The sequence below is a fragment of the Diplodia corticola genome, assembly GCF_001883845.1.
Source record: "Diplodia corticola strain CBS 112549 chromosome Unknown scaffold13, whole genome shotgun sequence".
In the NCBI taxonomy this organism is placed as follows: Eukaryota; Fungi; Ascomycota; class Dothideomycetes; order Botryosphaeriales; family Botryosphaeriaceae; genus Diplodia; species Diplodia corticola.
The window spans coordinates 58,282-317,347 of record NW_017971492.1 but is presented as its reverse complement, the minus strand read 5'-3'; the positions used below and the strand labels follow the sequence as shown (position 1 = coordinate 317,347).

Genomic DNA, 259,066 nt, shown 5'->3' with positions numbered 1-259,066 from the left:
GAGGGGTTTTGGTCGCGATCGGATGGGGAGGGGAGGGGAGCGACGGCGAAGGGCGAAGGAGGACGAGGAGGAGAGTTGTATGGGATAGAGTGCGGAAGGCACACATACGCACATGCACACATACACGTTCGTCGTTCCCTCTGGCGCCACGAGCGCGCGACGAGAGGCGTTCAGGAATTCGAGCAAAGCAAAGCCAAGAGCACACGTAATTATCGCTAAGATGACGAGCAGACTCCGTCAAGAAGCAAAAAAGCACAACACATGCAGCGGCGGCGAGCGCCGCGCGCGTCGTCATTGGAGAATTTGAAATAGAGAAGAAAATGTAACGAGTCGTCTACATACTGCCCGCTGCTAGCCGGTGACATCAACATGCACCGAATGCGATGAGGATGTTCGACGGAGAAAGGCCGGGATGTGGGTGGGAGGCGAAAAGGGGAGAGAGTGTGAGAGAGAGAAGAAGCAGAGATGGGCACTACTGTGTAGGGAACAGGTGGGGCGAGCGTCTGGGCTGCCGGTGCGGGTGCGCGGCAAGCTTATCGATCCTTCTACCGTCGGCCGGGCACACAGCACACCCGCCAGTTCTTGGTGGTGGGGGGGAGGGGGAGGGGAAACGGGAGTCGGTCGGGCGGATGGGGCGGGCTGGTTGGCTGGCGGTCGTTGTTGGTAGGGGTGGATCCATGAGCTGATGATGTAATGTTACGGCGTCGTGGTTGGTGTCTTTTTCAGTCAGTTATGGCAACGCGCGGCTGCATGTGTGTGGGTGTCGGGTTCGGTTCAACTCTTTGCCATGCCATCTGTTTGAGGCAGAGAGGAGCACATCGGGTGTGGAATCGGGTGGGGGGAGACTGTGGAGCGGGGCTGCTTGGCTTGCTGCGTGCGCGCGCCCGCGGCGGGACAAGGGGGCCTGATCCGGGACGAGAGAGAAAGCAGCGCAAGGGCAAGAAAAGACACAACCGTTGGCTGCCGGGGACTTCGGGAGGATGCTCCGTACCCGTCGCTCTCCCATGGCTGCAGGACCCTCTCTTTTTCCCACGCATGAGAGGCTGACGCGGCTGGCTGGGCCAGACGGCGCCTTTTCCTTTCCCCTACCCCCGGTCCTTGATTTTTGCTTTTTGCTTTTACCTTTTCGGAAGCTTGTTCCCACATCTGGAACCGCCTGCACGTTTGTTGTAAGTCTTGCCGACCCGAGATTGATAACAGCCCTCATTTGGAACTCCGTATTTTTTTTTTTTTCAAACGCAACCTTCGATTGTTGTGAAAGATGTGTGTTCATTGTTCTTTAAAACTTCTCACCTGTCCATTAACCCTACGGGCTAATTCAAACGCCACTTTTTCTTTCGACCCAGCTGGACGGAGAGGTGTATCGTCAGCGCCAAGCTTCAGCGACTCAAAGTAAAAGATACCAGACACGACATGGAGACAAAAAAAAAAAGAGGGACAAAGCATTGATTGATAGTCACCGATCTGTGCCAGCAAACTTTCATCAATCCCTGGCAAACGACCAGTCATCGCATCTGCTATGACCAAAGATCTCAAAGTAGGGATCTCGTAGCCGAAAAGCCAAAATGCGAAACTTACTCAACACACGTACCAGCAATATCCTATCACGTCTTCCTATCCCTCTTCCGACGAACCGGTAACCTTTTCCCAGCACGCGCGCTCTAAGGGGTACCGGGTGTACCTGCGGGTCCTGAAGTTTCCGAAGATTGACTCGCTCGTCTTATGTACATACTTGCGCACGTTCTTGAGCTACCGTTTGTGTCGGGTACGGATGGTGTGTAATTGCTGTTCACAGTTGATATGCACTTGATGTGGTCAATGAGGGCTTCCGGAAAGGTCGCTATTCGGCACACGCCCGAGGATCAGATAGGCTATATCAAATGAAATATAATATCATAGAGCCCATGTATGGACCAACTTGTGCCAGTAGGCGTCAGAGCTTGCAGTGAGACATCCGTCCCGTTCAGCCATCGCCAGCCTCGGCATCGCTCTCAGAGTCTCCGTTGAACTCCTTCGGCTTGTTGGCCCTGCTCTTGTCCTTCGCCTTTTCCATCTCCGGTCCAGTAGATGCCTTGATGCCCTTGGAGGTGAGGTAGAGGAAGAACGGCTCTCTGTAACCGTCAATGTGTGCGAAAAACTGGTTGAACTGGTTGCTGTCCTCTTCCTCACGGAATATCCTCTCGTAGATCTCCCTCTGCTTGAACTCCTCCATAGCCGCTTCGTACTTGGTGAACTCGACCTTCTCGCGTTGAAACTTGTCCGCGGCCTTTGCGTTGTACGAGTCGAACACCGGCCGCTCAAGCAACAGGCCTAGACCCGGCACTTTCGGGATCGCGACGTCGACGTCGGCAAACGTCTCCGCAATACGCTCGACTGGACAGCCACAGCGGGTAATCAGCGCCGCCATACCAACCATTTTCCTGATCTGATGCATCATGAAACTTTGTCCATGGACCTTGAGACTGATCCACTCGGTTCCATTGATGATGATGGGCTCCTCAGCAGCCTTGAAACTCTTGATCAAACGTTTGGCCGAAGGGTCCTTGAACTTCTTGTTCACGGTATAGTTGTGGTAGTTCTTGGTGCCGACGTAGGCATTGAGAGCATCGCGGAGGCGATCGACGCGTTTCGAGGGCACACGGTAAGCTTTCTTGGCGTCCATGTAGATGCCTTTAATTTGCTTAATGGCTGCTTCTATCGTGCGCTTCTGGCCCAAAGAAAGCTTCGTGGGATCGGTTGGGGGCATGTCGTCCTCGGCAGATGGGTTCGGGATATCGTTTGTCGTCTGAACTGAGTCGTCCCCAGCTGTGGCCGACTCAGGCTTTGTCGCATCACTATCCATTGGCTCCGGCTCGGCTTCTTTGGTGATGCCTGGCTCGTTTATGATGATGGCGGCTTCTTCAGTCTTTTCGCTGGCATCAATATGCATGGGATCGGGTGCATTGTCACCGCCAACACGAACAGGCTGGGCCATGTCTGCAGCATCTTCGGCAGCGACCTCGTTGGTCTTCTCGTTAGGAGCCTCGGGGTCAGTTTCCGACTCCCAGAGTGCCTTCTCGACAAGCTCTCTAACCCAGGGTTGCAACTTTGCCAGAGCAGGCTTGATGTGTTTCTCATCAGTCTCCTTCCACCAGCCCGCAACCTCCTCTTGCCTGGACTCGTACCCTTCGCGATCGCCCACCTCATCTGACAACTCGACAAGCTTCCTTCCGAGGTAGCTGTTGGGGTGGGGTGGGAGCAAAGAGTAGGTGGGAATCAGGTATTCGTACCAGCGCGAGTCAACGGCCTGGTAGGCGCTGAAACTGCCAGTAGTCCGTTCGATGCCCCAAACTCTGATCTGCGGAGAGAGATGGCTGTTGATTTTCTCGACGACGTCCGGGTCCTCGATGATCAGTTTGAGCGAAATGACATTTCCAGCGGCATGCACGCCCTTGTCGGTTCTTGCGCAGCGGACGAGGGCAGACTTCTTGGGGTCGTCGGCGTTGGCTTTCGAGATGGCGCCGGCCTTGACGAATGCGGTGAAAAGGTCTCCTTCGATGGTTCGGTGGTTTGGCATGCTACGGTAGGCTTAGAATGTATGCTTCTCCAACGCAGCAGTCGTACTCACATCTGCATGCCCTTGTAGCCACTGCCCGAGTATCCGATCATGACGACGACCTTGCGCTTGGGACGACGCTCCTCGGCGTCAACCTCCTCCTTGGAGAAGGCCTTGGGGAGGACAGACTGGATGCCCTCGGCTTCTAAACGGCGACGCTTGGCTTTCTCGTCCTCATTGCGAGCGCGCTTGTCTGGTTGGGAGCGACTGGAGATTAATTAGCTGCGACATAGAGCGGCGGATAGCGGGCGCCGTACATATATTCGCCTCGGCCAATATCCTTTCTCTTACCGCGCGAACCATGCTGGAGGTTGCCGCCCTGCTGCCATTTGCGCTTGTTACCGCGGGTGCCTTTGTCGCGCCATTGCTTTCTGTCGCCATTGCCCGACGGAGCATCGGTGGTTTCGCTGGCGGATGCGGGCGTGCTGTCGGCAGGTTTGGGGTCCATTGGAGGCTTTGCAGAGTCGGAAGACTGCGCCGCAGGCTTGGTGGGCTCGGAATCCATATTGGAGGTCGGCAGAGCATGAGGCGGGGTGGACGGGCTTGGGACATAAAAAGTAGTGAGGGCTGCAGCGGACAGTGTTGATTTAGCGCAGATCCCGCCGGCTGAACCGCGGCGCGGGTGGGCAAGCTCTCCACGCCCAGCTTCCACGGCCATTACTTTGTCTGCCTGCACAATAGCAGCTCTTCTGCCCGCTGCCCGCTGCCTGCCGCCTGCCGCCTGCATCGTGCATCCTCCTCCGCCCGATGCTCACTCCCCCGACCTTCCGCTGAACCAGTGGCCATGGAGATCGCCAAAGTGCTCGTCCGCACCGTCACCCGCATCTTCTACGACACCGAGCAGATCATCGTCATTGACGCTCTGGTCAACCATGGCGCGTACGTGCCTGCCTCCCCATGTCTGTCGCGTCGCCGCCACGCTGACAAGCACGCAGCATCTCCGCCGCCGACTTGTCGCTCGTCATGGACGAGGGCAAGAACCATAAGAAGGTCCAGAAGTACGCTGCTAAGCTGAGGGAGGGCGGTCTTGTTTCAGTGTATGCTCCTACGCTTTGTCGCTTGTTGCGTCCCAAAGCTCGCGCTCACAGTGCTGCAGTTACGTCCGTTCCGAGACACGCGAAGGCGCCCAGAAGCCGACGAACAAAGAATACTACTACATCGACTACCGCCGCGCCGTCGACTGCGTCAAGTACCGAATTCACATGCTGGATGAGAAGATCAAGGCCATATCGAAGCCCACCCAGGAGAAGAAAGACTACCTCTGCCCGCGTTGCAATTCGCAATGGACGACCATGGAGGCTTTGGACCACGTCGACATGCGCCGCGGTGGCTTTCTGTGCAAGCGCTGCGACTTTCCCCTAAAGTCGCGCAACACGGAAGAAGACGCCGAACCCGAGGCCGATGACACCCCCGCCAAGTTCAACAAGCAGTTCAAGCCCTTGCTGGACATTTTGCAGCAGATTGACATGACGACTGTGCCCGCTGTCACTGGCGAGGAAGCCGTCGCCAACGCGAAGCCCGTGCCACGCGACGAATACATCAACCCGGCGCAGAAGACTGAGGTCATGGTCGACGAGAAGCTCCGCCCGACCGCTGTCAAGGGTCTCACAACCGGACCGGAGAAGGTGGAGATCACCATCTCCACCGAGGAGGAGAACACGGCCGCAGAGCAGGCAAGAGTCGCGGCCCACAAGGCCAAGATCGCGGCATCGAACGAGCTCCCTGTGTGGGCCACTCATTCGACCGTTGGTGGTGAGGCAAGCGGGGCTAAGGCAAACGGAGATGCTGGAGCCCTGGCTGATTCGGGCAATGGGCTTGAGCCAGCGGAGGAAAAGTCGGGCAACTCGGCCGAGATCGATGCCTACTTCATTGCACTGCAAGAGGAGAAGGACAGACTGCATGAGGAGCAGGGCAGAAAGGCACTGGAGGACGCACGGGATGAAGAGGAAGAGGAGGACGAGGACGACGAGTTTGAGGACGTCATGGGCACACCTACGGCCACCACCAGCGGTGATGGGGCTCCAGAGGCGAAGCGGGTGAAAGTGGATGAATCAGCAGCTCCTACGCCTCCCATATCGTCTGTTCCGGCAGCGTCCTCTGCTCAGCCCTCTGCAGGCGAGGAGTCGGATGCAGACGAGTTTGAAGACGCTCTGTAATTGATATTGTTTGTGTCTGGAGTTTCGGGGTTTGCGCAGGCAAAGATGGGCGTCTCAGCATTTGCAGGCGTTGGATGGATGAGGAACTTGACTTTATGGTGCGGAGATTTGCACTAGAAAAGGGGACGTGGCTGGAGCCTGGCTTGCTCTCAGACCCGAACAGATGCCATAGAAGAATCCAAAGTAATCGAGCTCTGACGTCTGGTCTTGAAATTTAGCGAAGCTGCCCTCGCGCACCCCACACAGGCGGCGGCCGGACCCCACCACCCAAGTCGCCGGTGATCTCCCGACGGGCATGGACAGCTCCATCACCGACTTCGACGCCGCCCATGGCCGCCCGCTGAACCTCCGTCGAACCTCCAACCCCCACTCGCCCTTTCCCCGACAATGGCCGCCAGCACCGGCAACTCGCTTGCCGCCCTGCTGTCCCAGACACACCTCGACGATCACGACGAAATTCTCAAGGCCGCGAACGCCCAGCTCGCCAAGTCGAAAAGCGACGTCGACGCGCAGCACGTCCGTGCCGTTGCCCTGCTCAAGCTCGACCGCTTCGACGATGCCCTGCGCCAGATCGAGCAAGGCGGCGATGCTCTGAAGAAGAGAGTGCCATTGGAGCACGCCTACGCCCTGTACAAGACGGGCAAGCTCGCCGAAGCCGAGCAGGTCGCCGCCGATGCCGCCAGCAACAACGCCGGACGCGGCGCGCAGCACGTCCTCGCCCAGGCGACCTACCGCGGCGAGAACTTTGCGCGCGCAGCTGATGTGTACAAGGAGCTGGCGACGCGGCCGCAGGACGGCGAGGGCTACGAGCACTACAACGACCTGCGCATCAATCGTCTGGCCGTCGACGCGCAATTGCAGTGGCAGCCCAAGCATGGCAAGCTGGCGGAGAAGTGGAGCAGCGGCAAGGTCGGCCGGGAAGACCTGGAGGCATTCGAGACGGCGTACAACGCGGCGTGCAGCAGCATCGCGTGCGGCGAGTTCGGGCAGGGCGAGATGCTGCTGAAGCGCGCGAAGGACCTGTGTCTGGCCTCGGAGGACCTGACCGAGGAGGACAAGAAGGCCGAGATCATGCCCATCATCATCCAGCAGATCTACGTGCTGCACAAGCTACGCAAGTTCGACGAGGCGGCGAAGCTGGCCGAAGAGGTCTCATCACAGGAGTATGGTCAGTGTAGACTTGGTGCGGGACTGTTTTCGCTGATTGATCTGAAAGTATCCCGGACCCCTCGACGAGACACATCGCCCACGTCAACGGCATGGCCAGGGCCGCCGAGGACACCAATCCCTACCTGAGCTCGCGCAGCATGCAGCAGTCGGCGAATCTTCCCGTCAGCGACAAGCCGTTCGCCTTTCAATCCAACATCCTCGACCACAATACCTACGTCATGGACCTCTCGTCCCACAAGCACAAGGGCGTCGCCAGCACCACCCTGCACAAGATTGCCGCCGACCCCGTCGCCTCCACCCACCCGCTCACTGCGAGCCTCTCCGTGGTGAACGCCGCAGCGCACGCCAAGGGCGCGCGTGGTAGGGCAGGCATCAAGCAGCTCCTCCCGCTCATCAACAAGCGTCCTCACGACATCGGCCTCGCCCTCACCATCGTACAAATCTACGTCGACGAGGGCAACTACGGCGCAGCCACACCCCTCCTCGAGAACTTCCTGGTCCGCCTCGAGAACAGCGGCAACTCAGACGTCCTCCCCACGCGCTTCGCGCCCGGCGTCGTCGGCACCCTCGCAGCCCTCTACGCGCACGCCGGCCGCCGCAGCTCCGTCCGCACCGAGCTCACCAAGGCCGCAACCTACTGGCTGCAGGCCAGCAAAAGCAAAAACAGCGACGCGACGACGCCCCCGCCGGCCTCGCTCCTCCGCGCCGCCGGCGCCGCCCTGCTCGAGTCGTCGCAGCCCGCGGACCTCGAGCAGGCCGGCACCATCTTCTCGGCGCTCCTCGCCGCCGACCCGGCCGACCGCGCCGCGGCGGCCGGCCTCGTCGCCTCGTACGCGTCGACGCATCCGGACCGGATCGAGGCCGCGCAGCTCGACGCGCTGACGCCCGTGGCGCGCCTCGTCGCCGACGTCGACGTCGACGCGCTCGAGGGCGCCGGCGTGGCGACGGCGGCGGTCGTCCCGCAGACCACCACTGCTGGCTCGAAGCGGTCGGCGCCGAAGGATGATGGTGGTGCACGGAAGAACAAGAAGGTGCGCAAGAGCAGGCTGCCCAAGGACTTTGACCCGGGCAAGAAGGTGGATGCGGAGAGGTGGCTGCCGATGCGCGACCGCAGCTACTACAAGCCCAAGGGCCGCAAGGGCAAGCTGAGGCAGGCGGGCCTGACGCAGGGCGGCGTGGTGGCGGAGGAGAAGCAGCAAGCTGGTGGGGCAGGACAGCAGCAGCAGCAGACTGGTGGTGGAGGCGGCGGTGCCAATAAGAAAAAGAAGAAGGGGAAGAGGTGAAGGGATGAAGGGGTGTTGGAATGTGAGGGTTGATAGGTGGATGCGTTATTTGATAGGGACGACGTTGTCCACCTACCTACCTAGGTAGCCGGGCGGGCGTATAAGGGATGGATGGAGAAATGATGTTCCAATCGAAAGCGAAACCTCGGCAGGCAAAGGGACGTCGTTGATGGGGGTGGGGGAGAAATAGTGGGAGGAGGTTGGTCAGGGAGATGTGATGTGACTGTGTGAGAAAGAAAGATAAAAACTTCGCTTTTTTCGAGGAAAAAGGGAGCAAAGGGAAAACGAAAATGAAAGACCAATTAGCAGCCGTGAGCGGTTTCCTGCTAGCAGCTCTGCCGGGTGAATGTTCTTGAAACGGCTTTGTTTAGGCAGGAAGAAGGCGGCGGGAGGCAAAGCGCAGTGTACCAATACTGTTGTTGTGTTGAGGGGGCCGAGGGGAAGAGGTGAGTAGCGCAGCAGTCATTAGTTTCTGCATCATACGTTGCGTATACGCTTGACACACTCACAGTTGCACCTGCTGATATTATTAAAAAAAAAAAAAGGTCCAGAATGAAAAGATGGGCTCGGCTAAGACACGAAGCTCTTCATTGTGACTAAAGGTCATGACGATGGATAATCTCTCTACTTGTTCCAACCACCAAGTAGTAATGCTTTCTTTCCCAAGCATCTAAGACACGCGTAGATTTCCCTTAGAGTTAACAGTAGACAAGCCTGTAACAGGTCTTTAGATGGTTGAATACTATTACTACATATGGCAACAGGTGCGTGTCTCTCTAATCATAACCAGCATTTGTCTTACCCGTTCTGCCAACACCCAATGCCAGACCGTCAACGACAGAGCCACGGCCAGTAGTCCATCCCACTTTCGTTATCGATAGGGTAGGGCTGAGGCGGAGAAACGCCCGAACCCACGAGTCGCAACTGACGTCACCAGCCAGGGCCCGACCAAGCTCCCAGGGGCCCAGCTCGCAACAATCCTGGCAGCCGTGCAGAAAAATGTTCTGGGATCGGGCGCGAGCTGAGCAGTCGTCGTCGGGCCCGAGTTGCCTGCCCCAGGCACCCGTCCTCCGTCTTCCCCTTCCCCATCTCTCCAACACCTCTCCGCTCATTTTGTTTCCATGGTCTTTCCCGGTCGCGGCTCGGTCTCGAACCTTTTTTTCTTTTCCCGTCACGAAGACGCCAAGATCCGCCCGCACGCCCGCCCGTGATCCCGTCGTTCGTCAATCATCAATCGCCCTGCACACCCGCGCGTCGCCCGCATCGTAGATCTTCCCACCCACCCACCCACCCAATCGACCGGATCGCCCATCATGGCCATCTGCTACCGCCTCTTCATAACAATCGTCAACATCTTCTTCCCCCCGCTCGCCGTCATCTTCCTGACCGGCTTCGGCATGGACACCTTGATAAACGCGTAAGTTTTTCTTTTTCTTTTTCGTCCTCTCCTCCTCCCCCTCCTCCCCTCTCCTCCCCCACCCCAATTCCAACTGCGCATTCCTCCCTCCCCCTCCCCGACCGCAAATACCGCCCCCACCCAGCCAGCCACATCCTCCACGCCATCGAAACGAAACCTCCCCCAATCAATCAACCACTCATCCCGCAGCCAACCAAAACCGCAAAACCTAAGGCTAAAAAAAAAAAACCCCCCCACAGCATCCTCTTCCTCGCCGCCATCCTCCCCTCCCACGTCCACGCCTTCTACCTCAGCTGCGTCTACTTTTCCCGGCGCCGGCGCGTGCGCAAGGGCCGGCCCCCCGGCGGGCCCAAGCCCTTCGTCTACTCGGAGAACGTGCTCCACGGCGGCGCGCGCTGGGACGAGGTGCAGGAGCTGAATCGGCAGCAGCAACAAGGAGGAGGATTATCATTGGCGGGTTCTGGGGGTAAGGGAGGGAGTGCGGGGTTCGTCGGCGGTTGTGATGATGTCGAGGCGAGGAGGGGGGTCGGGATGGGGATGGGGAGTGTGGGGAGTATGGGGAGGACCAGAGGGCCGGGTGTAGGGGTTGCTGGTGGTGGGGGGAGCTTGGGGAGCAGGACGGGCGGTGGCGGTGGCGGCGGCGGAGGGGGGTATGCGGGGTTGAGGTATGGGCTGGGCGATGCGGATGCCGCGGGGTGGAATGCGAGTAATGGGATGGTGGTGGGGTCGGGGTACGGGCCGGGGGGACCGACGGATACGTATAGGGGGGATGTGAGGAGGGTGCGGTCGGCGTATTGAAGGAGGAAGAGAGGGAGAGAGGGAGGGAGAGACCATGCGGATGATAGGGGTCGTCGCATTGGTGATGATTCTTTTGGACAGGACGAGGTCATGCTGAGGCGGGTAGGGTCTGTTTCTTTTTTTATTATTAACCAGCGCTGAGTGCGTGTTTTGGTTGTAACCTTCGTACCAGAGAGAGCCAAGCTTAGCGGGGCGTTTTTTGGGAGTTTGTTTCTTCTGGCTTTCTCACTGGAAAAAGGATACATAGTATTTCTTGGCGATAGGTCGCTGAGAATCATATTCACATACTTGTAATCAGTGGAACCGATTACGTTTGGGTCACTCGGTATCATTCTACATCAAAGCTACTTTTCCATCTCGTCGACCCACCCACCAATCTCCTCTCTCTCTCTCTCTCTCTCTCTCTCTCTCCTAATATTTCCATCATCATCATCATCGTCATCATCAAGAACAACCCAGTCTCTTTCACTCCTTCCCCCTCCCCTCCCCCTCCCCCTCCCCCTTTCCATCGCCTCCATCATCATCATCACCACCACCACCACCACCACCATCAAACGCCGCCACCCTCACAAACGGACTCCTCCTCCCAACCTCCTCCCCCTTCCACAACAACACCAACACCGCCGGCGCCACGCTCAACCCCAACCCCACAAACCCCAACAAGCCCCCCCGCCCACGCTCAACCCCAACTCCCCACCAAACAACCTCTGCCCCGCTCGCTCGCGGGGCAAGAACGCGCCGAACAACTTTCCGGCCCAGGCTGGCGGGCGCTGAGCTGAGGTGAGGGGGCCGACGCACGCCGCGAACCGCTCGTACGCTGTCGGCGAGGCGAGGTAGTAGTTGACGACGACGGCGAGGTGCGAGGTAGATGCTGTAGATGCCGAGGAGGCCGACGGCGGCGGCGGGGACGAGGAAGTGGACGACGGTCGGGGACGATAAAGACCAGCCGTACCAGAAGAGGCTGGCGGCGAAGAGGAGGGAGGGAGCCGGGCACGGACGAGTAGAGGCGCGCGAGGGGATGGGGCGGCGGCCGGGGCGGCCGGGGCGGCCGGGGCGGTGGCGGTTGCGGTTGCGGGGCGCGGAGGCGGAACGGAGGTAGAGGGCGTCTTGGAGGGGGTTGAGGATGGTACCGAGGAGGGCGCCGGCGGACTGTGTGTTTGGGGGGGGGGGGGAAGGGGTTGGGTTAGGAAGACTGGCGGAGAAGAGGAAGCGAGGAAGGAAGAGAACTTACTAGTGCGAGTTGGATGAGGCCGGTCGACATGACGCCGAAGCCGTAGTTGGTCTGGAGCGTCTGCACGATGGACGACTGGAAGAGGAAGAGTATGCCCCACGCGAACGAGATCCACAGCGTGAACAAGAAGACGACCCACTCGGTCGCCAGCATCTTCACCGGCCGCGTGAAGGAGATCTTGAGCGACGTCAGGACGTCCGTTTTCTCGAGCTCGGCCTTTGCGTAAGCATTCGGACGGTTGCCGGATTTCCGCAGCCTCCTGGCGCGTCTGGCCAGGATGACGTCGGCGCGGGTCTCGTTGAGGATGAACCAGAAGAGCGGGAGGCAGCCGGCGTCGAAGATCGGTTGGATGTAGCAGATCCAGCGCCAGTACATGTTGGCGGCGATGGCGGAGCCGATGAAGGGCCCCCCAGCGCGATGCCGACGACGGACGTGAGGCCGAAGATGGACATGGGCAGGCTGCGGTCCCGGTCGCCCTTCCAGATGTCCGTGATGGTGCCGCCGACGATGTTGATGGAGACGGAGCTGAAGCCGCCGTCGAAGAAGCGCGTTATGATGAGCGTGGCGAAGTTCTTTGCGACGGCCGAGGGAACCATCCAGATCAAGAACATGATGTAGGAGCCCTGAGTAATGCATGAGAAGAGCCGGTCTTGGGGAGGGATATGGAGTCACGCACAAAGTACCCCGGCATACGGCCGACCTGCTCCGTGAGGGGAACGAATAACAGAGGCATCAACGCAGCGCCACATTCCACGATGTAGTAGCCCAAAAAAGAGTTGGAAAAGTGTCTTGGCTGATGTTGAATCTCGTTTCCATCTGCTCGTTGCCTCCACCATACGCCCCTGCCGACAGACCGGTGAGGATAGAACTTTTGTAATTAGCTTCTCGTATGGTCACCGCTTGGGTGGATAAAGACTTACATGAAGCATGTGGTGATGGTGAGTAACCACTTCCGCCTCTTTGACCAGTTGAAACTGCTCAAGTCAGTACGGGACAGCTGCCCACGGCGGAGGCTGTGATAACCCACGGGTTCTCAGCGTCATCCGGGCCGTCCCAATCCACAATTTCTACATCGGATGCTTTTTGTCGTGATTCTGCAGTGGATGACTGTACACGCTCAAAGTCTTCCTTGTCTCGGACATTGCGCTTCTCCTCGGTAGTCTCCAGATGCAAAGAGCCGCTTCGATTTGACATGGCGAGTGCGTTATGCAATGCGTGCAACAGCCGTCGTACACAGTAGAAGAGGGTATCAAAGGGGATGGCGGGGGAGCAATGGAACGGAAGCAGGTGGTCAAGAAAAATGTTTAGTAGCCCCAAAGATACCCATACCTCCAGGGACGGCAAGCATGAAAAACCTGCAGAGCTGCTGGAGTGATATGCTTCAATGACGTTCATTGATTAGCAAGACCGGAAAACATTGCACCATCTCGCTCGCCGGGACCAGTTGCAGAAATTCTATGTCGAATAATACCTTGAAGCACAAGTGGTTGCTTGCGATCAGCAAGAAGATGCGGTCTGTCTGCATGTTCCATCTCTCATGTATATTACTTTCTTACCTTTTTTCAGCTTGTTGTCTTCGACATGTCGCGCCCGTTGTAAAACCGTCTGGTGAGGCAGTGGAGCGAAAAGGTTGGGTCCAGTGGTCCACAGGCAACTAGTCAGAGATTGACATCAGCATCGTGGAGCGTGGAGCCGGCGCGACGATCAGCGCCACTGCCGCAGCGGTTATCTCGGGCCGGTGTTCTGCAGATGTTAATGCGCAGCGGAGATAAAGCGGACTTTTATATCTGATCCACTTCTGCATATCGGAAAAATCAAGCTTGAGGCGATGCACGTGGCATCAACTGCCGTCTTTTTTTCACCAGATTGGAGAGAATGCGATGATCGTGTTCGGGAGATGCTCCATCTTCCGTCCAAGCTCTCTCTGTTGGGTGTTAGCTGAGCCGCAAAGTTGACGTCGTCGTCCGTTTGAGTCATTCGGGATAACATTCGTACCTGAAATGATGTAGTTGTTGCCTAACAGGACCTCCCGCTTGACAAGCCCTCGAGCAAAGCCCTGGAGTGATCCCCTAACAGATCAGTCTACCCCATGGCATTCTCGCACCACCATCCCCAAGTCAGTGATGTTGAGTTGTCTCCACCTCCACCAACACCCTTCGGTATGTGGAGTTCTGTCCCTCACGTATCGATACGTTATCCATAGTTCAGGCCTCTGAATATGTCGGCGAACCTTTCGTGCGACTTGGAGATGATGTGTTGCTTGAACTTCGACTTCACAATTCGCACCGAGTCCCTCTTGCTGAGTTAACGAAATGGTGGAAACACTCGCCTTCAAAGTCGGCAATGCTCGCTTTTGCTTTCTTCTTCACACATCTTCTTTTAAGCTACCCCGACCAGACATGGGGGAAGCGGTAGATTTCTTAATCGCTTGTCGGCCTTTGGCGTTGGGACTTGGACGGTCTGTCTACAAAGAAGTGTTAGAGCTTCCGGTTCCGCAAATGCGAGCACGCAAGCGAGAACGAGGAACTGCGCTCGAGTCACGTCTAGAAAGAGCGTTTATGGTTTCGGGATTGGGCTATGAAGGGTCACGTCAAACCTCTCAGAGCCCATGGAGCACCCTACTTATTGCAATCCTTTGCGCGAACCGACATTGAATTCATTCATCAAGAGCCACAATGTCCTCAGAACCCGCTTCAGACCAAATCGAACTGCATCTTTCTGTCTGGAGCGAAGTCGACACGGGTTTGCTGCGAACATGGACAAGACGATGGTCGGAAGACATTGCCATATTCTCGTGGGCGGAGGAAAACGGCGGCTAGAGGCAAGACTCGGAAGGGATGGCAGATGGGAACATGGGAACCCCCACAAGCGGCGCCGAGGAGCGGAATGCAAAGTTGGAGGTCGAACATCTGAAGCGGCACCGCAGAGAAGGCTAGGCCGCAGTTGACGTCATGGGGGCGTGATGATGGTTTCGCATTCTCCCGCTCACACATTCTCCCTGGTCGGGACTTGTCTTGCCAGCAACGCTGACCGGAGGAGAAAGACTGTCCCGGGCGGTGCGCGATGGGCGAAAACACAGTTCCGAGCGACGACGGCATTCCGGCGGGTTTTCGACGGGATTGTGTGTGAAGGAATGATCACGTCGTGATCAGGTCATGTTGTTTCGACGCAGCAGGATCGGGTCCGCTTCCGGCCGACACCGGTACCGCTCGCCGGTACCGCCCGCCGCCGCCGCCGGGTCCCATTGCCGGCCGCACGACGGCTCCGTTTCGCCGTCACTACATTCTGTTCCGTCCGGCACTCGTCGTCCCGCCCGTTTTGCGGCTTCCGTCGGGTTCTGCTTTCCTTGTGGGGTGGCGATGGTGTGGTCGGTCGGCACTCCGGGTCTGTCTGTCAGGCCATGGCACCACCAGCACCAGCACCTGCAACCCGGAAGAAGCAGCCGGCAACCCCGCAAAAGCGGTGCCCCATCGACTCACACCACATCTCACGAGACGCTCACGCGAGCGCGCCTACGGTTCGGCCCGCCAGCACATCGTCGTCGGTCGGGCCCCGCCTGCAGAGCCGCACCCGTCGCAACCCGTCGCAACCTGTCGCCTTCCATTCCCGAATCTCCGACGCTCTAATTCGCCGCCCCCTATTTTCCTTCATTCCGCGGCACACGGCCAGAGGCGGAAGGAAAAGGTCAAACCCGCCGTCGCGTTCCGTGTTCCTCCTGCATCGTACCATGTCGGCTCTTGCTCTGCCCCTCGAATGCCGTGTCCATCTCCCGCGGGGGAGAATGCATTCCGGAGGTTTGTGACTGTATCCGTCTGTGGATCCTTGGCTTAGCCTCCCTCGATCTTCGGAGAGGGAACATTCTTCCGCGCCTGTAGCGTTTGTCAGAGGGCAGCGAGGCAGAGGGAAGTGTCTTTTTCTCTGGTTCGGGAAATGTTTTTGATGCGACGTTCGAAGTTGGCCTCTCAGCCCTAGCCGTGATGTTTTGATGAAACCACCGTGGCATGAGCGCGATGCTCCCCGCGCGCCCCGGCATATCCTTTCCTGGCCGTCGTTCTCGGGCAGAAGGGGGGGTCGCCCGAACTGCCGCGGTCGAAATCCCGCGGTCAACCGACTACGTTCGATGTTGTTGGAGCTCGCCGAGGGCGGCTGCCGCTGTCGGTTCGCTTGGTCCGCAGGCCAGGCCGAGGCGCTGCGTCGTGGCCAGGCGAGACAAACTTCGAACGTCTGCTCGGGAGCGGACATTGCTCGCGGCACCGACGTGGCCAGAGGTTGCTGACCGGCTCTCCACATCATGCGTGCTCCTCGGATAAGCACGGGCGTGCCGTGTGGGGTGTGTTGTGGGCACTGCCGTCTTCCCCGGGGCGCGGAGCTGTGAGGTGAGGATGTGGGAGGCCATCTGGCTGTGGGTGTTGTTGCCTGTCCCCGTTCCTTCACCACGAGGCAGGAACGAACGGCCCTCGGTCCACCTCGACGCGCAACAGGCAGCCATGGCGCAGACTGGAGGGCTCGTCATTTTCACAACTTCCTCGTCGCCCAACATCCAAGACCCGGCCCAAGTCCACGACGAGGTCGCAATGCAGAGTTCCAACACTCGTCACCAAGCATTCCACCAAGCGTGTACTCCAATGCTTATCAGTGTGACACCCGCGTCCTTTGTGTATGTCGACTCAGATGCGAGCGCTTACTCCTTCCAGATAGAGCAAGAAGCTCTACCAGAAGATCAGGTTTCCCGCCTTGCATGAGCAGCAAATAAGCAAGTGGGGCATCAAAAAAAAGAATGGATGTCGTGCATGCAGGAACGTTTTTTTCCGCGCAGATCCTGATCAGGAGCCGGCTCCCTTTGGCGATCCTCCCGTCATGACTCGTACTTCCTACGACAGATAGCTGGCCTGCATCTTGTATCAAGACGCCTCCCCGCTGTCACCCCCTGCTCTGAGACACTGTCAAGCTTCGCGCTAGCCACTCGGCTGCAAGGGTGATGGGCTGTGGCGGGATGCCAAATCGGAGGTGTTCTAGCCCGCCGCTCCGTGGATTGTGGACGGCGGACCAACTGTCCCCATCGGGGGTTCGGGACTTTATCATAAGCTCGTCAGCACGAGTGTGACATTTATGGGTAATGGTTGAAACCTCACAAAGTTATACCCAACAGCACCAATCGATCGGTCTGAAGTGCAGAACTTGATTTACAGCTGCTCTTTTTCACAACCACCAGTGCTGATCAATCCAGCCCATCACCTAACAGTAAGCTCTTCCCCCACAACCGCTCCCACAACACTCCTCACATCCACCAACTTTGCCACCACACTTTCACTCAGCACCTCCTCCGCCTCCATCACCCACAACCCGTGCACGTCCGCCTCCACCCACGCATCCACCGTCTCCCTCAACACCCTCCTAATCTCCGAACTCCTGTACCGACCCACCCTCTTCTTCCTCTCCAACCGCCCACCCGCTTCTCCCTTCCCCCTCCCCCTCCTCTTCCACCCCAACACCACCCTCACCGCACCCACGACCCTCCACCCCAGCAAAAACACCTCCCCCCTCCCCGCCCACCCCATCGCCCCGTCCCTCTCCCTCTCCGCCAACGCCTTCAACTCCCTCAAGCCATCCACACACCACCCCTCCAACGCCCTCACCACCTCCTCCCCCACCGCACCGCCCGCCAAACCCAACCCCGCCAGCACGTCCCCCCAAACACCCACCTCCCTCACCGGATCCAAAAACAAATTCTGCTTCTCCCGCGCAAACAGCGCCGCCGTCTCCGTGCGGGCCTCCTCCAACCTCGCGGCAAACCCACCACCACCACCACCACCCCCTCCAATCCGCCCCACCACCCCCTTCCCAGCTGCCGAACCACCACCACCACCACCGCAGAAATCATCGCGCCCGTCCCCCCTCCCGCTCCCACTCCCACTCTCCTTCTCCAACAACCGCCACACCGCCTCCCCGCACAAAAACGACCTCTCCCCCCCTTCCTCCTCTTCCTCCTCCCCCTGCCCCCCCAAACACACCACCCGCCCCAGCCACGCCGCCACCTTCGCACTAGCCGCGAGCGGCACCACGGCCGGGACGCCGTCCGCGCAGTCATCGTCATCATCGTCCTCCTCATCATCGCCATCATCACCATTCGACGCAGACGCAGACGCGTCGGTATTATCGCGCCGCCGCCGCTGCTGCTGCTGCCCTCCGAGCACGACGACCCGCGTCGCGACGCGCGCGGCGGCGTCGCGGATCTCGTCGTCGTCGTCGTTGAGGGCGTCGTAGGCGACGAGGGCGAGGGCGAGACGCTGTCGTTGTTGTTGTTGTTGCGGTTCGTCGTCGTCATCGTCATCTGCTCCTCCTCCTCCTCCTCCTCCCGTTTGCTGGCGTTGGCGTGGTCGTGGTCGCCGCCAAAACCCCCGGAGGGAATCCAAGGCGGCGATGGCGGCGCGGCGGGTGGGGAAGGGTTGGTGTTCGGTGAGGTCGGAGCGGAGGGTGGTGGTGAAGAGGGGGAGGAGGAAGTTCAGGTCGGGGTCGAGGTGGTTTGCCACGTCGATGTCTCCGTCTCCTGCGCGCTGCGCTTCCGTCGCTGTCGCGGTGGGCGTCGGTGACGAGGACGAGGACGAGGACGAGCCCGAGGACGAGCCCGAGGCGGCGTCGATGTACCGACCCAGCAGCCGCAACGCGGCTTCGTGCAGCGAGGGCGAGCCCGCGCCCAAGCGGCCGGTCGACTCGCCGCCCAGCATGAGCGGGGCGAGGTGGTGCATGACAGCAGCACGGGCGGTGCCAGTGCCTCCGTGCGGCAGGAGAACGAGGCCGAGGCCGCGGTCCAGCAGCTCGGCGAAAGCGTGGCGGACGGCGGCGGCGACCTCGACGTCGGAAGACGTCGTAGCTGCGGCGGAGAGGAGGGCGGCGATGCAGGCGTGCGCGGCCGAACCCGCATGAGTTGCGGCGAGGACGGGTGCGGAGAGGGTCGACGTGAGCGACTCGAGCGTGGAGCGGCAGGTGTCCGGGTCCCGGCCGGCGATGTGTTTGAAGAGGTCGGTGACGAGGGCATGGGCGGCCTGGGGTGGCTGCTGCTCGCCGGTGACGCGGGTGCTGAGGAGCAGGAGGTGCTGGGCGGCGGCGAGGGAGATGGCGCCGCGGAGGAGGGCTTCGCCGGCGGACTTGCCGCTATTTTTGTGGCTGTGGTCGGCGGCGAAGCGGTCGAAGAGGAGGAATGCCCCGGAGGCGATGTGGTCGAGCATGTCGCCGCCCTCGCCGAAGGTTTCGCAGATGAGGGGCAGAGGGGCTGAAGAAGCTGTCAGAACGGCTTTGAGGAAATGAAACGCGATATTGGACTTACCTTTTCGGTCACCGTTGACAATGTGGTGTTTTTGTATCGTGGTGACGATATCAAGGTAAGCGGATTTGGTTAGTGGGCAGATGTTCCGCTCGTAGAGGCGCTCGTACTGTTCAAACAGCGCAAATGCCAGCAGGTCCAGATCGTCTACAAAGCCGTCAGCGCGTGGATCCAACCGAGCTCTAATACCAAACACTTACCCCGAAGCCCCTTGCTATCACCGTCACACATATCCTTGACAAGATACTTCGCAGCCGATAGTAAACCATGCAACGCGTTTTGCCTCTGGAACGGCATCTCAATCAACGCAAGCACCCATTCGACCCTCTCCTCAGGGCCCAGCAACGCCGCCAGCGTCCTCGCAGCCATGTCTCTGACGTGCCAGTGCGAGCTCGCCGTCAAACCAAAAACCAGCTGCTGGATCTCGGTCCTCCTCTCCACTGGCGGTCTCGCTCGCTGCAGGATCTGGAAAGCGGGGAACACGCCCTCGAGCGCCGTGTTCGTTAGCTCCGTTGCGCCACCTTGACGCTTAGGCGTGAGCAGCTGCACGATGATGTCGAGCAGGTTCGGATACTTTGCGTATGACAGACGCGTGATCTTGAGGCGGTCGGTGTCCTTCCAGTGCTGCGTGGTGCCGCTGCCGAGGAGGCGGTCGATGAGAGCACGGAAGAGCATCAGGCCGCAGTTACGAATGGCCCATCTGCGGTAATTTGTCAGTCCTGCCGGATGGAATAACATGTCCTGAGTACTTACACCTTGGACTCAAGCCTGCTTGCAGCGAGGGAGAGACCTTCGGCGACATAGGGCTCCGAGACAAACGCGAGCTTGGTGTTCGTAAACACGTCCTTCAAACAGTTCAGAGCGTGAACTTGCGGAAGGTGGCTGCCTTCAATGTTCTTGTCTTGCTCTTCCTGCACGGCCTCTGCTTTTAGGTCGCCAATGACGCGCGCAAAGAGCGTGCTTTCGGGGGCTGCGGATAGAATGCCAGTGATGAGAGACGGCAAGCCCGCTGATCGACGAGTGATCATAGAGCCCTTGTCACGAATGCAGCGAAGAGTTTCCTACAGCACCTTCAGCGTCATGAATATGGGAAGCGCCATAAGGAACATCCCTTACCTCGTACCACACGTCAAGTAGCTTTTTGATCCCGGGATCTGAAGACCGGCTGCAACGAAGGCAGAAAGCGGCAAAAGTCTGGGCGACAGTCGCAAAGGCGCCACGGTGTCGAAGTTCAGCCAGTTGCAGAAAGCAGAGCTTGCCCAAGCCCTCAAATTCTGTAGTTTCAAGAATCGAGCTTCCGCTGGGCAACTGGAACGGCGCTTTGGTGACGATCACACGCAACAAGGTGCTAACAAAAGTCAGTTGCGAAGCCGGCTTATTTTGGTTCTGCGGATCGGCTCACCTTGCTTCTTTCAGACCCCTCCAGGAATAGCTTAGAATATCTTTTGTCGTCAGATCTGGCTCCTCCTCCATATCCTCTGGCACATGGCCTTCGGGAGCATCGACACAGAGAATGTTCCTGACGCAGCTCCAGACTGAGCGCAGGCTGTCAAGGACATGGTTATGTAGTTGCTTCCAATGCTCCAACTCCACCCCTTCCATTGTCGCCATCGAAGCATAGAAGGCAGGCTGGTCGAAGATGTATCTGAGAGCGGAGAGCGTGCCATGCATGGGGTAAGTGTTCACAGCCACAGAAAGATTGCTGCTTGCAACGCCGATAGTCTCATCCAGCAGGGAAATGAGGTGTTCCACGATACCCTGACGGCTCTTCATCCACTCGGAAAGTACGCTGTTAGCAGGAGAGTTGGGGCTCAAGGGCTCCGCTCTCCTCTCAAAGAGCAAGTCATAAGCACGAGCAACACCGTCGGCATGATCGGCTCTGCCACTACGGAGCATGGCCTTCTCCGCTCTGTCTAGGAAAGCAGCAAAGGCATGCTCGACAAGAGCAGTAGAGTCTACTGGCTTGCCAATGAGCACAGGTACCATCTTCGGTCCCTTGGCCGGCTTTTGGGGCAGTTCCGAGGTTTTGTTTGTTCCTAGTTTGAGCAAGAATGCGGCTGCATGTCGCACGTCATCGAATGGATCCATGACGAGGTCAAAGAGCTCGCGCACAAGCAAAGGCGTGAGGACGTTCATCTGGAAAGGAAACCGGACCTCGCCCTGTGCGGTCCTTGACAATGCTTGGTGAGGCACGGATGGATCCAGCCCGGATTTCATGACGACAGTCAAGGCCTTGAGCGCGGAGATGTGCCTCTGGTACGCTGCTATGGGATGAAGCTCGGATGCAATGAATCGCAAGTACCATTGGATGAATTCGACGTGGGCGTGGTACAATTCGAAGGTATCACTCTGTTCTCCAGTCTTTTGTCCCTTGGCCAGGTTCCTACTCATGACGCCGGTAGATCCTCGCAGACGCTCGAATAGCGACATGGTCAGGCTCATGATCTCTCCGCGGAAGTTGGCATCGGTGTCGGCGTGCAGATATGACAGATTGCGCTTCAGAATGGCAAAAGTGCCGAGGGTCAGAGGTCGGGTCACGGCCGCCGAAGTGGTAAGCAATGAGAAAGCAGCCAATCTGGTCTCTGCGCGTTCGTGCGCAAGAAGTCTTCCAAGCAGCCTGTCCGGGATCAGAACCACGCCGCCCCGGATTTCAATCTTCTTTGAAATGCGATGGTCTATTTGTGTTAGTCTTGCTGTGCATCATCGGAGCGAAAGGGAGTAGCGACGCACCAACTTCCTGCACAAAGCCCATGTCCTTTCCGACTTGCAAAGAAGTGAAGAGCAAAGATGCTTCCAAGTCATCGGATGACTTGGAAGCACCATCGGGGCTTGGTTTCAGCCGGATGTGATTATCAAGATGCAGGTGCTCCAGAAAGCGGAGGTAGTCGGTCAGAATGGGCCTGAACAAGTCAGGGAAGACGTGGCTCTTGAAGTTCAGCATGGCATCTGGGTTTCTCCGGATGGTGCTCTCCAGGGGGTCCACCCAGATTGGAGGCGAGTTTGCATCGTCCTGAGCAAAGTGCGCGGCTTGCTGACGGCGACCATGGTCCATGATGGTACAAACTGCATTTCCAGCTGTGGGAGTAGTGTCTTGATGATTGGCCCAACTCATGATGCCGTAAAGGAAAGTCTTGGGGACGCTTCCCGGCCCAGGGAACAGTTGCAGCGACTTCCCCCGGACAGCACTCCACTGCTCAAACGCAGCGATGGTGTAGTCGACGGTGATGACATCCTTCTGGACAAAATGCGAGAGGGCGATGAGCGCAGGCTTGACCTTGGAGGTGTCGTCCTCCTGGAACAGGACGTCGAATAGGCGGATGACGGACTCGTCTTTGACCGAGTGTGCGGTAGTGGTCTGGTCTTTCTGGAGAATGGTGCACAGCAGTAGCAAGACCTGTCTCATGGACTTGGGCTTCGCATTGTCATATCTCTCGAGGAAGATGTCAAAAAGATCAGTCCAGATGTGATTGGTCCAAATCAGCGAGCGGATCCTTTGGTCGGGCGACGCTTGACACTTCTCGAGAAGAGAACACAGCGGATTGCAAGCGCCGGCCCTTTGGGAAGCCGGGATGTAGGGGATCGAGGCGGTCCCAACAAGAGCATTTAGCAGGTCAGAGAGTTTGCTTTTGGCAGGTCAGCATCTCGGGAGGCTGTACAGTGGATGCTTCGCCGGGTGTCCGATTTCTTACTCTATGCTCTCTCCCGAGATGGCTCCATCGGTAGGAATGTAGCTGTGCAAGTCTTTGCTTAGCTTGCGGAGAAAGTCGACGGAGACGGGCGCCTGCAGAGGCGTATCTTCCGCCATATCGGGCAATCCCGGCGGCAGGTTTTTTTTTTCCTTGCCTCCTTCGACTGCTGCCGAGCCTCAGCGCCACGTCCTGTCGGGGCAATTCTGTTGTTCCTGCGGCCGGCGGTGCTCGAGAGTGAAGCCAGCGGCAGAGAGAGCCGAACGCGAAGGTGTGGAGTCGGGCGCAGGGACGCAAAATTGGGAGTCACGGGACTGGTGCGGCAACGGGCGGCGGATCCCTGTCGCCGGGGCTGCTAGGTCGGGCTTGGCGCGGTGATGAAGTAAATTTTGGGGCCCCGACGCCCGGCTGCGACCTTCGACAGCGCGCGACTCCAGACCATCACCTTCTCTCCATCCAGAGGCCCTCTGAGCGACCCCAGCCCGCCCCGCTCCATCTCGCCGCGCCATTGCCCGCCCCGCGCGCCCTCCGCCGCCCCCATCGCTCGTCCGCGTCATACATCACCACCACCGTCGCCGCCGCAATGACCATCTGGGACTCTCTGACCGGCCGCAAGGCCGCATCCACCACCACCGCCTCCGGCTCGCCGCCCGCCGACTCGCAGCCGCCCGCCTTCGACCCGTCGTCCGCCACCGACGTGTCGTCCTTCCTCAACGAGTCGACCGCCTTCGACCCCTCGCAGCTGCACCCGCTGGCCGGCCTGGACAAGGACACGCTCGACTACCTGACGCTCGAGGAGGGCGCCCTGTCAGACCTCCCCGGCGCCCGCTCCGCCCTGCCCTCGCGCGGCTGGTCCGACGACCTGTGCTACGGCACCGGCACCACCTACCTGACGGGCCTGACGCTCGGTGGCGCCTGGGGGCTGGCCGAAGGCCTGAACAAGACCACCCCCCAGATGGCCCCGCGCCTGCGCCTCAACGCCGTCCTCAACTCCGTCACCCGCCGCGGGCCCTTCCTCGGCAACTCGGCCGGCATCGTCGCCATGGTCTACAACATCTTCAACTCCACCATCGGCTACTACCGCGGCAAGCACGACGCCACCAACAGCGTCATCGCCGGCGCCCTGAGCGGCGCCCTCTTCAAGAGCACCCGCGGCCTCAAGCCCATGGCCATCTCCAGCGGCCTGGTCGCCGGCGCTGCCGGCACCTGGGCGGTATGTTCATTTCCACTTTTTTTTTTTTTCGAATCGCCGCTTGCGTCGATTGCTAACGGGGTGCGCCGACAGCTCGTCCGTAAGGTTGTCTTCGAGTAAAGGAAGAGGCGGAATCCTTGATCCTCCGAATCGCTCCCATGGCCATACCACCCAGATCTCCAGTAATATCCATCTCCCTCCGATCCCCACCCATCCGAGGACGACAGTACACGACCGATGGCCGGCCCCGTGAACAAAACATGTGTGTATGCTATGGTGTAAGGACGAGGTGAACGCGACAGCTGCGCGCGCGCGCAAGGAAGCAGGGGCATATCATAAAGTTTCTGGACGGTCACGTAAGCGGGGCTTTTTATTTTCCCTCTCACTGTTCTATTTTTTTAGGGTCTCTGGATGCATTCCCATGGAGTCAAAAACGCCGGTGTCGACAAAAACTCCCCTCTCGAAAGCGGTTGAGCGTGTCATGAATTTACGTGGTTGGATTGACACGGAGTCGCTTTGTCTGTGTACAAATACTGTTCCCCCTTTTCTTGTTAAGTTATCTGGGATGGCTTGTTGTTTGTTTTTTTCACCCTCATGATGAGCAAAGCGGCGCTTCTTGGAGGTAGATATAGAGGTCTTTTGCTTCCAAAAAAGATTTTACCATTACCCAATGTTTTGAGCTCGTTTGTTTCCAGTGATGATTTTGATAATCACCCTTGAGGAACCAACGGTAGCTTGACTGCTGTGAGAACGCGCTCCTCTCTTTCGTCGAGACCTCAAGTTTCGATGAAGCACTTGCTTTCTCAATATTCTCACTGCACACTTTCGGCTGCTTTTGACACCTGCATCTCCATTGTCCTTCCGATTCAGTATAAATTAACTGCTTCCCGTTGTCTACTTGACCGCACCACCTTCTGCGGAAGATAGTGGAAGGTTGAAAAGGTACTAAGAACGTACCAGACCAATTGAGACTCATTACTACTGTTTGTGCGGAGCCAATACCTCTGCCCTCTGTGAAACATCTGCCCGGGATATAACCTCCTCATTTTCGTGTTTTGATGCAAGGCGTCAGTCACAGCTCCTGCTGTTGAGAATTCGTATGCATTAATAATACTCAATCACACGAGGTCTTCCTTCTTCGGGTGATAGATCGGATATGAATAATACAGGCAGATTTCAGTTCCTTGTTTCTAACGTAATCGGTTTGTTTACTTTGCAGTGGCTGTGTTTACGGTAACAAAGCCCGACGTTCACGGTGACATGGCTTTCGAAGGTCCCGCCTGCCAAAGTTCTGCTGGGCAAACAGGTCAGGTGCTACGCGCGCTGCATCTGGCAAGCCTCGTGCATGACTGTCTCCGCATGCAGATCTGACCCTGGGTTTAAATGTTGTACTCATCCCGCGCCTCCATCCCTTTGTTCAGGTGGCTGTTCAGTCCATTTGCCTCAACGGCATCTTCGGAAGAAGCTCTCCACTGGGCCTCCCCTGTGCCTTGGAAATTCTACAGTGCGCTGCAGATTGGAAGTGGTATGTCCAAACCCCTGCAGCATGGAAGGGAATGGTGGGTTTCACCGATTGCTCTGCTTGATGGCGTGCTGCACTGGCGATGAGTGGCGACGGACCACTTTCAGGGTCGTAATTCTGTTTCACTTCTGCAATCGCCGGTCGTCAGCATTCGTCAAAGCTGTGGGATAGAATCCACCAGAAGCGTTGACGGCCCTGTCTGTTTGTTCGTTTCCGCCCTAACTCGACCGGGGAGCCAAAGTGTTGTACGTTGTCAGGCTTCAAGCTTCGAATGGGGCTGTGGCGGATGGAATTATGGAGGTCAATCGGTGCGAATAGCAAAGGATATACACTTCCCACAGACCGCGATCCAGTGCTCCAGCTGCCGAGGTGTTTTTTAACGTTGGATTCGAGTTGTAGAATGTATGGGACTTGAGTGGAAACTCCCCATGAACTCATCATCCCGAACTCCCGGTAACGTGAACGGAGTGACTGAGAATTCAAAAGAGTTCAACCAAAATACAGCAAGTTGACCGATTTTCAACGGGAAGCCATGTGATCATTCACATCCCATGCACATGCACAGCTACCGCCTTAAAAGTACATACCGCAAGCGTGCCACACGCCATCTCACAGTGGCGCAATACACGTGCAGCGGTTCAGGCGGGATCCACGGTCGGTCCCACCGAGAAGTCATTTAAGCAGATCAATTCCTTGGATCTCCAGGAACAGATACATGAGTCGCAGTCTTTGTGATGGCGAGGGTGGTGACTGGTGGCCACAGAAATATATGAACAAGATAGACAGACTGTCGCTCCTCTCGTTTGGTATCCGTGCACACAATAGTTCGTAATCTGGACCTCGACTGCATCAACTTCCGTTCATGATGAGGACCAACATCATCTCATAAAGCAGCAGTCCAAGGACCGAAGCATATCTGAAAACCATTCATTGAAACAGATGAAGCAATTCAGGTGTTGATCTGCTCTCGGCTGAGGCGTGAGGACGATACCTAGAGCAGTTGTGTCGTGGTTCTCCAGCATTGGCCGTGAAAACACCGCCACTCAATCTGCAGTGATGTCAGTGCATGCACCAAATCAAATGTCATCGACAATGAAGAATAAGAGACCGAAGATATGGACGTGCTTCTAGGCATTTGCAAGTTCCAGACGTGTGATCAGCAGAGTGCCCGACATGCCGACCATGCAATCATCCACAGCTAATGCATATGCACAGTTGATGCACCGGGCTTCGCTTTTCAGGAACAGCACGGGATAAGTCCAAGGTCGGCATTACTCATATGCCGTACATTGAGCGATGGACTCTATGATTTGTGGACAGCGTTCCTGGGCACTAGCATCAAAAAACTCGACTGTGAGGCACTTGTCTCTCTCTGTGTGCATGTTCTCTCGAGGAAAGAGTGACTGTGAATAGCCTCCCATTCACAGACGATCAGGATGTTTGAATGACGATGATGACGATGATGATGATGATGTCCATGGATCTTCTCGAGGGCATTTAGCGGTGCACGGCAATGATGACCAACACTGGCCGAAAAGAAAAGGGAGAACGTGAAGACTCAGTGACTGCAGCCCCAACCTTAGGTTGAGGTCACTCCAAGCAAACAAAAGTGAGTAAGGCTAGCTCATCGAAAAATGGGTAAGCATCCTTTGCTCAAAAAACGGACGTCCTGCATCAACCGCTCAAGGCAGCGCATCAACACCTACTCCAGATGCTGCGAGACAGGGGAGACGACAATGAAGAGGGAAGCAAGGAAAGTAAAGCGAAGACGATTGAAAGACTTCCGCCACGCACCGATCGAAGCAACACAGTTCCAGGCTCTTCTACAGTTGCCAGCGCGCCTGATCAACTTTTTGTCGGCATTGATACGGAAACATCGATCCTCTCAAGACGAAGAAAAAAGAGAAGAAGAAAAAAAAAGGCTCATTTATATGCATTCACTCCTACGCATGTGGCCCCCACCTCACGGATCGCACACATGACGAGTATTCTAGAGCGCGAATGACCCCAAGACGCCGTGACATGCGATTCATCTCTCCCTTCCTCCCCTGACCCTGACCCACCTTCTTCTTCTTAGCTACGCGCGCCCACCGCAAGACGTCGCGCGGGTTATACCGATATGAAAGCTCAGCTAGACGTTGGGCCGCCGCTCCGCACAAGAAGCCCAGCCAGCCAGCCAGCTAGCCAGCCAGCCAGCTAGCCAGCCAGCCAGCCCACGCCGACCCAGCCATCACTCCTCCCCCGCACCCCCTTGCAAGCCCGTGAAGAACCCCAGAAAACGCCCATCAATGCATCATCTTGGCAAGCGAAGGAGGCCACCGAAAAGAAACAGGAGAAGAAGACAGTTCCAGCGTTACGAAACCCAGCCACTCATCAGCAAGGAACGAAGAAAAAAAAAACACAAAAAAAATCCCTCGATACTTAGCTCCCATTCCTTGCAAACAAATGCCGCCGCCCCATTGGTAGTGGTGGTGGTAGGAATCCCCACGCCCCCCGCCGTCGCCGTGGCTCGCCCGTTCCCGATATCGTCATCGTCGTCGTCCCGTCGTCGTCGTCGTCGTCGTCGTCGTCGTCGATCGTACACGCGTGCGCGTTTTGCTCGGAGTATGATAAAATAGAGATATATCATCACACCCTCACGAAAGCTGTTTCCGACACGGAGAAGAAAGAAATCGTGTTGTAAGCCTCTTTTCAATGTAGACAACCAAAAAAAAAAAAAAAAGAGGAACGGAAAGGAAAAACGACGCCAAAGAGCAAGCAAATCAGGCATCACATGAACGCCAAACTCCTCGTCCCGGTCGCCTCCCTCCTCCAGAAGACATCGGAGTACTTACTCGCGTCGATCTGCTTGACCTGCGGCAGGGCCAAGCGCACCTTGTTCCGGTACAGGGCCGGCTGCCTCGTCTGCAGCGGGTTGCCCTCAAAGTAGACCGTCTCCAGGTTCTCCTTGTCGCGCAGCTCGCGCTCGATCTCGGCGAAGTCGGCGAGCTGGCAGTAGCTGGCCCAGAACTCCTCGAGCAGCGTCAGCCCGGCCAGGTTCGTCAGGTGCTCGATCGGGTTGCCGGTGATGTCGATGATGCGCAGGTTCTTGTTGTTCTCGACGCCCTCCGTCGACGTGAGGGCGTTGTGCGAGATGTGCAGCTCCTCGAGGTTGGCGAGCTGCTCGAGCCCGGTGATGGAGGTGAGGCGGTTGGATTGGATCGAGAGGATCTTGAGGTTCGATAGCGTGTCGAGACCCTGCCGGAAAGCGGGTCAGACGTGTGTCCAAACCGGAGGGAGTGGTTAGAACGGAGAGAGCAAACCTTGATCTCAGTGATCTTGTTCTTGCCCAGCCACAGCTCCTCAAGGCTCGTGAGCGTCTCCAGGTTCTCAATGGTCTACACGGCGCGCACACCAAGTCAGCCCCAACAACTCAACCCACACAACAACCAACCGCAACGAGGCACGACCGGACCGGAACGCAACCATACCCTTATCCTGTTCGCCCCGAGCTCCAGATTCCTCAACTGCGCCAGCCCCTCCAGATTCTCAATCGCCGAAATCTTATTCTGCACAAAGTACAGATCCTTCAGCTTCTTCATGTGATTCACCCTCTTGATATGCTTGATCTTGTTGAAGCTCAGGTCCAGATTCTCCACCTCCACAAACGCCTCCAAGCCCTTGATGTGCGCAATCAGATTGTCGTACAGGTCCAGCTCCGTCACCGTCCGGCCCAGCTGCTCGGGGAACTGGTCGATCGCCGAGATCTGGTTCTGGCGCAGCGACAGGCGCTCCACGCGCGGGAAGCGCTCCAGCCGCAGCGCCGCTATCGACGTGATGCGGCAGTGGATCAGGTCGATCTGGTCGACGTCCTCCTCGTAGTCCTCCAGCAGGTCTTCATCCGCCTCGATCGTGTCCGGCGGCGGGGCGTCGTCGTCGGAGAGCTCCGGGTCGCTGAAGACGTTGGGGTTGACGACGACGGGAGAGGGCTTCGAGGGTTTGGTGACGCGCAGCTTGCCGTCCCAGCCGCTCTTGCTGCTGCGGGCTGGGCTGCTGGGCTGGTCGTGCGCGTCGTCGCGCTCCGAGTTGTTGTCGATGACCATGGCGTGCGGCGCGTCGTGTGCGGCGTTGGGCGGCGTGTCGTCGGTCATGTTTGTCGGCGGGGGTTTCGTGCAGGTTGCCGTGGGGCTTGTGAGGGGGAGGGGGAGAGGAGGGGGGGGGGACGAGGGGCGAGGTCGGTGAAGAAGTGCAAGCAAGAGCTATGCTGTACCAGGGTACGCGACGGACGGCGGGGTGCAGGGTGTGTGGTGACCGGTGACGTGGGGGAGATCGTTGGGTACGGGATGTGCGACGACAGCACGTATCGCAACGCAAGCAAACAGGCAACACGACACGAAGCAGTAGTGAAGATGCGCCGTGTCAGAAGGGCAGCAGCCGAACAGACCGAGCCAGGCAGAACCGGGACCCAAGGCAAGGCAAGGCAAGGCACGGCAAGGCACGCGTAGGGCTGGCCGGCATCCGCACTGCACGAGGAAAGTGACGAGTAACTTTCCGAGTTCCGTCTCCGCTGTTTGGAGCACAACCACCACCACCACCAACGCCACACCCCACCCCCGGTCGCGCGGGAGATGACGTTGGCCGCGACCGAGCCAGAACAAAGTGCCCGCCAATCCCTTGCCAGCAAAGCGTCAGGAGAGCTTCTTTTCCAGATCCCCACTCTCCGCACATGCGTCAAACGTGCGGCCCGCCCCCTGCACATTAAGCTCTCCCGCATCGCACAAATGCATGCATAGCTTGAGTCTGTTTCAGACCGCGTTCCTGCCCACTCACCACTGCCAGCTCCGCCGTCCCCAAATTTCTGGACGTGGGTGCCTGCATATGCGGTAAAACCTTGTCGTCGGCCAAGGAAAGCCTGTCTTACACCAAACACTCACTCCGCCCGGGCAACGGGGCACGCATGCATTTGTAGAATCAATTCTTTGATTATTCCATTCGCCCGGTATAAAACAATGCAATCATGGTCCAGCCACTGTTCCCCATGCCTACGCTATTGTCCTACAAGCAGCAACACGCGCAACATTTCCGTCTACGTCTAGACACATGCGCCATGCGAGCCTCACGTCCCAACAAGCCGCTGGAGAGCGCACAAGCGCCAGACAAACGGGCGACAGGTGCATGCATACTTTCTTTTCTCGGCTTCTGCGTTTGCGTATGTGTGCGCGTACACGCGTGCTGCGCCCAGTGACATGCATGTGCATTACTACGACTTCATTTGCCTCTTGTCTGCTCACTCTCCCTCCGCTTGCACGCGAAAAGAAAGCTTCTCTTTTGCTGACGTAGAACGAAAACGAAAAAAAAACCAGGGAATGAAGCTTTTTTATAATTTCGGATGGATGTGGTGGTGTCGCAGCACTCAAATAAGCCAACACAGCCTGTGGTATCAAAAGTTCAAGGAAACAACAACTGCAGCAGGGAATAAAAGGAAAAGAAAAAAAAAAAGCAGGGAACGATGGCAAGGCCGAGAAACGGAGGAAAGGAAAACGATCTGGTGTCGAGAAGTATTGTAAGTGTGCAAGAAGAAAAAGAGTGAGCAACAAAGGAAAGTGGTGTTGGTCGGGTGGTGATGGCTATCTCTTTCTCTCGCTTGGAGGAATCGAAAAAGGCGGGTTTCAAGAAAAGATGAAGGTGTGCGGCCTTCCGTAAAAGGCGCCACGATGAAAAGAAGAGTGGGGATCGAAATGTAAGAAAATTGTGAGTCTGCCAAGGTCAATGCTCCGCAATGCTAGCCAAGAAAGAAAAGAGAATCAGTGTATGCAAGGCCCCTTCCAGGACAGCGAAACGCGCGAAAGCGAAAAAGGCAACGCAGAAAGAAAGAAACAGTAACGCCCGTTTTGCTCTGTGCCGTCCTCCAAAACTTTTGTGTCCGGTCTCAAATGGCCATTCTGTATCGACAGGTGTCCGCGGAGCTGGTTGCTGGGCAGGCCGTCAATCGTGTCGGACCGCAGTTTTGAAGGCGTAGAAATCGTTCTCCAGGAACCAAAGCCGTTCTCCAGTCATGCCGATTACAGGGATTAAACAGTACAAGTCTAAGCGCCGATGCGTCCGCATAAGGTGCACCAGAGGGTGTATCGGGAAGGTGGTGGAAAGGATGGACACCAGAGCGACGCTGAGTTTCACTGCTGAGAACTCGTCGAGAGACACTGGCCACGAGGGCTTAGGCAAGCTCTGCGAGAGCGGGCAGGCCCTCCACAGGCACATCTTGAATCCAACGCGCCGCTTTCTTTGCGCGTTGGGCCTTGACCCAGCCCTTGTGTATCTCGCCCGCTTGGGCAAACCTATGCCACTCTCAGTAGCATCTGATGCTAACATTTTTTATACAACTCACAAGGCCACATCCAGCACTAAGCTGACATCGCTGACTTGTTGGCCAGCGAGGTCCTCCAGTACAGGGATGAGATCCAAGAGCTCATTGTCATGTGCATCAGAAAACCAACTGCTAATCGGGACGGCGTGTTGGGGGTGGAAGATGTACGAAGTCGGCGAGTTGTCAATGATGATCGTCTCCTTCAGGTCGCGGCCCACTTGAGAAAGATCCTGCCGCACAAGTCAGTCCGCAGTGACGCTCGAATGACGCATGATACTTGCCTTCACATAGTTGCCCTGGTGGTTATAACAGCTCTCTCGGAACAGACGGTGGTGGACCACGCCGTGGATATCGAGTTGATCAAGGAGCGGATCGCCATACTAGCCTGCATCAGCATGGTGGGGCAAGAGGGGGGGAAATGCACAGACTTACCTTTGATACTGAAGCAGTGAAAACAACGACCTCGTATAGCTCACCGACACGTTTCATAAAGGCATCGACACCGGGGCGCTTGATGACGTAAACGTTGTGGTACTGTCCCTCAATCTCCACTGGAATCGTGAAGTCGGCCTGGTGCAAGATCTGTACCGAGTCAGCATATGCGGCGCAGCGAAAAGGAGAAGCCAGTTTACCTTGAAGCTGCTGTGGACAAGAGTCTCGTCCAGGTCCAGGACCAAGCACTTCTTTCCCTTGAACTCGGGCCTGATGGGTGGCAGGAGCCACTTTTGCGGGGGCTCTGCGGGAGTAACGGCAAGAGAGCTATCCTGGCTCTGAGGGGTGGTTGCAGCAGGAGGAGCAGTCTGAGCCTGGCGATCCACGAGCGGCGGGGGCGGCGGGAGGTCAATCTTAGTCGGAGCTGCATCCTGCTGCACGGGCTCACCGCTCTCCTCGGTCATGGGGACCTCGTTGGCGGCGATTGGTATCGATGGGCCTGCGTCCGTCATCTCGATATCCGCATCCCGCGCCTCTTGTTCAGGAGTCCTGTCGGTAATCGCTTGTTCCTCCGAGGGCGCAACCGGCGTGGGGGCCTGGACATTGACTTGGGGGCCGTTCTCAGCAGCGGCCGAGGTATCCAGCCGGTCAGCCTGGGGAACAGGAGGAAGCGGTTGATCCAGAGTGCTCTTTTCTTGAGACGAGGCCGCGGGAGCGTCCAGAATGGGCTTATCCGCCGACGCGTCTCCTGACAACGGTTGCTTCTCAAAGTCCTTCACAGGCCCTCCTGCCTCCGTAGATTTGCCAGCCTTCTCTTCAATGGGTTCCTTCAAGTCGGCGTTGCTCGACTCTGCGGCGCTCCCGTCCTTCTTTGCCGGGGTGGCCGGCGCAGATTGCTTGCGAACCGAGCGTAGCTTGGTAGCCTTCTTGGGTGCCTCGGGGGACTCCTCCTGTCCGACCACATTGCCCTTCTCCGGCACGCCGCAGCAGTTGAGTATCAGCAAAATCCTCGAAACACCGCTCTTTTTCTTGGGCTGGGCCTGAGGGGCAGAACCAGCCGCGCCAACTGCTTGCGCATTCTCAGGAGCCTTCTCGCTTGCCGCGGCACGCGCCTTATGGGAGCGCTTGCTGCTCGCAGTGCTCCCAGCACGCCTCTTGCCCAAAAAGCTACGCTTCGAGCCCCGTCCTACGCTCTCAGCCCCCTCACTTGCGGTCGCTCCGCTCAGTCCCGATCCGCTTGCCGCAGCCTCCTCGCCGGTCTGCGAATTCGAGTGTGGCACGTCGAGGAAGGAAGGCTTTCTCTTGGGCTCGTTTCCGGCACCAGCGGCTTGTTCCGACGTTGATCCAGCAGCGTTGTTCGACGACGAGGTAGGGGCGGCGCCTGCGGTCGCTGAGACGACGGTTAGCGTGCTGCGACGGGCGGGACGTGCGAGGCCGGGGGCCTTGATGGGCGGAGAGGTGAGAGCGGGAGTCGTACTGTTACCGTTCGAGTGCGGCGCTATCGCCTCGCCATTGTCGTTCGCTGCCGGCTTCTGCACAGCAGTCGACGGATCTGCGGACGACCGCACGGCGTCTTGGCTCATGTGGGGCAACGGACGCCTCTAGGTGAGGAGGCCTCGCGGTATTGTCAGGCGCGTGAGCGGACGAGGACGAGGACGAGGAGGAGCGATGGCGCTCTCCTTGGGGCTGGCGCGTCAAGGCGTGAATGGGCGAGTTGCGAGCTTCCAAAAGCAGCAAGCCGGGCGGAGCGGTGGGCGTTTCGGACGAGGACGGTGGGAGCGGAGGCTTGTCGTCGCGCGCGCTGCGGGTGCTGTCCTGCGCTGCAGCTTCGGCCGGGCGTTTGTGTATGGTCTCGCTTCAGAGCGTCGAGGGGAGCCGGGGGAGGAAGAGTGATGGCAGTCGCTGCGCAGGCTAGATGGGTTGGGAGGCTGGCTGGGATACTCCGTGAGTCGTTCGCTAACCGAAATGAGAGTCGCCGCCAGTCACGGGCGGCTGGGTCTTCGCGCGGGCCTGGGCGGGCAGCGAGCGATGACGAAACGGTGAGCTTTCGTTCGGTCTCGTGGGATGGGCGAGGGCAGCACGGCGGTGGCAGCTAGGAGCGGCAAGGTAGGGGAGGGTGCAGCAGCGTGAGTGCAGGGCAGGGCGAGAGGCTGACTCTTGGGCGTGGGCCACGGGCGGCTTCGGGGCAACTGCCGCTGGAGAGTCTAGGCTGGGAGCGGCCTCTCTGCGGAAGTGAGGTGCGCAGCAATCAGGGCGGGCACACGCAGGCTGGCATCTGGTAAGTTGCGGGCCCGGGGAGCTTGTGGATTGAGCGACGACGAGCTGCCATGCGCGACGCTATTGGATCGCCCCGGCGAATGAGCGCCCCGGCCGCTTTGGCGGCCGCGGTTTGGACACGCGCGAGCCGGCCAGCGTGCAGCCGGCCGCCTTCGGCCTTCGCAGCGCGCGCCGCCAGCACGCCAGCACGCCTGCACGCCTGCACGCCTGCAGCGCCCAGCTGTCCGCCTGGCCGTCCAGCGCGCTCGCCGTTGCGCCGTTGCGTCTGCGCAGGCAGAGTCAGGACGCGCCGTGATCGTCGCGGCGCACTGCAGCTGGGCCAGAGGCTGATCAGCGTTGGCGGCTGTATTTTAAGGCCTGGGCGGCACGAAGCCAATAACGAGCCGGCCGCGCGCCCGCAAGTCACACGGAGCGCCGGCGCCACGCGCCTGCATCTGGGCAATCTGCCGTATTCGAGCAGGGGTCGCGCAGCCCGTCATCAAAACTCCTGAATGCGCGCGCCAGTGGCCAGCAGCCAGCAGCCAGCAGCCGTGACGAGCGCGGCGAGCGAGGCTCGCGTCGATAAGCTACGCAGGCCTGGGGGCCGCCGTGCCACAGTGCGCGCGCCGCATCCGCCTGCACCGCTTCGCAGATAGGCTCGCGACACGCTCTCGGCTATTTGCTTGCCGCGAGATCCAGCATTGGTCCAATCATTCATTTCCAGGTACCCGGCGCTCCTCTCCGCCAGGTACGCGCTACGGACTCGAATCGTCCCAAAGCTGCCAGCGCCATCGTTATACAACGACCCCAGACCCTCAGCCTTTGAAACAGCCATGGGCATGTCCGCGGCGTCCAGCATCCTTCACCAGCTTGGCGTCCTCGGACCGCGGGCCCCTCTGTCCCTGCGCAGGCTGTCCCGAGCGCGAGACGATGCAGCAACGACCGCGGCGTTGGGAACACACCCGCCTCGTTCTGCGCACGGCGGATGGGAGAGCTTAGACGCCTCAATTTACTAGAAATTTGCATGCAATAACCACCCACCCCGCCGGATCCTTCTCATGCAAGCCAATCAGTCAGCAGCCCGAGGCTGGAGTGCCATGCTCCATGACGCCGCTTGTCGCAACGGCTGCTTTAATCCGGAACCCTAACCCACCAGACCGAAGCAGTTGTTTTACCTCGACCGCAACGTCCCCGGCTGCAGCCCATCTGTGCGCCAGCCGCGACTCAGTCGTTTCTAAATCCGTCGCGGTGATGTTCGTTGACCCCGGAATTTAACGCCAAATTGATGTGTCGTCAGTCAACCCCTTTCGTTTCGGTCGTGATGTTCGCCGCCAGCCCAAACGCAACAACTTTGTCATGATAATGGCGACCGGTCAATGCTTACATCATCATCTCAAGTCCTATGGTCTAGCGGCATGACGTTCGCTTCACAGCAATTTCTCTGGTTCCCAGAGCGACTTCTTGGAGCGCGAAAGGTCCTGGGTTCGATCGTAAGTTCTCCAGCTGCCAACATGTACAGCAAGCATCGTGAAGAGAACCCAATCTAACAAAAGAACCAGCCCAGTGGGACTACAACCACACTATGATTTCTTTTTTTGCCCATTGACCATCCATTCCCCTATGTTTCCTTTTTTCCCCTCCCCCACTGCTGCTTTCTGCACCCTCTCGTCGAGCCCGCCATCCGGTCTATTTTTTTTTTCTTTGCTCTCTTTACCTAAACTTCCGCCGCCCGCCGGCCGCAGGCAGCCTGAGGCACCGGGCTTTTGTGGGTACAACGCATTTTACCCACGCTCTCTCGCTTCCATCATGCTGCCCTTCGATTCATCCGAGCCCCCCCCTCCCAGCTCCCTCCCTCCGGCGCCGGGCAACCGCCGCTGCGCGCAGGCAAAAAAAAAAGAAAAAAAAGAGACAAAAGCTGCCTGCATCGCCAGCTCAGCTCGACAACCCATGCACCTGCAGCAAACGACAACCCAGCAATCCGGCCTCAACCCCTATTGGCTCCCCTAACCTCGATATGCGCATCGGCGCTGTACAGGCGATCTTCCGACCACCGATGGCCGAAACGCAGCAACCAGCTGTCTCTTCCCAAAACCCGCAGCGATCTGTTGCCGCAACGGGAAGGTGAGCCGCGCCTTGGGCCCCTCCATGCCAGCGGGCCGGTTTTTTTTTTTGCTGGTGTGTGGGAGGAGGGGTGTTTGTCGTTGTTGTTCGCTGGTTTTCTTTTTTTTCCTTTCCTTTTTCTTTTGCCTACATACATGCTTTGAGACTACTTTGCAGTGTGCAGGTGTGGGTTTTGTTCGGGTGATGTGGGTGTGGTGTGATGAAGTGGGGTTGCGTTGCGCTGAAGAACTGGGGATTGTGTGGATGGGTGGTTTTCGCGGTGAGTGATGAAACGAACTTCTGAGGCGGGCATATGCAGCTGTCGAAGGGCGGTGGATCTGCAGGGCGACGTGGAGGAAGAGGAGCGGTGGCAGGGGTGGGCGGAGGAGGGGACTAGAAGGTGGGTGGAAGCGCGTCTCGCTGGCAATGCTGCTGCTGCTGTTGCTGCTGCTGCTGATGCGGCGCTTTGCGCTTTTTCCCTTTTCTGCAACGGGGATGCAAGGATGGAGGGGAAGGTGAGTTGTTCGACGTGCCTTCGATGTCTGCGGGCGGCGGGGAATACCGTTGCAGATGAAGTGCGTCGGGTTTCGAGACACTGGTGCTGTGAGGTCCTGAAGCTCGCCTGGATGTAGGGGCGCTTGGACTTTGGGTGGAGCTGTAGGCTGTCGTGTTCTGTCAGAGAGTGGCTTTGCCGAAGGGCTGCATGAGGCAGCGGACAAAGGCCAACCACTCAATGTAGAACATCGAGAAACGTTGCTCGCTGGAGGTGGTGCAGATCCTTCGTGTAAGAGCATCGCACCATGGCTGCAAAAGGATCTTGACCGTCCTGAACAGGTCTCACTAGGTCGTGCTGCAGCCAACATCACTTACCATTTTAGGTCATGTCTGCTACGATACCTCAAAAGGGAAAGAGTGCGCTTTTGCTAGACGGTGTCAGATCCGTCATCCAAAGAACAGTACCGCACAGACCCAGATCACCAGTCATGTGAACTGCCATCTTCATACACGTGCATACTTTCCCACGTATGAAACATATCTCCCTCACTCGTGCCCAACTGTCTTCTTAGATCTCTACCAGTCCTTATAAACCCTTCAACGCAGTGGCGGTTTCCAGGGAATCAACCCGGCTCCCAATAGGACAAGTGCCCACTGTGTATTTTATTTTCAACGCTAGGTAAACAATGCACTTCTTTCCATAATTAAACTTCCTAGAACTGCGGCGGCTTCGGCGTCGGCTTTCTGCCAGTTTACATGGGCTAGCGCTTGTGGTGTAAGAGCCTTTAAAAGGAATGCACGGCACTATTTTCATGGCTTATTGATAATGGACAGCGCTGTTTTATGATGATGAAAGGCTGTATCGGTGCTGGCGGAAGGTGCTTTCCTTCGAGATTTGGCACCGGGTCCTCCGTTGTGTGCAATTCAACGGCAACCAGCTTGTGCGTTGGATGAATTATAAAAATTCGATAATCGTTTATGCTACGGAGTCTGCCATTTCGAAAGTGCAATTGAGGCACGTGGTCGACTTGATGGCCAGTGGTCCGGGGTCCCGTGAATAGTCTTGTTCGAATACATCCGGTCTCTGAGGAACCTAACTCTGAACATTGGCAAATCCTGAGCAACAGTAATCTGTACGGAATATTGAGGTCACACAATCATAGCTGACCATATCATTACCTAGTTCTACAGACTTCGTGATTTTTCAGGCTCGCCGAACGAAGAACAGCCGCTGGTATCCTTGGAGTGAATACAAAGGAGCCTTTACGAACCCATCAGCTGCGCCGTATTTGTGAAGCCTAAGCTGTACGGAAGTGGATCCTCTACAATTCCAGTTTGACTTCTCGTCCATACTCTCTGACCATCAGCGTATCCCCATGATAATGAGCTTGGAAACCAGTTATTGTAAGTGAACAACAGCGAATTGGGCCGTGCCAGATGCCAGCTTCAAGTCACGATTAGATACGCCGAGGAGAGTGACAAGTTTCTTGGATCCAGGTTCCCAGCCCAGGTAGATACAAGCTGGGCCATGTATAAATGCTAAAATACCATCCGGCAGGTCCAAAAAGAATGTGACATGTACAGATTTGTAACCCCAGAAACGCAGACTTACTTACTCACGTGGGAAGTTGAAGACACTTTTGGACGTGATACTACCATCACAGCTCGCACATGACTAGAGACGTGCGTTTTTCTCGATATGCCTAGCCAACACACCTCCTCCCGTTTGTTTTGTATATATAGCCTGTCCCCCGTAGCCTCCCGCCCTTCTTTTACTCAAGCGATTCGGTCTGTTACACCAAGAAATCTGATAGTAAAACACACTACCGTAAGCTATACTCTGCGCAGTGTGTGAAGAAGGAAGCTGATATCCCTGACGGGTGATCTCGAATCCGCTCAACAGCCATTTTGTATGAAGTTAAATGACCTGTCACTCGTCAATCAGACGCTGATGGACGCGGAGCAACCAACCATGCGGATCCTCATTACAGTGAGATACCGAGCGCCAGCATTTCCTGAAAGTGATGAGCTATTGAGACTGAGCTTCGCAACCAACCACCCGGAAGTAATCATCTCGAAGTGCCTGTCACCCTAAACGAGCCAAAGTCAAGACTCTGAACCTGCTGTCTTAAATCGACAAACCACTATCGTCCGACTTCCACAAACCATCCCTTTGTCCAAACCCCCTCCCCCCCACTTTTTAAAACCACCTACGCACCACCTCCCACTTCCACAACAGCTGCCGCCGCCGCCGCCATGACCCGGCCTCCCCGCACCAGACCACCTGCCCCACGCGCAGCAACGGTGCCCCTGCATTGCCCTTTGCAGTTCCGCACCCCACGAGACACACACATATGCCACGCTCATTCACTCCCACGACCATCCATGTGACCCCACGGGCTCACCTGCAATTAAACCACGACTCATAATAACCATCCAATCACCGCCCATCACAATAAACGGCCACAACCCTACCGCACTGCCTCCTGAAGGAACAACACACACTTTCGTGGAGGCTTACTTCCTGCCTGGAATGAAAGAGTGAATTACACTCGCTTTTGAAGTGGAAACCTACCCAGTCTATTCCTGCGTTCGGTGTGCCTGTCGGTCGGCAGTGGATACGTCAGTTCCACACACGCACACACGCACACGCTGAAGTTGAACCTCAGCATTCGACAGTGATGTTGTTGAAGTCCAACTCCGCTGAACCGTGTATGAAAAAAGGCACATTGAAAGGGAAGAGTGATGCACTTCATCAACATCACTATCAACATCGATTGTCATTTCGCGGAATGTGTGCAACGTATGACGAAGGAACGAAAGTCGCATCGGAAACCTCGTGTTGAAAGATCCCCCGAGGGCCCCAGTGAATACAGACCCAGACCCAGACCCAAGGCCCAGGCGAACGCCGAAGTCAAGTTGATTGCCGTGGTCTGGGACGAACGAGGAGCGGGTTTATATGCAGGAGAAGCATGCAAGGGCCATGTGCCCGGCAAGAACCGCCACGGCGTAACAACCACCATATCCAAAGGCGCAAAAGTGAGTAATGATAAACTCGAAATGGACACCTCAATTCCAAAAGCGAAGAAATACATAGCCCAGATCGCCAGCCTCCCATTTATACGCCGCTAACAACGTACAGCGCGCTAGCTCAATGCAAAGACTGACCGACGCACCACACTATGCCGTCAAAGCAGAACTGATGCCCAGGATTCCCATTCCCACGAATGCAAATATCATACAAAGGTTGCGGCTATGGGTCAAGGCTATGCTCTCTTGAAACAGTTGTAGCGCTACAGACGTCATGACGCCAGCTACACGAGAACATAAGAGTCAGCTACAAAGATGCAGGGGGAAGGACGATTGTGATGAATGAGACTTACCAGTGACAGCGAACATGCCTCCATACACCGATTCGCCGGGCTCCCCGATGCCGGTGTGGCCCGCGATCCTAAACCACAGAGCAGCTACACCCGCGCCAAGAGGCTGGCTTGCGCCACCGAGGATACTGCTGATCACCATGGCTTTCCATCTGCTGTTGATGGCAAGATAGAGGGGCAAAGCCATGGCGAAACCTTCGGTGATGTTGTGGATGAAGAGAGCCAAGAAAACGGCGAAACCAAGCCGTGGGTTTGCGTGGTTGGTGGCGTAGGTGATGAAACCTTCAGGAAGCTTATGGAGGGCAATGGCGAGGGATGTCTGGAGACCGATGGACATGAAGGCATTGGTTGGAACGTGGTGGTGGTGATGGCTTTGCTCGTGCGAATCATGGTGATGGTCGTCATCGTGGTGGCCAGGGTGATGGTGATGGTCGTCATGATCGTGATGATCGTGAGTTGAGTGTGTCGAACGAGTGCTCCGTGGTTTCGAGAAGCCGTTTGTGCGTCCGTGGGAGGCGGTCGATGACAGGGTCCTATAGTCTGGCCCCTCGTTCTCCTGGGTGTGCGAAAGCAAGGGCTGGCGCTCAGAGTGCAACGTGCTGCTGGTGTGCGGTGCGGTGACGCTCCTGGCCACGCCGGGCTGGCGCGGCCATGTATGGATGGGAGCTCGGGTGCCTCCTCTGGCTTGGACGATCTTGAAACATTCGGAGCCGCAGGGGTCAGTGAAGCCGTGGCAGGGACCGACCTCATCGCAATGGGATTTTGCCCTCAGCACAATTTTCGAAGCTTTGCGGGCTAACTGGGCTGGGAAAGACGGCCTCCGAGCGGAAGGGTAGTCTCTGTGGGGCTGGAAAGAGTCGGTGCTGTTCACCATGTCGCTGTTCGCGGAAGCGTCAAAGCTGACTGCGGCACTGTTGGGCAGCACAGGGTGTTGGTGGGCATTGTGTTCATCTTCGTCATCTTCATGAGCTGGCGAGGCCTTGTCGAAGTCATGGTCATGCTCTGGCGACTCCTCGTCGCCATGAGTATGGTCACAGTCGACGATGTGGGAGGGTATGAAGTGATGGATGACTCGCGAGACCAGTTGGATGCCAATGACGCCGCCGAGGAAGCAGGCGATGAGGATCCATGCTGCAGCCTTGGGTGAGTGGCCGCCCTTCTGCAGCGAGTTCTTGGCAGAGGGAAGCATGCTATACAGCGAGGAAAACAGCTTCGCATGGTCAGCGTGGCATGATGTAGGCTGGGCGGGAAAAGTCTTACCATGACGCCGAAGCTCAGGCTCAGAGAGGCGGAAAGGAAGGTGTTGCTGTCTTGGACCCTGAAGTTCTTCTTCCCGGGGAACATCCTAACGACGATGTCGATGCAGATGACGGAGGCTGCCGGGCTGAATCAGTGCTGAGCGGCGCGGCAAGTTGGGTTGAGTCGGCACTTACCTCCGAGCACGCATGCTTTTCCCCCACAAAACAGCCCAGTTAGCAGTTGGCCGCCGACGCGGATGGGACAGCGGGCACTCACCTATGCCGCTCATGGCGGTCATGATCCAGCCGCGGGTGTCGTTGTCGAGCGCCATGTTTGGCCCGTCGGTTTTTTTCGGCGGGCGTGGTGAGGGTCGGCGACTGCGGGATTGAGGGTTGCGGGTGAAGGCTGGGAGGCTGATGACGGCGACGAGCGGACGAGGCAGCGCTAGCAGAAGAAGGGGAAGGTGCAGGCACGAAGTTTTGAGCACCTTGTTGGCCACCCGCGCTTTGTGCACGCTCTCGAAACCTCAATGGGGGCAAGCACTCCTGACTAAGCTCATCGCCCGTGCCCTCATTGGCCGTGCCTTCTCTGCTGATTGCCCGCTACCTGACCCGCTCGCTCTCGCTCTCCGTCCGTCACTCTCCGCCCGCCGACAGTCGCTTCGCAACACGCAAGACGCTGTCGCCACAACGGCCGCCCAACATGTCGCAAGCCTGCTGCCATATTGACATGACCCCTTCACCAGTTCATCGCGCACCCTGATCGCTACCGCCGACCCACGCAATCGCACGCCAACACCATACCTTTCGAGTCGGCTCGTTGCTACGAGGTGGTTCCTGAACGACGGTCGGATCTGGGTGACAGCTCTGACGTCCGGTCCCATTCAAATGTATAGGTTCAGGGCTGCGCACGCGACAATTCCTATTCCGGGCCCTCAATGACCGCCACGGAGACCATCGGATGGTCGAGCACCTGCCGACCACTGCGCAATCCAGCCTTCGTAAGCCTTTCCTTCCCTCGGACATGATGCATCCTGGCGGTGACGGGCGGGCTGTGAAGGCAGAAGGGCCTACAACTGGTTCTGAGGCTGTAAAGAGGACGAATTTTCCGACGCGGGATGAGGCAATCACCTGCACCTCAGGCTCGACGGATAAGCCGTGAGATTGCAGATTGTGTGTGGATTGAAAGTGCTTGCATGGTGCTGTCGACGGACTGAAAGGGCTGGTAGATGCTGAGGTACGACACCGTTGCCTCAAGCATTCGATACGTGCCAGGTTTTTGCATGGTAGTAATTGAGGATAAACGAATGAATGCAAGCCACCGGCGTGAAAGGAAGTTGAGGTTGACAATAGGCAAAGACTGGCTACATGTACAGTGGTCAGCCGGACTGGTTGGATGATGCTATCTATCTTTGGCACTCTAGCTCCAGTTTCATATAAGCGATGATGCTTGCCACCGGCGGTGAATCTGTCGATTTTGGAAGTCCCTAGAATCGAGTGGCACAATCGTGTCATTACCCTTGACTCTGCAGTAGGCTGGATGTTGTCTTTCCGTCTCTTTCCCTTTGGTTTTAGCCCTGTCAATTCATCACACCCTGACCCCACTTCCAACACCAAAAAAAAAGCAAGCCCACACCCAGCCGGGAGTGAAAGAGCTCCACAGGAAAATGAAAATAAAAAAAAGAAACTACGCCGTCGCTTTATAATTAACTTGTGGTTCGAGTGGTCATGCTGATCAAGACTTGTTGGTCTTCCCGGAATCCCGGCTACGCTCGATCTAGCTTCCACTGTCTAAAGCTTGCCTTCTCCTTGCAAAGTTTGGCTCAATGTCCATCAGGATAAGGCAATCTCCGCTTAAATTATGGTACTACACATGTCTATGTTCTTTTTATTCACAGCTCGAGCAAGTGTGACCACAACCTTTGGTGTCTTGCTTTCTTTTTGCCTCGCGGGATGTTACTCGCCGTGGAACGATTGACGTACATGGAACAAGGCGCAGTGCTACCCTGATATCGGAGCTGGAGATGCCACAGGGAATTGCACAGGGAGAGAGATACTATGCTTTTGGTTCTTGAAACTCGGTCGATTCGTCGGATTTCCTGAGAAGCTGCTCTCAACTCTCAACTGACGTACTACTGGCAACAATGGGCCAAGATGACCCACTGACGACCCTCAAAGGGGTTCTATCAACAGAGGAAACCGTGTATGTGTCCCTCTCAATATATACGCGCTAAACCTCTTTTGGATCAACACGGACTGCTTTGGCTAATCATCGTTGTTGTTGGCTTTCAATAGACAAGGATGGGCAAAACTTGGAACGCCCGTTAGCCGGTCTGAGCATCGTACAGTACAGGGCCGGCCATTTGGGAACGCGTTGGGAAAATGAAGCGCTCAAAGAGGGGGAACAAAGGTCCCTCAACAAACTCATGTATGGGATCATCGGGATGCAGTGTATCGGGGCGTCAACCCATCTGCTGGCCTTGCAGATGAGCCGAGCTGCCATTCGACAGACACTTGGTCATACAAGGCCAAAGGCTCGAAACACTTTCCTTGTTGGTCAAAACCGCCCTAAAACCCCGGGGCAGCGCGGTTTATAATATCTCAATTTTCGGTCCTGATTTCACAACAAGGTACCGTCCCAACGTCAGCACCCGAAATCACCTTAGCAGTGCACTGTGCTCGCATCCCTGGGCCCCTAGCCTTATATGTTGAGCCTCCACTCCGCCTTCAAAAGCTCGGGTTCCCTCGTTGGTTTCTGCAACCGTTCAGCCCTGAATCAATCTCAGCTTACCGCGCCACTTCCTCCGACCGATCGTCCCTTGAGCAGCCGGGCCACCAGCTTCACGAACGAACTCTACGTGCCACCTGACCAGGCTACACGTGCGGTCTTGCCGCTCGCTGCCTTTGGTGTGACAATGTCAGATCGTGGTCGACCGTCCTGGTTACAATTCTACAAGTGCGGGACATTGAAAGTATGCGCGCGAGGTAAAAGCCACCTTACATGTGATCGTATATCTAATTCTCGGTCGTTGCAGGATGACTACCACCGATACGTTGATTTCGCGCTGCAGGACGGCCAAGCAGTCAAAGGCTCATCCCTCGATAGTGCTATTGCAAGATTTGGCACCGACTGTCAGTGTATGTCGAAGAATTTTGCTCTGAATAAGTCTAGGGGCAAGTTGGGTGACTTTGAGCCTTATGCGTCGCGAGGAAGCGATGGAGAACGATCGTTCTGGAGGTCACTCAAATTCTGGGGCCGCAAGCCCGACCCATTGCCGACAGGAACGGAGCCTGGAACGTATTATGAGACATCGGACGGCCGGCGCCTTAATGTGCTTGGGCTTCTCAAGAATACATGCTGGCGAGGTATCAACTTGGATGAGGACATCCCTGGGCAATTGATAAAGTGCCCAGACAACTTCATCAGAGATGCGCCATATAACGAGTTCCTGGTGATTGATGGTTTGCGTGCGGACGTTGTATTTGGTCTGTCGACGACTCAATTTGTACATCGCCTCGAACGTGCTCGGCGCAAAGCTTCCAACGGTGTGTCTTTCTGACCAGGCCCATATAGCAAGACGCTAATTACCGGCATTCTAGATACTGGGGTTCAAGAAAGCCAAAAAGAAAAATGTGAAGGATCAAAGGGAGATTGAGAAAGACACAAAGAGAGAGAAGAGAGAGGCAGAGAAGAAAGCGGCGAAAGAGGCTGCAACTCCAAAACAGAACAGGGTGAACCGGTCAACATGGGCTTCACCACTCCCGTCTCATCATCTCTAGCAGTTAGAGACTGATAGTCAGTCACATTGAGCGGAGCTTTGGTCAATGAAGTCTTGTCCTGATAACGCATTTGATTCACATTGACAGTTCACTCCCGTATATACGCAGCACTCTCTTTGACAGCTGAACTCTGGCCCAGACCATTGGTCCGAATGCTCGTGAAATACATTGCCACGCATGCATGCCATATTACAAGTTTAATCTTTTATTCACGAGACTTCAGTTGTGTTCGTAGCTACGAAGCATGTCAGAGAGCAGACGCACAGCCAAGTGAGAACCAGCCTTCTCGGACGTCATCGCCATCTCCCTGAAACTTCTCAAGACCACGCACGGTATCTTCAAGCATGTGCTTTGGCCACAATCCCTCAATGCCCACCCAGGCAAGCAGACTCCTCTGGGCCCAGCTGACCAGAGCCATGCTGACTAGGAGAAACATGTCTCGCGCTTCAGGACTCCAACACCACCATGGCGGCCATCCACCTCCACCAGCCTTCTGGCACTGTGACCCAGAAGCTGGCAGTCATGTCCTAAGCGGTACACGACAACGAAGACATCAACATGATCTCGCCAAAGCTCGTCATCGAAGTCCTTTCGATGGAAATACAGCAAGCCCAAGACGACGACACGACACTGATCCTGGAAGGAAACGTGCTTCATGTCCAAGGATTCGTCGACCTCGAATGGAGCATCCCCGGCCGAAGGGGAGGACTGAAACGCAAACGACCGCCGCGCACCGCTCGCTTCAAAGTCACGACGCTGTACGAACCGCCCTTCGACATCACGGTTGGGAGGCAACTGGCGTCAGAGTGCGGCCTAATTGGGCTTCCCCGTCAGGAGCAGTGAGGCATCATCCATGGCGCAACGGAATGCGGCCTCATGGAACCGTACCGAGCATTGATGATCACACCTGCCCGCCCCGGAACATGGATCCAACTGATGAATGGTCTTTTAGACGTCCACGAGTGCGACTTTTAATGTAAGCCCGGGGTGGTGGATGAGCTTCCGTCGCGCCGCATTGCGCCCGCCGGCCGGGCATGTGGCGCCATGGGATTCGTCTCGACGTGCAAGGCTGCCCCATCATTCCACCTTCCACCTCCCTCCTCCGCATTCTCCAGTAGTCAGTCGTGTTTGGATCTCTCGGAGTCGGCATCACCTCGTCGTCGTCCAGGGGGGGGTTTCCATACCTGTCTTCCCATCAATACCACTATGCTGGCCCAATGAAGCGGATGCATCTACGTATCTCGCACCACGTGGGTGGCCAAATCTGTCCACGCTCAAGACTCGCTCTTACCCCCGGGCTTACACACCATCCACCGTGCATAAACATGCCTACTCAGCAAAGGTCAAGTCACCCGACAAGCCCTCCACCACCACCTCTACGACCACAGTAGAAGGCCTCAGCCTCGCTCTCGCTCTTACCACGCCACACACCAACGCCCCTGGCACACATCCCAACAGATAGCTTGCTTTTTTGTTGAACACGAGACATTCGGGAGGGAGGGAGGAAAGAGCTTGCTAGGTCCAAATCAAAGAGATGATGTACGTAGACATAAGCTTAAAGAACCACATCCCCTTTCGTCCATCCGACCATTCATCCATCCAAAAAGAAAACCATCTCTCATTCCTCCATCAACCAACCCTTCTACCCCCAACCCACCACCATTCGTGATCCAGTGACAACACCCTTTCTATTGGAACCAAGAAAACAAAACAAAAAAGAAACACCCGTAAGCCTTGCAGGCCAGAAGATGTTCCCTACCATTCGACAGGAGCGGAGCAAGACCTTCAAGCTATGAACCAGAGGTAAAGCTCGTCGTCTGGTGAGCGACGTACGGCCGCCAAAAGTAAAATTCCCAAAACGCCCACGAGCCGTTGTCGTCTCCAGTTAAAAAAAAAAGCGTCGGCACGGCCCCAGCCAAAGGCGAGGGTAGGCTTGGTCCGGCCGATGTGATATAAAGCATGAAAAACAACGGAAGAGAACAACTGTCCACCTCGACCCTCTATATACAGTGGCCTGATGCTCGATGTCGTCACGGGCATCAGGCACAAAGGTCGCTTCATTGACCCTAACAGAGGCTGAGGTGAGGGTTTGGACGAGGATGAGGTTTATTCCTTGATCTTAGCCTGCCTCTTGGCGGTGCCAATGTGCGTGTTGTGCACCTGTGAAACCTGAGTTAGCACATGACTCGTGGCCGTCTCATACAATGTCTTGACTTGATGCGGCGTACCTTGGTCGCGAACTTCAAGCTCGTAATGGTCTCATGCAGATGAGGCTGCAGCGGGCTGATCATGACGAACATGAGCGTCTTGGAGTTGCCGCCAAGAGAGTATTGCAGCAGATAAGTCAACTATGAGCAATCATCAGTGACTTTCCTAACGCATGAAGCGAAACCGGGCCTTACCTTGCTGTTCCTGTACGGCACATGAGCTCCCTCCTTTCCAGAGCCCAGTGCTCCAATAACATCGCCAAGACAGCTCAAGCTGCGGTTGATGTTCTGCGTCTCCTTGAGACGGTCACCTGTGGCGCCCGAGTGGCTCAAACGCTCACTACCGGCAAGATCGACAAGATTCAACGTGCCTTCGCTACGTTCGCCAGTGATGGAGTTCTCGCCCTTGAGCTTGAGGATGAAGACCGAGTGGGACCGAGACGAACGACTGTTCGCCATGGTTGCCGCGACACTGCGGTTGCGCGAAGCGCTCGAAAGCATCTCCTGCACTCTGTCCGGGCTGTCGAGAGCAACCGTGGTGACGTCGGTAATCGTCGTCTGCTTCTTGGCCGGATCGTGCCTGATTTCCAGCTTCTTCTTGTCGAGCTCCTCCGTCTTACCAAGCAGGTCGTTCAGGTTTTCATTGTAGACTTCGACGAACTGGCCCTCCATCTTGTATTTCCAGCCCTTCTCCTCCAGACCCTGCGCCGTCTCGTAGATCTGCTTGACGGCGCGAGGGATCATGCCATCGACTGAAGACATGGTAAAGGTCTTGCCCGAGCCAGTCTGTCCGTAACAGAAGATGCAGACATTGTAGCCGTCGAGAGCAGATTGCACCAGCTGGGAGATCTCCTCGAAAACTTCGGCATTCTGGGAACCGGGGCCGAAGACACGATCGAAGGTGAAAGGATTCGTAGACTGGGTGACAGTACCCATTGCGCTCTTTTGCTGCGGACCTTGGATGACCACTTCTTTGCTGTCTTTCCCGGCATCCGGATAGGCAATTTCCGCAGCTTGGGGGGCCTCCGTCTCCGCCGGTGGACGCACACGACAGAAGACACGAATGTTGCCCTTTAGCTCCTGGACTTGGTTGTGGAGCTTGCGGCGAAGCGTCTCCTCGGCACGGAGCTTGGATTTCGCTTCCTCAGCTGCATCAATCGCTTCCTGCATCTGCTTCTGGAGCTCGCCAAAAGCCGAAGACTGCGCTTGGCTGTCTGATTCGAGGAAGTTGATTTTGGCTTTCATGGCGCTGTTGGCGCTCTCAAGGGTCAGGGTGTTAGTAGAGGCCTCGGAAAGCTTGTCGCGGAGGTTTTTCTCGAGCGTAGTCTTCCGTTCGAGATCGGCCTGCAACTGCTCGTTCTCGCGTTTGAGCTCTCTCATTTCACGATCCCTGCGCTCCAGGTCGACTCCGGCATTCTGGCGATGAAGCTCAGTCTCCGTCTTCAGCTCCGAGACCTCCTTGACGCGGAGCTGCCTCTCCTTCTCCAACTCTGCCTCCAGCTCCTTTTTTAAGTCTGCGTGCTTTTGCTCGTACTCCCTTTTCAAATCGCTGGCTTGGGCCTCCAGCTTCCTTTGCAGCTCATCCGCTTTCCGCTCGGCGTCTTGCTTGAGCCTCATGGATTCCCTCTCGTGTTGAAATTGCATGTCTTTCAACTCATGCTCACTCTGTCTCTGAAGGTCCTTCAATTCGAACGCATGCGCTCTCTTGGCGGCGTCCAGGGCGACTTCGGATTGGGTTAGTTTCAGCCTTGTGTTCTCTAGGTCGGATCTGTAAGAGTCAACTTTCGTTGACAGTTGTACTCGCATCGCATCGAGTTCGTGAACTGCGGTGGCAAGAGCAATGGTTAACTTCAAGATCTTTGGTTGTGTGATGTAGCGCGCGATGACGAGCTCCTGAAGGGAGTAGCTGATTTGCGCAAGCGTAGCTGACATACTTTTCGTCTTGTAGCTCTCGACATTTTCCTTCATGTTCTCACGCTCGGTCGTAGTGCTCTGCATTTGATGCCTGAGCTCGGTATAGAGGGCCTCCATATCCTCGAGGCGACCCTTGGTATCCCATGCTACAAAAGGCGCACGCGTGTTAGAATCTTTACTCAAAAAAGGTGTGACTGGCTCTTTGGAAGGTGACGCAGCACGATAGCGAAACTGTGTGGGGGTTGCTGGGGGCGGTGGAGGCGGCAGAGGCTGAAGCTGAGCAAGTACAGGACGGGGTATGAGAGATGGTGTAGCAGGCGGTTCCTCATCTTCCGGGATGCATTCTTTGATTCCGTCCGTGAGTGTCAGGGACTGGAATCGTGTTGAAAGCGATACATCCCGGGCAGACTTCCGGCGTCCCGCTTGCTCGGGCTGAGGGGGCTGAACATAAGGCTGAAATTGAAAATGCTGCTCAGGCTGAGAGAGAAATTCGGTCGCAGCGTGCGGAGTCACCTGGGTAGCGCGAGATCTTTTGCGACACGAGAAGTTCTCGCTCTGAGTGCTTGAGCTCCCGCGTACCCGTCTAGGCCTGACCTCCTCTGCTGGAACGCAAGCTGTAATAGAAATAGGAGCCGTACCCTTGCGCTTACTGAGCGATGGCGGATCGCTGTCATCGCTTTCTACGGCCGTGCGTGGCCGAGCCGCGGGGGTCTGATGGGACTGGCTCCGCGTATGTGCCATGGACGTCTGCGGTCGGACAGTGCGGGGTGGCTGGCTGTAGCTGTTGGAATAAGTCGTGTTGGAGTTGGCGCGAGTAGGACGTGTCGAGGCTGCTGAGACTGAAGATGAGTATGGGCCGTTGCGGATACCTGCCGCTGTGGTGGCCTTGACGATGCCATTGACGGGCTTCGAGCTCGGCGGAGCAGGAACCTTGGACTTGGTCTCGCCAGCCTTCTCTGCCAAGGTCTTCCGGGGCAGCTTGTGTGCGGGTTCAGGAACTGAGTCTGAGATCAGCGGGAAAATGGAAACAATGCGCTGTGGCGACGACGTACGGCCAGTAACCTTGTGCTTGGTGGGAACGAGGGTCGACGGCATAGCGCGTGAGTTGTTGTCCGCCGCGGACAGCTCCGACAGACCGCGGCCAGCGGTAGACAGCGCGGGCAGCTTGCTAGGCGGCTTGATGCCGGTGGGCCTCTGCAAAGGTAACGGTCAGAGTCAATGGACCTTGGGACAGGCTGGAATGCGAGCGCATCATGCAGCATACCGAATTCTCGCGGGAGTCCATGACGACGAGGCGGGCGTGACGGAGAGAAGGAATAACAGAAGCGCGGACAAACAGCGAGAGCTATAAGCTCCTCATCGCAGGCCGGGGGTGGGCAGCGGGGCAACGGGGTGTTGTTATCGGCGCGGGCGGGTGGAGTGGAGCTCTGCGGCGTTGAAGAGCTGCTGCTTCTTGCGTCGCTTGCTTGTAAACAATGCGCACGGGCCGTCGCTCCTTCCCCCCAACGCGCTGCCAAGCCCGCAACCACGCTCCCGGCCCCGGTGCCGCTGACTCAGCCAAGCTGCAGCTGGAGCTGGCTTGAGCTGGCCAGCCCTGCGGCTTTCACATGAACGTCACTGCCGTCGGCCACGTTCTCTCACCTCGCGCGCTGCCAACGCCCGCTCTGTGTGCTTCGGGCACCGAACGGAGTTGCGTGAAGCTCTCGAGCAGCCTGATTTCTGGACAGCGCCTCGCACTCCCGGCTTCTCCTCCAGCTCAACCCTCGCAATGGAGAAGTATTCGCAGTACCGCGACAGAGGTGCGCTGGCCTTGGGCTCTCACCATTGATGCTTGTCTGACCTTTGCTGCAGGCACCGGGGTTGCCCCCTTTTTTCCCGTCACCACCGAGTCCTCCAAGCTTGCGCTACCCCTCCACCTCTTCCTCTTCGCCTGTCGCGTGCCGCTGCTCTTCACCGCTGCCGCAGTGTACTTCTTGCTGCTCAGCTGGCTTCCGGTCGGCTCGCTAGTCCGCAAAGCTGCGCTATGGCTGATGTTGGGCATACCCGGCATCTGGTGGATAGATTTACAGATCGACGGTGTCAAGAGAGGGTGCGTGAGCCAAGAAGTCACATCGGGACGCTGCTAACGTGTACCACGGCAGGTCTTTGGCGAAGCAGGATAAGAAGCGCCTACCTCACGGAGGCACAATCATCGCCTCCTCCTTCACCTCGCCCCTCGATGCTCTCTATCTCGCCGCCATTTTCGATCCGATTTTTACCGTCTCGTACCCCTCCACACGACTCGTCCAACGCGTTACTTGCTTCGGAGCCATCCTGCATGCCCTATCCTCGCCTGCTGACGTTCCGCCGCCCAACGCTACGCTCGTCCCCATCGCCAAGCTCATTGCACAAAATCCAGACGCTTCGATCGTAGTCTTCCCTGAGTGCACGACCACCAATGGCCGCGGCATTCTGCCATTCAGCCCGAGTCTCCTGACGGTTCCAGCAAGGACGAAGATCTTCCCCGTCAGCCTGCGCTACACCCCAACCGATGTTGCCACTCCCATTCCCGGGAAATACCTCAAGTTCCTGTGGAATTTGTGCTCGAAGCCTACCCACTGCATACGAGTGCGGATTGCTGAGGCCGTCTTCAACACCGCCGGCTTCAAGCTCGAGATGCCAGCTTCTTCAACCGGCCGCGATCACTCGCCCCTGCCAAACAGTCGCATTTCAGCGAACGCCTTTGAGGGAACTCCACTTGGCGAGGGGATTTCAGAGTACGCTGAGCTTAGCCCAGAGGAGAAGAAGGTGCTTGATCGCGTGGGAGAGGATCTGGCTCGTTTGGGCAGGGTGAAGCGGCTGGGTCTGGGCGTGAGGGAAAAGTCGGATTTTGTGAAGGCATGGACGAAGAAAAGGCGCTAAACAACCCAGCATTGTTTCGAAATGTGGTCTGGGGGGGCTTGGTGTTGCATTTGCTTGCGCCGACGAAGAGCGGAGGGTATCTTTGAATGTAACACTAGGGGTTTAGGGGTTTAGAATGGATGGAGAAATTGGCTATTTCGAGGAGCACGACTGACGATCGTCGGACGGTCGGACGGGGTACATAATGGTCACATGCGTCGACAGTTCACGGCTTTATTTATGAAAATACGTTGAGTTACCAAGACCTCATACCTCCAATTAAAGCTTCGCTCAAGCCTAGAATTTCCTCCATGAGTGATTAAAGCGACCAATTACCCAGACGTCGATGCAGTTGAGGGTCATACATAAATATGCAGACGACGGGCTCCTACCACCAATGAATGAACAATGTAAAGGGAAGGTCATCTAGACAAGCACTCCAAGCACCTCAACGCTGCTGAGGAGCCAAGGTTCTAATTACCCCAGTGTGATATCGTTGATAGTGACCATGGAGACGCTAGCGCGGGGATTGAAGTTATTGATTGTGCTACTTTTGGTGCCGTTAGCTTTAGCGGTGGGTGCGCAAGCCGTTCGGAATGCACTAGCGGCGCTTGACGAGAATCTATATCGAAGAGCTTGTAGAAAGAAAAAAAAAACCCCTCCGGGGTGAGAATAATTGGAAGAATGCCGTTTGTAATTTTGTGCCATCATGAGGCAGGAGGACGATGGCAGGCGGCCCAAGATGGTACCGCATTCGTAAAGTGCTGCAGTGAACATCGTGGTTTAGCTAGTCGACTGAGACGAAATCTCCCGCTTTGACGATAGTCTTGCTAGACCGTGCCCATCAGAAATTGTAGGACCATATGCACGCTCAAGCTTATCTCAGCTGATAGAACACCTCCAAGTTCTGCTGACCGAATTCCCAGCAGTTCCCGCCTTCCTTAGTACGTGAACTTGCACATATCACCATCGAAATTGGCCTTGAGAGTGACCAGTCTCGAAAGATGCAACATTTGACATGACACGAAAAGCTCGAATGAGTGTCAATAGAAAATAGCAAGGAGCTGCTGCGAACGCAACCAGCTCCTTATAATAAATATACATTGGATGAAGTTCCGAACACCCAGTACTCACCAAATTATTAAGCCGTCGCTGATACCATGTCGCCTCATAGGTATAAGACGGCGCAGATAATGATCCCCCCCAAAAAAAAGAAAGACAGCCCGAAATTACAGTTTGCGTCATATTAACAACTCGAGACCTTCAATCTTTATGCTGCGGATTCCCAATACCGAGACCTGAAAATTTTTGACTATGAAACGAAATGAACTCCGAAAGAAAAAATCCAAAAAAAAAAACGGCCAGTGCGCCTTGCTGTGACTGATGATGCAGTGCCATCCGACTGCATCGAGCACAACCCCAAGGGAATACAACTTTCCTTTTTGCGAAGCCGAATATGAAGAAATAGAGATGACTCCTGACTGAGAAAGATGGATGTCAATCGCTCTCCGGGATATCTGCTAATGCAATAAACCAAGAAAAGTTGAAAAGGGCAGTTGACGGCCAAAAGAAAAAAAAAGATTTTGGGAGGGATATTTTGCGGCGCTGCCGACGGTTCCGGACCCTTTTTACAAGACGAAAGAGGGCGGAGTGGTGTTACAGATGACCAGATCCGCGAGAGGAAAGATTATCGGTATAAAAATAATAAAAAAACGGGCGACGGTGCCTTAGAAGATCTCCAAACCCTCAAACTCCACGAGCAGGTTTCGTTGTGTCACACGAGGACCGCCGTGCCGGCGTTCGTAATGCGTTGCACCAAGGTTGGCGGGTCGGGACGCATAAACACCCACGCGCACCGCCTTGTCTTCGACGCCCCAGAAAAACCACGTCACTTCGCGCAGCTTCTTCCACCCACTGACGTCGTCCTCGTACCACACCCACAAGGCGTATCCGATGCGCTCCATCTTCACACGCAGATCCGACCGGCGGCCGCGGTGCGAGGGCAGGGAGGTGAGCGCCCAGTCGGCGCCATCACATGTGGCGCACACGGATGTGGCATGGCACTCGTTGTTGCTGAATTCCAGGCCGACCTTGACCCATTTCGAGGCAGGCGCAGGCGGCGTGTAGGCGGGCGGAGGGGCGTCGTGCTGCTGCGGCTGCGGCTGCGGCTGAGCGGGCGGCTGTGACTGGGCAGGCGTCGGGCCAGTGGGCGCAACTGTTGCTGGAGGTGGTGATTGCTGCGAGCCCCCGATGCGGCCCGGGGGCGCGCCTGCGAATATCACCAAGCCGGCCTGATCCCACTCGAGCTCCCAGTCGGCGGAAACGGTGACCTCGGCGGCCACGAAGGGGTTGCGCAGGGCGGTGTAGAGAATGGGGGCGGTCGAGGTATCACTGCTGGGCGGCTTGCGCCAGAGATCGGTGTTCGGCGGCGCCGACAGGGAGAAGGAGCCCATCCATTCCGGCACGGCAGAGCTCGAGACGTTCAGCGCGGTAAACGAGGAGCTGTCGGGCGGCATTGCCTCTGGTGAAGCCGGAGAATTCAGAGGTCAGTGTACCGCAGATCCTCGGCGGCTCGTCTCGCCGGGCTTCGCAGGTGTTTATTTGCTTTCCAACCCTGCCTTGCCGCTCGCAGACGCGCGCCGTGGAAGGGGAAGCTTGCGGACGGGCAGGCAAGCCGTCACTCGGAGTGGGCGGGATAAGCTGACGCGCGATTCGCTCCGGGGCGGCGGCGGGAAGGGCGAGGCGGGCGGGCGTCTAGCTGGGCTTCGGGCGCGGGTCAGAAGGGCAATGGCGAGTGGATCGGGATCGCAGTCGGCCTATATGGGATGTTTCGTAGGGAATGCCCTGGCAGACGGTGTCAATGCGCGGGCGCCTTTCCCTAGTGCTGACAGATGTCTGGGTGCGCTGGGCCGGGGGTGGGTGTGTATAAGCTTACCGCGGTGCCGCTGCTAGTGCTGGGGTCTGAGGGACAGGGCGCGCTGGCTGAGACAGGCGGGCTTGGGGAGGTCTGCGCGGAAATGATATAAATACTCGGGCGTCGCATGCGCCTCAGGCGGGACGGACGCGGTCGAGCTGAGCACTAAGCGCGGCGGCGGCGCTATGGCCTGGTGCGGCAGAGCTGCGCATCGGGACCCGGCGTGTTCGATGCGGATGCGGAGGCTGCTCGCGGGCGTGCGCGCGCGTGCGTGCGGCGAGCTGCTTCCAGGTCCATGTCCATGTCCATGCGACTCCAAGCTGCTGCTGCTGCTGCTGCCGCTGCTGCTTGCGCGGGCCCGTCAGACGAGAGGCGTTGGGCGACGGCGCAGCTACGTGGCAGCGGGCGCGACAAACTCGTGGCCAGCGGGCGCGCCGGATCCGCGCCGTCGTGCTTGTGCTAGGGGCTCGTGGTGAAGCTGGGTGTGTTGTAATCGTCGTACCGCCTTGCAAGGGGCCGCCGCGATGAGATTTCCCGCCCCAGCGGCCATTGGACGTCCTCCGCGCACTGCGCCACGTGATGGTCCACTGGAGCCCGAGCTGCGTCCAGCACTCAGTAGTCCAGACGTCAAGGTGCTGCCGGCTTGCCAGCTTGCCAGCGGTGGCATTCGCACAGCTGCCCGCTTCCGCCGAATGCTCGCGGCGGCGGCAACACCGAGCAGTCAGCTCCAGGCGGCACGCAGCGCTGGCGTCGCACGTCGCACTGCTCACCGCCCAGGTAGCCGGCGGCCGTCCTCGAGCTCCATCTTCACGTGTCGGTTTGCCCTCTCGTGTGGCTTTGGTGCGCCGATCGCCGCCGCTCGTCTCGCTCGTCTCGCCAGGCTGCTGCCGCGCGACTCCCCGCCGCCTGTTTGCGCCGCACCATGGCCAGTCACGGCGGCGCTGCTGGCACCTCCACAAATGCCCCTCGTCAGCCGTGCCCCCAGACCGGAATGTGCTCGTGGGGCGTCAGACTCCATACTGCAGCAGGCCCTCGGCCAGCAAATCCCATCTCACTGCAGCCCGCCGCCGTGCGTGGCCAGACCACGGCCAGGGAACGGTTGCAAAGCACAGCGAACGGGAGCGTTCTGGCCGACGAAAGTACCAGTGTGTCCTTGGGCTACCCCGCAGCACGCACCGTGATGACGCATTGCTCCAGCGCCCAGCGACATATTTAGCTTGTGTTTGTGAGCAGCGGCCGGCGCTGGCGGGATACGGCCGGTGCGGCGAGAATGGGCCAATGTGGCGGCGCCGACGCTGCGCGCCGCAATGCTGTATTGGCCGTGATATAGAAGGCCCGAGGAGGGGGTCGCAATGCGCGTGGTCAAAGAGAGAGAGTTGCAGTCGCTGGAGGGCGGAGGGCTGGGGGCGGCAATGCAGCGCTAGGCCGGAACGGGGCATATTAGAGATGCTGGGGCAAGCGCAGCCAGGCGACGCCGCAGGCTTTTCAGCCTTGAAGAGCCTCACAGCCTTGCGAGCCTGCACGGCATTCCCGGACCCCTATTGCGCACGTCACAGCTGCAGACCAGGCTGCAAAAAAGCCGCACCCGAGAGCCGCCCCCACGGCGCGCGCGCAGCAGCAGCTGCGTGCCTGCAGCGTGCAACAGCCGCATCGGCCACCCAGCCACCGACACCACGAGAGAGGCAAGAGAGGCACAGCGGCCGAGCGAGATGGCAAAACGCCATGCCATGCCAGTCCATGCCACACCCAGCACAGCCACCCGTCGGGTCGGCGAGCTTGCAACGGGTGGGGTCCTAAAAATAGCGATCCGACTGGCCGATCAGTCCCCTCCACCCTCCGCCGACCCACTGTTTCCCGACTACCTCCCGCCCTCGCCGCCCGCCAGCATTCTGGTACCGGGTGGACGCGTCAACAGCTGTCGGCCTGTCTCGCCACGTGAAGACGAGAGGCGCGGCCCCCCAGCTCCAAGGGCGACCGACGTCATTCCCCTGCGTTCCCTGCACGCAAGGCCGCCCGCCCAGGTGCCCACAGCCTCAGCGGCGAGCAAGGAAGCCGCCAGCATGTGCCTGCGCCTGATTGGTCCTGCCATGGAACTTTCGGTAAGGCGATCCGAACAGCTGTACCTGTAAAACCGAATACTGGGGACCTGTCAAGGGTTGTCAGTCAACTTTGGGAAATCGCCCTGCCTACCTTTCTTCGCCTTGCAGTACAAGGAAACTATGGACGAATGCGCGACCAATAAGCCCGCATTGCTCGTTCTGGACCCGGCAGTGCTCGGCCGATGGCTGTCCTTGCGTGGTTGAATGATGACGACGAGCTTGGGGGCAATGCTGTTGGGGTTCCGCACAATGGCAGCTTTTCTGACCTCAGGCCGCTAGGGAGACTGGTATATAGGCAGCTGCTCTTGCGTCCCAACCAGACCCAACATCCTCTCATCATCAGCCAATCCATCCTCATCTCTCCATCCAACATAATAATCACCTAAAAGCAACCAGTCGCTTCTGATTCCTCCCCGTCGACCATTCCATCCAACCACCAACCACAACCGAATCCAACAACAACAACAACAAAAAACCAAACCCCACAATGCAACTCCAGCTCGCCCTCGCCCTCCTCTCCACCGCGGCCTACGCCTCCCCCATCGCCCAGCAAGGCACCCCCATCAACACCCCACCCGCCGTCGCGAGCACGCCCCTCGTCGCCACACCCCCCTCGGCCAACACCCCACCCGCCACTCCCTACGCCACACCCTACGCCACCCCCGGCTCCACCTCCAACCTCCCCACCTGCGGCGCCCACGCCTACGACCCCGCCGCCTTCTACTGCAACAACCCGGCGCCCTACACTCCCGGCGACGCCGTCGCCAACGTGAACGCCGACAGCAGCGCCAACGTGCTGTGCCCCATCCAGAACGGCCGCGCCCTGCCCGCCTGCGGCGCCCAGTGCTACGACCCGGACATCTTCTCGTGCGCCGACGGCGTGCTGTCCGTGGGTGGCGGTGGCGGTGCGGCGGGGACGCCCGTAGCGACGCCCGTGGGGACGCCCGTGGGGACGCCCGTGGGGACGCCGGCCGGTGTGTATCCGCCTGTGGGTGCGACGCCGACGGGTGGGGCGAGGTGAATTTGATGAGGGGGAGGAAGAGGGAGAAGAAGAATGAGGAGGAGGAGGGGGAGGAAGGAAGAAGGAAGTAGAAGAAGAATGATTGACTTTTCTTTTTTGTGAGGGTATGGGACGTGGGAAGTGGCGCTCGGGGCGGGAGCGATTCTAATCGATGAGAGAAAGCACCGCATTAGTTTTCTTGATTGTCGGAGAAGGGGAGGAATGATCACGGGTGTCGTTGGCCAGAATGTTCAAAGGAAGGCACCATGGCATCAGAAACGATTGATGGAGACGGGGAAAATGTTTAGATGAAAGAGACATGCATGGGCCAAGAGAAACACAAAGAGCCCCGTTCTAATATTAATGATCTGTTACAAAAAAAAAAGTACATTTTTGCATGAAGCAAACGAGCATGTGATATTCGAGATGAAGAGATGCAAACGCGAAAAGACAAAGCTTTTCATGGGTATAAAAGTAAGAAAGCCGTATGGTGATGACCTCTTGGTCATATCTTGAGAAAAAAGAAACGGTATGGACACAAGGTGCATCTATTCGCTACGGTAAGGATATGTTGAGCAAATGATCACTCTGGATCTATAGGAAAAGATGGCCAGATGACGAGTAGAGCCCGATCAGATGCATCACTTGGTGCGTGAAGTAACAGTGAGGTGTAGAACTAAGAATTGGATAGGCATTTCAATTGCTGATCGACAATGCGAAGGCAAATGTGCCTCGGTATGGGTCGAAGAGTGGCTCTGAAGTGACGGTTGGTATGGAACAGAGGCTGGTGTTGGAGAGATATGACGGCAACGCGTCGCCAGTACGAGGAATGATGTGTTACCACGTCTCGGGTTGTTGGATTGAAGAGTGTCGTACTGAAATTCCGCCCAAGCCTGGTGGGGGGAGGTCGGACCCGTATATTGCGGAAAGGAGCGCTGTGGGTGCAAACGCAGACCGACAAGGTGGAACTGAGTAACGCTGGAATAAAATGCCTGCGTCGGCTGGTAATGGATGGAAAGTTGGATTCGCTCCATTGAGATTCCTTGCAGATCAAGCACTGGACAGCGCTCTAGCAGTGTACGGTGCAAGCTGATAGTGGCTTTAACGAGAGGCAAGACCAAATGGAGCCCTTTGGAGAAAGCTGAAAGACAGCAACTGGCGTGCAGGTGGATAGGTCGGAGTGTAGTTCGAACGGCAAACTTTGAGAGTAGCCGAAAAGGGAAAGAAGATGGAAAGGCGTCTTTTGCGTCGAGAGGCATTTGGGAAAGGAGCGGCCGGCACTTTCGCTTGGTTTGGCAACCCTATCGTTGCCTACACTTTGCCTTCTGAGGGTGCAGCTGTCTTTGTTGAATTGGGTTCATCCATTTCTCAATCAGTGTGAGGCGCGGCGTATGCACCCCAATGGCGTGCGGGGTGATGGTACGTTGGAAGTAGAGGTAGGCGAGGCATATGCGGGCGGCGATGTTTCTTTGGTCGCGGAGACGGGCTTTGCGGAGCCATCTCCTTCGTGAGTTCACAAGTAGTGATGCAGATCGGCAGGTCCCTTTTCGGGACTTCCGCGGTGGCCTGCTTCTTCGGATCGACGGCACTACCATATAGTCACCTATGATGCCGATAAGGGGTATCAGGCATTGGAGGGGACATCGGAGAGCAGCATGTAGTGTCGAAGCAACCAGAGTCATTGCGCACTGCCGGTGGGATTGAGACGTCGTGTGGAGCGATGCTATCGTTGTAGCATGTGTTGTTGAAATACGGATCAACGTGTTGACATTGCGACGGTGGTGGTGCATGAAAGAGCGAGTTGGGCCCATCGTTGACGTTTGAAAAAAGATTTCCGGGTCCAAGAGCGTGCGGGGGCGTCGCTGACGAACAAAAGCCTGAGTCTCGCCTTCCAAGCGGATCCACGGGCGGATATCCATGGCAGGGTAGTGATTTTTGCTGTGGTGCGCAATGAGCGACCCCGTTCTGCAACAAGGCGCAATAGACGACATTGTATAACTGGCGCAGGTGTGGGTTTACCTCACTCGAAGCCACGCCCTCTTCGACCCGCCGCATTCGGGATTCGAGTGCCTTGACGCGGCAGTCTGGCTTGCCGAGCCACACATGCACCCAGTGGAAGAGGACACCGCTGCCAACGATGCAGTAGAATACCATGCACATGTATTCTTGCAAAGTGTAGTCCTTGACAAGGTAACCCATGGCGCTCGGACCGCTGTGGCGCTGGTGGTGGCGCAGAGCTTCAGTGATTGGTGTCAAGGTGATTGTCTTGGTAGAAATAGAGTGAGGACGTGCGCTCTTGGAGTCTTAGACTTGAAGACACTTTGCTGTGGAAGACGAGAGCTTTTACGTATCAGCAAATTATGCGCTCAACCGGCTGAAGACGGCGTGTGATGACCCGGCCTTGGATTACAGTCGTCATGATCCAAAATGTGGTTGCCCTTCGAGACCAGTCCTAACGAATCTCCCAATAGATTCCGGCCTCGCGTCCGATAGTTTGATCCATTCTCCCGTCTATCGCTGAAGGTGCAGCAAGGTGAAGCCCAAGCGTCCTATTGGTTCGCGGCCGCGATGGAGGGGCCCGATCCGAGTATCGGGTTGCCTTCGCAGAGCAGGGTCATCATCATAGGTCCCCAGGGGTCATTCTCAGACTCATCGTCGGCGACCACATGTTACATCCGTCCTGGCCAAGTGAGGTCTAAGTGCTGTACGCTGGATTCGAGCCTAACGCGAACCTGTATTCGGTTAGACAAAATACCTTCATCCCTTTTTGAGATCAGGAAACTGGGTTCTGGAGACGTCGTGCCCACCGAGGCATCTCTCATGCACAGTGATGACAAGTCTGGGTATTCTCGTGATTAGCTAAACAGCGGTCAGGAGGACGGGCGTGCTGCACCCTGAAACAACCAACAGCCTGTAAATGTGACAGTCCATGGTTCGTCACGGTGAGGCTGGTTTTGTGTCAAGGTTGATAGTCATGTACCATGGACGCTGATCCTACGAGACGGAAGAGATATTTTGACTGGCAAGTATCAGTCTAGAGCGCCATTGGATCCTGAAACCACCTGTGATTCGTGATCTTGACCCCAGTTTTTCTGGGGAGCATACTCGCGCCTTGGCCATGAGTGTCTTGGTTTACCTGAGAATGGACGCTAGTTGATAAGGTCAGTAGCGAAGCCCGGTGGAAATATCGGCCATAGCTCGAGACTCCAGGCAGCAGTCCAGATCGACCGATTATGGCAAACGTCATGCAGGAAGACGAGGTGTGATCGAAGATTTCTGGTTCAAGGTTACGAAAGAGACGTCGTGTCTCGAACTCGGTGCCAGGGAGCCAACCCTTCGTAACACGATCGTTCCACTGGGAAGGGTGATAGGCGGTCTTTCCTTCGCTATCCTAGAGTCATAGTCTTGTTCGGACCATAACGACGGATTGGAAAGAGTAAAAATCAGAAGATCATGTCAGTTCGAAATCGAAATATACTCGGCCCGGCAAACTTAGACGTTGGTCGGGCCGCTTGGAGACCGCCAATCCAGTTGTAACAGTGGTTCGTGACCCATCAAGGGGACCGTTTGTGGCGTAGGCAGGCAGCAACGGAATGGGAAGGGGCCAGCACCGCGGGTTAATGGCCCGAACTGTGGAGGCCTAGGTGCCCCGCATTCCGTCTCAAATATGCCGTAACCCGTTGGAGGGCTTCCTCGCGTTCGCATATCGATGGAAAAACTTTTGCTACCTAAGAATCCTCGTCAACGTAGAATCTAGAGAGCGGTAACTTGGTTCAGAGGAGATAGCGATCAGACGGAGAGCCGCAAGCGACACCACTCGAAACCGGTGCTCGTTACCCCTCTCAGTGTCTTGGTACAGATAACAATGAATTTGCGTGACCAAGTCGGAAGCCGATGCTGAATATGCTTGGCGGGAAGGCGAAAGGTTGAGCCAACGGAGAGTGATAGCTGGGGTCCACGTAAGATTAATAGAGGCAAGGTGCGAAGGCTGCTGAGAGGCAAGTCAGACTGAAGGGAGAATCGTGATCCTTTTTGAATACTGAATAGATGGGTGGCAGGCATGCGCAGACCAGCCATCCCCCTGACCATTCCGAAAACTGAGAAACCTTGCCATAAACTCCAACCCATGCACGCTTGTTCAAGGAAATTGCCGTCCACCACATCATCAAGGTAATTGCCGTTCATCCCAAGAAATCCTTGACCGCTCCTCCCACATGTTCCAGGTCCAGAAGGAATGTGTCGTGGCCGAACAAGCTCTTTTCTTCTCCCAATTCCACATGTGTGACGTTCCTGTTGCCGGTACGGCGCAGAGTCTCGGCTATTTCTCTTTGCTGCCATGCAGGGAAAAGAATATCGCTCGCCACACCCAGGACCAACGTAGGTGTATTCGCCAAGGGCTTCAGGCCGGCTACCAGGTCTGCGGGAGGTTCCGGCGGCCCAGTTGCCTGAGTGTCACTGGGGGCCTGAGATGCCGATGAACCATTGGACTGCTCTTGCTCCTCATACGGCTGCTCTGGAAGGGTTAGATTGCACGCATCGGCAGTCGCCGCCGCCTGAACCTTGTTTCCGGCGGCAAAAGCTGCTAGCTTGCCTTCGTTCTGAGCCCTTAAGGCGTTAATGCGAACACGGTGCTCTAAGCCAAGGTCGAACAAGTCCATTGCCTTTGAAACGTAGAGCATGCTGTTGGCGTCATACTGCAGACACCACTTTTCTCCAGCATGGTCGAGGTAGGTCTCGATCAGAAAGTCGGCACACAGCGCAGGCGGCTTGGAAGAGTCAGCCCTTCTCCTTCCGAAGCGCTGTTCCCACTCGGGTCCGCTGCGGTATGTGACTGTAGCAATCTCGCGAGCAAGCTTCATGCCGGAGTGAGGCGGGATAGTGTCGTAGTAGAAACCGCGGTTCCAGTTGGGGTCCATCATGAGCACTGGAGGGGGTTAGCACAAGCCAGGGAGGCAGCACTCGGACAACGCACCTTGTCTCTGGGTGTGACGCATGGCAATGCTGTAAGGATGGCTGCGAGCACAGCCGCTGATGGAAACAATCCGGCCAACGCGTTCGGGGAAGAGCACTCCAGCTGCCAGGCTCAACATGCCGCCCATGCTAGAGCCGACGCTAGCATAGAGCTTGTGTATCCCGAGATGGTCGAGCAGCTTGAACTGAGCGCGCTCCATGTCCTCCATTGTCAGTATGGGGAACCTGGTTGCATAGCGCTCGCCGTTTGCCGGGTCGGTCGAAGAGGGGCCAGTCGAGCCATAGCAGCCCCCAATGACGTTGGTGCAGATGACAAAATACTTGTCGGTGTCCAAAGGTTTTCCGGAGCCTATGAATTTTTCCCACCAGCCGGGCTGAGGATTGGTCTCGGTGCTGTGAGCGTGACTGGATGCGGACAGGCCGGTGTGCAGCAGAACGGCATTGCTTTTATCGGCATTGAGCTTCCCCCAAGTCTCGTAGGCCACGTTGAACTCGGGCAGGATTCCACCCCAGTCAAGCAGCATGGGCTCCTTGCAGACGAAGTTCTCATGGTTGCCGGAGGTGTAGGTGGGCTCGGGACCAAGCAGCGAGCGCTTCTGCAGAGTTGCGGAGCGGCTCTCGAGGGCGTCGAGACACGGGAAGGCGAGCGCAGGATTCGTCGAGTCGGCGGGCTCGGCCTCAGGCTTCACGGCGTGGGCGGCTTGGGCGTTGCGGGGCGGTTGGCTGTGAAGGCGTCGTGAAGCTGGCCATGCGGGCGCGGCGGCGAGACGCGACTCGCGGCATTGCGCGGGCCGCGGGCGGGCAAAGCGGAGCAGCTGCTGGCTGACGCCGGTGCGTCCGGCGACTCTCCTTGCGACCGACATTTTCGGGGTGTGCAAAGAACGCAGAGAAAGCTACAACTTCGCAGATATCGTGAGATGCGCAGACAAAATGTCCGCCCGCTCCAGCACTGACGCCATGCTCCGGTGTTCGGCCGCCTTTGTAATCGCCGCTGCCCGCCGCCGCCATGGGCCGCTGAATGGCATCATTTCACGTGACTATGGAAGTCGTGGCCGCTCATTACCAATCCTCGTTGAGTCCGTCTGATTTCTGACCATCTCACAGGTTAAGTCTTCCATAGCATACGGCCTTGTATCACTACAGACCCCCCAGCAACGTCATGCCAGGGTTGCGATGTCGGCCCTCTCGACACTCCCGTTTATCAGCAGCCTTTGCATGACAAGCATTTTGTTGGATGATGCAGTATAAGGTGTTGATCATTCGACATGTCTAGATAGTACAAGTAATAGAAGATGGGGCCCGAATGCCCGGCAGGAATGAAATTCTATGTGAAGCAAGGTCTCATGTGCTCATGTAGAAAGGCCTTTCTCTCTGCCTTCATGAGCTTCGCAATAGTAGTCCGGATTGTTCAATGGCGCCTACGCAAGCCCTCCGAACCGAATTCATGAAGCACCTGCTCCAAGAAACATGCAGCCTTGGCGGCTATTGTCCTGACGCACCATGCTCATTCTTCGTCTCCCATTTTTTACTAACCTCTTCCACAGTGGAGAATGTTGACCACATGGATCCCAGGTACGTTCCAATGCCATTCCATGGATTGCTTGCCGCAGTAGCCATACGCTCGAAAGATTGCTGGACATTGCGGATATGTGCGAGAAATACATCTTGTAGATGCCTAAAAAGTTGCGAATGACTTGGCATGGTAAATCGTTTGTCGGCTTCGCATCGAGAAAGTCTTCAGAGATAATTCTTACAGCGCAAGGGCCAAGTTCCTTTTGCCAGATATAGCAAAGCCTATCGGGTCATCGTGCAGCCATGGTGATGTGAAGTTGGGGCCTCGAGCGGCAACAAAGCGCATTAAATGCGCTCTGGTCGAATGCAGGCCAGTCTGGCTACTCGGCACTTCAGCTCAGCCTGTGTAACCATTTCGAGCGGTGATTGACACCAGGGTTCCACCATTGAAGGTGCAATAGAACGAGCGTATGTCACCACAAACCCGTCATTTCTCCAAGTCTTGTATCCAGGGTAGGACACAATTTTGCAGTCCTTACAGTCAAGCCAGAAGGCTATGTTTGTTGGTGGTTTTTTTTTTTTTTTTCATGGAAAGGTGGGTCGTAATTCGTTGATCCGACTTCCATAATCCGTCGGTTAAGCCACGATGATGAAAGCTTCCATTGGGGTGGATTCGACTGTCTCAGTCTATATAGACTTTGCCACATAAGCCGCATGTGGGACGCTGCTTGAAGAGTAAACTGTTTCTGTGTGTGTTCGCTCAAATGGAAGCACTGTGTTCTTGACAAACGGCTCTTCTTGTGATGAACCAGGTCTTGACTCTCTTGATCGGCAACGACGTTTTCAGAGCAAGAATTTCTAGCTCAGCATCAGATGGATGCGGGGTCATGGTGAAATGGTATTCGAGGATAGCTTTAGCCGGGCGAGGAATTCTTTTCCTTTCCGAACGATGGTTGGAAACGGCTTGCTCCACGACAGCAGCAGGCAGGGTGGTCGATCGATGCCTGTTTGTGAGGAGTACACCGGGCTCGGGCAGCACTCTGCCGTTGTCTTGCCCTGTGGACACAGAGTTGCTTCTCTTAAACGCGGACGGGTTCGGGAGCAGAAGAAGGCCGCGCTTGATGCAGTGGGTTCGGAGGATGTCGTTCTGGCGTTGTAGGCTACCCAGCTGATCGTCCATCGATTGGCGATGGTGGTCCCACAGTTGAAAATCAACGGACAGCGGTTGCTGGCCCAGCAATGCTCGGGTCTTCTGCATAACTTGCATCCCCTTCATGTCGATTTCCAGGTTATTTATGTTCTCCTCCTTCTCGTGCAGATTGGCAAGGTTCTCGTAGTAGTCGGAGAGGAGCTCCCTGTCATCCTGACCATCATGATCTTTGCGCCCCGATCGACCGCCAAGACTCTTGCTGCAATCTGTCAGCGGCTTCGCAACCACGGTTCGGCGTGACAGGCCCCTTACTCTGGCGACGACGGAGTGCTCGACCTGGACAGGGCACAATGAGTGGTGCTCCTCCAAGTGCCGATGTTCGGCAGCGAGTGCTGCTGGACATAGCCGGGCCTGGAGGTTGCTGAGGCCGGGCGCGAAGCCAGCGATTCAGGCGTCGGCGGGAGGGAGAGAGTGGTGCCCAGGGGCTTGATAAGTGGGGAAGAGGGTGCCTCCGCCATCGTCATGGCAGCGAATCTCGGCTCTGGCACCCAGCCAGCTGCGTTGTTCACACACTCGGCCGCCTCGGCCAGAAATTCCTCCAAGCTGCTGCGAGGAGCATCCGGTGGCCGCGGCTCGAAGATGTTGGCGCCTAGAGCACTGTTGGGGCCGTCTCGGAGCGGACTAAAGAAGCGCGAGATCAGGTTCATGATGCCGCACGCGGGTCGAGGAACAAGATGAGGAGAGGGGCGGAGGAAGCCATGGTCTTATGGAAGCAATGACACCACCCGTGCCGAGGGCAGGCATAATTTTGATGTGCATCTGGCAGGCGCTCAGACGCCCCAAATTTAGCTTGGCGGCTCGTCGTTGTCACTGCAGGCAGCCACGGCTGGGTCACGTACGAGTGGCCGTCGCCGTCGGTTGCTGGGCACCTGGGCTGTAACCGAAGCCGTGCTTGTGACCTAGCCGGAGCTGCCACATGAGGCCGACTCGTGCCGCCTGCTGTTGGCTGACGCGCGCGTCCGGCTTGCGCGATCCGGCAATAGACTGCCCTCCAGCTGCATGCTCTTCAGGGTTCACAGATCAGATCGTCCGAGACGCACAGAAGGCCGGGCTCGTTCTCTTCAGCGCTGCGCGGGCGCCATGCCGAATTTTTCGCGTCTACGCGCTTCACGCGCGAGCCGGCAGAGCTCCAGCAGAGCTCCAGCAGAGCTCCAGCGCGCGCGCAGGCTTGTGGGCAGTATCTATCTAACAGTACGCCTTGGTGAGGTTACGAAGGTACCGCTAGCGAAAAGACTGCTCGACTCCGTCTGGGCACCGTGTAAATGACCAATGTTTCATGGAGCAGAGACGCCACTGGTGATAAGGTTGATGCCGTGGAGAGAGAAAAAGGCAGCGTCGCGCGCACGCGGCGACTTTTGTTGCGCCCGCCAAGCCCCTGTCACGTGCCTTGCCGCTCGGGCGCGCTGCCTCTCCGCCGAACTTTTTGGACATGGCACCAGCTCCCGCCCATCGCAACGTCAGTCGCCGCGGCCGTACCGTGATATGAACGCCGGTCAGAGGAGTGCGAGGCAATTGGCCTCCAAGTCCGGTATGCCCACCACCTCAGCCATTGGCTTCCCCGTACTGATGCGCCCGTCCCCCCAGCCGCGGACTCCATCTGCATCTCGTGCCGCGAGACTATCTCCCGGAGACACTTCGCCAGCGCCGCCGCCGCCGTGCAGCAATCCCCCACCAACCAGGATCCAGTCCCGCCCGTTTCCCCGGCCTTGGCTCCTCAGCGAGCATACCAAGTCCGCGCCGGAGTCCTCCTCTCAAGACCGCCGGTCATCACCCGCGACCTTCATCCGTTCGAGAAGGCTTTCTTCCTTTATCAACGTCGTCTTAACGAGCGCCTGGCCCTCTCGTTCACGAGATACTTTTACTACAAGAAGGGTCTTGTTGCGGACATTGAATGGAAGCGCAAGCAGAAGCAGCGTCTTACGCCTGCGCGCGACATTGGCGTTTACCGCGGACACGGCTCGGATGCTTGGAACGATGAGCTGCTCTTGGGCGCTCAGGAGAGCGAGCCCGACCACCAGCGGGAGGCTCTGCTGAAGGATACGGAGCGCACTGGCGAGGAGGGCGAGCCGGCGGGGGGCGGCAAGAAGGTGGACGTTGTCGAGCGGCCACAGTCAAGAGTAACCGAGGCGGACAAGAACGGCGACCAACAGAGTTTGAACAGAATGTTGCAGAGGACGCTCTACCTGCTGGTCAAGGATGGCAGCGGAAGATGGCAGTTCCCACAGGGCCGTCTGATCGGTCGCGAGAACCTCCACAACGTAAGTTTGCTGGAGCCCGGCCCAATTACTTGCACTAACACGACTGCAGGCGGCGGAACGCGTGTTGGTCCAGAGTGGCGGCATCAACATGAACACCTGGGTCATTGGTAACCACCCGGTGGGGCACTACCAGTTTGACTTTCCGAAGACTATCAAGGACACGGACAAGGGCGTGGAGGAGCTGGGTGAGAAGGTGTTCTTCATGAAGGCTCGTATCATGGCGGGTCAGGCGAGCCTGGCGGACAACCAATACGGGCTGGCCGATTTCAGGTGGCTGGCAAAGGAGGAGATTCAGCCGGTGGTGACGCCCCGCTACTGGAGCGCGGTGCAGGACATGCTGGCGGCGCGGTGAGGGAGACGTGCGGGCGCTGTAGCTTCTGTAATATACAAGCCTCTTTTCTTTGGCGTGGATTTTGGCATTGCGACGATACGCTAGACGCACGCACTGTCGCGCCTATCAGTCCGAGCGCGATTGGGGCTGCGACAAGGGCGGCGCTGGCTGGGACACAGCCATGCTGCTCCGGAACGCGAGCTGGCGGAGTTGCGAGCACAGCACTGGCGGGATGGTGGCCGCAGCGGCCGCGCGGATATTTTTGTCTCTCCTGTCGCGGCGCCCAGCGCTCAATCTCCCGATTGAGTTGGCGGCGGATGCACATCGCGCGCGTCAAGCAACCGTCAGGGTCTCCGGCACGACGACTCGTTAAGATCATCTGTCACTTGACAGCCCAGCTCGCAACTTCTCCAGACCCGCTGCAACCACCCTCTGCAGCCCTGCGCCGCCACACCAACGCGACACACGAGAGCTCGCCCGCCCGCAACGCGTGCCAAGTCGGATCCGGGCTGTGCCAGCTGCGGAGAGAACAGTCGCCCTGCGATCGTGCCCGTCTCCCTCCACACCCGCCCTGCGCCTGGAGCCTGAGCACCTAGCCTTTGCGCCTCGCAGCCCCAGCACTGTTGGGATGCGCCGTCTTTAGCTTCCGCAAGCTTCGATACCGCCGCGCGACATCTCTCCCAGCTCCAGCCTCACCCGCAGCCACCCTCCCGCCCGGAATGGCAGGCAGGCCTCCTGGAGGTCCGGCCAACGCCCCCCACGGTGAAGAGAACCTTCTCCTCGACCTGAACGATGGAGCGCCCACCTACTCGTCTGGCCAGCGCCCGCCGACCACCGACGACCATCTGCTGCATAGGTACGACATCGACGACTCCGATCAGCCACAGCCACAGCCGCGCCCCTCGGTGTCCTACGATGACTTCGTCGGCGGCGGCGGCGCCAGTGGCAGCCGCCCACCCCACGTCGCAACCGACCAGCCTGGCATGCGCGAGTCTCTGCAGTCACCCTACATGACGACCAGCTCCAAGCGCATCTACTCCCAATCCTCCGACCTGCACAACTACCAGCGCTACACCGACATAGACGACGAGGGCAGTTCCATGCAAGGTTCCTACGCCGCCGGAGGCCTGTACGACGATCGCAACGATGAGGCGCCAGGCACCACGCGTTCCCATGCGCGCAATCGCAATAGCATAATGAGTCTGGGCGGCGGGTTGGTGGGACGCGCGAAGAACATGCTGGGAATGGAGCCCGAGTACTCTGAAATGGACGTGCCGCTCACCGAGGCTGGCGCACGCAATGCTCAGACTGCCGCTGCTGGCCAGGCGCCACCGGCAGCTCACAAGAGGAAGCAATCCGGCTTCAAGTTCGGCTTTGGGAGCTCAAAGCCAGACCCCTCAACTCTGGGACCGCGAATCATACACCTCAACAACCCCCCCGCCAATGCCGCAAACAAATACGTCGACAATCACGTGTCGACAGCCAAGTACAACGTAGCCACCTTCCTCCCGAAATTCCTTTACGAACAATTCTCGAAATACGCCAACCTCTTCTTCTTGTTTACTGCCATCCTGCAGCAGATTCCCAACATCTCGCCCACGAATCGATGGACGACCATTGTCCCGCTCGTTATCGTCCTCCTTGTCTCCGCCGTCAAGGAACAGATCGAGGACTTTCGCCGTAAAAGCCAGGACAGTGCATTGAACAACTCAAAGACGCGCACGCTGAAAGGATCGGGTTTTCAGGAGACAAAATGGGTTGACGTTGCCGTGGGAGACATTGTGCGCGTGCAATCGGAGGAGCCGTTCCCTGCAGATCTGGTACTCTTGGCCAGTTCTGAGCCTGAAGGTCTTTGCTACATTGAGACAGCCAACCTTGACGGAGAGACGAACTTGAAGATCAAGCAGGCCATTCCAGAGACCGCTGACCTTGTCAGCCCGAGTGAATTGGGCAGGTTAGGTGGCAGGGTTCGATCGGAACAGCCGAACAGCAGCTTGTATACCTACGAGGCCACCCTAACCATGCAGGCAGGTGGAGGCGAGAAGGAACTTCCTCTTGGTCCCGACCAGCTTCTTCTTCGTGGCGCAACTCTGCGGAATACCCCTTGGATTCACGGCATCGTCGTTTTCACCGGTCATGAGACCAAGCTCATGCGGAACGCCACCGCCACCCCGATCAAGAAGACGAACGTCGAGCGACTGGTCAACTATCAGATCCTGATGCTTGGCGCTATTCTCATCACACTCAGCATTATTAGTTCCATTGGAGATGTTGTCATTCGGGCAAAGGAAAGGGAGCATCTTGCATACCTGGCCCTCGAAGAGACGGCACTTGTTGGGCAATTCTTCCTTGATCTGCTGACCTACTGGGTCCTTTACTCCAATTTGGTACCAATCTCCCTTTTCGTCACGATTGAAATCGTCAAGTACTACCAGGCATTCCTAATTGATTCGGATCTGGACATCTATCACGACACCACCGGAACCCCGGCAAACTGCAGGACATCATCGCTTGTAGAAGAGCTTGGACAGATTGAGTACATTTTCTCGGACAAGACAGGAACTCTAACCTGCAACATGATGGAATTCCGTCAGTGCTCAATCGCAGGTATTCAGTATGCAGACGAAGTCCCAGAAGACAGGAGAGCGACGACCGAGGATGGCATGGAGGTTGGGATTCATGATTTCAAGAGGCTGAAGGAGAATCGAGCAAACCACCAATCCCGCGAGATCATCGACAATTTTCTTACGCTGCTATCTACATGTCACACCGTCATTCCTGAGGTGAACGACAAGACCGGACACATCAAATACCAGGCCGCTTCCCCTGATGAGGGTGCTCTCGTTGAGGGTGCCGTCATCCTGGATTACAAGTTCGTCGCGAGAAAGCCCAGATCAGTCATCATCCAAGTTGATGGTGTGGCGAGGGAATACGAACTGCTATGTGTGTGCGAGTTCAATTCGACACGTAAGAGAATGTCAACGATCTTCAGGACTCCGGAAGGAAAGATTGTTTGCTACACCAAGGGCGCCGATACGGTCATCCTTGAGCGGCTTTGCAAGGAAACCAACCCGGTCGTTGAGCCTACTCTCCAGCATCTCGAGGAATACGCCGCTGAAGGTCTTCGTACCCTTTGTTTGGCTATGCGCGAAGTTCCGGAGCAGGAATACCAGGAGTGGAGGTCTATCTATGATGCTGCTGCAACAACCGTGGGCGGTAACCGTGCGGACGAACTGGACAAAGCCGCTGAGCTCATCGAGCACGACTTCGTCCTTCTTGGAGCCACTGCTATCGAGGATAAGTTGCAGGATGGAGTGCCTGATACGATCCACACTCTGCAAACTGCTGGCATCAAGATTTGGGTCCTTACTGGTGATCGACAGGAAACAGCCATCAACATTGGCATGAGTTGTAAACTCATCAGTGAGGATATGACTCTGCTAATTGTCAACGAAGAAAATGCGGCTGCCACAAGGGACAACCTCTCGAAAAAGCTCAATGCTATCAAAGCACAAGCAGAGAGTTCAGCAGAGTTGGAGACGCTTGCTCTGGTCATCGATGGCAAGTCATTGACCTTTGCCCTCGAGAGAGACATGGAGAAGCTGTTCCTGGATCTGGCTGTTGTGTGCAAGGCCGTCATCTGCTGGTAAGTTGAACTAAAGACACATGCACAATGAGATTCGACTGACATACCGTGTAGCCGTGTGTCCCCTCTTCAGAAAGCGCTCGTTGTGAAGCTCGTTAAACGTCACCTGAAGGCCATTTTGCTGGCCATCGGAGACGGCGCGAACGACGTTTCTATGATCCAGGCTGCTCACGTCGGCGTCGGTATCAGCGGTATGGAAGGTCTCCAAGCCGCTCGAAGTGCCGATGTGGCCATCGGCCAATTCCGTTACCTACGCAAACTGCTACTCGTCCATGGATCCTGGAGCTACCAGCGAGTCAGCAAGGTTATTCTCTACTCGTTTTACAAGAACATTGCCCTTTTCATGACGCAGTTCTGGTATTCTTTCCAAAACGCATTCTCGGGTCAGGTCATCTACGAATCATGGACGCTCTCTTTCTACAACGTCTTCTTTACTGTAATGCCGCCCTTCGTCCTTGGCATATTCGACCAATTCGTCAGCGCACGTCTGCTCGACCGGTACCCGCAACTCTACCAGCTCAGTCAGAAGGGCGTCTTCTTCAAGATGCATTCTTTCTGGGGTTGGGTTGCCAACGGCTTCTACCACTCGCTCATCCTGTATTTCGTGTCGCAAGCCATCTTCTTGTGGGACCTTCCTCAGGGCGACGGCAAGGTTGCCAGCCATTGGGTATGGGGACCTGCTCTGTACACGGCTGCGCTGGCCACTGTGATCGGCAAGGCGGCCTTGATCACGAACATATGGACCAAGTACACGGTTGTTGCCATCCCTGGCTCGTTGATCATCTGGATGATCTTCCTGCCTCTGTATGCGTACGTGGCGCCGATGACGGGCATTTCTTCGGAATTCGAGGGAGTCATTCCCAGATTATTCCCAAGTCCGGTGGTATGGCTGATGGGGTTGGTCCTGCCCTGTCTCTGTTTGTTGAGAGATTTCGCATGGAAATAGTAAGTTCTTGTGCGTGGATTCGGACGAGAGTCGTCACTGACAGCTGAGCCAGCGCGAAACGCATGTACTATCCGCAAGCGTACCACCACATCCAGGAGATTCAGAAGTACAATATCCAGGATTACCGGCCCAGGTTAGTAGCGTCGTGTCTGTCGAGCCACAAGAAGGGAGAGGCTGACGAAGTCGAACAGAATGGAGCAATTCCAGAAGGCCATCCGCAAGGTGCGCCAAGTGCAGCGCATGCGCAAGCAACGCGGCTACGCCTTCTCTCAGACGGACGAGTCGCAAGCCAGAGTGCTGCAGGCATACGACACGACACGCGAACGTGGCCGGTACGGCGAGATGGCAAGTTCGAGGAGGTAGCCGTGATTGTCATGATGATGTATTTTCGCAAACTCTTTTTGTTCACACGCACGCATTACAAGTTCTCCCTTCCTCCTCCCCCGCTTTAAAGTGTACCACCAAGGAGTGGCTTTTGGTTTTTTTTTTTTTTTTCCTGCACCCTTCTCTTCGTACTTAACGTTTGATCCATGCAATCCAGCCTGCATTGCGGTGATTAAAGACTCTTATGCTTCTCTTATGGTCCGATTCCAAAACTTTCCATTGAGGGTCATGCGCACCGGCGTTGACTGTGTTTTTGTTTTGTTTTCATTTTCGTGTCGCGGAGGATGAGAGTCACACCGGTAAAGCTGAATTGAGTTGGTTACAGGACGACGGCGCTCGGATGTTGCATCATCATCAAGGGGTTTTCCACCTGTTTAGAAATGGAGTCATGATCCCTCAGCCACAATCCCTGCCGCATGAGATGCTCCTGATTGGATCAACGACGCTAGCTTCCCTACTCGACCGCCCCCATCATCACAACCTCGCCTTCCCACCACCAGCCACCGGGCGCCCCCGTTCCTGACCGAAATACCCCTCCAACAGCCTCACCACCTTCCTCGCGCTCCCAAACGAATTCTGATACCCCGCCCCAGCATGCCCATACTCATGACAGCACGGCACCGGGCCCAACCCCTCGTCCAGCTCCACCACCTCGACCTCGACCCTCGGCCCGCCCGTCCTCCCCGGCCTAAACCCCACATTCACGCCCAAAACCTCGAAACCACGCGCACCCCCATTCCCCTCCCCCTTCCCCTCCCCCTTCTTCCCCCCCTCTTCCCCCAGCGGCACCGGCATCACCTCCCCCACAAGCAACTCCGGCGCCAACCCCCCACACCGCCCCACCACCTCGGCCGTCGTCGCCGCGTCCGCGTCCGCCCGCCAGTCGCCCGCCTGCTTCGTGCCGCCCAGCACCGTCGCGCCGCTCGTCGCGCGCGGGATGACGTACGACAGGCTGCCGTCGGGCCGCCACACGGTGGTGAGGGCGCGCGGCAGCCCGCGCACGAGGACCGTCTGGCCGCGGATGGGGTGGACGGCTGGGTCCGGGACGAGGCGGGCGGAGGCGATGCCGGTGGCGAGGACGAAGGCGGAGATTTGGGGGAGGGCCGGGTGGAAGGCGGGGAGGAGGCGGGCGGCGGTGGTGAGGGCGTGGGGGAGGTTGTTGGTGGGGGTGGTGGTGGTTGTTGGTGTCGTGGGGAGTGCGGCCTGGATGAGCGCGGCGCCGAGGGTGCGGGCGCGCGAGAGCAGGTACGGCAGGTAGAAGTCCGGGTCGATGGTGAGGGAGTCGTAGGTGGCGCCGGCGTGGACGCCGGCGGGCAGCTCGGAGGGCGGCAGTTGGCGGAAGTTGCGCATGTGGGGGGCCCACCAGGCGCTGCTGGGGCCGGAGGGGATTTCCGAGTCTGCGGCGGTCCTGGGAATGGGAAGATGAGCCTTGGTGGTTGGACGCGTTTCTTTCGGGACGGCTCTCACCAGTAGAAGATGCTGTGGTATTTCTGGTACGTGGACGGCGTGTCAGCGGAGAGAGCACTGATCAGACGGGGGGCTTCATTTCCAATACTTACCTCAAGACCGGACTTTGGGGCCGAGGATGGCTGGCTCTTTTCTTTCTCGACCATGTCGAGCCAGGTGTTGTAGCTCTCTATGTCCCATTCCTGGATCTCCTTGTCTTCTGCCGTGGCGTGTGTTCGCCATTGCGCACCCGCCCTGCATGCGTGTCAGCACTGGCTTGATTCCCAAATGCAATGCAGCCATACCAAGGCGAGGTGTAGTCCTTTGCCTTGTCGCCGGGCACGTGCTTCGCGATGATGGTGACTGCGGCGCCGGCTTCAAGCAGCGTGATTGCCGTCTGCAAACCAATGACGCCAGCTCTGTACAGCTAGTCAGCTTTATCTTCACGTACGAATGAGTCCATTGAGAGACTCGTACCCGATGACGACAATGTGCTTTCCCTTTAGCTGCGAAGACATGATGCTCGAGTACAGTCAGTCTTTCAGTTCGTCCCGGATGTCGGTTGCTATATATCCGCGTCAATATCTGATGTCGTATGTACTTCTTATCCGAGAGTGCTTTGCGGAGTTGGGCGTAGCGGAGTTAAATAGCGGGGAATTGCATTCGGCCAATGATGACGGGATTCCGATTTCCGGAGCGCCGCATCCCGACCCGATCATCCCGTCTTCACTTCATCTTTCCAGACGAAAATCCCAGTACCTAGGTAGCTGCTTCACGCACCAAGGACAAGCTCAACACCCGTGGACGCATAAGAGAACCACGTGACTTCGACTACCCGCAGCACGTGTTGATAGCGATGCAAGGGATGCCTAGGCAAGGGACCAGAGACATTGAACGCCGGGCGACTAGATTATTGAGCCTCGATTGCGGGGAAATCCTGCTTGTGGTACACTCGACCATGTGCATCCGCCGCCAAGCATCCACGACCCTAACTCGGCCATAGGTTTGGGTGTCGCTGTAGGAGGCTTGCCACTTGATCCACGCACCACCCAACAAACAATGGCTCAGACCAACTAGCGCAGCTGCCACCGGGACGCCTGGCGCAGTACGGAGCCTAAGTACGATAGTAGGGCGTGGGGGGAGCACGCGGAGCGGGTGCATGAGGCTGTTCCACCTAACAGTAGATGAATATAAGCCTCGACCTTCCGTTTCGTACCATGGCTCGGCTTCGCCAAGGCACGTTCCCGCCCATGGCCATACCATAGTTCCAACTGTCCGCTGGCCAAGAAGACTAGCTGCTTGGCAGGACGATCACTTGAAACGTAGTGCTGATCTACCCGGCACAGTACTTGCCATCGCAACCTCCCATCACGAGCCATTGAAAGGACAGGGAAACGCCTTGAGCACGGAGCCTGACGGAGGGACCATCACTTGGCACATGGTGCTCGTGGCCAGGCTGGCAGTTTGAGATTATTGACCACATACATTCGTGGCCGTGAATCGCCCTCTGTGGAACCGCTTGCAGGTTGCATTGCACCATCAGCTGCATGCTGATCACCCAGAATCGAATCAAGGCCCATACCGGAACTGCATGCCGGTAGCATCAAATGGCATCCAGGGAGTCGCGAGGCAACTGGACTAGCTAGAGCAGGCAACCGAACTAAACCCTAGCCAACCCCGCACTGGTTCCTGTCAGGCAGCCTCTGGTAGGAATCCTCATCCACCTTCGCTTCTTATCACAACCGGGGGAGGGCTGGAGATCGGCTGCCCATCTCAGTCTAGCGTAGCTGTACAACCCCCAGGTCGATTGCCGGCCAAATGTCAACTGCCAATCGGCATATTATATCGAGCTTAACCAAGTGCTTCACCAACCCGCTCCACAGGCTTCCCCTATTGGGGGGGTATACATGCTCGTCAAGCGAGGCAAAAGGTTTGACTATTGTAACGCATATCAGTTGCCCGTCAGTAGTGGATAATAAAGCAATGGGTATACGGCAATACACAATGAAGGCCGACCGGATGACGTTAGCACGAAGCCACCATCGCTCCGGCCGATTGGCTGATCTGTGAGCCCTATTGCCAGGGGCAATGCCCGGTAAGTCGTTTCAAAAGTCCAACCATTCATTTCAACCATGGGTACCGTCCGATGCTCTTCATCACAGCACGAGTTTCAGCTCAACATCACCAAAGTCTGGCCTTGCTGCGCTAGCCGTAGCAGTCACAAGATGGTCCAAAGCATCAAGCGACTCTCCATTTCTATGGCAATGGACAGACGCCGCAACTGCACTGACCACGAACCAGAGTTTATGTGGCGCTTTTTAGACATCAGGGATGGCTTGATCAACGGTTGCAGCCATTAAGACTACGCTAAAAGTCTCGGCGGTCTCCCGTGACTTGGTTGGTCTAAGATCACATGTTGAGCCTTATAGCATCAGGTACGCTGATTCGCCGGATGAGGAAGTCGTTGTCCGGAGAACTCCGTGATGCCTTGAGGCTTGAATGTGAAGCTTCTTCTCGAGAAGCTTCAAAGCTGTAGCATGCCACTGGATGAGCACAACACAAAGCCTATCTTGTTATTAGAAGCCTGGACGTGGTGACGAGAGGGAACAGTCTGGGTCCCACCGAAGAGAAAGTTCAGATAGACATGATCTACAATCCTAAACTTGGTCCTACAATCCTCGGATGGCGGACAGTCTGCTAAGGGTGCGGAGATTTCGAGCTACGATGCAAGCTGTTGGGATCAGGGCGTAGACTAGCACTCCTTTACGCCGTGGCTGATCGCAGGTGTGGTCATCTACCGACCAGCAGTGCTACACCTTCAGCCAAACGACGATAAAGCTACTTCGTCAGACTAGTATCAGCAATGCTACACCGTAAAGGAGTCCGCGCGAAGCCACCTTATAGTGCAATACTCGGTACGTCATGGTAGATACGCCACCGGAGCATACAACCATTACCAGATCCTCCTTGGACCTTGGAAGCTCCACGCTGTGCCAAGTCAAAGGGTATATATATTCTTGTAGAGTGGGCCGCAATTGTGAGTTTTTGAAACCAGATCAGGTTCACGCAAGCTCTGAGCATTCATCTCAAGCTATTACGTCCATCCTGCCTTTTCATCAGCTCTCCCTTGTACATACCTTTCTTACACTTTGTCCCATCTACATCATGTGCCAACACAAGACATCCCTCGATTCTTATCGCGGCCCCGCTCCACCAACGCGCCTCATCTACTGTGTTGATGGCACTTGGTGCGGACCAGACGGCACCCGTCCCTCATGTAACGGCACGCTCACCAACATATACCAAATCTATACGAGCATCCTCGACAGCACCCACAATGGGGAACTCGCTAGTGACGGTTATTACCAAAAGCCCCTCTATATGCCTGGCATTGGCTCTGCTGATGACACGTTCGCTTTGAAGAGATTCAAAGCCGGGCTGTTTGGAAACGGGTACCTGAAGCAGATCAAAGAGATCTATGAGGAGTGTTGCAAGCTGGGACCCCAGGATGAGGTATGGCTGTTCGGATTCAGCCGTGGAGCCTTTGTCGTCCGGGCGGTAGCAGGTTTGCTGCATTACGTGTCCGCCATCCGTTCGGCGGGGACACCGCAGTTTGCCGAAGACTACGAAAGAGCGCTAGAGGTGTTTCAAACCATACAAAAGGAGGGAAAGCTTGGAATAGGTGAAGTAAGTTGCTCTATGGTTGTGTAACATGGTTGAAAATACGAGCTAACAGTACAGATACATCGGTTCCTCACCGTTCGATGCAAACAGTCCCCAAAGATCAAGTTTGTGGGTGCCTTGGACACGGTCAAGGCCGTCAAAGAACGGTGTCCTTTCGACATATCATTCAACAACTCCATCGAGCATATGCGGCATGCTTTGGCACTGGATGAAGACAGGGAGGCGATGACTCCTGAGTACGTCTTTCCTGAGACCAGCAATTTCAAAAGACTCCCAGGACGGACTCTAGTCCAAGCTTGGTTCATCGGTGCCCATATTGATATGGGGGGATCCGCCGCCCGAGCAGGCTTGGCACTTTATCCACTTCAGTGGCTGTTGATTGAAAGTCGATCTCTTGGCTTGGCCTTGAAATTCCGGGGGAACCTTGGCTACAAAGCCGACATCGTCAATCCGCTCCGGCTTGTTTTCCCAGCTCTCAAAGGCCAAAGCAGCGGGACCAACACGTGGTCTTGTACCTTGCAGAATGGCTTGGAAGTGTCCATGCAGGATATCCGACATGTCCATGAACAGAAGAGCTGGAATCTCAAACTCAACAAGCACCATGCCAGCTTGTGGCCGAAAAAGAAGCGAAGCGTGTTCGGCAGCGACGGCAACCTTAACGGGTGGGTTCATTGCGGTAAGTAAAATGGAACCGTCACCTTCCATGATACGACCGCCGAGACTGACACGCTGCAGATGGCCAGGGCACCATTATCCACCCATCTGTATATCTCCTTATAGACGTCTCAGGCCTCGCCAGCCTCAACAGCTGGGACTTGGTGCTGCAGGGGCACATTGAAAGATGGAGACCAAAAACCCTTGTCGAACGGGGTGGCAAAGACCCCAGATTTTGGGATGAGCGAAACGACGAGGAGCCTGACGATATTGGACCGATACGTGTTCTAGTTTGCGGCAACACTGGCATCGGAAAATCCACTTTGATCAACAAAGTATTCGGCACTTCACTTGTAAGTATCGAAGCCCTCGGATCAGAGACCGTAGCTGATTGCACAAAAGGCTGTGACACCGGCTCGGATGCGCGGCGACCACGACATCAGGACTGAGATCAAGGATCCAGATCAGCCCAACCTTATCTTACATGACTCTGAAGGGTTTGAGGCAGGCGCGCTTGCGCAGATGGATGCCGTAACAGACTTCCTACACGAGAAGTCTGCCGAGGTCGAGGTCGCCAACCGGTTCCACGTAATATGGTGAGCCCTGATAGCGTTCAACACCCTTTGCAGGGCAGCACAAGCGGCAGAAGAGAAATCTGACATGGTGTAGGTTTTGCATCGATTCTACGAGCGACCGCACAATGCAAAGCTCGACTGAACAACTGTTCAAGATGGTCTCCAAATATGCATGCGAAGTGCCCATCATCGTGGTAGCCACGATGAAGGACAGATTCCTTGCGATTGAAGCCGCACAGCATCGAGAATCCTTGGAAGAGCAGGGCTTACCTGTCTCCTACGACGAGTGCGACCGCCACGCGAAGGGGCAACTAGAGGAACGCATCAGCCAAATCAGGAAAGAAATGCTAGAGGTTCCAAGCGGCCGATTGGACGCCTGCGTAGCAGTCTCCCGAAGTAAGCCTTCCGAATGCTAGAGGGATTCGACGTCTGACTTGTACATTCTATAGAGGACCAAACGTCCATCGAAGCTCTCACCGAGACGACGTTCCAATGCATCAGCAACGAGAGAGTGCGGCTTATCTATGTCGGGGCTCAAGTGGCAATGATTGATCTCAAGATAAAACTTGCGGTTAGTCAAGCGATGACTGTCTACAGGCGAACTCTGCGGGCCCTTGTGCTTGTTTCAGGAGTACCGTCAGGTCCAACGACGACCCGCACCGCCGCAATATTGGAAGTGTGCAAGCGGATCATCACCTGCTTCGGTCTGCCGGCAAGCACAGCCGAATTGGCCCTGCAGATCTTGAGAGCACACGTCTGGTCTGCCTTGGCCAACAATGTCGCTGTTGGCATAGCCGAGACGTTTGCAACCCTGGGGCTTTGTGCTACCGTTGCCACGGGCGGACCATTTGTACTGGTTCCCACCGCCGTCAATATCCCTATCGTTGTTCCTGCTACAGCCCGCCTTCTGGCAACACTCACCGTGGACTTGATCCTTATCCTCACCAGGGCCTTCCAGGAAGCAGCGGACAGAAACGTCGGTGAGCCTTTCAAAAGAGACCTGCAAGCTGCTGCGCGCGCCTATCGTACACTCGCGCCCGAAGTTCACAGGGAAATCTCCGGGCTGCTGCCACGCGCGAACGTCTCTGCTGCTTTCCGATCCGAAACCATCAAAATCGGGCTCGAGCAGCTGATTGAAGAGTACAAAGGCAGGATTGTGGATGACAATTCGCTACGTAACGTTAACACGTTCATAGATGTGGGTGAAGATGAGATCAGGAAGCTCGGTTCCGGCTTCAGTCCAGGAAACATTCACGGAAACCCCAGAGGATGGCGTAGACGTCTGGTTAACATTACCAGGTCGAGGGGGTAGCTTGTTCTTGTTTTCTGAAAATGTATTGAGATTGTTGGAGTTCTCTACTTTCGTTGATTGTCCTGCATCTTTGTATGTACATACAATCGCTTACTGTACGTAGAAAGCAATAAAAACGGCTCTTGGTAGCTTCCAGCCGATTTGCATCATTTCCCCATGACGTCGAAGGAGGTTGATGGTTTTGGTGTTCTCTCTCTCTCTCTCTCGCAGGTAGAAAGTACTAGGATGCTACCTCCTAGTTTTGTGTGTTGGAATCTGCGACATGTGAGTGTGCACGACACACCTGAGATGATTGGCCTTCATGCGAATGAATATCGGAATCAGGAATGGGTTTCTCGTGTCAGGCCTGTCGAGGTATCGCCGCCTCTTCGGCCTTCTTCTCTTGGCCACCGCGCCTTTCGTGCAGCTCCAGTGATTTTTCACTCTGGGATACTATTCCTCTAGGTTCCAATACGGTTCGACATTCTTGTGGAGACCGTCGCAGAATGGACACATGTAATGCATGCAATCCATGGTGAACTCACGGCCACAACTACCACAGTCCGCTTTCTGGATTACCGTCAGCCGCCTGCGCAAATGTGTCCAAGTTTGGTAACGGGGCACCACTCACATTAGCTTCAGGGGCCCACATCCTCACCTCGTTTAGCGATAAGCTCTGTAGGTCAAACAAAAAGAAGGCATTCTCAAGCCTGTGGCCAAGACGGTCATGTCGCGCCAAGTGCTCGCGTTCCCTATTCTTCGCCGTTCTACCAAGGTCTTTTTTGAAGCAACGACGGCAGGTGTACGGCAGTAACCACCGCCGTTGCGGGGTGCATTTGCAAGCGTGCGGGATATCAAACGAGTGGCAGTCGCCGCATCTCCACACGCCAAACGGCCTCATGTCCTTCAAATCGATAGGGAACATTATTTGTGCTGTCAGGACGTCATGGAGCCTCACTCGACAGATCTGGGATCCGGTCAGCGCATGTGCAACGTCTTTCGTGCAGTGCCTTCTAGCGCACTCACCTCACATGTCTTGCATCCGCAGCGGGAGCAAAAGTCGAACGTATCGGCGCAGACTTTGCCCCCACAGCGGGTTTGACCTTTGATATTGCGTAAAGATTGCTCATCGCGGTCCGTGATCAGAAACCTTCGGTTGTGCGTGCTGGTGTAAGCCACGTTGAAGAAATCCCGGGTCGTAAGATTCTTGACTATGCATTTCAAAATGCTGTAGTGGACGAGCAGGTCCCACAACTCTGGCATGTTGTGCTTGTTATGTCTGTAGGCTATGAGTATCTGTATGCAGAGGAATCTTCGGTGTCTTGGGGAAGACAAGGGCTTTTATGCTTACATGAAGATATCCAAGGAGCAACGTGGATGCTGCACGCACGAGGTAGGCGATGCGTGGCCATGGTGCATGACCATGTTCTATAGAAAGTCATGAGAGAACGCTACAATGCATGTGCTGGCGTGAGATATCTTGAAAGTCAACGGCAAAGCCAGTTACCAAGGAACCTGACCAATGATTTCCAGGCCTGCCTGATAGGAGCATCACGAGACCTTTCTTCCCTTCCATAATTGGCTAAAAGAAAGAGGAGCTGAGGCAAGGTTGACATATTCGGATAAAGAAGTGCGATACCAATGGGGGCTGTGTGACTGGAGTCATATCTAAGCCGACGCTAATGAACGTTGTTGTCTGAATACGACCTGCTGATTGGAAGGATCCAGTAGCCTTATTTGCTAGTAGCGTAAGTAAATCCGAGGTCTTGTAGGAAAACCATAATGCCTGGATATTAGGAACGAACCTCACATTTACCATTTGCACTCTGCTTGTTGATCCCTTGGGTATATCGTGACCTGGACAAACTCCGGTTCCCTCCGCAGCCAATGCGCCGGAACCCATCAAACATCAATCTTTCCTTCTTTTCTCAGCCCCTCATAAAACGCCCAAGCACCCAAAGCCTTAGCATCCCGGCCGCCCTCCTTCCAGAGATCCTCCAGCCTCACCAGCTTCAGCGTGATCTTCTCGCCATGTTCCCTGATGCCCGTCAACTTGCCCTGCCACTCCTTCAGCGTCTCCCTCTTCACCCGCCGCTGATGCAGGAACAGCGGGATGAACTCGTCGCACCCGCCCGCGCTGGGATACATGGCCTGCTTCAGCGCCTCGCCCGTCGTGTCTTCGGTCCTGGGCACGGCGAGCGCCGTCAGGTCGATGAGCTGGCTCTCGGGCACCTTCATGCCCGTCTCCTCTTCGATCTCCTTGGCCGCGCCGCCGGCGAAGGTGCCGCTGTCGTCGAGCATGCCGGCCGGGAGCTCGACCAGCGAGAGCGAGCCGGCGGGTATGCGCGGTTGCACCGTCAGGATCACGTACTTGTCTTGCTCCGTGTGCTCGGGCACGTCGTCGGGCTGGAGGATGAGCTAAGGGAACGACGGTGTTAGCGGAACCGGGGCGAGCTGGTGGCGGCCGGGGGAGGAGCGGTTCCGCGGCACTCACCAGCATGCCCACACTGCCGCCGCGCAGGAAGATGGAGCCCGGCAGGTATTCTCCCCGGTCGTTGGTGACTTCGGCCTTGAGCTTCACGAAGCCGAGCTTGGTCTTGCTGAACCAGTCGCATGCCTGGACGTCGATTTTGCGGAGCTTGTACGGGGCATCGTGGAAGACGTGGTCTTTGTTTTGCTGTTGGACAAGCGAATGCTGCACCGTCGATATCCAGTTCTTGAAGGCAGTGAAGGCGAGCAGCTGGTCTTGCGAGATGTCATTGGTGAGGTTGACGGTGCACTCGGGGGACGAGTGTGGCAGGACGAAGGACGACATGGTGCGGGCGGGGACTGCGCGGGAGAAGAGGTGCCGCGCCGTCAATCTGAGCCGGGGGAGCATGGGTGAAGTACTGTGGGCGTGGTGGTGCTTGGGCGAAAGGCAGCTGCAGGGTGATGACGTATCGCAGGCGGCAAGGCTGAACCCTGAGCTCGCATGACTCATGTTTTCCTCGCTCCCACAACTGTGCAGCCCCCAACCAGCTGAGGCTGTGCCTCAACACTCGGAAACACTTTCTTTGCGCTATCTGATCTCGACTCAAACCCAAGCCACACCGAGACCTCCTTCTTCCTCACACGCAAACACGATACCTCCCAATCACGGAACCGCCATCATACGCGTCCTGTGCACGGTTTCGCCTTCCTTTCCAAGATACCGACCCGTCTCGAAACTGAAACCTCTCGTTACCAATCTTGCAGTCTAGGCGCGCGCAGCGATGCTTACCTCCAGTAGAGATTGCCTAGCGCAACGTCGCGGCAACAATCGATGTATTTGAGCATCTCCCGGTCCACCTGCTCGCCCCAAGGCGCTATCTCGGCAAGCGCGAGGTACCAGTGCTTGTAGAGGCCATTGAACATGCCGTCAACCGCATCTACCGCCTGCTGCTCCGAGAGGCCCTGCTTCCGGTAAACATGGATGATGTTGTGTTCAGTCCCCTCTGCCAAGTCCTTTCGGTACGAAAGAATGTCATTCTGCCTATCTGGCTGTGAGCGCACACTCAACGCTGGCTCATGCGTGTGTTCTTACAAGCACGTAATGTCCGACGAGATACGCCGCAGTTCCATCACTGCCTTGTCGTCAAACACGTGCGTTGGCAATTCGATCCCACGCGCGTATCTGCCAAGAATCCAACAATCAGCACAAGCTACACACAAGGGAAATGGCAGCTGCACTTACTCGGCCAAGTCCTGAGCAGGATACACGCCAATGGCGCTTCTCCTGGAGTGCATAAACTCTTCGACCCCTACCGTGGTCGATCCGGACGCGATGTCGACCTGTCTCAGCACTCCGTCAAAATAGTCTTCGATCGACTTCTTATATCTTTTCTGAAGATCTGGCGATGCTCTCTTCTGGAAACAGAGCCACGTGTACTGGAACACGTATCTCAGAGGGTTGTCGCTTGCGGCGACTACTGGATGACCATCATCCATCGTTGCGAGCGTAGCCAAAATCTCTTCCTTTGCAGCTTCCGGATCGTCCTTAAGATGCCCCTCGTCAAACTGATCGTCAAAGTAAAAGACCCAATGCATCCAATCTGCGAAAACGCGTAGCGCCTCTTCATCAGCGTCCGGTACCCATAAGGCAGCAAGGTAAGTGACGTCCGCCATTGAGCACTTCATTGCTTGCTGCTCATCTAGACTGAGCACGCTGATCGCCCACTTCTCAGCTTCTTGTTTGACTTTGTGGTAGTGTGGGTTCACCCGGGGTGCAACAGACATGATGGACGCGAACATGTCTGGGATGCGCACGTATTTTCTGCTTTGTATCAGCACTGACTGCCCAAGGACGCTCTCACTACCGCTACAGACCTTGGCAGTTCCCCGCCACTTGTGAGCCCTTCGACAGCCGCCATATTGTATGGTTTGGGGATGTCGTTTGATCAGTGGGTGATGATTCCTTGGGATGAAGCAAAGCACCGACCCTCAATGTGATTACTTATATGTCTTCGGAACGCACCGTCTGATGCTCCCACAATGGACGATAATGCTGCGGTACCATCTCGATAGATGTCTCGGATTGAAAAAAAAGCCAATGGCTACACAAAAGCTTACATGGCGTACCCTACACTGCAGGTGGAGGTTCGAGAAAGAAGAACACAGACGAAGTGCAACCTTTCAGAGCAAGCCATGTCTCGATCAGCATAAGGCATATGGCTGGGTCCAACAGCCATGTATGGCTTAACATGAGCTGTTAAGCTTAACTCGCAGTTTTCACCAGTCTACATGCGGAAATCTCCGTACCTTCGCTACCCAGGACTAAAATTGCTTTTTAGAAGAATATTGTCAGACGACAACGCTACCCAGGACTAATAATATTGCTTTTTAGAGAAATAGTGTCAGACGATAATGGTCACCTGTGATGAATAACGATGAAGAACATGCTTTTTGTTTGATGGCGGACGTTATCATCTGCCCAAAAGGGTGTTTAATACCATGATAACATGACGTTTAGCTCCCTTGATGTCCCTTTTCAAGATCGCTGCCCCATGTTGGATCTGCTTCATAAAGCATCTAGTCTCTAGAACCATTTGTGTCTTCGTGTGACCGTCTGCGATAACCGTCCGACAAATAGAATATCGGGCTCGATACATCACACAGCAGGTGCACAAGTTCATTCGAGTAATACAGTCACATTCAAGAAAAAACATGCAATCAACGGAAGTCAGGTACAAACTAAAAGATAATTTTCTGGTAAAATAGTAAGTGCGATAAGCCACCCCTCAGCGTTCACTCCGACCCTTTGTGTGCCCCGAGCTCCATTGCCCAAGAGACAATATGAGTAGTCGCAAAAGTAGCCCGAAGCCAACCGGAGCACACCACCTGTTACCACGGCAGCACAGCTGCACCACATCTGCCTGCGAATCATACTACATGTGCTAATCACATTTGCACAGCGCCACCACAAAAAAGCAGCCAAGACCTCTACTCTATCCTGTCGCCCGCACGTCTCACAACACTCTGCCCCGGCCTCCGCTTCCACCACACAGGCAGCAGCGGGTCTCTGTCTGACGGGGCGCCGCCATCACTCGGCGCATCCGCCACCGAGAAGCGAATGTCCCAAAAGCGCACATCATCCTCCTCGGTGTTGACGCTGGAGACGCTGCTCGTGAATGGGGCGCTCTCGAGATCAAGCTGCTTGGTGGTAGACAGCCCGAAAAAGGAACGGAGGCGGGTGGTGAGCGAGGATTGGCAAGCGCTGCCTGCGGAGCCCTGGAGCATGTCCATACCTGTAGTTTGAGTGTTTGGCTGCACTTCCTGCAGGGTTTTATGTACTTGCGGGCTGTGTGCTGTCTGCTGGGGTTAATGGGTATGCTTGTTTAGCTTGAGGGGTTCAACGGCGTTGAGGCTTGGAACAGCGTTTGATGTGGAAATCGCAGCTGATCCAGTTGACCAACAATATTGATCCAGGGAGAGCTGCGTGTGAGGTTTTATGTGCATTGTGTGCATGTGTTTGTTTTCGTGGACAACGTGTGTGTGTGGGCCAGATGCTGCTTTGAGGTTGACAATATCGCAGCAGCATCTTGAACAATGAGCAAACAACCTGTATCGAAAAGAACAATGAAGCAATGTTCTTCACAAGAGGACGCGGGGCTTCAGTGCAGGCACATAGGTTTGCCGCGTCCATGAATTTGGGACACAGTCACGTACTTGGAAATCTTCGGAATTCTCCACTACTGCGAACTGTGTTCTTTTGACATTAGTAGCGCGATTTTCAGGCCATGCAGGACGATGCTATTTCGGGCGCTATCCTTCTATGACTACAGGGTTTCCTGAGCAACTGAATATTGTTAGACTACATTAGAGAAGAGACTGACCACAAACGCCTCGCTTCCTCGACCCACATTGCTGTAGTCGCTCAAGCCATTTCCCTTGCCGCATCCCTGGCGATCTGCCGCGTCTCTTCGTCCACTGTTTCGTCCTGCGCAAAGTCCTCAAACCTGCATTTCCACAACTCCCACCGTTTTTCAGAAAAGCCGTAGCCATGCAGATCCGCATCATAACGAGGACCACCGCCCGCGTTCAGCTTCTGGCTGCCGGAGAACTTCCAGTCCGCGTCTCGCAATTCTTTACCTAGAATTCGTATCCACTGAGCCGCTCCCGCGATATGCATCCGCAGCTCATGCGGCTGGCCGCAGCCGTCGGACTTGCGGTCCTCAAGGGCCCGCCTGAGAGTCCAGATGGCACACAGATAGAGGTCGAGAACGTCACCGCGACGTTGCGAGAGCTTGGCCAGGTGGGCGGCGAATGCGTTGCAGTTGGACCACTGTTGACGGGCGGCCTCTTCGGAGAGCCCTTCTTCCTCGCGTTGCGCCTTGGATGCCGGGCCATCTGCGGCTACTCGTGAGTTTTCACTTCTACATGACGAGTCAACCTGACGAGAATACTCGGCTTACCGATCCACATTCGGCGCATCTCGTCGCCAAAGGTAGGCAAGTCGGACCACAGGCGCTGCCGATCGTGGACGATTGCCTTTCCCGGCCCTGATTTGCCTTCAATGCCTAATTCTTCATCCGCCCAGGTAAGCGTCTTGCCCGTGGTGTTTTTCGCGTCAGGCAATGCTGCAAGAGCGGCCGTCAGTGCCGCAAGACGCTGTAGAATGACGTCGTCGTCAAAGGCGGCGCCTGCGTGGATGATTTGATAGACGGTGCTTGCGTATTTGTTGAAGAAATCTTCCGGCCGGTTCATCACCAGGGACTCTATCCGCTTGGCGCCTTCAGCAGTGCTTGTGATGCCGGCCAGGACGTTTTTGAGTATTTTCATCAATTCCTCAAATGTCAGGTCTGGCTGCGGACACGCTCTCTCGTATGCCACGCGTTGCACCTCTGCCCACTGGTTGACGGTATCTGCTGTGGTGGGCGACATGTCGCAACGAAAAACAAGCAGCTACAGCGTAGATACGCGAGAGTTGAACTGTGATGGTGTCCGTAGTTGAGTATTGAGCACATGCAACGATTTCTCTGGGCAGATGGTCATCTTTATCTCACCCGGCGTAAGACCATTTCTTTGAACACTGTCCGCATTGGGATGGCGGCCAACGTCAGCGCCAGAAATGTATTACTTGCGTGGCGGAATGATTCGTGGGGAGTTGCTTGTCAAGCTAGGAGCCGCTTTATCGCGGCCAACGGACAGTTGCTACTGGCAAACATGGCGCCGCTTGGGGCGTTGGCTGGCGGGGAGCGTCCTTTGTCATTCCGCATCCAGATATCTCGTCTACGACGACCTAAGTCACGCGAAAGGAATTCGGCAAGAAATTCGGCAAGAACCTCACAAGAAGTGAGTCTGGAGTTCTCGCATGTGGACGGGTGGAGCGGACGCTTGAGCTCCTGGTGGTGCCACCGCTGCGGGCTGAATACAGCCATAGAAAGCACTCTTGTGTTCCGCTGTGGCCACCAGAACCGGGCAGACCTTGGGCTCGTGCTACGTTGGTTAGCTCGTCGTGATATGCGAGGTTCGACGCTATATTGTGTAGGCAGAGTAGATCGCAGTCGTATTCGACCACGAATAGGGAAGGGGCAGAGCTCGGGGTCGGTCGATGGCACGGGCTCGCTGCAGAAGGACGAGCCTTAGGAGCGGCGGTGCCAGGCAGCAGACTTGCGGTCAAGCGAAGCTGAGTAGTAGGCATGCTGATGGCGCAGAGCCCGGATGCGTCGCAGCCAGCCGCGACCGCGCTGAAACGGGCATCCACGACTCGAGGCCAGGCGGCAGACAGGAAACCGAAGAGGTCGCAGAGGTCGCAGAGGTCGCAGAGGCGGGCCCGGTGCAAACTGGGGCGGCAAGCAGCGACCAGCGGCCAAGGACGAGGGCAATTGGCGAGCGGCACGGCGGGACAGCGCAGCAGCGGCGGCAGGCGCCAGAAGTGGTGACGTGCATGGGGTGCGCAGAGGCGAGGCAGCGGCACGGCGTGGCTGCCGCCTCGTTGTTCGGCCTCCTTCGGCTTGGCTTGGCTCCGCTGCCGCAGGCCGCTGCTTAGGTAAGAAGAGCGTTCAAATTCTCGCGCCCTACTTAACCATCGCGCCCTTCCTCCCGCCACGACTCTCCACCCATCACCCTTCACAGCCTACGGCTTGCAACCGCGCACACAACCCGCAAACCACCGCCGGCTCACCACTGCGCGCACGGAGTCAAGCCACCAGCTGCTCCGCCCGACCCGCCCCAGGCCCCAAACCCGCACAAAGCACCTGCAGTCAATCCAGAACACCGCGGCTGTATATGTATTCGCCCCGTGACAACGCTTTCAGACAGGAACCGCCGCCGAAGCTGCAAAAATTCCGTGACATACGAAAGCCTAGTAGCAACTACCATTGCACCAACGGCTAGTCCGCTACTTCTGACACCACGCCCTCACCACACCACCCCCGAGAGACCTGCACCCGCTGCATGTCTCTATTCTCCTCCGCCACGATTTTTTCGCTTCCTCGCACAACCTCCCTCCCCCACCGCTTCTCGCTCTAAGCCGCCACTCCCCCACCAACCGCAACCATGGCCAACGTCAACGTCCGCCGGGATGTCACCGATCCCTTCTACCGCTACAAGATGGAGCGCCTGCAGTCCAAGATCGAGGGCAAGGGCAACGGCATCAAGACCGTCATCGTCAACCTGAGCAATGTCGCCCAGCAGCTCGCCCGTCCCCCTTCGTGTACGTGCTGCGCTCCCCTGCCTCCTGCATGACCACCTGCTGATCGCTTGCACAGATGTCATCAAGTACTTTGGCTTCGAACTTGGTGCCCAGACCAACAACAACCCCGCCGATGACCGTTGGATCATCAACGGCGCTCACGAAGCTACCAAGCTTCAGGACTACCTCGACGGCTTCATCTCCAAGTTCGTTCTCTGCAAGAAGTGCAAGAACCCCGAGACCGAGGTCAACATCAAGGACGGCCGCATCCTCCTCGACTGCAAGGCATGCGGTCAGCGCACCGATGTTGACATCCGCCTCAAGCTCAGCTCCTTCATCCTGAAGAACCAACCCAAGAAGGGCAAGAAGGACAAGGCCACCAAGAAGGCTGAACGCCGTGCCAGGAAGGCCAACGGCGAAGAGGAGCAGAATGGCGGCAGTGGCAGCAACGGCGACAGTGGTTCCGACCACGCCGATGAAAACGGCGATCTTGAGCTCGACGCCGGCAGCGACGATGAACTGACCCGCCGCATCAACGCCGAGGCCAAGGACATCGAAGACGTTTCTCACAAGGAGGTCGAATGGTCTGTCGACACTTCCGAGGAGGCCGTCAAGGCCCGTGCCAAGGATCTTCCGGACGATCTCAAGCGTGCTCTTGTCATTGACGAAGGCGACGAGGGTGCTGATGGCCCCAATGCCTACGACCAGCTCGGCAGCTGGATCCAGGACACGGTCAAGGAGAAGGGCAGCATCAGCAAGGTCGAGGACGTTGAGATCTACCTCAAGGCCAAGGAGTTTGGTATCGAGAGCAAGCACAGGACCCTCACCGTCCTTGCCCAGACCATCTTTGACGACAACATGGCCAAGCAGATTGATAACCGTGCGGCCATGCTGAAGAAGATGATCACGTCGGAGAAGCACGAGAAGGCCTTCTTGGGTGGTGTTGAACGCTTCATCGGCAACGACAAGCCCACCCTCATCCCCCAGGTTTCTGCCATTCTCATGAATGTCTACCAGAACGACCTCGTCTCTGAGGAGGTTCTTAAGGCCTGGGGCAGCAAGGCCAGCAAGAAGTACGTTGACCTGGCTACCAGCAAGAAGGTTCGCAAGTCGGCCACCCAGTTCCTCGAGTGGCTCGAGAACGCCGAGAGCGACGAGAGCGAGGAGGAGTCTGACGAGGAGTAATTTTCTCTAACGACGGGATCCGATGGAGGTGGGCACACTGGCTTTGGACGATGCTCGAGTAACGCGTCTTCCCGGGTACCTTTAATGTGGCTGTTTGGCTTGTTTGCTTTATCGTTTTGCCATCACAACTCCACTCCTTCAGTTGCGTGCCATTTGAATTACCTTCCCTAGTATTAGGCAATGCAATTCCAATCCATAACTGCTGTCGATCGGCGTGCTCGTGCCCGTAGCCAGCAGGTGATGTGTGACGTCTCAGGACTAGAGGTCTATTTTAAAGTGTTATCGATAGTGGCTTGAGGCGGATAAGCTTGCAGCCGCATTGACGACTCTCTGAGCTTTCCGCCAGTACTTGTGAAACACCACACCACAACCGCCGTGATGGACGTCTCTCAGCGTAACGCGGCTTCGTTGCAAGGTCCAGACCAACTTCTTAATGAAGTGATTGTACAGCTTGCTCACACATCACAGAGCGCTCCCAGAAGCTTGCCGCCGGGCTCGTCAAGCGGTTCGAGAATATCGTCGCCTTAGCTTCCGTATGAGTCGGCCTACTCTTTCCTCACACAGCAACCCCTCTTCATGCGCCCGCGCTTATGTTAAGCCTTGCCACGCATAGCCCGACAACAAAGACTACAACACCACTGCAAACAAGAAGTGGCAGATGGAGGTCGAAACGGCATCGTTGGTAAAACGCCCCCTCCAAATGAAGCGCCTGACTCCCAGCACCTTCTCCTTTGGCGCGCGCAATACTCCAAAGCGGGTGAGGACTGATTTTCTTGCCTGGGGATTTTGCCCTTCCTCTAGATCCGTGCTACCGAAGATATCCTCACCCTCACGCGGCAGATGCAAGAGCTGTGGCTTTTCGGCAGCCTCAACACGCTCGATGCAAACGACAAGCAGAACGTGGAGCGCATGGAGCAGGACGTCAAGGCCATGATCGCGGCGATAGAGGGACTGGCGAATGAGAAGTTGTGAGGATCGAGAGAACAAATGACACAGGGTCGGTTGATAAGAGTGGCACACGTGGGCGAGCCGACAGAGCCAGCCAACGTGGGGGAAGAGGCCTGTTTTGGCGTTTACGGATAGGATATACCCAATTGCTCGCGCACGACAGAAACACAACAGGGGGTGGAGTGCGCTGCGCGCTCATGAGCTCGCCGGTCTTTAAATGCGATGTGTGTTCCCGCAATGCGGCCACCACTTATTCATTGCCAGCATCCCACGCGTGTGCGACAAAAACGCGTTCCCGGCGCGTCTTCCCCAGTAGCACACGCCCGCCCCGCGCCTATAATTTTTTTTTTTGCCCCCTCTACCTCTCCGCCCTCTACCTCTCCGCCCTCAACACCACCTTCCCCCGCCGCCGCCGCCCAGCAATGACCACCACCCAAGAAACCACCGCCGCCTCAGCAACGAGTACGACCATGGCAAGCGGCAGCAAGATCCCGCTCACGCTCATCGTCGCCGCCACGCCCTCGCTCGGCATCGGCAAGAACGGCACCCTCCCCTGGCCGCAGCTCAAGAAGGAAATGGCCTACTTCGCGCGCGTCACGAAGCGCGTGGTCGGCGGTGCCCCGACTAGTAGCAGTAACAGCAGTAGCGCCGATACCCCGCGTCCACACGCCGCCATCCGCCGCAACGCCGTCATCATGGGCCGCAAGACGTGGGAGTCGATCCCGCCGCGCTTCCGCCCGCTGAAAGACCGCGTCAACGTCGTCGTGTCGCGGAACCACGCGGGGGATATCGCGGGCATCGCACCGCGTGCGCCGTCATTGTCGACCAGCGCGACGGAAGACGTCGACGCGGACCCCGCCACCACGCCCATCGCCGCGTCCTCGCTGCCGGACGCGCTGGAGAAGCTGGGGCTGCTGCGGAAGAGGGGCGCGTTGGGGAGGGTGTTTGTGATTGGCGGGGCGCAGCTGTACGGGGCGGCGTTGGAGACGGAGGAGGAGGAGGCGAGGAGCGTGTTGTTGACGAGGGTGTGGCGCGAGTATGCGTGCGACACGGTGTTTCCGGTGGATGTGGTGGGGGGGTTGGAGGGGAAGGGCGGGAGCGGGTGGGTGAGGAGGCCGAATGGGGGGGAGGGCGGGTTGAGCGGGTTTGTGGGCGAGGAGGTGGCCGAGGGGAGGGTGAGGGAAGTGGTGAAGGGGAGGGGAGGGGAGGAGGATGAGGATGAGGATGAGGTGGAGTTTGAGTTTTGTTTGTTTGAGAGGGTGTAGGTGCTGGGGAAAAGGGGGGGTTCTGGTACAGAAGATAGATATCCTTGGATGAGTAAACCGTGAGAGTGGACACGCGTTGAAGAGTACGTACCGCCGTTTGATCTTTGGCTGTGGCTCAACTTACAGGGAGTTGCAGGTTCCAAGTACCGGCGTAAGCAGATGCAATGTCTCTATTGATATATTGAGGCATGCAAAGGCCGACCGGGATGAAATTCAAATGCTGAATTAGGTGAGTACGCGTCTGAGCACCTATTGATAAAGAGACCCTCATTGCAGCAAGCACTAGTATTATGTTGGAGGCTCCCAGCCAATGCGCTATAGCTAAGATTTCAGCATGGAAAAACTCCCAACTCCCTTGCAATCCAATGCGCAACTGACGAAACGTGTTGTAGAGCGTCCGTGATTAGGGGGGTTTCCCACATCTGATTCTCATCCTATGATTGGACCGCGCGATTTCCCGAAGGCGTCCAACCAAACGTGGTGTATGCACTCCTGCATGTATGCGGAGCAGCTATGCCCTAAAACCGTTGGTGTCTTACACCCTATATCTCCTTTTTAACCCTGTACATCTCCTTCTCAGTCTCACAATGTAGCAATGCTTAAAGCGCACCATGCTCACCTAAATACTGTCCTTCGACTCCAAATCCGCGTCTCATCTCTGAAAACATTTCCTTCAATGACAGTATTCGGCCCCTCCTTTATGTCTATAGAAGGTCCATCGATAACCGATTCGATCTGCGACCCTTTGTGGCAGCCAATTCTGTACACCACTTCAAGAAGAAGACTTGCTGGATCTTTTCAACATCGAAATGCCATCATTGTGGACAATCTTAGGGACCTGATCGCAATGGGGAGGAGGAACAGTCCGTCATACAGTTTCCAGCCACCCATGATTCCTTAAAAGAGTTGCCCAGATACATCTAGTATCTCTCATTATCTGCGCTGAGGGCAGAGAACAGATTTGCTATGATGCCATCATTGGACGACCTTCTTACAACGATATCATGTTGCTACTTGTTGAAACAGAACACAAGCGGGTTTCCGGCTGATTCGGTTTGATTTTGTCTTTGAGGCGGGTGATGTACTGGAGCTGGAATTTGACAGAATTTGAGATAGACTTAACATTGGACCGCTGATGAATCAGATGAGTGAGGGCTTCAAGATACGAGCGCCAATATTCCTTGATTTCTCCATTCCATTCTGTACTGTTCTGTAACCTCTCCCCAGTGGCATTCTCTCCAGAAGTTGCCTTTGAATCATCGCTTTATGTACGATTAAATCCGTACATAGATGAGTTTCTCAGCGGTGAATCTCAGCCACAGGCAGATGGTGACTATGTCGGGATTATTCAGGCATTATACCACACCGAATCCTTTGACTGGTCTTATGCTAGATTTTCTCTTCAACAAGGTGTTTCAGACCCTCCGTTCCGGATTTCTTCTATCTGAGGTACTTGGAGATGCTGGCCCATGCTAGCTAGATTCTCTATGCTAACTCACCCCACCGACCATGCCTGCAGAGTTAGCATATCATTATTAAAAGCCAGCAGGTTTGACATTCCCCAACACATTCATTAAGGATTTCCATAAGTCTATCATCAGCCGCGCCGTCGCGCAGCCAAGGCCCAAGATGAAAGCCATGAATCAATCCATCGCACACACAAGACAAGAATATATCATTAAGACCCCAAAGTCTCCAGAACGCCAAGCAGTACGTCAGTTCACACGAGCCGCTCCCTTCTTCTTCTTTTTTAGCCTCCTTCCCGACCCAACTTCATCGTCTCTCGAAAATGCTGAAACTCATCAATGCCCATGGGCATGTCCATGCCCCACTTGTGTTAGCAGCGGCACGAGCATGCCCGCCACCATGATGGCAACCTCTGTCCCGCTCTGGGCCCCTTTCCCGCGGCCACCGGCGTATCCATCCAGCAGACTGCTGTCGCCGTAGCCGTTGAGCATAGAGCTGCCCGTCGAACCGTTGCGAGAGTGCAGCGAGTTGCCGCCGTGTGAATGCGACGACGCCGTTTCTTGCATGGAGTGCATGGCGACGTAGCTGCGGGCATCACGTTAACAACAACTGGGATTGTAGGAAGGGCAAATGTGGGCGGTTCTACTTACAGAAAAGTGCCGCCGGAGAAGAGCAACACGCAGCCGGTTGCGAACTGCATGCCTTCTTCTCCGCCGAGGGTCTCTCGTCCGAGGATGTTGACGATGATCCAGGTCGCTATCGCGCCGGCGGGGGCGGCGAGGCTGAAGAAGATGAGGTGGGTGCGGGCGGTGCGTTTGCTGAGACCCTGCTTGAGAAGCACGGATGTCAGGCCGAATGCGGCAGGGGCCTTATGGAGCATGATTGCCAGGAAGATGATGAGGCCGAGCTTGGCGCTGGAGGTGCTGGACGATGCGCCCAGGGCTATGCCATCGGCGGCGGCATGGATAACGAGACCAATTGTGGTGGCTGGGGGGTTGGATTGCCCGCCGGAAACTGCCGCATCGGCCGGGTACAGGTTCGGCGAGTGGGAAGGCGAGTGGTGAAGGCCGCTGGAGAGGTTCGATAGGGATATATGAAGAGGTTTTGTGGGAGCGGCGGCCATGATGGCCGGGAGAGCGTCAATCAGGTACATGAGGATGAAGCCGAAAATCAGGGATAAGCCGACCCAGGCGTGCGGCTCCCTATGTTCGGGCTTCTCCTTGTGATGCTCTGATCCTTGAGGTCGGCCCACCTGGACCGGGTCATCGCCGTCGTCCTCCATGGGGTCAGGCTCCTGGGCAGCTCGAGACCATCCTGCAGGATCGTCGTTCAAGCCAGCAATTGCGCCGGCATTGCCCTTGGCACGTTCGAGGTCCGCCTTCCAGCGGTCAATGACTTCGAGATTGCCCGAGGCAGAGCGGGCGTGCAGATCCGCTGGTATGTCGAGGTCGTCCAAGTATACGTGGCGTTCGTTCTGCGTATGCGCGGCTGCTTCGTGGGCAGTGTACAGGGTTTCGATGCCCTCGGGGATAATGACAACCAGCGAAGTGCCGACTAGCACGCCGGTGCCCATGGCCGACATGAAGCGCAAGTGGCGCTGAGACATGGAAAAAGACAGAGGCAGTGAACCGGCAAGAAAGGAGCTGCAAATGGTTTAGCACGATTGGACTGGAACTGGAACTGGAACCTAGAGCAGGCGACGTACGAAATGGCCATGATCATGCTCAGGCCGAGCAGCATGAAGAGTCCGTTCCACATGCTGGCGGCGGAGGCGCGGGGAGCACGCGCAAGGGGCGGGAGCGAGGGGGTGACGAGCGCGATTGATGGCGAGCAAGCAGCGGGAGGGCAGGCAATCTACACCATGGCGTAGGTCGGGAGTCGGCAGGGCGAAACTGGCGATGACGGCGTGCGACGAGCTGGCGTGGCCTGCGCGCCGAACCGTAGGGCTGGCACGGCTGGCTGGCCACCCGCCACACAGACCCTGGCACGGCGCTGGAGCTCGGGCCTCCGTTGAGTCGCGCTGAGACGTGAGCCGACCGAAGACGCGTGAAATGACGCCCGCCGTGCAGGCGCAGCGCGACTCCAACGCCTGTCCTTCCACAGCTTCCGCCCGCACCGCGACCCGACTCGCCCGCGCCGTTCCTTTGTCGCGCGTCGCACCCGCCCGGTCTCGCTTGTCCGTTGCACGCCATCCCAGCCAACATGGCCGAACAAATCGTCGAGGAGATGCTCGAGTGTAAGTTTGCGCGCGACCCAGCTGCGCGCGCATCGCTGCTAACTGTCGCGCCAGGGCTCGTTGACTCCAACGAAGCTTTCAACCTAAATCTCGTGCGCGCCGCCAGTGGCCAAGACGTCTTCGAAGAGCCTTTCAATCCGGCTTTTACATACCCCATTTTCGGCGAGGAAGAGAAGATCTTTGGCTACAAGGACCTCGAGCTCGACCTCCGCTTCCGCGCGCACGACCTCAAGCCTTCGTTTAGCATTCAGCATGGAGAAAAGTTCAAGGGCGTTGGAAAGACCCAGGCTATGGACCTGAAGGCTATGCTGAAGGATTTCCTCTTGCCTGGTGCGTGAGGTCCTTGCCTTTCGATCTGCATTGACCACTGACCATGGCTCGCAGAGGTCCTCAATGGTGACAGCTCGGCTGAGAACGGTTCCGCGGATGGCTCGGATAGCAAGTGGTCTCCCCCGGGGAAGCTCATCAAGAAGTACACGCAACACGGCAGGAACTTCGAAATCCGGTTCGGCAGCCTGACCGATCCTGCTCTCAAGCAGATCTTAGAGAACGCGCAGGTTCTCGTACCGTTGTTCATCGAGGGTGGAACTCTGCAGGATTTGAAGGATGAGCAGTGGACAATGGAGCGCTGGAAGCTTTTCCTGCTCTACGAGGTCACGCCTCTGGAAGACGACGAAACTTCGACGCCCTACACATTCGTTGGTTTCGCTACCTCGTACCGCCTCTGGGTGTTCCCCACCAAGGAGATACTCGCCCTCACCCATGACACACCTGCCGCCCATGCGGCAGAAAAGGATCCTGTGACGGGGGTTTTCCTTGGCAATTACAGCCCGCTCGATGCCCCCTCGCGCGAGCGCATCTCGCAATTCATCATCATTCCGCCCTTCCAGGGCCAAGGTCACGGAAGCCATCTCTACAACTCGATGATGACCATGTTCCTGAACGACAAGAACGTCTTCGAGGTCACGGTAGAGGATCCGAACGAGGCGTTCGACGACATGCGCGATTGGTGCGACCTTGCACGTCTCCGCCAAAACCCGACATTCGCGAACATGACCATTGCGGACAGCGTTCCCGCGGAGGCGTTGGCTCCTGATGCAGAGTCGCCATCTTCCCTTCTGCTCCCGCAGGATGAGCTCATCAAGATCCGTCACGCAGCAAAGATTGTGCCCAGACAGTTCCATCGTCTTGTCGAGATGCACACACTCAGCCAGATTCCCGCGAACAACCGCAAGCTGGCCCGCATCACGCGGAAGCACAAAGCAGCAGATGCCAACGACCGTCGCTACTACTTCTGGAGGCACCTGACCAAGGAGAGGCTTTACAATCACAACAGAGACCAGCTCATGCAGGTCGACGAGAGTGAGCGGGTAGAAAAGATCGAGGCGGCTCTCCCAGGACTGGAGGCCTCTTACGAAAGAATCATCCAGAGGGCCGAAAAAAGGCCAATCACAACCGGCGAAGGATCTGGGAAGACGGTTCCGACCAAGAGGAAGTACATTATCTCAGATGACGAGGACGACGTGGATGACGAGGATGACGATGATGAGGCAGAGACAAATCCCAAGAAGGCGAAGCTTGACGACGAGTGACTTCATATACCAGAGTAGAAAGCCTACGGTGCGGAAGCACCGAGGCCGTGAAAGAATCGGAAAGGGTAATTGAGACAGGCGTCAGGGTATAAAATTTGGCTTGCAAAGGGTGGGGCGTCAAGAAGGGGGGCGGATGTCTGAAGCTTCAATTTGGTTGACTTGCTTGGAGTGCACCCAGAGTATTTTCCCGTAGATACCAATGAACCGCACAGGATGCGGGCGAGCATTTGCACACGTTCCAGCAGCTGTGACTTCGGAATGGCGTCGTTGTGGTGTTGCGCTGTCTGTTGAAATTCTTGTCAGCAGCAGCACGAATGGCTGAGCGCCGGAGAGTAAGCGGGTCGATCGGAGCTGAACACAACAAAGCTCAGCTCCGGTGATGGAAGGTGCAGCGCGCAGCGCATCTGCCGCCGACAGAGCCAGAGGCACCATCAGCAATGCCAAAGGACGACGGAAGTTGAGCGCGCACGCCGCGATAATGGTGCAGTCAGGATGTGGAGCTTGTCGTGGAGGAGAGGCGCGGGCGGCGCGGGCGCGTCGGAGTCGCATTGGCGCAAGCCGATGTTGGCCGTCGGATTCCCAACCCGCCGGGCGGCCCCAACACGCCTGTGCGGAAGATTTGTCTATCTCGGCCGGCCAACCCGCCTCTCTTCCATCTCGCCCACCCCATCCACCGCCCCCTTCCCTCCTGCTTCCGCTCCTTTCTCCGCAGTCGAAGCCATGTTCTCGCGAGCTCTGAGGACAAAGGCCGCCGCCGCCCCGCTGCGCCGCTTCTACGCAGCTCCGCTCGCCGCGCGCCGCACCGTCACCACCGACGCGGCTTCGTCGCATGCTGACCGCGATGCCGTCCCCTCTGTGGGTGCTCCCGTGCAATTGCTTCGCATGCTGCCAATTGATGCTGATGCCCGCGCCCACACAACAGGAGGATGACAAGCCCTTTGAGGTCCGCCTCTCCGACGAGGCCTTCGAGACCTACGAGCTCGACCCGCCCTCGTACACCCTCCAGACTACCAAGAAGGAGCTGAAGCAGATGTACTACGACATGGTCGCTGTCCGGTACGCTCTCCCCGCAATTGCCCGCGCACAAGGCTCCTTCGGATATGTAGTGTTGGGCGAATGAGGGACCCCCACCGCTGACTTTGCCTCTTTTCCGCAGCCGCATGGAAATGGCCGCCGACCGTCTGTACAAGGAGAAGAAGATCCGCGGTTTCTGCCATCTCTCCACCGGTCAGGAGGCCGTCGCCGTCGGTATCGAGCACGCCGTTGACCGCAAGGACTCGATCATCACCGCCTACCGTTGTCACGGTTTCGCCATGATGCGCGGTGGCACCGTCAAGTCCATCATCGGCGAGCTGCTCGGCCGGAGAGAGGGCATTGCCTACGGCAAGGGTGGTTCCATGCACATGTTCGCCCCCAACTTCTACGGCGGCAACGGTATCGTCGGCGCTCAGGTTCCTGTCGGTGCTGGCATTGCCTTCGCCGACCACTATCTTGGCAACAAGCAGGTCACTCTCTCGCTGTACGGTGACGGTGCTTCCAACCAGGGCCAGGTGTTCGAGGCGTTCAACATGGCTAAGCTGTGGAACCTTCCCGTCATCTTCGGCTGCGAGAGTATGAATCCGACATGTCCGTGTTAGCATTGGCATCTACGTCTAACAGGGATTACAGACAACAAGTACGGTATGGGTACTGCCGCTTCTCGTTCGTCGGCTATGACCGACTACTACAAGCGTGGCCAGTACATCCCTGGTCTCAAGATCAACGGTATGGACGTCCTCGCCGTCAAGGCTGCCGTTGCCTTTGGTAAGGAGTGGTGCGCCGCCGGCAAGGGTCCTCTTGTCTTTGAGTTCGTTACCTACAGATACGGCGGTCACTCCATGTCCGACCCTGGTACCACCTACCGCGTATGTTTTCCCGGACATTCAGCTCCTCGCCAGATTTTGTGTTCACGTTGAGTTAACGTTGTTTTCAGACCCGTGAGGAGATCCAGCGCATGCGCAGCACCAACGACCCCATTGCCGGCGTCAAGCAGAAGCTGCTCGACTGGGGCGTCACCTCGGAGGAGGAGCTCAAGGCCATCGACAAGGAGGCCCGCAGCAACGTCGACGCCGAGGTCGCCGAGGCCGAGAAGATGGCTCCTCCGGATGCCACCCCCCAGATCCTCTACGAGGACATCTATGTCCGCGGCTCCGAGCCTGCCTTCGTCCGTGGCCGTATTCCTGAGGAGAACTTCTACTACGCCGAGAGCAGCATCTCCTCCGAGCCCACCAAGAGGGTTACTGGTGTCAACTAAGTCGACTATCCAGGTGGAGAATTGAAGGAGCGGTCAAGTGGGAAAGCGGATTTGCGTAAATCATCCTCGGAGCGACGATGGGGAAAAGAACTGAGCGGGATGAATTGATTTGAATTGGATCGATTCAGCGCGAGTTCAAACGGGAGGGCTGTATGCATTAGACTTTGGGTTTTTCCATCAAACCTTTTTACCCCCTCTGTGTCGGGAGTCTCCAGTACTAAATTCCCAAGTTTTTATTTGTTGTTCGTATGCACTTTGTGTACTAAATACACGTCACTCAACGAAGTTGGTTTTTGCATTGTTCTCTGGGTAGGATGTGTTGTGAAGAGTTATGATAATCCCTGTCATCTATGACGTGCGATGCTTGGTGGAATTGCTCTCGAGCAGGTGGGTTTTGCTTGGGCACAACAGAACATGGCGCAAACCTGCTGAACGGGGCCGCCTCGCAACGGATGCTACCATTGGCATCCACACGTGATACATAAATGCTCTTCGTCAATCATGCACACGACCATCATGAGCTCCGCGTCTTGAACAGTTGGCGAGCACGTGGACGACACGCCATTGCTAAAAGTAGGTCCTCCACTCTTTTGAGTTCATCGTTCCCAGACATGTAAACTACCTTTCACATATCACTCATTCTGACACATTCAATACTCGCCAGAGCCGACTGAACCTTGTTCTCCCCGGATAATCATGCACAACGACAACTGTGCTTGGCAGCCTCGCGCGAGTCAGAGTCTCACCTACTTGTATTGTGTGGCTTGGATCCTACAAGTGTAACGTAGAGGATGGGTGTGCGGATATGGGATGATGGCGGTGTTCTGCATCATGGGTCAATGATGGAGAGCGGCACCGAGGGATGATTACCTATGCTGTCTTCGTCTCGTCAGAATGCTGCCAAGCGCAGGGCTTTTTTTTTCAGGGGGTGAAGGGATGGGGAAGGTGAGCCACGGACTGCAGTTATCACTTTGTATTTCCTTGGTAGGTAAAGAAGAGTTATTGGAAACTGTGATCCTGTAATGACTCCATAATAGACTGGATTGTGTCTTGGAGTCGTTGGTAGTGACTGGCTTTTGTGTCGTTTTGTATGCCCGAGGAACTTCCAAGGTGCACATGCGTCGCAACACCTTCACCGCGCTCACCGAGCTGATTTCATGGGTTGATTATACCGTGAGAAAGATTGGTCGTTGCAGATCATGGGGTTGGGCAATACACGTGGCTGTCCAGGATATGCCTCCGGTCCGAGGGATTGTTTTTTAAGCTGTGCTCTTCACCATCTGCTTTGGGTCTGTCCAAGTGCCTGACCTCAGCTACCGACTGAGGTAGAGAATGAACCTGACGTTTTACCGACATTGTTACGACTCCTTTGATATTTATCCGCTTAGTCTCTACTTCTTTCCGGGAGAGCACTTGAGCTGGGTCGTGGGACCATGTTAGGGAAATGCTGCCTGACACCACGAATTAAGTTTGCTCGACGTCATTGTTTAGATGGATGATGGGGTGTAGCAGTAATTCTTTTTGGAAAAAAATCGAAATTGGAAGATAGGTAGGTCCTTAGACGGAGAAGTATGAGCTCATGGCAGTAGACAAAGGCCAATCGGTCATTGCCACACTACCGGGATGATTATAGTGACTGCGTTTGGTTCGTATAACAGAAATCCGTGGTTGTCGAGAGTGCGAGAAGCCACATGCGCCGAGTAATGACGGTGTCAGGACAGTCAAGTACAGTTTACGTTCAAGTGCACGTATTCGCGTCGAATCTTGGTCTAATTAGGGTACTCTCAAAATCCTTCTCGATCCGTCGACTATGGATCCTCAGCACAGCATTTGGATGGTCTCCGGACTGATGGAGCGGGCTTGAATGAGGATTGGGACTGGTTCTGTCTCATCCTTGATCATATACAAAAATGTCTGCTGGGGGTGAGGCGAGGTCGAAAGCGGCAGGAGCCTTTCAGTGCACGCACAAATCCGGCAGTTGCCCCAGGCAAACCGGCGGACGTCGTGACTACCCGATCTGACAGACAGGGTCCAGGTCCGTGCGGGCCTTGCGCTTACTTAAGGCTGCTTCTCTTTCCTTTCCTTCTTCTTCTCTTTCTCTTCAGCTTACTTTACAAGCTTTCAACAATTTCCCTTTGCCTTTTCCGCTTAGGGATTCGCCCAGTGATGACCGCTAAGCCAAAATTGCAGACAACCGGCGCCGAGGATCGTCAGAGCCTGTCGGGCGTATCTGGGTTCGTCAGTGTGAACAGTTTTTGAGAGCTCTGAGGGCAGTAGATAGTTTGATTCGAATTGAGATTCTACGCAACAACGGTGTTCCACTGCTTGATGGTCTGACTGTGCTTACCTATTTACCGGCATTCCTTCAACACTTGCCTCGTCGATGCCGTCAACAGATCAACCGCGCACGCGACGTCGTTGTCCACCAAAGCAACGAGCCAGCGCCGACCACGGGAATCGCCTCAATTTCCCGACCTACATGAGCCTGCGCCTTCTCCGCCTCTGCCACGTCCACGTCCTGTCCGCGCTGCCAGAACTACCTTCTCACCACAGCGTCACCTACGCTTCGACCCACCTCACCCCGGCCGAGACAGAAGCACACGCACAGCGGCGCGGTCTACATGTATCGTCTATCATACCCTACAGGAGGCCTTGCTGCGCGTCGAGCAGGCCCGAGTCGCACTGAGGCAAAGAAGGACGAGAGTGAGCGGACCAAGGCCGATGCCGGCACTTCCGATTCCTAATCGTCCACCAGACTACCACAGTCATCATCAAATACATCCGCATCCCCCACTCTCCTTGACGAAGAAGCCCACCGACGGCCGCGAGGCATTAAATAGTTTCACTGTCGTCGTCGTCGTCGTCGTCCTCGCCGACAACGATCTCACTCTCACCGTCTCCTGCCGCCGCTTTCTCCACCGACGTCCTGGCTGGGTCGACGTTACTGCGCAATGCTTACCTCGCCACAGCTCGTTGCAGTCCCAGCCGGCGCCTCGATCGGCATGACAGTTTACAGTCTTGTCGACATAATCATCGCCAATACAACGCGTCCGCCCGAGTGCGGGTATGTGTGGAAGACTGGTGCAAACAGATAGGATGGCCCCCAGCGCGTCAAACCCGCAATCGTTCAACCTGAGACCGATATCTGAGGGGGAGAGGGGGTTTTTTTTTTGAGCGCCAAGTCTGTATTGCTGCCTTCTTACACGTTGTCAAAAAGTCCTAGGTAATGCATGGCGTCAAGTTTCCCCCCAAAATAAAAACACCATTCCCCCATCATCCTCAAGCCTGCAAACCCGACGACAGTTTCCCATCAATCCCACTCACTCACTCACTCAATCAATCAATCTCCTCCAACTCCACCCTCTCCACCCTCGCCGCCTCCAACCACGCCGTCTCCCCCTCCTTCGTCTCCTCCCTAATCGCATACAGCTCGTCCAAAAACGCGGGCACGAACGTCCCCGGCCCGCGCACGTCCTCGCGCGCCGCCGCGCGCTCGGCCGCGATCTCGTACGTCAGCAGCGCCGCGAGGGCGGCGACGAGCTTCTCCCCCGGGGCCGCGGCCAGGAAGGCGGCGATGGCGGTGCCCAGCGTGCAGCCGGAGCCGGTGATGGCGCCGAGGTAGGAGTGGCCGTTGCGGACGAGGAAGGTGGTGCCGCCGTCGGAGAGGACGTCGACGGCGCCCGTCATGAGGACGAGGTTCTTCTCGCGGCGGGCGAGGCGCTGGACGAGCCGGGCTTTGTCTTCGAGCGGGGTGGTGCTGCTGGGGTTGCTGTCGACGCCGCGTTGTTGTTGTTGTTGTTGCTCGTGCGGGTGCGAGTTGGTGGAGGTGTGGTAGACGGTGGTGATTTCGTTCTCGTTGCCTTTGATGACGTCGAAGTAGCCGGCTGCGAGCAGGGACTTGACGGCTGCGCGGCGCTGGGCGGTGGCGCCGGCGCCGACGGGGTCGAGGACGACGGGCCCGCCGGCGGCGTTGTAGGCGCGGAGGGCGGCGTGGTAGTTTTGGAGGCCTTCGGGCGTGACGGTGCCCATGTTGATGACGAGGGCGCCGCCGAGGCTGGCGAGGTCGGGTGCTTCGAGGCCGTTGTTGGACATGATTGGGGAGGCGCCGCTGTTGGTGAACAGTCAGCTATTGAGTTCCAGGCCAGCTAGAACAGGAGGCTGAGCTGGAGCGACTCACATGCACAGCGCAACGTTGGCGGCGAAGTTCTGCACCACGAGGTTCGTCATGTTGTGGCACAGCGGGTTGGCCTTCGCGAGCGCTTCCACGACCGGCGGCACGCGCTCCTGGATCTCCTCATGGGTGCCGTGGTACAGCGGGCGCTGCTGGGTGTCGAAGGGCGCCGGTGACCGCACCAGCTTGCGGAAATTCTCAGCCGCATCCTTGGGGTCGTCGGCAGCAATGAGGGCGCTGACGACAGCGATGCCGTCGACCGCCTTGAACTGAGAGGTGGACTGGAGAATAACGCGCTGGCAGTTGGACACGTTGAGACCGCCGATGCAGACGGTCTTGATGTTGGCTATGTCGTCCTGCTCGCCGAGGGCGTGGAGGATGTCGTGCAGGCCAGCAGTGCCGATGATGGACTTGGTGTTTTCCTTTCTGCTCAGCGTGTCAGTCGGAGACCAGTTCATCGAGGGGCTGTTTTGGGGAGGTGGTCACGTTGGGGTGGCGAAGATGGTTCCCAGGCCCAGGTAGTCAGCGCCGTCTTTGGCTGCCCTGACGGCTTCCTCGACCGAGGATGCCGTTACGCCGATGATTGCATTGTCGCCGAGCAGCCGGCGAGCGGTGGTGAGGTCTGGCAGCGCGAGACATCAGCAAAATGGCGTGTCGAGCAGCGGGAGGCATCTACTGACCCATGTCATCTTGGCCGATGTGGACGCCTTCGACGCCGGCGGCCAGGGCGACATCGACACGGTCGTTGACCAGAAGGGGCACGTTGTATTCACTGGTGACCTCATGCAGCTCCTTCGCGATGCGGACCAGGCTGGCCGTGTCGCTGGTTTTGTCGCGCAGCTGGACAATGGTCACACCTGCGTACGGCTCTCAGCACAGGAACCGAAAAGACGGCGCGGATGGCGACTGACGTACCGCCCTCGACGGCGGCGCGGACGACGGACACGAGGTCGCGGTCGCGCAGGATGGCCGGAGTGTTGTCGGTGACCAGGTAGAGCGAGTAGTCGGCCTGGTCCTTCATATTGCTGGTCTCTGCCGCAGCAATCCTTGCTCTTTCTAGGGATGTGAGGGCTATCCTGAAGCTTGCGCTCGGTTGGCAACGGAAAGGGGCGCCCGTTGTTTCTCACCGACGACGCCTCCGCGATTTTCCTCGGCGCGGCGCGTTGAGCTCGTCGACAAGTATTGACTCATTTGTTGTGGCCGCCGCACGCGCAGCCTACCGTGCGTGAGACAGCCACGTCTTTTTCTGCCGGCTCGAAACATGTCGCGCGCCAATGCTGCCGTCGAGTGATGAAACCAGCGGAAGAAGAGCAGCGCAAAGCCGGCTGGGCTTGGACTGAGCGGACACGGCACTCATGCGCGACGTGAGACAAACAAACCTAAGCAGCAGCCGCGACCAAAACAACCACCGCCGGCTCAGCTCCGGCATCTCCGACCACAACTCCCTCACTCACCTGCCCGCAAGCGGTCGCCACCAGCATTGGCGGCGTTGCAAGGCAACCCTCGCCGCCCGTCTGGGCGCCGGATACGACTCTCCGCGCGAGTAAGATGCGCGGCCCTCGCCCACGTGGGGCCGCCGAGCAGTGTCTGCCTCGATGCCCGAATCTGCTCCAGAGCCCACAGAGCCCACGTGTAGACGACGCCGCCGCTCATTGGGAGGTCTGAGCGTGCAGCCAACCTCCGCCAAGCGCTCCCTCCGCCGCAAGCCTCAGCCGCCAAGCGCCTCGTCCGCCAAGAAGACTTCCCTCCGCCAACTGCACCCCAAGCTTCACCATGTCTCCTGCACCCGAAGCCCAAGCAAGTCCCACCGGCCGCGCCACAAGCGCCCCTCCAAGACGGCTTCCTCCTGCCCTTCTCTGCCCGGCGCGACATGCTTTTTTCTCACTAGTGCCCCGCCCGCCCCGAAATATCAAACTCGAGGGTCGAATGGAGATGGCGGGACGAGAACGTGCCACGAACCGACACGCGGTGCCGGCGTGTCATGCGTGCTCGTGGCGGCTGCTGCAAGATCGTACATAAACCCTGTGTTCTGCAGTCTCTCGTTTGTCCCCAGCATCCAGCCGCCTTCACCCATCGAAACCCCTGTGCCTTGGCCAAGATGGTGCTCGAGGAGTATACCTATGTCTTCGTCATCGGCACTTTGTTTGCCATGCTCGATGCCTACAACAACGGCGCAAGTAAGCATCTCGGCCCTGTCTCCGTCCGTTCCGGATACTGATTGAAGTGATAGACGATGTTGCAAACGCATGGGCGACCAGTGTCTCGTCGAGATCCATCTCGTACAGACAGGCAATGGTCTTTGGCACTGTATTCGAGATGCTCGGCGCCATCACTGTAGGCGCCCGGACGGCCGACACCATCAAGAACGGCATCATCCCGAACTCGGCCTTCCAGGACAACCCCGGCGTCCAGATGCTCGCCTTCACCTGCGCCCTCGCTGCCGCATCTTCCTGGGTCATGTGGTGCACAAAGCACTCGGCTCACGTCTCGTCAACCTACTCGCTCATCTCCGCCGTCGCTGGTGTCGGTGTCGCCACCGTCGGCGCCAAGGAGGTTCAGTGGGGATGGAACGGCGGCAAGGGTCTCGGTGCCATCTTCGCCGGCCTGGGCATGGCACCCGCCATTGCCGCCGGCTTCGGCGCCAGCATCTTCATGCTGATCAAGGTTCTCGTCCATATGCGCAAGAACCCCATGAAGTGGGCTGTTTACTCGTCGCCCTTCTGGTTCCTTGTCGCCGGCACCATCTGCACGCTGTCCATCGTCTACAAGGGCTCGCCCAACCTCAAGCTGAACAAGAAGCCTGGCTGGTACGTGGCGGCCGTGACAGTGGGCACTGGCTGCGGTGTCGCTGCGCTGGCGGCCATCTTCTTCGTTCCCTTCGTGTACGCCAGGATCATCAAAAGGGACTACACGGTCAAGTGGTGGATGTTCGTCCAGGGTCCTCTGCTCTTCAAGCGGCCCGCCCCTGCCGATGCCGACCGGGCCAAGGTCCCCAACTACGCCGTCGTCCAGCATGACGATGATGATGAGCCCTCGACCACTGCACCTGGCTCCAAGGCGGCTTCCGAGAGCGGCGACGAGGCCATCATGACCATTCCGGCAGGCGACGCGAACGAGAAGCGAATCGTTGCGGCGACCGAGACCCGGAAACCGACGTACAAGGAGCTGCAGGATCAGGGCGAGGAGCGACTTCACGCGAAACTGCGCAAGAAGAGTGGCCCAATCGGCTGGGCGATGCGCACACTGCATGAGAACCCCATGGGGCCCGGCCAAATCTACGAATCGCACAACGTCAAGATCCTGATGAAGCGCATCCCGGCCATGCTCGTGTGCGGCGCCCTTTACGGCCTGCACTACGACATCCACGCGTCGCAGACGGGCATCGAGGGCACGCCCGATGGCGCGCGCATGCAGCGTGTGTATGCGAACGCGGAAAAATACCCCAACGAGGTCGAGCACACGTACTCGTTCGTCCAGGTCCTGACTGCGTGTACCGCGTCTTTCGCGCACGGCGCCAACGATATCGGCAACTCGGTCGGTCCGTGGGCCGTCATCTACTCGGCCTGGAAGACGGGCGATGCCGCCGCGGCAAAGGCCCCCGTGCCCGTCTGGCAGCTCGCCGTCCTCTCCGCCACCATCTCTCTCGGTCTCATCACTTATGGCTACAACATCATGAAGGTCATGGGCAACAAGATCACTTACCACTCGCCTAGCAGAGGTACGCTCCCTCACCCCTCTTCTTCACATTTCATGCAAGCTGACTTTTCATGACCAGGTTGCTCCATGGAAATGGGCGCTGCCATCACGGTGCTCGTCTTCTCGCAGTACTCGCTGCCCGTGTCGACGTCCATGTGCATCACCGGCGCCACGGTAGGCGTCGGTCTCTGCAACGGCACTCTCAAGGCTGTCAACTTCCAGCGTGTCGGCCTGCTCGTTTTCTCCTGGATCATGACCATCCCCGTCGCCGGCACCATCGGTGGCGTGCTCATGGGTCTGTTCCTCAACGCCCCACACTTCCAATAAGGGAGAGGATGGGGGGGTGTGTTCTTTCGTTTTCATCAAGTATTCTGGGAAGGCCTGGGGGTCGTTGTACACATGGCGCAGTACTGAAAGATTCCCTCTGCGCGTTTTTTTTTTTTATCTCAACTTAGAGCCCTTATATGGGTGGCCATGGCATAGAGACTTCATACATGGGGACTACCTAGAAATGAAGAGGTCATCGGAGTGGGGGACTGTACAAAAGAAGTTACTTATGTGACAAAAATGTCACGAATCATGAATCTACTTGACGAATACATCAACGATTGGTCTACCGTTGCTACGTTAGCTGGCTATACAAGATATGGCTTCGAGTTTTGAACATCAGTTGATTATATATCTGCGGATGCATCAGCACAAGTATCCACGACAGAATCACGCCAGGCTCAGCAGGGCTCTTGCTCTTACCCTCCATCAACGACCATGGCGTGCCCCTGAACGAAGCTTGCCTTGGTCGAGCAAAGGAAGAGAGCAGCATCCGCGACTTCGGACGGCTTGCCCATCCGCCTCATTGGGGCGATGTCGATGGCCGGCTTCAGCCTTTCGGTGACCTCGGGAGTGCCTGTGGTCATGGGCGTCTCTATGACTCCCGGGCAGATGCAGTTCACGCGGATGCCATGCTCCGAGTAGTCGATGGCGTCGGCGCGGGTCATGGCGATGACGGCGGCCTTGGACGCGCAATAGGCGGCTGCGTGACGGTGGGATGTAAGCGTTGGCTCTGGCGCGCCGGTCAGCGAGCAAGACTCGGGACTCACGCGCTTTGGGGCGGGCGACGAGGCCGAGCTGGCTGGCGATGTTGACGATGCTGCCGCGCTGCGGGGCGCGGTCGTGGTCGTGGCTGGGCAGCGGCTCTTGCTTCAGCATGACCTTCAGCTGGGCGCGGGACGTCAGCCAGCAGCCGCGGTAGTTGACGTTGTTGACGGCGTCGAAGTCCTGGGCGGACATTTCGGTCGAGCTTTCGTTGCGGCTCAGGATGCCGGCCGAGTTGACGCAGTAGTCGATGCGGCCGTACTGGCCGGCGGCCTTGCTGATGAAGCGGTCGACGAACTTCTCGTCGGAGATGTCGCCGGCTTCTGCGTACACGTCGGCCAGCGGGTTCTCCCACTGAATCTGCTTGACCGTGGCGTTGAGCGTGTCGACGTCCAGGTCTGTGACGGCGAGCTTGGTGCAACCGGCCTCGACGAAGGCGAGGGCAGCTGCGTTTCCGATGCCTGCCCGGTCATTTCAGCCCATGGTCCAGCGCCCCGGCTCCGATCAGTCGACGCGGCGAGGGTTTACCTGTCCCGCCAGCCCCCGTGATGACAGCAACGCCGGGGAAGAGGGTGACCTGGGCCATGGTGCGGCTGGAGTGCTTCTGGCGAGGCACTGGTACGGCAAAGGAGAGGCCATGGTGCACGTCGTCGAGGTCAAAAGTGGAGGGGTGGATGATCAGAGGGCTCTCATTTGTCAGGCTCGCCCCATGACGGCTCGTGCGCGAACGACTCCTCTCTTCCACTTTCGGTGCACTGGCTGCAACCTCACCTCCCACCTCCAACTCCCACGCCGCGGCAAGCCTGCAGCAATGCCACTCCCTGCTCCCACGGCGCCCATGGCCGCGCCCGTCTTCGCCCCGTCCCACAGCTGCTCACGCGACCGGCGCCGTCATGTGCGGAATGCCGATGCTACAGTACAATCCGATTGTATCGCCGCTCACGTCGGTGCATGGTGGCAGCAGCTGCAGACACTTGATTCCTGGGTTTTGTCGAGAACGCCCATTTCTCGTGCAGCCCCGGGCCCCCGCGCCGGCGTGTGACCGCTACCTGTTTCTGTCTTCTTCTCCAGACACGGGCGACGGGCTGTTGTTGGGCTAGCATTTTCATTCTTTGTCCATTGTTGCATCGACGAAAATAGGCCCATCCATGCTGACGTCATCTCGGGATGCTGGCAGTGTTCCTGGCCTTGTGCCACCCGGAATCAGCAGCTGTGCCCTGGTCGACCACCAAGCTCGCTCACGCCATGGACCAGACACTGCGGGCAATCCATCATGGCGACGCGGCCGGCGGGACTTCCAGGTTTCCAAGACGCGCCACCTGCTGCGCCTCGCCGCTCTCTTGCGAGCTTGATATGCCGCCGGTTCACATGCAACGTGGCTGGCTCTGGACGCTCTCGCAGCCCCGCCGCGTGTACTGTGCTGCCGCATGTTTGGAGTGGGTGCCACAGCGCCTACATTCCGCGGCCTCCCCTTTGGCCGTTTCAGCCTTGGGCCCGAAGCAACGAGACTCGGGACCATCGCTGCCAGGGACTTAGCGATCGAGGATTAATGTTTGCCATCTCACAAGCCGCCCAGTCTAGAACCCGCTGAGGAATGTAGCAGCGAGCTGCCCCAAACCTGCAATTTCCCGCACCCCCAAAACTTATCTTCTTCTTGCCCACAGCCCTACCTACCCCACGCTGCACATACCTCTTCCCCCTCACTCTTCCTCCGCTTCCGCTGCAGGGACACGACCCGTGTGCGTCTCCGTCAAGTAACCGGTTCCGGCAATAAAGCTTTAGGTGAGTCTTGGCCCCAATAAAGACCCCATATCACGAACGTTCTTCTGACCAAGCTCCAGAGTACTCTCAACTGCCTCTGTATCATGTGCTTCAACGACATCAAGCACGCGTGCGGCGCGCGGGTGCGCAGACAGTCACTTTCCTGCTCCTGCGCAACAAACAGCGGAGACCGAGAGTGCAGCCTGTCGTGCGGCACATGCCCCAACTGCTCTCCGCCCACCAAGGAGGATTCGGCCTCGCCCTCACCAAGCGGCGGCACCGCCAATGAAGAAGAAGAAGAAGAAATCCCGCCGCTGATGCAGATGCACGCGGCAAGAATAATTCCCCTCCCGAACCACCATCACGCAACAAAGGACGCGCGGAAGACGATGGCGAGGTACAGCTTCCCATGACAGTGACAGTGACAGTGACAGGGATGGATTCGGTGGATTCTCTGTCAGGGGGGAAGCTGACGACTGCGAGGCTCGGCGGACAAGATTGGACGGGCGGAAAACTGCAGCATGATGGATGAACCGGACGGGAGGCAAATTTGACAGCGCTTGAGGAAGAGTGGTTTTATATGACAGCTCGCTGGGCGGGCATGAAGTTACGCATCTGGAGATTCTTAGAAAGTAGTTGCCGTTGATCTCGGTGCCTCAGGCTGGTCGGCGACGGCAGCCGCGGCCTTGTTGAATGAAGCTTTGTTTGCAGCATCAAATCTCTCTCTCCCCTCAAGCTGGCAGGCAGCAGCACTCGATGATAATGCCGGCCAAGAAGAAATGAAGCAGACGTTGCATGGCGCAATGCGCGTCGTCTAGGCAGAAGGCGTGCCTTCGGCGTGGACGCGGCGGCGGCGTCGGAGGAGGATGAGGCAGCGAGGCGGCGGAGCTCAGCCCGCGTCAGTGCCCCTCACCGACGACATCACCGCCATCAGGAGCTACTACATAAACAACGCCCAATTCCCCCGAGCAACCGCCAAACCTCGCCCTCACGACCCCAACCATTCCGCTTCTCTCCGCTGCGCATCAACCCCGCCCACCATGCAGTCCGGCATAACAGGTGTGTGGCCCCTCCTCCTCTTCCCCACCGCCGCCGCCGCCTTCGCCGGCTCCCTGTTGTCATCCTCGCACCACACACACGCAAACTAATCACCAACGCCCGCCATCCAACAGCCTCGGCCGAACTGCACGCCGCCTTCGAGAAGCTCACCACCGACCCCTCCTCCCGCTTCCTCATCGCCAGCGTCTCAGGCGAAACCATCATCCCGCGCGACACCATCCCCGCCTCAAGCGACTTCCTCTCGGACCTCTCCCTCCTCGCGCCCCACCTCACCCCCAACGAAGCGCTCTACATCCTGCTCCGCCAGTCCGACGCATCCTCCACCGACTCCGACGCCACCACCCGCCTCGTCGCCGTCACCTACGTGCCGGACGCGGCGCCGGTGCGGCAAAAGACGCTGACGGCCTCGACGCGGCTGGCGCTGGTGCGGCAGCTGGGCGGCGAGCACTTCGCCGAGACCGTCTTCGCGACGACGGCCGAGGAGCTGTCGGCCGAGGGGTGGCGGCGGCACGAGGCGCACGTGGCGGGCGCGGCGCCGCTGACCGAGGAGGAGCGCAACCTCGTCGGCATCAAGGAGCAGGAGGCGCTCGAGAGCAGCAGCACCGCCGCGCGGCGCGTGCAGACGAGCGGGCATTTGAGCATGGAGGTGCAGGAGGGCGTGGTGGAGGCGTTGAGGGGGTTGCCGGAGGGGGAAGCGAATCTGGTGCAGCTGGTATGTTGTTGTTGTATGAGTGAGGGAGAGAGGGAGGGAAAGGAAGGGCGAGAGAAGGGGATTGAGGGCTGATTCTTCTTTCTTCTTCCCAGGACATCGACGTCGCCAACGAGACTTTCCGCCTCGTGTCCACCACGACCGCTTCGGCCGCCGAGCTGGGCAGCGTCATCGCCGCCGACGCCCCCCGCTACTCGTTCTACCGCCACGACGCCGGCCCCGACGGCTCGCGCCCCATCCTCTTCATCTACTCTTGCCCGCCTACCTCCAAGGTCAAGGAGCGCATGGTGTACGCCGCCTCGCGCGGTTTTGCCATCCACCTGGCCGAGAAGGAGGCCGGTATCGAAATCCACAAGCGGGTAAGTTGGCTACTACTACCACCTTCTTCACGTTTGTGTGGGCTATTCCCCACATTCGCTTTCGGTGGTGGCAATGGAAAGGAGGGCTGGCTGACACTTGTTTTGAAACATGTAGCTCGAGTTCGGCAGCCCGGAAGATATCGGCCCTTCTACTATCGACGACGAGTTCGTCGTCAGGGAGGAGAAGAAGACGGGCTTCTCCAAGCCCAAGAGGCCTGGTAAGCGCTAGAAAAGAAGAAGTGTTTTGCATCATCAAAAGACGGCAGGACGGTAAGGAAGAAAAAAAGAGGAGGGGGCGGACGGACGCAGATTACAGTGAAAGTGAAGTCTTATGGATATACCACATGGTTGGCATTTGCACGGGATACCTGACAGCAAGGCTGCTGTCATTTGTACATGTTAGAAGAAGGCTCGAATATCTTCACGCGGTATGAATGCATCAATGATGGACGAAACCAACGCGCTGAATCGGATGTTCCTTGAGAGATGTGCTAATATTTTTGACCATGACTGGGCCACGGAATACTGCAGCCGTCCTCCTTGAGATATGTTATGAGCCGTATAATGCAGGCAGATAAGATGGAATACGCGGGAGAAATAAAAAGAAACCCCAAAAGACCACTCCTGTCTAGCGGGTGCCCGCCAGGGCGCTGACTCGCGGGGCATGCAAGAACCATGCAATAACATAAAGAATAAGAACCCATGATGACAACAAACGCCATGATCGACTGCAGGAGGGAAAGAAGATGTTCGTTCCCGAGTCGAAAACAAGTTCCAAGCGACGACGACAAACAACAACCGCGCTGCTGCCTCAACGACGACGACCTCCCATCAATCATCATCTTCCTCGAAGGTAGGAAAATGTCCTGTGCTCGTTCCTTATTTCCTTTCTCGCTCTCTCTCTCTCGCTCTCAAGAAAAGCAAATCACACCTTTTGCGGAGCGGCCCTACAAGGAAAGAGACAGAGGGGGAAAAACGTCAACAAATGCCACCCGAAAGAGAAAAGAGGAAAAACCCTCCGAAAGACGAGTGTATGTAGTAAAAAGGGGATTTTTTTGCCTCTTCCCTACCACGACCAAACAAGAGTATGTATGCTTGACATGCGAGGGGAAATAAGGTTTGGAAACAAAAAAAAGAAACCATAGAAAGGCTCTTGGAGGCAGGGGTGTGTGTGTGTGTGTGTGTTTATGCAATCGTAATCTTACTCTTCATAACGACCGGCGGGCATCATCTCGCGACTCCTCTCCAGGACGCCCTTGAGGTACTCGTACACGGTGAAGGTGACGGCCTGGCCGGGGGCGACGCGCATGATGCGCGGGGTGATGCCCTTGTAGAAGCTGCGGGTGCCCTCTTGCTTCCACATGTCCCTGGATTGAGAGAAGGATGTCTGTCAGCAGCGGTTCGAAGCAGGAGATGTGGATTTTTTTGTTTTTCAAGCGAGGACGGAAAGACGAGACGAGACGAGACGAGACGAGAATACTACTCACTTCGCAATCTTCATGATCCGCCCGACGGCCGTCTCGCCCGGCTCGGCGGGCGTCTTCTGCAGGCGGGTCTTGATGGTGTCGATGGGGGCGTTGCTGAGGGGCCCCATGGCGCCGCTGACGAGGCCGATGGTGGCCGTCTGCCAGCCGGGCAGGTCCGTCTTGCCCTGCCACGTCTGCAGCGCGGCGCGGAACTCGGTGTAGGCGGTGAAGTTGACGGCCTGGTTGGAGCCCTGGCGCAGGGCCGTCAGCGACACGCCGCGGTACAGCGCCGCCACGCCCTCCTCCTTGACCACCGTGTACAGCGCGTGCGCCGCGTTGCGGTACTTGGGCACGTCGAGCGGGTCCGCCATGCTGTGGTGCTGCGCCTGCAGCCGGATCTTGACCACCTCCATGGGCGTCACGACGGCGACGGCTTCGGTGACGCCGGCGGCGAGGCCGGCTGTGGGTTTGGAAGAGACCGGGGTTAGCTCTATGTGCTTTGTTCTTTTTCCTTCCCCTTCCTCCATTGGTGCCTTGAAGGTGATGGACTAACCCAGGAATGTTGCCTGGCCCGACACGGTGCCGTCCTGCTTTGCGAGGAGCTGCTTGTACCATTCGTAACTCGTGAACCGGATGGCCATCTTGGGCACGATGCCCGTCAGGACGGCGCCCAGGCCCTTGTACAGACCGAGAGGGGTCTCGCGCTTCACGATCTCGGCGCCGGTGGTGAGGAATCCGCGCGGTTTTGCCTGGGGTGTGACCGTCCGGTTAGCCTCTGCTCCGCCTGACGTCTACATGGGGCTCGCGGTTCGCGACAGCGGACGCAGACCGTCTCCCCCGACCACATCTAGCTCCAAGAAGCGTCTTCCAATCACGAGGATATACACTTTTGGTGCGTGGGTGTGGTCGGTGGTTTGTCGGATGTCATCTCCCAAGATTTCCTCCTTCACATGCAAATGTGTCCAGGAGGCATTGGAGCTTGGTTTGCGCGGCGAAAACTTAGACAGAAGGCACGGAGGGAATTCCGAACATACCCCAGGTGCTCTTGCTCTTCTCGAGAGTTGCATGCGGACTTTGATGGTGTCTGCCGGCGCCGTCAGTCGGCAAATTCACGCGCAAAAGGCCTTCTCTCCACATTCTGGGCGAAGGAAATGAGGAGCAGACATACCGAGAGGATGGCAGGCAAGGGCCTCCATCATACCAGCTCCTCCTCCGGCTGTTGCGCGCAACAAAACACCAGTCAGCGCTCCTCCGGGTTCACAGGCAAGAAGCGCGTTTGTTCGGCATACCGATCAAATTCGTCGCAGCGGACGCGGGCTTCTTGTTGCCCGGTCCTCCCACGGTTTTCGCAGACATGGTTGCGGTTGTCTGGTTTCGAGGCAGGCGGGAAGCTGTCAGGGCTCGAAATGGATGGTCGATGTTCGCCGGGGCGCAGCAGAGGAAGTATGAGACGTTTCCGGGCTTCCAGATGGACCTTCTTCGAAGCACAAGCGGCGGTATATTTACAGGGCAGAGAGGGTATAGCAACGACCAACGGGGAAAGCTGAGGGGGAGAAAGTGAAGAAGGGTTCAAGAGATCAAGAGCTCAAGGCATGTTCTAAAGCTGTGCGGCAATGGTCCTCATGACCCCTGCTCTAACCTTTAGACCGAGCTCCAATCCCACGGGCACAGCGCGCGCGCCGTCGCGTCTTTCTCCCTTGCCCCTCCACAGAGCCTCGGCCCATGACGCAGCAGCGGGCTGGACCGAATGAAACCGAGCGCCAGGATTAGCCTACCGCTGCTGCCCCCCTGCTACCCCGGGAATCGTGTCGCTCTGACCCTTTGCGCTGGTCACCGGGCACGGCTGTCATCTGGTGGCAGTCGCCAGCCGGCAGCGCGGCGCGTCGTTGTCAGCGCGGCGGCGGCGGCGGCGGCAGCAACAGCAGCCCCAACTGCGCAACTGCGCGCACTTGGCATTGCGTCAGAGCCGCGGGTTCGGGGCAGCCTGAGGCATTGATGCGCGGCTGCGGGGCACGGTCGACTGGCTCGCGGAGCGGGCGGTGGAGAGGAATGCTGGACGAGCGGAAGTCGGGGAGCAGCAGCAGCTCTGGCGGGCTGGGCAGGCAGAGTCACAACGGCGCCTTCGGCAGCTGCGAGACAAACTTGGCCCAACCGCCCGCCTTGCCGAGTCGACCGTCCGCGCACATCTTCCGTCGCTCCGACCCAGACCGTCACCCACCACCACTGTCGCTCCCTCTTCTCTCTTTTTCTGATGTGACACGCCGTGCCATGCTCTTCTTAGCTTTGCTGCGGATTAATGTCCGCGCGCGTTAGCCTTCCGCCAGCAGCAGCAGGACAAAAAAAAGCCATGCGTCGCACCTGCATCAGCGCCGCGCCGCCGTTTTTCCTCCTGCTTGACATGTGAAGATGACGTTTTCGGCCTCGAGCTGCGACACCTGACGGGCACACGCGTGCGACCAAGCAGAAGAAGAAGACCGTCTACACACCACTCGCCCAATGCAGCCACACATGCCTGCTCCCACCCCCGCGGCTGAACCACAAGCCGAAACGAACGCACGTGCATCTGCTTCGGCCCCGGATCCCCCCCGCATGCACAACAAGATTGCGAAATAATGGCAAAAAATAAAAAGGGAAAGAGTCCGGGGAAACACACCCGCCCATGCCACGCTTCCGATTTGCTCCGGGGTCTAAGAGAACGAGCCTACGATAATATACCGGAGATTGAACTTTCCCAGAGAGAAGAAGATTAGATGGCCGAACTGGGCCCAGGTGACTCAAAGGCTGGCCGCGCGCGCGATAAATGCCCAACTAACCAAAAGCTTGTGGTGTGGCTGATGATGGGTGAGCTGTCTTGCTTTGCACGCGCCTGAGCTCGGCCGGCCATACGCCCGTACCTACACACGCCCTTCGCACATGGTGACTCTACTTGCCGAGCAATGCCGAAAAACCATGCCGGTTGGACAGTTGCCAGCCCATGCTCGCGTGTCTGCAAAGACTATAGATGGTGGAGCAACACGTTCAAGCACATACAGAGAAGAAAAACCATCACATGCCGGAAAGACGCTGCAGCAAGACAAGCGTCAGGTTGATATTTTCTCCCCTTCACACCTGCTTTGGGTGAGAATGGGGGGTGTCTACCTGAACAACGAACCGCTTACTTACCACCACGGCCCCCGTCCGTCGCCAATGCCAACATGCCACCGCACAACCCCCTTTGCCAAAACAACAACGACGATCAAGGTCAAGATCTGAGAAGGGGGTGCAAAGGTATATCTTTCGTCTCTCCTGACTGAAGCCTCGCAAAAAAAAAAAAAAACAAGGGGAGGGAAAGGGGAAAACAACAACAAAACAGGACAAAGGGAAAAAATCGCAAAAGGAAAAAGAAAAACAAGAAAAGCAAAGGTACCAACATGCCCATCATTGCCAATCGACATAGGAAATAATCAACGGATGCCGTAACCAACGATCAAAGTCGACAAAAGGTGACGGTGTGGATGAGGAGGGAGATGGGTTTCCTACTGGTTTCCTCGTGCTTCGTCCTTGAATTCGGAAGTAAAGCACCGGAGTAGGGCAACGAGCCATGCAGTCGTCGAGGCACAGCAGAATGGTCGACCATACAGAGAGAAGATGTGAGAGTCAAACGGGGAAGAAAAACAAGATCAAAAAGCCAACACCTCAAACGCTCTGCCGCTGTGAATAAATACGAAGAATTATGAGGATAATGTGGGAGTCATATTCCCTGCTGATTAAACCAATGTCATGCCAACACCTTCGGGACCTGTGCTAGTGTCGGGGAGTATGGCGAGAAAAGAGGAAACGTCCGTGGGAGAAGGGAAAAGAGAAACTTTTGGATGAGGTATAAATCGCCATTGCAAAGATGACTTGTGCTGAGCGCCGCCGTTTCCCCCCGCACGCCAACCATGTTTAATGCTGCCGTTGCACCCGGGACGAAATGCGTAGAAACTTTCGAAAGAGTCGAGAACCAAGGAAAAAAAGGTCGGGCCAGGGCGAGGGTACTCACAGCGAGACCCGCTGGACAGCCGGAAGAGTGGATGAGTGAACAAGGAGATGCTGAACGAATGTCGAGAATTGTGTCTTAACGTGAGACAGCGGGCCGCTTGTGAAGCGCAAAAATAACACGGCCCCTGGATTACCGTAGCAGTACAGGTTGCTTTGTTTCTGGGTATCTATGTAGAAGAAGAACCGAACGAGTCATCGTGGCCGACTCTTCCATGAGCAAAAAGTGAAAAGAGAGTATCAAGCTTCCACGGCCTGCGGCTGAGCGTTCTTGTGCAGATCGCTGGCGGGAGCGTCCTCATCGTCACCGACGGCCTTGGTCGTACTGTCCCTTGTCGTCGTGGGCGAGAGATCCTCAGGCTCAGAAGCAAGACCCGAATCCGCCATTTCCTCGCTCAGGCGACCGTTGTCCCACTGCACGTCTTTTGGCAGAGGCTTCAGTCCCAAACCATCCTGCTTCTCGTCCTCCTCCAGAGTGGGACCGGGGCCTTGAGCAAGGTTTCTGATGGTGCGAGAGCTTTCAGACGTGGCCGAAGCAGCACGGCCTCTGCCTCGGATCGTGGCATCATCGTCACCAGCGACCGCCATGTTCAGCTTACCGCCATCATCGGTTGTCGACTTGCGTAGTCTCAAGCGCTCCTCTGCTGACAAGTTCTGCCATTCCGCACCGAACGTAACGACAGAAGCCTTCTTCCCGTGAACAGTGAAACTCTGGTGAGCACGCGGGAAGACTTCGGGGCTCGAGGGTCCATTGAGGTCGTCAGACTTGACGCTGGAGCCGGATTCCTTGCCCTTGCCACTCCGACGATGCCCGCTACCACTGTGCGTGTCGCGGAGGGTACGATGAAGGCTACGTCGAACCTTGCTGCGCGACTCGGGACTGCCAGGCGCAGGTCGCTCAACGTCATCAGCCGCAGGAGTCGAAGGACGGCCGTCTAGATTCATTGAAATCTCGCTCGGGTTGCGCTCGGCATCGGAAACGCTCAGCCGACGATGCCTCGACCCAGCATCGGATTCATCAACAGATTCTGTCCTGTCGCCCACAGTAGACACCGATGGCCGGTGCTCGAGTCCCGGGCGACTGGAATTCGTAGACTCAGCCCAAGAGTCTCTGTTGGAAGGCCCAAACTTCATGGGAGGAATATCCCAGCCGGCAGGTGGTGAGCCGGGGCTTGGTTGGGTCGTCTCAGGGGGAGTTGTAAAAACATCATCGCCAACAATATCAGAGCCAGATGTGTCGGGCCTGCCAGTCATTGAGGGCGACCTTGGTGAACGGGGTCTGGTCGTTGAACCGCTAGCTTTAGATCCAAGACGGACCAGTCCACTGAGCCGTGAGGATTTAGGTCCTTGCACTGTGGTGGGCGATGAAGCCGCAGGCGGGAGAGCCGGCACAGGCGGGATCGATTCCATCTCCTTGGCTCTCTTGGCATCGATGGCCATCTTCTTCTCCTCGTCCATGTCCATAATGAGGATGTCGCGATGGGCCTTCATGCGGACGATCTCGATGCGGATCCATTTCAACTTTGCTGCCATGCGGCCGGCTGCATGCATGACGTGTTCTCTAGTCCTCGGCTGAATCGGAGCCATAACCTGCAAGTGACGAGCATCCCTTAGACGGCTGTCCAATTGCTTGACCGCAGCACCCAACCGATCGTCAGCTTCCTCGACCTTCCGTTGGATGTTTTCTCGTCGGGCCTTCACGATCTGCTGAGCCAGTTGGTTGTCGATCTTTCCACTCGTGAATGTGACCTGCCCGGTAGGACCCTGTATGGACTTTGCCGACTGCGAAGACTCCAGGCGTCTTATGGCCCGATTGCGCTGACCGTCGTAGCTTCCACCGATCAGGCCGCGGGGCCTTATCCCTGCTGTCTCGAACGCTGCAGTGTAGTTCAACTTCGCCAGCCAATCGTTCATATCCGCCTCGTCATCGGCTAGGAACACCTCCTCCGCTCCGCCCTTGGCGAAGATGACGAAGGCGTACTTGTGTTTTCTGTAACTTGAGTCCGAGGCTGCGACACACTGGTCCATTGGAATCGCGTAGTCGGGCTTGAATTCTTCGACCGGTGGCCTGAAGACCACAGGGTTTCCAGCACCCCCGGCTTTTTCGTGCGAGTCGTGTTGATGAATCAAGCTTTTGGCCCAGCTGGCGTTCTTGAAGAAAGACAGACTGGACCGTGTAAGAACCGCCCCCCATTCCTGCCATGGCGATCGCGCTGCTTTCTTCTTGGAATCCTTCCGCCACAAGATACCGACCTTGGTAACGGGCATCTCGACCACTCCGGCCTGGGCACCATCCGGATTTTCTATCGTCGTCGGAGACATGAAAGCTTCGGGACGAGAACGAGCCGAGACGATCTGGATAACGCCATATCTCGCAAAGGTCACGTGCAGAGACTTCAAGTCTATGCATTGCGCCGTTCCTTTGTAGCTATAAGGATCCTCGAATTGCATGACTTCCCTGATCGGCGGCCGGAGAATGTCCAGTTTGTTTTCGAAAATGATCGTGTACGGATCGACCGGTTCCTTTTGCGCTTTCTTCACGGGGTCCTGTACAGCATTCTTGATAATCTTAGTCTTCTTGCTCCGCCTGTTTGCCAGACTCCGTAGATCAACCTCATCGTCGATATGAATGAATTGCGTGTAAACGATGTTGTCGTAGAGTGTAGCCAGGACATCATCGTTCACTTCGGATGCGTTTCCGCCGTTGCAATTCTTGATGTAGTCGGGTTTTTGCATTTTCCGCTTGTTGTTGGGGTTGAAGAAGTCGGAGTTCAAAAGCACAATGGAGAAGGAGATGAAATAGGCTTCCTCTGTAGGACATTAGTCGGTTTTCGCGAGCACCAAGATGAACAAATGGTGGATTTCGAAGCATCGAAGGTAAAGGTATCCTTACCAGGCGAGACGAATAGGCCAGGGTTGCACTCGTGGTACCGGTCAGCGAATCCCTGAAGGACTCGATCGATTTGCTGAGTTTCCTTCGGCAGCTCCACTTCCATCAGCAATTTCCTCAGAGCCATGTCGATGGGATCTCCGAAGAACATGAATCGTCGCATGTAGCTTCGTAGGACCGCCAACGAATATTCGTCCCCGTGCTTGGCAACGATGCTCGCTATCAGACTTCGGTCGATGTTTTCTTCCAAACGTTCGAGGTATCTTCCCGGGGTTTCCCCTTCCTCCTTCTCGGGTATCACTAATGCTTCCCGGCTAATATTCAAAGACGTCGAATGCGATCCTCGTCCTGACGCTATAACACCTGGTGAGCCACGGCGTGGTGAATTGGGTTCCGTATTCTGCCTAAAGCGGTTTCCAAGATGGAACAGGTTGCTGAAGCTTGCTCTCCCAGTAGTCGATGTCGAAAGCCGTCCATCTTGCCCATGGGGCGGGGTGGGGGGCGGGTCATCATCGGACTTACCCCCAAGCGATCCCATGGTATTCGACCGGTTTCGGAGTCCTGCTTTCGCTGGAGGAGCTAATGAGTGCGAGGATCGTGCGGAACGAGCGGAGTTTGTCGAGTCATTTCTTAAGAGGTCAGGTTGGGTGCCGTTTACGGCGGACGAGAGCGCGGAGTGGGATGAAGGCTGCGAGGGGTTGCTGCTTCCATCGGTGTTTGATCGATGCACGGCGGTCAAAGGAGGGCTATAGGTTCCGTCGGGAGAATGGTGGGGAGAATTGACGCTGACGCCGCTGGTAGATGCGCGCGGAGTAGCGGGAGCTGTGTCTGGGAACTCTGGCGGGGCGGGTATCCTGGCGGGTAGGGGAAATAGGGATTTGCGGTTTGCCTCCTTGTTTCTCCTGGGCAACCTGAAGATGGTGGAATGCGAGGTCAGCAAAGGCCGCTTGTGTGTCGCAAGTTGGACATGGTCGTTCGAGCTCGCGTCGGACCGTGATGAATCTGACAGTCTTCCCCCGAGCGCAGTCTGCGATCCGGCGTTCGAATGTCCATTCTCGGCGGCCGGATCACGGGCTCGCGATACGGACAGCCGCGCGGGATCCTCCTGGCTCGGTCTTGCCTCCATCAACCCTCCTAGGCTCGGGCGCGCGTGCTCGGCGCTGCGCTTGTGTTCCGACGACTTTCGAGGGGACGAGTCGGCGGCGGGCTCGAAGGACAAGCGGCGCCTGAAGGTGGGGAATTTCGTCTTCTTCTTGGGCGGGGGGTTTGCAGGCGGCTCCATGGTCGGCGCGGTCGTGATGATTGCGGGAGCTGCGAGGGGGCGCGAATTAGCAGTCTGGTCCTCACGTGTGCGCGGATGCCCTGGCGCTCCAAAATTACCTGCGGGCATGGCGGGCACCGGGGGAGCGTCGCGGGCGGCGGCCATCTGGGCGTGCTCTTTCGCCTTCTGGGACAGCTGCGGATCCGAGGCGTGACGAAACTTCAACATACTGAAGCGGCGCGTCTGCGCGTTGTGTTCTTGGATGGGCGGCGAGGGCGGCGGCTCGCCAGCCCAGGAAACGCGCGGATCGAAGTGGTTCGGGCGCGAACCATCGCTTGACTGGATGCCGCGGTTGGGGGCAAGGTCGACGGCGGACTGGGCGCGCGAAGCCTGCTCACGCTTGAATATGCTGGAAGGGTCGAGGGTGCTGCGACGCTTGAGGTCCTTTTCGCTCCTCCCCGGGCGTAAGCCTCGCAGCGGCATGGCTCTGGGTTGGGCGGGCGTGGGCGCGGGCGGTCAAGTCGGCATTGGCGACGGTTCGTTTGGCATTGGGGACGGTGGGTGGTGGTGCTGGGGCGAGTAGGGGCCGTGGGGATCGCAGGCAGGAAACCAGGGGACCGCGTGGGATTGCGATGCTTTGGCCGGTGGGCCCCGTAGGGCTGGCACAGCGCTGAGCCGGTGATGCAACGGATGCTACGCGGCCTGCGCTCCAGGGGCCAGAAGATGGGACCGGGCCGGCACCGCCACGGCAATAACGGACGACGAGCTCGGGACGGGCGCGTTGGTGTTGGGCGTCGCAGTTGGTCCCTGGGACGCGGATGCGGATGCGGGAGTCGCAAGGCGCTTGGAGGGCGGCGGCGCGACTGTTGGGCGGTGCGGGCGTGCGGGCGTGCGGGCGTCTTCTGGCGCTCAGCAGGCTGGCGGCTGGCAGGGCAATGGTTTGGGGACGGGCGCGGCCAAGCTCGCAGGCTGCGCTTCAGAAGCAGGCTTGGCGTACCAGGTGATTGGAAAGCGCGGCATGCCGGCATGCGTCGCTGGGGGCACTGGGGGCCACTGGGGGCCACTGGGGGCCACTGGGGCCAGCCACTCGCAGGCTCCACAGCCGAGACGACAAGCCTGTTGCCGCAGCCGGCCCGCAGCCTGTCCCAGACTCCCAAACGACCTTTACGTACACGCCGCGCTGCAGCTCAGCACGCGCTCGCATCCGCAGTCCGCACCATCCCGGAGCCCGCCATGCGCGTCCACGTCTTCACCAACGCCGGCCTTCTATTTCTGTGCGCGCCTGCGCTTGCCGCTGCCGGGCCCTCCCGTTTCGACCAGCACTGCGCCTCGCCGCTCCAGCAGCCCGACACCCGGCCGTCGTGGCGTAAGCTCTCCGACCGCGTCCTGACGGCCCTCTGGGGCCCGCCCAGCTCCGCGACATCCCGCGGCGCTGCCGCCCTCGATGCCAGCGCCAGAGGCGGCCGCGTGTCGCCGCCGGGCAAGCTGCTGGCCCGCTATGGCGACGACATGGTGCTGCGCTTCAACGTGAGCACCGAGCACGAGGCCCGCAAGCTTGGCGAGGCCGCCAACACGCTCTTCCTCGACGTGTGGGAGTCCAGCGAGAATTGGGTCGACATTCGGATAGCGAAGGACGTGGTGAGCGCTGCGACTGTGCCCTCGAGAGAAACGGCTTCTGATTGATCTTTCCCCAGGTGCCTTCGCTGCTTGGGCTGCTGCCTGCCTCGCTCCAAGACGCCCATGCGCCGCTGATGCGCGACCACGATCTCGCCCAGGCCATCTTCGACTCGTATCCCGCGACCGACCCTGACTCCATCCCGTCCCGTGAGCCATTTTCGCATTCGCTGCGCTCTTCGCAGAATGCGCAGACCAATCTGTTCTTCCGCGACTACCAGCCGCTGTCCGTCATTATGCCGTGGCTGCGCCTCATGGAATCGCTCTTCACAACCCACACGAAGCTCATAAACGTCGGCATATCCTACGAGGGCCGCGATATTCCTGCGCTGAGGGTAGGCGTCCACCCCACGAATAGGGACCAGGATAGCACGCCGCGCAAGACTATTCTCATCACCGGAGGCTCCCATGCTCGCGAGTGGATCAGCGTGAGCACCGTGAACTATCTCGCTTACTCGCTGATCACCTCTTACGGTAAGTCGGCTACAACCACTGCTCTGCTGGAAGCTTTCGACTGGATATTTGTTCCGACTTTGAACCCGGATGGCTACGTCTACACCTGGGAGACGGACCGCCTGTGGCGCAAAAACAGGCAAATGACATCCCTCCGCTTCTGCCAGGGCATTGACCTTGACCGCTCTTACGACTTCCATTGGGATGGCGAGTTCACAAGGAGCAACCCCTGCTCCGAAAGCTACGCCGGAGATGAGCCGTTCGAGGCTGTCGAGGCCAAACGGTTCGCGGACTGGGCCAAGAACGAAACAGAGCAGAACAATGCCGATTTCGTAGCGTTTCTGGATCTCCACTCCTATTCGGAGCAGGTTCTGTATCCGTACTCGTACTCTTGTGCCGAACAGCCGCCTACGCTTGAAGACCTCGAGGAGGTCGCCCTCGGTCTTGCCAAAGCCATTCGTGTCTCCAAAAACGGCCATTCCTACAAGGCGGCGTCGGCGTGCGAGGGCAATGTCGCATACACCGGCAAGGACAAAGATCAGAGGACGTACCTTCCGCGTATCGAGACCGGTGGCGGCAGCGCCCTCGACTACTTCTACCACCAGCTCGGTGTCAAATACTCGTACCAGATCAAGCTACGTGACACAGGTAGCTACGGGTTCCTATTGCCCAAGGAGAACATTATACCGACCGGTAAAGAGGTCTTGGATGCAGTCTACTACCTCGGTCATTTCTTGTTGGGCGACATCGGCTTCATGGCCGAAGACGAGGAGACGGATTTGACATCCGAGCTTGCAGTCACGACCCAACCTTCAACCCAGATGTTTCCGCTTGACGGCGATGAGGATGAGGATGTGCTTGATTTGGAGGCACTCCTCGACGAGTTGGCCGATAATGACGAGACCGAGTGGGAGTTGAGGCGCCGCAGGAGACGTTAACCATCTCCTGTTCCAAACTTCTGGTTGGTTTCTTTCTTTCATTAATTCACTCCCGTCAACACTGATCATAAGGAATTGTCACGATCTTGGGCCTTTAATGAGTGTCGCTCGGCGTCTATTGCATTGTATGATATTGGCGGCGTCTTTTCTTGTTCGACACGCCAACACAAAATTCTTGGTTCGGAGTAAATACAAAATTGCTCTTCGGGACTACTTCAAGCGGCTGCCCTTTTGGGACTGTACCTGCCGAGTTGTCGTTCCTTGTATGTACTACACCACGATGGCAATCCCAATAATGAGACAACTGTGGACTCCCCTCTTCCCTAGCGCGCTCCAAAACTGAAGCCACAGAGTGTAGCGTCCTCTGCGAGACTCAGGGGGCTCGAATCCTTCTCCATCTGCTGTGAAGTCGTCCTTTATCGACCTGAGAGAAGACATGGACCCGTATGCATTTCCCGAGTCCTTTCGTGGATTCGTTCCCAGCTTCTCCCATACAGACTACCAAGAATGCTCGAACAGTGGGAGAAGGCTAAATCGAAAAGGGAAGAAGGTACTTTCTGCTCACCGGTCAGCTATCTCCTTCATTCCACAGCTTAACCCTTCCATACAGCTTTCTCTGCTCAAACCCCACCAGAAGAACGCGACCATCAACTCATGTGTTTCACGCGCGATGAGGGAGACGGATCAGGAACAGGCACTTTCTACGGGCTTCCTCTCTTCTAAAGTCGCTTGAATGAGGAGAAGCAATCAAGCAACGAGAGGCTTCCCCTTCTGCAGATGTTCCCATGCTGATCAACCACATAGCTTCCTTTGCTGTGGCCAAAAGTCAAAAATCGAACCCGAGTTCGTTTCCATAGCAGTAATCCGCCGAGTCTTTTCCCCACAGCACTCTGTGAAAACCTTGACCATCATCGTATACTCGTAAAGTCATCGTCCCCCATCGTGAATCACCTTCAAACCCCTCTTCCATCCACGCGTACAAGCACACACACAAGAAACCCCTCCCCAACCAACCACTCACGGCTCAAACGTCTCGCAGCGCGTCTCGCAGCGCGCGTGCAGGCAGTCGAGCTTGCTGCACACGTGATTCTCGTAGTGCGTATAGCGGTGGCAGCGGCAGCACTTCCAGCGGCGGAAGCCGCGCTGCGAGACGCCCGCCGCCAGCATGATCGGGCGGTCGTACGTCACGTTGACCGGGTGCCGGACGCGCTCGCTGCCCACGGCCGCCTGCTGCCGCTTCCTGCCGGGCAGACGCCCATGGCCCCTGTGCTGCTGCTGCTGCTGCACATGCTTGTCGGTAGCGTCGTCCTCTTCGTTGACGTCCTCCAGCAGGCTGCGGCGACTGCCGGTGTCGGCGCCGGTGCCGGTGCCGCCGCAGCCGCAGGTCGGGGAGTGCGGGGGGTTGGCGGTGGGCACGTCCGGGACCTCGGGCGCGGGGGGGAGCAGCTGGCCGGCGGTCGAGGAGGAAGGAGAGCGCGGTTGAGACGACGACGGCGGCACGGGCGAGCGCGGGCCCAGGTCGAGGACGGAGGCGGCGGTGCGCAGGACCTCGTCGGTGGCGGCGCGGATCTCGGTGTCGGTCGTCGGCTGCTTGCGGGACGTGAGGCGGCGCAGCGTCTCGAGCAGCGCGTTCTCGGCCGCGATGGCGTCGTGGCGGATGTTGGCGGCGTCTTCTTCGGCTTTGCTGTCCTGGTGCTCGGCGTTGTTGTCACGCTCGTTGGTGGCGTCGGTGGAGGCCGTGGTCTTGGTGTTGAGCTTGAGCGTCGGGATCTTGCTCTTCGTCGAGGGCTTCTTCCTGAGCTTGCCGGCAGAAGCAGGGCCGAGATACTTGGTGGCTGAGCTGCTCTCTCCGGTCTTGCTGGGCGTTTCCATGCGCTCATGGGGGAGAAGAGGAGCGTCCTGGTCCGTGGAAGAGCCGTCTGAAGAGTCTTCAAGCGGGGAGACCGGGCTGTCCCTAGTCTTATTCTCTCGGTCGCGAGGAGGCGAGACCGGAGACTGTGCGCGGAGCTTTTGAAGCGCCTTGACGCGGGCACGGGCAAGGGCAGTGAGACGACCAACACGGGGGTTGGGGTCGTTGTAGTCGGGCGTGTTGATTGCTAAGTTCACCGTGAGAGATACATCCACTGTAGAGTCTGGCAGACGGATGGTGAAGGAAGGTAAATGATCAAAGATGAGCACTGGGACAGCGGTTATCTTTGTTCTCCCGTGTGCCTGTGTGCTTGGAACACTTGTCATTGATCAAACAGAGCTTTGTACTTACAATCTGTCTTCTCGTCAAGAGCTAGACCACCCGACTTGCGAGGCTCGCTGTTGCCCTCATCCATGAGTTCGGACATGGGTGACTCTTTGTTGATGGACAATGGTGACACTTCCATCAGAGAAAGGCCATCGCCGTGTTCCTCGTAGCTGTCCTCGGCGAGCGAGCTGGTGTTGACAGTAAGTCTGGGGCCGATGGTTTCCAGCTTGCGGCGCTCTTGGCGACGGCCATCGGCGCGAGATCTGCCCAAATCAGCTGACTCGGTGGCCTCACTTCCAGATGGCTTGTCGTGCTGCTCTTGGAACGGCATAAGCGAGGGTGAGGCGGCGAGGCTGTCGGTACTCGAACGCTTCTTTTGCAGCTTCTTGGGCACACGGGCGCTTGGAGAGCGAGAAGGAGGGCGTGCCACAGGCTGCGCCGGAGACAGACTGTTGGCGCTGCTGGCGAGATCTTTCTTGGAGTGTGAGCTGTCCGAGGCGGAGTCTGAGTCGCTCGACGTGCGGCGTCCGCGAAGGATCCTCTGGCGAAGGCTAGGCTGCTTGTCCACCATGGTGCTTTCACAGTAGACAGTCAGGATACAGAGTAGGAGCGTGGCGTTGAACCTGGATTGCGGGTAGAACCAGACGCGGCCAGTTCAGGAAAGGTTGAGGAGGCGAAGAAGAAGGGAAGAGTGAGTGAGAAGCACAAGATATTCTGAAGCGTTGGTTAGCGCGGGGCGACGTTTTGCCGAACAGTGAAGGCGAGGGTGCAGGAGAAGAATGTGAACAAGAGGATCCGGACGAGGGCTTCAACTACTGCAATATCGAACTGACTGACCCCGTAGACGGGCGAACAAGCAGCGCTGACAGTGACTACCAAATACTAGCCCTTGATAGAACATGAGTACACAGGTGAGGCAAACATCACAAAGAAGCTTTTTGCACGAAGTCTACGTTCCTACCCTCGTCGGGCAAGTGTACTAAATCCTTCCTTGGTATGTTCAACTCATGGGGCCTATTGCCGCCAGAAAACCAACTTCGTCCTCTTTCTACCCCAGTCTACAAGCACTATCAGTGACGAAACGCTGTTGTAAGACGTGTTTATACGTACAAGGACCTGGGTTGCGCCTGGGGAGTAGCTGGCGGGCGCGCGCGTAGCGGCCGCCGTGAATGAAATGGATTTCTGAATTCAACATTTGGCGGATCAAAGGGCGCCCTGTATGGCAAACGAGGACAGGATGAGGACCAAGGTATTGATCAGCCCCCAGACAAAAGGGATCCACGTTGACATGTTGTAATAGCCAGCGTTGTACACGCCACCCAGTCTATGGAACAAGTCAGTTTCCCGGTCCTCATAGTAGGCTGAGCGCACCCACAACCCGCCGACAATGCTCCCGGCTATGACGGCTTCAATGCCGCCTATGACACAGAAGATGACAGGAATGATCCAAATGACCTTCCAGTTGCGCCACTGCACGATGATGGCGTAGCCTGATGTGGCGATGTGGACGGCGCCATAGAAGATCAGGGTCCACAGCAAGGTGAAGCGCCACACGTCGCCAGGATCATAGAGGTAGTAAGCCTGGTGGCCGCGCACGGGGAAGGGCCAATAGAGCGACGGGAAGGGGGGAGTCTCGTAATCGGCCGGAGCGGCGTTGCTCGTGCGGTAGACGAAGCTGGGGTCACGTGTTAATCCGGGGCGCCTGCAAGCAACGGACCCGAACTCACCTCATGTTGAGCCGGCGATGCGCCTCACATGGCGCAGGTTGATGTCGGAGCCAAGGACTGACGTCGGGGAGCGATGGCCGCAGCTCGGGTAGGTCGGCCCTATGCCGTGGTGGCTGGCCCCTGCGCCCCTGCGCCCCTGCGCCCTGCGCCCTACCTACCCGGCGATGCCTGCCCGCGTCTGGGGCCTCGGCTCACCCGCGCCGCCGTCACATCCGCCGCAAGCTCGCCGTCATGCGCGATAGCTGCACTGCGCATCCCATTCCGCAGCTGTCTCCATCATGCCGGCTGACCGATTGCTCGAGACCCTCTTGCGGTCCCTGCAGACATGGACCGACCAGCAGGATACCCCCAGGCAAGGCCCGCACCTGCTGCTCAACACCACACGATACTGACATAGCTATCAGGTTGCTCGCAACCGCCGCGTCGCTCCTCACCACCCTCACGAATCCGTTGAACATCCAGCTTCTCGTCTCGCAGCTTCTGTCCGCCCCGGCGATATGGGAGCGTCCCGACGGCCTACGCACCTGTCGCGGTGTAATGAGCCTCTTCCACTCCGCGACTCTTACCATACTTCAGCACGAACGGGACGTCAAGGAAGGCACCGCCAAGCCGCCATTGCTGGGACAGATGCCAGTGGGCGGTGGCATGCCGACAGAGGACTGGGCTACCGCAGTGGTCAGAGGCGCCGACGAACGTTCTCCGCGCTGGAAACATTTGCTGGTTTTGGGGGGACTGCTGCTGGGATCCGGCGCTGAAGAGGACTGTCGGCTGCCATCTGGCGTGGAAGCAAAGCTTCAGGGCGCGCTCGTGCAAGCAACCAATTTGGCGCTCGTAGATGTCAGGGACGGCGACGAGCTTGGGGCCCATTGCATTGCATTGGTACTCAACCACACATTCCCGGTATTGTCGGGAGCCGAGAAGGCCCAAGTGAACTACGATGTGAGTTGCTATGATGTTGTGTTATGGTAATCAATCATACTGATGAATCAACAGCTCTTGCTGCCAGTCCTAATCGGAACCGCCTTTTTCAGCAACGAAGGCTTCCAGTCCGCTTACTTCCTGGGCACTGTAGACCCTGATGTCGTGGAAGAGGCGGGCCAAAAGCTGAACTGGTCGGCACAGTCGTCTTCATTTCATCAAATACAGCGCATCACAGCCCGTCCGCTGATGGTATCCATGGGGCCCTTCTCCAGACTCGTCTCCCATACAGTGGAAAACGTTCGGGATGCTTGGCTAGTCCAAACAATGATGGACGACCTCGCTGGGTTCGCTCGGGCTCTTACTCTGCAGTGGCGGCAGAACAAGCTCTCTGCAGTTGATCTCTCTGAAGAATCGGAACGTCTGCATCTAGAGACCATCAGAACCACATCCCCACTGCTTTGGAGACTCCTGAAGAATGCCCTCTTTGCTACCGTCATCATCCTGAGAAGCACATTGGGTCGCATGCTTGGCGACAGTGCATTGGCTGCGGACAGTGGTGAGTTGAGATATGCCTCGGAAGCACGCAGCCTTTCAGTACTAATTATCCACAGTGGCTCCAGTCATTGTGACGCACGCACTCAACATTCTCCGCAACCTCTACTTCATCACCTCTCGCATCGGTGCTCATGCGTTTTCCCAGCACACATTTGTGTATCTTACGGCCATTGACATTCTCGCACAATATCCTCTCCAGGCAGACGCGTTCCTCAAATCCATACGTCCGGCGACTCTTGGGACTATTCCAAGCAATCCTCTGGACCGCTGTCACGATCTTTATTTTCTCAACACCGCAGAGCACTTTCCCCTCGTCCTTTCTCCGCAAACAAATGAGGACCTGCTCGTATCTGCTGCTACACCATACCTGAGCACCGGCGGGGCGCGCCATCTCTTGCCTCTTTTCGAGGCAGCGCACAGCGTCATGCTCTCCGTTCTCTCTGCGCCGTCATCCGCAAGTCAGGTCTCCGCCAAACACCTCCCCTTCTACGTATCGTCCCTCTTCACCGCCTTCCCAACAAACCTCTCCCCTCGCCAGTTCCGCCTCGCATTCAAAACCCTCTTGCGCGTCACGGCACCTCCGTCCCCGCTGTCCTCCTCCCAACCCGACCTTCCCGCCATCCTCTGCGAGGTCGTCCACCACCGCGCCCTCTCCGCCCCGTCTACACCGCTCCCCACGGCCAACTTTCCGGCGCCGGGCCCGGCCGACGCGGAGAGGGTGCCCGAGGGCGAGGCGCCGCTGAGCGAGCAGGCCGTCCTCGTGCTCACGCTGCTCGACGCCCTGCCCATCCTGCCCGTGCCGCTGCTCGAGGAGTGGCTGCCGCTGTGCGCGGAGCTGGCGAACAGGGTGGAGGGGGACGAGCTGAAGAGCGCGGTGAGGAGGCGCTTCTGGGAGATCTTGGTGAGCGGGGAGATGGATCCCGAGAGGAGCATGGTGGCGGTGGCGTGGTGGAGCACGAAGGGCGGGAGGGAGAGGGTCTTTTTTGGTGATGAAAGTGGTGGGGACGCGGCGGCGGCGGCGGCGGCCAAGGAGGAGCGTGGGGAGCGGTTTTTGATGAGTGGTGCGCTACCGGAGAAAGGGTCCGTGGAGGGCCTGGAAGAGGGAAAGCCGAGGGAGAGCAAGCTTTGACGGGAGCGGGTGCCGTTTGTAAGAGTTTCTTTCTTTCTTTCTTTTTCCCCTCCCTTTTCCGTGTAATTTTGTTCTAAAGATACCAGGTCGTTTTCGCAATCGAGATTTAATTTGGCTTCGAGTTGTTTGTTGAGGCATATGTGGACTCTGGGATGGAGACCCTTGGAATCTCCTCTCTGCTTCTAGTCCCACTCCCAGTTTATCCTCACTCTCTGCATCGGAAGTCCCAGCCGTATGAGCAGTAAGACCTGCAGCCTGGCCATCTCCATCATACTGACCATCGGCTGATCCTTTATGAAGTTCGTCCGCTCCAAATAGCACCGAGCATGCACTATCTCGACCGCCTCGATCCCGTACCTCGTCGCCACCGACGACGACGGCGGCGGCGGCGGCAGCAGCAACGCCGCCGCGCGCCACAACCGCATGTGCTTGGCGCAGTCCCACCGCACGCCATGGCCGCCGTTCCAGCCGCCGCCGGCCAGCTGGCCGCCGGGCTTCTTCGGCGCGCTCACGGCGACGGACAGCGTCAGGATGCCGTCGACGGGCGTCGGCGCGGCCGTCCACGCGGCGAAGCCCGCGAGCGACAGCGCCCCCCGCTCCGCGACCCCCCGCCGCCCCAGCCACGCCCGCTCCGCCCACGCCATCTCCGCGTGCAGCCGCCGGTTGACGAGGTACAGCGGGCCCAGCGCCCGGTACGACCATCTCTCCATGTCGTCGAACGAGGGCCCCGCCGCCGCCGCCGAGTTCGGGTCGAGGCCGGTCGGTGTCAGAGTAGCGATGCCGCGCTTGTCCCACACGGCTTGCGTGCGGACCCGGCGCGAGGCCGGCAGCGAGGCGAGGTAGGCGCCGTTGGTGGGGTGGAGCGGCGGGATCGTGCTGAGGGCGAAGCCGAGGATCCGTTGCCGGATTTCGGTCGGGAGGCCCATGAGGCCGGCGGCTGCGTTGCGGGGCGCTCTGGGGAGCGTGGTGGCGGGCGTGGTCCTGGGTCCTTCTTGCTTTATCGCCGCCCCTGGAGAGCCTGGTCGGGGGCGGTCTGCTGCAATGTCGTGTTGCGGCTGGGGTGTGAGGGCATGCTCGGGAACTTGACGACTGTCGATGTTATTTGCGTCGGCTGTGGAGTCTGACGACGAACGGTGTCTGTAGGGAATGACGGCAGTGCTAGCACTGGTGGCATGGTTGTCGTTTTGGGCCATGGTGTTGTTTCGTGATCTTGAGATCGTGCTGGCGTGGCGGGCTGTTGGTATGTATGGGGAAAACGAAATAGCCGATGAAGTGGAGCGAATGGAGTTGATATAGGTGTTAAGTACCAGCTGATTTTTGACTGGCCATCTCCCACCGAACGAGTCTGCAACCCGCGTGTTGCAGCACCGTGGTTGGGGAACACCACGTGCAGTCAAAACTGTTGTGTTTGTACCAGATCAGGTCGTCCCTCCGGGCTACCGGTTCACTCTGAACACATGGTACGGCCATATGAATTCAAGAGAGGTGACGCTAAGCTACTTTACTATGGTTATCACCCATGGTTCTCGCGGGTGAGTCACTGCCAGACTCACTACACCAATGTCTGGACATAGGCGAGTCTCAAACGCCGACGAATTCGTCTGATTACTGGGTTCAAATGCTCACCTAGGAAGTGCATAGCATCATTAGCGGGACTCAAGTCTCATAATCCCTGCTGTTGGGCTCTCTTAGAAGAAACTCGCCTATTTGAAAGTTACAAAATTTCCAAACTGACCACTGGGTCATACGTGGCCAACTTCTTCGACCTCTAACGCTGAAATGCGCGGATTACTACCAAGTCTCCTGTCTGAACCTCCCCGCCTTGACCATTCCCCTCAATGTTTCCTCGGCCTCGGGTACACTCATCCCTCCTTCGATCTTGATGACCTCCTCCAACGCCCTTCTCACCGCCTCGGGCATTTTGCCTGAGCTCCCACACAAATAGATCCTCGCACTCTTCTGAAGCAGGTCCCAGATCACCTTTCCGTGCTCCCGGACTCGATCCTGGATGTACACCTTTTCCCGCTGGTCCCGCGAGAAAGCCGTGGCGAGGTGCATCTTCTGCTTCGCCTCGCGCTCGCGCATCTCGTCCGCGAAGAAGAAGTCCGCCGCAGCGTTGCGGTTGCCGAAGAAGAGAAACGTGTCGTTCATGTTGGGGGCCACGGCGCCGTCGGCATCGCGACTGCGAAGGAGCTCCTTTCCCTGAATGATGGAGCGAAGAGGCGCGACACCTGTGCCCGGCCCGATGAGGATGGAAGGGGCCTGGAGGTCCTCGTCGGAAAGGCGCATGGCGCCCTCGATGAGCTGCACGCGCAGTTTTTGGGCTGGCTTGAGCTCGCTGAGGTAGTGCGAGCAGACGCCCCACCTGATGCGCTTGATGACGGTGCGATATTTGACGATGGCGACGAGCAGTGTGACGTTGCAGTCGGTCGATGCCGGATCGGTTCTTGTCAGATCGGCGCTGGCGATGCTGAACTGGCGGGGTTTCAGGGACGGGATTATACCGAGAATGTACTCATAAGGGATCTTGACACTGGTGAACTCCTGCAACACTTCAAGAATGCTGCGGCGTGGGCGTGTGGCGTAGTCGAAGTAGTCGTCGATGAGCTCCGGATCATTCGGCCGTGCGAATTCCTGAAGGCGCTCCTTTTGATCCGGATCGGATGCAAAGTGGGTGATTAGGGCGAAGAACGAACGGCGGGGCACAGCCATGATATCGAGGTGATTGGTGAGAAGGCCAAACAGAGTATTGTGGAAAGGGGCGCGGCCCAAAGGATGTTCACGTGGAGGACTGCTGTCGAATTGTTCCCAGTCATATTGGAGGTCCAGGGGTGCGTGGGCCACGGATCCGTAACCCTGCAAATCAATGAAGTCCTGGACATCGGAAGAAAAATTCTTTGGGTAGATCTCAAGTATGTCCCCTGGACTGTAAAATGCACGCGGCTTTTCTAAGACGTTGCCTTTTGCATCTGCTCGCGGTATTTGTCGCGGGAATTTTATGTTGATCTGTCGAACGTCCTGCCAGTGATCTTCAGAGGTTACTCGCGTGTTTGACACAACTTCTGCGGGCTCATGATCGGGCTCCTGGCCAACGTGGGCACAATCCAGGTCTGAGAAATCCTCAAAAGTCCGGGGTTGCTGTTCAAGCTTCGCTCCCCCATTGTCGCCATGGATTTTGAGGAGCCATCTCGGTTTAAGAAAAGTATCGTCGCCGAGCGGCTTGACATCGGATGGGACTGGGCATGTTTCCAGCAGCTTCTCTCGAAGCTTGTCTACCCATGGCAGAAATGTAGCATCAACCCTTCGAGCAGCTGCGGTCAGCGAAAGGAAGAATGATAAATTCGGAGGCAGCCGACTTACCCTTCAGGATGCTGCTCGTCTGCTTCCCCAGCTTCAATGAGACGCTGAGCGCCCAGCTGTTCTATGCGGTTGCCCAGCTTCCGATGCGCCCAGTTAAACCTGAGAGAAACATGAGCATTTCAAATGGAATGTTGCTTCGACAGAGAACATACTGGGGATACGAGCTGTCGCCCAACCCAAACGACGTGAAGATACAGTTTTCCAAGCAATTTGGTGCTAGCTTCTTACTCCGTAATTTTCGGAAAAGGAGTTGGGCATTTCTCGGTAAGTCGCCTTGGCCAGTGGTGGATATGACTATTAGGACAACTGAAGCGTTGCTTAGATGCTGTGGCGTGAGAGCGTTCAGCGGCTTGATGGTAGTCCAGATGCGCAGCCGGCGGGTAAGCTGACTCAGCTGAACAGCAAGCTCCTCTGCGTTTCCAGTTTCGGAGCCGTACGTCACCAGGGCGGAGTGAGCCATGGGGGCGGGGCAGAGATGGTAGAGAGGTGAGGGTTCTTTTTTGGTGTTGCGGCGATATCAGGCGCGAAGATCGGCCTGGAGCCTGCGCTTTTAGGTTTGGCGGCGGGGCAAATCAGTGCGAGGTCGGAAGGCGGCGGGGCACATTTTGCTACCACCTGCGACTCATTGCTTGATCAATTTGCGCCGCCATTGGCCTTTCGTCCATGACACAGTATGGACTGGTCGCTGTGCTTTTTTAGGCCGTGGAGTCGGTGATGAGCGCAAGTATACCGATGCACGATGAATGAAATTTGTCTGCAGGACGTGGTGCCGTTGCCGGCCCGCGAACAACAACGCGATGGCCATCCGCAAACGAGGCAGACGCGATGAGTAGTGAACCGCACAACGAGGCGTGGTTGCCAACGGCCTCTAGATCACGGGCAGCGGAAGCCATGTCGGATGTGGAAGTCTTCGCCACTTAGGCGACGCCCTTGTGCCCTGATCGCAAGGCTGATCTGCAGGCACAGGCATTCCCAGCCTTAGAAATGGAGAGGGATCCTCTCTGACATCAATGATCTGTGCATTGCGCTTGCGCTCCCACAGAGGCCTTGCTGAACCTCAATGGCAAAAGCAAGCTGCACCTTGGCCATCCTCTGGGCAGCATTGCAGGCCCCGGCGGCGAAGGCCCGTGGCACGCATGGACTAGGCTCCCCAAGAGTTCCAGCAGATTTCGGAATTGCGTCCCAACGGTGGCGTGGGCGTCGGCAACGATTGCGACGGAGCAGATCTCCGGCTTGTGGAGCGGGCTGAGTGGAACACGGGGCCCGTGCCATGAGGCGCCGGCTAGGCTTGCTGCTCCGCCGCCACCGGCAGACGTCGACCAGCTGGGTGAAGGGCCAGAGCACTCGCGTCGTCGACAGCGCAGGCCTGCCAATGCCTCTGCCGCGGCATTCGCTCCATTTCCGCCCACGATCGGAATGTCCTAGTGGTCTTGCTGGTCTTGCTGGTCTTGCTGGACCTGGCGGCGCCCGTCCGAGGCGGTAAGCGGGCAGCCAGTAGCAGCGCGAGACGGGCGGCAAAGGGGTGCACTGCTGGCGAGCTGTCCGCACGCTGCTACCGCCCCTGATGGCGCGCACAAGGGATGCGGTTGGGCGAGACTGAGCCTGCTGCGTCCCGCGCGCGTTGGTGGCCCGCGCGGCGCAGGCCGATGGCACAGTGTGGGCGCGTGGTGAGAAGCACACAGCAGCGCCTGCAGCGCCTGCCTGTCTCTGGCGCGGCCCTGCTGCCTGCAGGGCGGATGGTACCTGCTTCCGCGCAGCGACAACTAGAGCCCGCTCCGCCAGCTGCTGGCAGCGGCGGGCGGGCGCATCTGGAGGGGCTGGAGGGGCAGTCACGCGCGCGCATGGACGACGGGCGGCGGGCGGCTCCCGCTGGCGGCCGCAGGCCCCAGCACCCAGCACACGTCGGTACGCGCAGGCGGGCGCACTTGCACTCACCGCACTTCGCTGGGGCGATGACGCTGGCAAACCGGGGTGTGTGGTGGGCAGGGATGCCGGTCGCAGCCGCCAGATGTGGCTAGCGGCTCGCCCGGGCGCACCTGCGGCGGAGGGCCTACAAATTTCGACATAGCAACGCCTGCACCACCTCCCCTTTCGCACCCCGTCAAACACCAAACAAGCCAGATCTCTCTCCTGACCAAGCTCAATCTCCAGCTATCGGGCACTTAGCTTCCCACTCCAACCTCCCTCGTCAATTTTCCCACCACTCCAGGCGGTCATCGACAACCACTCCTCCCGCTCCAGAGCCTCGACCAGGACAAGCCCAGCTTCCGCAGCCCACACGGTCTTCACGCCCACGCTCGTGTCATCCTCCATACCGTCCAGCCAACATGTCCGCTCCTGAAGTCGATAGCGCCACCGCCCAGATGGCCAACACCACCCTCAACGAGCCCACCGGCACTGCCGAGGGCGCCAGCGTCGGTGCTGGCGGCGACAAGCCCATCAACGCCTCCGAGAACGAGGCTGTCATCGCCAGCGCCGCCGAGGGTCGGCGACTCTACATTGGGAACCTCGCGTACGCGACCACCGAGGGAGAGTTGAAGGAGTTCTTCAAGGACTACTTGGTGTAGGTGGCCTTTTCCATCTGCGCCGCCCTCCGAGCTAACGCCACGTGCAGCGAGTCCACCTCCATTCCGACCAACCCTCGCACCACCCGCCCCGTCGGCTACGCCTTCGTCGACCTCTCCACGCCCACTGAGGCCGAGCGTGCCATTACCGAGCTCAACGGCAAGGCCATCCTCGATCGCAAGGTTTCCATCCAGCTCGCTCGCAAGCCCGAGGCTCATGGCGAGGGCACCGCCAGCGGTGGTGAGGGCGCCAATGGCAGCGGCGGCAACCGTCGCCGCACCTCCACCCGTGGCCGCGGCCGCGGTCGTGGCCGTGGCGGTCGTGCCGGCCGTGGTGGACGCGTAAGTGCAACTTTTGCTTGTACCGGTGGAAAGCGTTAATTCTGAAATTGTTTTAGTCTGATGAATCTGGCCACCAAGATGGAGCTGCTGAGACTGCGGCCGCTGCCGACCCGGCGGCGAGCACCCCCACGAATGTACCTGGCCAAGTTGCTCCCCTGACCGAAACGACAAACGAAGCGCTCACCGCTGAGAAGGGTGCCGAGGGCACAATCACCGTCAATCCGTCGAAGACCGGAAAGACCCACGTCCAGAGGGAGCGCAAGCAGCGCGGTCCTCCCGAGGACGGCGTTCCCTCTAAGACTAAGGTCATGGTCGCGAACCTGCCGTACGACCTGAGGGAGGAGAAGGTCAGAGCCCCAATCGATGTCGTGTTTTGAGCTTGAGCGTTAACTATTTCCAGCTTCTCGAGATCTTCAAGGACTACCAGCCCCAGTCTGCCAAGATCGCCCTTCGCCCCATCCCCCGCTTCATGGTCAAGAAGCTCCAGGCCCGCAACGAGCCCCGCAAGGGCCGTGGTTTCGGTTTCGTCACGCTCGCCTCGGAGGAGCTCCAGCAGAAGGCCTGCACCGAGATGAACGGCAAGGAAATTGAGGGTCGCGAGATCGCTGTCAAGGTCGCCATCGACAGCCCTGGCAAGGAGGACGACGCCCCGGATGCTCACGAGGCTACCGAGGCTGCCGATGCTACCGAGGCTCCCGAGGCCCCGATTGAGGGCGCCCCTGCCACCGAGGAGGCCGCTCCTTCGACCGCCGAGGGCTCTGCCGAAGCCGCCCCCGCTGCCGCCTCCACCTAGACAAGGCGCTGGAAGGCAAAAGATGGCCGCAAACAGTGGCATCTTTTTCACTTTTCCCCTCTATGTATCGATCACGTCTTCTCTGCACGAGGTCTTTTAAGGAATGGGAAAAGTTCTTTACGATTCTGTTTTGATTCCGAGGGAGTTCGAGCGAGGCACGACAGGCATGAAAGTCGTCTTTCTTTGAACCTTCTTCTTTACGATTGAACGGGTAAAGGATTTTCGACTTCTACATGCCCGCAGGCCGGGATACGGCGAAAAGCAACAACACGATGACAGAAATATTGAATAATATAATCTTCAAAGTCTTTCCTCGTCCTGTTGTTCTTTCTCTTCTGCCAAGGAAGATGCTGATTCAGGGTTCTTTTCGCTACTTGATTCGCTTCCATGTCTGTAATACTAGCACCTTTTTGTCCTTTCTGCTTTTCTCTTGATGACGGCCTGGGTACTTGTTCTGCAATGGCAACGCAGTCGATTGATGGCGGTACGCAATTATGATAAAATGAAAAAGTTGTTGCTTTTCCCCACGAATTCTACAGTGTCCCGCTCGTGTGTCAATGTGCTCGTCTGCTGGGAGTCGAGCGCGAAATAGCCGTGATAGTGACATCAGCCAAGCCATGGTGGGGATCCTTTTAGTGTGGGAACATGGACCTCATGTCGGACTAATTGTGTCCGAGATCGTGCTCAGAGACTCGTCCAATCAAAGCATCGCTCTATAAGCTTGGTGCCAGATTGAACTACATGTATCTGGATCGCCGCAGCTTCTCGGCTACGACTCGTGCAACCTTGACCATCCCGAACTTCTGTTTGCAAGTTCAAGAACTATGGTTCGAATCACTGAAATTTTGTTCCATCCAATGTATGAATAATTGATTTTTTATGCGGAGTGGAGCACGGCCATGCAATATTGGCCCGTCCGTTCAGCCAATGCCGAAAGGTTTATTATACAGGGCAACATCTCTCTAAAAACTAAAGGGGGCAGGCAATGGAGAATATGTCGTCGTAGTTTCCTCCTCCTTCTTCTTCCATTTTTACGACACAATGTTCTTCTTCTTCTACTTTCTCCCTGCTTCACTCCCTCCCAGCTGGGGTAGGTAGGTAGGTAGGTAGGAGCCCGGCCATATATATCTCAAACACACATACACATACATTTTTCTTCTTCTTCTTCTTCATCATCCAATCAATACCCGCCTCCCCTCAACGCCGTCAGCACCGCCTTCAGCCGCGGCCCGGACACGCGCTCGAACCGGTCGACGCTCATGACGAAGGTGCCGCGCCCCTTTGTCAGGCTGCGCAGGTGCTTCAGGTAGCCGACCATCTCCTTGAGCGGCACGCGCGCCGCGATCTGCCGCTGCCGCTCGTGCGAGCCGCCGACCACCACGCCGCTGCCGCCGCTGCTGCCGAAGGGGTCCGGCGGGGCGTAGACGTGCCGCGGGTCGATGAGGGGGAGGTCGTGTTGGTCGGAGGAGGAGGATGTGGTGGAGGATGATGAGGAAGAGGAGGAGCTGTCGTCGGCGCCGTCGTCCTCCTCGTCGAGCGATAGCACCTGCCCGCCGCGCGCGCTGCTGATGTCGTGCACCACGGCGCCGAGGTCGTGGTCGGGCACGGCGATGGCGACGCGCATGACGGGCTCCATCAGGGCGTTGCCGTCCGTCGCCAGGGCGGCGGCGGCGGCCGCGCGCAGGGCCGCGGCGACGGCCGCGCGCGCGGCGCCCGAGAGCGCGGCCGGCGTCGTGTCCGGCAGGATGTGCGTGGCCGGGTCGAACGTGATGGCGACGGCCGTGCTGTGCAGGGGGAAGCGGTGCGTCGGGCCCCGGGCCAGCGCGGCCGAGGCGCCCGTCGTGAGGGCGGCGAGGACGACGGGGAAGGGTAGCGTTTCTGGGAGGCCCGGGGCGTCGGGGGATGTGGGGCGGCCGGTCGTGTCGATGGTGGGGTGGTGGACGGTGAGGCGGTTGTGCGAGTCGAGCGGGAGGGTGGTGGTGTGCGGGTCTTCCTCTCCGTCGACGTTGTCGACCTCTGAGGCGTCGAGAGGGGAGACGCTGGCGGTGCATCCCGCGCGCGCGGCCTTGCCGCTGACCTCGCGTGAGAAGAATTCGGTGCTGGGGCCGGAGGCGGTGGTGACGGCTTCGCGGTAGCTGATCTCGATGGAGCCGGTGGAGGCTTTGGCCTTGAAGTCGTTGAGGAGCCGGTCACATGCGATCTCGAGGTGCAGCTCGCCCATGCCGGCCAGCTGAGTCTGTCCGCTCTCCAGGTCAACCGTGACGGACAGACTGGGGTCTTCACGGAGGAGGACGGCAAGGGTTTCCGAAAGGTGCCTCTCTTCGGAAAGGCTGTAGGGTTCGACGCTGGTGAAGAAGACTGGCGGAGGAACGGCAATGGGTCGGAGCTGGAGAGTGTTGAATGGTGCTGGAGGGCCGTGCTTGGGATTCGCACCGCTGTATACAATAAGGGTGTCTCCGGTACGGGCGTGCTTGAGACCTGGGATCACGCCGATCTGACCGGCGGGGATTTCGTCGACCTCGACGGCGTCGTTGGCGTACATCTTCAAGAGCCTTGGTACCTTCTCGTTAAGGCCGAGGTTGGTGTTGAAGAGGACTGTGTTGCGCGTGAGGGTGCCGGAGTAGACGCGGACGTATACCAAGACGCCACGCTTATTATCGTTGACGACCTTGAATGCCAGCGCACAAGCTTGGAATTTGGACAACAAGGCGGTGTTTTGCGTCTTCGCCTTTGCAGCCGTCTTTTTGTTACTTTCAGGTGCAGCGGACACAGCAAGCTTTCCGCTAAGGAGGTCCTTCAGACCTCCATGGACAGAGCCCAGCTTGACCTCGGCATCCGGGCGCTCTTCAGGGGATGGCAAAAGATCGACGACAGCATCTAGGAGGGGTTGGACTCCGATGTTACGGAAGCTCGCACCAGCGAAGGTGGGAACTACGCGTTGCGGATGCTGGAGAATACATCTCCTCAAAGACTCGGTGACCTCCAAGCTTGGGATTGCGAGATGATCCTCATCGTGTTCGAGGAACTTTTCGACCATCTCGTCGTCATGCTCGCTCAAAAGCTCCACAAGCGCAACCCTCGCCTTCTTGAGCTCGGCAGCCAGGGCAGGGTTGACAAGCGCCAGCTCATCCAAGGAGTGCAGCTTGATGGACTTGCCATCACCACCTTCCTCCCAAAGCATGCCTCTCAGATTCACCGCGTCACCCACGCCAATCAGCTTCCCCGTGCCGTCTTTCCACCAGGGGATCTGGCAGACAGCAGGCCAGGCATGCAGCCGGACACCAATCTCTTTGATGGTCCGCTCGAAAGCGGCTCCATCGCGGTCGAGCTTGTTGACGAAGATGATGCGCGGGATCTGGTACTGGTTGGCCTGCTTCCAGACCTGTTCCGTCTGGGCTTCGACGCCGGCAACGCCGTCCAGGATGCAGACTGCGCCGTCAAGGATCCGGAGGGACCGAAGCACCTCGAAGGTAAAATCGGCGTGGCCCGGAGTGTCGATGAGGTTGATGTTGTGCGATAGTGTCGATCTTGGCTGCGTCACCTTGGCAGCCCCGGCCGCCGATGTGGCGCCCAACGGCGGCCAGTGGAATGAGATGGCTGCGGACTGGATCGTGATGCCGCGTGCCCGTTCCGCTGGCAGGAAGTCGGTGACGGTGGAACCCTCGTCGACATCTTGACAGAGCGTGAGTAGACATGGAGGGGGGAGACAATGGAAGGCGGATGGGATGTACCTCCCAATCTCCGGGTAAAGCCGCTGTAGTAGAGCATGCGCTCCGTCGTGGTTGTTTTGCCCTGCACACGGTCAATCCCAATCCGCGGGGGGTAGGAGAACAGCGGCCCGGCGTACCGCGTCAATGTGGGCTATGATGCCAATGTTCCGCGTCCGCTGGAGGGCATTTTCCAAGGCGGTGGTGCCCGGCTGGGCGGCACGGTGCGACGCCGAGACGTGCAAGGCTCGCGCGCAAGCTACATTACGCCCGCGAAGACCGGCTCGCCAGGCGCGGCCCAGGATCATGCCAGTGGCCATGGCTGAGCTACTGCGGACGGGGACAGCGTGGAGGTGGAATGCGGCGGAGGTGGATGAAGACGTTTGACGGGGCTAGGCCGGTCTAGGCAGCGATGTGCGGCGTGTCAGCCAAGACCGGCTCCAGCACTGCAGCACTGCGACCCTCCGCACCTCCATCCCGCCCTCCGCACCCGCGCCCGCCCCAATCTCCAGCCGGCACCATGGACTACTCGGTCGCCGAGTCAGACTCGTCGCCCTGGGCCTCGTCGCCCCAGGCCCACCGCGCCACCTTCGGCGAGAATGTCGACGTGCCCTCAGAGCCCCTCCCGCCGCAGTCGCCCTACCACGACACCCATGCCGCCGCCGCCGACCATCCCTTCGCCGACGAGCCCAGCCAGGGCTTCCAGCCCCCCGAGGGCCACGAATACCCCCCGTCCCCCCAGCGCCACCAACACCAGCAACCCGACCACCACCCGCAGCAATATGCCCAACCGCCCGACCAAGCCCAGCCTCAGCAGCAGCAGCACCGGTCCGAGCCCCAGCGCTACCACGGCAGCCAGCGCCAGCGCCAGAACGTCCCCCACTACAAGCTGCACGCAAAGGTCACGGGCCTGGAGCGGACCGGCCGGAAGGACCCCATTCTGCGATTCGACGTCTACGTAAGGCTCAACATCCGACTGCCGCCGGGACGAGACTAGTGACCTGATGCTGTACAGACAAACCTGCCCAAGTTCCGCACCACTCAATTCCGCGATGTCAGGCGCCTCCACTCCGAGTTCGTCAAGCTCCAGGAGCACTTGATCTCGGCGAACCCGGAGACTTTCGTGCCCGCGGTTCCCGTGGCCATTACTTCTGCTGGTGTTGGTACCGAGGAGGACGAGGCACGCGTCAAGGCCTCGATACAAAGATGGCTCAATGTCGTGTGCGCCAACGAGGTCCTCATCCGCGATGAAGAGATGGTCTTCTTTGTCGAGAGTGATTTTGGCTACAGCCCCGTCGTCAGGCGCAAGCAGCCCGCTACCGGCGTGCGCCGCAAGTACATCAAGCAATTCGCGCCGCCGCCCGACGACACGCCAGAATTGGCCGAGGCCAGACCCATCGTCAAGTTGTTCTACCTGAACACCATGGAGTCTGGCCAGAAGGTCGACAAAGTGGTCAAGCATCGGAGAGGCACGTTCCAACCAGAATCCATCAAGTGGACAATGCTAACTTCTAGAAGCTCTTGGCCTGGCTGAAGGAGAGCTGGGAGTCAGACTCACGCAGATGCATGTTCAAGAAAACCACCCCGGTCTCGCCAACGCATATCGCCGGATGGGAAAGGTAATCCAAGCCGTCGGAGACTACCATGCCGCTCAGGGTACCGCCGAAGCTACCACGATCGGGGACCCGCTCAAGTACCACTCGGACGACGCCTTCATCGTGAAGGAGACCCTCACGAACAGGCACATCCTCCTGCGCGAGCTCCTGCAAGCCCAACAAGCCACGCGCTCCAAGCTCTCCGCCGCCGACCGCCTGAAGGCCAGCTCGTCTGTGCGCCGCGACAAGGTCGACGAGGCCATCTCGGCGCTCGACGAGGCGCGCAGCCACGAGCAGTACCTGGGCACCAAGTGCGCGCGGGTGACTGCCAACCTGGTGCAAGAACGGCGCAAGTGGTTCACGCGCACGTCGGTCGACATGCGCACCGCGATCCGCGACTACGTGCTGCGCCAGATCGAGGCGGAGCGGCGCACCCTCGCCACGCTCGAGCAAGTCCGCCCGGACATCCGCGCCATCGACGCGTCGGGCGGCCTCTCCCGCCTCGGCCGCGAGGCCCACTCCCCGCACATCCGCCGCTCCAGCCTCGCCTCCTCGCAGGGCCCCAAGGGCGACGCCTGGAGCGGCGTGCCCCGCCGCCCGGACGGCCTCAACCGCAGCATCAGCGGCGCCGGCTCCTTCAACGCCCCGCCCTTGCCCGAGGAAGACGACGACGACGACGACGACGGCGAGGTTTTGCACCGCAAGCGCGCGACCAGCGCCGCCAAGCCTGGCCTGAAGGGAGTGCTGGCAGGTGACGAGGACGACGATAGGGTGGACGCGAGGAATGCTGCGAGCAGGCTGGCGACGACCACTTTTTAATTTGAGGGAAGAGACGATGGTCTGGCAGAGGACTGAGCCAGGAGGGGTGAGGGGCCAGAGGGTCGTGATGCGTCGTCTCTTTGCCCACGGGTAAGGGGACAAGGGGTGTCGGAATGTATGGTGGGGGGTGTCACTGTGTATATGCTATGGGTTGCGACGGATGAATGGACGACGGATGGATGGACGGATGGACGGACGGGATGATGAGACGGGGAGTGATGGGACGGGACGGGACGGGACGGGACGGAGCTTTTTACTATTCTCCCTTCTAACATGCTTTAAACACCCCCGGTTATTAGTTTTGAAATGGGTTTTCTTTTGCGTTTTCTGCTGCTCTGTTTGTTCACTCTCTCCTCGAGTGAGAGGACATGGCATGTTTCTGCGTTAACAAATAAAAGATGATTCGGTATAGTAAAACTGGCTCCTCCTTTTCCTAATCGCACAGCGCCGGGGCATCATTATTCCAGCGAGGACACACGGGAGAAGGATTGCTCTTCGGACAGCTAGAATGAGACATCCGTTACATGTTCAAATAGTTGAATATCTCTTATTACTACTACTACTACTTGAATTCCTCTCCTCTTCTTTTTTCCCTGTTCGGTACGTGTTACAACAATTATCGAGCTCTTCTCATCTCCTAACATAGAGAAATAAACACGGAAGGAAAACTTCATCTTGTTTAGACGAACGGCCACCCGTCCCAAGCTTGCCAAACCACCTACCTACCTACCCATCTATTTCGAACCCCCCTTCCCTCCCTAACCGGCTAGATGCCGACGCTCCCCACTGTTGGCGGTCTGCCTATAAAAGGTGCTGCTTAATAGTAAAACTAGCAAGACTTGAACTGGAAGAAATATAAGAGTCAGGTTTCGATACTAAAACTAATCTTGATTTTTCGTGACGCTCGTTTTGTGACTTGTAAGCGTTGTGCAATAGTTCATACTGCTAGAGTGAAACGAGGTAGTTCATAAAGGTTGGTTTTGGCCCGTAATTGTCTGTCTGGGAACGAAACACGAGATGGCAACCTCACCTTCGAGAAGGTCCGGGAAATATTTCTGTAGATTCCACTGTGATAAAATAGTATATACAGCCATCACAAAAGCTGGAAAGTTCCTTAAAAGCTTTTACACAAAATCTAGTAAACCTCAAGTCTACATTACATACACAGCCAGATTCCCATGCACCGCAAACACCACGACCGACAACCCCCCCACCCACCCACCCTACCTCACGCACGCCTCCTTCTCCTCCTCCTCCTCCTCCTCCTCCTCCTCTCTGCCATTTTCTCCAACAAACCCCTCTTCCTCCGTCCTGACCAACACCCTCACCCCCTTACTCCCCGCCCTCGGCGCCGGATTGAACCAATCGTGCGCGACCCTCACGTCCTCGACGCCCGTCTCCCACAGCTCCAGCCGCAACCCGGGCCGCGCCAGCGCCGCCAGCGCCAGCACCATCTCCGCGTACGCCAGGTTCATCCCGACGCACTGCCGCGTCCCCCTGCTGAACGGCACCAAGAACCTCCGCATGCGCGCCAACTCTCTTTCCCTCTCCGTCGCCTCTCCTCCCTCCGTCGCCTCTTTCCGATCCCCCTCCCCCTCCCCCTCCCCCTCCCCCTCCTCCTCCTGCCCCTCCGAGAGGAGGAGCCACCGCTCCGGCCAAAAAGCCGCCGGCTCCGGGAAAATGCTCGCGTCGTCGTGCAGGAACATCTGCGTCATGCTGACAGGCGTGCCGGGCGGGATGGTGGCGACGGCTTCGGGGGCGCCGCCGGGGACGACGCGCAGCGGGGCGTCGGGCGAGAGGCGCGGCAGGCGATGGGAGACGCCGTAGCTGAGGCGGAGACCCTCGGCGAGGACGGCGGAGAGGTAGGGGAGGCGCTCGAGGCGGGTCCATGTTGGCGGTGGTGGCGGTTCGGAAGGCGAGGGGGAGGAGGAGTTGGGGGAAGAGGGGTTGGGGTTGGGGTTGGGGAGGTAGAGGGGGGCGAGCTCGGAGCGGAGGCGGGAGAGTTTGGAGGGGTTGGCGAGGAGGTGGTAGAGGGTTGTGGAGAGGGTGTGGGCGGTGGTGACGGTGCCGGCGCCGAGGAGGGTGAAGGCTTCTTCGGTGAGGCGCGGGGTGGCGAGTTCGGGTGGGGGGAGGCGGCTGTTTGGGTTGGCGAGGAGGTCGTGGAGGATGGTGGGGGGTGCGTCCGACGGGGAGGGGTTCTTGGTTTTGCTGGCTTTGATCTCTTCGATCTGGGCGGTGATGCCGTTTTGGACGTCGAAGAGCTCCTTGGTGAGGGGGTGGATGATGGACACGAGCCTTTGCGGGATGCAGGTCAGGATGGTGTACAGCCAGCCGAATTGCTTCATCAGATGTGTTCCTCTGCTGAGATCCTGGAGTGACAGAGAAGTAAGTATACGGGTGGGTCTTTTCCCAATTGGCTTGTTGTACTCACGAGCATCAGCTTGTGCCAGCCAGGATTGAAGTCGTCCGCATCCAAAAATCCGTAGGGCTTGCCAAAGGCGAAGGCGCCAATGACATCGGCGCTCAATGCCGTGAAGGCATCGGTCAAGTTCACGTGCTGGCCGGTGGCAGCGAAGCCATGAAGCCTGGCTCTCAGCTTGTCGACATTGGCTTGGATCACAGGCTCCAGGCGGACGACACTTCGGCGGGAGAAGAAAGGGTTCAAGGCGGCTCGGCGCAGGCGGTGGAGTTCGTGCGAGGCCGTTCCCACGGCCGCTTGCGTCGTGCCAAACATCTTGGCCGACCACCTCCACTTCTCGGTGCGCCGGCCGCTTGCTGCCGAGGCGTACAGCGTGTCGTAGAAGTCCGGTACGTTGACGTGGAGCTCGTACGGGTTGATGCGCACCACGGGACCTGACGCAGCGGGTTCAGCCAGCGGAATGTGCAAAGGGCGGGTGGTCGGCTTACCGTATGTCTTATGCATTTCCGCAATGCGCCATGTGTAGCGGCCAGAGCATAGCACATCGTAGTAGAATTCATACCAGAAGGTCAAGGCGGCAAGGCGCGGGCCGGGGAAGTGAGCAACTGGGCTCAGGCAGAGACGGTAGACGGCGCCGTAAGCCAGGTATGCCAGCAGTAGGCCCGCGGCAAGGATGAGGGAAGGATGGGCGGAACAATCAAGCGAATCCATCGTTCTCTCGCCATCGCTCGTGAATTATTACTGCCAGATCAAATAAGCCACTTCGGCGGGCCCAATGCCCGGACAAGCAGGGAGACTGGCGGGCACGGAAGGGAGAGAGGCGAGGGAGGAGGGAGGAGATGTTGAGGAATCGGCACGTGAAAGTCGCTGGTATCATGAGGTGAGCACGACGCGATGATACGAGCGCCGCACTTGCCGCAAAGCTGCGCACACTCGCCTAGTCGGTCCCAACAGATCGCGCAGTCGCGTCCAGGGCCCTGTCATCATGTAGTCAGATAACAATAAGCCTCCTGACAGTGCCTCGTCGCCCCGCGGTGGAGCCTTCGCGCACATTGAGTTTCGGACCAGATGCGCGGGGAGAATAGTGACGTCTTGCGTTGCACTGCTGTCCCAAGCACGCGTTGAGGCGAGCCACGTGACTGCTGAGAGGCTCGTGGCGCTTGGCTCCGCAGCCCCGCAGACCCTGCATGCGACAAGGGCGACGCTTAAGTGTCGAGCAAGAATGGAATTCAGAGTACATACTCTTTGGCTTATTATTACATCATCTTAATCCAACAATCCGCCTTGGTTGTGGGCCGCCTCCTCAGCCAGGCAAGCCCTGGTATCTCTTCTAATTCCCCAATGGTCTAGAGTAGCCCACTTTGTGCCGACTTCGTTGCTGTTCCAAATTTTCCCGTAAAGAAACGCCTCCGCTATGCAACCGAGGCTCTACACCCCGGGCCATCCCATTCGGCCGCTAAACGCCAAGCGAGACTGAAAAGTGTCGACTGAAGTAATTAAAGTGTATAATGCCGCGCATCAAACAATAGTGTCCAAGGGCGCCGGAAGGTTCATCCACTTCGGCTCATCCTCCTTCTCCCCCAGCACGAGCAGCTTCCTGCTTCCGCAGAAAAATCCGGGCGGAGCTATCGTTTGGACCTCTTTCCACTGGCCCGTCATGTCCTTGCCCTCCTCGTACGGCGAGTTGTACTCCCACACCTTCTCCGTGATTTCTTGCCCGGGCTCCAGCAGCCGGCGCGGGTTGAACCCGGGGAACCCCACGAACCAGTTCAGGATGTTGTGGATCGGAGAATAGAGCCGCTCGGGCCGCCGAGTCAGCCACAGCCACGAAAGAGTGCGCTCGTCGTAAGCTGTGCGGATGTAGGGGTTCAGGTAGATTCCGCTGGCCGAGTACGGGTCTCCAGGTTCCCGCGGCTTCTGGATGTCCGCATTGACGAGGCAGCATTCGGAAGCGTCCCAGTATGTACGGTCCTCAAAACGGAAGCGGATGGCCGAGCTGTTTGCCGGAACCTGTGGGTCGTTGTGTCCGGCGGCTGTGGCTACACCCCAGGCAGTGCCCTCGGAAGGATCCGTCGAAGCGAGCGCCTCGGTGGATTGGAACCACTTGGCTTCGTAGCTTATCATACCGCCCCAGCAGCTGCGAACACGCACCGCATCCTTCTGGCCAATGACGTCGTTCCTGGTTGCGTCGTATCCGGCGCTGGCAAACCAGGGGAAGAACGGAATCCCCATGCTGTGGCCTTCCAAATCCCGAGACGCGAACGTGTCGTAGAATTTGAAAGGGTTAATGAAATCCACAGCGCAGGCAGCGCGGTAGTCGGTACGGCCGTTCTCGTCCACATTGGTGGAGAAGAGAAGCTGGGCGGCGTCCACAGGGTCGAAATACACGTCGTTGAGGAAGAGCACCTTGTCGAAGGTGACCTCGGCGCTCTGCAGCGGCCGCAAGGCCCGGTTCCGAACCTCGGCGAGGTATGCAATCCGCTTGATACGCCTCTCGCCGTTCGGCACAGTCACTCGACGCACGTCGTCAAGGGGGAGATGCTCTGAAACAATCGAGGAGTTGCCTGGACGGATTAGCTTCGATTCCGCGTCTCTTCGCAATTGACGCCCGTTACTCACAGGTGACCCTCTCCTTGAACTGCTCGAGGGCATGCTTCGCGGCCGGCTCGGGGTCGTTTTCGTAAATGCTTAGATAGACGTTTTCCGGGCCGAGCAGATCCACCAAATCCAACACAGCCTTGCCCCACGCCCCACCAGCCAACATGCCCTCGTCGTCATAGATGCTTGACGCAATGAAGACCTTCTCGTTGTTCACGTTTCCGCGGCCTGGTGCCAACGACTGCGTGGCTCGCTCCCGCAGCTGGTCGTAGTGCGCCGGCGCATGCGTGTACGAGGGCCTCAAGACCATGGTGGTGACGACCAGGACACACACAAGGTACGGAAGGAGAACAAGAGACCAGAGAACGCATCGCAGGATTGTCCTTCGAGGTCTGCGTAGCCTAGCCATGCTTCGGTAGTGGTAGGCCTCGTGGACGGCGCCGCCTCTGATGGCGGGCATATAACGGAGAGGCACCCATCGCGACGTCCTTTCGGCGATGTCGTCGAGGTCCTCCGATTTGGGCGTGTCGCAGTAGTTCTCGGGGAAGGAGCGCTCCGAGTCTTCAGAGGACGACGACGACGGGCGAAGGGGCTCGTAGCGCGGGGCGCGCGCACGAGGCCGGGACATGTTGAACGGCATTTTATGCTTGACGCTGAAGCATCCGCGTTTGGTGGGAGGGGATGGGTCAGGCGCGAACCGCGGCAATTGGGGCAAGAAAGAGGGCAAGGAAAAGATGACGGAGCACGACAGCAATAAGAAGGAGAGGAAAGGCCGACTGGACGCCTTGGTAACCTGGCTGGGCGAAAGAGCGACAAGGCGGAGGGCGGAGGGCGGAGGGCGATGCGCAGATGACGGTGGCAGTGCGCAGCGTTGCGCGTCTGGCAAGCGTCCAACCAAGCGTGCGGAGATTGGCGCAGCCCCCAGCGAGCACCCCCCCTGTCCGCGCCGCCCTGCGCCGTATTGGCTGACTTGGCTGACTGGTTGAGCGGTGCGCGAAATTGTGCGGCCCGCGAGTCACAGACTCACAGCGACGGGCGGCGGTCGCAGGGGCCGGTCTCAGGCGGATCTAGGCTTTAAGATTGCGACGGCCGCCAGCCGCGACCGATCGAGCCTTGGGACGGGTTTCAAGGGCCGCAGCTGCGCCCGGCTGGCCCAGCCGAGGACCGAGCGCTGCAGCTTATTACTCGATAGGGGACCGCAGCGCAACGTCGTCGACCGGGAGGCTGCACCCCCGCGGGCGGGCGTCTGCATTCAAAACCGCCCCCGCAGCCAGACGCTCCAACGCCGTGTCACCGCCTCCGCCCTTGTCCGTCCGCGTCCACCCCGTCAACTGTCAACTTGGAACCACCCGCCCGCGCGCACCGAACCCCGTCGCCCATGACCCGTGGCGCGCGGGAGCTGCGCGGTGGTCATCTGCAACTTAGCGCCGCTGCTGCGTGGCCGTTTCGGGGCGGAGCCTAGAATGCGTCGCGCCACCTCCGCCCATCACACGGTGCTTGGACGCAGCGTGGGCAGGCCCGCTCACCGCAAGCTTCAGCGCAGAGGAAAAGTCCGTCCTAGTGCGTGGGTCGGTCGGCTGCGCGAAAGGAGGACCAGCGTGATCCCCCACCTGCCTCTGAGTCGTGCTCGTTTTTCCAGAAGGCCGCTCGCCATCTTCGCTCACGTCCATGGCTGCAGCAACCGCGGACCCTGCCGAGGGTGGCGTGCGGGCGGCTCATTCTGACTGCAACTAGCGCGTACGAATGGGTCTGCAGGCTTCCACCATGGAGCTGCCGCTATCGATAAGGCGAGAAGCCGGCCAGGAGAGTGCTCATCAATGCCCCTGGGGCCACTCGAGACCCTTTGCGGTGCGGATCTTGCTGATGCGCCCTGGCAGGGGCCTTTCGGCGTCCTCGTCTGGCACAAGCGATGGAGCGAGAAACCCTGCACACGGCCCCCAGAGGGAACCCAGCATCGTGCTTCTCTCCGGCCGGTCGTCGAACTGGTATTCACATGCACCAGTGGTCGACGCCACGGATGCTGCAGCCCCTTGCACAGCGGGTTACGAATTCATTTATTTCGTTCTTCTTCCGCACTCGATTTGACTTAATTCACACCCAGGTTGGTGCAGGTTTCATAAAACGATATCAACACATTCGAACGTGTAGGTACCCCGACCACCCACATAAGCAGGCTCGAGGAACGACTGCGAACAGAGTTAGGAAAGTGAATGTTTCTGTAACTCATGTTTACTATCGTACGATATGCCGCAGAACTTTATGTTAGTATTGATGAATGGGCCGAAAGACTCTACTAAAGTCCTAAAGGACATGAAGGTAATGTCGCCTTCTTGATCAAGAGGTCAAATACGGTGCAGAACAGGGAGGATATCACAGCAGCGTAGCGGCCAATATCAGCGAGCAGTAGACGCCAGCCACTAATGCCTGCTTCAAACTCATCCCACTATATGCTCAGATGACTCTGGGGGCTCGTCAAGAACAATTCGTGCATGGACTCACTCTAAACAGCCGGTAGAGTTTTTCAAAGGGTCGGAGCTCTGATTACGCAATTGGTCAACTCGCAGCACGTTTGCAGTCCGGGCCAAGAGAGGATTTAGTAAATTTTTCATGGAGTTGAACGTTCTTTTGCTCGCTTGAGAGGACCGCGCAGCCGCCAAGTGGGAACAACTGAAGATGGGCAGAGATCACATGTAGCGTACATGCGATTCTACTATGCTCTCGGGCGCAACTCATTTTGCAGTGGCTCACTTCGTTGCATTGGACCGCCATGGCCGGGAACAGCTGCCGGATGGTCACCCTGGAGCGCAGCGCACTGGTGTGGGTGACGGCATGGAATGGCGATGGCGATGGCGACGGCGAAGATGATGTATCCGCCTGCCGTTTCTGCATCGCGGCCTTCTCGTTGTCGCGTAGGTAGGCCGCCCGGGCGGAAACGCGTCTTGGTCGCGCCTGCTACTTCTGCTTCGCAGTCTATGCCTGCCCATTCCAGAAGGCACTCGACGTACAAAACCTACCCGCCCCGCTCGTCTTCGCCCTCTTCGCCCCTTCTTCCTCCACCCAAACTTTTCTTTAAGACGGCCAACACCAAACTTGTTGTAAGTTTTGTCCTATTCACCCTCCACGCTTCAAGTGTGTCGTTTAAATCCGTCCCAGCTCGCTGTCGAGGCTCTGGCATCTCACGATCCATCATGGGCGTGCCGACGCACCGAGAAACAGCTGTGGCTGACCATGAAGGTGAAAATCTCTCAGCATTCCTGCACCGCATCAACTTCAGCCTTGATTCGGCCGGGGAATCACCCCACAAGCCATCATCAGCTTCGCTGAACGGTGTTGCGTCAGCAGACCATCTCACCTCCGGGTCTTTCAAGCTTCCGCCGCTGCAGACGAAGACCAACAACTTCTCTTTGAAACCCGTCACCTCCGCTCGATCTGTGCGTTTGGCCGAGGGTACGCGCGGAAGCTTGCAGAAGGAAACTACTGCCCTCGACGACTTCCAGTGCCAGAATCCTCACCACCCGCGTTTGAGTAAGACACCACCACTTTCACAGTGCTTTCACGGTTGTTCAAAGATGTTTTCATTCTGACAGAAGCCACAGTCTCACATCTCGATTCTGAAAGGATCCCTGCCGAAAAGCTTCCTCCAGTTTCCCCTTCAGTGTCACGCAGAAGCTCCAAGACGCAAACACTCGGCAAGGAGACACCGCCATCGGAACGCTCCGACAGATCTCGCCACGAACTACCGGTATACGCTTTGGCACAAACGCTGCGAGCAAGTTCAATCGGCGCAACAATGGCACCCGGTATTCCCAATGAAGGTGGCGGTCTTGGCTGGAGCAAGTATGCGCCTAGCGCTCAGTCCGACGGATCATCTGGAAGCGATCTCAACCAGCGCACTGCTGAGACCATCGCTCGTCAGGCCGAGATCGATGCTCGTTTGTCGAAACTTCGCTCTCGTCGTGAGCCTACACCGCGCGAACTGCAAGATGAGTCTCGCCGCCTTGAACTGATCACAGCTCAAAAGGCTGCCGATGAAGAACATGCTCGAGTCAAGGCTGAGAAGAAGAAGCAAGCCGAAGTGGAGGCAGCCCGATTCGAGTCCGAGCGCCTGAGGCGCGAAAAGGATGAACAGGAACGCGCCAAGCGTGAATGGGAAGAAGCCGAGCGTCTCAAACGCGAGAAAGAAGAAGCGGCACGCCTTAAGCGTGAGAAGGAGGAAAGGGAACGTCTAGAGGCTGAGCGTGCCAAGCGTGAGAGGGAAGAAGCAGAACGTCTGGAGGCTGAGCGCGTCAAGCGTGAGAAGAAAGAGGCGGAACGTCTGGAGGCTGAGCGCATCAAGCGTGAGAAGGAAGAGGCAGAAGAGGCCGCCCTTCGCGCCGCGCTTTACGAACGCATCGATGAGATGGAGGAAGACGGCTTGAGCAAGACTCAAGCGATGCAACTGGCGCTGCAGAAGAGTATTGAACAGTCCACAGTTCGCCAAGAGCAGATTTCCAAGGACATTGTCGCCAAAAAGAGCGAGATTGCTCAGAGCCAGCAAGTATTGCAACGCCTCCAGCATGAGTTCCAGGAATTGCACGATGCGGAAATCTCCCTCGTTACGAAGCTCGAGGTGGACACCAAGGAATGCTTCGAGCTCCAAACAGTCAGTGAACGAATCATCGAGCGCGCATCCCACATGCGAAAAGAAGTCGAGGGCAAGGAACTGAGATCGCTTGATCTGATCACAGCCTTCGAAGTGCCCCAAAAGTCGCAGCAGCAGATCCTCCTTAATCTTTTGAAAACAGACTCTGCAGCCGACAGCACCAAGGCCTCTCAAGAAGCTGTCGAAACTCAGCATCCTCAGGTCAAGATCGAGGACAACGATACCAGTCGCGATGGCGAGTCTCAGAGTGAGGTGGTGTACTCGATGGCAGGTCCTGCTGAGGACGGCAAGGCCGAGAACCCTGGGTCCATTGAACCGAAATCGCTTCAACAGAAGACGAAAGGCGACAAGAGTCTGGAGCACAAGCTACAGTTTGACGAGTGGCCTACCCAAGAAGTGAGGCCTTTTGGTGGTAAGCGATACTAGTTGCAGTTGTCCTTGACTATTATTGACCCCGTCACAGGAGCTCAGAAGCGCCTAGTAAAGCTAACCAACCTTCCGCTCACATCCTCCATCGGCAGCATCCAGGCTCTTGTTTGGGGTGGCCGCATTGAAAAGTTCGAATACACGCCGGGCAGTAACCATGCGTGGGTCCTCTTTATGCGCGGCCAAGACTGTGAGAAGTACTTGACCGACACCGCCAATGGCATCGAGCACCCGGATGGCAACCGCACGGTATGGGTCGAGATGGGAGAGCCTGTCACGGTTAATGAGTCTCTCCGCGGTTTCTTCGACGCTGGTCACACCCGTTGTGTTCGCGCCGTCGGCGCTGACGAGGACTGGGGCGAGGCTGCTCTGGTGAAGCTCGCTTCGGCCAAGAACCGGAAGCTGGAGCGTATTGTCAACGGAGCCAATCCCAAAGGTGTAAGTTTCTCGTATCCAAACTATCTCTCAATGTACTTACCAAGTGACCAGCTCCGCGTCATCGAGTTCCGCTTCACTAACATCGTCGACGCTGGCCGGTTCAAGGTTGAACTCCAGAACGACATCGACTGGGAGCACTGCAATGTCTACTTTGGCAATGACCCGTGCGAGGACAACACGGGTATCCACCAGGGCGTTCAGTAGACTGGATTCTGAAGCGCCGATGGTGGGCAAGTCGTTCCCGTACCGTTGGTTTCCTGGATGCAAGACTTGAACGAGCGTGGGTTTGCGTGAAAAGGGGCATTGCTACAGGCTTCCCTGATTGTAGTTTCAATGGGCGGTATGGTTTTCACGATTACGAGATGCGGCCAGAGATGATGAGAAGGTTTCTTGATTTTCTGCTGGTGTTTTCTCGATATCACTTTCTTGATTCAGATAGGAGACTAGCTTAGCATCTCAAATGCCAGCAAAGGTAGAAGACCTTAAGAAGAGAATGTTTCAGCGTGATGCGTGTGGAAACGAAAGGACACTACGATTACTATTTGACGGGGGTCGTATCACGTAATTAGACAAGGGCGTCGGGATTCTCCTGCATCCTCTTGGCGGTACCCAGGCCAGAAACACCGGCGTCCTGGTCGTCGCCCAGCCACGGCTTCTTGGCTTCTCCCAGAACACTCTCGGACAGGAAGTAGACGAACAGGCCGAGGATGATGAGCACAAAGGCGATGGGGTACATCCAGTGGACGGAGTAGTGGAAGACGCGGATGCCGATGATGACGCCCCAGAAGTTGCCGGTGAGCAGGGAGATGTTGAAGAAGGCGGCGCTGGCGAGGCGGAAGAGCAGCGGGGCGAGGCTGTAGAAGAGGAAGAGGACGAGGGTGTAGCCGGTCATGTAGCCGCCGACGGCGGCGTCCCAAGTCGCGGAGCGGAAGCTCGGGCGGTCGAAGATGGCGGCCTGGACGCCGTTGATGAACATGGCCCAGAAGCCGAGCTGGCCGAGGACCTCGTAGACGGGCCGCTTGGAGACGAGGAACTCCTCGAACGTGTTGGTCAGGCCGTACAGGGCGGCGCCGAGCAGGGCGAAGAGGTCGCCCTTGAGCTGGTCCGCGGCGGCGCCCGTGTCGGCGGCGCCGGTGATGGAGTCGGACGCGAGCAGGATGCCCATGCCGCCGATGCAGATGAGGATGCCGGCGTACTGCGTGGCGTGGTAGCGCACGCGCAGGACGACGAGCGAGACGGCGACGACGACGACGATGGCGAAGAAGTTGATGAGCTGCAGCGAGAGGATGGTCGCGTAGCGGTAGCCCAGCACGACGAAGTAGTTGCCCTCGACGTCGAGGAAGGCGAGGACGAAGTAGCGCCAGCCGTCCTTGCGCAGCATGGCGCCGAAGCCGCCCCAGCCGTACTTGTAGACGGTGTAGGGCGTGTAGACGAGGTTGAGCAGCACGTAGTTGAAGAAGGTCTGGAAGGCCGGGATCGACGTGCCCTTGAGCGAGAGCAGCGTCGAGAAGGTGTTGGTCGACGTGATGCACAGCGCGAGCACCTGGCCCAGCACCAGCGCGTACCAGAAGTACCGCGTCTTGAGGTACGTCGTTTGGATGTTCAGCCAGCGCCGCCGCGCCGGCTTCTCTTCCTCATGCTGCCCTCCTCCCTCGGCCGCGGTGGTGGTGGTGGTCTCGATCAGAGCCGGCTGCTTGACATCGTGCTCGCCATTAACGTGCTGATCGTTGCTCGAGGCGGGGCGGGCGGCGGCGGCGTCGGTGCTGGCGATCTCGGCGGACGTTGACATGACGACTGCTGCAGGAACAGGATCTCGAGAGACGGGGACCGGAGCTTTGGAACGGGCAGCGAGCGCAAAACTCCAGAAGTCGCTCGCTCGTTGTTTGGCAGGGCTCTCCGCAAGGGAAAACGGTGGGTTGCAGAGGAGAGAGGGGAGCGGGTGCAGCGCGACACGGCGTCAGTTAACTTTTTCACCTCATGCTCGCCTCTTGGGCCCCGCTTCGGCTCGTTCTAGCTCGCTCTCGGAGCAGGCGACGAAACCATGGCGGCTTTTCCGCCCGCCAAGAGCGCGGGCGGGCTGCAACTGGCGGATCGGTGCGACGCCGCCCTCGGCTTGTTGCCCTTCTCGGCCTGGCGTGTCGGCGCTGCCCGTTGAGCACCCGATGGCTTCTAGAAGGACATCGTCATCCAACGTGACTATGCCGAGAGCGCGGCAAAAGAGCTATGATGAAGCTTTGCGGTCAATCTTTGCCATCTTCCATGTTCTTGAGATCCGGCGCCCCGCGGGTGTGAGCTATATATACATGAGGCCCTGACGATCCCACCGCGATACTTTCCTAAGGCTGACGATACTGCAACAGCGAGCCCCTCCCTTGGCTTTCCCCCGGGAACCATCAGATTTGCCGGGAAGCACTGCCGGGCGATCAACCGGGCTGGATTTCGCCCGTTTAGCACGTGGGAGCGGCCGGCGACACGACCAAGGGATAAAAGACGCGCCTACTTCCTCTTCCAGGCATTCTGCGCCGACTCTTCCCGTCAGATTTTGCGACAAAACAAGAGAGCAGTAGTCTCCCAACAATATTATCTGCTGACACGGGAGCAACGAATCCGAAATGAGGGAACCATCTCAGCTGCTGCAGCGGCATCACGGGTGCAAGTGCTTCCGGAACAAGCCACCGCGGCTCGAAACTGGAACCCTAGCCCCTCGCTTAAGTCCCTTGTTTTCTGCTTCCGTTTCGCCAGCCAGGTCCAGCCTCTCGCGTACATGTCCGATAGCTAAAGACACCCCACAGCTGCATATCTGCGCTGCGGCCCTCTGATCTGTCCGCGCACTCCGCATCGCCGCACGCGAGAAGAGAGCTGAAAGACACGCCATGTGGTCCGGGCGTAATCGTGCCAAATAGGTCCGGACTTGGAGAAAAGGTCCATTCGATCGCCCAGAATGGCCTCATGCACAGCGCCTTCGTTTCCCGAAGGGGAAGCGTTCGCCTCAGTCGTACTGGACCCGACATGGGTCGAAAAGTGTAGTTGGAGCTATTTACCGTGCATTGAAGCCCAAAACTGACGCCGTGTGCCCGCAAACGGTTGGTATGTTGCTTGGGAGATGGTCGAAAGGAAAGGAGCGAAAGCCACCCGCGGCCAGACCCGCCCATGGAAAAGTACCTACAAGCATAGCTCAGACGGCGGCGCCAAGGAAAATCGATATAGATCACGCACCAAGTTTAGAACCGTTATCGCGTATCTTGTAGGTGTACAGAAAATGCTCGTCGGAAGAATATGTTGTTGACTGTTTTGGCAGTGGCCTCTGCTCCACTCTTGCATCCATCTTTCTCCACCTTGTGCGGCGGATAGCATTACTAGAACTGGTACATCGGGGAGAGTCTGGAAGCAGTTCAATGCGCCTCGATAGAGACAGACTGTCGTTTCTTGCTGTTGAACCAGTTTCGCTTCTTGGACTTGGGACCTGGCGACTCGGTCCTATCCTTTGTGACGAGCGTCGCCGACGTCTTCGGCTCGCTGAGAGCATCGGAGCACGTAGGGGCGGCCAACCCGATCGTGGGCTCGGTGTTGCTCGCCACCGACGTTCGTCGAGAGCAGATGCTGTTCCTGGCGGGATTGCGGGCCGGGATCTCCGGTGCGGGGGATGTACCCACATCAGCCTGCACTTCATCCTGTTCCTGCTGCTTGCGGGTGCTCGTCGTTCTTGCTGTTTCAAGGTACTCTGGTCGGGATAGTTAGCCGACCTGTTTACGCATGCACGGCATCCATGAGGGCTTACGAGACTGTGTGGAAGACTCGCTTTCGTGCGACTTGGTAGAGGACGAGGAGCTGTCCGTTTCTTCTTTCTCTTCCACCATGGTGACAATGTGGGGGCTCATGACGAACGACGATGCTCTTGTGGGCGGTTTAGACGAATTCGAGCGGTACTGTCTCTTGCGCCCGGACAAGCTCGGGGCTTTGCTGGGATCATAGGTGTACATGGAGGGCTTGAAGTCTGCTTGTCTCGTGTGCAGCATCATATGGCCATTGGGGCTTGGGTCCTGGCTACGGGACAGCATGATGGAATCGATGGAGAGGTCCTTGCGGTCGCCACGACCACGTGAAGGATGACTGGGCTCGCTAGTTGCGCTCCTGCCCATAACAGGCGTGACCGGCAGTGACCTTACCGAACAGCTGCTTGATGTCCTGAGGTTACTGGGCCGCTGTGGAGTGTATGTGTGCTTGGGATACGCCGCACGTTCATTAAGGCAAGCAGAGTGTGCGCGAGGTAGATTGGGCCGAACCGGAGCTGATGCTGTCGTGGTCGGCGTAGTCCTTGCCTTTGGCTCCTTTGGTTGCTCATCGGAAGTCTTCTTGGACTTCTTGACCTTTGCGAAGAGGGCCATCTTGGCCAAGGCTTTGGATTACCGCAAATGGCCAGACTGTGGGATCCAAATCGAGAGAGTAAGACAGTAGACCAACCAAAACGGCACACTCGAGGTGGTGATGCTTAGGGATTTGACCGGGATGTGTGAGCGAGAAACAAATCAAACAATGGCCGTGAGGTGGGGGCACGAGATGGCTTTGTACTCGAGGCGCGGCGAGGATGAGAGGGGCACAGCAGGTTTCTCTTACGAGGGAACTGGGAGCAGCCGCGTCGTTTACATACGTGGGATTCACCCAGGATTACTGAAGCGGGTCACTGACAGCTTACCGTCGCATTGGCATTGGCGCCACGCAGGTGCAGGGGCCGTATCTTTAGCGGCCTGTGGTTCCTAAGCTTTTCTTAGTCGCTTTGACGAGCTCGTACTCCATCCATCCAAGCCCACGGCTCGGCCGGCTAAGCTGATCGGACGTAGCCTCCAACGGCGAATTGTTTGGGCTTGCTCGACAATGATTCGAGCCATGCTCCGCTGTACTGCATTTGGGCATTTGCGCCCTCGTCGCAGATTGAGAGACGTCTGGGGCGGTGGTAGTGTCGGGTCTAGATGTGGCTTGAGCGGCCTCGCGGTGACTGACTCCAGAGACATTGCCTCCCATCCACGCCATGGCGGTGCGAGTGTCCCAGCAGTTGCCGCTGCCTCGCCCAGCTCTGCGCCCAATATTGCCTACCACGTGTCAAGCGGGTGCGCCGTTGCTCGTCAGACTCGAGATGCGGTGTCTGACTGAGCAAACCGATAGATACTGCAGGCCGTCGGGAGATGCTCCGCTAGGCTGCAGCGGCTGAACACTGCGTGGCGATAACCGGACGATAGAGTGAGGCCGGACTGCGCCTATCGTGCACAATGGCCAGATCTGGATACTCAAGCCCAGCAGATGGCCGTTCTGGGCACCCGACGTCCTGGAAAGGCGGTGCTGAACAGGGTTTCTGCCCTAGCGGTCCACGCGATGCAAGCCGCAGCGCGGTCGTGCCCGTGGGCACTTCTGCATCGTGGGCTGGCCGGCGAGAGGCGATAGACGAGCAGAGTCCAAGCGCAGGCAGATGGGTCCGTCGGCGCTCCGCAGGGCGCTGGCGGATGTGGGGGGCACCCGTGGCATTGGCACCCACATTGGCACCCACATTGGCAGCGCTCCAAGGGCGCCGACTGCTCAGTCGCCGGGCCGGCCACGTGCGGGCGCCAGGCGGGAGTCCATGTGAGAGGAGACAGAGGCCCGGAATGTGCCAGCAGCCGAGCAGCGGCGCCGGGAAGCGAAGGTGTTGGGCACGGCAGGGCGGCAGGGTCGTCCAGCAGAGGGCTCTGCGGCCGGAAGAGGCAGCTACTTGTCAGCCGGGCCAGGATGACAGGATGCAGCGCCCCTGGTCCCGGGCGCCACAGCTGGCAAGGCCGTGCGCGCAACAGGCCGCCACGGCTGCCCGGGCTGGAGCGCAGCGGCGGAGGGCCGTCTTCGGCAGCCAGGTCAGGTGCAGATAAGATTCGGGGTGCCTGCGGAGTGCGGACGGCGCTGGCCCATGGCGGAGCTGGCGGAGCTGGCGGAGCTGCAGCAGCGGGCGTGGGCACGGGCCGCGCTATTTCGGGCGACGGGGGCGCTGCTACCCAGCACGTCAGTAGCACGCTAGGCCCTGCTGCGTCTGCTTCGTCACCACTCGCACGCCGGTGACGGGCCAAGGCCAAGACCACGACCTGTGCCAGCGGACCAACACCTGTGCACCTGTGCGCGCCCGTCACCCAGCCTTCCGCCGCGCGACCCCTCCGCCCTGCACCCCGAACGCCTCCATCTACCCGTCGCCCGACGTCATTGCCTCACCAGCGCTCTACTCCCCGCGTCGTTGCCTCGCCCGCCGCCCGTTGACGCGCCGGTCTCGACTCGGCGCCCGCTCCGCCCGCCCGCTTATCGCTGGTTATCGACCCTCGCAATTAGCCGCTGCCGCTGCCGCTGCCCCTAAGCACGCAAAAGCCTCCCCGACCGGAGCGCGGCCCTCTGCAAGACACGACGCGCCCACTGTCGCCCTTCCGTCGATCTCGTCTCAACCGCCCGTCATCATTTGACCCGCCGCTTCGCTTCCCTGTCAGTCGAAGCGCCGAGGTCCCTGTCCGAAGCCGCTGTTTGTGCGCGCGCGCGTCGCCCGCCCCAGCCGCACCTCGTCGTCTCGTGCGTCAGCTCGCCCGACCGCGACGTACCACGCCCTTCGCGACTCCCCAACCGCCGCCATCAACACCCCCCACAGCACGCGCATCAGCCTTGCGCATCGCTGTCCCGCCCGCCTCGGCCTGTAGCCCGAGCGACGGACGGACGGCAGCCTCGCGCCCACTATGGCCCTGGCTGCGCAGCCGGCGAACGATCGCAAGCGCGTCAAGGTCTACGAGCTTAAGAATGGCGACTGGTTCGACCGAGGTACCGGCTTTTGCACCGGGACGATGGTGAATGTATGTCGTGACGTCCGCCTGCTGCCACGCCCTGCGCGCGCGCGCGCCCTCTGCCGCCGCGCAACGTGCTGACGACCTTCGCCACTTGTAGGAGGAAGCGCGCATTTACGTCCAGTCCGAAGACGAGCCCATACGCACTTTGCTCGAGACCCGCGTGACCAAAGATGACGGATACCAGAAACAGCAAGGTGACATAGGCCGCGGCAGTACCAACTGGCGGAGGGGGCATGCTGATGATTCCGCAGACACGCTCATTGTATGGACCGAGCCAAACGGTACCGACATGGCGCTTAGCTTTCAAGAGGCTGAGGGCTGTGGGCAAATATGGTACGCCATTATGCCTTCCGCCGTTTGGACCGAGATTGCTGACCACTTGCCAGGGACTTCGTCAGTGAGGTGAAATCACACCTTATTTCGCTATCAGGAACTGGTGAGCCTGAATCTGCACATGCCGAATCATTGATCCATGCTAACCCGCGCGTGCCAGACCATGGACACTCAGACGACGTCATGGACATGAACCCAATCATGCTCCCCGATCCCGAACTCGGCAACCTACCCGAAATCGAGCAGGTCATGCGCGCGGCGAACAACACTCCACAGGGTCGCGACGCATTGGCTAAATTCATCGTCCAAGCGGGATACATAACGAAGCTCGTCCCGCTCGTGGAGATGGCCGAAGACTTGGAAAGCTTGGAAGATCTGCACCACCTGTGCAACATCATGAAGACGCTCATCCTGCTCAACGACACGGCCATCATCGAGTATGCCGTGACCGATGAGGTCATCATCGGCGTGGTCGGAGCGCTCGAATACGACCCCGACTTCCCGAGCCACAAGGCAAATCACAGACAGTATCTGGCTGACGAGTCAAGGTTCAAGGAGGTTGTGAAGATTGAGGAACCGCTTATCAAGAAGAAGATTCACTATACATACCGGCTGCAATACCTCAAAGACGTCGTGCTAGCGCGCATTCTCGACGACCCCACTTTTTCGGTTCTGAATTCTCTGATATTCTTCCATCAGGTTGATATCGTCCAGCATCTGCAGGCAAACCAAGCATTTCTCAAGGAGTTGTTCGGCATTTTCACACCGCAGGAAAACAGTGGCCAAAGGAAAAAGGACGCGGTCCTCTTCATCCAGCAATGTTGCACGATTGCGAAGAGCTTGCAGGCCCAAGCTCGTGCAAACCTATACTCGAACTTCCTCAGCGGAGGACTCTTCAACGTCATCACTTTTGCGCTCAGACATACAGATGCGGCCGTCCGTGTCGCCGGAACTGACATACTAGTCGCCCTCATCGACCATGACTCCATCATGATGCGGAGCCAGATTTTCAAGGCCATCAATGACAAGACTAAGCCCCTAACGGACACGTTGATTGAGCTCCTTCTGGTTGAGACGGATCTGGGCGTCAAGGCGCAGATGGCCGATGCTATCAAGGTCCTGCTGGACCCCAACGCCAACTCGGTCACCATGGAGACACTTGGCCGTGCCAACAGCGAGTTTCTCGCCAAAGTCAACAGGAACAACACCCCATCACCACAGACCGATTCCTTCGTACAGAATTACTATGACGAGTCTGCGAAGAAGCTCTTCCAGCCGCTCAAGGATTTGAAGGACCGTGAGTCGGGTGAGTGTTCCCGTCAAGGATTCCTGATTTACAAATGCTGACTTTATGCAGTGGAAAATCTCAACATTCAGGAGGTATCGCTGTATTCGCACCTCGTGGAGGTCCTCTGCTTCTTTGTTCGATCGCACCCTTTCAGGAGCAAGACCTTCGTCGAAACCCAAGAGGTTGCGTGCCGCGTGGCTCAGCTCATGGCTTGTCCTGAGAAGCATCTCAAGCTCACCGCGTTGAAATACTTCCGGACCTGTGTCGGATTACACGACGAATTCCATGACGAACAACTCACCAAGAACCGCCTGTTCGACCGAGTCCTTGACATTGTCTACGAGACAATGCCGCGAGACAACCTTCTTAACTCGGCATGCCTTGAGCTTTTTGAATTCATCAAGCGCGAAAATATCAAGCCGGTCATCACCCACCTCGTGGAGAACTATCGAGAAAGATTGGAAGGGATCACCTATGTTCCTACATTCCAGAATCTCATACTGCGCTACGAGCAGCTGCACGAGCGACTGGATGCCACCGCCCAGAACTCGTTCGCCAGCGACGATACTGAGCCTGGCCGCATGCCCGTGAATGGCGGTCGTATGCAAGGTCTCCGCGACATGGATGCCGAGGAGGAGGCATACTTCGCTGGATCCGACGATGACGAGGAAGTCAGTTTGCCATCGCACGCAGGGAAGCCTGCGGCCAACGGCGCTCGACCTCTTGTCGACTATCCCGAGGATGACGAAGATTCAATGGACGTGCTTCAAGAGGGCGTTGTCAACGCAACACCATCGGTGGAGCAGCCACCGCCAGAACCGACATCAACGACTCCGCCAACTCCGCCCACTTCGACATCTCCTGTTGGGTCTCCGCCAAGTGAGCCACTTACAGTTCCTTCAACCCCACCCCCAGAACGCCTTTCGGAGAAGCGTCGCAGAGAAGAAGATGACGAAGACGAGCTTGGGAAACTCTCGGCGAGCAGTAAGCGACGCAGCTCTTCGGTCAGCACCGTGGGCAGCAACAATGGCACCGCGGGTGCGAATACAGGGCTCAGGAGGAAAAAGAGCATCAATAATGGGAAGGATGGGCCGCAAAAGATTGCTATCAAGCTTGCTCACGCCGTCAAGAGCAATGGCGGCGATGACAAGGCCAACTCCGGCGAATGAAGACAGGGGGAATCCAGCAGAACCACGGCTCTGCTTCTACCGGCCCCTTAGCCGTGCGTGTTGAGGCACGGTGTATCGATGGTCAGGCCCTTTGCCTGATGCCGATTTTCAGTACGATGTCAAAAGCTCGCGCCAAAAGAATACTGTTGATGCATTTCCATGGCGCAAGCGGGAATCCCGCTCTTACATTTTTCACAGTACGGAACTGATGGAAGGAAACAAGGAGTTCTCCGAGAATCTGTTTTTGAATGAATGCCTTCTCGAATCATTACCCATATACATTTCGAATCGGCGCATGGCGCAGACTTGATGATCCTTGTCGCTTCCACCAACGTTTGCTTTTCTTTCGGCTTGGATAGGGAGGCGAATTGGTTGCTTGTTGCTACAAATCATGGCAATTTTTATGTTGCTGAATTATCTGTACGGCCTTTTCCTCTCGTATGGATGGAAGGAGGGGAACGAGCATGTGTCTACTATTTTGAAAAAAGCGAGGTGTGTGGGAGAGAGCCTGCCTGGCGTGAAGGCATTTCCGTCATCGGACTGACGGGGTCAAGGTGCTCAGCTTGGGGTGGATACCGAGTGTTTCTTTTCTTGTCCTTTCCCATTTCTCTGGGTCTCTTATCAACCTTCCCCTCTGACTTGTTTTACTGATTTCTTATTCATCTTCTTTCGTTTATCTAGCGGCATTCTCCCTTCACTTTCCATCATGCGCATGGTACCTGGTTGTGGTGGATTTGTCTCACAACGGATCAGAGGCATGGTAAAGGGGAAATGTGGAGCGAAGAGCCGTTGTTAGTTACGTCTTTTTGGGGGAGATATAGGAGAGCGGAGAAGAAGAGAGGGTCCATTTATGGGAAGGATGGTTTATGAAGCTTTCACACTATCCCTTCGGGACTGGCCTCGGAGGGGATGGGTAGCGATGCATATGACGGTTTTTCACCACTCTTATCTTTCTTCCACAAGGTGCGCTTGTAAAGTCTGTTCTGTGGCTATATCATGTTTGATCGTTCCGAAAAGAGGGCGATGTTCTGGACGAAGGGCCCATGCAATGACACCGGCACATGTCGCTGCTTGCGCGTCATAGCAATACATTCACGCTCAAGCGACCGCTGCGCCATGTGGAATTCCGGTCTCAGCCTGAATCACATCCAAGCTTAAGGCGGGTATGAAGGATGTGGCTACTGCTGTCAACGGCCATGCCTCGATCAATCTCGAATAGGGCATGGTGCAGGCAAGAGATTCATAACACTACAGCACATAACGCAATCGGGACGTGATGGTTGAAGACAAGGGACACACGAAATCTGCATGTTTTTCATTTTATTTCAAACACTGATTTTTCTTATCGTTCCTATAAATCGACCAACTTGGTACAGGTCTAGGCGCTGACAGCACCCTCGGCCTCCCTCGCCAACGCCTCCCGCCTAGAGGAGCTCTTGGGATCGAAGAAGGGGCGCTCGCCGATTCCGACGGCCCTGTTGCCAAAGCGGGGGCCGATGTGGTCGTAGTCGAAAGTGGCGGAGTGGAAGACGCTGCGGTTGTCCCAGATGGCGATGTCATTCTTGTTCTGCCAGCGGAAGCGCACCTGCAGCTCGTGGTTCTTGTACAGCAGGTCGAGGAACCAGTTAAGCAGGTGGTCGCCCTCCTGCTTGGTGAGGCCGTTGATGGTCTTGGGGAAGACGCCGACGGGGAAGATGCTCTTCCAGCCGGTGACGGGGTTGGTGCGCACGACGGGGTGGGTGGCGCGCAGGACGGAGCCCGTGTTGGCGGGCGAGCCGCGCGGCTTCTCGTAGACGGAAAAGCCGCCGTTCGAGGCGACGTCGTTGAAAAAGGGGGCTTCGAAGTTGGCAGAGAGAGTCTCGACGAACTTTTGGTAGGGCGGTGAGAGACGGTCATAGAGGTCATAGCCCGAGGCCCAGAGAGTGTCGCCGCCGGTGCGGGGCAGTTCGGTCAGCCGCAGTGAGGTGTAGTCGGCGGGCACGGGCTCGAACTGGATGTCCGAGTGCCATTGTGCGGATTCTTGGGTTTTGCCTGAGAGCGCTGCCGACTTGACGGGGTCGTAGTACTTGCGGCGTTGCTCCGAGGAGATGGTGCTGATCTCCGGATCGCTTCCGCCAAGCTCGCGGCTGTCGTTAAGAACAGGGTGGATGTGAAGGGTTGAGTCGGCGGGCTTGCCCGTAAGCTCTCCCAGACGGTGGATCAGCTTCTTCTGCAGGTCGTTGGTGAGGTCGTCCTGGGCGCGGAAGAAGACGACGCCGCGGCGGGAGACTGGTGCGGTCTGTGAGCAGGGCAGTTTCAAAGAGCATTGTGGGGGCTTACTAGTCACGGCCAGTTCCTTGATGAGCTCATCGGCGTTGGGTGCGTTGATCCAGTCGACCAGGTTCACGTTCTTAAACTCAGTGCCGATGATGGGAGTAACCTCGAAGGACTCGAACTGGTCCAAGGCACCCGAAGGCTTCAGATACTCCCGGTGCTGGGTGTCAGCCTTGGAGGGGAGCACGACAACCTCATGCTCAACTGCTGCAGGAGCCATTTTTTTGACTGAGAAAGGAAGGAAACTTGAGGGTTGGGTAGTCGGTTAAAAAGGTGTGCAGCGAAGGGTGGATATATACTGGAGGTCCATGGGATTGTCACAATGTCATGAGGGTGGAAAAGACGGCATCCCACGTGCCATGACGACAGACGGGGCTGGTTGACACAAGGGACGGATTGACAAATCGGACAGGATCTCTGCCTCCAAAGCCACGCAAACACATCGATTGAGAAAGCGGGGGGAGATGGTTCGGAGGGGTAAGTTGAAGATTGGTTGATAAGCACTGGAGGAGCCTATGACAAGCGTCTGCGGAGGAGCTTACGAGGTGGGAGCGGGGAGTAGACTGGAGCCAGTATTGCTGCTATTCGTCGAAGTGGTTGTGGTGTTGCTGGGCTTGGCGGGGGGATTGTGTGATCGGGCAATGCGATGGCGTCTTGCATCTTGCCGACGCGAAACAATGCAAGCCGGGACGTACCAGCTCTGCCGAACCGAAATGCGGGCTGTGATTCCGCAAGTTGCAGCGGTCAGATAACGGCTGCGGGCATTGGGCAGAGTCTCCCTTCGTCGTTGTCCCATCCCCATGGCCTGGCCAATCATCGGTGGGTCGGAGATAATATACTCGGGAACCGTGGGGATCGTGGGTGGGCTGCGCGTCAGTCCACGAGGAGAATCGTGCCCTGACAGGCGGGTGACATGGCGAAGAAGTGGGTTTGGTTCGATTCCAGACCAGTCGAGTGCCGCGGATGCTGTGTGCGTGCTGCGACGCGGCGGCAGGTTGCGCTGGGACAGGACGGCAACAGCGAGAGAGGCCGCTTACCCAATGGGCTCTAGCGCACCTGCCCAAACCCCGCCCGATGAGATCACCGCTTGTCCCACCAAACATGTCTCCATCCTCTGTCGACCTGCTCATCCTGGGCGCCGGCTGGACATCAACCTTCCTCATCCCCCAGCTCAAGGACACGGCCATTTCCTGGGCTGCCACCACCACCACCGGCCACGATGGCACCATTCCCTTCAAGTTCGATCCGGACGACTCTGACCAGGCCCCGTACGACAGGCTGCCCGCTGCAGCCACCATCCTTGTCACCTTTCCGCTGCGAGGCTCCGGCCAGTCCCACCACCTGACGTCCATGTACCGCAAGAGCCACGGCGGCGAGCACAACTGGATCCAGCTCGGCTCCTCTGGCATCTTTGCCGACCCCCATTGGAATGACAGCGACTCCTCGTACGACGCCGACAATCCGCGCGCAATTGCCGAGGACGAGTTGCGCCAATGCGCCAATGGCTGCGTCCTCAACCTGTCTGGTCTCTATGGCGGCGCCCGCCAGCCGAGCAACTGGGTCACCCGCGTCGCCACGACCAAGGAGCAGGTCAAGGCCAAGTCCGCTCTGCATCTCGTTCACGGCCATGATGTCGCCAGGGCCATCATTGCCGTCCACCGCAACTTCACCCCGGGGAAGCGCTGGCTTGTCACCGACTTGCACGTCTATGACTGGTGGGACCTGATGCACACCTGGGCTCCTGTTGCTGAGGCTGCCGCCAGAGACGCCCTTGGAGCTGAAGAGGCTGCAAAACTCGAGTACCGCAAGTGGGTCGTCGAGTTGATGGACGAATGCAGTGTCCGCGCCCTCCCGCGAGCCGCCGATTCGCTGGGTAGAGTTCTTGATTCAAGAAGTTTTTGGAGAAGCGTTGGTACTTGGCCCAGCCATGGGAGAGTCGTGTGAATGACGTCGGAAGTGCGGGAACCTCTGGCTTTAGGCCATCAACTAAAACATCCTGTCCAGCGTTTGACCACTTGCATTGCCCAGTATGCGCTCGTTCCCACAGCGGAGCTTACCACATGTGAGCTCTCAAGATGCTCCATCTGAACCATCGATACTCTCCAGCGTTCAGGAATCGAGGGGTTTCGGTCCATCGTTGTCGTCACTCCACTGGAGAAAATGGGCACACGTCGGATTCAAACATCTATTAATACGCCAGTGGCGAGTGATGAGGCTCATCTACGCGTCCTCGGCGTTACATCCAGGGGCCTGAGAGTCAAGACCCGTGGGGAATCCGAGTGAGGCTCTGCTACTGCGAATTATGGTATCCACCAGGAGCACGCCCTATAAGGCTGTGCAACTGGCGGAGAAACCCGCTCTTATCGTTCAATATGGGTGACACTTCCGGCCGTCTAAGCTCAGGAGCTGTTGCTAACAAAAGAAGATTGCGTTTCGACCGTGTTTGCAAGGCTCTCAGTCGCATCTTCAGGTCATTTATTCGGCTTTCCTCACACCTAATTCCATCGCGACATGCCTGAAATCAGCCAGCAGCCACGCTAGAGTCAGTGTCCCGGAATGCCTCGCAAACCCAAGTGCGGGAATCCCCGGCTGACATGCCACTGTCCGCCGTATGTTGACTCGTGTTTCGCGTGTCCTACCGGATGCCTGTTTGCGTGAAGGTACAGAACTGGATCCGCCATGTGGAGCCCCAAGCAGCCATCGCCTAGAAACCCGATCCCGGGCATCTGAGAGCAATCGAGCCTCTCCCCGAGTTAGCGCGCCGTTTGTGCCGCATGCTCTGCCGCATCCCCGTAATCTCCTGGACGCTTGTTCCATGTCGGCGATCACGCCGCATCAAAGCCTTGCACGTCCGTCTTGGCTTGCGTCGCACGAGTCAACTACCCATCCGACCACGCACACCAGGTTGTTCCCTAGAAGGAAGGCGAAACATGACACAAGGCTCTACTGCTAGTCCGTCTACCGGGACTCATGGTGATTATTGCACGGGTCGGTAAAAAGCAAATTCAGTCAGCCCACCGAACAGTCCCTGCAAGAAGTTGCATACGCCTCCTCTCGTAGCCACAAGCGAGGCCTGTTCTTCATCTACTCCGACTGCGCCCCGCTTGCAGCAAGCAATGGTGCGATTGAGGATACTTCAAGTCCTCTCCCCCCGCCATGTTTGAACACCGCCTTTCCGCCGCCAGTAGCCTTTCTTCTCTGGGTTCTGATCATCAGCATAAGAGATCGCCATGGCCGGGGAGGACCGGGGCCCCATCTTGATCTGGACCACATGCGTGTTCGGATCTCTCGCCATCTTACTCGTGGCTCTGCGCCTTGGCTTTCGAGGATATCGCAGGCGATTGGACATGTCGGATTACTGCATTCTCGCTGCGCTGGTAAGTGATCTCCATCCTGAGCTTTCTTGTTTTGCACTGACGATGGAGATAGCTGTGCTCTATTTCCCAAGAATGCTTCAACATGATAGGTGAACAATATCAGCTCTCGTTGCATCCACTGGCGACTCCTAACACATCCCAGCCGTGATCTCATATGGTTATGGCAAGCATGCAGCAGACATATCTCCATCAATCAAAAACTCGATTGTACCGAAGCAAGTGCGCATACATCTCTCACTGTCTGCCAGACAGCGCGCTGACCAGCATAGCTCTTCTTCGCAAACATGGTAGTCTTCAAGCCGACCTACCTCTTCACCAAACTCTCCCTCTGCCTGGTCTATGCGCAGCTGTTCAAGCGCGCAGACTCGACGACGGTGCGCATCACGCGCGTGCTCGTGCACCTCACCACCTTCGTCGTCGTGGGCTACTACGTCTCGGCAACGCTCATCAGCATCTTCCAATGCAACCCGATCCGCAAATCATACCTCTCCAAAACGCCGGGAGCCTGCATCGACCTGACGCAGTTCCGCTTCAGCGGGCACGCCGTCAACATCGCCACCAGCATCATGGTCATCTGCATCCCGCTGCCCGCGCTGTTCAAGATGAAAGACAAGCGGCCCGAGATCAAACAGCTCCTCTTTCTCATCCTCCTGGGGTTCGTGTAAGTTTCTCTCTCCCCTCCTCTCCTCTAGTCCCCTCCCTCCCTCTCTTCCTAAAGCCTTCTTGTTGTTGCCATCGTTTTCTAAATCCGAAGTGAGAGTGCCAACAGCCACACCTCCTGCGCCATCACCCGGCTCGTCTTCCAATTCTTCCCCGACCCGTTGGCCAAAAAGGACCCGCAGTGGGCCAACACGATCCCCAACACCATCTCCATGGTCGAGATGGACGTGGGCATCATCGCCGCCTCGCTCGTCGTCATGCGCCCCTGCTTCCAGTTCCTGTACAACGTCGCCACCGGCCGCTCCAACGACGAGCTGCTCCGCACCACCCGCACCGGCGGCGGGTACCACACCGGGTCCAAGCTGAGCAGTTTCGGCGGAGGGGGAGGCGCCATGTCGAGCGTGTTGAGGCGGGACAAGAAGATCAGCAAGGTTGTGGATTTCGAGATGGAGAGCAGGTTGGTTGGTGAGAGCAGACGGGGGAGCGCGGCGGATGGGGATGACGGATACGTAAGAGATGGCTTTGGGGGCGTCGCGGCGGCGGGGGCGGGGCCGGCGGTGATAGAGTACGAGGTTTGGGGGGCTGCCCGGCAGAAGCGGAGAACGATGATAGCTTGATTGCAGTTGATCTGCAAGCATTATTGGAAGACGTGAAGAGAAGAAAGAAACAAAAAAGAAAAGAAAAAATGACAAAAGTTTTACATTCCCTCTGCTCCTTCCTTCCTTGTGTTGCCGGCGTACGGACAAAACGTCACATGAAGCTCAAAGAGCAATGTTGCAACATATTGACCTGTTCTTGACTGCCATCTGTTGATTCTCTGCGCGCGCTTCTTTTTTTTTCTCATAATTTTTTTTTTAATTCACGCAACCTCGGCACATCTTTTTGGTCAGAGCAGTAGTAACGAAGAGAATCCCGGGCTTCCAGGCATGCAGGTACACACCGACACTCGTATGCACATCTGCATGCATGCATGCACGCACGCACGCCTGTACGATACGGGGGAGCTCGGACAACCGATCCAGAACTCACGGCCGGCCGGCCAGCCAGCTCCCCCCTCCCATCGCCGATTGAGCTAATAAGTTATAAAAAAAAAACCATATTTCCAGGCCCCATCAGAGAAAGGGTGGGGGTCGCTCTCTCTCAAACTATGTAGAGAGACTCGATCGGGGTGCGAATTATTATGCATTTTTTTTTTTGGGCTCCGAGACTCCCTGGGTCATGACTGGCCGAAAGATGCATGCACACTAGAGGTACGGATAGTACTCATCATCACTCGATATATATTGCACGATGGACGCTAACAACGGCGCCTACCGAGACACATTTAATCAGTTTCGCTGCTGGCTGGCTGGCTGGGGCGCAGGGATCGGACGTTGGAAGGACGGGGCAGCCCGCTGTGCCGCGACCAGGGGGGGGGGGGGGGGGGGGAGTGGATCGGGTATAGATGGAATCTGAGATTGATTGACGCGCGAACGCTCCGGCCGGCTTGGCTTTGTTTTTTGGCAGAATCAGGCAGCTAGGTAGGTGGTACCTTCATCTTCCCGAGGTTTGTTTGCTGCATGCACATCGATCGAGTCAGGGACCTTGCAGAGGTCCCCCCCCGTCCCCACCACGGTTGCGCGAATCATCCAAGGGGCCTTGCCGACCGAAGCCTAGGTACGTATCCGAATTCCTCGTTATTCTTCCACACAGACGTTTCGGTGTTGGCCGCCTCCGTCGGCTATTATCCGATATCAGGTAGAGCTGTATGAAAGTTTTCTTTTTTTTTTTTGTCTACTGCGTTAAGTGAATTGAATGATATTTACGAACGAACTAGAGTTCATGGGCGACCGTGACCACGCTCACGGTTGTAATCGTTGTCGTGGTCATGGTCGTGGCCAGGGCCGTGGCCGTGGCCGTGGCCGTGGCCGTGGCCGTCTCCAAACCCATTCAGCCACGGATTACCAAATCCCTCCGCCGCGCCGCCATCCGGGCCAGACCACCAGTTGGCCGCCCACTTGCACTCCCAGCTGTCCGGATCGGTCGGGTCCGCGCCGACGAGCGTGTTCCGGCGCGGGAACAGGCAGTGCCTGCGCTCAAAGGCGACGCCGTTGTCGACCTCGTCGTCGACGAACTTGGTGCCGGTGATGGTCCGGGGCGCCTCGTCCTTCTCGACCCAGTCGACCATGGCGGCCAGCACGTTGTGGGCGGCGTCGAAGGGGATGCCCTCGGCGGGGGCGCCGCCGCCCTGGCCCAGCACCCAGGCGCCGGGCCCGCTGTTGCAGTGGTTCATGCCGCTGACGCGGAAGAAGCGGAAGAAGGCGTCCATGTCGGCGTACGAATAGCCCATGCCGCGCATGAGGTGGTGGTAGAAGCGCGGCGTGTTGAACGACGAGATCTGGTTGTCCTGCTGGCCGTGGTATGACAGCAGCTTGCCGCCCCGCCGCTGGAAGCGGGCCAACGATGCCGGCCACGTGCGGATGTTGGCGGGGTTGCGCAGCTCGGCGTAGGCGGCGTCGAGCGCGGTGAAAGTGGCGGCGTCCCAGCTGGGGTCGTAGATGACGTACTTGAACCAGTCTTCCGAGTAGGAGAAGGGAGCGCCCGCGTAGAGCTTGGACACGGCGAGCTCTTCCGAGCCCGGCTGCATGCCCGGGAAGATGAGGCCGCCGTCGAGCCCGAAAAAGGGGGAGAAGACCTGGCGCACGATGCCGACCTGGACGGCATTGAGGCAGTCGGTGCTGTTGCCGCGGCAGAGGAGCGTCTCGGGGTTGAAGTGACAGAGGGTCGGGTCCTCGATGATGCCGTCTTCGGCGCCGTCGATGCTGTCACACTCTGGGGCGAGCGTGAGCGCGGGGCGCGGCTACGGGGGAGCGGAGAGGGCGGACTTACGGTTCAGGACCTCGTTGTGGATGGTCGTCTTCCAGGTGTCGGCGGAGATGAAGTTGGCGGAGCCCTTGGCGCCAGTGATGGGATAGAAGCTGGCTCGCCACGCGATCAGGTTGTTGAAGTCGACGGCAGGGGCGCCGGCGACGATGCCATCGTAGTCGTCGGGGAAGTGCTCGGCGGCCTTGATGCCCATGCGGCCGCCCAGCGAGCAGCCCAGGTAGTACGACTTGGTGATGTCGCCTTGGTAGAAGAGGTTGGTGAGCTTCTTGCCGACGTCGGTGATGGTGTGGAGGCTGGCGAGGTCAGCATGCACGGCATGGCACGGCAGTGGCAGGGGGAGCGCACGATCGCCAGGCGAAGTCTGACATCACCTCGTCGTTCTGGTAGAAGGCATTGCCGTAGGTGCCGTTGTGGCCGTTGTTGGAGCCGACGGCGGCAAAGCCGTTCTGCGACGTGTAGGCCAGGTCCTCGTACTTGACGCCTGCGACGTGTTAGTCGCGCGGAGGCGGCGGGGGGGGGGGGCCTGGGGGCCGGGGGGAATCAAGACAACGCACATCCGTCAATGCCGCCGTTGCCCGTGGCCACGAAGCGGCCGGTCCACTCGCGCGGCAGCCACATCTCGTAGGTGATGCTGGACCTGTTCGAGGTCGGGATGGACAGGGCGATGCGGCAGATGTCGGCCGGCACCAGCTGGCTGGCGCGGCTGCATGTTGCGTCGTTGTCCGGGAAGGTGAGGTTGGTGTTGGCCGGGACGAACTCGCGGGCCGTCAGCGTGGCGTTGTAGACGTGCGTCTGCGGCTGGAAGGAGAGGCACGACAGCTGGAAGGGATCCGTGCCATTGGCGGGTGCGGCAGCTGCAGCAGCGACGGAGGCGAGCAGGCCCAGCGAGCAGCCCAGGAATAATCGGACGGCCATGTTTCGCTCTCAAACAGACTGCGGTAGCATCCAGCAGGAGAGAAGCAGCCCATTGGCAATTTATCACGGCATTATTGGCGTGCAATCAGCGAAGGCCGATGCAGGGGCAGCACTCGGCTAGAGGGAGTCGTTGTCTAGAGGCTAAGCCTGACTCTTGGGACTTCGGCAGGGCTGACAACGGCGCGGGCTGCGCGGGCTGCCTTCCCGTTCCTGCCCGTTCCTGCCCCGGCCGCGGCGCCTTCCTTGACGCCCAGCCCGGCAATCTGTTCCCCCACCGAATACGAATCCTTCACCAGCTGCGCCCCGCCCTCCACGTCTCATTTCAAATGTCCGCCCACTTTGCAGAACATCTCATCAATCTCATGCTTTCAACCTACCTTGCAATATACCGTGTACCAAGTTACTTGGCAATCTATCGCACGTCTCCGGCGCACCTGCCCTTTGTTGTTGACCGGATCCCAGCCTGCTGAAGAGGTAAATTTCGAGACCATTTGTGTGGACCAGGTGCTCAGCCAGCTCACGGGCCGGGTCGCGGAAGCGGGTAGCTTCCTCAATGGCTTCAATGAAGCACTCATAAAGGTGGGTCCTCCACCTTCTCATCAGACCCTTGATGGCAGCCGAAGCATTGTCTGGGCAGTTGAAGATAACTTCAAGGTCCACGTGCTGAGTTACCGGTTCCCACGTGTTCGAAACCAACGTCTTGAGTTCTTGCTCCCACTCTTGTCGCCATATATCTCCTCTGTCTTCTCTGTTAATTTCCAGCAAGTCAAGAGGAGGTTCCTCGGAAAGCTTGGTCTCATAGACTTGATTGGCCTTGCGCATGTTGAATTTGGTGAGCATGTACGTATCTAGAAGCTTGGCTGCTTTGATCTCTGCAACTCGGAATACTTGCCGGGCGAATGCCCTTGCGGGTGTGACTGCTGTGATGATGTTGATTCCCCTCCCGTTCAAGCCATGAAGTACGAGGTGAAAAACTATGAGAAGTTAGTCAAACAGCAGTGCCACCGTGACTCGTCTGCGGCCCCCACGCACTCATCTGTTGATTTTGAGTTGATTTATACGACACCTATTCGTCATCGAAGATGCCAGCGTCTCCGGCAAGCATCATGGTCGGTAGCCACGTCGGCTCACTCAAAGGTTCAAGGATCTGACCTCACAACAGAGACTTGGAACATATATCAAAAAAGTCCGTGTTGTTCTTGGCCAAGGTGTGTGTGATCGGTTGAGCATCTGCTTAATGATTCTTGGTATAGGGAAGTTCTGCTGTAATTGTCAATTGTGCTTGAGATTGTTTGTGCGTCGGCCGGTGCCAAGTTGAAATTGGCTGATGTGAGGACTCTGGAGAGGCACATTCCTCTTCTCGACGGATGGGCTGACTGGTCGGTTTCAGTTGGGGTGAGGTTTCCCGAATGGAACCATTGTGTTGCGTCTGTGCTTCTGACGTGGGTGGATTGGTTTTAGGCAGAGAATGGTGAGATTCAGAATGCATTGAAGCAACGGGAGCCGTATGCTCCATGGTGAGGTACTCCATTTCGTACTCTGGATGAGCTGGGGCCTGAGAGGGAAGTGAAGACGTTCTGCCAAGATGCCTGTCTGGAGTAGTCTGCTTGGTGGGAGAGGGTTTGCTCATACGTGGTAGCAACCCCCTCTCATTAAGAGAGAACATTTCCCGTAGTGCGAGGTGAGCTCGATCAAACAGTGAGGGCGTTGAATCCCGATGCATATGTGAGTCCGGACCCTTTCGAACTCTCGTAACTTCTAGGAAAGAGCCTGTGCCATACAAGAAAGGACGTATGCCCACTAATACACCCAAGAACCTTGGAGTGCAAGTGTAGTAAAGAGAACCAAGGAGTACAGATCAGTGGGCCATTCAACGTGTGAAGTGGATTTTATCATAAATTAATTTACGTGTTCCCAATCATATCCATTATCATGAAGTATGGCTGGGTATTGCTTTCTGTTTTTGTTGTAGAACGCGGTCTGTTGGCCCAACTTAAAGTTGAGCATGCCTCATGGAGTCGGCTTGCTTGTGTATCGGTTCCATGAAACTATACGAAGAGCGCGCTTCCCCGGTGCTGTTTATACCAAATGGACCAGTGAATAGCCATTTCGATTTTTGAGATTGAGTGTCAGTGGATTTCTCCTAGGCCAGGGTGGATGAGAACTCATGTGAAGTGGTGGATCGTGGGAATAATTATGAGCATGGCTTCGTAAACAGGGCAGGCATATGCTGGTTTCTAAACTCGAGCCAAGAGTGCATACTACCGTACGGAATACTCGGCGGTGTAGTCACAGGGTTTCCGGGCCGGTTGTGGAACCAAACCGCCAAGGGCGAGGCGATTCCAGAGAATTTCCAATGCTTCGAGAAAGAGTGACGATGAACCAGATGTAGAGCAGTATGTAGAAAAAGTGGCCTGTGCGTGGAGTTCTGATTGCTACTGTATACATGCAACTAATGAGCAGAGTAGATTGCAAGGAACAGTCTCCCGAAGAGATGTGAAATCATTACTCAGAATTCAAAACGCCCTCGCGCCTACCATCAGATGCAGCCTCATATATCACGACATGCCGTGTTTGCCATTGTGTCGTGCCCGTCGTCGTTGATTCCGTTATTCAAGTTCCATTCGAAGATTCTAATCACCGCCATTCAAGCGCCATCGCCCCAGATGCCGATGACGCTCATGGTGAAGGCCAAGCCGCTGATGGCAGCCCTGGCACCCTCAGCGATGCGGAATCTCTCGACGCCGTTGCGCACCATCTCGCCGTTGACGTCCTCGCCCTTCTCCAGATCGACCCAGCTGCGCTCCGCACTGACACTGCCGTTGTCATCGGGCGCCCCGGTCTCGCTGTCGCCGTTCTGCTGGCGCAAAGCGTAGTCGACGCCAGCACCACCGGCAGCCGCGACAAGAGAGGTCCAGAGCAGGTAGGGGTGGCGGGCGCGCGGAGGCGAGATGATGAAGGCGAGCGAGAGGGTCGAGACGGCGGTGGCGGTGAGGAGGCGGACGTGGCGTTTCGCGGCGTACTGCATGGACAGAAAGGTGGTGTAGCCGTGGATAGCGGTGGGGAGCTCGAGCAGAGCAGGCAGGGCGGTGGTGCTGAGCGTGTAGGAGACGCCCTGTAACTCTCTTATCAGCATTGACGACTCGGCGGCGGGCTGTTGCAAGACTTACCGTCAGCAGGCCGAGGCTGACGGTGCCGACGAACTTGCAGATTGCAATGGTGCGCGCCATTGTGGCCGAGAGGAGCGGGTCCTCGAGCAGTAGGGAGATTGACAGCTGGAGTTGCGGGGATGAGGCGAGGCTGCTGCCGGGAGCGTGTTGGCGAAGCTGTTGTTGGCTGTTTTACCGCTTAGGTAGCCCCGCCAAGAACTGGTCGCCCTCAGTGAGGCGGGGTGTCCCGGATGCAGCAGCTCCGCAGCTCGTGCGGCCGGGCGAGGAACTGCTGCAGAACATCTCTTGATCAAAATAATGCAAAGACTCGGCATCCGCACTGCTTACCGGGCGTGTCTCGCGCGCAGCCAATGCGCCAGGCGGTATAGTAATGGCCAGCGCCGCGGCATGGGCTGCGTGCCTCGGCCGTCGGATCCAAGCTGCACGACGACACCTCTAGCTTCGCGGCTCCACACTTTACCAGGTCGCTTCGCCCAGCGGTCCCCCCAGCTCTCCTTCTTCTCCACGCAGCGCTCTGCAAACATGCCCGTTCCAAAGTACGAGTACGTGAGCGACGTCTGGAGAGACGGCATCTTCGGTAATGGAAACAGCTCTCCCCGCATTCCTCCGCATTCCTCCGCATGACGCAACAGGCAGACTTACTGGGTGCTTTCCATGTAGCAAACAAGGTCGTGTTCTGCACCGGCGGTGCTGGCACCATCTGCAGCGCTCAAGTCCGCGCCCTGGTGCACCTCGGCGCCAACGCCGCCATCGTCGGCCGCAACGTTGAGAAGACGCAGAATGCCGCTACCGACATCGCCACCTGCCGTTCTGGCGCGAAGGTGCTCGCCCTGGGAGGCGTTGACGTGAGGAAGCCCGAGGATCTGCAGGCCGCCGCCGACAAGACCGCGGAGGAGCTCGGCAGCATCGACTTCGTCATGTAAGTCTGTAGTTATGGGCTGGTCAAGGGGCTCCACAGCCACAGCTGCTCCAGACCTTTCTCCAGAGATTCGCTCCACACTCGGCCGCCCTCCGGACTCCATGATTCGCCGCTAATGCATCCCTTGCAGTGCCGGAGCCGCAGGAAACTTTCTGGCCCCCGTGAGACTCTTCCCCGTCACCTGTAGTGGTTGCAGTGGTTGGAGCCGCGAGCGGACCCTCTGACAGCCACTAGATCTCGCAGCTGAGCCCCAACGCCATGAAGTCGGTCATCGACATCGATGTGCTGGGCTCCTACAACACTCTCAAAGCCACACTGCCCTATCTGCTCGAGTCAGCTGCGAAGCATAGGACTGATGGTAAAACTCGTAAGTACCGCCGGGCGCGAAATTGGCCCAGGACGACGCTGGCCACTATAGCACGTTGCAAGGCATGCGCCTTTCGGCCCGTCCAACGCCCGCGGCTCATTCGTCGCCAAACGTGAAAGAGGACTAATTCGAATCCTTTTTGCCAACTTGTGCAGCTCCGGAACACGGCACTGGCGGTCGCATCGTCTTCGTGTCGGCCACCCTCCATTACTCGGGCACACCGCTGCAGGCCCACGCCTCGGTCGCAAAGGCGGGTGTTGATGCACTCTCGGCCGCCGTCTGCATCGAACAGGGCCCGCTCGGCGTGACCTCGAATGTCATCGCACCGGGTCCCATCGCCGGCACCGAGGGCATGCAGCGCTTGTCGAAGCTCGATTCAGCGACCAACCCGGGGAAGGGCATCCCCAGCGGCCGGTGGGGCGCAGTCAAGGAGATTGCGGATGCTACCGTCTTCCTCTTCAGTGACGCGGCCAACTATGTCAACGGAGACGTGATCGTGGTTGATGGCGGTGCGTGGCGCATGCCCAGCACCAATCCCGGCCAGGAGTTTCAGTACCCGGACTTCCTCATCAGCGGACAGGAGGTGACGGGCGTGAAGGGTGGAAAGAAATCGAAATTGTAGAGCAGTGGAATTCTCCGTCCACTCTCGCCAAACGACATCGGCAGACGAACGTTTGCTCAAGCAGAAGCGATGCGATTGCGCAAGGCCTGTTTATGAATGTGTCATGCACCCTGCCATCCGTACCTGGCCCGAATATTGTAGTCGATGCTCGCAGTGCTAGACAATGTCATTGGTCGGACCGTCCTTACCGTTGAAGCCTCGTCCGAAAGTTTATGCTGATCAATCCCCGAAATTGCGCGTCGAAAAATAGAAACAGCAAGGAAAACCCGGGATCGTGGTTCTGCCACCCTGCTATAACTGCGCATCAATAAGTCGATTGTTTTCCAAATAGAAAGCGCAGATAAGCCGTTGACAATAATGCTTGACGGAAGATGCTTTCGGCCGAGGCAGTGTGTAGGCATGTACATAGTAGAGATAGGCACAGAAGGCTGTACCTCCCCCCCTGCATCTCGGTTGTTGATGCAGCCTGTCACCAGACAGTAGCCGCGTGGCCCACGCCAGATGGCGAGCGCGTTGCCTTGCTGCGAGGAGGGGCTAAGAAGGCACCGAACCGTGGGCGAGGACGCCTGCCTACTTATCCTCGACCCGCAGTGACCAGTGTTGAGCAGATCCAGCCCGCATCCCACGATGCTGGACGGGACAGCTTGGTTGCCGCGCGGGTGGGACAGAAAGCGGGGAACGTCGCATGGCCGCTTTGTAGCTCACCCGCGTGCAACCGTGATCAACAAGGAATGCTGATGCAAGGGCCTGCGCGCGCAGATCCCTCTTGTCCAAGTTGCGAGAGCCAACCAGTGGTGTTGACCCTGCGCGCAGCGACGCAGCAGTGGCATTTGACAAAGAATTGATCGCCTCTGGGCGGCAGGCAGCCCAGCGAGGCAGGGCGGGCGGGTGGAACTCTTGACAAATTGTTGACAGCGTGGCTGACGAACAAGCAAAGGCGGAGCGACCGACGAGTGCGGCGCAAGAAGAACGGTGGAGGAAGCAAATCTGGACCGCAATTCCAGCCACACCACAACATGTGGCATCCCAGTGCAGCTGGCAGAAGGAAGGGTGGATCTGAGATGGCGACCCGACAGCGCGCGTGGCACGCACCGCTGGGCTACGAAATTGGGAAGGCTGATGAGAGCAAGCATCCTGCCATCCTCCCGCAGCGCACTGATCTCCAGAGGATCTCCAAGCAAAGAAAAACCACGTCGTTGGCGTTCCAAGCGGGCACTACGGCTGGAGGCAGCGCGCTCACTGGCTGCCAAGTCCCACGCTGTGGATTCTGGTGTCGCTGGGTGAGGCGCCCGGCCCTGTAATCCCCTGAAAATCAGTCAATCGTCATTTCGCGGCCGTGCTGTGAGAGGCTGAGTCCTCGAAGCCTGAGGTCATTATGAGCCACGCATAAGCCACGGAGCGAGCGCCAATGGAGGCATCCGGACGCCGGGACAACAGCGAGCATTTGGAGCGCGACCTCCGAGACATTGGCAGGAGATACACGTCGCCCAGCAGCCAGCCCTTTTTATTAGCGGGGCCAGTGCGCGCGTGCTTTCTCGGTCGTACGATGGCATGCCGCGCTGCTGTCCACGACGAGGGGGGGCGGACGCGGGATACGCAACGGGCCACAGGGCCCAGGGTCGCGATGCTGAGGCCTCTGGCACGGTGTCGGGCGAGAGCTGTGATGTCGCAACGCAGCCGGGTCGGCTTGGCAGAGCGGACGCCAGCAGCGGTAGAGCCGCACCGAGCGCTCGCGGCGCCACCGCCGCCGTTTGGCTAAAGGGAAGGACAGGCCGTAGCGATGGAAGATGTCGCCCGACCGCCTTCGGCGATAGGCCAGCCGTTGCGAGGGGTGTCCTGGGCGAGCTGGGAGCGGCTCGGTCGCTGCACTTGTGTGGCTTGCTGCGAGCCCGATACGGGTGCGTCAGGAGAACAGGACTTCTGCATCGAGACGACATTGGATGGAGCTAGCCTGGGGTCGATTTGCCACCGCGGGCGGCCAAGGGAGGCCTGACTACCGCGCGCACGCCGCGCGCCGTTTGGCGGGCAGGCGACGAGCTCGTGATGGGCCTGAGGCGGCTGCGGTGCGGCGGGGCTGCGCGCTGGGTGTGGGTGGTTGGAGGCGCCTGATGGCCGTTTGAGAGCTGGCGGCCGGCACTGCTGCACGCCTTCCAGATGAGTCGGCGGCGATTGTGGTTAGAGCGCCTACGCGTGCGGTGGGCGGGCCATCAGTGGCAGATCGCGCGGCATGATCGGCAGCCCGCTGCTGCCAGGTGCCAGCATCAGCGAGAGTGCTGCCCGGCGAGTCGATGATGATTGCTGCGCGAGTGCTGACTACTCCCGCCGGCCCCCTTCCTGCTGCGAGGCGCGAAGTCTTCACTCAAACCACACCATCGTGCCCAGCTGTCACCGCTCTCGAAGCGCACTTGCGCCTTCTCCACCCTCGTTGATCGTTTTGTTTGTTTTTGACGCTCGTTTCATCAACCCCAGTCCCACCCAGCGCCAGCGGCCGTGTCGACGCCGCTATCGCTGCAGCCGCCCTCGCTCACCACCGCGCGCTGCCCTCGCCCCGCTGCAGAAGCCCTCCTTTCCTCGTGTCATGATATCAGCATTGCGCCGCTCCACCCTCGATTCGCCCTGACACACGCCCTCCTCAAGCCTCGCAGTCAGCAACGCGGCACGCCAGCGCCGCCCTCGCAGCACTCTCGCAACTCTCTGCGCGCGCAGCGACCCTTTCTTGCGGAACCGTCGGATCCTCAGCGTCCCGAGAGAGCAGCTTAGCGTTTTGACGGTGCGTAATCGTATTTTCCTTATTCCGCGAGCCGCGGGTTGGAGCGCGTCCGTTACAGGCCTGGTGCATCTGTGCCTGCTAGCCTCGCCCGCCTCGCTTCCGGCCAAGCGCTGGACGCTGCATGCGGGTGGCCCGAGCTGCGGCCCATGGAAACGCCCTCCCGCCGGCCCTCTTCCTAAACACCAACTCCTCCACCCACATCACCGCCGCATCCTCAAATTCGAGCCCTGCCCGCGCACCCTTCCCCGCGCTTCTCCATCGCTCCCCGACCGCAGCGACGCGCCGGTCGACAATGCTAACGGCCCGAGCAGCTCTATCTCTTCATTGAGTCGGAGCTCCTTCGCGTACGTGTCGATCGCCTCGCCCGCCTCTGCTTAACCCCGAGCTCCTGGCGACTCTCGCTTTCCGCGCGGCACCCCCCCGTTGCCGTCCGCATCACCCAACAGGAGCATCCATCGCCAATCGCTTCTCTGAGCATCGTCACAGCAACCGCCGCCCCAGCTGCCGATTCCCAGCCACCGCGCCGATCCGTCCGAAGTATCACCACCGCGGCACGGACGCACGAACCTTCTAGTCACCTGCCCGGACTATCTGTCAGTGGCAGCGCAAGCGGGTCCTCCCGAGCCTCTAGGGCTGTCGCTGTCAAAATACCCTCGCTTCCACCAGTAATCGCCCTCGGGCACCACTCAAAATGATCGCTCATCGCTTTTTCCGCGCACAGCAGCTGCTGTTGCTCCTCACCACATTAGCTCTCATCAATCGCGTGAGCGCTCTCACCCAGACCTACTGCTCGAGCCAGAACACCGGCTCGAGCAATCTACAAGGTGTGCACTCCCAGATCTTGTTGTCCAAGACTGCTTCCTGACGTGAAACCGAAGATACATACACATTCCAGTCGAATGGCCACTGTCATGACGAATGCGTAGACGACTACGCCTTTGCTATTGTCCAAGGAAAGCAGTGCTGGTGCTCCAACTACGCACCCTCGGATCAGCAGGATACCAGCAACTGCGACACCACTTGCCCTGGCTATGGCTATGAAGATTGCGGTAACTCGGACGACGACTTGTATGGCTACATCAAGCTGGACCTGGCCGCGTCCGGAACTCAAGGCGCGTCGACCGCTGCGAGCACATCCACAGCGGCTTCGACTTCCACGGTAAGTTTTGCAGCCGCCCGCCTTGGGCGGCACTTTTTTTTCTTTCAATGCTGTTACGGGGTCACGCCGTTCTGTGACCCCCACTCTTACTGTTTCCCTCTACTGCACGCTTGACAACATCTTTATTACGCTTCTTTTTAAGTGTGACGCTTCCTTACGAACGTCATTTTAACTTTCTTTGGTGCAGAGTTCCGCTCCTGCGCCGAGCTCTGTGGAGACGACCATTCGAGTGCCTGACACGGAAACCGTCGTCCAGACGGTGACCCAGTTGGCGTCAGTGGTCGTTTCGACGGTTTTTCCCGTATGAGGAATCTCATGTCCCCTTACCGCTTCACTATTGGATTGTTGGCATCAGCTAACAGTCCTTCGGCAGAAGACCTCATCCACATCGACGACGGAATCCTCTACCAGCTCTGCCGCCGCTACTACCTCATCATCGAGTTCGTCGTCAAGCTCCTCAGAGGAGTCAAGTTCCTCTTCGTCTACTCGGACTTCAACCCCGGTCACTCAAGTCACCGTTGTCACCGTTGGCGGGTCTGTTGTGACCCAGACTGTGACTTCTGCGCCGTCTTCGGGAGATGGTTCCTCTTCCTCCTCTGGTGGTTCACGCACGTCTGGGGGCGCGATTGCTGGCGCAGTTATTGGAGGTCTCGCGGGTCTCGCTCTGCTTGCCGGAGCCATCTTCTTTTTTCTCATGCGTATGCGCCGCAAGAGGGAGCAAGCAGCTCAAGATGCCGAGAACGGGTCCACAGGCGTTACTCCTCAGAGAAATGTCAGCACACTTAGTCGGACCGGGCTCCTCAGGTCTGGAGAAAAAGACTACACCGCTACACTGCCGCCGATCAACACCGCTCGCCAAAGCTCTGACCCGTCTGACGCGATGACGCCTAACTCAGAGCGGCGCAACAGCCGGCCCTTGTTTTACGATCAGCGCCTGAACCCTCAACCATTCATGAATTTGGATAATGGCAGCCATGGCAGTATCGCTTCCATTGAGGACAACCGCGACTACACGAGAACGTTGAACGTAAGTTCCCCAACCCGATTGTGTCTGTGCATGGATAGTAACCGCTTTCTTGGCAGGTCCGCAATCCGGATCCTCCGGAGCGCCAGTCGCGCGACTCGTGGTAGTCGAGGCCTACTATTAGGGCTCTCCCGATTGACGGCCCGTTTTCTCTTGCGCCTCGATACCCTCCCTCCGGTTGTGTTGACGACTCATTAGCATTGGCGTTTCGGTGTATTAGTTTTCCTTCTGTCAGCAACGCGACGACACGAATCTCGACTTCCTGGATGTCAAAAACACCGACCAGGCCAAGTTCCCGGATTCTCCACTGGGATTACTTGGTATACTATCATTCTGTACCATAGACTTCTCTTCATCTTCTCTCCTTTTCTTGCTGGATACAGCAAAGTACATAATTTTGGGAGGGCATGGACAAATAGGACAGGAGCGGCAAAGGGCCTCGGCGGGAATAATTTTTTCTTAAGGGCTGCTCAGATTGGCAACGAAGCCTAGGGACAGGCAAAGGCTCGAAGCGGCAGCGGTTAGGATCAGGCACCGAGCCTATTGGATTGGAGTAAGGCTCCTCCTTGCACGGCTGTGCAGTAGTCGAAGAAAAGTCGTTGAATTGCTCAATGAATAAATCCAATTCAATCCGATGCAAATGGCATTTCAATAAGCACGTGCCAAAGCTCATTCACAAGTGCACAGTGCGATTTGCACGGGCGGGCGGCGATCTCGTGGAGATGGGTCGTGCGGCAGTGCCGGCCAGATGACGGCATTTTTTTGGTTGTCGGCAGTAGCGGACCACTGCCGTCAACATCCCCCTCGCCCAGATTATGCTCCATTGACCACTCTGGCCCCTCCGCTGAGCTGAGCTGTCGCCGCAGCATGTCTTCCTGGATCTCGCGAAGCTCGTATTCGCACAACTCGCAGCTCGCAGCTACCGCCGTCGCGTCGGGCGCTCTCGCCGCAAGTCTTGTGCTAGGATACCAGGCCGCGCAGAGGAGGTACAAAGTCGAGAGCCTGAAGGCGCACATTCCGGAGCCTGGGCAAGACCACCCCACTACGAGGGTACGGCCATCCTCCTCGCCTGTGTCCGGCTTTTTTCCCGACTGACCAAGCAAAGCTGACAGAGTACGGCGCCGCATCAGACCATGTTTTTGCGCCCAGCAAAGAGGACGAACGAGGCATCGCTCTAGCCATTCGCGCACGATCCGGCGACTATGACGACGGTACGCTCCTCTCGCTCCTCTCGCTCCTCTCGCTCTTGCGCAGACCATGCTCAGCCCTCAACTAACGCATGCCGGGCGCTCCTCAGACCTCATACTCGAACAACTGGCGCGCAACCGCGTCTTCCTCACCGACGAAGGGCTGGCGAAGCTGCGCAATGCCTTCGTGATCGTGGTCGGCTGCGGCGGCGTCGGCTCTCACGCCGTCTCGACGCTGACGCGCTCGGGCGTCTCGAACCTGCGGCTGATAGACTTCGACCAGGTGACGCTGTCGTCGCTGAATCGGCACGCCGTGGCGACGCTGGCCGACGTGGGCACGCCCAAGGTGCACGCGATCCGCAAGCGCCTGGAGCAGGTGTGCCCGTGGACGCACTTCGACTGCCGCAACGAGCTCTTCAACGAGACGGCGGCCGAGCGCCAGCTGGCGCCCGACGCAAGCGGCCAGAAGCCCGACTTCGTCATCGACGCCATCGACAACATCGACAGCAAGGTCGCCCTGCTGGCGCACTGCCACCGCAACGGCATCCCCGTCGTGTCGTCCATGGGCGCCGGCTGCAAGAGCGACCCCACGCGCGTCTTCGTGGGCGACATCTCGGCCTCGACCGAGGACCCGCTGTCGCGCTCGACGCGGCGGCGCCTGCGCGCGCTCGGCATCAAGGAGGGCATCCCGGTCGTCTTCTCGGGCGAGAAGACGGCGCCGGGCAAGGCGCAGCTGCTGCCGCTGCCCGAGGACGAGTACGCGAAGGGCAGCGTCGGCGAGCTGGGCGTGCTGCCCGACTTCCGCGTGCGCATCCTGCCCGTGCTGGGCACCATGCCGGCCATCTTCGGCCTCGCCGTCGCGAACCACGCCATCCTCGAGATCACGGGCTACCCGCACGAATACCTGGCGAGCAAGAGCCGCGACAAGCTGTACGACGGCGTGCTGGCCGCGCTGCAGGGCGCCGAGGAGCGCCTGGCGCGCCATCGCGGCCTCGACGCCGTGGGCCTGCGCATCCCCGTCTCGCAGGACGACGTCGGCTATCTGATCGAGGAGGCGTGGCGCGGGAAGAGCGTCGTGACGGGCCTGTCGACCCGCCTGGCGCTGGTCAGGTGGAGGGCGCCCGAGGCCGACGGGTTTTTGGACGGCAGGTTCGAGGGCCAGAAGAGCACGTTGCTACGGTTGACGGACCTGGTCCTGATGACGAAGGAGGAGGCACAGAAGCATGAGAAGGAGGTGTTGAAGGGCGATAAGCGGCCTGAGGACCTGTACGATCCGGAGGTGCTGAGGCTGGTGGAGGACAGGTTGAGGGAGGAGCAGGTGTTTCAGAGATTTAGGTAAAAAGGAGGGGTACGAGCGGATATATACCACTTTGAATGCGGCCGGTTCGAGAGGGTGCATCTACTCTGTTTTGTGAATTGGTTTGAGGCGGAGGTGCGGCCAAAGATTAAAGATTTACATATACAAGAACGCAAGGCTTCCAGTAGTACACCACGAAAAAAGGTCTCTTTTGAGATCTACATTTGGGAAGTTGTTTCAGAGAATAGAGCAATTGATCAGTGCTGGATGCAGCGCTCGACTCCTCCACCGCATTAAGGGGGTTGTTCGGGCTCCGTCTTTTTTTCTTTCACATGACGTCCCCTACCGTCTTACCTTCAAGGTGGTCTCCCTCATAATTGGAACAGTCGGGTCAGACCCGGTGCCACAAATTCTGTCTTTAGAGCGGAGGCAATACAATAACTCCGCATGGCCCGACAGTAGAGTTCTCGATTGACACGCCCCACTTAGCTATGTGCAAGAGTTCTCCAAGCGATACCTCACTCGCCCCGCATCACCGGTTCCAATGGCGATTCCATACGCGAGCTACGACTGATGGATCGGATAACTACAGCTAAGGGTACGCTAGGCCCAGGAGAAGTGACGACATGAAGCAGTCGGCTAGTGAGTGAGGATTGCTTACTTCGACTACCGTGCGTGATGGCTTGCACATGCTCGATGCGTGTCATAACCCGATGCTGACCAGTAGACTGAATATGACAGTCAGGGTCGTAAACGTCCCAGCAATGAGAAGTGCTGAGCAAAATTTGTTCGCGGAAAAAGCTTATGGTTTCAATTTCTTCGACCCATAGCGAGATCAAAGTCGCGAAGTTCGTGCAACGGGGGGGTGGGGCTCGGATACTGACGGCTATGGCATATTAAAAAGGGGTAGGTGTGCATTGGGTCGTTGATGAAGAGTGGCAGTGAACGGTGGCGGAGTCCGAGTGAGTCGTCAGCATGAGTGGCTGGCGTTGCTGCTGTACCCGCTGTACTGTGGATCTTGGGACAAGGCAGAGCAGCGGCGGTGACGGAGAGGCTAGATGTTGTTCTGTGCTTGTATGCTGCCAGCAGCCTGGCCTAGGTTGCTACGTTTTGCAATTAGGAGGGTAGCTAGTGATTGCGCTATTTAACTAAAAGGGGAAAGAAGAACATGTTGAGTACGAAAACGAACACGAAACAAACGCCGGAGAATTGGTCTACTCTGAACGGTCCTTCTGTGATAGACGTATTCCGCGATCTAGGGGATGGACTTCTTACCGCTTGCGAGTTCTGGGCAGCTTTGACTTGACTGTCCTTGCCACAGAGTAAATCATTTCGCCATTCAGGCCCTTAAGGCTCTTGAAAGCAGACAATGCGACAAACCAGCAGGCAGCTGTTTAGGCTGTTCGGGCAGCTGATCGGGCCGCTGATCCATCCACTATGCTGTTGCCTATACCCGCCTATTGTGGAATGCGAAACACGAGCCAAGCACCGATCGATGTACACTTTCGGCCTGTGACACTGGAGGATGACGCACGCAGCCAGTGGCAATTGGCCAATCATCTATCAATTTCGGACTCGTCCTCGGATTTGCCGAACGGGCAGGTGCAAATCAACACTACCTGCATGTAGTACAGGCAATGTAACTCCATGTTCAGACGGCGTGCTGAAGACCCACTCAGACGGCTTGCTTCAAGATCCACCAGACGGCTTGCTTGAACATCCACCCAGCAGCGAGCATCTTTGGTATTTAAGAAAGCCTTCGCCGCGCAGGAAGATGCTCCAATCCGCAGATCTCACCAGGCACTCGACATCACCACCATCATGGCCTTGAAAAAGCTCTTGCCCCTCATTCTGGCAGCAAACGCTGGCGCTGCCGTTGCCTCGAACTTCTCCTCCCCAGCAGCAGCCTGCCAGTTCTTCAGCCAAAACTACCCCAACATTACGTCCTATCCAAACCAAACCGCATACGTCGACATCAACGGGGGTAAGCAAGCTTGTGGCTTCACTCCTTTTCCATGCGTATGCTGACAGTGCAAAATCAACAGATTACTGGTCCGCTGCAGCGTCCCTCGGCCCGGCCTGCGTTTTCTCCCCCAGCTCTGCCGAGCTCATGGGCGTGGCGGTCAAGACACTTGTCAGGTTTAATGCTCCGTTCGCAATCAAAGGAGGCGGGCACATGGCAATCGTGGGCGCGGCCAACATCGATTCGTCCGGCGTGCTCCTGTCCAGCTCGAACCTGAATCAGCTCGAGCTGTCCGAAGACAAGTCCAGCGTTGCCGTTGGCCCTGGAAACAAATGGGGCGACGTGTTCGATTATCTCGAGCCGTACGGGCTGGCGGTCGTGGGAGGTCGGATGAGCATTGTCGGCGTGCCCGGCTTGCTGTTGGGCGGTGGCATTTCCAACTTCGGCAACGAGCACGGCTGGGCATCGTCTAACATTGACGCTTACACCGTACGCACTTCTCGCCCCGGAAGTTCAAATGGCCAAAGTAGAAGCTGACCTCCAACCAGTGCGTCCTTGGTAACGGCGACGTCGTCGTAGCCAACGCGACCAATGACCACGCCGACCTTTTCTGGGCGCTGCGTGGAGGTGGCAACTCGTTCTGCCTGGTCACCAACTTCCAAATGCGCACCCTCGACGTCCCCGTCATGGCTGCCGGCCAGCGCGCCTACGGCTCCGGCGACGCCGTCGGCCAAGCTTTCCTCGACAGCGTGTATGAGATGGCGGTCAACCCGAGTCCTGATGTCAAAGGCGCCGTGACGCCCATCGCCCGGGCCGGGGACGCCATCAACGGCACGACGTACAACGCCATGCTTTTCTACAATGGCAACGACACCACCCCGGACTTCTTTGCCAACTTCTCCGCCCCCGTCCTGACACCCGAGCAAGACACCGTCGACGTGATGTCCGGTATGGGCGCCGCCAGCGAGGCGATGAGCGAAGGGACGGACTCGGTACTGGGCATGCGCGAGGGCTGGTGGGTCGTGTCCATCCTCGCCGACCGCGAGGCGATGCAGATCATCCACGACACCTACTTCGCCATGGCCACCGAGTACTTTGCGGACGTCGAGGGCTGGATAACCGGTCTGGCGTACAACATCATCTCCAAGGAGTTCATCCTCGGCGGCATCACCGACGGCGGTGACCCCATGGGCCTCGACCCCAACGCCGCGCCTTACCTCTGGGTTGAAGAGAGCATCACCTGGACGCACGCTGAGGACGACGACACGGTCCAGGCCTTCTACGAGGCTGTCAACAAGAACATCACGACTCAGCTCGAGCCGCTGGGGGTTCTGCACGACTTCTTGTACATGAACGATGTCAACAAGGCTCAGGACGTGTTTGCTGGCTACCCGAAGAGCAGCGTTGAGCTGCTGAAGCTGATCAGAGACAAGTACGATCCGGATATGGTCTTTACCGAGCAGATGCCGGGTGGGTTCAAGGTGGCGAACGCCTAGTGAGAAGATGGAAAACTGCACTGTATTTGTAAGCCTTGAGCAAGTGCAACCATGGTCTTCCGTAGATGGCGGGTTTTCCTTCGGTGATTTTTCAGTTTGCGCTTGGCGTGCCCCAGGCGGCTAGATTCATTGTCCATTTGAGTTATCGTTCCTGGGCCGCTCATGTGGCGGTTAATGTGTAGATAGAAAGAAGAGAGGTTTCACTAGTTCCACGAAGTTAACCGCTGTTCTGCGCTGTGTTGACTAGCTGGCCCAGTGCGGGCAGTTGTGAAGGGTTCGTCGCTCCTCCTCGATATCCATCGGGTACGGCTCTCAGGGACCAGCGCCTTGATGGCAATACTATGACCGCATTAGAAGGGGTTAGCACGGAAAAAGAAGTGCCGCTGAGGCGGCACGCCTATCCATGCCCAGCGACGACTTGAGGGCATGGTGCGCAGCCACTCATACTGCCGGGGAGGCTTGAGCCAGGGAAGACGCTTCCGAGGAGGCACTCGACGGCGCAGGGGTGGAGGTTCATTGTAGTGGCGACTTCCAAGTGAAGCTATGATTAAATCGCCACGCACGCACGCAGGGGCATGCCTACCCAGATCTCACGGTGTACGGGATGGAGGCTTCTGAAAGGCGTCAATGAAAGCCATGCATTGATCTGCTTTCCAAGGCGTACCATAACCTCCAGCTCCTCGAACATGTTGAACCCCACGTGGCCACCCGTTTTTCCAAGTCTGAACTCCGATTGCGCCGGTAATGCAGAGGGACCCTGCGTCCTCAGTGATTGCGGAAATTCTTCTTCTGGTAGAAGAGATCGGTCCTCGAACTTCCTAGGTTGATGATCTTGGGGCATCCATCGCGGTCTTTCTCCAGGCGGGTGCACTCAAAGCAGTAGAAGGCGTCGGAGATGCCCTAGCAGAGTCCGTCAGCATGCGCTTCCTGTATTCTGTGGCTGTAGACTCACCTCCCCACCGCATACGACACACTTGTTCTGGTAGTTGCCGAAGGAGCACTCGTCGCAGATGCGGACGAGGGTAGTCGGGCGGACGTAGCTATCGCAGACGGGGCACTTGCCATCGCACTTGTCGCAGAGGCGGCCGATGGCGATTCCGGGCTGCTTCCGGCACATGACCAAATCGCTGAGGCGCGTTAGCAACGCTGCTGCGGTTGGCGCGGGGCGTGGGGCGCGGGGCGCGGAGAACTTACGGGTGGTGGCGCGACATTCTGGTTGGGGTTGGAGTTGAAGGCGGTTGTCAGGGCGAGGGTTGCGGAGTGCGGAGGTGTATAATAGCTGTGGCGGTCGTTGTGCTGACCAACGGGTCGACGGGTTTCGAGGGCGACGCGCCGCGGGTCAGATAAGATTAGATCAGGCCGTTTCGGGCCGGACCGCGAGTCGCGAGTCGCGAGCAACAGCTTCGCTCGCAATCGCCGCCGCGCCGCCAATCGCTACTCCATCATCGCCCGTCCGCACCGCATCCCACCGCGCCAACACCCGCACCCACTCCCTCGCCCCGGGCCTCGCTCTCGTCACTAGCTATGGCCGACCATGAACCGTAAGTGGGCCTGGCTTGTCCTGCACCCGCGCCCGCTGACCCCGCCGCCGCAGAGTCGTCGCCTCGGCCGTCGTCGTGCCAGAGAGCTCCGAGCCGGCCTCGCCGCGCGAGAACCCGCAGAAACGCAGGCAATCCTCCGTCTCCGAAGCCGGTAGCAAGCGCCCTCGCCTGAGCATAGACGACACCAACAGTGACTCCCAGGACGGCCCGCGCCACCAGAACGACCCGCCCACGGACCGTCGCGCCGACCGTCGCCGGAGCGGTGCCGTTGAGGAACGCAAGCGCGGCCAGCGTCTATTCGGCGCGCTGCTCGGCACCCTGTCACAGAGCTCTTCGTCCGCAGCCCAGCGCCGCCGTGCTGACATCGACAAGAAGCAGCAGGAAAAGCTGAAGCTGCAAGCACAAGAATTTGACCAGCGGAAGAAGCAACGTCTAGAGGAGCTCATGGTCGTCAGGCGGCGCGAGCAGAAGAAGTTCGACGAGCAAACGGTTCGCACCCATGGCCCCGACGCGAACCTTTCCAGGCGCTAATCAATTGGGTAGATGCGCATCCGCCACTCCAACATGCTCGCCCAGGCGCATTTCCTCCAGACCAGGACTGAACCCAAGCTGGTACCCACACCCGTCCATCTACTTGGTTGCACGGGAATGCTGACCGACACAGTTTTACAAGCCGTGGGAACTGCGCCAGGAGGAAGAGGATACTATCAAGGCCCAAGTTGAAGAAGCAGAAGCCACCGTTGAGCGAGAACTCGCCGGTTTTGAGAAGCAGAAGCAAGCCGAGCAGAAGGAGGAACGGGAGCAGGAGCAGGAGCAAGAGCAGGAGCAGGAGCAGGATCAGGAGCAGGATCAGCACGACAGGAACGGAACTCCCGAAAAGAAAGCCGATGCTGAGGCTCACGAGAATGGGGACATGGTGGGTTCAGAGCAAGCCAATGAACCTCCCAAATCTCCTCGAGAGCAAGATAACGCTGCTATTAGTGATGACCAGGTCAACCCCGTTTCCCATCCGGACACGCCGGGGAACGGACACGCGACGAAGGACCACGACGCCAAGGCCAAGGAGCACCACGACGACCACGGAGAGGAGGTGCTCGAAGCAGAGGAGGATACTGTAATATACTAACCCTAACGACCCAGCGCTCTTTGGCAGCATGGTGCGCAGCTTAATTCCTTCAGCGTGGTCCTAGCTAGCGTCTTTGGAGAGAGTGCTTCATGTTGATGATACCATTCCTACAGTAATCATGAAAAAGCGGCGGATATGGTGCAATTGGGGTTTGGGCTGGGTTTTGCAACGTAGCTCTCGCATGCTTCTGGCTCATGATGCGACAATACCTGGATATTGGATGCAGCCAGCAGCACTTCGGCGAAGACGGTTCCAGCTAGGCAATGAATCAAAAAAGTGTCCCGAGAAAGTCAAGCAAGCGGCGGCCTCGACAAGCGCGACATGGGTGCCGTCACTTGTGATTACAAAAGATGCGGCTTTAAGTTTTGGTGCGAGGTTGGAAGGCTGTCCTCAACCGGCGATAGCTCCGAGGTGGGTGGTCTCCGCAGAGCACGTTCCAGTGAGCAAGGACTCGGATCGTACGGGCGTACTCAGCGGGCGGCATCTGCTGGGTAGCTTGAGCGCGCCGTACGTAGCAGGCTCCGGATGATAAGGGAGCGATAGACGTGGGACGCGGACTACCTATTTATTCCCTGTTCCCTTCATGTTCGTGGGTGTTTCCCTCAGACAGGATGTATAACGACTAGAGTGACAGTGCCACTAAGCCTGGCGAACCTCGGCCCAAGAAAGTGGAGCAACCGTCGCAGCGAACTGCCATGACATGGGACGTACGTCCGTAAATTGCCTCTCGATCACGCAGTCGCCCCGGATCACGACTAAGAACGGTGGCACAGGGGAGGACGTCACTGGAATATATATAGTGGCACAACAGAGTCCCGCAACAATGCCGGCGACGAAGTTCTTCTCCGCATCCAACATGGCCGACACCGTCACCAAGCTCAGCCCTGGCTCCGACCCCCGGGTCTCGTATGAGACTGCCGTGCTCAACGGCCGCACCTATCGTAGGACCATCCAGAACGGTGCGATGCACGACTGTGACGGCTGATCTGGAGCGGCACAGGCTACATTCTCGGCGTGCCCAAGGACGGCCAGTTCAAGGCCACCATTGTCCTCGTCCGTCATCCCCGCATCTCACTGGGAAGAGAGCGCAGCCTGACACTCGAACTCGCAGGTCCACGGATGGCCTGATCTGGCTTTCGGATGGCGCTACCAGATCCCCGCCCTCATCGACCTGGGCTTCCGCGTCGTGGCGCCTGACATGATGGGCTACGGCGGAACCGTAAGTCGGCTCCCGCATGTGTGCATGCAGTCCATGTGGCTTACCATCCGCCGTGCAGGACGCGCCGAGAGTGCCGCCCGAGTCCATCTCGCTGTACGGCTTCAAGCGCGCGGCCGACGACATCGAGGAGCTGGCCCGCCAGCTGGGCGCGCCCAAGATTGTGCTGGGCGGCCACGACTGGTAATGCCTTGTCGAAGCAGAAGAAGAAGAAAGAGTCCAAAGCTGACTCGCGCCTGCCAGGGGTGGAGCCGTCGTCTACCGTGTTGCGCTCTGGAAGCCCGACCTCATCTCGCACGTCTTCGCCATCAGCACGCCCTATGCGCCTCCCTCGAAGGAGTACTACTCGGTCGAGCAGCTGGTTGCCGGCCCGCTCCCGCAGTTCAAGTACCAGCTGAACCTGGCCAGCGGCGCGCCCGAGGAGGGCGTGAAGACCAAGGAGGACTTCAAGAAGCTGCTCGTCTTCATCTCCGGCGGCAAGGGCCCCAACGGCGAGCTGCTGTTCAACCCCTACGACGGCATCGTCCTGGACAACTTGGGCAAGGTCCCGAGAGGGCCGTGGATGAGCGAAGAGGCAAGTGCCCTCTCCCTTTCTTGGTGACAGACTCTGCCTGCACGGTGCTTGGCTGACTCGATGCCCCGAAATCCAGGAGCTCGACTACTACGCCGAGCAGTACGCCCGCAACGGTCTGCACGGCCCCTGCAACTGGTACCGCACCCGCAAGGTCAACTACGAGGAGGAGCTCAGCCTCCCCGGCGACGGCACCATCAAGCAGCCCGTCCTGTACGTTGCCACGAACAAGGACACTGTCCTGAAGCCCGAGATGTCGGCCGGCATGGAGAAGCTCGTTCCCAACCTCAGCAGAGCCGCCATCGACACGCACCACTTCGGCCAGTGGGAGAAGCCGGCCGAGCTCAACGACATCATCAAGCAGTGGGTTGAGGCCGTTGTGTTTGGCGGTAAGAGCGCTCTCTGAGTACTTATGCATGCGGAATATATATGTCAGCGAATGAACCAACTTGAATGAAACAATCAAAAGACTTGTACTACTCTCCAGCTGCGAAATTACCAGCCGACTGCCTACAACGAAAGATGCAATAACATGACCTACCAATCAGCGGGCCGGCCTGGCATGATAGACGTCAGCAAACATCACGGCTCATCCTCATCGGCCCGCCTCGGATTCATTTAGGCAAAATACACGAAATGCGTCGCGGGCAGTTCTCGCCTGCAACCTATCGTCCGCTCCGCCTTGTCTTTCGTCTGCAAATGCAAATGCAATGCACCATGCACCGTCCATCTTGCGGACGTGGGCACATGCGCGACAGGCTGCCCCGGCGTCGCTGACTCGCTGGGGGAAAGCCGCTGATGTTCTTTCTCTTATCAGCCAGTACTGCAAGCATCTCGCTTGGGGCCAGCGTTCGGATATCAATTCGCTGGGTTGGCGATTGAATGCTGTCATATCTTCCTGCTCCGTCGAGGTTGATGGCCTCGGCACCGTACACAGAAGCGGAAATCACGCCAAAGGGACATGTCAAAATCGAGCCGGGGAACGGTGGCGCTGTTCTACTGATTGCTCATTGCCTTGCCCAACAACCGAATCCCATGGCCTTACAACGGTGCAGCCGATTCGCCAGACACAGCCATTGACTTCACTCTCACTACGAATGCGCAAATGCAAATTTCAAAAATAGAGCAGCTCATCAATTTCCATCCGCTTCGGTCCTGGAGAGTCTAAAGGTACATGATAAGGCTCTGTACGCCAACAAAAGTGAAGACAAACGTGCCTTGGCGAGGCAGCTCATCCGAGCCACCGCAGCCGCTACTGCTGCAGCTCGCCTCCAGAAGCTGCGGGCCGTCCCAGGCTCTTCTGAGCCAGCATAGCAATGCGTGCGTGCGTGTGCAAGCGATAGGCGTGCGACTAGCTGGACTGAGATTGCGTGAGCTATGCAAGCAGGGAAATGATATACAGATACAGTGCCTGCACATGTATGTAGAGCATGTCTTGTGGAGAGTGGAGGAGAACGGACAAGCTGCCGCGCTAGCGGGATGCATGCAGTGGGCAGTAGCCGCCTTTCTTCGTTTGGGAATGCATCTGCTCACTTTCTTGGGCCAACAACATGCGATTGGGGAGCTCTCTTCTTGCGTGGTCCGAGCTGTCTCGTAAAAGGCCCTGAAGACAGCGGAGGCCAGAATCAAAGCATTGGAGATCTTTGTGATTGCTGGGGTTGGCGTGGATTTGGTGGTAAGTACATGATATACTGCAGCGCTTCGGGCGCTTGATCCGCGCCACCGCGTTAGCAGTGACCAAGATAAGCCACCCGTGATTCCTCACCACGAAGATGCATGCCGAGAAAACATGACGTGGTGTTTCATGTCGTCGATTGGGGGAGCGGTGCTACTGGCATGCGGGAAACACGCCGGTGCGGACCTGGCCGTCCGATTGCCCACAGCCACCTCTAGCGCTGGCTGCATACGATCGCCATGTTCTCTGATGGCGTCGGAGGCAGGGCAGAGCATAGTCTGGGCATTGCTCATTAGTGCACCCACCTTACTCAAGCCCGCAAAGCAAGCCTTGCCCGAGTGGTCTGGGGTAGGGCCATATTTATACCTTTGCCGGCGGAGATTCTGAGCGTGGCAAGTCAGACTATCCGAGAGTTCTTCATCTTTATTATTCCTCTCTTTCCCCATTCTCTCAGAAGACCGGCCTGTACTTACCATGGCTCCTTGGGCGATCGCGGAATACCCACCGGAGGCCAATGATACCGGCAAATGCGCCATTCGGGCTTCCGTCCTGCATGGGCCACGCGACCTTCGCATCGTAAGTGCTTTTCAATTTTCGGCTTCCGCCTTTCCCCACAGAGACACCCAAAGCCCCCACACCTATCCCATGGGGCAGTTGCGTGGGGGATATCTGGATACAGACAGCCCGACGACTGCACGACATCTTGATCTGCAGTCCACTCGTCAAATGCTTATTTATTCTCACCCTTTTTCTTCCTTTTCAGGAAACACGGCAACTTCCCGACCCACTGCCTCACGAGCTGCAGGTTGCCGTCCGTGCCACCGGCATCTGCGGCAGCGATGTTTCCTATTACAGCAAGTTCCGCAACGGCGACCTGTGCGCCGTGGCGCCGCTGTCTCTGGGCCACGAGTCCGCCGGCATGGTCGTGGCCGTTGGTGAGCAGGTGCCCGCCAATACCTTCCGGGTCGGTGACAGGGTGGCACTGGAGGTCGGCGTGCCATGCGACTCCTGCAAATCCTGCCTGCGCGGCAGATACAACTTGTGCCCCAAGATGAGGTTCAGGAGCAGCGCCAAAAGCGTCCCTCACTTCCAGGGGACGCTACAGGAGCGTATCAACCACCCGGCGAAGTGGTGTCACAAGTGAGCCGATAAATCTGGATTGAACTGAAGGTTGAGGTGCTGACTTGGGCCGAGAATCCCTGACCATGTGTCACTGGAGACTGCTGCCCTGCTTGAGCCGTTGTCTGTAGCGGTCCATGCGGTGAGAAGGGCAGCGGTGGAACCGGGTGATACTGCTGTTGTCTTTGGTGCTGGCACCGTGGGGCTCCTGACAGCAGCGATGGCCAAGACGTCTGGAGCTACGACGGTCCTTATTGCCGATATCGACATCGGTCGAGTTGAGTACGCCCTCAGGAACGGCTATGCCACTCGGGGATATGTTGTGTCGACGTGTGCTCAGCCGCAGGAAACGAGCGAGAAGCTCGCGGCGGCCGAGGCAATTGCTGATGACGTCGTCGAGATTGCGTGTGCTGGCGAGCTGGACGCGGAGGGTGCAGACACGACTTTCGACTGTACGGGAAAAGAGATGTGCATGCAAGCCGGTCTCTTTGTAAGTGTGTTTTGCCCGCCAGGTACAAGGCGCTAACACCAGCAAGGCCACAAGGCCGGGCGGCAAGCTGATCATGGTCGGCATGGGGACACCCATCCAGACGCTTCCCATGTCGGCTTCTCATCTGAAGGAGGTTGACATTATCGGCATCTTTCGATACGCCAACACATACCCGACAGGCATGAAGATCATCTCGTCCGGGGCGCTGCCGAACTTGGATATGATGGTCACGCACCGCTTCAGCGGGCTAGAGTCTGCAGAGGAGGCCTTTGAGCTCGCAGGGAGGACGGCTGACGACGATGGAAAGCTTGTGCTAAAGGTGCTGATTGAGTATTGAGAAGAATTGAGATTACCGCTTTCGGTTTCTACGTCCATTCGGCGTGTAATGGCAGATAGAGATAGGATGAATCCGAGTGATGGTTTGCACTGTCTGTGTTGGAGTGACTGGCATTCTTGTGCGAAGAGGAATCGACACCTGCCCGCTCGGCGTTGGCGGAAGTGGAAGGTATTGCAGACGGAAGGTGCGGCGCCGGCGATGACGCTCGTCTGTCGGCAACAAGAGGCCCGTGCGCTGCGGCCTGGAGCTCTGTCCTCCGGCACGACCACTGACTGCTCCACCACTCGCCTCAACACCACTCTGCCCCGCCGCTTCAGGCTCAACCATCGCGTGGCCGCCGCCGCCCACCTTCGCATCCACATCTTCTCCCCACCGTCGAGCAACATACCACGAATCCGCAACCATGGCGGACACGGAGGAGAACCCGCTCCTCTCCAGCACCAGAGCTTCCGATACGAGCCCGCAGGTCCAGCTCCACCCGCTCGTGCTGCTCACCGTCTCCGACTACATCACGCGCCACACTCTTCGCCAGCAGTCTGGCCCCGTTGTGGGTGCCATAATAGGCCAACAAAATGGGCGCGAGATCACCATGGAAGTCGCCTTTGAGGCTAAGCTGCTCGCCGACGACGATGGCGAGGTCCGCATTGATGACGCCTGGTTCGGCGAGCGCCTGGAGCAATGTGAGCAGCGCCTTCCCTTCACACGTTTTGTCCTGCGCCAAGGCTGATGCATTGCGCAGATAAGACTGTTTTCAAGTCTCCGCCCTTGGATCTTGTCGGCTGGTTCACTCTGGGTGCTCCCACCGGCCCGGCGCCCCATCATCTTGCCATCCATGAGTACATCCAGAATGTCCATAATGAGTCCGCGTTGCTACTCTTGTTCCACCCGGAGTCAGTACTCGAGGGCAACGCAACCGGCGGCAAACTCCCGCTTACCATCTACGAGAGTTTGTGGGAGGGCGGTGTTGGCAATGATAAGGCTACGAGCATGGAGATCGATAGCGGTGCTACCAGCCAGGCAAAACAGCAGAAGTTTCGGGAGTTGACATACTCAGTGGAGACAGGAGAGGCAGAGATGATTGCTGTGGACTTTGTGGCAAAGGGCGGTGGTAATGCGACGGATGTCGACCAGACTAGGAAGGGTAGCGTTGCTCCAGGCAATGGCGCTGGCAAGGGCAAGAACAAGGGCAAGGCGAAGGCCGATGTGGAGAGCGCAGAGCTCGATGACGACGACCACGTGCCCTTAACTGCCGAGGATGAAGAACGTAAGTTGGCCCGGCTCTCATCCTTGGATATATGTGGATACTGACCGCTTACAAACGTAGTCCTCGCTTCTCTTACCGCAAAGTCCAATGCAATCAAGATGCTCGGCGCTCGCATCAACCTACTTCAAGCCTACCTATCTGAGCTTCCGCCCTCCTACCTTACTGACGCTCAAATCTCTCAATCGAAGAACCCGACTGAGCGGCCCAACCACGAGATCCTACGCGCTATCCAAGCCCTTCTCTCGCGCCTTCCGCTTCTTGCACCTCCGGATCGCGCACTCTTAGCACGCGAGGCAGTCCAGCAGCGCGCCGACGTGGAATTGACCAACATGCTCGCTAGCATTACAGGCTCTCTCGGAGCTGCTAGCGAGCTCGGCAAGAAGTTCGCGATCATTGACACGGCGCGTAATAACCGCAGGGGTACCGGCGGTATTGGTGGACCTTTCAGCATGGGCGGCCGTCCGCCTTTCGACATGGACGGTAGCGGTGGGGCCGGATTCTTCGATACCCCGATAGGTGGTGGCAGTGCTGCGTACGTGAGCCCCGGCGAAGGAAGAGTGTACCCGGGCAGACATCGCTGAGAGAGCTTTGGGGGACGAGCGAAACGGACTTGTGTATTTTGAGTTCAACATAGCTACTAATTTCTCTCTGCAGGGGCAAGCGTTCCTCTCGGTTGAAATGTCGGGAAAAGGCGAGCAATACAAAGCATCGTCTGAGGAACGCTATGGACAAGACTATGACCAAGGATTCGAAGGCGGAATACCACGACTTGTAAAGGCGGAGATATGACGACGGTCTTTTTTTTCTCCGCTTGGTTGGCACTTTTCTTCTTTTCTCCAGCTCAAACATGGGAAGCGAAAGACAACAGGTGCAGGACAAAAAGCGTACTTGGTCATGGCTGGGCTGAATTTACGTGGAATATGGGCATGGATCCGGCGTTATAAGAGGGGTGGCGAGTGCATACCTAGCAAGAGGGGATCCAGTTTAACGAGAGATGCCGTGACAGTTTCTAATGGGATAGTCTTTATGATGAATCCATTCGAGATGGTGATAAGCTCACGGGACCCTCTGACCACGAAATGTATTTTTTTGAAGAGTCATGGGTCAATAAAGTTACTTAGTCTTGCATGTAGAGCCATGTAGAGAAAAAACCTCGTTATTGCCATGCATTGATATCTCTGCCTAAGAATTGATACTAATAAGCTACTATGGTCGGTGCTTCATCGAAGACGACAAAAAAAAAAAAAACCACTGACTGAATTCCAACCGCCGATGTATCCATTACTCAAATTCTTTCGTTCTAGTCCCCGTTAACGTAGCGGTCTGCCTCTTGCCCAATTTGTCCCGGCATGAGGTTGTTCGATCGATTATTAAAGCGTTAAGGCGCGTGCGATGGCTTGGCAACTCTCCGTTCTCCTCTGAGATCTAGGTCTTTTCGGACGGATGTGATGCGTGCAAAACGCGGATGACAATGGGAAGTGAGACTGATCTCGGGGCACTGCACGATATTACAGTGGTGCAGAATCAATGTCGTGATGGCGGGAAAGAATGGGGAATTGATGGTTGCCATTGATCATAGCGTACTATGAGCAGGGGGGGGGGGGATGTTTTTTTCTTATCGATACTATTATTAGCACTGGCTGAAGTAGAATCGATGTTAAGGTGGATACTTCACCATCGGTTAGCGCTTCTCGAACATGGAATGAGCCGGATCGAGGGTTCATGCAAAATATCAAAGTGCCGACCGTTGCAGGGATGAAGCTGTTGTCGTCCTGGCCATCTCGGAACTTGCAGGTGGTCATGTCGAATTATGTTGTGAACATCAGTGTAGGCTAGGATTAAGCGACAAGGACAGTTGATGACCTTTACCTTTGGCATTTCACCATCCCAGTGCATTCGGCGTACGTGATGACGTCGCGAGAGTTCGAAAGTCACAGATACCGGATGATCGTGGTTCGCTCCAAGTCAGTCATAAGTTTTTGATATGGGATTGAGACTTGTGTCATTGGCTCTATTCGGTATGCGACGTCCTTGAGGGCGGCGCGGCATTTGGGCCCGAGGCAAGAAGGTCCTCGTCGCGCATCAGAGGCGGAGAACGTGTCTCCGGACCATACGCCATGACAGGAATTGTATCGTCTTTCTCGTCTAGGCCGTCGTCTTCATCATCATGGGACGTGTTGAAACGATTGTATTCCGTGTAGTAACTTTCGTCACCCGTAGGTTCTTGGGTGTCATTGGACATGGAGTTTGCGAAATTGATGTTGGCCACCACGGTGGGATCCCACGCGCCTGACACGGTCAATGCTGCAGCGTCATCCTCCCATGCAGTATCAGGGCCACCACCGTACGTGTCCACGAAGAAAGCTTGAAATGTCGGATAATGCCCCCAACCTTCATTGCTGTCCGTCTTGCCGTTCCATGTTTGCTTGATAGCAATATCTTCAGGGCGCACTTCGTTCCGCAGCGGCGAAGGGACGTGGGAGACGCGCGGTTGAGTCCTGGGATGGGTGTATGATCTGTGGTCGAGGGTTGGGAGGCGCTTTCGGACGGACCAAGACTCGGCACTGAACTCGGCGCGCAAATGTTCGAGTGTGTGGCGGCGGCATTCGATCTCGTCCTTCAAAGAGCGTTTCCGTTTCCTGTTGCTGGCTTTCCTGTTCGCTGTGGTTGTCTCCGGGTCACCGTTCGTACAGCCTCCATCGTCGTCATCGTAGCCGTCGCTGTAGCCGTCGCTGGAGCCGTCGTCATCCATGTCGCCACCGCCCCAGCCAACTCCGCCCCAGCCGACTAGGCCCAGGCCAGTCTTCATGCCTTGGTCAAGGGCTTCACGATAAGCTCTCTCGGCGTCGGAGATGCGCACGTTCCAATGGAGTTTGTACTGCTCGTACAAGCACGAGCCGCAGAGCGAGCGGGATGTGATGACGATGTAGCACTCAGCGACACAGGCAGCAAGCCTAGGAGCATGGTCGACATTGGTGTACTTGGCCTGGCGTCGGCGGATCTTGGTGAAAGTGCCGCGGCAGCGGGAGAGCCGATAGCGGACCAGATGGCCGCAGGCGTAGTGGTAGCCGTGAAGTTTGCACATGTTGCCGCGAGGGAAGGGCGGAGACGGGTGCGGCGGTGCCGAGTGTGGCTGCTCCACTAGGTGTTGTCTGTTGACGACGGTTGGTGGGGTATGGATGAATGCGTTGTCCGATCCGAAGCGGACGGATTGGATGTGAGCAGAGGGAGCGTGTGAGTGAGGAAGAGTGAGGCGAGCAGAGGGAAAGGGCAGCACCGGTCAAGAGCAGCCGTCAAAGTCGCCTTGTGGCTCGCGGACGCACGGGTGCAGCGTGGCGAAGTGAACAGGGCCATGGAGAGCTGAACCAAGATCTAGACTCGTCGCCGGCAAAGCGATGGACATGCACAGGCGAGAGATGGCCATGGACGCAGCCGCGGGGAGAACGGCAGCCAGTGGGGGAAGGCCGCCGTCATTGCGCGCGCGACCAGGAGTGCTCCGGAGGCAACGAGCTGGAGCTGGGGATCCTCATGGAGCATGATGTGCGCGCCTCTAGCCTCAAAATGTTTCCTTCTCTTGCTTGCGCGGCCGGTGATGGAAGCCGAACGCGGCGCGAGCGCGATCCGCCACAGCCGGCCGTGGCATTGGGGAGCACGAGGGAGTGGTGACTGCCACGCCGCAGATGCCATTGAGGTGAGAAGCAGCGGTGGTTGTCAGCACCTGCGCTGCCGTGCGACCATGCCACTTCGGCTCACTGGCTCGATTTGCGACCCAGCGGAAGCCCGTCCGGCCATCTCGACTGGCTCGCGCCGACACGAGCCGCCCGCTCCCCAACCTCACTCGCTGCAGCCCGTCAAGTTGATTGACTCTGTCCGCGTTCCCGGCCCACGTTGCATCGGTACGAGAGCAGCGCTACAGGGTTCATATCGTCAGCGCAACGAGCTATGGCCGCTGCTGCCCCCCGCTGTCTTCCTTGCACGCCGCTCCTGCTCCCCGCTTAACGCCACTGGCGAAACCCCTACCCCGGACAAGGGCCGCACCGGCCTTTTCTTCACAGATCCGCTTTCGAGCAACAAAAGGACTGCTATTTGTCTGGCGTTCCCATGCTCCCAACAATTGATGATAAGGGTATCTACACAACTCCGATGGCCTGTCCCAGGCCAGCCCGATCCATCCCAACACAAGACTAATTACTGAACGGGAAAGATGGAATATGTCACAGAACACTGTGAAATAACAAATCGAAGCGCTTCTCAGTAACGCACCACCGGTGCGCCTGCTGCTTCATCGTGAACCAGAACCCCGCCCTTGACGCCGTCCTTCTCGAATTTGTCCATCCACGTCTCCTTCTTCTCCCGCTTCCCGCCCAGCCCGAAATGGCTGAACATCCTCTTCAGCCCCTTCACGTTGCCCGGCGACCCGTTCGCCAGCGTGTTGTTCGCTTTGATCTCCGCCTTGTACTTGTACCGTTGTTCTTTCCCGTGTTGCTGCCCACCCTGCTCCGACCGGATCTTCTTGCTGAAGTTTGGTGGCTCCCCCCCGAAATGGTCTATGCTGATCTTCATGCTCGGCTTGCGGCTCTGGCAATGTTCATCCGGGCTGTGTCCGCTGTCGACCAGCGACGGGCTGCTCCTGTTGATTGCCTCATTGCTGGACCCGTGGCTTATTGACATGAGCTCGTGGGACTGGGCAAGGTCTCGTGCGAGTGATTCATCCGTCCGGGGGCGGAAGTGCATGGGGACTTCAGGATCAGAGCTGACGGCTCGAATGCCCGGTCGCGCCTGCGTCTGCACTGAAGGCTTTCGTGGGCCATCTTCTTGCCGTCTCTGCCTTCTCTCAACTGAGTGTTGGTGAGCGATGTGTTCTCTCCGCGGCCGCACCTTCGGAGGCGTCTGCATCAGATTCGCAATGTGCGTCGGGCTGGTCGGCTTGTGCACGGGGACGAAATGCGCCGGCGCATCCTCCTCTTCCTTCGGCTCCTTCCACTGGTCCAGGCTTGGCAAAGGAGGCAGCTCGCGGTTGAGGTTTAACTCCTTCTTGCCCTCCTTGTTCCTAGCGTCACCGCGACCCCTGACGCTGGACGATCGGCTGTTGAGGCTTTGGTCGCTAGGCCGTCGTTGCAAGCCCCAACTGCGCCACCCATGCGCCACGGGTGCGTGTGCAGCAGTTGCGTCTGATTCCCGGCTGCGAAGAGATTCCCTTGACGTTGCTCTGCTTATCCCTGATGAACCAGGGCGGAAATACTCCTTGATCTCCGACTTGATGCTCCTAGTCACACTTCCCGCCCTACTCGCTCTCGATGACGGACGACGATCCCCTCCGCTCTCTTTTCGGCGCTCGTACTCTTGCCTCATCCAAGACGATGCAGCGGCATCAGCGCGCGATGCGGCCTCTTCGTCGCTAAATATATGGTTCGAGTTGCGCTTGGATGCCCGTGACGGCTCGGTCGACGTCATGGCAGTGGAGGCATAGTTACGGTGGTGGTCCATCGTGGAAGCACTCATGGGTGTTGAATAGTTGGTGTCGGGAGAATCCAGTCCCCGACCAATGGGGGCAGTGCTCGGCCGTTCGTATGCCGCATGCCGGCCCGCGCTGTGGTCCTGTTGCTGCTGCTGCTGCTCCCGATGTCTGCCAGAGACGCTACGCGAGGATTTTTCGTGGGCAGTCCCGTGGATCTCTCTCCTACGGCCCGTGTTTGCTTGGACAGGGTTGGAACTTTGGCCAGGAAACAGGTCTTGCAGGGCGGAATCCGGTTTATACGAGAAAGCATTGGGCGGCAATCGAGCAGTCGTCTCCTGGGCCTGGTGGTCGCGGCGCGGCAAGGGATTGGGGGGCGGGTGGCTTCCGGTGCGGCGGTGTCCGGTCTGCTGCTGGGCCTGCTCCATAGCCTTCATTGATTGCTGGAGGGCGTGGAAATCACTGGCCATCTTGGACTCCTGGGCCTGCAGGGCGGCAGCGGCGCCGTACGAGTTGCCATCTTCGTTGAGGACGGCCTCGCAGGCAGCACGCAACTCGGACTCGAGCGCGGACGAAAGAATGCGGCGGTTGACGTAGGGCGACGAGGGCGTGGAGATGTCGCGCGTGGCCAGCGACTCCTTGAGCGCCCTGGTTTCCTGCTTGGAGGGCACCTTCTGGGCGGCCATGGTCAGCTCGGGGCGCAGCGGAGCAGCAGGCGCGAGAGAGCTCACAATGGGCGCGAGATTGAGCGGGAACTTGCGCTTCATGATCGGCTGTGTCGGGGGCAGTGCGGTGCAGGCGGTGCAGGCGGTGCAGGCGGTGCAGGCGGTGCGGGTGGTGCGGGTGGTGCGGGCGGTGCGGGCGCGGTGATGCTCGGCCGCGGCCAGGAGCGCGCGTGGGAAACGAAACGCGGTGGTGGTGAAGCGGCAGGAATGGAGGGGAGGTCGCGGTGCGGTGCGCAAGGTCGGCGGTGGTGCTCGCACATGAAACCGAGAGCATGGTGAAACGGGGAGGCAGCGGGTTTATGGGACTGCCGCTTCGGCTGCAAGTCAGTCGCTAGCGACTGCCAGAGCCGGGCCGCGTGCCTGTCTGGGCCCTAGCATTCCAGCACGCAGGCTATCTTTAGGAGCTTTCCGGCGCAGCGCCCACCACCGCGGGGCCATGGGCATTCTCATTGATGCTCACATTCCTGCCCGCCCGCGCCCAGCCCGCGCTCGCCGCGCCCGCCGCGCCCGCACTCGCACTCCACCCCAGCCGCCCGTGTTGCAGCGCCGTTCTGCCGCCTCGCTTGGCCCGGCTGTATCGCGAACTGGAACACGCCCCTGGCCGCCCCGGGTCGACAGCGCCGGCGGATCAGCGCCTGGCCGCACCGCTCCCGGTGGCGCGCCGCACGGCTCCACCAGCTCTTGTCGGAGAATAACACGGCGCAACGCAGGCCCCGTCGCTTTCCCACCTCGCACTGCGATCGCCAGCGTGCCCCCAGAGGCCGTCGCTCGGGGCCAAAGGCGCCCTGCCGGTGAAGCTTGTCTGGCTGTGCGCCAGGTGCAGCCGGGCCTGGGGGGCGTGCTGGTGCTGGTGCTGGTGCTGGTGCTGGCACCGGCTTCTGCTCTAGATGGCCTCTGCTCTGGCCTCTGCTCTGGCCTCTGCTCTGGCTTCTGCTCGTCCGAGCGCCCTGTCGCGGCCCGCTTTGACTGCCTGTCGTCGAGACCTGGCCTATTGCAGCGTCTGGTGCATGGCTGACTGCAGCGAGGTGAGCCCTTTGTGCCACAGCTCCTGTTTCGCGCTCTCGTCAACGACAGGGGCCACTACCGTCCGCTTCGTCCTGCCCGTCTATCGTACAAAGCGCGGGCCCGGGCTCTTGGTCGCAGTCAGGTTTAACCCGTGCCACGACGCTGTTTGCCATCCATACCGCGCCGCCGTTGACATCTGGGCTATTGAATTCCAGCCCGACCCACGATGCGCACTACCCATTCCAGTAATCATTTATTATTGTATGTACCATTCTGCACACGTACGCCTGATTGCTTGGCCCAGCACTTCACTCGGAATCCTGACCGTTGCTCGTACGTCGGCCGGCTGCAGTTCAACCTTCACCTCTGACGGAGCTTGCCGCTGCAGAACATGTGGCTCTCTCGTCGGCGTCCTCTCGCGCCTTCACCGCGGGCTGCATTTCGCTGTCCCGGATCCATTTCCGAGCCATCTGGCTCATCTCCTCAGCCGTGGCTTTAGCATCTTTGCTCACCGCAGGCAGCCTTCTTTGTCAATCCGCAGGCAATCCTGGTAGCGGTGTGAGATCGATATCCCGTGTCTCTGCTTCCTGAATGACTCTGCAAACCATGTCTGAAGCCTCCCGGCATCCTTTCAGATGTGCAAGCACGGACCAGCAGGTACTTGGAGCTCATAAAGTGCGGCTTGTCCGGCATGACTACATCAAGTCTTCTTCTCACAAACGAGTCTCACTGCCGATCCCCTCCCAGGAAATCGGGCTGTGCGAAAAAGTCCAAAGCTCATGCATCAACAGTCCTCTCGCGCCTGTCGCTCTCTTGATACATTGGTTCCAAAAAAGCCCAAAAGCCCTCAGGATCGGGACGACATAAGCGTGAACCTTGGGTCTGACAAGGGTCCTAAGAATAACATTGACGTCGGCAGCTTACCGCCAAAACCCAAGGCTGCTCGCCTGCGCCGGCAGTCTGCTGTCTACTCACTTCTGAGACGAGCACACTCAAGCGACTTCCTCAACCGTGTGTCAGCACATCTCGCGACCCCCAGGCCACCGCTCATCTCTGCGCCATTCGATTTCGCACATATGCAAAACTCGCGGATGCTTCCATCGCCGGCAAGGTGGAGGCCGTCGGGCTGTCCGGAGGAGCATCCGAGAATTGGTCCAGCTCGGCAACCCCAGAAGGCCGCACAGGACAATGCGAAAGCTTCCTCGCCTGCCTGGGTTGCTGTAGACTGCGCAAATTGCAACCAGGTACACGGACCAAAATCACTGACATGTCAAAGAACCATCATTCCCGCATGGCCTTACGATCACCCTCATCCCCTGCGCTCCAATCCGTGGGAGCACAGTCGCTCATCCGGCCTGCCATCCGCATTTGACGACAGTCGGCCGTGGCAGAACCGACACGTCTCGTTCCGCGCGAACGATTTCAAGTCATGAATTTCAGAGCGCTGTGGCTGGCTACATTATTGCGCAATGACACATATCCAAGCTTCACGTGAGGTTTCTCTGACGCCAGCGCTCCATTATTATTCCTCTGTCGTACCGTGGGGTTGTCGATGCCCGAGCGGCACTGGTGCAAAGACGTCCGTGGTGATGTCTGAAGTTACTGACGCTTTCGGTAGACTTGGCGCGACTCGTGGCATGAGCTAAAACTTGACCTCTCCAACCTTGGTTGAGCATAACGAGCCATCGAGCACAGGGAACCTAGCAGCGCCTTCGATATTGGCTTCGTTCCGGTCTAATAATCCGGTCTCATTGCGAGGCTCGCGACTGGGGGTGATGCTATATAAAGACAAGGCTCTTGACGCACCAACAATGCAATGCACGCCCGTGCACGGTCACCCAACGACGTGACACTAAACCTTGTGGCGCGATGCTTCGAAGTGCAAAACAACAGGGGAAAGGAAGGAAAGAAGACGCCTCATATTCGTCAGTGCACCCACCCATGTGGCACCAGCACCTTACAGGCACCACCTCGACCTCGTTATTTAGGTTCGACAATGCAATAATAATAGCGAGCTCTGTACCGGGCGCCTCATCAGGCAGCGTACATCAGCCTTGCCGCAACAACGGGACCGGGTGGTGGGGATAAGCACGGAGATACCCCATCATTACTAAGGGTAGCGGGGCCGAATATGCGGCCCCTCCCGACGCCTCACGAGTACCCACCGCATTTCGTCACCAACTCACAGACTCGCGCCTAACAAAGCCCGAGACAAGCAAGACAGAGAAGGCCGTTCGTCCGTTGAGGGATGATTCATCAGCAGAGGAAACGAAAAGAGACAATAGCTATTGCACAATGATGGGGCTAGATAACGCTAATCCGTTGGCATCCGTCGTCGTGGAGGGGTGCCCCGCCCCTGGACTCGTTGTGCTAGTTATATTCCATGCTCCGCTTTGAACGCTGAGCTCTTCCACCCACCTCAACCACGACAGCTCACGCAAACACGCTCCACGACGACCCTCTAAAAGATAGAAGACAGGATGACGAAAAACCAAGCAGCCTGGATCACCGAGGCCAAGCTCAAGCCTCTCAAGGTTCAAGGGGCTCCCGACCCCAAGGCTGGGCCCGGCGAGGTCGTCATCAAGAATGCAGCCGTTGCTATCAATGTACGTTGCTCTCGTGTCGCCCTGTGCTTCCGAAGGCTGGAGGGTTGCAGCATGGGTGTCGGCACAATAACATCTGCGTCACAGACGTCCACGGAAGCTTCTGCACCGCACATGATGGCCGACACCTGTCGGTATGCCATGGATTGTGTTTCCAAGTACTGACATTCGGTATAGCCTATAGATTGGAAGATCCAATCGTACGGTACGTCCTCCGACCTGTAGGTTTTGGTCTGAGTGGCTTTGATGCCCGGCGTGGTTCCTACATCACGCATCAGCAGATAGCAGCACCCTCATGCAAGAAAGCCAAAATCTCTGTCGCTTCGCCTCGCTTGAATTGCCAACAATGCAATTAAAGAGGGAGATGGGACGGATTGGGAGTACATCTTCACTGACGTCCATGCAGGCATCCTCCTGACGCAGTATCCCAACATTCTGGGCACTGACGTTGCCGGTACGGTTGAGGAAGTTGGCGAGGGTGTCACCCGCATCACCAAGGGTCAGCGAGTCATCGGGTGCGTGAGATCCCCTTCGGATACGATGATCACCTCCGCACCAACCAATCATGAGCAAGCCGATCTGCTAACCTTACATGGTCGCACCGCAGCCATATGGCCGGAGTGATGACTGGAGACTTGGCAAGCGCGGCTTTCCAGCTCTACAGCAAGACGTTCGAGACGTTGGTCTCGCCCATCCCAGACTCGCTCAGCTTCGAGGAAGCCTCGGTGCTCCCTCTCGCCATCTCGACCGCGGCGGCAGGTTTGTACCCGAAAACGCACTTGGCACTGCCGTTCCCGTCAGCCAGCCCGCAGCCCACAGGCAAGACGCTGCTTGTCTGGGGCGGTTCGTCAAGTGTGGGCGCCACGGCTATCCAGCTAGCCGTTGCATCTGGCCTGAAGGTTGTGGCGACGGCGTCGCGCAAGAACCACGAGTTTGTGAAGTCGCTGGGTGCAGCGGCGGTGGTGGATTATAATTCACCAAACGTTGTCGATGAGATTCTTGCGGCAATCGACCAGCAGGGCGGCAATATCGTTGGCGCGTACGACGCCATCTCCGAGCCCGGTTCGCTGAAGCTCATTGGTGCTGTTACGGACAGGCTGGGTGTTTTGCCAGTGGCGACTGTGCTGGTGCCGCCTGAAGGCCTGACCAAGACGGTTGAGCCGAAGAAGAGTGAGTGATCGTTTGTGCAGCCCGGCCATGTTTGGGCTGATGTGCTGATGATGTGACCTTCCTCCAGTCACGGCGCCGACCATTGCAACTGAACACAAGGAGGTGGGTGACGCCATCTGGCGCAAGTTTGTGCCCGAGGCATTGGCGAGCGGACAGCTGAAGGCCGAACCGGCGGCATTGGTGGTTGGCAAGGGGCTGGACAAGCTCCAAGAAGCGATGGACAGGCAGCAGGCCGGTGTGTCGGCGCAGAAGGTGGTTGTCAGCCTGTGAAGACGTACGGAGTAGACTCAATATGGAGCCTGACAGTCTTTTCTTTCCATGACGCAACCGTTGGCCAGTGCTGGAACGCCTTATCAGCAACCAATGCTTCGTCCACCCATGCAGAACTAGCCGGAAGTCGCAGACTGCACGAGCGATGGCGGTTCCCCGGTGTTGCTTTCATCTGGCGACATAGGAGTGCAACTGGAGTCGCCTGACATTTGGGCGTGGTTGAGCAGAGTAGGCGATATTTACACGGGTCGGAAGGCTTATCGCTGGCGATCGGGAGACGTCAGGGCCGATCTGCAGCCGCTGGACGAAGCGGGCCGGGGGAAATTTGGCCAGTTGCGGCGATAGCGAGCCGAGGGGTGCAAGTGTGCATTGAAGTGGGCAAGTGGTGGTCGTGGGAAATGTATACCGAAGACGGCATAGCGGCGAGGCAGCGGCGAGGCAGCCGCGCTAGGCGCAATCGAGCCGCTGGGCAACCGCCGGGACGAGCCCGTCACTGGCCGCCCGCCGTCCCTCTTGCGGATAGCAAGTCCACTCCCATGCTGCCCTGCGTCTGCCCAGACGACCGCGACTGATGCCCGCCTGGTGCCCGCCTGGTGCCCGCCTGGCCCCCGCCCTGTGCTATCTCCACCATGGCTGTTCTCTAGCCCTCTCTAGCCCCCGCTCGCCCAGCATGATAAGCTTCTTATCAGTCCCGTCTGCGCTGCCTCTTCCTGCGGAGCCCGCTGCGTGCTTCTGTGCCGCTATATAACCCCCCGGGCCGCGACCTCGTGCAACTGTATCCCACCGTTCCCCATTGCGGCCCTCTGGATCCCGGCTTCTTTTTGTTTCGATTCCCATTCCTTTGGCTGGCTCCCTCATGGCGGCCCTCCTACCGCTGGCGCTTGCGCTGGTGTTCCTGCTTAGCACGGCCGCCTATTTGGCATCGGACAAGAGCCGGAGGAACATTCTCCTCTCGCGGCTGCGTCTCCAGGGAAGAGGCAGAGATTCCGGCGCGAGCACGCCCCCGCGCTCGCTCTCTCCCGGCAAGAAGGGCAGCAGCTCCGACCAGCCCGACTACTCAGACACCTACCCGCCGTCGCGCCGCTTCACCCTCGCCGAAGTCAAGGATGCCGCAACGAGGTTCAAGAAGCCTCTGAGCCAGCTGGCCCAGTCCCCGGAGAAGAAGGTCCTCCAGGCCCTCGACGAGAACATCCTCACCACCACGCGCAACGTCTACACTGCCACCGAGTTTTCGGCCGATGAGATCAAGGCGCTTGGTGACTTTCCGGACTATGCTTCACTCAGCGGCGTCCCTCTTCCCAAGGCGTATCCCGAGTTCGACATCAGCAAGGCCAAGCCCAAGCCGTACCGTCCGTTCCGCTGGGCTTACCATCAGACCATGTGTACGTGAGCCCGTTGCCATTCCTTTCGACACGCGAGTCTAACATTCCCGCTCATTTAGCATTCACCAAGCTGGACCCCGACTGGTGGTTGGAGCTCGAAAGCACTTACGCAACACGCATCAGCCAGCGTCAGGAGATTTATCGGCGCGTCGGAAAGCGCGTGCTCGACTGCATGCCCGGTTGCGAACTGGCATGCAAGGAGCTGATGGAGATGTGCCTTCAATTCTTGATCGCACGGTACCCGCACTACTTCCGGCTAGACGAGAAGGGGATGGTCTTCCATAACGGTATCCTCAACACTACGTCCAACCTGAAGAGCGAGCCTCCCCTCGAGGTCATCATGAACAACGTCCCCGAGGACTTTGCCATCACGCTGCGTGACGACAAGACCGGCCACTACTACCTGCGCGGCGGCGTCGTGTGCAGCTCACTCGGCTGGGATCTAGGCACCAAGATGGGCATGCGCCTGGATGAGATCCATCAGCCCATCCCGGACTACAAGGAAAAGATGCGCTTCTCGATGGACCGGTAAGTGCAGCACCATGGCTCCACAAGCATCGCATCAGGTTAACTGATACTCCCTTCCTCACAGTTACTTTGCGAAGAAGCCGACCGACAAGGCTATACAGCGCGGCTCCTGGGGCCTCGAGGTCGACCAGCCGCTGTACATGCCGGCCGGCGACCCGCACGAGAAGTACCGCGAACTCCAGGACCCCAGCCTTGACCTGTCACGCATGAACTTGCGGGTCGACTGGCAAACGCTTCGGCGGCTGCCGCTGTCCGGCGCCATCATCTTCAACTTCAAAGCTCTCTTCACCCCCGTCGCCGCCTTCCGTGACGAGCCGTACGTGCCGAGCCTGGTGCTCAAGCTCTGCCGTGAAGGCAAGAAGAGCCTGATGGAGTACAAGAACACCTGGCACACCGAGCACGTCGTCCTGCCCGCCATGGAGTCGTTCCGGAAAGAGCAAGAGGATAAGGGGCTGATCCCGAAAGGTTGGGAGGAACACACAATCGACGAGTACCCGCTCTTCCCTGGTTGGCAGGAGAAGTGGCATCGCGAGCAAGGGTTCTAGTTTTTTTTTTTTCTCTCCCGAATGGTGACCTGTTCTGGTGTTTTGTTTTCCAGCGTTTTCTGCCCCTCATGGTCATGTATGCGGCATGCAGTGCGGAATACTGCACTGTTCTTATTCCTTCTAGCACTTGTTGTTTAGGGCGGTGCTTGCGGGCTCTGAAAGTACTTGCATCAGCATCCCGGACCGGAAATCAGCAATGATATGATATACGACTCCCCCCTTGGTCCAACTGTGTTGCCATGCCACTCCTTTCGACCGCTCCGAGGATACAAAGTATGACGTCTCTGTTGGGGGCGGAAACCCACGACACCCCTCACGTCATTATGTACTGTTCCGCATCCGCGGCAAACCGTCGGTTATGTGCTCAACCCCGCCGACTTTTGCGTGCCACTCCATGTCGTCCCCACGCGCGCGTCATCGACGGGGCCCCTTCCGCTACGCCCGCATTTGCGGGGTTCGCCGCACGATCATTGCCCCATTGGGAAATGGTAGGACAATCAGAGCGGCATGTCGATTCCACCACATTAAAGCAATCGGCTGTGGATGATTCTACGTGGTGAAAGGAGGCTCCCCGAGATTGTTTACGGTTTTCTTGGTATCGGCATCGTTGCGAAGGACAAGAGTATGCGGTTAGGCGGGATGCCCACTTTTGTGATGCATGCACGCATGCACTCGATAGACCGATTGGGATGGTGGTCGCTTGGTCACGAAGCTAGTTGATCATCCAAGCAATTGGCCTTGCGCTTCCGCACTATCCGGACGCGCAGGACACAGCATGGCACTATACGCTTGTCCCCGCATCTGGAAATGCCGAGGAACAAGTCACCCGTAACTTTGCTGTCTATGAAGCTGGCACAGGCTGGTCTTTAGGAAAGAACCCCGCGTTTTGGCCGGTTCCGCAACAGGAGCTGCACATGCCCACCGACTTTGTTTCCGGGACCTTCTGTTCTTGGGATTCCAGAATCGTCCGAAACGATACGCTAGTGGCCTCGGACCGGGCGTGTGTTCATTGCCGGGATCCGCATACGTCTTTATAAGGCAGGGTGGGAGACGTAATCGCTCTCTCCAGACTGACACACACCATATCACAGCCTACTCCTCCTCTCTCCAGTAGGTCTTCGACGTACCGGCGAGGGTCTGTTCGCGCACGTACATCTGCTGCTACTAGGACGACCTCGAGTGGTGGCATACATAAGAGCCTACCCATCGAGCACGAATCAAAGACTCCAAGCAAGATGCCCGATTCGAAGCCTTGGCCCCAAGTTCCGGTGGGCAACGTGGACCACACACAAGCCGCCGTTGTGATCGTGGGATCCGGCTTCTCGGGCATGTGTATGGCGATTGACCTGCTTAAGCGGAATAAGTGTCAGAACTTCGTTATTCTGGAAAAGGCCAGCGGAGTTGGAGGTACGCATTTTTCTTTGACGAAGCTATGTATGAAGGCTGGTTACTGATACTAAAGTCATGATGCAGGGACATGGTAAGCGCGGTCGAATTCACTGATGTGCAATCTGCGCCGATGCTGACTTCGGAACTGTTCAAGGCTTGATAATAAGTATCCTGGGTGCTGCTGTGACAGTGAGTGGCTGCGACAAGTGCCGAAGGCCGTCGGGCTGGCTAACGATATTCGGACAGTCTGGAGCTTACTATACTCCTATTCCTTCGAACAAAATCCCGATTGGACGCGCTTGTACCCGGGGCAGGAGGAAATCCTTGTAAGCCTCGATTCCTTCGCTCCTGCAACTCCCCTGCTTTGCTGACCATTTTCTGTCCGTTAGGGATACCTTCAAGGCGTGGCTCAGAAGTACGGTCTCTACAAACATATCCGCTTCAATAGCACCGTTGAAGAAGCGCGTTGGGATGAGGCGGAGAAGAAATGGAAAACCTCTGTGCGCGTCTCGGGCGACAAAGACGCAGAGTTTTCAGAAGGCTACACGATCAGCTCCGACTTCCTGGTCTCTGCAGTTGGTCAACTAAACGTGCCGCAGTATCCCAGAATCCCAGGGCTAGATGACTTCAAGGGCAAGAAGATGCACTCAGCGCGGTGGGACTGGAGCTATGGGCTGGAAGGGAAGCGGATTGCAGTCATCGGAAACGGTAAGCATTCATCATTCCCACATAATCCGTCACTGCTGACGTTTGGCCAGGGGCTTCCGCGGTGCAGATAATCCCAGAGATTGCGAAGGTTGCGTCTAAAGTCACAGTCTACCAGCGGCAAGCCAACTGGGTAGTTCCGCGGCTTGATAAGCCTGTCTCCCCGTTGATGCGACTGGCGTACCGCTACGTGCCGCCCCTCCGGTGGCGTACACGGGCGTCGATGATGGACTACCGGGAGTCGTTCTACTCGGCCGTCTTTGACCGCGAGTCGGCCTTTGCCGAGCAGCTGCGGCAATGGTGCCTCGGGTCGATGCGACAGCACTTCCCGGGCCAGCCCGAGATGTGGCAGAAGCTCACGCCCAACTACAGCCCTGGCTGCAAGCGCGTCATCATCTCGGACGACTACTACCCTGCTCTGGCACGCGACAACGTCTCGCTCGTCACGGAGCCGATTAGCCACATGACCGAGACGGGCATCGCGGTGGAAGGCGGAGACGACGAGGAGTTCGACCTCATCGTGCTGGCGACGGGCTTCCGATCCGTCGAATTCATGCACCCGATCAAGATCACGGGGGCGCAGGGACAGCCGCTGTCGGAGGTATGGAAGCAGGGGGCGTGCGCGTATCTGGGGGTTGTGGTAGAGAGCCTGCCCAACTTCGGCATCTTCTACGGGCCCAACACCAACCTCGGGCACAACTCGATCGTGCTGATGATCGAAGCTCAGTCGCGGTACCTGAACGCCATGGTTGCAAAGGTGCTGGAGGCGCGCAAGCAGGGCAAGCAGCTGGCGATGCTGCCCAAGCCGGAGGTGGTGCGTAGGTTCAACGCGGAGCTGCAGCAGGAGCTGGAGAAGAGTTCGTTCGCGGACCCGAACTGCCAGAGCTGGTACAAGAACGACGAAGGCAAGATCACCAACAACTGGAGCCAGACGGTGGTGGACTACCAGCACAAGCTGGAGACGGTGCACTGGGACGAGTTCGTCCTCGAGGGGTCTGGAGCGGACGTGGTGAACCAGAGGGACACCAAGGTCGGGCGCGTGGTCGAAGAGACGCGGGTGAGCAACACGACGATTGCTTTGAGCGCGCTGAGCATGCTTGCTGTTGCTGGCGGTTTTCTCGCAAGAGGCAACATGCGGCTGAGGATGCGATAGAATTTTGTTATGGATGGTAACGTACCTTGGTTAGTCTCGGAGCTTGAAAAATTAAGAAGGTGCGTGTCAAAAACAAGTCGTGGCCGGACTTGGCCGCCCGTCAACTTCACGTCAGCCAAGGCGTAGCCGCTCCCATCCATCTTCATGACCGCCCACTATGCCCCTGGCCTTACTGCAACCTGGTCACGTTCCCGCGTCGCCTGCATCTATACACTCCTTACTCTCACCCCGGACCTCTTTCCACCTGTCATGACCTCTTCCTCCCCTCATGCCCCATCTCCTCTCACACATAGCTCGCCTCCTCAATTCGCCTCTGGCCTGGACCTGACCGCCCTGCCGCCATTCTTTGTCCTGCCAGCTCACCTCCCTGCCGATGACCTGCACGAGTTGGAAGAGAGGATCACCGAATATGGTGGCCAGGTGACCTATGATGTGTCTGAGGCCAAGCTGCTTCTAGGAAAGGTTGGCACCAAACGACGAGCTCTTATGGAGCTACGCTCACGCCGCCTTGATACTGATGAAGTAACGCTGCCGCCTGTACCTGATGCAGACCTCGATAACCCGGATCCGCCAGCCAAAAGGCGGAGGGTGGAGAGCGGAGCCCATCTCAAAGCAACGACTGGCGATCCTGTTGCTGACGGTGCAGACAGAAATTTTTCCCTCGCCGAACTTCAGGACGATACGATCAAGGTCATCAGAATGGAATGGCTTGATGATTCTTTGAATTCTGGCAGGCTCCTGCCTCTGCGGAGCTATATTGTGTACGAAGGAAAGCCATCCAGTGCGTCTCCATCATCAACCCACGTACGCACTCCCGCTCCTCGCAAGCCGCGTCTTGCTTCAGGCCACAGCATCCTCGAACGCGCCAAAGCCGATGCCCATTTCGGGACAGCAGGCACTCAGGAAAACCCAAGCACAACGCGCTGGGCTCCTGCTCATGATCGCCCCAACTCTCACAAAATTTCGCTGCTCCAGCAAACCACCAGTGAATACGAAGGAAATCCTGCAAGCGACGTTCCCCTGCCTCCGGACTGGGTCGCGAGGGGAATCAAGTATGCTTGCCAGCGCTCAACCCCTGCCAATTCGCCCAACCCTGGCTTCATCGAACAGCTGAAGTCCATACGTTTGATGCGCACTCTTACTGGCGACGAGGTCGGCGTACGCGCATACAGCACCTCCATCGCTGCTATAGCTGCATACCCTCGCCGAATCATTCACCCAAAGGAGATTCTCCGTCTCCCCGGCTGTGACGCAAAGATTGCCAATCTCTGGATCGAATGGAAGAACGCCGACGAAGGCACCGTTTCCGCCGTCGTAGACGCTGAAAAGGACGAGACGCTAAAAATACTCCGTACCTTCTACAATATCTGGGGCGTCGGCGCCCACAGCGCGCGCGAGTTTCTTTTCGATCGCGGCTGGCGCGACCTCGACGACGTGGTCGAATGTGGGTGGGACACGCTATCGCGCGTGCAGCAAATCGGCGTCAAGTACTACGACGAGTTCCAGCAAGGCATTCCGCGGACCGAGGTTGAGCGCATTGCAGCCATCGTTCGGGACCACGCCATCCGCGTGCGCGACGAGCGGGTCGACGTCATCATCGTGGGCGGGTATCGCCGCGGCAAGGAGGCCACCGGCGACGTCGACCTCATCGTAACCCACCGCGACTTTCACGCCACGGAGAACCTTATCACGGACCTGATAGCCAGTCTCGAGAAGGAGAGTTGGATAACGCATACGCTGCTGCTGTCTCTTCACAACACGCAGCGCGGCCAGTCCGTCCTGCCCTACCGCGCGTCGAGCACCATGGCTGGCCCGAAGAGCTCGGGATTTGACACATTAGATAAAGCCCTCGTCGTGTGGCAGGATCCAGAGTGGCCGTCGAAGGAGTCGATTCTAGCCGAGGATCCCAAGGCGAAGAACCCGAACGTTCATCGCCGTGTTGACATCATCATCTCACCGTGGCGAACTGTCGGTTCTGCCGTTGCGGGATGGAGCGGAGGAACGACTTTCCAGCGCGACTTGAGGAGGTATGCTAAAAATGTCAAGGGGTGGAAGTATGATAGTAGTGGGGTTAGGGATAGACGGACTGGAGAAGTGGTCGTGCTGGAGGGGCCAGATGGCGTCGGAGAAGGGTTAGGGTGGGAAGATGCAGAGAAGAAGGTATTTGAGGGGTTGGACCTAAAGTGGATCACACCGGAGGAGAGATGCACCGGATGAGAGGTTGGTGTCCTTTTTTCTCTTCTTTTTCTTATTGGAAATGGATGGACCGGACTGGGTTTCTTGAAGGCGGGCCGGTAGTGAATGCTTGGAATGGCTTGAAGTTTTGAAGTCGTCAGCGTTGGTGATTTGGATACCTAGGTACAGCACCCTGGGGATGAGATATCATAGTCTATTGGGATTGTCGTGCATATTAGTATTTAGAGCGTATATATACATAATACTATAAAGGGTTCCTTGTGATGCGTTATGAATTAGCAAGATAGACAGCCTTCTTTCCTTGATAACGAGCCGCACCACATCCAAACAACCATCATCAATTCCCTTCAGATCGGATTCCATCCAATTAAAACATATGGGCCGTTACTTGTTTCGTCTCTTAAGTCGCAGCTCCCAGCTCTCAAGTATCACATTCTAACGTCACTCACCAACCGACAGTTTGTGTCTACAATGCCTTCCACGTTATCACCCATCAAGCCAAGAGAGACTGGCATCATCGGTAGGTATCAGCCCTAAGTCTCTTTCGTTTTAACATTTCGTACAGGCGGGCGGCGGTGCGATTGGCTGCTACATAGGTTATTTCCTGACATGCCGCACTCACTTCGACCCCAAAATCAGATCTGTCGCGTTCTCGAGGTCTCTGGGATTGCGGGAGGTGCTCCAGGCCCCAAGTTTTCGACCTCAGAAGAGACCTGCCATGCAACAGATGTCATCCGCACCGTCGGCTCTTGGACGCCCGATCTTCTCACGGTCAGGAAGTGGAAGCAGGGCCGTTTGGTTTGAAGATGAAACGACTTTTCCGGAATTTTGCCACATGAAGCGGACCTATATCCGAATCTATATGCAAATTACCCCCGACACCGAGAAACCAGCCAAGATGCTTTACAACTTGAAATTGCCAGCGCCACCTTGCGCCCTCCCATTCTTGACAGCCTTGCCCTCGACATCTGTGACTTCGCCCTTCCTGTTGATGACCTTGACGCCACCCTTCTTGAGGTCGCTGACAACTGCCTTCCTCTCCTTCGTCTGTTTGCTCTCCTGCTTCTCCGGCCCACCAGCCTTCTGCAGGCGCTCCTTGGCCCTCCTCCGCCGGCTCTTCTTGTCTTCACGGCTGAGTTCCTCCTTCGCGATCGGCATGCCGCCCTTCGTAACCACTTCACCCTTTGTCCGCTCCTCGCCCGGCGCGTACAGTTCCTGCGGCGCGAGCATGTTGGCGCCGCCAATGTCGCCGCCGGCTGTGGGCCTGGCGTCTTCCATGGTGATGGCGGCCGCGTCGGTGCGGATCTCGAGGTTGGCGTCTGCGGGCTTGGGCTTGTAGTGCCAGCTGCTGAGGGCGTCGAGCTTGGCGGAGACGTCACGCCATAGCGACGCGATCTCACGGTGCTCTTTCTTGAGCTTCTCGTCCTTGACATCCACGTAATTCGCATCGGTCTTGCGCAGATGCTCCTCCTCGTACTCCTCTGCGAGACCCTTTTGCGCCTTGGTGTCCTCCAGTTCAAATCTTCCGCGGCGAACGGGACCGGTGGCAAGGTCGTCGGGTCGTCTTTTGATGACTTCGTCAAACTCGCGGCTGATGATGCGACGCTTGATCAGAGACTCGATGTCCTCGCTGACTTCTGCAGTGATGACGGGAACGGGCTTGCCGGCGCGCTCGAAATCTAGGTCCTCCTCCAACAGTGAGTTCTGCGGCCTATCTGCCGCTCTGGCCTCACCAGAAAGAGTCCACTCTCTCTTTGCCACGTTCTGGGATTCCAGGCGGCGGATTTCCTCCGCAAGCTTGGCTTGGCGGCGTTCGTGGGTCGACTTGCGCGCTTTGGGGTCGTCAGGATCGACGTCGCTAAGATCCGACGCATCTTGGTCATCGTCCGACTCCTCGAACAGGTCGCGGTGAACTGCGGCCATTGTCTTTTCCACGTCCTGATCGTTCGGCGCTGATGTAGGCTTCTGATGCCCGGAAGGGAAGTTGTGGGGATGAGGTCGACCCTTCTTGTTTTTGCTGGCCTTCTTTGCCGGTGGCGCGAAAAAGTCGCCGTACATGATATTGTTGGCATTACCCATGTCGCCGATACCGTCCATATCTCCCTCAGCAATGGACACATCGTCCATGTCGTCGTCGCTAGCTCCTTCCGGCGCATTAAGGTCCATGTTGCCGAATGTTGGGCCATCTTCCTCATCCTCGCTTTCGGCCTCCTCGGCGCCCTCCTTCTGCAGGCCTTTGGCGACAAGCGAGTTCGAGTTTAGGGGATCTTCGGCCCAGTTGACCTCCTCTTCGTCACTTGCCTCGCCGTCATCATCCCCCCTTGCATCTTGCTGTTCCAGAAACTCGGCCTGGCGGTTGAAGTCATCGATAGAGAAGAAGCCATCGTTCAGACCATGCGGGTCTGGGATGTACTCAGCAGCAGGTTCGTCATCCTGTGACGCACCGTCCTCATCGTAATCGTCCCGGCCCATGTCTATGTCATCAAGATCCGATCTCTCATCATCGTCCTCAGTGTGGAATCCTTCTTCAAGCTCCTCCTCGACGTCCTCGTCCGCCTCTTCGGAGACATCGTCGCCGTCGTACTCCCAGTCCACGCCCTCCTCGCCCAATTCGCTCCCCCCTTCCTCCTCCTCCTCCTCCTCACCCTCATCCGATCCGCTGACTTCGAAGCCGTCTTCGCCGAACCTGACCATCTTGACGCCATTCTGGCCGGAGAAGCCACCGGCCAGAGCGCCATCGGCCTCGGCGAGCACCTCGGGCAAGTCGCGTTCAACCTCGGCTCGGGCGGCGTCAAGGACCCTCTTGGACTGCTCCCAGACCTGCTCAACGCCAAAGCCCTCGAGATGGACCTTCTTCAGTTGCAACACCGGACCGGACTCGGCGTCGCCTTCGCCGCGCTTCCTCTTCTTGCGCGCTTCCTGTTGGCGCTTGACCTGGGCCTCACTTACGCCGGAGGCCAAAGGATCGAGAAGGTGCTTCGCTAGTGCGAGTGTGGCATTGTGCAGGTTGGAAGTGGGCTGCAGGAAGTCGTGCGGAGAGGCGGAGAGGGCTGTAACGAGAGCTTGCGCTGCGGCGGAGTTGAGGTCGGAGGAGGACGGCGGCTGGACAGACTGAGACGACAGGGTATGCGACGATATCGAGCCCGTCGGCGAGAACGAAAGAGTGGCCATGGTGTGTGGCGTGCGGATGTGGGCTGTCGAGGCCAGTGTCGCAGTGCTCTCCAGAAAAATTTAGGGTCGGGTGCTCGGCGGTTCCTCGCGGCGGGCCAAGGATTTCCGCCTCGACGTCGTTATCGCCGGCCACGATAAGCGCTGCCCGGCGGAAGGACAGGGCGGAGTTCCGCTTCCGCCGGTTCCTCGCCCGCTTCGTTACACAACCTCGATGCGGCTGTCGACTGCCTACCGGGCCCACATTTCGGTGTTGTCTGATTGCCCACTTCCGGACCTGCGGCGCAGCAGTGTGTGAGCCAATCCTCGGACACGTGCGCGCAGGACGCGCCCTGACTCGCCGGCTGCAACATGGATGTCAGACCAGGGTCTCGTCGTGCCAGACTTCCGGCGATGCACCCAACACCACACAGTCAGCCACAGCACTGCTCGGCTCAGCAGCCGGCACGCAAACGGCCAGCATGTTAGCATGCAGAACTGCGTTGGGACGGATGGAATCCATCGGAAGACGTCAACTTCTGCCCCAAGCAAGGCAAAGGCACATGTTGATGCTCGCAACGGTCTCGACTTGGTGGAGCAGGTACATACATCCCGCAGGCCGGTGATGTATCTGATTGTCTCGCCAACAGCAGGCTCACTCATTGATCTCACGTAATCTCAGACGGTAGATGCGGGCGGTTGTTGCAAATGCATGAGACATTCGTCGATATCGCTGGCTGCAGTAATATCATTTTTCCTTCGCAGTACGAGCAGTGTCCGGATAGAGCCCACTTTTCGCATATGCACGGCGACTCGTTTCTGTGCACTCTTACGAGGATCAACCTATGGTGCGGTGCGGCCCGACGGTTGAAACGGTGGTGAAGACGACGTCTCCGCACTCCGCATGGTTTGTCTCGTGCAGCTCCCACCCTCAACAAGCTAAGTCATCACACGACTTGGAGAACCGGGCCAGGGGCGATCGACTACCATGACTACGTCGTTGGCTCAATCACATGCAAAGTACCGTCATGCAGCAGATGTGCGGAGCGCTCGGCCAGTGGACCTGTTGCCATCAATAGACTTCTGCTCGATCGCGCGCGGCCGCCTGGATCCTATGCGTCTCTACAGCTTGCAGCGGCTTGATCCGATCTTCCCCAACCATGCCTGTGTTGAGTGTATTCGCCACCCGCGGGCTCCATGAATTAGGCTTATCCACATGAGCCGCGCGGACTCGGCCACAGCGCCGGCGGGCCCACTCGTGCCGTACGTAGTATGTTCTTCCTTTACGGCATGTGGTGTGCGATGCGGCACAGCAGAAGAACCACACCAATACTGGGATCTTTGTCGTGATGGGGGGGAAACCAAGAAAAGGCATCCACTGCGGCACGTCACTTTTCGGACCCCCGAGGTCCTGCGATACCTATGCGCGACTCCAGATACGAGGAGCGACTGCCAAGCGGCGGAGCCTGCCTCAAGTGGGCAATCAGGAAGGTGCCAACAGAAGTGGACGGGTCACTTCAAAGAGACGCCAATGGTACACGGCAACGAGCCGCGTCCAGTGTGTTGCGACAGGGGGTGAGGGGATGGAGAGCGAGGGCAAGGCGGACGATAGTGGAGTCGACCGGTCCCGGCGGCGGCGTGGAGTGATTGTTTGGAGACTCGAGCGTATACGGAATGCCGTGTCGTGAACGCCCGGCTGGAAGTTCCGGCCGCGCGTAGTGTTGGGCAAAGCTTCGAGGCACGAGCCCTGAGACGTCCACGGCGTCCAAGCCAATGCTGGGCGCATGAAAGTGGTGGGAGGAGAGGAAAGAAAAAGCAGAGGCAAGCTGAGGCAGGACAGGACAGGCAGGTGTCCGCGGGCGCTGATTGGCGGGTGGGTGATGGCGGATGCTAAGCACTGCGCTAGCACCGTTGAGCCAGATCTGTGCGCCGGCGGCCCTGGTTGAGAATCGTCGCGAGGGGTGCAACTGAAGCAGTAGCTGGACACGCGACCACGGACAATCAGCTGCGCCTCGGGGGCCTGAGCGCGGCGGCAAGCACGCAAATGCGGGGCGCGGGTTGGCCGTGAGGAACGGGGGAGCATATCGCAATACTACGCAAGCGGGCCTCACATGCCTGCGCAAGATGATGATGGCGCGCACCTCGCAGCAAGCGGCCCCATCGATAACGCTGCCCCGCCCTCAGCCGTCTGCGGCCGCTGGGCCACTGGCACCGGCAAGGCACTGGCAAGGCACAGGCAAGGAAGCCCGGGAGCCCGGCGCCGTGCCCAGACCCTGCAGCAGCCCGCGATCCGCAGAGGCAGCTCTGTGGCACCGCGCCCCGCCGACAGCTGCGAAGGCCCCTGTCAGTGCCCGCGCCCGCCGTGGTCGCAGGCGTCGGGAACGGCTGGGCTGCGGCAGCCGTCGGCGTTGGAGCTTAAGGCGCGGCCGTTGCTGGCCAATTCCTCGCGATCTCCGACAGCGACGGTACGCGCATCGCCGTGAGATCTGCGCGGCGTCACCGCAGCTTTTCGGCTGCCCTGCGCGGCTTGGCAGAACTTTATCAACCGCGAAGCAGCCAAGCGCCAGTATGGCCGTCCATGCCCGACTCAGCCAGCGCCCTGCCGTTGCTACAGAAGTCGCACGGACTGCTCTGCGCTACTCATTGCCTCCAGCCCGCCGCCTTCTGCCCGCCAGTTATCATCCGCTCTCTCCCGCCGCCAGCCACATGCCCGCCGCTGCTCCCAACCTGCTACCCGCTGCTCCCAACCTGCTGCTCCCTTGCTCTCCTCCCATCCGTCTGCCCGCCCCCATCTCCGACCTTCGCGCCGGCGCTGTTGGAGTATGAAGTACGGCGACACCCTGCGCCAGCGATCCATCCCGCAATGGGGGCCGTGTACGTCGCGCCCACGTCCCTCTATGACGTCGTTGCGCTGATGCCCTCCAGATAACCTCGACTACGACGAGATCAAGCACCTCATCAAGGAGCACACCACCCCCGGCAATGGCAAGGCCGTGTCCATTCCCGGCCAGCCCGACGTGAACCGCCGCCAATTCGAGGACCAGCTGTTCGAAATCCTGTCCGACGAGCATCGGCGCATCGATCTTTTTGTGCGCAGCAAGTCGGGCGAAATCGAGCGCCGTCTGAGTATGCCAGCAGATACCCAACCTCGTGCCCACGCCTCTGTGCTGACCCGCATGCAGACCATGTAACGAAGCAGATCAACCAGTTTACCCTCCGCGAACGCGCTACCTCCCCCGGGGACCGAAACATATCCGAAAGGCGCCGGCAAAAATATGGCAAGATAGAGGGCGACGTGCTGCGGTATGTACTGGTGGTTATGCGTGGCCACGGTGACGTAGACTAACTGTATGCAGGGCGGGCGAGGAAGTTCGGTCGCTGGCCCGATTCGTCGGCGCGCAGCGTCTTGCTTTCGCGAAGCTGCTCAAGAAGTACAAGAAATGGACGCATTCCGACTCGCTGGAGCAACGCTTCAAGCAGGAGGTGCTTAGCCAGCCCGGAACCTTTTCACAGACTGACGTTGCCCCGTTGATGAACTATTGGAGCGACACGTTACATGCTGTGCGAACGGCCTACCAAGCCGGCCAGGCTCCTGATACCCCCAGGATTGCTCTCAGCGATGAAAATCTGGTCGAGTCCGCCGGGTCGACCGATTTGAAGGCCGTCCCATCCAGAATCCATGCCGCAGCCGAAACCGCGAACGAAGTAGATCTCGATACTGCGCTGGCAACACTTCCTCTGGGGCCGTCGGGAGCCCGGGCTACCTATTGGGTGCATACAGAGCAGATTGTGGAAATTCAGATTCTACTTCTTCAGACGTTACGACTCTTCGAAGGCAAACTCGCCAAGTCCCAGCCGACATCTCCCTTTGAAACTCCAAAGCGGCGGGATTCCTCCGAGAGGCTAGATGGTCTGAATGACAGGGCAGACAGCGTTGGTACTATCTTCATCGATGACTCGGAGAGATATGCCAAACAGCGAAGTGCTACGACCGTCGAAGATGCGGAGGAAACGCCCGGGAAGCCTGCAACTCGTGTTTTGGGAAGTGCTCGTTGGAATGCTGCCGGTGATGCCGCTGTTTGCGTGCCCTGTGAATTTGAGCCAGCGAGCAGCGGAGCATCCGTGTGCACCAAGCTAAAACGCAAGCATCTCAGTGATTTTCTCACTCTAGACAGACCGTTCCATGCTCGGAGGGCGTCTGGCTTGTCGCCCATCCAAGAGAATGCCTCCCAGTCTGATGTTTCGGGGCGTGACCCGGTCGATGATCTTCGCGCATGGCTCTTGACTCACAAGGACTTTGATCCCATCGCAGGACTCAGCGCAAAGCGCAGCCGCTTCGTTGGCATGGATAACGACTCGGATCACGGTGTCTGGGCGGTGTTGGATCGCGAGATCTACTTGAAGACGCCCGATTTGTCTGATTTGGTCGAGAGTGACTGGCCTAAGAAAATGAGGCGGGACGCAACTGCCTTCCCTTTCGCTGTCCTAGAAGTCCGTTACGAAGGAGCGCAAACGAATGACCTGATCCGTACCCTTGATCACAGTCATCTTGTAAGTACATCACCCAGTTTTTCACGCACCCTGACACTGACTCATCCCTCAGACCGAGCGCATCAGAGGCTTTTCGTTGGAGGCGCATGCCATCTGGACTTGTTGCAAGCCATCTTCTATGCAGCCACCATACTGGGTAGGCGCTCCCTTCCTCGCTCCTTGCCGTGGACAATAGTGATACTGACATTGCATAGCTTCCAACGTTAGAGCGCGATATCAGAAAGGTCCCAGCAGCCGTACCGAAGCACAGCTCCCGTTGCGGAAGCGGGATCCCGCATCTCGAAGCGGGTAGCTCGCGGCAGACTTCAGTGTCCAATTCTTCCGTGACGGACGGCCAGACTAGTCGTTATACAACACTGCATGGTGGATCGTCCGCAACATCCATGAACGATATCGAGCCCTCTACGCTGAGCGCTTCTAAGAAACCGAGGCGCTCAAACTTGCGCGACTTCGCCATGAACGAAGATCAGGAATCTCGCACCAACATCCAAGGCTACTGGAATGAATATGACAATCCCGAGGACGGCGAGGACGAAGACGCGTACGTAATCTACGTGGATCCGTATGAATCAATCAAGCTTCCGGGGCAAGAAACAATCAGCAAGCTCATTGGCAAACTGAAAAAAGCCATTGGGTCGCGCCGCAGGCCTTCAGAGCACGATTCGCTCCTTGCTTCACCAACAGCGAATAGCGTCGAAGATAGCGACGATGGCGAGCCGAGCTCCTCCGCCCGCAGTTGGAACCACGGTTATGGCACCATGCCTGACAACGCCAACAATGCACATGGATCGGGCAAGTCCCATCGGCCTGATCGTCGTAACCGTCTTCTTGACCTCTTCCGTCCAAGGGACTCGGTCACCGAGACTCGCTGGAGCTACCGCCCCAGCCCGGTACAGACTTTGGGAGCCAACCCTTCTGACCTGAATGAGCTTCTTGCAGACCTCGAGCAGCGCCGTGCCGAGCGTGAAGCGACCAAGTTCCGGCTCTGCATGACTTCGCTGGCTGCATCGGTCATGGTGCTGCTCATTACCTGGACACTTGCTGCGACAAGCCGGAGGAAACTTCGCAGAGAAGTCAACGTCATGGTTGTGGTTGGTGTGGTTGCCAATTTGGTCTTCGCCATCATGGGCGTTCTTTGCGCAGTAAGCAAAAGGCAAAGCCTGGGCCTGATCGCTGGCTTGTGTGTGGCGGCAGTGGTTTCGGCCGTGTGCATAGCTGATGGCGGGCTACTCGTTTGGCTCTTGAGCTGAAGGGGCCGGGGCGACGAATGGCCGATTTGATACTTCTTGTTCATTCTTGTTCATTGCCGTCGACATGGTGTTACAAATGTCTATCCAGAGGGTGTACGGTGTGTTAGTCGATACCCAGCCTGCTTCCAGGTAGTGTACAGTCAGACGCTATTTCCTTATTGCACGACAATGCTAGAGTCGCGCTTGAAAATTCAGTTTAGACATACATTGCAGCCGCCGCAGATATACGCACTCGCCCTTGATTGTTTTTTCTTTTGTGGCTTGATGCGTCGAAGCAAGTTGAGAATCTGATCTCGCATGAAACGGAATTAGACATGCGACAGGCGGTATGCATCTTGTTCGCCAGACCTGGTAGCCTACATTCACCAGCAGAGATCTTCGAGTAGATACGGGTGATGGGCGATGTGCGGCATGGTTCTACAAGCCATCTCCGCATTCGGCAACCTATCCGGGTGGACCTACTGCACAATGCCCAAGCGCACATGCAGACCGTCTTCGATCATCGGCCGATCACAGCGTTTGAGCAGCCAGCTCTGGACGGCTCTATCTGCAGCCAATGACATGATGCATGCTGCTAAATTTGCCGAAGGCGATCAATTGATGTACCCGGGCACCCAGGGTTGACGGGTGCAACGGTAGAGGCTCAAAGCCCATGGCTTGCGATGTCGGCCTGCCTCGTGGACAGCGCTAGCTGGAGCTGCGGTCTTGCAGCGCGTGTGTATGTATAGCAGCATAGTGTGTGCGGTGGTCCCTAGCTTCCCCATGAGCGCCGGTCTCACGAGTTGGCCTGCAGTAATTACTCTGCAGAGCGCGAAGCCAATCTTAGACTACGCACTGATGGGAAGCTAGTCCAGTAGATCCGGCGGCATTTGCCACGTGGGCGTGCACGGAGTCCTTTCACGGAATAATGCACGTCTGGCTTGCAGAAAGCGGGCCATGCTGGCAGCAGCATGAAATGCGGGGAAGCGGAGCCCAGGCGCGGGGTAGCGGACTGGTGGGCCGGCAGGGCTAGTTTACGGCAGCGGCCTTGAGAGACGTCGTAGTTCGCAGGCGCGTGTCTCAAGCTTGACGCGTCCTGTCTGGGCTCGAGAGGCGCATCACGCGAAAAGCGCGCGCTGCCCGCGCTGCCCACCGTTTCCTGTTGCGTCGCGCCACTGCCGCTGGGATCGGCGCCTTCCCGGAACAAGCAATGGCAAAATAAAAACACCCCGCCCCGCCCAACGCTGTCCGTGTCGGTTCCGAGTCGCCGACACTGCCTTGGAACGCTCTGCCCACAGCTGGGCTGTTCAACCTCTCGCCGCGGCACCAGCGCTGCGCCGTCTGCATCCGCATCCGCATCCGCCGATCACGGAGAACTAGGCGAAATACGACGCGCTCTCTGATTGATTGGCGCACCGGCCGCCTGCAATCTCGCCCGCCCCCTAAAGCGCACCTTACGGCGGGAATCGACTGCAAACCACCCAGCATCCCCAGCGCCCGCGAGACATTGATTACCTTGCTTCCCGCCGTCCTCTCAGCACGCTCAGCCACCATTGCCCTGCGTTCGCGTTGTACCGCGCTATCAGCAATTCACACTTCCGAGCTTGTTCCCACACCTCAACACACAAACCACAGGGACGATGGCGCGCAACACCCGCGCCGCTGCGCGCGCCCAGCAAGCCGCTGAAGAGATCGCAGACCACGACGAGAACAACGCCGCCGTCGATGAGTCGTCCGAGCGTCCCGAAACCCCGGCCGCCATTGAGGATGCGCCCCGCGAGCCGCTGAGCCCGGCCGCCGTGAACAAGAGCGCGCCTGCGCCTGAGGCTGAGGAAGACGAGGCTGAGGACAAACCGAGAACGAGAGCAACGAGAGGCGGGCGCAAGAAGAAAGCCCAGGGTGAGCCCGCGCCCGAACCCGAGGCTGAAGCTGTGCCTGAAGCAGAGGTTCAGGCGGGCCTGTCAGGAGAAGAGGAAATTGCCCCCACGCCGGCGCCAAAGAGGACGCGGTCCACGAGGAGTCGCAAGGCAAAGGCTCAAGAGCCCGAGCTCGAAACCGAGCCTGCGCATGAAGCTGAGCAAAGCCAGGCTGAGGAAGACAACTTGCCCGCCCCCAAGCCGACACCAGCGCCGAAGAGGACTAGGTCAACAAGAGGGAGGAAGGCGAAGGCTCCGGCACCCGAACCGGAACCGCAGACGGAGGAAGATTTCAAAGCCCAAGGCGAGGAGCCCGTTGAGCCCGAGGCTGTTGAGGCTGCCCCGGTAGAGGAATCAAAGCCGACTCCTGCGCCAAAGAGGACGAGATCCACGAGATCCAAAAAGGCAAAGGCGCCGGAATTGGAGCCGGAAATCGCCAATGAGCCTGACACCCTTGAGGAGTCTGTGTCGCAGCCTGATCCCACCAAGGAAACTCCACATGGAGCACTTGTCCAAGAAGAGGATGCACCGGCTGTTCAAAAGAAAGGAAAAGCCACCACGACTACGGAAGCAACCAGCAATCACGCGGAAGAAGAGCCCACCGAGGAGGCTCATGGGGAAGTCCTTCAGTCTGGGTATTTGCAGAACGAGCAAGGCATAGCAGAGGCTGCCGATTTGGAAGTCTATCCACCTTTGTCAGACGCTCGAGTGGAGGAGATTAAGGCTTCCGAGGAAGTAGGGCGAGAGCCTCAGTCCGAGGAAGCCGACTCCTCTGAGGAAGAAGTTCCAGAACCTCGAGTCGAGGAAAGTAGAGTTCAAGCGGAAGAAGTCCCAAAGCCGCGAGCCGAGGAGGTGCCTGCCCCTATGGAAGAAAATCAAGCACCTGACCAAGAGCTTGAGGAGAGTGCTGCTGAACCTGAAGCAGAGCAGTCTCTCATCACCGCCGAGCCGGTCGAATCTCTTCCCACTGAACCAATCGAGTCGCAGTCCACTGGACCAGCCGAATCTGTGGCACCTGAAGACGAAACCACTGAGGCTATGGAGGCTGCAATTACCCAGGCTACCGAATCCGCGCCGGCAGTGGAAACCACATTGGAAATCGAGACGCCATCTTCCCCTGAACTTGATCCTGTGGAGCAACAGATCCTGGACGAAATCTCTATGAGTCCTGCCAAGAAGAGGCACATAGAGGAAGCATCGAAAGCCAAATCAACGGAAGCAGCGACTCCTGATGCTCCGGTGGATCTCCCACCATTGAAGCATGAGGACTCATTCGAGGAAATGGATGCGCTTGAGGACGCTCTCGAGGAGGTTGGGAAGTCATTGAGCGCCGCTGAGACTCCGGCTATGGACGACTCTAACAAGACAAAGCCTGCGCCCAAGAAGAACGTTGCTTCTACTAATGCAAAGCCTAAGGCTGCTCCTCGGCCGTCCACAACTATGAAGCCTGTTCCTAAAAGAGCATCTACGGCCCCATCTACGAAGCCTCCTACCAAGCCTGCCACGAAGTCTGCTGCACCTAATCCCAAGCCTACCGCGAGATCTGCCACGGCACCAGTGCCTACTGCTAGGCCTTCACACGTTCGTTCAGCGAGTACTCGGGCCGCGCCGACCAAGGAAGAAGGCTCCACAGGTAACAAACAGCGGTCTGCGGGCCAGGTCGTTGATTATCTTGCGATGAAGCGCCGCCCAGTGTCTGTGTCTTTCCCTACTCCGCCACCTCCTCCCAAATCGACGAAACAGCCGACCACGTCGACATTCCAGTTGCCTGGAGAAGCAATCGCTGCTAAGTTGAAGGCTCAGAAAGAGGAGCGGTTGAGGCGTGAAGCGGAGAAAGCTGCCAATGGTGAGCAAAGCAAGGCACAGGATGAGAAGGAGGCGGCGGAGAAGAAGAAGCGGGAGTTCAAGGCCCGTCCGCTTCCAAGCTTCATCAGGAAACCTGGGGCGTCGGCACAAGTTCGTCAGACAGCCGCAAGCCGTGCCCGCGAAGGCTTGATGCATGGTGGCGCGGACGCGCAAGATGGCACTCTCAAGCGTGGCAGCATCATCCGCGCGGAGCCCGACGCTGGCGGTAAACGCCAGAGCACTGTTGATGCAAAGCACAGCCGTACCCTTCCTGCCCGTCCTGCTCCTGCACAGCGCTCATCCAGTGCTTCCAGCTCGGCGGTTGGGGCTCAACAGCGTGCCACGTCGTCGCAGTCTTCTGTTGGCTCGTCCGTCTCGTCAACAACAGCCGCTGCGCTGAACGCTGCCGCCAACACCTCGACCACTACGGCTAAGCCTCGTGTTCCGTCAGCAGCTTCCTCACAAGGCCCGCACCCACCGTCTTCGAATTTCTCTTTCCGGTCTGGCCCTGTCACCAAGTCCGAGGTCACGACTGCAGACAAGCAGGCGCTGAAGCAGAAGGCCAAGGCCATCTTCAACAGAGACAAGGTAGAGAAAGAACGCCTGGAACAAGAGAAGCGTGAGAAGGAGGAAGCGGCTAAGCAGGCGCGCGCGGCAGCAGCGGAAAGGGGAAGGCTGGCAAGCCGAGAGTGGGCGGAGAAGATGATGAAGAAGAAAATGGAAGCAAAGGCGGCTGCTCCCAAGCCTGCGGCGGCTTGAATATCATTTGGATAAGTTTGATTGATGTGACAGGCTCTGTTGGGGGTCGCATAACTTTTTTTTTTTTTTTTTTTGGCGAAGCTTCGTTGTCTGGGTTTGGATTGGTCTGTTATAGCCACTGCGGCGTTCCGATGGTTGACTCACATTACTTGGTAGGCTTCGTCGGTTTTTGTCTTGATATACAGAATTCAGAGAGCTGTAGAAGTGACCTCAAGCGCTCTACACGTTCGCAGCTCTACTTCGGTAGTTCACAGTACAGTTAATGCAGGTCAACTGTACACCAGTGAAGCTATTCCGAAAGAGGAAATGTGAGTGCTTTTCCGACGCCCATGGATTCTGGTTGCAAAGGCATCACAATTCGTCCCCAGTAGTAGCCCCAAGCCTTGTAGCCATTGTTATTTTTCGAATGAGATCGTGATAGTGTTTCGACAATGGCTGTCACCGCGACAGCAGAGCGTGTATCGGGGCCACCCGTGACGTAATTCCCGATGCCGGACACCTCACCGTGGGGTCTGCAGAGAGCGGCAGGATCGGACACGGCCATGTGGAGCGCAAAAGACTTGATTCCCCAGATTTCTGCAGCAAGGGGCAGTAGCAGCAGCGATGTCGGGGATCAGTTGGCCGGGGGGCGTTGAAATGGGTGAAATGGATTGCGAGGATGAATGCCGGTTAAACCCGCGTCGACAAACAGCGCACGGCCCTCGACGCCAGACGCGTCGCGCGCGCCGCCTACAAAACTCGCTCTGCTCGCCGCGTCTTTCTCCCAACCGCTCTCTCTACCCACCCTGTCCTTTTTTGTGATACCCCCCGCCCGCCTTCAAGCTTCCTTTCTTTGTTCCTGGAACTGCGGGCCCCTAAAGAGAACAACAGAAACAGCTTGCCGCCACCATGTTTGTCTTCAAGCGCGGTATGTCGACTTTCCCGCAGCCGCAAACCACTCAGTCTTTGCCGTACACTTGGAACTAACGCCTGTGCTTGATAGACGGACGCAAGGAGCGTGTCCAGTTCGACAAGATCACTGCCCGCGTGTCGAGGCTGTGCTACGGTCTCGACCCGGAGCATGTCGACCCCGCTTCCATCACCCAGAAGGTCATCTGTAAGGATCCCGCTTGTGCCAAAGCACCCCATGGATGAGCTGCGAGCTAATGCTATTGACTCTCAGCCGGTGTATACCAAGGCGTTTCGACCATTGAGCTGGACAACTTGGTAAGCAGTGGCAGCCACAACCGTCTGTTGGATATCGCAAGCGCTGACCATCTCTCAACCAGGCCGCCGAGACAGCTGGTGAGCTCCGACCTACAAAGCTTTCCTGACGCACAGCCATTGACACGTCCCAGCATACATGACGGTCACCCACCCCGACTATGCCATTCTCGCCGCTCGCATCGCCGTGTCGAACCTCCACAAGCAGACCAAGAAGCAGTTTTCTGCCGTCGTCGCCGATCTCTACGACTATGTCAACCCTAAGAACAAGAAGCATTCGCCTATGATCTCCAAGGAGACATATGAAATCGTGCAAAAGCACGCCGAGGAGCTGAACTCGGCCATCGTCTACGACCGCGACTTCCAATACCAATACTTCGGCTTCAAGACTCTGGAAAGGTCATACCTGCTCCGCATCGATGGAAAGGTGGCCGAGAGACCGCAGCAAATGATTATGCGTGTCGCTGTTGGTATTCACGGCGAGGATATCGAGAAGGCCGTCGAGACGTACAACCTCATGTCCCTCAAATACTTCACACACGCTTCACCCAGTAAGACACTTGAGTGCCGTAGCAGGGTCTCATCCGGCTGACACTTAGCACAGCTCTGTTCAACGCTGGAACTCCCAAGCCTCAGTTGGCGTCTTGCTTCCTTATCGACATGAAGGAGGATAGCATCGACGGCATCTATGACACACTCAAGACCTGCGCCATGATCTCCAAGACGGCTGGAGGCATCGGTCTCAATGTCCACCGCATCCGTGCTACTGGCAGCTATATTGCCGGCACCAACGGTACTAGCAACGGCTTGATTCCCATGCTCCGCGTCTACAACAACACTGCACGCTACGTTGATCAGGGCGGTAACAAGCGCCCGGGTGCCTTCGCCATCTACCTTGAGCCATGGCACGCCGACGTCTTCAGTTTCCTCGATCTGCGCAAGAACCACGGAAAGGAGGAAGTCCGCGCTCGCGACCTGTTCTACGCTCTCTGGATCCCCGACCTCTTCATGAAGCGCGTCGAGCAGAACGGCACCTGGACCCTTATGTGTCCCAACGAGTGCCCGGGTCTGGCAGATGTTTATGGCGATGAGTTTGAGGCTCTCTACGAGCAGTACGAGAAGGAGGACCGTGGCCGTGAGACGGTCCGAGCCCAGAAGCTTTGGTACGCCATTCTCGAGGCCCAGGTCGAGACTGGTAACCCCTTCATGCTGTACAAGGACCACTGCAACCGCAAGAGCAACCAAAAGAATCTTGGCACGATCCGCAGCTCCAACCTTTGCTGCGAGATCGTCGAGTACACTGCTCCGGACGAGGTCGCGGTCTGCAACCTGGCCTCGCTGGCTCTCCCGACCTTCGTCGATGTCGAGAACGGTGTCTACGACTTCAACAAGCTTCACGAGGTTACTCAGGTGCTTGTGAAGAACTTGAACAAGATCATCGACATCAACCACTACCCGGTGCCTGAGGCTAGGAAGAGCAACATGCGCCACCGCCCTATCGCGGTGGGCGTCAATGGTCTTGCCGATGCCTTCCTGGCCCTCCGGATGCCGTTCGATTCCCCCGAAGCCAAGCGGCTCAACATCCAGATCTTCGAGACCATCTACCATGCGGCCATCACTGCCTCGATTGAGCTTTCCAAGCGCGATGGTCCTTACGAGACCTTCCAGGGTAGTCCTGCGTCTGAGGGCATCCTGCAGTACGACATGTGGAACAAGACTCCGACGGATCTCTGGGACTGGGACAGCGTGAAGGCTGAGATTGCTCAGCACGGTATCCGCAACTCTCTGCTCGTCGCACCCATGCCGACTGCGTCGACCAGTCAGATTCTCGGCTTTAACGAATGTTTCGAGCCGTACACGTCCAACATCTACTCTCGCCGTGTCCTGGCTGGAGAGTTCCAGGTCGTCAACCCCTGGCTTCTCAAGGATTTGGTCGACCTTGGCCTGTGGTCTGATCAGATGAAGAACCGTATCATCGCCTCTAACGGTTCCATCCAGCAGATCCCTAACATCCCCGACGACATCAAGGCGTTGTACAAGACTGTGTGGGAGCTTTCGCAGCGCACTATAGTCCAGATGGCTGCGGATCGTGGTGCCTTTATTGACCAGTCGCAATCGCTGAACATCCACATGAAGGACCCCACGATGGGCAAGATCACGTCGATGCACTTTGCTGGTTGGAAGCTCGGCCTCAAGACCGGCATGTACTATCTCCGTACGCAGGCGGCCGCTGCACCGATTCAGTTCACTGTCGACCAGGAGGCTCTTAAGGTTGCCGATACCAACGTGGCTCGCACCCAGAAGCGCCGCACGCTTGGTACGGCCGGCTACCAGAGCGCGTCAATCCCGCGGCCCATGTACGCGCAAAAGTCTGACTCGCCGGAGCTGAATGGTATGTCACCGCCGGCGTCGACGCCTCCTGCGCCCACGACGCCGTCCAAGGAGAGGAAGATCAACCCCATGACGCCACGGAAGGACGCAATCCCGGTTCCTGAGTTCAAGGCGGATGTGGATGACGGCGATAGCCCCAAGCTACTCTCGACCAAGCCGGATGGCGCAGTCCCCAAGGAGGAGGAGCTGCCTTCGGCCCAGCACCCCAAGGACCCTCAGGTGGAGGATAAGGGCAAAGACTCGGACGAGCGCGATGGCGACATCTACGCGGATGCAGTGCTGCAGTGCAGCATCGAGAACAAGGAGGAGTGCCTCATGTGCAGCGGTTGATTTCTCATATTTGACCAAAGGGCAGTAAAATAGGTGTTGGATTGAGTGTTCAATGGGCCGGATGATTGATTTGATACTGGGTATTCACACTGGGCTCACGGGCGTTATGGGCGAATGGATTCATGTTGCTTCTTGTACGATGGACATAGTAGGTAGGGTGTGACGCATTAGATAGCCGTTGCGCATGTAGCGACCTAACCCTTATTACATGGTTTGACCGGGTTATCATTTGGATGACGGATTGACGTACGTGCAGGTGAAGAAGGAGGGTTTCCAGCGAGAATACGTGGTCAAGCAGTGACGAGGCGCCGTTATGCGTGCGGGGAAATGGTCCGCCTTGGACTGGCGGTTCGAAAGGATGCAATTCCGTATCACCTCAGCTCACATGGGCCTGACGGGCCTTGCGAATCGCGAACAGGGCCGTCAGCCTGCGGGTCAGCGGCGGGGTCAGGAAAGTTTCCGGGCACGTTGTGCATCAGGCCCCACGCATGCACGGAACCGCTTTCCCCGAGCAACGTCTACTTTGGGCATGCCAAGATAGCTGAGGGAGGTGTGAGTATGACTATTAATTGCAGCCTTCGCTCCCATAAGCCCTGTGTCCCTCGCCCAAGTCGAACGCCTCGTCGAAGATGTCGCCTCCGCTCTTTGCCCAACCTCCCCATCCCGTCTCTCCCGCCGGGAGCCTGTCGCAGTTCAAGATCGACGTCCCGGACGACGAGGTCCAGAAACTGAAGACGCTTCTGAAACTCCTTCCCATCCCGCGCCCAAACTGGGAGAACGGACATTCTGATGCGTCTTTCGGCACTCCAAGAGATTGGTTGGTCGACTCGGTCGACTATTGGCAGAACAAATACGATTGGTGAGTCGGCGCTTTCGCGCGTCTCCACGACCGGGGCTGACCACAGTCGCATGGGCAAGGCGGCAGCAGGAAGAAACCTTGAACAGCATCCCGCAATTCAAGGTTGACGTCCAAGACGACGACGGGCAAAAGTACTCGGTCCATTTCGCTGCCCTCTTCTCAGCGAACAGAGATGCGATTCCAGTCCTCCTCAGCCACGGCTGGCCCGGTAAGTCCCGCCTTGATGTCGCTCGCGGCCCTGGTCCATACCGGTCTCCTCATGCATTGCTAGGTTCTTTCGTCGAGTTCATGCCCATCCTCCTGAAGCTGAAGGAGAAATACGCTTCTTCGCCCGAGAAGCTGCCCTATCATGTAATCGTGCCTTCGATCATCGGCTTTGGCTTCTCTTCGCCGCCGCCGCTCGACAAGGACTTCGGGATCAAAGACAACTGCCGCCTGTTCCACAAGGCCATGCTCGCCCTCGGCTTCGGCGAACGCGGCTACATCACGCAGGGCGGCGACCTGGGCGGTCCGATTGCGGAGACTCTGGCTGCTGTGTACGAGCCAGTAAAGGGTCAGTTATACCTACGTCCTCCCCGTCACTGAACAACTTCGCTCACAAATGGCTGCTGCACACGGGAAACAGCCGCCCATCTCAACATCTACTTTGCGCCCTCCGCGCCGGCGTCGGGCGAAGAACCCGCCGACCCGCTGGAGAAAGAGGCCGTCGAGAACGCGAAGAAATTCACCCAATCCGGAATGGCCTACGCCATGCTCCACGCGTCGAGGCCGAGCACGGCTGGGCTCGCAATCGGAAACAGCCCCGTCTCCTTGCTGACTTGGTAGGCGCCCCGTCTCATCGGCGAAGGGCGGCGGGTTAATTCGTGCTGATTTCGATGCCGCAGGATCGGGGAGAAGATGCGGGAGTGGCCGGATCCGGCTCATGTCCCGTCGCTGGACACCATCCTGACGAACGTGTCCGTCTACTGGTTCACCGGCACCTACCCGACGTCCATCTGGACCTATCGGCTGGTAAGTGGTGGGCCCTTGTTTTTTGCGTCTACGAGGATCCGGCAGCTGACCCCGTTCCGCACAGCTGCTCTCCGGTCAGGTCGAGGACGCGTATGAAGCCATCACCAACGGCAAGCCCAAAGGAGTGTCGTGGTTTCCACACGAGATTGCAGCAGTGCCCAAGGACTTCGTCAGAAAGGACAAGAGCATCACGCATTTCTACGAACATGACGAGGTATGTCGAGCTTGCTTGCTTCCAGGGGCGAGCTCATCGAGGATGCTGACGATCACCAGGGAGGGCACTTTGCTGCCCTCGAGGTGCCGGAGGCCCTTTGGGCGGATTTCGAGGACTTTGTTTCAAAGGTGTGGAAGCAGTGAAGCACGTGGAAGTGGCGCGTGCAAGGGACTAGGTCTATCCATTTGCACGGCAGCAGGGGCTCCCAACATGCAAGCCACTCGTTCGTAATGACAATTCCAATTGACAACATCCGATCAACCCTTGGGCCTTGCTATAGGCTAAGAATACCCAGCTAGGTTGGTCACCGGAGACCTGCAACATGCCTTGACTGGTTCTAGCTCCTCCAAGTACGAAGCACACTTCAGGACGACCACATCCTTGGATGTCATGCGAGAGTTGTACTTTTGCGCGCCGTGGGATTTAAATATTAGCTCCATGGGAAACTACTCCAGAGAGCACGACGTCTATCGCCTCCATGTTGGCCTTGAGGTGTTCGGTCTTACGGCCGCCGACAACGGGGAAGACGTAGGACTGCGCAGTAGTAGCACGACGTGTGGCGTGTGCTTCTGCGCGAGCCACTGATGATATCGACGTAGCTTGTCTTCAGGCTCTTGAGGCTTTTCTTCAGCGAGTGGTACATGCTCTTTCGGTGATTGCCTTGGTTAGTTGTACCGGAGCTTCGCGCCAGCCTTGAATAACTGCGTATACTCGGTCGCAAGGACCAGGTCGTCTCTGTCCTGCCGCAGCTCCATCCACTCGCGTAGCCACTTCTCGCTTTCCTCCTCTCGGTAGCTGTTCGCCGTGTCGAGGAAGTTGCTGCCACTGTCCACGAAGAAATTCAGCATCTCAAAGGCCATGTCATCACTGTATTCGCCGAGCATCGCCTGCGTTGCCGTGACTCGGTTCGCGGTTCATTCACCCTTGGAATGCTGAACTTGTGTTTACCTTTATGCTTCCTGTCAGATATCATCACTCTGCGCGTTGGTACATTTCAGGCAGGGCTCACCAGCGTTCACCAAAATTCGAAGCTCCGAGGCAGAGCGGAGAACCCTGGCCCCTGCGCTCGGGCAGAGAGTTCGAGGATGCCCAAACTTGTTCTTGGGCTTTGGGGCAGGCATTGCGGGCGCCATGACTTAAGAGATTCCCTGACTGGTGTGGCAAATGGTAGCTATGGAACGCAAGGCCTGGATGTTCGCTCGTTGGTGCATCATAGCCCTGCTTGTATGTACGCTGGACATCTACACCAAGCCCTCCCGAGAGCAGGACATGGCGGCTCCTCGGATCCATGGAGCTGACTTCGCACCCCGAGACGGTAGACACCTGCGCACCAACCTCCAGGGGGTAATAACTTGCGAGAGCTCTTCTTTTAAGCGTCCAGATACCAAAAGCGACAACTCTCCGCTGGTCTGGAATACCCCATATGGCGCCCAACGCCTGGAAAAGGTAGCTCCCTTCCCGCGTTTCAAACTTCCGATCGAATCTGCCTTTTCCGCCCGATGAGTTGGATCACAAGTGGTTACCCGACGTCGAGTGGGCGCCAATCCGGCATTTACAGTCCTAAGGTGCTTGTGTCAGGACAAGTACCCAAAACGTTTATGCGATCTACAGTCTTTGATGAAGATTCAGAGCCAGAAATCAGTGTCATATCCCGGACCCGAGTCGCCTTTACGCCATTGGTCCTGCCGCCCATGTCCTTTTCCGACGAATGGTTACAAAAGTACGCTTGTCAAGGCGAAACGGAGTCAGCAAGAAAGAAAGAGAAAAAAGCAAGGAACAGGCCGGGGTATAGTAAAGCAACAAGAATTCACAGGAGCGGAGAAGCGATCAGTTGATTGCGGTGTCGTTCAGAGCGACGCAGACGGCGCCGCGGTGGTGACCGTTGTACTGGCGGATGATGGACTGCGAGCTCAGCTCCCACAAGCGGGCGTAGTGGTCTGAGCAGGCGGTGACGAGGTAGGCCGAGTCGGCGCTGAAGGCGCAGTCCCAGACCCAGCGCTGGTGGCCGTGGAGGGTCGTCTCGAGCGGGAAGGCGCCGGGCTCGCGCTCCAGCGGCAGCTGCTCGGCGCCGGTGACGTTGTGGGGCTGCGACGTGTCGACGGACCAGATGCGGGCGGTGTGGTCGGCGGAGCAGGTGGCCAGGTGGCGGACGTCGGGCGACAGCAGGACGCGGGTGATGTAGGTGTTGTGGGCGACGAAGCGGCAGACGGGGACCAGCGAGGTGATGTCGCGGTCCTGGATCATGCGCCAGACGTAGACGTTGCCCGAGTTGTTGCCGGCACACAGCATGGAGCCGTCGCTGGCGACGGTGACGGAGGCGACGGCGACGTCGTCCTCGGGGATCAGCTGGTGTGAGCACTTGTTCTCGCCCAGGTCCCAGATGCGCACGTTGCCGCCGCGGTCGCAGCTGATCAGCTCGCCCTGGTTGGGGTGGATGACGACGTCGTTGACGGCGATGCCGCCGTGGCTGTAGTTGCGCTGGACGTTGCCGGTGCGCGTGTCCCAGATTTTGACGGTGCCGTCCTCGGAGCTGGTGACCATCCACTTGCCCTCGCAGTGGAAGGCGACGCCGGTGATGTTGGCCGTGTGGCCCTCGAAGGTCAGCACGGCATTGGGGTTGCTGCTCTTGATGTCGTAGAGCTTGACCGTGTGGTGCCCGGCGGCAGCCAGGAAGCGCTTGTCGGGCGATATGCAGAGGCGGTTGACCTGCGAGTCGGGATGCGGGATGGTGCGCGAGCAGATGCCGGACAGGGCCTCCCAGAAGCTACACGGCCGACGGTCAACGGAGAGCAGAACGACAGGGCGGCAGGACGGCTCACCGGATGGTGTGGTCGTAGCCAGCGGTGCAGAGGATGACGCTCATGGCGGGAGCGTGGCAGCCCAGCAGAAACGGGCGGCGTGGGGCGACAGGCAACGGGCAACGCGTGACGGGCGACGGGGTGAGCTTGGGCGGTGCGGGCGAGGGTTGACGCGGTGGTGGTGGTGATGGTGGTGGTGGGGCGCGCAAGTACCGTTGGTCAGTGCGTACGCTTGCTCACTAACCACTTCGCTAGTAGCTTGCCTTTCCACGTCTACGATAATAAACCCTTCAACCGAACCTCTGTCCCGTTCGCCGTGATTGCATCGTCGCGGTAGACTTACAATGAGCTCGAGTCCAGATGCCCATGTTCGAACAAACTATGCTTCGACCTGTGGGTGCCGTTGCGCCGTGGACAGGGCCGAAGACGGGAACAACGAGGCTGCGCGTGCACGGTCGATTACGGAGCTTGTGGATCGCTGGGCAGACGAGTGCGAAACAGAGACTTGGACAAGGCGTTGGTACAGCCGGTCCAGGAGCTCATGGAGAGCGCCGACTCGATGGACGAGGTCGAAGCCCCGAGCAGGGAAACGGCAGGGAACCTACAGGACGAACCGGAATCCAAAGAATCCAAGGAAGAACAAGGGGGGTTGAGGCTTCAACGAGACTGGCTATACAAAAATGACGGCGAGACCTCCCAGCATCGGACATGTACGATAACGCTGCACTGGGAACGTGAATGTTTCTATCTACCTGGACCAGATGTGCGAGCCAGCGCCTGGGATAGCAACCGAGTACCTTCTCCCTTGCGGGAGCCCTCTATAGTACAAGATTCTATGTATATCACTTTGCCATCGCAGGTGACGGTGCCAATGGCGGGTACTGGCTGACGCTTGTTGTCGGCCCACCACGTGCCCGGTGGATGCGCCTCTGCCGGCGCACCCGTGTCAATTCTCGCCGCATGGATGACGATCCTCTTAGGAGAGCCTGCTTCGGGCAGAATCTCTGAGTAAAGAGCAGTGTCCCATAACTGGCCCACTACCCGCAGCGTGCGCACGATGCGATCGGCGGGCCAAGTATGAAAGTCTACATGGCTATGCTCTTTTGTAATCTTCGAAGCATGGCGGGGCTCAGCCGTGGATTCTGAAGCCGCGCTCTTCAAGGGAGGGATGAAAGCGCGCTCTCGGAGGACCTGGACTAGCATGGCGCCTCCAATTGGGCCCAGATGATCGATGAGGCGCTGGGGAGTGCAGGTGGCGACTTCGGGGATTGCAATGCCGGGGGAAGGAGTCTGGGACAGCACGACGCCTTGGTCAAAATGCTTGGGATGCAGGGTTTGGATGCTAACGCCCGTCTTCGCGTCTCCTCGTAGCAGGGCATGGTGGATGGGCGCAGGGCCGTAGAGATCAGGCAGCATGGAGGGGTGGACATTCAGGCCGCCATATGTGGCCTGTTTCAAGATGCGCGGCGGCACAAGAAGACCGAAGGACACGGCGACAACCAAGTCAAAAGGCGCGGGGGGGACCCAGCCGGTGAAAGTATCGATCTCATGGGCGGGAAGCGCGAGCTCGTCGGCGGCGGCCTTGATGGGGACTGAGGATGTGAGCTCTGCAACGGCGGTACAACGCGTCCCGGGGCACACCTTGGCGGATCTGCTTCAGGCCGCGGCCGGTGCGCTTGCCGGGCCGATGGACGACGTCGAGAGTGTCGATGAGGCGCGGGTTGCTCACGTGTTCGCGGTGCAGGGCGCGCAGGGCGTGGATGCTGAAGTCGTCGGAGCCGCAAAAGAGCAGGCGCAGCTTGGGCGGGGGCGCGGCGGCGGCGAAGGAGCGGCGAGCGCAGCGGCGGACGATCATGGCGGCGGTGGTGTTGAGGGTGGGCTCGGCTACGCTGCGGCGATCGGCGTGCAGGTAGGGAAGCTGCAGCTGCTTTCCAAACCGCTTCTTTAGCTCTCTCTGCCTGCGCCGCTGGCCTGCCCCATGGCCTCTTCTCTGCCCTCCTCCACCTCGCCCTGGCCTGCTGCGTGACGCCCTCGCAGTGCCACAGCGCCCCGTCGCACCCCCGGCTGCGTGACGCAACCACCAAGCTCTGCCTGCTGCTCCTCCTCCCCGTCTGCCCTCGATGGCCGCCAGGGTTGTCCCCGCCCAGCTGGCCTTCCTTGCCATCTTCTGTCCCGCCCTGTCCGCCAACGACGATGCCTTTCGCGACCAGCTGGTCTTCTACCACGCGAACAAAGCCGCTCGCCACCATGACGACGACGAGAATGAGCGCCTGCGCCAGATCGGCCTGGCCCAGGGAATGGTTGATTTCGCCAGGTACCAACGCTGCCAATCCCCGTCGCCTCTGTCTGATCGCGTCCAGGAGCTTCTCCGACGGCGAGCCCGTAGACCATGTCGACACCGAAAAGTCGCGCATTGTCATGCATGAGCTCGAGAAGGACTGGTGGGTCCTGGCTGTAATGTCGCGCCCTTTGTTGCAGCACGCGCTCCGCTCTAACCCCCACATAGTCGATCGACCTGACCCGTCTCCCTGTCGCCCCGAGCTCCTCTGATGACCAGCCGGCAATCGAATACTCGGCGCGCGAAGTCGCTCCTCCCGAGCTCCTTTTGCGCCAGCTGCTGCGTGCGCACTCCATATTTCGCCTGCATCATGGTCCCTCACTTGCTGATCTATACGTGCGCTTGCCCCGCCAGAAATTCTGCAGCACTCTGGAGCGATTCTGGGCGCGCTTCTCCAAGGACTGGGATGTTTTGCTGCATGGAAATCCGGCTTCCGATATCTACCCTGCAATGAAGCTTGCTGCTGGCGGAGAGCTGGGCATGGGGGTGGGCGAGGAAGAGTGGGGGAGTGGCGAGAGAGAGGTTTTTGAGGACTTCACAAACAGGACCGACGGCATGGTGGACATGGTCGTCTGTCGCTTTGGCGAGCCGCACCCCGCCAGCCGTCAAAATCAGTCGCTCGTGCCTGCCGATGAAGAGGAGCCATGGATGGGTGCTGGTCGCAGTCCAGAGCCAGCTGACGGTGTGATTTTCTCCGGCGTAGGCGCTGTATCGCGCTCTTCGCTGTGCGCCATTTCGGACTGGATGCAATCACTGTATACGTATGGCGATCATGCCTATGGTGTCAAAGAAAACCCACACTCTGATCGCCGAAGACGAAGGCGTCGCGAACGGACGAGCAAGCCGATCAATCGATTAGAGTCACACAAACGTACACCTTCTCAGAAGAGCACGAAAGGGACTCCTCCGAGAACTTCCAGTTCCCTACCGCCCGGAATCCCGCGCCCCATCGTCACAGCAGTAGAGCAATCCCTTGACCAGGCCTCTAGTGCCGCAGAAGCCAATCAGGACCAAGAGCAGACTGTAAACGAGCGGGAGAGGTCTGATGGTGACACTTGGATGAAGTATTTGACCTGGGGTTACAGTACTTCCTGGGGTGGGATCCGTCCGAAGCCCGAACAGCGGTTGTCGGGACAGAGCATCAAGGGCCAGGCTGAAGAAGATCTGGAAAAGACACATCAGGCATCCTTGCGCCACGTAGACCCCCAGCCTGATGTTGACCCTACTGGAGAAGCCGTGAAGGCTCAAATCAGGCGAGAAACCAACGGCCACTTCCTCATTGGTCTCCAGGGGGGGCTTGAAGAGGTCATCATGCATGAGGACAACGATGCAGGCACTGAAGAAGAAGGCAATCCCGGCACCAGCTGGGAAAGCCGCACACTACTACGGACTTTGCATGTCAAGCTTCTAAAACAGAAAGAGCAATCAGATGGTGAGCAGTCATCAGAGGATACAGTATCACAGCCGCAGCCTCAGTACGAAAGGCTGCGTATTGTGATCTATGTTGTAGGTGAAAGCAAATGAAAGCGATATCGGCAATGGCTAACACTTACAACAGCATCGTCCATTCATTACAACAATGCTTTTCGAGTCCCGCACGGCAACCCTCTCTTATCCTGCATTCTATCGCCATCTCCACAGTTATTTGGCTCCTTTGCACAAGCCTCTGACTACTAGTACCTCGCCTAATCGTGTTGCCGCACGCATTGCGGCATCATCAAACCCATACTCCACTACTGCAGGCGGATCAGGACCAAACCCACAGCCCATCTACGATCTTATCTACGATCCAATTCACTTGACTGTCCACAGCAGCATTCCAAATATCCCCGAGCCAGGAACAGCCGGGGCTGAAGGGCTCAGTATGCCTAACGGCACGGTGAATGGGCCTTGCTGGACCCGTGTCGAGGCATTGAATGTTCATTCACAGATTCTTGCCACACTCGGAAGCGCCCGCCGGGCACCCAGCGATATTGAGCGCACAGCCAAAACCAGCCGTGGTTGGTGGCTTGTTTGGATGCGCCTTCCGCCATCCAAATCTTTGCCAGACGATATGGTAATTCCCACTTCACCAGCTATTCCTGCCTCAGAGGGGAGACATCTATCAGGGAAAACATCAGCGTCCTCCTTAAAGCATCTCTCCCCGTCAACCTCCAGGCACGAGTCTGAAGAGGAGGAGGCTATATCCAAGAAACTCCCAATCAATCACAAGGTAACGGAATCGCGAAATCTCCTTACGGCCACGCTCCGCGAGGCTCTCCTCATACGACGCTCACGCGAAGCGGGTCCGCCTAATGTTCGGAACATCAGGCATGGCGGCGGAGCTAGCGGCAGTGGCAGCAGCCTTTGGCGGCTCGGTCTAGGAGGCGGTGGCAGCGCGGTGGCCACAGGAGGCGCAGCAGCTGGGTGGGGTCCACGTGGTCTAGCTGAGGGTGTGGGTATTGATGCGAGGAAATACGTCGAGGGGCTCCTGAGTTTGAGCCGATAGGTAGAGTACAGCCTTGCCTTTGGACCATGAAACGGGTTTAGGGATCTAGAGCGGGGATCTGTGAGTCAAGCGTGACTGGCTGGGAACAGTAATGATGGTAAGACGGCTTTGCGCTTGCGCAACGTCCTTGACATGGACCTTTTTGTAGCCAGGTGGTAGAATCCTTCAGTGGACAATAAACCTGGGTGAACACTTAGTTTATGGACTTGCGAGTTAGCGGTTTCACGCTCGCGAGCATTTTTTTTTTTCTTCCCTTCGCCTTTGTGTGGCTTTCTTGCCGATGAAACGAGATAGATTTCTTTCTCCCTGCAGTATTACTAGCTTCTCCTCCCGCTTCCTGAGGTCCGTCAATTGGATGCCAAGAGTGGCTGTTGAGCTTGGCAAGTGCTTGCTTTGATGCTTGCATCTGTCCTGTAACCGTGGGGTAGCGTCCTGCGCGGGGCACAGAATAGTTACTGATTTTGCGAATTACTGTGCTGTTTGTGTCACATGTTGCTGTTGAAAGGTATGCAGTTCATGAATTAGTCTCGGTCGTGAGGCAGATCTGGGGATCGGAGATCGGAGATAAGCTGACAAGCCTGGTGTTGATGCCGGGCAGCGAACAGACGACTGAGCTTTCCCGTATATCAGGACTAGAACTACATGGGCAGCAACAGCAGCAAGGTGATGAAGGGACATTTGAACTTTGGCGAATAATCGCGTTGCCTCATTCGGCAATGTTCGGAAAGCTGAGGATCATCAGCACAGCGGTTTAGACTAGCCACTCTAGCATCATAAAGCAATTGAGCGTTTCCTTGTGAGCCAGCAAATTTGCAAGTGCTATTCGGCCATTTGCAGCGTGCCATTCTGGACTTCATCGTCCATGACGTATCTGCTCCTGTAGTGTCCTGTGCCAAGCACTGAAAGAAAGCGAATGGATTGATCGTGCACAATATGGTCGGTATTGAACGAGCGACACTAAACAAAACATCCCGCCGAAACAAGCACGGTGCAGTCTATGGTTTCGTTTCGCTTAGGAAATATACTCTACTCTGGTGTCAGGGCCCTGCGGCGCCAACACAGCCTGATCGCCGCGCACCTCCTAACGACTCGCAGCGAGACCGGCCGGCTTAGAGGGGAGAAGGTCGTCTAGGAAACCATTCCAGACCCTCTTGATGGTACTCTCGGTCTGGGCAACGCTTTTGGATGCAGCCGAGGTAGCGGCACTGGCAAGGCCTTGGAAGTCAATCGCAGAATTGTCCACGACGTCCGCCAGAGCAGAAGGAGCATGGAAGTACGTCGTGTCAGCAGAGACAGTGCTGATGACCGGACGCATGGGCTCGGGCTGCAGAGCAATCACGTCAGCATCATTCCGGACCCGGACCCGGACCCGGACCAGGGGTGCAGTGGCTTACAGATTCGACTTCCTCAATAGTCTGGGCGCGAGGACTGTTGAAACTGACCAATGGCACGCGAATATTGAACGCTTCGGCCTCGACGTTGCTCTCGGGCAGATAGGCAAAGTCAATCGTAGAGCTGTCGTTGACGGTCTTCAGAGAGCGGCTGGTGTTGAAGTGGCGGGTCGGCTGAGCGGAAGCTGCAGCGGGGCCATCCGCGGCCGGCCGCTTGCTGTTCTCGATGGCGGAGCTGAAGCCACGTGCCTGCAACGAAGCAGCGGTCAGACGCTCGGTAAGCTGTAGGAGTGCGTTAGCGGCTGGCGTGCATGGCCGAATGGCATGGGGCTTGTCTGGTGTGGTGGTACGGGAGGGGAGGGGAGGGGTGGCTTACCTCAGACTTGGATCCGGCCGTGGGAAGCTGCCTCCGGGCACATTCCGCGCGAAGGCCAGCGACATCCCTGGGCAGGTTGATGGCGGGACGCTCGGCGGTGAGCAGGGGAGACGGGAAGGTCGCGGGGCCGGTCATGTGCAGACCGCGGACCTGGCGGCTGCGGACGACCTGGCGGCTGTGTGCGGACAGGAATTTGAGGGCGCGCATGGACGAAGCTCTGCTGGCAGACATGATGGCAGGCGGGAGATGCGGACGAGGGTCTAGAGGGTCCAGAGGGTCCAGGCGGCAGGAATAAGAGGACGAGCGGGAGCAGCAATGACTCGCGAGTGATGATGCTGTTGAGAGATAGGTGGTCGTTGTTGAGGAGTCGGAGCGACGGCCCCGACAGTTGGGCGGGAGGCACCATTTATACGACGGCCGCACATCCACGAAGCCTTCCCTTCCCGGCACGCTTATCTGGCGGTAGGAATGCGGGCGTGAGGCGTAAGCTGCCAGGCACAGCTTGTTGAGAGCTCACGGACGGCGGGAGAAGGAGCTCTGGGCAGCCGGTGGCCAGTGCCCCGCTTTCTGGACGCAACCCGCCTACACCGCCCGCCGCCGCTGCGAATCGCCGTCCGTCGCCGGTCAGTCTCCCCGCATGCGCGACGGTTGATCGCACCAGCTGCGCACCAGCTGCGCACCATGCCTCCACCCACCGCGCCTTTGCCTCACCCGACATCTCGCCATGAGCCCAGCCCCGCGATGCCTTCTCCGCCATTGCTCGCCCGTCGCGACTGCCGCCTCCGCCCGCGCCCGCTCCCCCCCCATGGCGCCGCCCGCCGGCTCCCCTCGCGCCCTGCTAGCGCCACAGCGCCTCGCCTGAGCAGCGTCGCAGGCTCATCGACTCTCGACGTGCGACCGCGCTCTGGCTGTGCGTTCAATATTCGATAGCGCGCGCGTTGACGGCCATGGCGATAGGGGCCCCCGGACGTGGGCGCGCCATTTCTCCTTTCGCGAGCGATCGTCGCCAGCCGTTGCGCATGGACTGCGCTACTCTGGGACTGCGGGCCAGACGCATGTCGTGCGGATGGTACGCAGTAAGCGCAGCGCCGGTCGTGTATGTAGGCTCCGCGGCATGCTGACGAGTCGAGGGCCGAATGGCGTGCGTTCTTGGGCCTGGGGCGTTTCACTGCTGCAGCAATTCGCAAATGGGGGGGCACGCCGCGCCTTAGTCAGCGGCCAAGGCGCGCACCCATCGCCTCGCAGCAGCCCGCGTGCCTGTAGATCGCCGTGTCCGCTGCGCCAGACAACCCGCGCCGGCTGAGGTCCCTCGTGGACGGGAGGCGGCCCTCGACGCCCAAGTGACGTCCGTCCCTCCACTTCTCCTGCCTCTAAACCCCCGGTGGCTGCAGACTTTTCCGCCCGCCGCGTGTCCTCAGCATTCAAAAAGCGGCAGTCTGCGCTTTGAGCCCGGCCGCACCGCTCGCAGCCGCTCGTTCTGCCCCGGAAACAGTCGCCTCCAGCCTCGCCTTTGTGTGTCTTTCGCGACTCCTCCACCGGGTCTGCTTAAGTGCGTTGCACTCGGTGCCGATGCTCCCTCGTTCTCTCCAGATCTGCTAGCGATCCGCCATGGTCCCTTCCCACTTCCTCGCAAGCTGGACTGCTGTCCTTTCCGCCTTGCCGCTGGCCACCGCCTTCTACCCGTACGCCTTCGACGCGAGCCCCTTGCGTGCCCGCCGCGAGCCCGCCGCTGATGCCCACTCCCTCGACTCCCTCGCCGTGCCCATCCGCCGCACCCGTGTCCGGCGTGACAACCAGTTCAGCATCGTCACCGCCGCCGAGCCCACCCAGACGGACAGCGTTGCCGTGGACACGGGCGGCAATGACTTCTCCTATTTCTCCACCCTGAGGTTTGGAAGCAGCGACAACGAGTACCATCTTCTCCTGGACTCCGGCGCTGCCAATACGTGGGTTATGGGGTCCGAGTGCACTACCGACTCATGCGCCAAGCACAACACTCTTGGCTCCGCCGACTCCAGCTCGCTCAAGGTGGGCACCTCTTATCTGTCTATCAGCATGCACCTGCCAGTTGCTGACCAATCGTTCCCAGTCCACTGACAACACCTTCTCCATTGCCTATGGCACTGGCAACGTCAATGGCACCCTTGCATCCGACGAGGTCCATATCTCCAATTTTTCCGTAGACCTGACGTTCGGTCTTGCCGGGTATGCGTCATCCGAGTTTTCCTCGTATCCCATTGATGGCATTCTCGGACTGGGTCGGGCCGACAAAACAGCCAATGACGTCACGGACGGCACTATCATGGACGCCCTTGCCGAAGCCTCTCTCATTCCAGCCAAACTGTACGGAATACATCTCTCGCGCAGCTCCGATGATCTCAACGATGGGGAGCTCAACTTTGGTGCCCCCAACCCAGACCGCTATGATGGCGATCTCGCGTGGACCAGCACCCTTGAAAACGACCGCGGCTTCTGGGAGATTCCAGTCGCCGACGCTGCTTTCGATGGCACATCAGCTGGCCTGACCGACAGAACCGCCATCATCGACACCGGCACCTCTTACATACTCATCCCTGGCGATGATGCTGCCGCTTTGCACAAGCTTATTCCACAGTCGTCACAAAATGGCGAGATTTTCACCGTACCCTGCAGCACCACCAAGCCCTTGCAACTCAGTTTCGGCGACATTGCCTACAACATCTCGGCCAAGGACTATGTGGGCAGCAATGTAGGTGGAAGCGACTGCCAAAGCAACATTGTTGGTCGCCGGACTTTTGGAGAGAAGCAATGGCTGGTTGGCGCCGTGTTCCTGAAGAACGTATATACCGTTTTCGACTATGACAAGTCCCGAATCGGGTTTGGCACGAAGGCCAGTGGCTCCTCTCTAGCCGAAACTTCAGCCAGTCCGACCTCTACTGCATCCACCAGCTCGAGTGCAAAAAGCTCTTCCAGCGCGGTTCCGACTACGGCTGGGGGCCCCTTGGAGGGTTCGGGGTCAGAATCAGCGTCCAGTTCCGGCTCCGCCACAGCTGCAGCTTCGACTACAACGCAATCTTCTGCTGCATCGGCGCCCGTTGTGAAAGAAGGGCTTGGGATGAACACCAGAGCAGGTGCACTGCCGCTACTCATTGCCGTGCTTTATCTCGCGGTTGTGTTCTAGATGAGCATGGCAAATTCTAACAGCTCTCCAGCGAATCTCTACCATCCGCAAAAAGGTGGTCCAGAAATGGTGCATTTCGTTGTACAGTTTAGTTTAATAGAATACAAGGTTTTATTACGGGTATCTTCTGTCGCCATCGCCGCAAGCTGTCAAGCTTTGGGGAATTGCCTTTCAGGGTAATGCTGCGGCTGTTGCCGCATGCCCAGCCAGGGCGCCGTTGGCACGCAGGGATCGTTGTCTGATCAAGCAGTATCGAGTATATTGTTTACTAGTCGATCAATCGCGCCTATCTGCCCATCCTCCTGGATTCCCTGAGCACATCACGTCTGGAGTTGCCTTGGGGTACAAAGAGAGTCTGGCATTGACGGGCCATGTTTAACCTCTAGTACTCGGCGAGGGCTCCCAAGGCTTTTGGTCAGCGTTGTGTCAAACGACGCGAGCTCAGTTCACAGCGAGCCTCAACCAACAGTGTCCACAAGCATTCATGGTATGGCACTGCGAGCACTCGTCCAATACATACTGCGGATGGAGCAAAGTTCCGCGAGAATCCAGTATGGAACGAGAACAGCCCCCACAGTTTCATCTTTGACATGGGCAAGACTCGAAACGGAATCTGTTCAAGGGCACAGGCTGGACGAATGGATGGGGATTTGGTCATTGGAAGAAACGCGGCAAGCGTGTTTCCTTGCGGCGGTGGTGAAGAAGTGGCGCTGCTTCGCTTGACACGGTTCTCTCTGTTGCCAATGATGCGACAAGCCAGGAAGGGTGTTTGGGCGACGTGTGAATAAGGTTCCCTGCGATTCAGTGGCGCACGCGGCTCGAAGAGATCGGTCAGGTTACCGGATGCGTCAGTACAAGCCGGAGGGGGAAAATGTCTTTGCACGTTTATTTCAACGTTGGACTGTGGCGAGGCCGAGGGCGGTGGTGTGGCTTGCCTCTTCGCAGATTCGGCGGTTGGCGAAAGGAAAACTCCTCCCTTTTCCCTCCTCGATGCTCCTGCCCGCCATCCCGCGCCGCTGCGCAGCCCTGCTCCCGGCGAGGTCCTCGCGATGTTTTGGCTCGCTGGCTGACCGGCTGCAGCGCCCGGGCGCACGTGTGCACGCGTTCGTGTCGCGGTCGCGGGACCCGTACGTCAACCTGTCCATCGAACACTACCTGCTGCAGAAGTCGGCGCACGATTCGGTCGTGCTCTTCCTGTACGCCAACCGCCCGTGCATCGTCGTCGGCCGCAACCAGAACCCGTGGCTCGAGGTCAATCTGGGCCTGCTGCGCGGCGGCGCCGTCGAGCTGGTGCGCCGTCGCTCTGGCGGCGGAGCCGTCTTCCACGACGAGGGCAACCTCAACTGGTCCGTCATCTCGCCGCCCGCCGCCTTCACCCGCGACAAGCATGCCGAGATGGTGGTGCGTGCCTTGAGACGGCTGGGCATCGAGAGAGCCAGAGTCAACGAGCGCCACGACATTGTGCTGGACCAGGGCGAGCGCGCCGCCGCCGTCGCCGCCGACGACACGCACCGCACGCCCTTCACCACCGACGCCGCCGCCGGCCCGCGCCCGCTGAAGGTCTCCGGCTCGGCCTACAAGCTTGTCCGCGGAAGGGCGCTGCACCACGGCACATGCTTGCTCTCGTCGCCCAACCTGGCAATCATCCCCCAGTACCTGCGTTCGCCGGCAAAGCCCTACATCAAGGGCTTCGGCGTCGAGAGTGTCAGCTCACCCGTCAGCAACATCGGCATTGCACACGAACCCTTTGTCAGCGCGGTCCACGACGAGTTCAGCGCCATGTACGGCGTTCCTTCCGTCGGCCCGGCGGCCATTGAGCTTGGGGACGAGCAGCTTCAACTCCCGGAGCTGCGGCAAGGCTGCGACGAAATGAAGGTGCGTTTCAGACTCCACTTATGCTTGTCCTGTGCTAACGCCCGGCCAGACTCTTGACTGGACATATCTCCAAACGCCGAAATTCACCTTCTCTGTGCCTGCTCAAGACCAAGTTCCAGATGCGGCCCCGAGCGCACGCCCTGCTGGGCTTCCCCCGTCGGTACGTCTCCCCATTCGCAGTGACGGAGCCGTTCCGTTCTGAGCCCGCTTTTTTTTTTTTTTGCTGTCACAGTTTTCATCCCAGCGGATGAAGTGTCATGAGCGCTAACCCATGTTCTAGACCAACGTGATCCTGAGCGTCCACGGTGGGGCCATCCACGAAGCATCCGTGACCCTGGGCCTCACGTCACGTGCATCCACTGCTGCGCAAAGCGTCCTCCACGGGCTCAAGCTCCACGAAATTGGCGACTGGAGGCCGTTGCTCCAGGAAATTAGCGGCAAGAACGATGCACACGTCAACATTGTTGCGGATTGGCTGGGCAAGACATTACCAAGTCCACAGAGCCAATGAAGGACGCTTTCGTGGGCCCAAATACATCGCTCTGGCTTTTATTCTGTGCTATAGCGCTCCTTGACTAACTGTAGCAGCCCATGCCCGTGCTGAAACCTTGTTCGTGCTGGTGCCGCTACGTGGATTCATCGACGTCAGGGTCAATGTGGACCTTGCAGTAACAACGAAGCCGGCAACTACATCTCTGCCTTCTTACAAGCTCTGCCGTCGAGCGCTGAAGTGGTAACGTAACACAAACACTGGAGCCCCGGGAATTCGCCCCGGCGTGATGAGCACACTGCTCGTTCCACTCCTGCATCAGGCCGCGCACTTCAGTCTTTCCTGGTCAGGGGGCCCTACCGGCGACCCACGTACTGTCCACCGGCTCTTTGTTGATAGGTCTTTTCAGAAATAGCTCTTGTTGATCGATGAGAATGGGCATACATGCAGTAGCATGCTCCGCCTCCGGGCTGTCCTCAAGACTCTGAGCAACGCGTGATTCGCTGTTGCGGAAAGTCCTGCCTCATGAATGCGACACGCCATCAATGACGGTTAAGTCACAACTGGCCCTCCCGGTGCCGTGATGCAGTCGGGCCTTTGAGATCGGCGTTCACGCAATAGTGTGAACTTCTGGGCCTTTCCGTTCCTCTGCGCAAACTACAGTGCCTGCCCTTTAGCACAGTCAGACCGACGTATGAGCTGAGGGCTTTTTCCTCTACCCTTCCAGGACGCGCAAACTTTGGCTCCCTCGCCTCGCCACCGTCCGATGGCTGCATTCGAAGGCGTCCCGTCCTACAAAGGCTGCACGATGATGCGAGTTAGGCCTGATGATAGACAGTCCGTCGAACATCATGGTGTCCATCTTCCCCGGAAACGAAGCTCCTGGTTGCACGAGCAGGAGCGGATCTTCAGCCCACCAGCTGCATGTTGACGTCCGCCCTGTTAGCCGTTTGTGCGAGCGTGGAAATCTCACCCGGCCAACAGGAGACGAGACGGCAAGGAAGAGTTTTTCTGCATGCTCTTCCCATTGGTGCTCTGGCTGTTTCCTCGGCGTGGAGAGACGAGAACCCGCCCTCTCATTGTTTTCCGGTGCCCCGTCCGTACAGCTCGAGCAATGCGATAGATCACCATCCAGACACCATTCGTCCACGTGGTTGGGGTTTTGGAAGCGGCCATGCCGCCGAGTGTCCCGGCCTAACACAAGGACGTGCGGTTGTGCCAGTTTCAGAGAAGTGGAGTCGGACACAGGCCGAGCTACAAGGCAGACGGGGCCCGGCATCGGATCGTCATCGACGACGAGGGCAATCATGCGGGTAAGCCAGTGGCGTGGATCAGATCCGCGTGCCTCAGGAATCACTGCTGCTGCCATGAGCAAGTAACGCCGACATATCACTCCGCCGACGAAGATCCGCATGGTACGCGAAGCTGCATCATACATCAACAGAACGACGACCAGGAAGGGAAGGTTGAGCTATCGGGAAGGAGGAGGGAAATCCGTCCGATTCTCGATCGTGGGACAGGCTGGATCCACGCCGCCGTGGGGGCGGGTGGTAGTGGAAGGCAAACACGGGGGCCTGACGTCTGTTGCCGTGGGCCCCCAATGGTCCAGAACACAGCAGCCACAAGAGGCCGCAACGGCTCTCCTCTTTTTGGGCGCTCCCGGCACATCAATGTCGCCCGTGCCGGGCCGCACGACACAACCACGGCCGCGTCTCTCCGCAGAAAAATTTTCACCCTGTCATATTCTTCAAGCTGCCGATAGGCTTGAAAAGCTCCTGTACATACATACAACAGCGCCAGCGGCCGAGCCCACCCACGCCGGCGGCAAAAAGTTGACGCACCCGTCGTCCGTCGTCCTGCAGGCCACGAATTGGCCAGGGTGGCCGGCTGGGCGATGTTGCTTGTCGTGTTCGAGATGCAACGCCAGCCAAGGACCATACATACATGCGGTTCCCGTTCTCCGGAGCCACTCCCGGCAACTGCCACCCCCGGCTGCCGACGAATGGGGACTGCAGTGGCTGGCGTCCCTGTTGGTGTTGAAAAGCCTCTCGACTGGCTCCGCCACGATCTCGGTTTGGCGCGCGCGCGCAAGCCCGACTGCGTAAGCTGCGCCGAGAGGGTGTGTCAGGGACAGAGTCGTTGAGGCGGTGGCGTGCGGGAACGGTTGCGGGAAGCCCGGGGCAGGAACGAGCAGCAGGACAGAGAAAGCCAAGAAAAAGACTATAAAAAAAAAACTGCAAGAAGGGACGAGTCGGCGCGGGGCGAAGCGGCGGCGAGCGGGCGCAGCAGCAGCGCAGGCTGGCAGCAGTATACCTAGTGGTGGCTGCTTCTACCGTGGATAGGCCCAGCGCCCCCTTCCATGCGATCGACTGCAAGGACCTGGCGGCCTGCTCCACATTTTGCCCCTCTCCCAGCACGCAGTTCCCCCAACATTCGCCCCGTTGATCGGCCTGGGGATTGGCCCAGCGCTCGGCGGGTGGAGCGCTCGAGCAAGCGTGGTCTGACTCCTGCAACTGCACGCGGAGCAGGCTGCTTGCGCCGACGACCGACGGACGCTCGCCCGACCCGTTTCGTTGAGCCTGGCGTCGGACGGAGCCCGGCGGCTGGGCCCCAGCTGTGCTGCGTGCTGCTGTCTTCCGACCGGTGGAATGATCGGAGGGGAGCGCTCGGCGGCGGCTCGCCAGAGGCTGGTTCGACATGCACCCCATATTTTCGTGCCGTCAGCACGATCCTCGGCGCCCCCTGCCACCGCGCCCGTAGCAGCAGCAGCAGTGTGGCAGCAGCGCGCGGAGGGCGTGAACGGACCGGGCAAGGCCCGTTGCACAGGGGGGGGCTGTGGCTCCATGCTGCAGATGCAAGCGAGCGCGCCTGCATGCGCGCCATCGGTGATGACGATGACGATGATGGGCTCCGGCGTCAGCGGCCTCGACGACGGCCGCGATGCGCATCACAATCGTCCGGGAGAAAAAAGGGGTCGGGTGCGGTGCTGCTGCAGGGACGCCCGCGCGCGAGTCAATGGCAGCGTCGACGAACCTACCCAGGGCTTCTCCGCATCGTGCCGGCTGGGGCAGCCGGATAGGCGCGGCTAGGTGGGAGAAAGTGTGGAGAAGCCGTGCATCCCTGTGCCACCACTGACGCACGCGCTCGCTGCGTTCGAACAGCATGCTTTGGCCGCGTCGCACCGCAGAGGGGCGTTTCGCATGCTGTTTGCATTTCATGGAAAGGC

The 259,066-nt window shown here is 57.9% G+C and overlaps 84 protein-coding genes across 84 annotated transcripts; 44 read left to right on the top strand and 40 right to left on the bottom strand.

Moving 5' to 3' along the window:
* Positions 1–1,963: 1,963 nt before the first annotated feature.
* On the bottom strand, positions 1,964–4,100 carry BKCO1_13000107 (trna pseudouridine synthase; the record flags this gene model as incomplete). Its single annotated transcript, XM_020270826.1, has 3 exons — positions 1,964–3,557; positions 3,608–3,802; positions 3,853–4,100. 3 exons carry the CDS (start codon positions 4,098–4,100, stop codon positions 1,964–1,966), a joined length of 2,037 nt encoding a protein of 678 aa, XP_020132452.1.
* Positions 4,101–4,379: 279 nt separating this feature from the next.
* Positions 4,380–5,751, top strand: BKCO1_13000106 (transcription initiation factor tfiie subunit alpha; the record flags this gene model as incomplete). The annotated part of the gene is made up of 3 exons (XM_020270825.1): positions 4,380–4,474; positions 4,531–4,632; positions 4,692–5,751. 3 exons carry the CDS (start codon positions 4,380–4,382, stop codon positions 5,749–5,751), a joined length of 1,257 nt encoding a protein of 418 aa, XP_020132453.1.
* Positions 5,752–6,138: 387 nt separating this feature from the next.
* On the top strand, positions 6,139–8,204 carry BKCO1_13000105 (signal recognition particle protein; the record flags this gene model as incomplete). The annotated part of the gene is made up of 2 exons (XM_020270824.1): positions 6,139–6,914; positions 6,968–8,204. The coding sequence occupies 2 exons, from the start codon at positions 6,139–6,141 to the stop codon at positions 8,202–8,204; spliced, it is 2,013 nt and encodes a 670-aa protein (XP_020132450.1).
* Positions 8,205–9,517: 1,313 nt separating this feature from the next.
* Positions 9,518–10,419, top strand: BKCO1_13000104 (plasma membrane proteolipid 3; the record flags this gene model as incomplete). Its single annotated transcript, XM_020270823.1, has 2 exons — positions 9,518–9,621; positions 9,861–10,419. The coding sequence occupies 2 exons, from the start codon at positions 9,518–9,520 to the stop codon at positions 10,417–10,419; spliced, it is 663 nt and encodes a 220-aa protein (XP_020132451.1).
* A 465-nt stretch (positions 10,420–10,884) lies between these two features.
* On the bottom strand, positions 10,885–12,844 carry BKCO1_13000103 (mfs multidrug transporter; the record flags this gene model as incomplete). Its single annotated transcript, XM_020270822.1, has 7 exons — positions 10,885–11,568; positions 11,651–12,109; positions 12,157–12,273; positions 12,327–12,350; positions 12,398–12,518; positions 12,571–12,624; positions 12,678–12,844. 7 exons carry the CDS (start codon positions 12,842–12,844, stop codon positions 10,885–10,887), a joined length of 1,626 nt encoding a protein of 541 aa, XP_020132448.1.
* A 4,037-nt stretch (positions 12,845–16,881) lies between these two features.
* On the bottom strand, positions 16,882–22,776 carry BKCO1_13000102 (heat repeat protein; the record flags this gene model as incomplete). The annotated part of the gene is made up of 8 exons (XM_020270821.1): positions 16,882–18,920; positions 18,975–19,118; positions 19,172–19,671; positions 19,725–20,032; positions 20,088–20,319; positions 20,374–21,646; positions 21,702–22,594; positions 22,661–22,776. The coding sequence occupies 8 exons, from the start codon at positions 22,774–22,776 to the stop codon at positions 16,882–16,884; spliced, it is 5,505 nt and encodes a 1,834-aa protein (XP_020132449.1).
* A 464-nt stretch (positions 22,777–23,240) lies between these two features.
* On the top strand, positions 23,241–23,969 carry BKCO1_13000101 (mitochondrial import inner membrane translocase subunit tim23; the record flags this gene model as incomplete). Its single annotated transcript, XM_020270820.1, has 2 exons — positions 23,241–23,870; positions 23,943–23,969. The coding sequence occupies 2 exons, from the start codon at positions 23,241–23,243 to the stop codon at positions 23,967–23,969; spliced, it is 657 nt and encodes a 218-aa protein (XP_020132446.1).
* Positions 23,970–28,140: 4,171 nt separating this feature from the next.
* BKCO1_13000100 (protein phosphatase pp1 regulatory subunit) lies at positions 28,141–29,501 on the bottom strand (the record flags this gene model as incomplete). Its single annotated transcript, XM_020270819.1, has 3 exons — positions 28,141–28,608; positions 28,674–28,748; positions 28,842–29,501. The coding sequence occupies 3 exons, from the start codon at positions 29,499–29,501 to the stop codon at positions 28,141–28,143; spliced, it is 1,203 nt and encodes a 400-aa protein (XP_020132447.1).
* Positions 29,502–31,564: 2,063 nt separating this feature from the next.
* On the bottom strand, positions 31,565–33,729 carry BKCO1_1300099 (nif-domain-containing protein; the record flags this gene model as incomplete). Its single annotated transcript, XM_020270986.1, has 5 exons — positions 31,565–31,685; positions 31,736–31,944; positions 31,996–32,094; positions 32,147–32,296; positions 32,347–33,729. 5 exons carry the CDS (start codon positions 33,727–33,729, stop codon positions 31,565–31,567), a joined length of 1,962 nt encoding a protein of 653 aa, XP_020132370.1.
* A 6,448-nt stretch (positions 33,730–40,177) lies between these two features.
* Positions 40,178–41,947, bottom strand: BKCO1_1300098 (zinc iron permease; the record flags this gene model as incomplete). Its single annotated transcript, XM_020270985.1, has 4 exons — positions 40,178–40,311; positions 40,381–41,587; positions 41,638–41,753; positions 41,893–41,947. The coding sequence occupies 4 exons, from the start codon at positions 41,945–41,947 to the stop codon at positions 40,178–40,180; spliced, it is 1,512 nt and encodes a 503-aa protein (XP_020132400.1).
* A 2,373-nt stretch (positions 41,948–44,320) lies between these two features.
* Positions 44,321–45,395, top strand: BKCO1_1300097 (uncharacterized protein; the record flags this gene model as incomplete). Its single annotated transcript, XM_020270984.1, has 3 exons — positions 44,321–44,587; positions 44,651–45,121; positions 45,216–45,395. The coding sequence occupies 3 exons, from the start codon at positions 44,321–44,323 to the stop codon at positions 45,393–45,395; spliced, it is 918 nt and encodes a 305-aa protein (XP_020132376.1).
* A 558-nt stretch (positions 45,396–45,953) lies between these two features.
* Positions 45,954–46,238, top strand: BKCO1_1300096 (uncharacterized protein; the record flags this gene model as incomplete). The annotated part of the gene is made up of 1 exon (XM_020270983.1): positions 45,954–46,238. The coding sequence occupies one exon, from the start codon at positions 45,954–45,956 to the stop codon at positions 46,236–46,238; it is 285 nt and encodes a 94-aa protein (XP_020132375.1).
* Positions 46,239–47,501: 1,263 nt separating this feature from the next.
* Positions 47,502–50,801, bottom strand: BKCO1_1300095 (kinesin-like protein klpa; the record flags this gene model as incomplete). The annotated part of the gene is made up of 5 exons (XM_020270982.1): positions 47,502–47,555; positions 47,624–47,743; positions 47,798–50,514; positions 50,569–50,710; positions 50,781–50,801. 5 exons carry the CDS (start codon positions 50,799–50,801, stop codon positions 47,502–47,504), a joined length of 3,054 nt encoding a protein of 1,017 aa, XP_020132403.1.
* A 483-nt stretch (positions 50,802–51,284) lies between these two features.
* Positions 51,285–52,417, top strand: BKCO1_1300094 (vacuolar protein sorting protein vps66; the record flags this gene model as incomplete). Its single annotated transcript, XM_020270981.1, has 3 exons — positions 51,285–51,315; positions 51,368–51,605; positions 51,658–52,417. The coding sequence occupies 3 exons, from the start codon at positions 51,285–51,287 to the stop codon at positions 52,415–52,417; spliced, it is 1,029 nt and encodes a 342-aa protein (XP_020132402.1).
* A 1,706-nt stretch (positions 52,418–54,123) lies between these two features.
* BKCO1_1300093 (uncharacterized protein) lies at positions 54,124–54,912 on the bottom strand (the record flags this gene model as incomplete). The annotated part of the gene is made up of 1 exon (XM_020270980.1): positions 54,124–54,912. One exon carries the CDS (start codon positions 54,910–54,912, stop codon positions 54,124–54,126), a length of 789 nt encoding a protein of 262 aa, XP_020132374.1.
* Positions 54,913–57,896: 2,984 nt separating this feature from the next.
* Positions 57,897–58,430, top strand: BKCO1_1300092 (uncharacterized protein; the record flags this gene model as incomplete). Its single annotated transcript, XM_020270979.1, has 1 exon — positions 57,897–58,430. One exon carries the CDS (start codon positions 57,897–57,899, stop codon positions 58,428–58,430), a length of 534 nt encoding a protein of 177 aa, XP_020132373.1.
* A 4,160-nt stretch (positions 58,431–62,590) lies between these two features.
* Positions 62,591–64,243, bottom strand: BKCO1_1300091 (homoserine o-acetyltransferase; the record flags this gene model as incomplete). Its single annotated transcript, XM_020270978.1, has 2 exons — positions 62,591–63,333; positions 63,382–64,243. The coding sequence occupies 2 exons, from the start codon at positions 64,241–64,243 to the stop codon at positions 62,591–62,593; spliced, it is 1,605 nt and encodes a 534-aa protein (XP_020132372.1).
* A 1,409-nt stretch (positions 64,244–65,652) lies between these two features.
* On the bottom strand, positions 65,653–66,749 carry BKCO1_1300090 (homeobox and leucine zipper protein homez; the record flags this gene model as incomplete). Its single annotated transcript, XM_020270977.1, has 2 exons — positions 65,653–66,301; positions 66,355–66,749. 2 exons carry the CDS (start codon positions 66,747–66,749, stop codon positions 65,653–65,655), a joined length of 1,044 nt encoding a protein of 347 aa, XP_020132371.1.
* Positions 66,750–67,584: 835 nt separating this feature from the next.
* Positions 67,585–68,712, top strand: BKCO1_1300089 (mitochondrial 54s ribosomal protein 17 30; the record flags this gene model as incomplete). Its single annotated transcript, XM_020270975.1, has 3 exons — positions 67,585–67,630; positions 67,687–68,360; positions 68,410–68,712. The coding sequence occupies 3 exons, from the start codon at positions 67,585–67,587 to the stop codon at positions 68,710–68,712; spliced, it is 1,023 nt and encodes a 340-aa protein (XP_020132303.1).
* Positions 68,713–69,410: 698 nt separating this feature from the next.
* BKCO1_1300088 (phospholipid-transporting atpase) lies at positions 69,411–73,646 on the top strand (the record flags this gene model as incomplete). Its single annotated transcript, XM_020270974.1, has 4 exons — positions 69,411–72,337; positions 72,392–73,282; positions 73,336–73,416; positions 73,475–73,646. 4 exons carry the CDS (start codon positions 69,411–69,413, stop codon positions 73,644–73,646), a joined length of 4,071 nt encoding a protein of 1,356 aa, XP_020132304.1.
* Positions 73,647–74,141: 495 nt separating this feature from the next.
* On the bottom strand, positions 74,142–75,631 carry BKCO1_1300087 (d-amino acid oxidase; the record flags this gene model as incomplete). Its single annotated transcript, XM_020270973.1, has 5 exons — positions 74,142–75,075; positions 75,135–75,157; positions 75,227–75,368; positions 75,419–75,532; positions 75,591–75,631. The coding sequence occupies 5 exons, from the start codon at positions 75,629–75,631 to the stop codon at positions 74,142–74,144; spliced, it is 1,254 nt and encodes a 417-aa protein (XP_020132309.1).
* Positions 75,632–78,278: 2,647 nt separating this feature from the next.
* BKCO1_1300086 (ras gtpase) lies at positions 78,279–81,338 on the top strand (the record flags this gene model as incomplete). The annotated part of the gene is made up of 6 exons (XM_020270972.1): positions 78,279–78,800; positions 78,855–79,473; positions 79,533–79,804; positions 79,854–80,047; positions 80,121–80,422; positions 80,476–81,338. 6 exons carry the CDS (start codon positions 78,279–78,281, stop codon positions 81,336–81,338), a joined length of 2,772 nt encoding a protein of 923 aa, XP_020132310.1.
* A 1,881-nt stretch (positions 81,339–83,219) lies between these two features.
* On the bottom strand, positions 83,220–84,132 carry BKCO1_1300085 (nudix family hydrolase; the record flags this gene model as incomplete). The annotated part of the gene is made up of 2 exons (XM_020270971.1): positions 83,220–83,735; positions 83,812–84,132. The coding sequence occupies 2 exons, from the start codon at positions 84,130–84,132 to the stop codon at positions 83,220–83,222; spliced, it is 837 nt and encodes a 278-aa protein (XP_020132311.1).
* Positions 84,133–84,450: 318 nt separating this feature from the next.
* On the bottom strand, positions 84,451–85,705 carry BKCO1_1300084 (terpene synthase metal binding domain protein; the record flags this gene model as incomplete). Its single annotated transcript, XM_020270970.1, has 5 exons — positions 84,451–84,523; positions 84,577–84,828; positions 84,880–84,969; positions 85,030–85,608; positions 85,662–85,705. The coding sequence occupies 5 exons, from the start codon at positions 85,703–85,705 to the stop codon at positions 84,451–84,453; spliced, it is 1,038 nt and encodes a 345-aa protein (XP_020132312.1).
* Positions 85,706–87,708: 2,003 nt separating this feature from the next.
* Positions 87,709–88,715, bottom strand: BKCO1_1300083 (uncharacterized protein; the record flags this gene model as incomplete). Its single annotated transcript, XM_020270969.1, has 2 exons — positions 87,709–88,181; positions 88,247–88,715. 2 exons carry the CDS (start codon positions 88,713–88,715, stop codon positions 87,709–87,711), a joined length of 942 nt encoding a protein of 313 aa, XP_020132305.1.
* A 1,617-nt stretch (positions 88,716–90,332) lies between these two features.
* On the top strand, positions 90,333–91,653 carry BKCO1_1300082 (eukaryotic translation initiation factor 5; the record flags this gene model as incomplete). Its single annotated transcript, XM_020270968.1, has 2 exons — positions 90,333–90,489; positions 90,545–91,653. 2 exons carry the CDS (start codon positions 90,333–90,335, stop codon positions 91,651–91,653), a joined length of 1,266 nt encoding a protein of 421 aa, XP_020132306.1.
* Positions 91,654–93,023: 1,370 nt separating this feature from the next.
* On the top strand, positions 93,024–93,866 carry BKCO1_1300081 (dihydrofolate reductase; the record flags this gene model as incomplete). Its single annotated transcript, XM_020270967.1, has 1 exon — positions 93,024–93,866. One exon carries the CDS (start codon positions 93,024–93,026, stop codon positions 93,864–93,866), a length of 843 nt encoding a protein of 280 aa, XP_020132307.1.
* Positions 93,867–95,668: 1,802 nt separating this feature from the next.
* BKCO1_1300080 (zip zinc transporter) lies at positions 95,669–97,091 on the bottom strand (the record flags this gene model as incomplete). The annotated part of the gene is made up of 3 exons (XM_020270966.1): positions 95,669–95,918; positions 95,984–96,976; positions 97,039–97,091. The coding sequence occupies 3 exons, from the start codon at positions 97,089–97,091 to the stop codon at positions 95,669–95,671; spliced, it is 1,296 nt and encodes a 431-aa protein (XP_020132308.1).
* A 444-nt stretch (positions 97,092–97,535) lies between these two features.
* Positions 97,536–99,161, top strand: BKCO1_1300079 (histone acetyltransferase type b catalytic subunit; the record flags this gene model as incomplete). Its single annotated transcript, XM_020270964.1, has 3 exons — positions 97,536–97,569; positions 97,624–97,899; positions 97,954–99,161. The coding sequence occupies 3 exons, from the start codon at positions 97,536–97,538 to the stop codon at positions 99,159–99,161; spliced, it is 1,518 nt and encodes a 505-aa protein (XP_020132390.1).
* A 561-nt stretch (positions 99,162–99,722) lies between these two features.
* Positions 99,723–101,454, top strand: BKCO1_1300078 (pyruvate dehydrogenase e1 component subunit alpha; the record flags this gene model as incomplete). The annotated part of the gene is made up of 5 exons (XM_020270963.1): positions 99,723–100,016; positions 100,084–100,217; positions 100,318–100,772; positions 100,830–101,065; positions 101,134–101,454. 5 exons carry the CDS (start codon positions 99,723–99,725, stop codon positions 101,452–101,454), a joined length of 1,440 nt encoding a protein of 479 aa, XP_020132389.1.
* A 3,336-nt stretch (positions 101,455–104,790) lies between these two features.
* BKCO1_1300077 (hydroxyethylthiazole kinase) lies at positions 104,791–106,646 on the bottom strand (the record flags this gene model as incomplete). Its single annotated transcript, XM_020270962.1, has 5 exons — positions 104,791–105,562; positions 105,632–106,051; positions 106,112–106,247; positions 106,306–106,482; positions 106,541–106,646. The coding sequence occupies 5 exons, from the start codon at positions 106,644–106,646 to the stop codon at positions 104,791–104,793; spliced, it is 1,611 nt and encodes a 536-aa protein (XP_020132396.1).
* A 1,077-nt stretch (positions 106,647–107,723) lies between these two features.
* Positions 107,724–109,648, top strand: BKCO1_1300076 (sodium phosphate; the record flags this gene model as incomplete). The annotated part of the gene is made up of 3 exons (XM_020270961.1): positions 107,724–107,802; positions 107,856–109,343; positions 109,401–109,648. The coding sequence occupies 3 exons, from the start codon at positions 107,724–107,726 to the stop codon at positions 109,646–109,648; spliced, it is 1,815 nt and encodes a 604-aa protein (XP_020132395.1).
* A 339-nt stretch (positions 109,649–109,987) lies between these two features.
* On the bottom strand, positions 109,988–110,999 carry BKCO1_1300075 (short-chain dehydrogenase reductase family; the record flags this gene model as incomplete). Its single annotated transcript, XM_020270960.1, has 4 exons — positions 109,988–110,003; positions 110,072–110,351; positions 110,419–110,874; positions 110,942–110,999. The coding sequence occupies 4 exons, from the start codon at positions 110,997–110,999 to the stop codon at positions 109,988–109,990; spliced, it is 810 nt and encodes a 269-aa protein (XP_020132398.1).
* Positions 111,000–113,214: 2,215 nt separating this feature from the next.
* On the top strand, positions 113,215–114,530 carry BKCO1_1300074 (actin monomer binding protein; the record flags this gene model as incomplete). The annotated part of the gene is made up of 4 exons (XM_020270959.1): positions 113,215–113,233; positions 113,347–113,945; positions 114,038–114,301; positions 114,417–114,530. 4 exons carry the CDS (start codon positions 113,215–113,217, stop codon positions 114,528–114,530), a joined length of 996 nt encoding a protein of 331 aa, XP_020132397.1.
* Positions 114,531–115,502: 972 nt separating this feature from the next.
* BKCO1_1300073 (succinate fumarate mitochondrial transporter) lies at positions 115,503–117,123 on the bottom strand (the record flags this gene model as incomplete). Its single annotated transcript, XM_020270958.1, has 6 exons — positions 115,503–115,668; positions 115,789–116,227; positions 116,321–116,516; positions 116,802–116,851; positions 116,936–116,983; positions 117,057–117,123. 6 exons carry the CDS (start codon positions 117,121–117,123, stop codon positions 115,503–115,505), a joined length of 966 nt encoding a protein of 321 aa, XP_020132392.1.
* Positions 117,124–120,024: 2,901 nt separating this feature from the next.
* On the bottom strand, positions 120,025–124,418 carry BKCO1_1300072 (guanyl-nucleotide exchange factor; the record flags this gene model as incomplete). The annotated part of the gene is made up of 2 exons (XM_020270957.1): positions 120,025–122,594; positions 122,678–124,418. The coding sequence occupies 2 exons, from the start codon at positions 124,416–124,418 to the stop codon at positions 120,025–120,027; spliced, it is 4,311 nt and encodes a 1,436-aa protein (XP_020132391.1).
* Positions 124,419–125,168: 750 nt separating this feature from the next.
* On the top strand, positions 125,169–127,000 carry BKCO1_1300071 (zinc carboxypeptidase; the record flags this gene model as incomplete). The annotated part of the gene is made up of 2 exons (XM_020270956.1): positions 125,169–125,573; positions 125,630–127,000. 2 exons carry the CDS (start codon positions 125,169–125,171, stop codon positions 126,998–127,000), a joined length of 1,776 nt encoding a protein of 591 aa, XP_020132394.1.
* Positions 127,001–128,017: 1,017 nt separating this feature from the next.
* BKCO1_1300070 (mucin 68d) lies at positions 128,018–129,807 on the bottom strand (the record flags this gene model as incomplete). The annotated part of the gene is made up of 2 exons (XM_020270955.1): positions 128,018–129,177; positions 129,261–129,807. 2 exons carry the CDS (start codon positions 129,805–129,807, stop codon positions 128,018–128,020), a joined length of 1,707 nt encoding a protein of 568 aa, XP_020132393.1.
* Positions 129,808–130,439: 632 nt separating this feature from the next.
* BKCO1_1300069 (uncharacterized protein) lies at positions 130,440–130,968 on the bottom strand (the record flags this gene model as incomplete). Its single annotated transcript, XM_020270953.1, has 3 exons — positions 130,440–130,560; positions 130,612–130,911; positions 130,964–130,968. The coding sequence occupies 3 exons, from the start codon at positions 130,966–130,968 to the stop codon at positions 130,440–130,442; spliced, it is 426 nt and encodes a 141-aa protein (XP_020132331.1).
* Positions 130,969–131,241: 273 nt separating this feature from the next.
* BKCO1_1300068 (peroxisomal membrane protein pex17) lies at positions 131,242–133,568 on the top strand (the record flags this gene model as incomplete). The annotated part of the gene is made up of 4 exons (XM_020270952.1): positions 131,242–131,276; positions 131,368–131,902; positions 131,957–132,440; positions 132,496–133,568. The coding sequence occupies 4 exons, from the start codon at positions 131,242–131,244 to the stop codon at positions 133,566–133,568; spliced, it is 2,127 nt and encodes a 708-aa protein (XP_020132332.1).
* A 182-nt stretch (positions 133,569–133,750) lies between these two features.
* BKCO1_1300067 (uncharacterized protein) lies at positions 133,751–134,761 on the bottom strand (the record flags this gene model as incomplete). Its single annotated transcript, XM_020270951.1, has 1 exon — positions 133,751–134,761. One exon carries the CDS (start codon positions 134,759–134,761, stop codon positions 133,751–133,753), a length of 1,011 nt encoding a protein of 336 aa, XP_020132325.1.
* Positions 134,762–135,359: 598 nt separating this feature from the next.
* BKCO1_1300066 (nadph-dependent fmn fad containing oxidoreductase) lies at positions 135,360–137,388 on the bottom strand (the record flags this gene model as incomplete). The annotated part of the gene is made up of 3 exons (XM_020270950.1): positions 135,360–136,869; positions 136,929–137,027; positions 137,081–137,388. 3 exons carry the CDS (start codon positions 137,386–137,388, stop codon positions 135,360–135,362), a joined length of 1,917 nt encoding a protein of 638 aa, XP_020132326.1.
* A 1,867-nt stretch (positions 137,389–139,255) lies between these two features.
* On the top strand, positions 139,256–140,627 carry BKCO1_1300065 (rnp domain protein; the record flags this gene model as incomplete). Its single annotated transcript, XM_020270949.1, has 4 exons — positions 139,256–139,491; positions 139,543–139,834; positions 139,891–140,181; positions 140,235–140,627. 4 exons carry the CDS (start codon positions 139,256–139,258, stop codon positions 140,625–140,627), a joined length of 1,212 nt encoding a protein of 403 aa, XP_020132323.1.
* Positions 140,628–141,807: 1,180 nt separating this feature from the next.
* BKCO1_1300064 (elongation factor g) lies at positions 141,808–144,654 on the bottom strand (the record flags this gene model as incomplete). Its single annotated transcript, XM_020270948.1, has 3 exons — positions 141,808–144,299; positions 144,359–144,419; positions 144,475–144,654. 3 exons carry the CDS (start codon positions 144,652–144,654, stop codon positions 141,808–141,810), a joined length of 2,733 nt encoding a protein of 910 aa, XP_020132324.1.
* Positions 144,655–144,854: 200 nt separating this feature from the next.
* On the top strand, positions 144,855–146,748 carry BKCO1_1300063 (px domain-containing protein; the record flags this gene model as incomplete). The annotated part of the gene is made up of 3 exons (XM_020270947.1): positions 144,855–145,292; positions 145,350–145,828; positions 145,887–146,748. The coding sequence occupies 3 exons, from the start codon at positions 144,855–144,857 to the stop codon at positions 146,746–146,748; spliced, it is 1,779 nt and encodes a 592-aa protein (XP_020132329.1).
* Positions 146,749–147,971: 1,223 nt separating this feature from the next.
* BKCO1_1300062 (cytochrome p450) lies at positions 147,972–149,878 on the bottom strand (the record flags this gene model as incomplete). Its single annotated transcript, XM_020270946.1, has 3 exons — positions 147,972–149,117; positions 149,180–149,601; positions 149,656–149,878. The coding sequence occupies 3 exons, from the start codon at positions 149,876–149,878 to the stop codon at positions 147,972–147,974; spliced, it is 1,791 nt and encodes a 596-aa protein (XP_020132330.1).
* An 807-nt stretch (positions 149,879–150,685) lies between these two features.
* BKCO1_1300061 (glycosyltransferase family 69 protein) lies at positions 150,686–152,405 on the bottom strand (the record flags this gene model as incomplete). Its single annotated transcript, XM_020270945.1, has 2 exons — positions 150,686–151,731; positions 151,787–152,405. The coding sequence occupies 2 exons, from the start codon at positions 152,403–152,405 to the stop codon at positions 150,686–150,688; spliced, it is 1,665 nt and encodes a 554-aa protein (XP_020132327.1).
* Positions 152,406–154,953: 2,548 nt separating this feature from the next.
* Positions 154,954–157,475, top strand: BKCO1_1300060 (uncharacterized protein; the record flags this gene model as incomplete). The annotated part of the gene is made up of 4 exons (XM_020270944.1): positions 154,954–155,290; positions 155,362–156,819; positions 156,871–157,271; positions 157,323–157,475. The coding sequence occupies 4 exons, from the start codon at positions 154,954–154,956 to the stop codon at positions 157,473–157,475; spliced, it is 2,349 nt and encodes a 782-aa protein (XP_020132328.1).
* Positions 157,476–157,836: 361 nt separating this feature from the next.
* BKCO1_1300059 (uncharacterized protein) lies at positions 157,837–159,060 on the bottom strand (the record flags this gene model as incomplete). The annotated part of the gene is made up of 1 exon (XM_020270942.1): positions 157,837–159,060. One exon carries the CDS (start codon positions 159,058–159,060, stop codon positions 157,837–157,839), a length of 1,224 nt encoding a protein of 407 aa, XP_020132378.1.
* A 1,603-nt stretch (positions 159,061–160,663) lies between these two features.
* On the bottom strand, positions 160,664–161,656 carry BKCO1_1300058 (aggrecan core protein; the record flags this gene model as incomplete). Its single annotated transcript, XM_020270941.1, has 2 exons — positions 160,664–160,992; positions 161,050–161,656. 2 exons carry the CDS (start codon positions 161,654–161,656, stop codon positions 160,664–160,666), a joined length of 936 nt encoding a protein of 311 aa, XP_020132377.1.
* A 2,346-nt stretch (positions 161,657–164,002) lies between these two features.
* Positions 164,003–166,900, top strand: BKCO1_1300057 (uncharacterized protein; the record flags this gene model as incomplete). Its single annotated transcript, XM_020270940.1, has 6 exons — positions 164,003–164,116; positions 164,208–164,304; positions 164,362–164,443; positions 164,497–164,546; positions 164,604–165,749; positions 165,801–166,900. 6 exons carry the CDS (start codon positions 164,003–164,005, stop codon positions 166,898–166,900), a joined length of 2,589 nt encoding a protein of 862 aa, XP_020132382.1.
* Positions 166,901–168,278: 1,378 nt separating this feature from the next.
* Positions 168,279–169,433, bottom strand: BKCO1_1300056 (family taurine catabolism dioxygenase; the record flags this gene model as incomplete). Its single annotated transcript, XM_020270939.1, has 2 exons — positions 168,279–169,168; positions 169,220–169,433. The coding sequence occupies 2 exons, from the start codon at positions 169,431–169,433 to the stop codon at positions 168,279–168,281; spliced, it is 1,104 nt and encodes a 367-aa protein (XP_020132381.1).
* Positions 169,434–170,314: 881 nt separating this feature from the next.
* Positions 170,315–171,157, top strand: BKCO1_1300055 (uncharacterized protein; the record flags this gene model as incomplete). The annotated part of the gene is made up of 1 exon (XM_020270938.1): positions 170,315–171,157. The coding sequence occupies one exon, from the start codon at positions 170,315–170,317 to the stop codon at positions 171,155–171,157; it is 843 nt and encodes a 280-aa protein (XP_020132380.1).
* Positions 171,158–172,443: 1,286 nt separating this feature from the next.
* Positions 172,444–173,867, top strand: BKCO1_1300054 (uncharacterized protein; the record flags this gene model as incomplete). Its single annotated transcript, XM_020270937.1, has 5 exons — positions 172,444–172,590; positions 172,643–172,679; positions 172,733–172,809; positions 172,860–173,251; positions 173,345–173,867. The coding sequence occupies 5 exons, from the start codon at positions 172,444–172,446 to the stop codon at positions 173,865–173,867; spliced, it is 1,176 nt and encodes a 391-aa protein (XP_020132379.1).
* A 1,202-nt stretch (positions 173,868–175,069) lies between these two features.
* On the bottom strand, positions 175,070–177,030 carry BKCO1_1300053 (feruloyl esterase b; the record flags this gene model as incomplete). Its single annotated transcript, XM_020270936.1, has 4 exons — positions 175,070–176,061; positions 176,119–176,408; positions 176,461–176,596; positions 176,670–177,030. 4 exons carry the CDS (start codon positions 177,028–177,030, stop codon positions 175,070–175,072), a joined length of 1,779 nt encoding a protein of 592 aa, XP_020132386.1.
* Positions 177,031–177,390: 360 nt separating this feature from the next.
* On the bottom strand, positions 177,391–177,852 carry BKCO1_1300052 (uncharacterized protein; the record flags this gene model as incomplete). The annotated part of the gene is made up of 1 exon (XM_020270935.1): positions 177,391–177,852. The coding sequence occupies one exon, from the start codon at positions 177,850–177,852 to the stop codon at positions 177,391–177,393; it is 462 nt and encodes a 153-aa protein (XP_020132385.1).
* A 1,825-nt stretch (positions 177,853–179,677) lies between these two features.
* Positions 179,678–180,260, bottom strand: BKCO1_1300051 (uncharacterized protein; the record flags this gene model as incomplete). The annotated part of the gene is made up of 2 exons (XM_020270934.1): positions 179,678–180,145; positions 180,201–180,260. The coding sequence occupies 2 exons, from the start codon at positions 180,258–180,260 to the stop codon at positions 179,678–179,680; spliced, it is 528 nt and encodes a 175-aa protein (XP_020132384.1).
* A 560-nt stretch (positions 180,261–180,820) lies between these two features.
* BKCO1_1300050 (sporulation protein sps19) lies at positions 180,821–182,108 on the top strand (the record flags this gene model as incomplete). Its single annotated transcript, XM_020270933.1, has 4 exons — positions 180,821–181,119; positions 181,250–181,280; positions 181,354–181,486; positions 181,642–182,108. 4 exons carry the CDS (start codon positions 180,821–180,823, stop codon positions 182,106–182,108), a joined length of 930 nt encoding a protein of 309 aa, XP_020132383.1.
* A 3,461-nt stretch (positions 182,109–185,569) lies between these two features.
* BKCO1_1300049 (er membrane protein) lies at positions 185,570–187,168 on the top strand (the record flags this gene model as incomplete). The annotated part of the gene is made up of 5 exons (XM_020270931.1): positions 185,570–185,702; positions 185,757–186,037; positions 186,225–186,338; positions 186,411–187,064; positions 187,121–187,168. 5 exons carry the CDS (start codon positions 185,570–185,572, stop codon positions 187,166–187,168), a joined length of 1,230 nt encoding a protein of 409 aa, XP_020132313.1.
* A 760-nt stretch (positions 187,169–187,928) lies between these two features.
* BKCO1_1300048 (uncharacterized protein) lies at positions 187,929–189,587 on the top strand (the record flags this gene model as incomplete). Its single annotated transcript, XM_020270930.1, has 3 exons — positions 187,929–188,111; positions 188,167–188,272; positions 188,359–189,587. 3 exons carry the CDS (start codon positions 187,929–187,931, stop codon positions 189,585–189,587), a joined length of 1,518 nt encoding a protein of 505 aa, XP_020132314.1.
* A 1,779-nt stretch (positions 189,588–191,366) lies between these two features.
* On the top strand, positions 191,367–193,004 carry BKCO1_1300047 (fad binding domain-containing protein; the record flags this gene model as incomplete). Its single annotated transcript, XM_020270929.1, has 3 exons — positions 191,367–191,529; positions 191,591–191,997; positions 192,057–193,004. The coding sequence occupies 3 exons, from the start codon at positions 191,367–191,369 to the stop codon at positions 193,002–193,004; spliced, it is 1,518 nt and encodes a 505-aa protein (XP_020132315.1).
* Positions 193,005–193,769: 765 nt separating this feature from the next.
* BKCO1_1300046 (pre-mrna splicing factor ini1) lies at positions 193,770–194,215 on the bottom strand (the record flags this gene model as incomplete). The annotated part of the gene is made up of 3 exons (XM_020270928.1): positions 193,770–193,904; positions 193,957–194,131; positions 194,199–194,215. The coding sequence occupies 3 exons, from the start codon at positions 194,213–194,215 to the stop codon at positions 193,770–193,772; spliced, it is 327 nt and encodes a 108-aa protein (XP_020132316.1).
* Positions 194,216–194,528: 313 nt separating this feature from the next.
* Positions 194,529–195,671, top strand: BKCO1_1300045 (pinin sdk mema domain protein; the record flags this gene model as incomplete). The annotated part of the gene is made up of 4 exons (XM_020270927.1): positions 194,529–194,545; positions 194,599–195,034; positions 195,089–195,157; positions 195,210–195,671. The coding sequence occupies 4 exons, from the start codon at positions 194,529–194,531 to the stop codon at positions 195,669–195,671; spliced, it is 984 nt and encodes a 327-aa protein (XP_020132317.1).
* Positions 195,672–196,494: 823 nt separating this feature from the next.
* Positions 196,495–197,864, top strand: BKCO1_1300044 (epoxide hydrolase; the record flags this gene model as incomplete). Its single annotated transcript, XM_020270926.1, has 6 exons — positions 196,495–196,612; positions 196,672–196,724; positions 196,783–196,890; positions 196,949–197,070; positions 197,131–197,431; positions 197,538–197,864. The coding sequence occupies 6 exons, from the start codon at positions 196,495–196,497 to the stop codon at positions 197,862–197,864; spliced, it is 1,029 nt and encodes a 342-aa protein (XP_020132318.1).
* A 1,743-nt stretch (positions 197,865–199,607) lies between these two features.
* On the top strand, positions 199,608–201,079 carry BKCO1_1300043 (sorbitol dehydrogenase; the record flags this gene model as incomplete). The annotated part of the gene is made up of 4 exons (XM_020270925.1): positions 199,608–199,709; positions 199,897–200,273; positions 200,328–200,742; positions 200,789–201,079. 4 exons carry the CDS (start codon positions 199,608–199,610, stop codon positions 201,077–201,079), a joined length of 1,185 nt encoding a protein of 394 aa, XP_020132319.1.
* Positions 201,080–201,482: 403 nt separating this feature from the next.
* BKCO1_1300042 (cop9 signalosome subunit 6) lies at positions 201,483–203,118 on the top strand (the record flags this gene model as incomplete). The annotated part of the gene is made up of 4 exons (XM_020270924.1): positions 201,483–201,759; positions 201,819–202,343; positions 202,404–202,875; positions 202,998–203,118. The coding sequence occupies 4 exons, from the start codon at positions 201,483–201,485 to the stop codon at positions 203,116–203,118; spliced, it is 1,395 nt and encodes a 464-aa protein (XP_020132320.1).
* A 1,236-nt stretch (positions 203,119–204,354) lies between these two features.
* Positions 204,355–205,428, bottom strand: BKCO1_1300041 (uncharacterized protein; the record flags this gene model as incomplete). Its single annotated transcript, XM_020270923.1, has 1 exon — positions 204,355–205,428. The coding sequence occupies one exon, from the start codon at positions 205,426–205,428 to the stop codon at positions 204,355–204,357; it is 1,074 nt and encodes a 357-aa protein (XP_020132321.1).
* A 1,166-nt stretch (positions 205,429–206,594) lies between these two features.
* BKCO1_1300040 (putative serine threonine-protein kinase dyrk2) lies at positions 206,595–208,565 on the bottom strand (the record flags this gene model as incomplete). The annotated part of the gene is made up of 1 exon (XM_020270922.1): positions 206,595–208,565. The coding sequence occupies one exon, from the start codon at positions 208,563–208,565 to the stop codon at positions 206,595–206,597; it is 1,971 nt and encodes a 656-aa protein (XP_020132322.1).
* Positions 208,566–212,008: 3,443 nt separating this feature from the next.
* BKCO1_1300039 (zinc-binding oxidoreductase) lies at positions 212,009–213,571 on the top strand (the record flags this gene model as incomplete). Its single annotated transcript, XM_020270920.1, has 5 exons — positions 212,009–212,134; positions 212,309–212,336; positions 212,538–212,646; positions 212,739–213,301; positions 213,369–213,571. The coding sequence occupies 5 exons, from the start codon at positions 212,009–212,011 to the stop codon at positions 213,569–213,571; spliced, it is 1,029 nt and encodes a 342-aa protein (XP_020132415.1).
* An 856-nt stretch (positions 213,572–214,427) lies between these two features.
* Positions 214,428–216,026, top strand: BKCO1_1300038 (hrq family protein; the record flags this gene model as incomplete). The annotated part of the gene is made up of 3 exons (XM_020270919.1): positions 214,428–214,953; positions 215,013–215,481; positions 215,546–216,026. 3 exons carry the CDS (start codon positions 214,428–214,430, stop codon positions 216,024–216,026), a joined length of 1,476 nt encoding a protein of 491 aa, XP_020132414.1.
* Positions 216,027–217,261: 1,235 nt separating this feature from the next.
* Positions 217,262–219,273, top strand: BKCO1_1300037 (cyclohexanone monooxygenase; the record flags this gene model as incomplete). The annotated part of the gene is made up of 6 exons (XM_020270918.1): positions 217,262–217,433; positions 217,500–217,506; positions 217,570–217,604; positions 217,662–217,741; positions 217,805–218,123; positions 218,174–219,273. The coding sequence occupies 6 exons, from the start codon at positions 217,262–217,264 to the stop codon at positions 219,271–219,273; spliced, it is 1,713 nt and encodes a 570-aa protein (XP_020132417.1).
* A 144-nt stretch (positions 219,274–219,417) lies between these two features.
* On the top strand, positions 219,418–221,490 carry BKCO1_1300036 (terminal deoxynucleotidyl transferase; the record flags this gene model as incomplete). The annotated part of the gene is made up of 1 exon (XM_020270917.1): positions 219,418–221,490. The coding sequence occupies one exon, from the start codon at positions 219,418–219,420 to the stop codon at positions 221,488–221,490; it is 2,073 nt and encodes a 690-aa protein (XP_020132416.1).
* An 882-nt stretch (positions 221,491–222,372) lies between these two features.
* BKCO1_1300035 (mpp10 protein) lies at positions 222,373–224,640 on the bottom strand (the record flags this gene model as incomplete). The annotated part of the gene is made up of 1 exon (XM_020270916.1): positions 222,373–224,640. One exon carries the CDS (start codon positions 224,638–224,640, stop codon positions 222,373–222,375), a length of 2,268 nt encoding a protein of 755 aa, XP_020132419.1.
* Positions 224,641–227,438: 2,798 nt separating this feature from the next.
* On the top strand, positions 227,439–230,417 carry BKCO1_1300034 (spx domain-containing protein; the record flags this gene model as incomplete). Its single annotated transcript, XM_020270915.1, has 6 exons — positions 227,439–227,490; positions 227,542–227,742; positions 227,799–227,919; positions 227,973–229,167; positions 229,220–229,303; positions 229,362–230,417. The coding sequence occupies 6 exons, from the start codon at positions 227,439–227,441 to the stop codon at positions 230,415–230,417; spliced, it is 2,709 nt and encodes a 902-aa protein (XP_020132418.1).
* A 1,619-nt stretch (positions 230,418–232,036) lies between these two features.
* BKCO1_1300033 (diacylglycerol kinase kappa) lies at positions 232,037–234,916 on the top strand (the record flags this gene model as incomplete). The annotated part of the gene is made up of 1 exon (XM_020270914.1): positions 232,037–234,916. The coding sequence occupies one exon, from the start codon at positions 232,037–232,039 to the stop codon at positions 234,914–234,916; it is 2,880 nt and encodes a 959-aa protein (XP_020132421.1).
* Positions 234,917–235,804: 888 nt separating this feature from the next.
* On the top strand, positions 235,805–238,840 carry BKCO1_1300032 (ribonucleoside-diphosphate reductase large chain; the record flags this gene model as incomplete). The annotated part of the gene is made up of 6 exons (XM_020270913.1): positions 235,805–235,823; positions 235,899–236,012; positions 236,079–236,122; positions 236,185–236,200; positions 236,254–236,670; positions 236,724–238,840. The coding sequence occupies 6 exons, from the start codon at positions 235,805–235,807 to the stop codon at positions 238,838–238,840; spliced, it is 2,727 nt and encodes a 908-aa protein (XP_020132420.1).
* A 629-nt stretch (positions 238,841–239,469) lies between these two features.
* BKCO1_1300031 (epoxide hydrolase) lies at positions 239,470–241,067 on the top strand (the record flags this gene model as incomplete). The annotated part of the gene is made up of 7 exons (XM_020270912.1): positions 239,470–239,699; positions 239,759–239,907; positions 239,971–240,252; positions 240,325–240,520; positions 240,584–240,710; positions 240,775–240,924; positions 240,984–241,067. The coding sequence occupies 7 exons, from the start codon at positions 239,470–239,472 to the stop codon at positions 241,065–241,067; spliced, it is 1,218 nt and encodes a 405-aa protein (XP_020132423.1).
* A 522-nt stretch (positions 241,068–241,589) lies between these two features.
* Positions 241,590–242,045, bottom strand: BKCO1_1300030 (aryl-alcohol dehydrogenase aad14; the record flags this gene model as incomplete). The annotated part of the gene is made up of 3 exons (XM_020270911.1): positions 241,590–241,811; positions 241,873–241,883; positions 241,934–242,045. 3 exons carry the CDS (start codon positions 242,043–242,045, stop codon positions 241,590–241,592), a joined length of 345 nt encoding a protein of 114 aa, XP_020132422.1.
* A 706-nt stretch (positions 242,046–242,751) lies between these two features.
* BKCO1_1300029 (wd-repeat protein pop3) lies at positions 242,752–243,787 on the bottom strand (the record flags this gene model as incomplete). Its single annotated transcript, XM_020270909.1, has 2 exons — positions 242,752–243,688; positions 243,744–243,787. 2 exons carry the CDS (start codon positions 243,785–243,787, stop codon positions 242,752–242,754), a joined length of 981 nt encoding a protein of 326 aa, XP_020132387.1.
* A 679-nt stretch (positions 243,788–244,466) lies between these two features.
* Positions 244,467–245,577, bottom strand: BKCO1_1300028 (methionyl-trna formyltransferase; the record flags this gene model as incomplete). Its single annotated transcript, XM_020270908.1, has 2 exons — positions 244,467–245,314; positions 245,364–245,577. The coding sequence occupies 2 exons, from the start codon at positions 245,575–245,577 to the stop codon at positions 244,467–244,469; spliced, it is 1,062 nt and encodes a 353-aa protein (XP_020132388.1).
* Positions 245,578–245,842: 265 nt separating this feature from the next.
* Positions 245,843–248,548, top strand: BKCO1_1300027 (vacuolar fusion protein; the record flags this gene model as incomplete). The annotated part of the gene is made up of 4 exons (XM_020270907.1): positions 245,843–246,036; positions 246,083–246,176; positions 246,229–247,566; positions 247,619–248,548. 4 exons carry the CDS (start codon positions 245,843–245,845, stop codon positions 248,546–248,548), a joined length of 2,556 nt encoding a protein of 851 aa, XP_020132337.1.
* Positions 248,549–249,629: 1,081 nt separating this feature from the next.
* Positions 249,630–250,546, bottom strand: BKCO1_1300026 (sap domain containing protein; the record flags this gene model as incomplete). The annotated part of the gene is made up of 3 exons (XM_020270906.1): positions 249,630–249,872; positions 249,943–250,221; positions 250,316–250,546. 3 exons carry the CDS (start codon positions 250,544–250,546, stop codon positions 249,630–249,632), a joined length of 753 nt encoding a protein of 250 aa, XP_020132338.1.
* A 1,377-nt stretch (positions 250,547–251,923) lies between these two features.
* On the top strand, positions 251,924–253,475 carry BKCO1_1300025 (aspartic-type endopeptidase; the record flags this gene model as incomplete). Its single annotated transcript, XM_020270905.1, has 2 exons — positions 251,924–252,343; positions 252,405–253,475. 2 exons carry the CDS (start codon positions 251,924–251,926, stop codon positions 253,473–253,475), a joined length of 1,491 nt encoding a protein of 496 aa, XP_020132399.1.
* A 990-nt stretch (positions 253,476–254,465) lies between these two features.
* BKCO1_1300024 (lipoyltransferase and lipoate-protein ligase) lies at positions 254,466–255,861 on the top strand (the record flags this gene model as incomplete). Its single annotated transcript, XM_020270904.1, has 3 exons — positions 254,466–255,350; positions 255,400–255,510; positions 255,631–255,861. The coding sequence occupies 3 exons, from the start codon at positions 254,466–254,468 to the stop codon at positions 255,859–255,861; spliced, it is 1,227 nt and encodes a 408-aa protein (XP_020132401.1).
* Between the last annotated feature and the right edge of the window lie 3,205 nt (positions 255,862–259,066).